Source organism: Microchirus variegatus (assembly GCF_963457635.1).
Source record: "Microchirus variegatus genome assembly, chromosome: 7".
Lineage (NCBI taxonomy): Eukaryota > Metazoa > Chordata > Actinopteri > Pleuronectiformes > Soleidae > Microchirus > Microchirus variegatus.
Genome location: NC_139808.1, coordinates 16249832 through 16530110, shown reverse-complemented (window position 1 = coordinate 16530110; position 280279 = coordinate 16249832). Strand labels below are relative to the sequence as shown.

Sequence of the window (280279 nt, the reverse complement as noted above, 5' to 3'; positions counted from 1 at the left end):
TGGGTGTGGTCTTCTGCCTCAACACGTCGCGATCAAAAATGATCCGTTGAGATACTATTGCCTTTACCATTTCAAAAGAACTGCTGCTCACTGAATATTTTCTCTATTTCTGGACTCTGCTCTGTAAACCCCTGCATTGATCAGCGGTTTCTGAAATTGGCAGTCATCTATATCTGGCAGCAACGGCCACACGTAGATTTGCGTTAATACACCATACCTAATAAAATTAAGGAGAACATCACATTGACTCTAAGCCTCTCTCAGGATTCAGTCACGAGAACCCAATAACACCCCTCAGTGCAGGAAAATGCACGATTTAACTCAAAATCCCTTAAATTAAGGATGTGAATATCTCTTCCATCCATGAAATAGGATTTGAAGAAGTAACCCCACCGGAGAGATACAGCGGCATATAGTACAGTCGTGTTCACACTCTGTGGCTCTGAAGAAAAGGACGGTGGTCCTGGATAACTGCATTCTCATATAAATGGTTTAGAGTCTGCTCGGCTGTGGCATGGAGAGATAACAGCAGAGCCCCAGCTATGTTTATCTTGCCTTATTTTGAGCCTATACGATTGAATGCAGAGCTGCGATCAGTCACAATAACTGATAAACGACCTATTCTTCAAAATTGCTCACCTGCTGCAGAGATCTATAGCTCTTATTTTCTCAACAGCTTGCTGTGCAGCCAGGCTGTTTTTTTTTTGTTTTTTTTCTGTGCGTCTCTTTAAGCCATAAACCGACCAAACCAGTCTTTAAAAGCCGTCACACCCTCTGTGAGCTAAAACCACCTTTTCTGTCTACCCTGTGAATGACAAGCCAGTGTTTATGGCACCGAACCCTCCCTCGAGGCATCCACGCAACACAAGTCTGCTGTAGACATGTTCTGAGCCCCACACCCTCCTATAGATAACACCAAGAACCCTTGGTCTCATTTCCCTCCCCTTCCTTCCACACATTTTCTGCCTCTGCTCATGTATCCTGGCCATTCGTCACCTCTTCAGAAGGGCCACAGTTGAGCAGCCTCTCTTTCGTGCAGTGCCTCTCTTGTGTTATGCTCCTTGAGAGAGCTCGAGGGAGGTCTCGGATACTCCCAGCTCCTTGTTTTTAGCAGAGGCAGTGAGAGAGGGGCTGGAGTGTTTTTGCATCCAGCTGTCGCCCTCTGTCTCTGTTTCCTCTGCTGCCTCACACCAGCTGCAGCCACACGTCAGGAAGAGGCTGTTCCAGCCGACACTCCACTACATAAACAATGAGCGCCTATGTGCGTTCCTCTGGTTTAACACACTTCTAATATGGAGGTGTTGGCTTTCAAACTGCATAGCTCTGGCACTGATCAATGCCTCGAAGTACTGATGAAACTGGCATTAAATTAATTGTCGCGGGTAGTTTTTCAGATAATTATTTTATCAGATTATTACATTTCACCAATCAATGTTTGTCTATATAATATGAAAGGGTGTCAGGAGTGTGACAAGGAGATTATCAGCTTGTTTTTGGATTATACAGCTGCAGCTTTAATGATGTGCAGCTGTTTTCTCTTTGCACTTAATTCCCTGGACGTTGTCGTTGATCAAGAAAGCCTACGTATAAATAATTGTTTTGGTTTGTCCCATGTCAGGGGTGAGTGTAGTTTAGTTTGTCCTCTAACTGGCAGGTTTGAGTCCAGGCTTCTGTAGCCTGCATGTCATTAAGCATCCTGTGTTTGTGCCAGCAGTGTGTGAATGGGTGAATGGCAGAACTGTGAAGTTGTGAAGAATGTTCTCGAGTCGCAGACACTGTCGTTGTTTGTCGTGCAACGTGAATTGTTGGTCACCAGCAATCCATTTCGATCGTAAACTGTTGGAAAACATCTTCTCTTGTTGCTTTCTAGATTGTTTCAACAGAGCACTTTCACTTCTTTCACTCTCTGTGTGGAACAGACACGGATTCACACATGAGTGGATGTAAACTGGCAGAGGAAAAGGCTGGCTCGAGGTGTGAGGTTCCACGGAGACAAGGGAGCAACATTTTGCCCGAGTGACAATTATCGAAAGTGTCGAGTGTCACAGTAAAAAGCGAGACTTAAGATTATCAAGTCTGCAGTATCCGACGAAACCCAACCTCTGAGCAGGTACAAAAGGTGTCACACGTAAACAACTGAACCCAGCTCAGCTGAGTGGGGATTAAAGTGACTGTAAATCATCTCAAGGATCAGCACATTGCACACCGATCCATGAACTGGGACCGTATCTTTGTTTCCCGGGTCCTATGTTCCCCGCTTTGTATGTGACCGGGGAACATAGGACTCTTTCTCTAACCCTAACCCTAACCCTACCCTTTTTCAAAAAAGGGTCCCATGTTCCCCTGTCACATACAAAGTGGGGAACATGGGACCTTTTTTGGGAAAACGGGGAACATAGGACCCGGGGAACATAGGTACGACCCCCATGAACTCATGGCTCTGACAAGTTATGAACGGTGAGGAGTTGGATTAGCTGAGCGCTCACATGCACTTGTTGATCGGCTAATATGGATGGCCTCCCAGAGAGGAGAGTTGTGGATGTATGGAAAGGTTGCAGCTCACATGACGCTAAAGCAGACTGCAAAGGTCATGGCGGGTCCTCATTAACGTGTCACGTGACCAGCTGCAGTGTGGGTCCAGGGAGACGGATCTGTTGAGTGACAGTCTGTCTGAGTTATGAGGCGAGCTAACCAGCTTAGCCAGTCAAAAGCTAAAGCCTTTGAGGCAGAGGAGGATGGGTGGGGATTGGAAAGGTCAACCTGAAGGCAGCAAACTCTCAAAATGTGGCCCGAAAATGAACAACAGATTTAAAGCTGCAGTGGCGTGACTTTTGGTAGTCTTTGTTGCTGTTGATGTTATTGATCTGCCTATAGTTGGTCTTTGTGAACAGAAACAATATAACATTGCTCTGTATTTCATTTGAAGATTTGTGTGAATACAGCAGCAGCACGAGGGAGGGCAGGCACAGGAAGTGTTTATCCCGTCAAACTGCTGAGCGGCCAGCAGTGGCGATTCTAGAGTCTGTAGGGGCCCTAAGCAAAAATTCCCAGGGGGCCCTTCTGACCAGTGTTCATCACCATTATGTTACAAATAATCTGACACCAATGAAAAATGTATGAGTTTAAAAAAAAAAAAAATTCAAAATGAATGATATAACGTGGGAAAAACCTTGTAATTAAAAAGTATGTGAAAATATAAATGTAAAGAACAAAAAAATACTGTAAATAGCTTTTAAAAAAACTATATAAACTTAGTAAAAAATACATTACACTGTAAAGGACCCACATTATAACAACAATAAAAATAGTGTAAATAACTGAAAAACATATATAAACTGAGAAAAAAAGATATGCATTACACATATGTAATGCAAATAATATGATAGATATGCAAATAATCCTCTTCATTTTCCAACTTGCAGAACTTCACAGAGGTTAAAGTGAGGTGGGGCCCCTTTAGGGAAGTTTCTTGAGATGTCATTGCAAATCGCCCTTTGTTGTTTAAGGTGGACGGGGGAGGCGGCTGGTCACTGCACATTTCAGCAAAAACAGCCCTCAGGCTCCAAGTGTCGGGGGGCCCCATATTGGCTTGGGGCCCCAAGCAGTTGCCTGCCTTGCAAGTACACAAGCTGCGCCTCTGGCGGCCAGTGTTCTTTTCATGGGCTTTTTGTGTTTTTATTCTTACTGGTTGCAGCAGTGTTGCTTTACTAGCACAATGTTGCTGTGTCCTCTCTCTTTTTTAACATAAAACAAATCACATCCTGTGTGCAGCTTCAGAAATGTCAGTGTGCGGCATGAGACGTACACATCACTATACAGAGAAACCGAGAGAGTCGTGTGGAACTTATTAGCCTACTCTGCATTTTGTGAACTCATCTGACAACGGTTTGGATGGAACAGACGTTTGTTTATACTTACAATCTGACACACTACCGTTTTAAGAGTTGTATGATGCAAACATTTTCTGCGTCCCACGCCTTTGTTTTGTGGAAACTAAACAGCACGGGACGTGTCGCAAGTCAAAAGCGTGCACAGGGAGACGAGTGTTGTTATTTAGCAGCTGGGGCTCAAACAGTACACAGGTTTGTTTTTGTGTCACAACTTGTGTTGCCTCACTGAAGGCTACCTTAAGACAGAGAGCAAGTGTTGCTGATTCATGCATTAACACCACGGAAGGATACGTGTAGTCTCTGCAGCACCTGGAGGGAGGAAGCACGGAGGACGCACACCTGTTGAGCGTGTGGCCGGCAGCACACGTCTGTGTGTGTGTGTGTGTGTGTAGTTTCCTTACAGCAGCTGCAGTAGCAAGAACAAGGGCCTCCTCTGTGTCTTTGGAGACATGACTTTACTTGAGTTCGTAGTCACCGGTGCTTGTGTTCACTCACCAAGTTGAACAATATGGATGAAGATGAGGAACCGTAGTAGTGGACATAAATCACTACTGTAGCACAAGGGTGGTAAAGCCTTGCAAGCTCGACTCAAAGCTAAACTGGAGAGCCACCGGAATACGGTTACACTTGTGTGTGCAGAGGTCACGAGTGTGATAGTTTGGTAAAGTGTCACGCATTCCTGAAAGAGGAAATACACTCTGTCAAATGCTTAAGACAGGATTTTAGTCATTCTGAAAGCAAAGGGGAAAGTTCAATTTTTTTATGTGGGTGCCGTGTCATGGTCAGCTTGAACCAGTGTGAAACACGGACGTTTGCCTATAAACATGGCTGCCATTAGAGAAATCTATGCCTGCTTTAGTCTATGAGATATTAAGAGTACGTTACCCATTTTTCTTCTCACCATTTTAACAGAAAAAAGGTTTGTAAATCACTCACTCTCTGACACCAAAGTCAATTGAGAAAATCAGCATGTTTAGCTTGAGGGAACACAAAAACAAAAAAAACAAAAACTCATAACTTACTGGTGGAGGCAGCAGTGGATCAACAACTATGTTGTGCCATGATGTAAAATCATTGATTTCTCTCTGGACTTTGGTGTTTCTGGTGCGCAATTTTCAAAGTAACACAGAATCTTCTTTTGAGATGAAGCTGTAAACATATTAAGATGTTGTCAACTATAGTAGGCATAGATTAGATAGATACATCTATATAAAATAGACATAGTCTTCCAGTTTGAAAAGTGAAGCCCATAAAGTAAGACAGAAATAGCAGTTAGTCACTCCTGCTGGTTTAAAGGTTTAAAAGGAAGTCCCAGGGGGAAAAGGCACCTATGTCACTTGATTAACATTTTCCCAAAAGGTGATGATGATCAACTATAGTTTCAGGACTTATTTAATTGAATATGATGCCAGTTTTGTAAATGATGTTCCCATTTAGAGGAAAAAAGACAACAAAGCACTGCACATAATAGAAGACTGACAGCTGGCATCGTCCAATAAGGGCCTGGTGGCAGGTGACATCTGTGAACTCACATGACACCAGTCTAATCACACATTTCAAAGCTTCAAAGTGTTTGTTTTGCAACCAGAAGGCTCCGTTAATTTTTATATACAGTGTATATATATGTTTTCAGTGTTGATAAGGGCACGCACGTCTGTGTCAGGTGTTAGAGGCGCAGCAAAGTCAGCGCTATGTGTCGGTACTTTACACAACTACTACATTTTTAAAAAAACGAAAAAAAAAAACTGGACTAACCCTTAAATATGAACTCCAGCACTTGATTTGAACACTCTTTTTAATGCCCATCTCTCTTATCTTCACATGTCCACATCACCATACATGCTTCCCCTTTAAACCAAATAACAGAGCACTATGTTCCAGATGGATTCTCACTATCTGCAGCCAATTCCAAATGAAATCCAATATGAAACAGCCCAAGTAGCTGACGCAGCGAGTAACTGGGATTTGGAGGTGAATGACTGCAGATGAATCCACTTTGTCACTGTGCAGCGCTCTCAGCTCTCCACACTATAATCTACTGCAGCCCATTGATTAGCGCGGGGTAAAGTGGAGAGGAAAGCAAAGTTAGCCAATCCATCACCCAGAGGGCATTGTCAAGATTAAACAGTCAAGAGGTGCAGGAGGAATACTGATGTCCACGGGTTAAGACCTCGCGCTCCTTTGAAGTCTTCATTTTAATCATCTGAGCACTGATCTGACTCTGCGTTTGTCTCAGTTTTCTTCATTTATGAGGTTGGTCAGTTTCTATTCAAACGTGTGATCAGGAGTAAACTGTTGTATTTCACATGAGATGATCCTCCCGCATTCACAGTGTCTTGGCAGTGACGTGTGTCGAAAAGAAAATTCCTTACACAAGCATTGCTCTCACAATTTTTTTACGCTGCAAGTGAACTCTCGAGGCTGCCGGTTGTTTCTGAGGTTGATTGAACGCAGATTCTTGCACCAAGGAAGGAGTCTGCAGCTGTGTTCAACACTGACATGATGCATAGCAGAAACATGAGGCAGCAGCGAGACACGTTTGAGAAAAAGCGCCCTGACAAGTTCTGGGTGGAGTGACCGATAACCCAGAGGGAAAGATAACAGTCTTTTGAAAACGCACACAAGTAAACACACCGTGTATGAAAGAAAGTTTAAATAGGTTTAGAACAGGGAAAAATTAGAAGTTAGTTCAATCTAAGAAAAATTCAAGATCTTTGGCCAAAAAATAGGACATGTGTATGTGTATGTCCAATCACTCCTTCAGTTTTCCCTCCAGAAAACTCTGGATCTTATGGAGGTTCTCTTCTTGCTGACCCAGAGCCTCCAGCAAAATGCCCATAGGTGACCTCTTCAGTCCGGCGCCCTCTATCTTGTTCTCCAGTTTATTCTTCATGTTGCGGAGGCGAAACGAAGCGTGTGCGCATATCACTGAAAGGCAGATGAGAGAGCGACTGGTAACGTTTGAAACGTTTGGCAAAAACAAACCCATAAACTATGATATCATCAGACGCAGTATATGAAAGAACATTTTTTACTGGCTTTAAAAAAGAACTAAGATCCTTTTATGATCCAAATGACTAGATCACTATACTCAAGAAATGTATTTATGTACAGCACTGTGCCAAAGTCGTCGGCCACCATATTCATTTTTCAGTCTCCTTAAAAAGTAAAATAAAAAATAATGTTATTGTAAGACAATGTTCTTAATCTTTTGGTTCATTATACAAGGTTTCCCAAAGTTCTTTTATTTCTGTCTCTATCTATATGTATCTAACGGTGGCCTCAAAGATTTTTGCCATAAAATGAAATTAAATCTTAAATCTTAAATCTTAATCATCATGTACTGTACACTATATGGACACATGTATTTGGACACCTGACCGGTCACACCCAATAGGGCCTGTGATGACGTATTCAAATACATATACAGTTGGTCCCCCCCTTTTGCAGCTTTGCAGACTTTCCTCAAGATTTCAAGTGTTTCTTTGGGGAATGTGTGTCCATTCACTCTGTGTAGAGCATTTATGAGGTCAGGCACTGGTGTTGGACGAGAAGGCCTGGCTCACAACCTCCAATTCATCTCAAAGGTGCTCGATGGGGTTGAGGTCAGGGCTCTGTGTGGGCCAAACAAACTCGTCAAACCATGTCTTTATAGTCTTTGCTTTGTGCACTGGGACACAGTCATGTTGGAAAAGAAAAGGCTCTTCCTCAAACTGTTGCCACAAAGTTGGAAGCATAGCATAGTCCAGAATGTCTTGGTATGCTGAAGAGTTAAGATTGTCCTTTATTGAAGATAAGGGGCCTAGCCCAAAGCCTGATTGAAACGCCTGAATTCAATACTTAACATGTGTGACCAAATACTTTTGTCTTTATAGTGAATATAAACTTTGAAACCAAAACGTCGAACACACAAAGCCAACATTATCATCTTCAACTTACAAGCCAGAGGTAAAGTGATGGCCGTCATGAATACCATGACACTCCCGAGCAATGAAATTAACACGTAGCTGGCGACCATGACGGCGATCACGAACGCAGTGGGGTTCTGTCTCTTAAAGTTGTTGATCACAGCTCTGTTCTCTCCAGCCCACACTGAGCCCAGGAAGACTCCCGACACCACGGCCACGGCCGTGAACATTCCCACTGGGTTCAGGAACCTGCAGGTGACAGAACACACCACAGAGAACAGATGGGTCAGTTCACAAAAAGTCCAACACACGTCATATGTGTGGTCACTGGCTCCACCAAGTGTTTAGATGCTGTCGGTGCAACAACAAGGCTTCAGCGGCGAGAAGTGAAGCGAGTGAGTGTGATCGAAATGATCTCTTTTCACCATTCACCTTGGTACTCTGATGAGTATTCTTACTCTGAATATCTTTAACGTATATGATTTCACTAACAGTGGCGATCCTGGATAACAGAATGCATCACAAAGCTAAAGATAACAATGATGAAGTTCTATATTTATGATGATCCCCCTAAACTGTCCAAATTACCTGAAAACAGCAACAACAGTTATAAAATTTTTTTTACAGGAATTAAATCTGCACAAGAATAAAATCCGAAGAGAAAACATGAAAACATTAAAAACACGGAAATAACTATATTCAGACATAGACCATAAAAGTATAACGATTAGAAAAGGACTTGCCAACGCCCTCTGGTGGACAATCTACATAGAGGCAACACAATGTTTGTCATTTCTGTCCTGTGACATCATATTATAGTATTATTTACTGGTATAAATAAGATAAAAAGACAACATATCTGTCCAGTCAATTTTTTTAAATATTAATTTGAAATTGTGTCTATACTAGTGAGACTTAAATCCAAGAGATTATCATTGAATGCTGTGAAATCTGTGATCTTCTGCTTTTAGAGCCACGTTCATGTAGAGACACGTGTGTGGCAGTTCGAGGGGCAAAGTTTGTTGGGAATTAAATATTTGGCAGCGCAAATGAGGTTTCCTTGTGAGCGGTTTCCAAACTGGATTTAAAAAAACTCAATGATTTTTAAGAAACACGTGTCTGAAAGAATCATAGGTCTGCTAAGTTGTTTTGGGGTCAGGATGAGGAAATAACCAACACTTGTTTTTTTTTGTTCTCCTAATCAAAGCAAACAGGGTCCAACTGATTAAGCTGATGTTCTCATAACTCTGTTATCTGCAATCCAACAGCTGAGTGGACAAAGCATTGCAACAATATGTCATCACACAGATCAGTAAGCAGACCATGACAGAGGGCATCACTAATTTTAGCAACAGAGGAACAAACTGCTATTTCAGATAGTAGAGACTCTACAAGTTATCACATAATAAACTGGTTCTTCCAGCAGCTGGCAAAGGTCATTATTATAAGGTTATTTAATTAGATGTGTAAGAACCATTTTTTTTCAAGTAAAGACATGCCATTATGTCCCGCTACTGTGATTACTGCTTTGTAGAAAGGAAGTTGTGGTTTGGCCTGTGCTGCTCTGTAGTGTAACATGTGTGTGAGCACTGTGGATCTCCTTACTCTGTAGCATCATTATTTTGAAGGCTCTCTCTCTCTCTCTCTCTCTGTGTGTGTGTGTTAGCAAGTTTTTAAACATAACATAAAATAGTTTGTGTTATGTCCTTGTGTTTGGCGGCTTCTGTCTGTCTGTGAGCAGCGTGAAGGATTTTGATGAACTTCTCTGGGGATGAATGTGATAAAGGGAGGTCTGAAGGACAAGCAGTGATTTGTTTACTGCTCCCCCATGTTGATGGGAGTGATGAGAGTGTATTGGCAGTGATTAAAACTGCATTGGCTGAGGTTTGCACTTTTCTAAAGAGTGCTTTCTCTACATTTTGTAAGACATGAGAGGTCAGACAAACTATGGCCTATGACCATAATAAACCACCGCTGAGCAGGCCCATCTGTGATCTGCAGACTCCTCCATCAATCACACCATGCAGAGCAAGCTGGAGCAAACGTGCTTTATTCATTGTGACATAATGAGTCGTAATTATATCATTATATCATAATTTTCTGGTCGTTATCTCCTCCATTTTTTCCACCATTGGATATGAATGGACATACTTTCTTCACGTTTGCCTCATCTACAGCGCCATCCTAGTCTTCACCCGTATAATTAGAAATCCCTCCAAAGTAGACTTCGCCCTCGTTACACTAACAGGGATAAGTGACACGTCACGGCTGCTGTGTAAATAAAATGAAGACGCAACTTTTCCACATGTAACTTACCCGACAATGAGGAAGACGGCGATGGCTAAAGCCAGATAGTTTGTCTGGTAATACAACAGGTTGCTGACGAGTCTGTTGTTCCATCTCGCAAAATCTTTCACGTCTGGTTTCGCGAATCTCTCTGCGCCGGGGAAGAAGTCGTCCCACGGTCTGAGTGGCGTCAGCTCCACTTTAGCCATTTGCCCCGTTTGTTGATCTGACAGCAGCAGCAGCAGCAGCAGCAGCAGCAACAACAATAATACACTCACAGTAACCCAGCACGGGAACTCTCACAAGAGGCGCCACGCGAGGTTCTCGCGAGAAGACACAGTCTCCATGCGCCTTTAAAGCCCTCCCCGGGACTCTGACGTGGCCTTACGCTATTGGTCAGCAGTCGTGTGTTGACAAAGTTCTTCCTGTAAGCGCAGCATGATGACAGACGTGATATTCTGAAGCAATAAACTGCTTTATATGTTTATGAACTCTCCTGTAAAAGTTGTATTAACGTCCCTCGCACATACTTGGTACGTATACCTACGCGTAGCGCACGTGCCGGTAATGTGTAAACGTTGGAGCGGGTGCACGTGGACATACAGCCTTAGTTAGCTCAAAGCTAACGAAGGTTTATGATCAAATTAGTGTTGTTTGTTTAGATGTGGAGCAGAATATTGAGTCGACGTGTGATTAGAGGGACAAATTTGTGTTGGAGGAGTCTCTACACGATGCAGCTGGAGACCAGTGAGTTCCAGTGTCTCTTCACTGACGGACTGAATGGACTCGTAGGTGAGACTACAGCTGCAGACACGAATCCTCCACCTGTTTTTTTAAGTAAAGGTCACAGTTTCCCCCGAGTTTGAGTGGAATGAGCAGAAATGGTCATGATGTAATAAGCAAAGAATTTCCCACAATGCATGGTGATGGCGTTAGTAAGTAGTAAGTAAGTAAGTAAGTAGAACCGTATAAGGTTCTTCGGCTTGTCCTCATAGGAGAACCCTTTTTGGCTTCAGGTAGAACCTTTATAGTTCCACCTAGAACCCTTTTTGAGGGTTCCACCAAGAGCCCTTTTAAAACCCTTAATTTGAGAAAGGGGTTTTAAAGGGTTGTTTGGATCAAAATGGTTCTTACTGGAACCGTTAGTGTTACCAAGAACCCTTGAAAAATCCTTTCTTGGGAAAGGGTTTTTCAGAAGCAATGGTTCCAGTTAGAATCTCAGCCCTTGTAGAAGGACCCTTTTGAAACCCTTATTTCTAAGAGTGAACCCACAAAGTGACGGCACCGCCACTAGATCGCAGTGTATCATTGTATATTGTATATTGTATATATATATGTATTTAGTTACATTTATTCCCTATGACACTTACATCTGGCCCTTTGAGGGTAACCATTATGCTGATAAGGCCCTTGGTGAAAATTAGTTTGACACCCCTGTTCTCAACCCTCTTCCTCATCCCCTGTTTTGGCTTGTTCAGTTGTGCACATACACAATCCCTTCATTTCTGATACAACATCGGGACACTGTACGAATCTTGGTGCTGACTGACTTTTGAAACGGCACATTGTGTGAGTTATGTGCTAGAGTTCCATGAACTTCAAAAATTGTACCTTCTTGTTTGGAGGGACTAATGAAATATACTGTAATGCAGAGGTCTTGTGGCCCTTCACTCAGTTTCATGTGGCCTGCCACTTGATATCAAGTTATGAGTCTCTATGCATTTTTGAATATTAGAATCAGTTTGCATCATAAATAGATGGCATATCATGACATCATTTTAGGCTCATATCGCCCACCCCTGCCTGCCTACAGTTGCCTTTTCAAAAAGAGAAGAAAGGACCCCCCCCCCACACACACACACACACACACAGTTTTTACTCAGTGACCCCCAGGTCATTTGAGTTTGAGACCCTGCTGTAATGGATCATTAATTCCAGAGGGTGGCAGTAAAGCAACATTACTGTACACCATCAAATATAACAAGAGGAAGAAGTGTTTGGCATGACAGCAGTATAAAGATATTACAGACTTAAGAAGGCAATCATTTTATTAGGTCAGCCTTTTGTAAAGTGGCTATAATCTGTTTTTCCTTGTGTATCCTTGTGCTTCCATCCACAGTCAGACAGTGTCTGTATGTGCCAGTACTTCAAACAAGTCCTTAAAACTAAAAACTGACATTTTTGTTCATTGTATTATCTACTATACTAAAATGTTCTTCTTTTTATCACACTGCCTGTGAAACATTAATAAACTTAACTCCTGTCTTTGTAGAGATGTTTGGGAAGCACAAGCATGAGCTGAGAATTGCTGGAGGCGCTGTGCGGGACCTGCTCTCTGGCAAGCGTCCAGAAGATGTGGACTTTGCCACAACAGCCACTCCGGAGGAGATGAAGCAAATGTTCAAAGCTGCTGGCATAAGGATGATCAACAATAAAGGAGAAAAGCATGGGACCATCACAGCAAGGGTCAGACATTTATACCAAATACAATTTTTCTGTTTGATCAATTAAGTAGACCCTGGTGCACCATTCTGAAGGATTGCGCCAGAGTATTGTGTAGCTATAGAGCATGGAAACAGTTTGTGTTTTTCCCTAGACCTTCCCTAGAAAGTAAGGTGAATGTAATGTCACAGGGGTTTCTGTTTGGAAGACGGTATTTATCATGCATGCACTACCCTCCCTCTTTAACAGTTACACGATGAGAACTTTGAGGTGACCACATTGCGAGTGGATGTTCAGACAGATGGACGTCATGCAGAGGTGGAATTCACTACTGATTGGCTGAAAGATGCAGAGCGGAGGGACCTCACCATCAACTCCATGTTTTTAGGTAAGAGTGTGTCCTGGGAGTTTACTGAATCAACATTGTACAAGAGTGGTCATGTGATATGTGTATTAATGTTGATGTAGCCTCAGTAGACTAGTTACAGTTTAATACGCCCATGTCAACGACTGATCTGCTCTCACAGGTCTCGATGGTACATTATACGACTATTTCAAAGGATATGAAGACCTACAAAACCGTAAAGTTCGGTTTGTTGGCAGCCCAGAGCAACGAATCCAAGAGGACTACCTCAGAATACTGCGATATTTCAGGTGAACCATTTCATTTTGTTTCAAACCAGAGGAAGCACTCAGAGAACGGAAATCTCCACAACGTGCCCTGAACATGGCCCTGCATAATAGGCTTATTGTTATTATTGTTATTATAATTGTAGTCGACTGGTGACATCATAACCGGGGAAAATGTGTGACGTCATCAGACTGCCGTACACTGGTGACGAACTGTAGATCAGTTAAAAAGACTTAACAATCCTGAAAATGTGGGTTAATCTTCAATATTTAGCAAAGGAAATGTGGCAGCAGCACTGCTGAAACTGAAAGAGTGGCAAACTGAATGCAAACCTTTTTTCTGCACAAGCTCGGGTCCGGTGGTTGTTTGATTCTCATCACAACCGCCTGGGTTTTCATCACCATCCATTTTGTATTTATTTCTCCTTAGCACACACTTTCTCCTAAGATCTGTGCTGCACTCACTCAGCGCAGTGGCCTGTAAACTCTCAACTGCAGACAGGCTTCTGCCTCCACTGAATAGTGTGATGTAAATGCACTTCATATGTTGAGATACAAGGCAGCGTTTAGGGTGAGAAACTCCAAGAGGAAAATTTAGAAAAAATTGTTTATTTGCTATGCAGCTCATGAAATAAAATGCCTTGTCATTCAGAAATTAGATCACGTTTAGTTGTGAATCAAGATCACAATAATGATTTTTGTGCCGCCCTAATGCAGACCAAAACATACATTTTAAAAGATAAAAACTGAAATCATCCTCCTTTGTAACAATAATTAATCTCAGGCCTGTAATTTCATATCAGGTTCTATGGCAGGGTGGCTTTGGATCCAGATGACCATGAGCCAGAGACACTTACTGCCATCAGGGAAAATCGCTGTGGACTGGCAGGGATATCGGGAGAAAGGATTTGGATGGAACTCAAAAAGATGCTGGTTGGTAATCATGCCGCTCATCTGCTGGAGCTGACGTACCAGCTGGAACTGGCAGAGTACATGGGTGAGATAAGCAACATTGTGACTCAACACAACACACCCATCTGCAACAATCACAGTGTGTGTAAAGCAGTGTGGGTTATGGTACAATGACAATTTTGTTTCAACCAGTAACTTAAAAATAGTGTAAAATACATTTTATGCATCTATGGAGAATTATTTGATTTAGCAGAGGCCAAGATATCCTGACTCTTATTTGAGTGAAAAAATGCTTTATCCAAGTCGATTCATTTGCCAGTATAGTGAAAAACCTCATGTTAGAACATCTTTTCTTCTTTTATCAAGGATCCACCCCTCTTGAAAATTGATTGTAGCAAATAATGACTACTATTAAGTCATTATGTGCATGCAGGGGAATGATTCAATTGCCTCTCTTGAGATGAAGTGGACTTTGAAGCCTCTTGACTCCTGTGGCTCTGTGATCTCTTGTATTTGTTGGCACTAGACCGATGATCCAGTGACTCTTAAATGTTAATTTTATAGGAGTGTTTGAACAACATAGCAAGACATTAGACATGCTATTGACCATTATTACAGGTAAATCAATCTTTTCTTGGTCCTGTTATTTTGCAATCCTTTGCCCTCCTTGTCCCTGCACCTTCACAGGTTTGCCTCCAGATGGCAATGTTGAGGAGATGAAGCGTGTGTGGCAAAAAGCCAAAGGTCTCTCTCCCAAACCTATGACCATCCTGGCTGCTCTCTTCAACCGCCCAGAGGAGGTGGATAAGATGGACATCCGGCTGAAGGTGTCCAAGGAGGAGAAGAGTCTGGCTCTGTTCTTGGTCAAATACAGACGTGAGCTCTGCAAGAGTAAAGATGAGCCTGACAGCCTCAAACCCTTCACTGATTTCATCATTGATGTAAGTGTCCGCCTCCTCCCTCACAGTCATAAACAATCAGATTTCAGTGTGTTCTTGGTGGTTTTTACTGAAAAGTGCCCTCAGGGATTCCTTGTGTGACGCATATGATTCACTTTAGCTTGCAGTATTCAGTGTATTTGCTATGAAAATGTCATGTTCTGGGCAGATATTGATTATGATTATTTCGTGTTACAAGCCAGTGGGTGGATGTCAGATGAGATCACCTATGATTAAGTGATTAGCTGATTTTAAAGCTGAGTGCAGTGGCTGGTCGATAAGGTTCAAGCATATGATTTGTTATTTTTAGCAAAATGATGAAGGAAAACAAGGCAACACTGGTTCCAGCTTCTTCATTCGGATAAACATCTGCACATCCGGGTTTTTAACTTTTGAACTTGTTTGCTTCACCTTTTGTTCCTGGAAAAGTGCAGTCATAATTTCTCTGGAGATCAATTAACTGAAAAATCAAGAAAATAATTAACAGAATAGTAGGCCTTGAAAATGCCTGCAGGTAAACAACACAACTTTATCTTGGCCCCTTGCTTCTGTTGAGCTGTCTGCTCCACCTGCATTCATTGTCCACATTTGAATGCAATTACATTATCACCCAAACTAATGCGGGTTGGTAATAAGCAGTCTGGGAAATGTTTAGAATCCCAAAACAGGGATTGTGTTATGAAAGTTACACGTTAAACTTAACCGTGAAGTAGAGGTTAAAATGTGTTTCACTTGTTTACTCAGTTGTTTTTTGTAGGGAAAATGAAATAAAACGGGAAGCTTTGAAAAGGTTATGTTCATGAAATATTATATTTGAATCTAATTAATGGGATAGTTCAGGTGTATTAAAGTGTGGTTGTACGAGGTATTGATGTATAGTAATGATTTAAGACACAAATGCAAGCTCACTTCAATGTCCACTTGAGTCAATGATGTCTGAAGCATGTATTTGACCTTTTAATGTCATCAATAGACAACCTTTTCTCAATGGAAAGTGACGATTGTAAACACTCTACTGCTTGAAGGACAATGGAAAATCAATGCTTTTTAGCTTGCATGGATGTGCTGAGCTGTTCTTATCTCATTTGGTAAGTTTGTGTCAAGCCCGCATGATGGATTTCAGCATCACAAAAAACACATTTAAAGTTGCTGAGTGATCAACAACTCCTCTATGCTGTGATGGAAAATGCCTACAATCTAGTTTCCCTCGTGTCCGTGCAGGTGGCCATGTTTTCAGTGAATGCATGCATTGCTTTAAATTTAAATGCACAGTGTGTCATTTCGGTCGCTGGGGCTCATTCTCTCTCAATCAAAACAACAAAAGATGGTGTCAGGGAGCAGCGTGGGATCATTCAATATCTGATTAGGTGACATTTTCGTCTTAGTGTTTTTCTCCAAATTGCTTTGTATTCCAGCTTTTTTAACGTTGCATGCACCGACCGTGATACCTCTCTGACAAATGAAACCTTTAATAGAAATACAGATGTGGGGAGTGGTGGAATCATTTTGGGTATTGTAAGCACACTTCTCCAAAAAAAATTACATTAGTCATTTTTGATATTTTAATCCATAAATGCAACATATTATGTTTTTGAACAATTCCTTTAAATGTAATTATCATACTGATCACCAAGTTGAGCAAAATAAAAAACACAGAAACTACCAAAAGAAAGAGTAGACTCTTCTTCTTTTTGTTTCCCTTCCCATCTTGTTGGAAAAACGTAATTGATGTCTATACACGTCATGGGCAACCAGTGAGTTTAATAATAACAACTGCTCAGTGTGGCTGCCCACTGCTATTAATTTTAGGAAGTTTCCTCGTAAAGGATGGGTCAAATGCAGAGAAAGAATTTCCCTAATAAGGGATTAATAAAGGATAAGAAAAATGGTGCCTTTCTCACTGGTCTAAAATGGACAGGATTGTCAGAAATTTCTGTGGACCAATCAGAAATCAGGAGCCTTTGATTCAGAACCTGATGATGGCTATGGGTATGCGTTTCTGTTGGGAGACGGTCATTAGTTACATCTGGTCAATCCACGCCTACAAAGTCCAGATTGTCCAGAATGTTTGATTATTTTCTTTTCGACCCTTGGGTTTTTTTGTCGATGATTACATGATGCATATTTATTATAAAATACAGTTCAAGTCTAAAACAAAGTTTTCAAGGGTTTTAATACATATGCTTCATCTTTTCAGAAGAGCCGGGAGCTGGATACGCAAAGTAAACTGTGCGAGCTGCTAAAGTATCAAGGCGAGGAGGAGCTGCTGGCAAAGCTCCGCACATGGTCACTCCCTCGATTCCCGGTCAACGGCCATGACCTGAGGAGGCTGGGCATCACCTCTGGCCAAGAGATAGGAGCCACTTTGCAGAATCTCCGTGACATCTGGAAGAAAAGTTTGTACCAGATGGACAAAGATGAACTCCTCAGTTATGTAAAGCCTTAATAACCACGCAGGCAGAGTTGGGTTATTGTCACTGATCATGGATATTGATCAAGCCCACTAGTGCATATTGTCAGACGTGAATGCAGTTGTATTGTAAATTATCCAAAGGCTGCTTGTGTTCCTTTTACATCACCATGTAAATTTGATGAGCTCACACACACACAAAGCAGTCACCATCACAGCTGCCATGTTTTTACAAAAACAGCAGTGCATTCCATCATGTGTTATTACAGACTGTGTGTGTATGTCCCTCAGATAAACAGCCTCAGCCACTTCCAACTGTAGCAGCATCAGTTATTCGCAGGTTGGACTGGTGTGATTAATGAGGATGACAACGTGATCTCTGGTATTTATTTTGATGTTATAATAATGTTTGGTTGTGATAGCTTTTTTAAGTTCATTTGCTGTTACCACATTTATGGATAAAATGTATTCTTTATGCCTAATTTTAAACAAAAAAGAAAAAGAAAAAAGTGTTGTGTCTTTTATGTGAAACGCATTGCTCTACTAGGTTGTGTGTGTGTGTGAGCGCGTGAGAAATGTTTAGGGTAGTGCTGGAGGAGGTTTGCTCCTCCCTCCAGGAGAGATGAGGCATAAAACCTTCTACTCTGTCATATTACAACACCACCTTCTGCCAGGAGACTCTCAACTTGGTTGAAGTGATTCATCCCAGGATTTCCCCTTTCTCGGTTCCAGACAACTTATTATTTTTTTCTTTTTAAAAATCTAAGAAAAAAATAATGATGATATAAAGCCTGTCGTTGCTTTGTGAAAATATGGCTTGGTTACTCGGCAACATCAGCGCGGACGGTGCACTGTCCGAGGATGAGCCTCGGGATGAGCACTTGGCTCAAGTGGAAATAGTTCTCCTGTCCATCATCTTCATCACTGCAGGGATCCTGAACTTCGGACTCTTGTTGGTGCTGTGGAAGCGGAGAAAGCAGCTCTCCAGGATGCGCGTCTTCGTTTTCCACCTGTGCGTCGCAGACCTGGTGGTCACATTCTTCCAAGTTTGCCCGCAGCTCGTATGGGACATCACGGACAGATTCATCGGTCCAGATGTGTTATGTCGCGCAGTGAAGTACCTGCAGGTGGTCGGGATGTTTGCGTCCACTTACATGATAGTGGTGATGACTGTAGACCGTTACCAAGCCATCTGCAAACCCATGGTGACTTTCCAAAAGCGCAGGGCGCGCTGGAACGGTCCGGTGTGCGCCGCCTGGTGCGTCTCTCTCATCGGCAGCCTCCCGCAGATTTTCATCTTCTCTCGGGTCGAGGTGGCTCCGGGTGTGTACGACTGCTGGGCGCAGTTCATTAAGCCGTGGGGACCGAGAGCCTACGTGACCTGGACGACACTGGTGATATTCGTGCTGCCCATTCTCACGGTGATCGCGTGCCAGGTGCGCATCTGCCGCACTGTGCACCTGAACTTCCACACGAAGACGCACAACGGCGGAGAGGCGCTCAGCAAGCCGCTATCCACGCGGGCCAGCAGCGTGGCAGGAGTGTCCAAGGCCAGGGCGAAAACGGTGAAGATGACCGTGGTCATTGTCCTCGCGTACATCATCTGCTGGACGCCTTTCTTCACTGTGCAGCTGTGGTCAGTCTGGGACCTCGAGGCGCCCACTCAGAGTAAGATCATGGAAACATTCCTTAATACTTATAAAATAATAATGTAATTATCTGATCAGCAATAAAAATGTAACAGTAGTTGTAATTTTATGTATAGCTCCATATCTACCAATTAAAACAGTATCTAGTTATTCAGTATTTTGATTTCTAACGACCAAATATTGAAGTGCATACACTGCAAGGTAACAGAAACGAGAATAAAGGTTGGCTGGGGAAGTTTTTGTTCACAAAATCATTGATAAATGCACAAAAAACATCTATCTATCTATCTATCTATCTATCTAGATGACCTGTTTTGTATGTTTCATATTCGGGTTTGAATATTGGAGAGCCTATGCAGACTTCAGTTAGACTCCAAAATGAAAAGATGATTCATTGTGGGCTACTGTAAAAACATGGTGGTTGGCAGTGGCAGCCCCTGTGGAGCTGATCCATCTCCTGAAATAAATATAAAAGGCTCACAATGGGGTAATGGGAAATCATGCAATCAGGAAATGATCAACAATTACTGTCTTCAATATCCGATCCAATATCTAAATATTGCATGATAGTCCCTTAAGTAAATTGTGTGTCGTAATCATCACACTTGCATTTTATCAGATAGAAGGAAAGAACACCAGCCAAACATTAGTGAAAAGAGAATCACTTTCTTGTATATTAGTCATTGGCTGCCCTGATTTATAAAGACCACATAAAAAAACCCATAAACATCAAGCCAGCCCTATGAATTTAAACATGTGCCACATCCTTTCAGAGATGGAAAATAAAAACTTTCTCAATTTCCCTGCTCTGTGTTTCCAGCTGCGACCTTCACCATCCTGATGCTGTTGGCCAGCCTGAACAGCTGTGCCAACCCCTGTATTTACCTGCTGTTCAGTGGGAAGCTGCCCAAGAGACTGGTGGCCCTGATGTGCATGAGTGAGCCTGAGCTGAAGGACTCCATTCAGGAGGAGACCACCATGGTCAGCTCCCTGTACATCAGCCTCAAAAGCCTCTCGGTCAGCAGATAAGAAAAGCACCAATGCCTTCACATGCATGTAGGTGAGACAAAGTCACTCAGACACACATCTGAGTGGTCCTATAGTCTCTGTGGTCACAGTGTATTTTAGAGAGAACATTCTTTCGAAGACGAGAACAGTCAATGTAGAATGCCAGCTACACTATAGAAATCATTATTGAAGTAACTGTGGGCGGGTTTCCATCAGCCCAGCGGCCATGTGCTTTGTATTTAAAAAAAAAAAAAAATGATTAAATGGAAAATTGCAATTTTAACAGGCTCCAGTAACATCGCTCCAGGTTCAGTGGGAACAGTAGGAAACGGCACACAAGTGGAGGAACGCGTGGACTCATGAGGAAACAGTGTTCCTCGACTTGGTACAAGAAGCAAATATTACTACAATAAACGATGGGAAGCTGCAACAAAACCTGAACCAGTATCAGCAACTACAGCTGTGCAGATGCTTTTTTTTGACCAGGACTATGTGACTTTTCCTCTATCACCACTATCAGTTTGACATTTGTGGTATTGACTGGTATTAATTTAAATATATAGAACCACCTGCTATTTCATTTTGCTCTGACATACAGTATCTACTGAGATGATTATATGTGTTTGTTTATTTGGTTGTTGTGTGTGTTATTGATTAATTAATCCATTAATCCATAATAACATCTCAGCATAATGGAAATCAAGGGATCTGAGTGAGAGAAGAACACTTCTGCACCTCCTCTGGACTCTGTTTACAGCCTCACAACAAAACGCGCAGCCTTACACACAGGAGGCTTTGACCAATCAGGTTGCAAGGCAGGTCAGGGAGCAACAGGAAACTGACCAATCAGAGAGAGAGAGTGAGAAAGCGCAGGTGCTGTTCCTGACTCTCGTTCACGACACCTGCATCTACCTCCCCTCTGGTTCTGGACAAGTAACCAACAACTTTTTACACTGCAAAGAACCCTTAAAGTAAACAATAAAATGACTGTGGACATCATCAAAGAGTTTGATTGATGAAAAATTATCTTGGATCATCTGTCGCGTATGAGGCTAGTGCATCTGTCTGGTGGAAGGCGCTCAGGACAAAGAGCCACCATCCCAAAAGAGTATGAAACTCAACAACCCATTCCAGTGACCCTGCCTACTGCAGTTTTAACTGTTTATTGCTCATTATGAAATGTTAGCACTAAGATGGTGAAAATGACACCTTAAAATCTGTATTTTACTACTGTACATTTTGACTGTAAGCACAAAGCATTATATGTATATGGCACAAACATGAGTTTTGTTCAGTTCTCAGTTCTGCATATTGTTAAGAACAATCATACCAGGGACACATCATTAGCTTTAAAAATGCTACTGCATGTCACACAGATTTGCACGAGTGATCTTGAGGTGTCAAATGTAAATGTCGTCATCCTCTTATATATATGTATTAGTGTATACTGTACGTGGGTCTATGCGTGTGTGCAATTATTTATGTGTCAGATGTTCTTAGAATGTGATTCTTTGATATGCCATGCTTCTTATCTGTATGCATTTCGGTGACAGATATTGTGGATTGGAACTTTCCATTAGGAGACAACAGGTGGGTGTCTCTGTCTATTCAGTATCTCCGCATATGTTGCAATCATTTTTACATACAATTTTCGAATATCCATTTCTCAGTCTCTGAAATGTGTTTGCCATATAAACGGTTGTGACTTTCATTCTGACAGTTTTTTTGTCTTCCCAAAAATTGTGTGGAGAGAAGTGGACCACGCACTCAAAGGGGCAAAGAAGCACAGCATGATGTTTGAAATTGGAATTTCTTTCACCTAAAGATGACCCCCCCAAAATGAAAAACATTACAAATGAATCAATATCTTCAATATCTTCATCAACTTCAGAAGAAATCTAGTCCCATATCGGGGTCAACTCTGCAACAAACCACAATATTACCTCAAACTAAACTTTCTCAGGTACATTTCTGCCCGGCTGTATGATTTTACTCTGCTCTCTACAAACATCAAACTAAATTTTATAGTAATAATGGATAATAATTTTATATTTAAGCGTAGCCTTCCTTCTCCTTCTTCCTCTTCTTGGTGTTTTATGGTGGTTGGCAAACAACAATGAGAGTAAACAAACAGAGGGATTAATATGGGTGTCCAAACCATTTTTGAAATTAAGGCTTTTTCTACAAGCAGTTGGGTATTTTTGAGGTTCTACTCCTCTGGTTTTAAAAATAATTCTGTCAACATACACAACGTTGTCAAAAACATCATTGTCCACAAGAAAAAACACAAAAAACTACTGTCGACTTCTGTTTAAAGCATGCCAAGTCAACAGGGGGCGATATAACCACAACTGTAAAGCCTTGTTAACCAACCAGAATACAGGTAGACAAACAACAAACAACAAAAAATATATCGTTTTTATTTTAACACACAAATGTGTGTAAGCATGTTAAAAGTCCAGTTAGCAATGCTAACACTACTAGCACATCAAAATGACGATGTTACCAGCCAAAAACTTTGTTTTCACTGAGTTATTTTTCCATGCTAGTTAAGTCCACCCATGCTAATGGAGCGTTTGGTTTGGTCCACTGGCTCCAAACCAGGAAGAAGAATTGGACCACAGCAAGCACGGTAACTCAAAGTTTGAGACAATTAATTGACAAAACTATGAACTCTAAGCTTCATTGAGTATACAGTCTGATGTCAAATTCAACAGAAAACAAAACTCAAAACAACAAAACCTGTGGTAATGATTATATGTGTGAAAAGTCCTTGATTATACTGTATATTTAAATTGTTTTAACAAAGAGAAGTTATTTAAGTTTAAGTAGTTTCTTTGTACTCTTGGAACAGGCCACATAGTCCAGCTACTGTTCTGTTTCAGGTGGCTGTTGTTCAAAAAACAACAACAACCTTGTGTTATTGTGCTTTTTATTGAATTTATGTTATCTTTTTTTTTTTCCTGGTGCCATGGTTTTGGAGCCTCAGGTCACCATTTCCCTGTATTCAAGACAAATCAAACTCAATTTGAAATGATGATGCAGTGAAGTTGAATTTTATCCATCTGAGCAGAGCTTTATAGTCCAGAAATGGAGATTAAAGTGGGTTATTCAAGGAGCCATTGCACAATTTGTTCAAAGTAATTCTTGCCATATTTATTTATTCTGGTATTGCGCCAGTGGTTCTGTTTATTATCTAGGCTGGAGCACTTTTTCCCCTGAGCCTTTTTAGATGTTTTTTTTTTTTTTAATGTTTGGCATGTCTTGTCCTGTGTGTTAGATATGTTTGTCCAAGGATGTATCCGTCTTAAAACTGCAAAGCAGTTTTCTCTGACTACTTAAATTGACAAAACTTAGTTTTAATGCACAACTCTGTTTTGAGTTTCCTCCGGTAGAGAGTCGAATGTGAATAAGCTATGTGACATCACAAACAGGCAGACAGAGCATCTTTCAAGGATAATTGCAGTGTCTCAGCGCAGCAATTTACAGATGTCTCATTAGCTGCAGCATATAATTAGATGAGTATTCGAGGTGAGATATATGAGAAACATGGCACGTGCCATGCATATTGTGTTTCTGTGAAATCTCCTGGAAATGCGTCACTCGAAGAGGCTAAACCGGTGTGCAGCTCGAGGGTTTCACTCAGATGCGCTCACAAATCCACCAGAAGTCTTGGAACAATCACTGGTTGTGACTTGACCCTCATCAGTGACAGACGAGCAGCTTTCAGGGACTCAACTCTGACCTTTAACGCTAATAGAATGACCAGCAGCATGTCCAGCTGTCAGTCAGTCAGAGAGGAGGAGGAGGAGGAGGTGGGGTGAGGTGAAGTGCACCTGATGGGTCACGGCATCATTTTTAATCTGAACAATGCAACAAGTGAGTCTGTATTCTTAACATGAATATTTAAATGTGAACAAGAAAAAGTGAGACGTGCGTCAGGTCTGCAATTGACAGTGGAAATAAGATTGAATGAAATGCGCACAAGGGAACAAGTATACCTTGACTCAAAACATTTGATAAAAACAAGAAGACTTATTCTATTATATATATGGAAAGGGGGAACGCTGTGAGAGATTCAGACATTTTCTGAGCTTCCGTCAAGTGCGTCACATCATAAATATGTTGTGATGTGGGTGTTGGTTGTTAGTATTAAGCATGATGTATTGCACTCAGACTTGCTGCCAGTTTGCCAAAGTGATCATCTGCTACTGTGTGAAATGTAATTTTTCAAGACCTTTTCAAATTCTGTATACGTTTACATTCAGGGTTTGCTATGCGCAAATCAGAAAAGCAGGCTAACAGAAATGCACCTATTGCCTTGAGGAGAAATCTGTAACACTGATGACGTAGATTACCTCAAACTATAGTTTAATAATATAATTTGTTTATGCCAGATGTGGGTAGTGGGCTGTATCATCTGTATTTGTTCCTGCGTAAAATGCAATAGCACGCTTTTTCAGGCTTCTACTTTTTCTCCCAGCCTCTGAGAAAACACAAGCAGCATGTCACCCATCTGTCTGATTTAGTGACATGTACATTCATGCTCCGCCATGAACCAGAGGAAATGTTCAATGACGTTGTTGTTAATGGAGATTCAGTCAGAAGTAGGAGGCGCTGAGCGTCACTGCCATGAGGCATGATGAACTCAAACCAGGCAATCAAGTCATCAAGAGCGATGATCAACAACAGGCAACAATCAACACTTAATGCAACTTATCAAGTTTTTCCCACGTACTCAGCTAGAGGCGTTACTACTGAAAATTTATGGGTCTGCTCCCACCATTTTTAGGAGTCGCGACCCAGCTGAATGGCAGTAGAATAATGCAGCATTTTCTGTCTTGTTTGGTCGTCATGGGGAGCCAGTGTGGAGAATCTAACACTGGAGGGATACATTATCTCCTGTCAGAACTCAGAATTTTAGAATTAACTGAAGGGTTTTGACAGACATGTTGGAACATCCTGATAGTAATGAGGTGCAGCAATCCAATCTAGATGTAACAAATGCTCGAACTAACAAGGGCAAAAAGTGTCAGGTGGATGAAATAAGTCAAATGTCACATCATGGTGAAAAATAACTGGAAGCCATGGTAACTCTGGAAGCCATGGTGACGTGGTCAGAATTTTTTTTTCTCTTAGGCAAACTCATACTTTTTTATGCCAAGTACCACCTGAGAAAATATCGAGCTCTCAAAGTAACATCACCATTATAATATCAAAGACTTTTCACAGGAGGCAGATTTATTCTCAATAGGATAATTTGCTCTCTCGTCATCCTCCTCTTCCTCGCATACACTTCACACATAGGCATAGTGAAAATTAGATTCATACACTGGTATATACAGTAGAATAGTTTTTGTGATTTTCCTCCAAGTACCAGCAGAGGAATCTTGCATTCGAGAACTCAAATGACCTGGGGGCCAATGCAAATCTATTGTGGTCAAGAGGGGGCTGGTCTAGAGAACAAAAGGTGGACTGTTCACAGTATTGCATCATGATATCACACATATACTTAATAATACTATTTATGATGCAAACTTAATGTATTAATTTCAAAACAGACATTTATTTAAAATTACATAAATAATAGTGTGGACAACTGTAATTAAAATTTGTGCCAGGAGCCATTTCCGCCACTCCCAGTCGTTGCTCGAGCAAGTGTATTTATATATGTAATTGAATGTTGTATATAATACATTTAATAATGGGATAATTATGACCAAGTGTCTTATTATTACTGTTATAAAAACATTGCTAGCAAACATATATTATATTCTATCACCTGGCTGGCAGCTGTGCCTCAGCTACACACTGTGTTTAAAAGACGGTGAGGTCGTGGGCCATGTTTTCATTGTAACGTGATATTAAGTGGGGGGCCGCATGTGGCCCCCGGGCCGCCAGTTTGAGACCTCTGCTTTACAGTATATATCATGATTATTTTTACTTAATCGATGAATTTGGAGATTTTTGGCAGATCCACACTGAGAACCTTTAAATTAATCGGTGTGACGCAATACCATATTGATATGAAGGATAATATAATTCTGTGGCACTGATCTTTACTGATAGAGCACCGACCAAAACAATGTACAACGTGGTTAAAACTCCTGACAGAGTATCTAAACAGAATAATAACAAATACAAAGATGGCATTATATAAAACACACAAACACTGAAATAAAATAGAATAAAATAAAATCAAAAGGGTTAAATTGACAGCTAGAAACAGGAATGTGTTAATTTATGATAAAGTCACTTTAAATCTTAATAAGATAAAGCAAGATGAATTAATTAAGAATATTTTACTTTGTAATTTGTAACACTTTTCTTAACAAATTACCAGGCAAGACAGTCAAAGGGGGGGAAAAGAAGCCCAGTTTACACCAGTGTTTTCTAACCCTGCTCCTCAGGGAACACTATTGCCCTGTTCCAACACACCTCATTCAACTCAATGAACAGCTCGTTATCAGGCTTCTGCAGAGCTTGATGACGAGCTGACCTTCTGAATCAGGTGTGTTGGAGCAGGGCAACATCTAAAGCATGCAGGGCAGTGTTCCCTGAGGAGCAGGGTTGGAAAACACTGGTTTACACAGTGAGCAAGCACAAGGCAACAGTGGAGAGAAAAAAAAAACCTCCCCTTTAACAGGAAGAAATCTGATGGAACGAGACTCAAAGATGTGCATTAAAAGAAATGTCCATGTCTTTGACCCGGATGTGGAGAGAGATGTTGTATAAACTGCAGTTCTGCTGCTGTGTTTGTCAGTTGTTAGTTTGAAGGAAAAGCTAAACGTTATTTGAGGTTGCTGTTACTCTCAAATGAAACCACAGTCCCGTTTAACCTCTAACTCAACAGAAGACAATGAGATTCATTGTCCTGAATAATATCTGAAATTGCTCCTTACATGATAAGCCACTTGTAGATATTGCATTCAATGCTTTTTCGAGTCTTAACATCAAACAACCCTTTTTTCATTCCGTGTGCACATCAGAGGAAAACCACCAGTGTAAATGTGGATGTCATAAAGTCTGATTTCTAAAGGAACCTGTTTATTCTGAGCACACTGTAAGTCTATTTATTCTGCCCAAATCCTGCCAATGAATGAATGAATATCTTTATTGTCATTATAAACAAGGTACATTAACATTCGGTGAGGCTCTGTGTAGCTCTAAAGATAGAAAATAACAGAATAACATAAAATCAAGTACCACAAAATAATGTTAAGCACTTTAATGTAAAATATAACCAAAAAACATTGCACAGGGCATTAGCAGCTTTAACATATGAAGTGACGTTAGTGCCATATTTCTGGTTGTTGCATTTAGTGTCCTGTACAAATTAGACAATTCCAAGTGTGTGTGATGTGGTAAGAGCTGTGATGGTGGAGGCTACTGCTCTTGTCTGATCATCAACAAATTGCTTAACCTGCTTGATATTTAATTTCCTCCTGATTGCGATGACTACTAGTGTGTAGTTCTTCACATTTAAGAGAGTATTGTTCTGTTTTCAAAGCACAATACTAGGGTGCATCTGATGGCGTTCATAAACAAACAACTTTTGATTTATTTGATCACATATGCGTTTGTGCCGTGTCCTCTCTGAGGTTCATGACCTTGCCTGTTTGCCATTCACTCTGATCCCTTTGTCTCTCGTCTCTCTTTTGATCTGCTCTTAGACTCGTGGAATGAGTCGATAAACAGACAAACATAAAGAGCATGTGTTAATCAATGTGTGTGTATGAGCAATTTGTCACGCTTAGAAAGCATCTATCTGCATACCATAAATAATCAGATACATTTACTGTGATGCTTTGAAACTTGGCAGGTTTCGATCACAATTCCCTGCGATAATGTATATTTCACATCTGGCATGATTGGACTGGAGTATTTGAAACATCTAAAAAAAAAATATATAAAGAGAGATAAAAGCAAATCTGCTGTGGCCCAGATGTTTCACAGCGGGGTTTTGATACGGAGCATGCATGAGTTTCTTATGAAACTTTTAGCGCTAGTCCAAAGATGAATAAAGGCCTGTTTAATTCATGAGTCTGACTTTGGCTTAATTAAAATGAAGCAGGGCTGTGAGTTCATCATGTCCCAGGAATAGGTCTGAGTCCTTATTATCTCTCAGGCCTAATGCCTCTGTCCATTCATCAGACCAGCTATTGGACTCCAATGAGCATTGTCGTGACATTTTTACTAACAAGTCTGATGGAGGTTAAGGTTACACAGTTACAGTGTTTGCTTATATGCAGGGCTGTTGAAGCATGACAGGCAACTTCAGTTTAATGTAGTTTTGGCTGGAATTTGAGGATGCTATGTAATTTTTTTTTCTTTCCTTCAGAAACGGCTTCTACAGATTAGGTTTGACCTACCCTGGCTCTTACACCTGGAGTGAAACCCAAATGAGTAAGTGTTCCATGTCAACAAATATCTGCTGTGAAAAAAGGTCTATTACACCAGATTTATTCAAGACATGTTGCAGGAGTTAAACTCATTGACAAAGACCATCTTTCAGTCCCATCTTTCCAATAAAGCTCCAGAGAGGAGGACATGTGTAAACCACATAAATGCTGCTGCTGAGAAAGATATGTAACACCACGTTGCTAGGCAACACAGTAGTTATGATGCTCTCTTCAATACAGTGATTTGTTGCAAACCATTCTCTAAGCACCACAAAGTGCTCTACAATCTGCTCTCAATCCATATTCAATTTCTAATTTCACTGGGACTCTGTTTCACTGTGCTCATCCACACTCGGCTGACTAAGTTCAGCAACAAGAGCTGAAGCGTGCACCGTGACGACCTCCTCTGCCAAGGAGGTTATGTTTTCATCGCCATATAGGGTTGTCTGTCCTTTTTAACAACTTTCTGTCTACAGTTTTTGACTGATCACTCTGATTTATTTTTGTGACGGGTAGGTGATCCACCAAGTATGTCACCTTTTTAAGTTTTGGTCAAAATCTACCCAAGGATGACATTTCAAGACATCTCTCATGTCTTATAGTGGGCAAAACTGTAAAACTCTATCAAACGCATCAGATTTGAACAATTTGAGTTCTCAATCCAGATTGAGTTTCATCTGGATCTGATCCAGATTGTGGATTTGGTGGCAATCCTAATCTTAACCTGCTTGTAGAATGCACAATATTATAGACATGATATTGGTATTGGCAGTTATTATCTTTAAAATGTGTAATTGGATATCGGCAAACACACCAAAATCTGCCGATATGAGTCACGACAGTAGACTAACTAGGCTGCTACCTCCTTGACTTCTATGCTGGCGCCCTCTGCAACTATTATTTTTTTAATTTGTTTTGCTCAATGAAGGGAATGTATATCTGTAATTCATATTTGTAATATTATTAATTTAATTATTGCCAAATATTATAGATTGATCAAAATATTTAATTTGATGATACATCGTCGTCCTTCCTGGTGCAATGTGATAATCGATACACCAAATATCGATACTTTTTTTTCCAGAGATGTTTTGTTTTCTTCAGTTAGATTCCGTGCTGTATTGCTATATGATGATTTGATTATCACTGAATTGTTGTGTTACGAAATATGATGTTAATTTCACTTCAGACTAAAATAACCTCTGCAGAAAAATAAGTAAATATTGGTATTTGTTACTGGCCAAAGCGCTCCCAGTTTATCAGCAAAAAGTCCAATATTGTACACCTTTAAATAACCATGGCAAAATTCATCCTGATCTGTTAAATCAGACTCTCTGGATCCAGTGGATCAAAACGTAAACATTTCAGTTGCCGTATGTAAAATGCAAACAAGGTGTTTGCGCCTTGATAGAGGTCTGAACTCTGAGTGCTGTTATTATTTCAGCATTAGCATTTTGCCAGAGCCCAGAATGCATCGGTTTGTCACGCAAAAAAGCAGGTGTTTTGTCAGCCCCGATGGCTCCAGTATAGGTTGTTAACCCCCACGTCTTGTACATGCCATTGAGGTGCATTAACTCATTGATGGGTTGGAACAAATCAATCATTTGTCTTCTCACATCATAACTTGACAATTCAGCCTCGGCTTTTTCTTTTGTATTGAAAGGTCCGTCTCTGCACGATCTCTAATTCAAACAGCAAATTCTGTTATTTTGTGAGAAACATATGAGGAAGGCTGTTAAGAGCAGCTGTGAATGAGAGTGTGTGCAGGAAACTGTTGCTTCACCATTGACAGCTTTATGACAAAAATGAAACCCATTGAAGAAAATACACACAACAGCTTCCCTGTAGGAGACTGAAATGAGGTGCGAGGAGGTCATTTGCACTGATGATGGCACACTTTCTCATTGTGGTGCATTTCAGTGTAATATACTGTGTTGCTGGAAGGTTTTTGAAGACTAAGATGAATGGGGGGAAAAAAATGCAAGGAGAAAACCTTGATGTGATGGCCTGAAAACATGAATGTACATGCCATTTCCAGGTGATATCAATTCACTCAAACATTCATGACAGTGAAATTGCTTTTCATGTACATGACCCTGACTCAGTGTTGACATACCTATTACTTATTAATTGGTGTGCCACAAGGATCAATGCTGGGTCACCTGCTGTTCACAAAGCAATATTTGCATGAAGGCCACCGAGAATTCTTGAATCTGAATAGCTGTCAGCAAAATGATAGTAAATAGACAATATAACCACACTCCTGTGATAGTGGCTGTCACACCCTGGATGAGATGATGAAGATAATAGCGATGATGATAATTGTTATTAATGTTATTGATTTGTGAAATGCTCCTGGTCTCCATCTTCTTCTCTTTGTAAAAAAAAGAAAAACAACTACTGCGTGTATGTCTATCTTGGCAGAGGGATCCCTTTTATGTGGCTCTTCATGAGGTTTCTCCCATTTTCCACTTGTACAAGGGTACAAGTTGTGTTTTTTTTTTTTTTTTTTTTTATCACTTGATGTGAGGGTCTGAGGACAGAGGGTGTCACATGCTGCATGGACTGTAAAGCCCTTGAAGGCAAATTGTAATTGTGATGTTGGGCTATATATAGGGCATTGACTTGACTGTAATACAGTGAATAAGTGCTTTAAAGTACTTATTCTGAATACATTTTCGGGAAAATGACTTTAAAGGAGCTGTAGACATGTATTGTATTACGCCATAAAATGACTACCATGTCACCAGTGATCAAGGGAATGTTAAACTGAAGTGCTGGCTTCACTGACAACAATGGTACAGCCATTTATTCATTGACTGCCTGCAAAGTATTATATTATCATATATCACTATCTTGTGGAAAAGAGTATAGATGTAGCTCTATATAAATCCGTCTTTCAGTTTGTGTGGTAACTGATCCTCAAACCTGTAAACCCAGAGTCCCTGGGAAAGAGAACAAACACGCTCAACAATATTTTTAATTTAGACGACAGTTGATTACATATTTTACACTCCAAATGCATATCTTCCATAGAGTCCCTTGAAGACTCAGTCGTTTAAAAAGACGTTAGAGACATTGTGTTTGAGTGCCGAGAGTAAAATGTGGAAATCCTGCAATCCAACACGTCTAAGACATTGTGATGCTAAGTGCAGGTGCACAAATGATGTAAAATCATTATCTCGATACTTCTTTCAAGTTCTGAATGAGCCAGAGCCATCACGACACAAAGATAAGCTGCTGCTATACCTATTGGAATCACTTATTCAGGATGGAGCTCAGCGCGAAGAGCAAATGTTACGTAAGCTTTGGCAGCTGTGTATGGGAACTCAGTAGGAGATGGGAACCAGAGTAGATTTACCTGGAGATTGTTTGCAGCATCGAAAGCTGACAAGCTGAGAGAGACAGGAGTCACTGGTGAAAAACATCTCATCAACTTCAATGCCCTCTACTTTAAAAACTGACTCCAATTCAGGGCTTACATTGAAGAACTGTGGCTGGGAGCACGGTGTACTTTCAGCTGCATTCTACCTTTTTTTTCAACCTTGTCAGATGTGCTCCATACACGGATGTGTGGATGGATTAGATGGACTACATGATATAATCAATCCCACATTATATAATCACAGCACACGGAGGAGAAAAAAAATGATTCCCGGGATATACATCTTGATTTGAATTTCACATCCTTCAATCTACACTAATTAAAAAAAAAATCTAGATTAAATAAAATTCACAGACAGTGTATAATATGCAGTATATCACAGATCATTCAAAAATGATGAAAGGATCACCCAGAAAAGTTATTTTCTGTATAAGAGGTTAGGATGTTTGTTATGACCCACAGCAAACACAAGCTTAATTTGTCATATTACTTGGACGACTTCTCAAAAAGACTTGATTATCCACGATGTAATGTTGGAGAGAGCAAATGTTGGCAGAACGCAAGAGAAAATAGATGATCAATACCAGGATCACATGGGGATGTCGAACCACACTTTGAGTGCCGTAGTCTTCGTGAGAAAGAGCTATGGTATGGCATATCAATGAGGCAGACGACGTGACGCATTTCAAATGAGATTCATATTCATGGGTCAGTTTTATTTATCATCACTATCTATACCTCCATTTCTGTGAATCTTCCTGAAGATAAAATGAAAACCTTAATTCATTTATCCAGGAAAAATTACACTTCTCACACTGTGTAGGATACATTTACCAGTGGAGAAGTGTGACAGTGTACTGTACTCAACCACGCTGAAATGTGCTATGAAGCTAACACTTGATTGTTGGATTTTTATCAGAAATAATACAACAAAAAGACTTGAATCAGTCTTCCATTTTGATTAAAAAGTCAACGGGTGACATTTTAAAATGCTTAATGTGAAAAAGATTAGCGTGGCTTAATGTCCAAAAACAGCGATCAATAATCACCAGATTTCGAATGGATAACTGTAGTTACGTCCACTCTCACCTCTCCAGAAAACAAAGCTGAAACCCAAATATTATGGATGCTGTCTGCGTTAAGTATTTGTGGAACTTTGTGTCTTACAGACACACTCGGACATATCTCTAGAATGAATGCATTTTGAGAGGAAAAAGCATAACACAAACATCCATACTATTGGGGTTTCCACTTAGTTTAGTTGTTGGTGGTGAAAATGGACATAATTTGTAGTGTCCATGGGAAATTCGGTGATGACTGACCGCTGTTTTTGGACTATGTTAATCTTTTTCACGTCACATCAAGCATTTTAGAATGTCCCAAGAAATGTGATTTAAGTGACTTTGAATGTGGTATGGTTGTTGGTGCAAGACGGTCTGGTCTGAGTATTTCAGATGAAGCTGATCTTTACAGAGAATGGTGTAATGTGAAAGAGGTCTTGATCTCAATGGCTCTTTTATCTGGTTAAATAACGAGAGAGAAAAAGAGAAAATACAGTGAGTAGCAGTTGTCTTGGTGAATGCTTGTGTCAAAGATCACAGGAAAATTGACAGACTGGTTGGAGATGATAGAAAACAGTCACTTAAATAAACTCTTGTTACAACCAACGTAGGAGGAAGACCGTCTTTGAACACACACAAAGTGTAAAACCTTAGTGCAGATGGGCTAGAGCAGCAGCAGGTCCTGTGTACCTAATAAAGTGGCCAGTGATTGAATGCAAGGCAGGCAAAGCTCCTCAGAACCACTGGGGTAGACACAGCAGTAAAGTGAGGCGGAGGAAAGCATGTTAATATCTACTTTCTCCTCATAAGAAAGCTATAATCAGGTGTGAGTCATGCAACAGCCAATCTGAGACTGAAATGTTCTCTACAGGTAGCCTTATTATTTCCCTTGTAAATCGCTTTGGATAAAAGCGTCTGCTAAATGGCATGTAATCTAATGTATATTCAGTGGTCATCAGAGAAGGTTTGCAGCCATGAAGCCCCTTTGATTAGGTTTTCTTACATGGAAAGTACATGGCACCACATGAAAGTTAATAACCTCCCCGGTAGTGTGTGTGGAAGTATAAAAACAACGCAAAAATAATGTAAGGAGAATTGGAGTTTAAAAAAAACAAAACAAAAAAAACATTGCACTTAGCTTTCCAGATAATTAAATTGCCTCCCATGTCCATTGTGGAATATTATCCATAATTGTTCTGGAGCTTTTATTTTGACATGCAGGAAGATGGAGGACAAACAGGAAGTAGGAGCAACAGTTACTATACAATTCCAATTACTAAATGTGTCTGTTTTATTCATGTGTGATAATTGATGTCTGTGAAGGTTATCCAGGTTATAGTTATCTTTAGTAGTTAGCTGTAGGTAACTGGACAAGCTTAAGTTAAGTTGAAGATGTTTCATCGCGCATCTTCAGTTCCGACTAATTGGTGGAAAAATCCAAGTATTTAGCCTTCTGAAGGCTGGACACCTGTCTACATAGCTATTTCATCTAAGTCAAGGTGTAAAAGAGGGTTGTTAATGTCACCTGAGAGACACAGTCTGCTATTATGTGAGTGTTGGAGTTGTGTTGTTCTGCGCGTGTGTTGATCCTTTTTGGACGAGAACTCAGGACAACATCGTAAGAGACTGATAGTTGGTGTCTTAGGCCTCCACCTCTGTTGTGAGATTTCTTTTTCCAAGTGGACATTGATTGGCTTCTTTTCACTCCTGTTTGAAACTGTTGCTCTTCCCTGTCCAGAATGTGAACATTCTCACCCTCAAAAGAGTGTCCCTTGTCCTTCAGATGTAGGTAGACGGCTGAGTACTGTTCAGAGGAGCTGGCTTTCTTTTTCTGTGCGATGCAGTGCTAGTCCCCGCTGTTGCCCCCACCCCAGATATATTCAATTTGACACAATATAATGAATGAAATGCACGTTATTTGTGAGCAATTTGTGTTGTCATTGGGGGACCAATTTGCCACGCATATGATGACCTGAGCAGATGTGCACTGAGCACAGATAAATATCATGTTTTTCCTCCTGTTTTTGCCTGGTGGTTTTGTCGTTGAGGTGAACATGTTTCTGCTGTAAAGAGTTGGAGGGTTTGAAGTACACAGGGAATGTGGTGTTTGCTAATAGTCCTCCTAATTTTCTTTGACTTTTCTGTTTCTGTTTTCCCTTTGTCATGTGGAGGTTTGATAAAGGCCCAGTTTGAGTAGTATAATTCTACCTTGTTGGATTGTGGGGAAGTATTATCTTCTTTATCGGTGTGGCATATGCATCCCATGCTAAAGGAAATAAGAAAGAAGTGAGAATTCAATTAGCCTTTAACGTGGCTTTGACTACTTGGATGAATGGCAAGGGTCCCATATATTTTATAGATATATTATTAGAGATTAACCTAACCTTTCACTTTAAAAATTAAAGGGATAGTTCGGAATTTTGGACATAAGACCTATTTTCCAACTCAGCCGGTGTGATGAAGACGTCTGGAGATGTTTTCAAGAAATTTCATTCAGTTCTTCTAGTTGCCGAGTTCGCTGATGCTATGGCTAGCGCAAGTCAATGATACAAGTTAGCATGTCATTAAAAACACTCATACCAACTCCACAGTGCACCCGAGGCAAATCAATTGTAACAGCAGACTATCGATGTACATATCTGTGTGGATAGAATGTTTGAAATAAAACCAACCTTGCAATTTGAAGGATTTATGTCTCAGCAGAATGTCTCAGAAAGTAGTCCCTCAAAAATGGATGATTCATGAGATGCGAGGTTAGTTTTGTTTCTAGTTTCTCATACCGACTCCACAGTGCACCCGAGGCAAATCAATTAAAACACTAGACTATTGATGTACATATCTGTGTTGATAGAATAATATTTGAAACATATGTACATCGATAGTCTGCCGTTACACTTGATTTGCCTCGGGTGCACTGCGGAGTCGGTATGAGTGTTTCTAATGCCATGCTAACTTGTACCATTGACTTGCGCTAGCCATAGCACCAGCGAACTCGGCAACTAGAAGAACTGAATGAAATTTCTTGAAAACGTCTCCAGACGTCTCCATCACACCGGCTGAGTTGGAAAATAGGTCTTATGTCCAAAATTCCGAACTATCCCTTTAATCTATGTGGAAAACTGATAATCACAGCAGCTCAAGTGTCTTTGAATAGTGTGTGAAATTTAGCTTTTTGCCATCTCCTATGAAAGTGACGGGAGTTATGTATATGTATTACACATAAAAAAATGCCTACATGTAAATTGGAGAATCACTAACTGAAAAGATATGTGACAGCAGAAATTCTGTATATGCAAATATTCAAACACATTTCAAATGGAGGGTTATGAGATTTTTCTTACATTAACTAAATCAGAGGAAATTGATTATCATAATTCTGACATTGGTTAGTAATTGGTTACGCTAAACATTACAAAACGTCTTTGCAGTCTCTTGTACGTACCATAAACTGGTCCATTTGGAGTTTTCTGACGTGTCTCAGCTTTGCTTTAGACAAGTGTATGACGCAGCGAAAACACAATAAGGAGTCTGTGCGTGTCACATTCTTAAAAAGGTGTCTCCTTTTGAAATTCCAACCTTAAATTTTAATGAGTTACAACAGCGTCGCTTTGTAGACAAAAGGTGTTTATGCCTCCTGATATGTATACGTTATAGAATTTTTGTTTTTATTGCATATTAGAAAGTGACCCAGTGAGCTTTGAACATGTACTATACATTTACAATATGAAATATTCTCTTTCTTAAATGAAAAATCTTTGATATTGTTGAGTTTCTTGCCTTCTTGAATTCTTCAAGGTCTCTATGGTGACACTATGTTCTTTCCACTAAGCTGCTTATTTCTCATCCACAAGCAGCACAAAACCTGAAGATTGATCTTAGTTCTCAATGACATTTTTTGTAATCCCTTTAACATATCTCAAAGGACACAGGGAAAGAGCAGACATCCAGTAAAGAAGGACATAGGTGTATCCTACGGTTCTGTTACTGACGACACAATCCCATCAGTGTAAATCAGTTTATTGATTAGTGACTGCTGCTGATCTGACGGATCAAATAACAAGCAAGCAACACCACGTGCAGTTAAAATAATAAAATAATGTGTGCACAGCCTGAGAAGGCGTGTTTTCAACAAAAGGATTCTTTTTCCTGTTCAGATCATAATGTTGCGTTTTGTGGGAATCAAAAGAAAGGCCCGTTACATATTATGTAATCTCGCTTGAGTTGTATGTTCCATCTAAAATTCTCCTAATAGCTTCCCAAGCTTTGAAAGGATCAGTATTGTACCCGGCAGCCTTTCACAGAGAAATTACAGATACTTAGTGCCTTATTCATGCACGTGGTCTTCTTTCACTAGTGAAACAGATTTTGGACTTAAAGGTGTCAGCCACACCAGCGAAAGCAGGCTGCATTTAGATAGCGATGTTTGTGTTGAGAGTGATACCTCCACAAAGAGTCACACACGCAACATATTTACCTGTCTAGCAGAAAAAGTCCAACTTCAGCTTCGCTTTTCAATCCTTTCATGTCCTTCAGCTGGCATTGTTGCTGAAGAGCAGCACAAATGTGCGTTATCTCTTTTTTGGGCATAGCTGCGTTGACAAATGTACTTCTCTTAAGCCCTATTCGGACAAGATTAGTTTGTACATGGTGAGATTTACCACAGGACATCTGTAATATTAATGGCCAATTCTCAGCAAAACTACCACAACTGGGAGGGGTAAATCGCCCAGGAGCCCAAATCTGTCCCAGGAGCCATTTACTGAGCCTTGTTGCAAAGCCGCCACTTCGACGAGTTCATGTGCTCCCATGGCGGGTGTCCGCTCCCAGACAAAGCACATGTTCTGTCACCCTACCCAGTAACCCAGGTTGCCGACAATGGCCCTGACATAGGAGGGCAAGAGGTGTAGCAAACCTGTTGATTGACCACTTTCTGGACAATGTGGCACTCAATTTATGGACCGCCGTCACCCCCTGTCGCCATGTGCATACCTCCGTGTTTTAAAATCGGTGGAAAACTACTGGTAAACAGGAGATGATGGAATATTTACACACATATTTACTTCTGGTCTATTCGCGTGGAATTAGTCTTACCTGGGTTAATTTTTCCAGACCTTTTTACCCCAGGTAAAAGTTGCAGTTATCTTGACTGACATTGTCTGGTAATTATTACTGACATGGCACATTCAGAAGGGACTAAAGTCACTGAGAAGCTCCGGTAATAATTGCTTTACTCCACCGTTCCATGTCCAAACATGACTTTAGTAAGTTTTGCTCCAGAGATTGAAGGGATTGTGATTTCTGGCTGTAGAATCTCTGCCATCTCTGCCGACACTCACCATATACTGTTGCTGCTTCCTGTGTCTGGTGTATTATCTGTGCTGTGCACCTGTGGACAGGTGGGCCTGGTGAAGACTGATAGATAAGCAAGGCAATCGTGCTGATCTCAGAAGATCCAACCAGTCAAATTGGTAGTTGTCGTTTTTATTGCACACGCTTTTTTTACGTATTCATTTTCCACAGATTCCTATCAGAATATAAACTGGGTTTAAATGAGTATGGTATAATGTGTGAAAACATGTCATCTCAAATCAACAGGCCTCTTTTTCTTCTTGACATGCCTTATGTTTGTGATAAAATAAAACCAAAATCTATGAAACCCTGCTAATTTTACGATGATCTTCCAAATGGGCCTTTACAAAGTTATCAACACAATAATAAATGGATTGTGGTGGCGTTTCAAGCAGACTGCTGTCTTCAAGGAGTTCCACATACGTTGTTAATGTCACAATCATTTATTCTACCTGTGTGGTGAAACCGCTACAAATGGTCCAGAACGCGGCAGCGCGGCTACTCTTCAATCAGCCAAAAGGGCACATGTGCCAACACCTCACGCAAGACAATCCAGACAATTTTCAAGTGTCGTTCCACGCTTGTGGAAAGACCTACTGAGTGCGACCAGAACAGAGGCGTCCCTGTCCAAGAAGGTCTTGAAGACCCAGCTCTTCTGCATTTGGATCCACTTCTGCACTCTCACCCTCTCTTCACTGTTCCTATCTAGTGGATGTCTTTCCAAGACTTCTTCTATGTAGCTTATTCCTCTTTTGTAAGTCGCTTTGGATAAAAGCATCTGCTGTTTAAATGTACATTTATTCAACGGACCTTGGTGTCATGGTGTAAACTACAGTGAACAAGTGAAAATGCAGCGTCTTCAAAATTAGCATAATCCTTTTGCAAAAGGAAAAGGAAGAAAAAAACTAAGTGCAGTCACAAACTGACCTCCAATCAGTTGCATCGCATGAAAGTGAGTGAAAATTGGAAGACTCTGCTCTTGAAAGATAAACAAAACAACCCAGACTAGAGATTGCTAATGTTGACAAGTCACTTTTTTTCCTATTCTCTTTGGACAAATGAGATGGAATTGGAGGTTTTTAATTTTTTGTGTGCAATTTTCTTCACTTTTCCACTTCACAAAGAAGCTCCTCATTTCTCAGCACATGATAATGTATAGTTTTATTTTGACATTTTTTTTTTTTTTAATTTGTCACAATTTGTGTCTCTCTCTAGGTCATGCTCTTGACATGTGACACGAGACACTAATTGAATGGAAACATATTGTTTAACCTTTGATTTGCTAATGCATGACCACTAACAATATCCATTATTGACAAGAACCCGTGGGGGAGAGCGCCTGTCTCTTTCAATGGGGACAATCTCATTAAGTGTCACGTTTGGAGACTAACACATCAGTTTATCAGGCTCGGGGGCTTCGATGTTTGACAAAACACAATTGGACTCTTGAAATAATAGTTATTGCTTTGTGTTTAAAAACAATGCGCAACCCTTAATATGCAGCATTAGTACGAGTAAGCTGTTTACATCATTTGCTATTCCCAATTTTTCACCTCTGCCGGGCATAAACAGCCATGTATAATTATTTCAGCTGGAAGATATGCAAAAGCACAGATTAATTTGAAAAGAGGCAGCGTAACTAATGAAGCTGTCATCAAGTCCTGCGTCTGCCTTCACTGAATACACTGTGGCTGCAGCATGGAAGCATACCAAACTCAGCTGAGGAAATCAATAGGCAGTTTTTTCCTGCCAGCAGTTTGCTTGAAAGACTGCAATTGTGTTCTGGTGAGAACGTCTCATTCTGTCAATAAAAGACACAACTAAGCCACATAGTAGGAGCGGCGGAGAGAAAAACACCTCTATCCCGTTTTTTTTGGATGATGGGTTCGGAGTGTCCGAGGTTACACTAAACAAGACGGAGTGAACGTTTCTGTGTAAGTTACAGTTTTAGAGTTTACACTTAATGTATCATCTGCAGACACTGAATCCAAAGTAATGCTATTTTCAAATGATCATGTTCCCTTGGAGAATATGCCCTCAATTAGAACTATCCATGACAAAGCTCTTGAGCTGGTCACCAGTTACAAGTACCTGGGATTAATTATTGATGGGGAGAAATTTGGTCTCTAAATCAAGGGTGAAACTCCGTTTTTTTTACATAAATAAGTCATGTTTCTCGTCCTGGAGCACGGAAGCTTCAGATATTGGCTACTTTTTTTTACCTTTACTTGATTATGGGCGATGTGTTGTGTATGTGTGCTTCAAACAGCTGCCTGAATGTAAGACCCTACACACACTGGATGGCTCTGGTTTATAAGGATCTTCTTGGCTTGGTATTTATACAGTTTTTCTTCAGAGAACGCCTTACGTTCCAATGACATTTTACTCCCTGGGTTCAGACCGAAGTGGGGAAAAAAAGCTTTCAGTTTCTCTGCCCCCTCTGCTTAGAATACCAAACTGAACAAAAAATGATCAACATTTATTTCACTGGGAGCTTTCCTCTCTATCTTAAAAGACTGGGGAAAAAAAGGGAATCAATTGAACATTGCCTGTGTTCTCAAATTGTTACCACAACCACTCTCCTGCCCTTTGTCTATTTACTTGCACATTTATATTTCAATGTTTGCTTTGTAACTGTTATCTGTTTCTGTTAACTATGACATGTGCTGCTGCCTTTCTTGGCCAGGTCACCCTTGTGAAAGAGGTCTTGACCTTAATGGGTCTTTTATTTGGGTAAATGAAAACTGAAAATAGCCTCTGGTTATTTCTCTGATAGCTAAGTCCTGGCTCACACTAGAGGATTTTAAAATCTGACTTGATTTTAAAAAAACGTGGGAGACCACGGAAACAATGGAATTTGTAACCGATTTTCAGTGTTTTAATCCCTGAGAAAGCACAGTATAGTCCTGGGGTGTCAAACTCATTTTCACAGGGCCACATCAGCATAATGGTTACCCTCAAAGGGCCAGATGTAACTGTCATACAGAATAAATGTAATCAAATGTAATGTAAAATTAAGGTAACTACTCCGTAACATATTGCTAAGTTTTAAACAGTTTTAAAAGTCTGTATCTGGTCGGGGCAGATCTGCTCACACACCTTCAGCACACATTCTACTGCGATCACAGTCTCAATCTCAATTTCACTCGTCGCGTGATGCATATACAGTGATACACTAACACACACACTATCTAGTGGCGGGAAATGTAGTTTATGGTCAACGCTCGCCTTAAAGCAGCATAGACCTATTTTAACACAGATTTTCAAGACCAATTAATCACCTGCTGGCCACATAAAATGACATGGCGGGCCACATCTGGCCCCTGGGCCTTGAGTTTGACACGTGTTCTAGACGATTCCAGTCAAGGTGCTAGACCACGCACTTCACGTTTAATCAAACGATTTCAGGGAGGAGATTCCAGGGATTTAGGGTCTCACAGAAACTTGTTTGATTTAATGTGACTACAGAATATCAACAGACATGGAGGTGGACTGTCGGCAATCGCGCATCAGTCGTAAATTTCAAATATGTTTTATACTTTTGATTTGAAATCAGGAAGACTGATGTGTGCGATAACGTCAAAACCCCTCACACTACAGGATCATTTACTCGATAGTTCAGATCAGCCTAAAATCAGAAGGTACTCACCATTGTCAGAAGGGCCTGATTGGGATAGAAATCTGGCCAATTATCCTTATATATGTGTGGTGGGCTTAAAGGTGAACTTTACGCAACATTATATGTATTAGTATAAAAAAGATCTTCTGCTCCAAATGGGATGTGCACCTCAACAACCTTTAAAAAGGGACTGTTTTGCTTCCCATACACTCTTTCTGTTTGTCTTCAAACAGCTCTTGTCAAATGAGGCACCAAATCCGCACCAGGATTTAAATGTTGGATGGGCCATAGTGGACGGGACTTTTTGATGATCGTATACTGCTGACAGTTAACAAGTGGTGCTTTCCTTAAAAAAAAAAGAAGTGACTGACATGCTGTGGAAGGCAGCTCATACATCTGCTTGATTAGAGCACTTCAGTGCAGACAGAGCTCATTACCCGTGACGTCAGTGTGATGTTCAAGTAGCGCTGGGCAATAATTCAATAACAATTCAATGTAATTGTTTTCAGTAGCAGTAAAATAAAGCGTCTATCTGATAATATGTATGCACCATGCAAAGACTCTTTGAGACACAACACATCATTTCCAGTGGAAAATTTTGCTTCTTTGATGTATTCCTCTGTTTTACAACAATTTGTTTGCTGTCCTTCGGGCAGCAGTTCTCAAAAATATTGAGCTCTTGAAGTAACACCATTATCACCAACATTAAAATACAGTGGTGTAAAGACACTGATGTAAGTCAGCTTACAGACTTTTCACAGGAGGGAGATTTATTCCCAATAAGATAATTTGCTCTCTCAACATTCTCCTCTTCCTCAAAAATACTTCACACACTGGTAAAACGAAAAACATTTCTTCTTATTTATTGATCATAATTCAATATAATTAAGTATGTTTTCCTGAATGGTTGATTTTTATAGCTTTAGAATAAATACCACTAACAAAGCAGCCAGAGCGTGTTATTTGTTTTTGAAAGCTGAAGTGAACTACTCTATTGCAGAACGACATCCACCCAGGCATGGGTGAGTGGAGGAGTCCGCCATTTGTTCCAATCTGCCGTCTATGAGATATGACTCATGACTCCCTCCAGGCATTTGTGACGTCACTGCATAAGTTGTTGTGGACACCACTAGTGAACACACCCATGCCAGACACAGCAATGGGGGATTGAGATTCCTACTCAGATGTAGCCCACCCCTTGACCCTTCTGCGGATATAAACCATCCGCTTTCAAGCCCAATTCCTTTCCTTTCTTGCCCATCGCCAAAGCTCAATGTCAACTATTCTCCAATAATTCTCCAGTCAAATCCATTTTCTCCATCAAATTATGCTCTAAGTCTCCTGACAGCTCTTCTTTTGAACAGCACTTGCACCTATTATGACCCCTCTACAATTATTTTGCAGCTTTGTAATAATCTTTACCTGCATTCTTGTGATTTGCCTTCAGAACCCATCCAAAGGGTTTTTTCGCCTCTGGGTCAGATCCTGTGCTCTTTTGAAGTCAAACACATTTCCCTCAACTTGGAAGCAGTGAGGCTTTCAAATGCCTCTTTTAAGCTCACATGACACAACAGCTGACACGTTGGGCTGAGAGACGTTTGACGTACCAGCTTCAGCTAAAAGTAAACTGCAAATATGTAATTGTTTGATATTTGGAGAGTACAGTAAATCATCCATTCCATATGTGTTGATTTGTATCCAACACTTATTAAGCCAATTGTTAGGATAATAATCTTTCCTTCAGGCGGTGGGTTAACTACACTGGCACAAGAAAATGATTGTCTATCTCTAGATTTTCATCGTTTTTCTTATTGTCTGTCAGGACCATCGATGTGTCACCGTCTAATGGTGATTGGTGTGGGGGAGGTTCCTTTTGACTGTTTAATTACAATTCTTTCAATCAAGAGGCAACATCCTGCAGTATACAGCTCTAAATAATGACTAACTACCCGATGATGATAACAACAATTATCACAATAACAGCAATACACGTGATATCAAATATTGTGTATCCAATGCTATTGGGCAGAAATAAGTAAAAGTAACAGAGGTGTATTAAAATACACCAAAGGAACTAAGATTAATCTTCCAATGTCCAATAAAGAATAATGATTAAATAAAGGTCATCGAGTTTGAATCATCTCAATATTTAAAGATATGTTTTGGGTTGTATTCAAACCTCTCACGAATGATCTTCATTAAAAAGTTGCAGCAAATGTATGAAATCTTATACAATGGAGTGATGTATTCTCTGAACTTTGACATTTGTAGCAATGTCCTTTCCATGTTTCCAATAGAAACGATTGAGGATTTTCTTTCTGTCTCACTAAATAACTTTTCCCCATGCCTTTCATAATGCTATTAGTGTATATTAGTGTGAAAGTGTATCATCCGCTATATTAGTTTGGAGTAATGTTCGGACACCTCATGACCATGTCCAAATAAGATTAGATAAAATCCATGCTGACCTGCGCTTGGATCTTTGCCCGTCATTATGCTGGACACGTCTTTTGGGAAATGCAGCTACATTTTTTTCTAATTAGGTCAATTGGCTCTTGATGTGTGAACGCATCAGTCTTCTCACCACACGCGGAAGACATGTGGAGGTAAATGCCTACCTCACTGTGGGCAACTTGTTTGTGCCATGAAGTGATAAACGGTCCAAAGTAGCCTCGCTGTGACATGCACCTGCATCTGACGTGTGATACCTTATATGTACAATAATGTTGGAAGTGAACAGAGAAGAGGTGAAGGGGGATTTAAGCACCCTGTAAGTCTCTCTGCAGGGCACCGAGGTGAACACTGCAGATAAAAACAATTTCTATTTCCGGCTGCTGCTGCTGCTGCTGCCGCCGGGGACAGCACACTGTGTTCTTTGTTCTGGTTGACAATTTCTTGAATGGGAAGGATATTCAGAAACCCCACTGCTGTGTAAAATTGTGATTCAAAACAATTAAATATAAAAAAAATAAATAAAAAAAACTTGAACAAATTACACTAACAACCAGTGGCAGCTGGTGAGATGTTTTCCTTTTAGCATGTAAAAGTCGGTTTTCGGATGCGATGTAATCATGTCTCACTACAAAACAGCCAACTGGTGCGTCACATCAGTGTATTTACTGCTAAATACTGCTTGGAACAATGTTTGCCTGATAATCCCTTTCCTTCCACATTTAAATGAAAACTCCAAAATCTGTTTACGCCCAACTTGTCAAACGATCAGTAAATAAAAACCTTCAGACTTTCTGCATAAGACACAGAAATGGACCCTAACCCAGGCTGTAACACATAATTATTATTTTTAAATCTGTAAAGTAGACCTTTTAAAGACATCATTTAATTTTAAGCGTCATTATATGCATGTGTCTTTTAATGGAAGGTTAGACAAAAAGCTGTGACTCATGTGTGGGTGCCAGTCTCCGGAAATGTCAAATTTATGACAATCAAAATGGCAAAAATGCACATTTAAGAAGCCAGAAATGGCAAGATAAAGATTCATATTGACCGACCGGAAAGGCTTTTGGACGCGTGTTGTCCAGCCCTAAAATACAATGACTGATTGGACTATAAGGGTCTTATCTCAAATATGCAGTAAACCTCACATTTCACTGTTGTTTAAATATTATTGCATTTGCTCCTTCTATAAATGCTGATTTAATTTATTTTTTAATTTTTAAAAATAAATCACTGTTTTGTATCAACATTAATTTTTCTTAGCCATAAAGTTGACATATTTACATTACTTAGTAACTCATTAAGCATAGGGATCAATTAAAGCGGACCTAGACCGGAAGTTTAAATTAACGCTGTTTTTTTAGTGTGTATCTGCGTCATTACCTTGTTTAAGAAGCCCTGAAGGTTCTAAACAAACAGTTCAGCCATTGCTGAGAACGCTGTGTTTTATTGTAATCTCGGGCTCAGCGAGATCTCTGAAAAAACCCGGTCCGGGCAGATCGTCCTGCTCCGGGCACTAGTCCGGGCACATCCGGTTGCGTACATTGAACCGCAGAAGAAGAATAACGTCCGTTGTGGAGGTGTTTCACGAGCGACAGTGTCTTCTGACTCTGGGTCTGACTCCGGGTCAAAGTCATAAAAGGGACTGCGGCGGGGAGTCGTGACAAAGCTATTTTTAAACATTGTTAAAACAATGTTTTGATAATGAGGAGCAGTGCATCCACTGTTCCAGAGGGGGGTGATGTGCTTCTGAGAGCGGATGTGCTGAATACTATTGGCCAATCACAAGACTCTGTCTTCTGGGGGTGAGAGTTCACTCTGAAATCTTGCAGCTCAGGAACAGCCTCAGAAAAGAGGATTTCTATCGGCTCGTTTACAGCAACTAGGAGGTTTTTGACCATAAAAACAAGTTAATGTATGCAAGTAGACCTCCATTATGTGCAACAGGACCACTCTAGGTCCGCTTTAAATAATCAGGATCTGTTTTGACAGTGGAAATGCACTTTATACTTAATGTTTGGTGAGTTGTAATGAAGAAGTAAAGTGAATGTTTCTTGTATGTTTTAAAGTGTTGCAGGCAGGGATTAAAACTAACTTTTTTCACCACCGTCCCGGGAAACGTCCCGAAAATCTTATTTTACATTTTGAGTTGTTACTTACTGATAATATAATAAAAACACAATACATTATGTTGATAATAATAATATATTTATTTCCAGACTAGATTTGTTGTGTTGTAGATGACAACCAACACACTCAGTCACAGAACTGTGGCCTACCGGACCTTCTGCCACTACTCCACCATTTAGTGACTACATTTAGTGGGTTGTAGTCGTCATGAGAAGGGCCATGCATTGAGATTTGCATGAGGCTGTTTAGGGCTGTCAAAATTACTCAAAAATGACTTTTGAAAAAACACGAATATTCCAATATCTGTATTTGCGCATGATATCAATGACGCGCGCATCTGGTGTGCGTTTCATCTGCTGCATCTGGAGGCTTTAAATCAGCCAGACTGTCAGGTGATGACAGCATGACGTCAATAACAGGACGAACTAATACAACCAGACATAACTACTTGTAGGTGTAGTTTATTTAAGTTTAAACATATTTCACAACATATTACCAACACAAAAATAAGTAAATTAACTAATGACCAAGAGCGCAGATCTCTCTCTCTCTCTCTCTCTCTCTCTCTCTGCACATACTGGTTTAGAGACTTTCCAGCGTTTAACAGGTGATGTTCCACAGTGAACTCGCTCTGTTTCGACCGCTGAATTATCGGTGCATCCCTAAATATAACATCATTATTGACAAGAGCGATCGTAACTGTAATAATGACGCACTTGATAGTGTGACTTGGGTTTCAATTGGCACCTGGACATAGGTGCGCTGCGCTGATTACATGGGGGCGCATGCGCTCTTGTTCCCTGGTATAGAAAAAGCCGTGGTGTTTAAAAAAATCTATTTTAAATAAATAAACAAGCAACGCTAAGCCTGGCGGGGCTTCATTCAGTGATTGAAACAAACATGTCAACATTTATGAAATGTTTACATGCAGTGCGGGCGCGCAAAGCAGACAGACGCGCTGCGGCTCGAGCGGCGCACAGTGAGAGAGGAGCAGTCTCTGCGTCTCACTGAACACAAACATGAGCGCGCAGACATTTACCTTTTCACATAAGTATTTCCCACCGACCGCGAACCCGTTCTGGTTCACAGAAAGTGTTGAAAACTTAAAGAGAAAAATGTAGTCAGTCAAAATTCTCTTTCGTCCTGTGGTCATCCCGAGAGAGAATATTGATCGTCCCGATGACAATTAATGACGTCCCCGGGACGACGGGACGGTGTTAATTTTAATCCCTGGTTGCAGGAATCACTTCAAATTACAAAGTCATCTTGTCATTCAGACCTGAGCAAACAAACTGTAGGTTTGCTGCTGGCGAAGAATGAAATAGAGAACTTCTGTCAGCCGACAAGGTTTAATTTTCTTTGTCTAGTCGCTGTATAATAGTTTTGATTCATTTTCGTAGTGTTTCAAAAAGTCATGTAAAATAACATGGTCGCGGGCCGCGGTTGCATAGCCACTGTTAGCAGCGAGACGCCATGTTTCTACCGGAGCCTGTAAGGACAAACGCGAGAGAACAAATCAAGCGTCGCTTTACTTGTAGCGGAAGTCCCGCCTCCTCTCTCTCCGTTTCATCTGCTACGGCCGCGGTAGCTCGCCCTCTCCCTCACCTCACGAACCTCACCTGCTGACACGGAGAAAGACAACGAGGACGACATTTGACCAGCTGCGGATACCGTAGCGCTCAGGGAAGGGAGGGGGTGAGCAGAGGAGCAGTTCTTTGTTGTAAATTTTAGCCTCTCCTCTAGATGGCACTATAAACTACTTACTTCACCTTTAAGTAATATAAGCGTTAATATAATGTAATTTAAGCATTAATGAAATTTAAGCATTACTATAATAACACTTTATAATTATATAAAACAGAATTGTGCTCGTTTAACCGGTCCCAGCACTAACTGATAAGTTCACATAGTTTACCAGTGCCACGGAGTTCACACTTTCATACGTGTTAGCTGTTTATGGCTCGTAGCAGCGGACAGCAGTCATTTGAAGCTACATTCGTTAGCTTCGTTTGCGAACATTGTTGATGTTTGTATCGCTTAGGGTTTAACTGCAGGTTAAACTTCACGCAAGTATTGTGAGACGCATTTAGCAACACATCTAAAAATCCAATTCTGCACTTTCCTTTACACTTCATGAATAATTTGACTGCACTATCTTGTCATATGTTTGTTGTATGTATCTGGTAAAGGTTGTGAAAGCTCTTGATCCTTGGTCAGTTAATAAATACTTGACTTAATCAAGTTGCCATCTAGTGGACACAAGGAGGATTGTTAATCACCTAACAACAAATTGATATTGTCTTGCTTTATGCACCTATTGAATGGGTCACCTTAATCATTATCATTATTACCCCCCTGAAATTTTCTTCAGGAGCCGCCACTGTCCCATAGACAAGGAGTCTGCCTTTCCAGGCGGTGTTTTCACACCTCTTTGTCTACTGTAGGTTTCGGGGAGCCGACTCCCTGCGGATGTTGTAGGAAGGTGCAAGTTCAGGCTAGACATCCTACTAGACAAACACACCAATGCCAACATCATATGAAATGTGCTTCCGTCAAATCTAGCCTTTGAAAACAATATAACTGACATATATAACCAAGATAAATGAGTTCATAAGTTAATACCGTGTCCTATTTCACTTGACTGGTCATCAATGGATTTAGCATAATGAGGTTTTATCTCGTGAAATTGCAAATATCACTGATGCAATTGATGCAGTAAACTTTGCCAACAAGTGTTCAGTAGAGCAACAAAACACAAACAGTCGGTGCTGATAACACATTGTCGACAACAATAACAACAACATCCCACATTCATCTCGCTGATATTCAGTGCAGCAGAGCAAAACTCAGCGTCAGGCACAAATGCTTCCCTTTTTTCAGAAAACCATAAGGCACAAAAATATCTTCTGATAAAGTCTATGTCAGCTCGTGTCTACGATATTTAAAAAAATAGGTTGTTTTTTCATCTCACTGTTTTACGACTTGAATAGTTTTAAGTCGTAAAACATTTTCACCTGCTTAAAGTGCTAAAATGCTCCCATCTTTGAACTCAACTCAAACTTGACCTTGACGACTACAACAATGCTGGTATTCAACAAAACGTCCACATTGTTCTGAGACAAAAAAACCAAACAAAAAATGTGACGCTTGAAAGCAAACGCAGCATAAATGAATGAAATCCAGGGACGGCCTTTATGACATTGGAATCTGTAACAATGCAGCATGTACTGAAGTCAGCATTACAGTAACCGTTGCCAAACACACAAATATATTGTTTCTTCATCACCACCATCCTGCTGTAGTTCGGCTGCAACAGATTGACTTACACTGTGTAAAACAAGAGCTATAGCCCCCTCTAGAGGAGATCACTCATCACTACAGATGTTTTTGAAAATGCTTTTAAAAAAGGAGATAAGCCACAATAAGAAATGATTCATAAACCCATTGTCTTCATCCCTTGATGGGCCAAATCATATTTAGCTTGAAATAAATATAAACATATACCAACATTAAAACAATTTAATGTAATAATTGACTATATTTAACTAAAACAGCATTATCAATAACCCCATCTATAATGAAAATGTTTCTGACGTTGTCATTCACTCTTGCAGGAATGCTCTTTGTCCAGGAGAGGTCAGCGTTATCACATGGAACAGGGAGATGATGAACTTCATGGTGAAGAGCGATGATGACCAGTTATACAGAAACTGTAAGTTTGACATTCCCTGCTCCTGAGAATGATGTTCAAAAGAAACAATAGACCCAGAGAAATGGAATATTGAATATTTATCAGTGACTGTTCCCCACACGTTTATATGGGGACAACCTTTTTAAAAATGACAAACCAATTGTGACCAAATTCACCATTCACCATCGTGACAACACCAAATTCGTTCATCGTATAACATTTCTAATTTACTTTTTTGCCGGGTAAAGCGGACAGTCCAAGAAAATCACTTCATTTTTTTTAATGCATTTGTGATTGAAAACATGAGGCCAAATAAATGCACTCAGCCTCACAGGTGTTGGACGAACTCTGCAAACTCTTTTTTTTAACCTTTTTTTAATGAGTCAAATGCTCATTTCTTGTGGCTGGCTGTTGAATCAGGAATTACTAAGGGAGAAACTGTGACTGTGGTGGAAAATGACTGTGGCTCAGAGGAGTACTAAAAAAAAAATCTGCATTTACTTTATTTGTTTTAATCTCACGTGACTCTTCTGGACGCAGTCTGTGGTTAATGTGTGCACAAGATAATGTGATAAGATAAGGTTCCATCCAAGTTTTTCCTCACATGTCCATGACACATCTTATCTTAACCCTTAGAAGAGCATTTCAGCTGCTTTTTTCCCCATTACTATGTTTAAAAATACAGTATATACAGAGGGTATAAGAATGTGCTATATAGTTTCTTATATAATTTTTAAAAAAAAATTATTCTTACCAACGATATAAACACACCTGAGCAAAAAGTACTCAAAATGTTTAGAAAAATAAAATAAAAACTGTCTAATTGTGTGACTCCTGCACAGTAATTGCTACTTTATATCACTACTAAACATGCAATGACTCATAAGAAGACGAAAAAACTCACATTTTTAAAGCCTGAATATGTGACCTATGAACACACACACACACACACACACACACCTAGGATGTCCTTAAAAGGAGTTGTGTATTATTCCCACAACAATTTACCATGGGTGCACCTGCGGCACAGATCCTTGATAGGATTAAAGACACAAGAGACATATTTAGCAATTCAAATTGAGCATGTATGATTTAGCTTCATGTATTGGTAAAGTTGCATGTTGCAGCATTATTTAACCTCAAAGTAGAGAAGACTCCAATGTAAATAGAAAGCATGCTCATTCTATGAAAAAATAAACATCTGTATAATGTAATGTATATTTAATTCATGCTAAATTGAAATAAATTCACCGAGATCACAAGCACTGGACCTTTGAAAATGCTTTGAAATAGAGTGGCACAAAACTGGCACATACTGTAACTGCACCCAATGTTTATTGAAGTTAATAAGACATTTAGAAAATATTTTTGAAAAGATTTTATATTTAAGTTATATTTAAATTTGTGAGGCTGTTGTGAACTGTTTCCCAGGGGGCAGCAGAGAGAAGAGTCCACAGCCAGGATGTGACAAAGCTTATATAATTTTCTATCGCATCGCATCGCATTTTACATAATGTGATAGCTTTTGTCTGCCGCAACACCACACATCTATTTTTTACTGTGTAGTCTAGTGTGGCCACCGCGTGCCAAGACTCAAGTCTAATTAAAAACAAACGGCGACATAATGCAATGTAACGAGACAAGATTATGTGATCTCAGACTTGTACCGAGATAGTTTAGTGGGTCTGGGCCTCAGCGGGGATCAGAAAGAGGGCTGAGGGAGTCCTGATACGATCAGTCACTGTCTTTGCTGTTGTGCTTGGCATCTCTGTGCCATCAGTCAGGCCGTGGTAGACACTGCGCAAGGTCAGAGCTCAGTTTGTCAATATCAGACATGATTCAGCAATTAGTCAAGGGGACGGCACCACCAGTGTGTCCCACTAATGTGCATATTTATTGTCATTTATAGGTCTGTTCAGTTAAAACTAAGTGATAGAAACATCACTACAGGATTATGTTATGCAGTGCGTGTGGACAGCGTCCCAGAACTATCAGCTTTTTGGGTGGATTCAGAGGAGGATCTGCTACAGCTGGCAGGCACTGGCTGCTACTTAGTGTGCATTATTAATCCAGATTATTCCCATGGTTTCTCTCAGCCAGCCTCAGATGTGATTTAAGAAACTTGCAGCTGATCCTTTGATGACCGTGACAAATTCACAACGCAGGGGGGAAAAAAGCAGTGAAGAAAAGCTGCTTATGTCGTTCATTAATTCATTCTATTTAACATGTGACGTGCTGGTGATTTCTTTGTGCAAAAGGCAACATTTAAAGCTGTGGTGTGTAACTTTTGAATGTAAATGACCAGCGACAATGCTGATTAAGTCTGTCAGCTCTCAACTCTCTGTGTGTGTTTGTAAATATAGTAGTTTTAGGGTGATGTGATTCACGCCACGACTGAAGAAGGGAAGGCAGAAGCATGACACTTACTCCCGTTAAGTGAGAAGGTGGCAAACTTGAGGTTGAGGAATTATCTCCAGTTCTCCGGAACATAAGGGAGATGAAAGAGAACTTAAGGCAGCCTTCTCCGAACTTAAACCTTAAATCACATCTGATCAACACACAAGACTAGGATCATTCATTTCCACATATTTTGTTGTTTTCATGCAAACATGGGATAGATTAATAATCAGCCCACTTCACTTTATTTCTGAACTTGCATATCAACACGTGCATGTGGTTATTACAGCTGGACTGCTGGACCCAATGAGTCTGGACTAATTTGGACTCAACAAATTATCTTTGACTGTAAATATTGAAATGTTAGGTCTGTATGCCGACCGGTTGACACTCGATAGCCACACACACAATGTCATAATATTAAACCCAATAAGAACATGAAGTAGCCTTTAACAGGCAGCAAATATCAGTTGAATCACTTGCGTATCCTTCAAAACATGAATTTTAATGCACAGAATAAATCACAGCTTGGGTTCAGTGTAATATTTGAGTTGTTTAGCAGGCCTCTGCATACCAGACATGTCGCAAATAAATTGTGGCCCACACTTTGGGAATTGCTTGATCAAGGGATTAACCCTGGTCCTCTGAAGCATGAGTGAGGTAACTCAAATTAAAATGTTGAAAGAGAGTTGGTTGGAATATGGACCTGGAGTCATCCTTGCAGAAAGCTTTGCAGGCTCACCTGAGGCATGGGGAAATTCTGGGGGTGTTCTTGCAGCTTTAAAAACATTATTATTTAAAATATTAATGTGAGGAATTTTACATTTATGTTGTGGTTTCATGCAGACGTTTCATACTGATATAGTGGGCTCCTGCAGAAATAGTGCAGTCTTTGTTAAGTGGGCGTTTTACAGCTGTTTCCCAAACCTCTGGCATCCTCCCAGTTATTCTGCAGCACGGAGCCTAATGAGGCCGCTTGTTCAGTCGCTGCAGTCGAGTCGAGTTGTAGAATCGAGATGTGATGCTGTGCTAGTGCGGTTGCCTACATGCTGGTCTTTATGTTTTCCATCCATTGTCTGTGTGCTGCAACACCTGCACTGCAGCAGATTGAGAGGGTTGACCTTTGGAGAATGTCATGGGAAATGCATCAACATCCTCACAAAGGTGCATCTCCTCCTCCTGTTGTCATCTTTCGTGGGTTGACAGCGGTCGCTGACTGTAGTCAACTGATTTATAAAGAATTTACTTAACGCTGAGATGGGTGAGTACCTTTTTAAACGGGTATAAATGTCCGCTATATTCATACCATTCACACCATTTTGAATATAACGATGGAAAGAACTGTTAGAATCCGTTCTTTAAAAGGTTTTGTTTAATCACTCAGTACTTCCTGTTTGACTGGAGCGCAGACTCACTGAACTGAAATATGGCTGAACAGCTTGTGATTTGGCTCACAACGGCTTTCAGCAGCGATGTTGCTAAATACCGTCTGCGACCGCTTTATCCGCCACGTCCCCAGGGGGCGCTGGTCCCAATCATAGCTGACATAGGGCGAAATGCGTGGTACACCCTGGACAGTTTGCCAGTCCATCACAGCCACAGGGCCACATAAAGACAAACAACCATTCACTCTCACACCTATGGTCTTTTTAGAGTGTTGCCCCATATTACATGTTTTTGGACTGTTGGAGGGAACCCGGAGAAAACCCACGCAGTCACGGGGAGAACATGCAAACTCCATGCAGAAAGGCCCTTGTTCTGACCGTGTCACGAAATACTGATATTTTAGAAATTTCCTTGCTAAATGTTGGAGATTATCTCACATTTGTTACTTTGAAACACACTACTCTTAGATAGAGGAGAAGCCAGCTCACTAGATATTTTAAAAAGAAGAAACTTTTTACTCTAGCCTTCAACTAGCTCCTTTTTATTCCACCCTGTGTTGTGTTTTATTTGCATTTTTAGTTTATTTTAAAGGGGAAATAAGTAGTTTATAGTGCCATCTAGAGGAGAGGCTGAAATTTACAACAAAGAACTGCTCCTCTGCTCACCCCTCCCTTCCCTGAGCGCTACGGTATCCGCAGCTGGTCAAATGTCGTCCTCGTTGTCTTTCTCCGTTTCAGCAGATGAGGTTCGTGAGGTGAGGGAGAGGGCGAGCTACCGCGGCCGTAGCAGACGAAGCGGAGAGAGAGGAGGCGGGACTTCCGCTACAAGTAAAGAGACGCTTGTTTTGTTCTCTCGCGTTTGTCCTTACAGGCTCCGGTAGAAACATGGCGTCTCACTGCTAACAGTGGCTATGCAACCGCGGTCATGTTATTTAACATGACTTTTTGAAACACTACGAAAATGAAACAAAAACTATTATACAGCGACTAGACAATGCAGGAGCACATAATATGTATAAAAAAGTGGATTTTGGGTTATATAAACCCATAAATACTACATATTGTACCTTTTAAAGTAACCTTTTTTTATTTTTTGACTTAAGTTTAACTTTTCCTTATATTTCCACATTGTTCTTGGATTTGCTGAGGCCGATTTGGTCAGAACACAGTACATAGCTATAACTACAGCTACATGAAATTGTATTGCATATTGGGCAAATAAGAGGTGGAGCTGAAGCTCCTGTGTTTAAGCTACTGCAGGTGAAAGTTGGACGAGAATAATATGGTTTATTGGTTTATAAACTTAAGATAAAGGAACAGCACTATTAACAATTCTGTTCTGAGTAGCACAAGGACACTATCAGGTGTCATCACTGATCTGTATTTTTTTTTGGATGAAACTATGAAGTGATTAAGAACAGTAATCCAGTATTAGGGTGAACCAGAACCGGCTGTTGTGGATTGAGTTGTGAACAGGAGAGAAAAGCAAGTGGTGGAGCAAATAAAAAAATGACAGCTTCATGCCTCTGTCACCCAGGCAGATGGAGAACAGATGAGCTGCTTTTTTTTTTTGTTTTCGCCAGCATCCTCCGTCGCCATCCGTCAGCTCCTTTTAAATTGATTTGCCAGAGAGAACATGTCTCTGTCATCAATTACAGGAGGTTTTGCCGGAACAAAGCTGATCAGATAAAAATATAGCAGAACTTTGCACTCCTCCAGTGAACATGTCGGCCGGCGCTCCCTGCTGTGAAGCTGCATGAATAAACTGAACGTCAGGATTTTCAGAGCGGCTGCAGAGCTCGGATTAGACTTGTTTATTTATACGCTGGGTTTTTCACCCTCCTGTATGCTCGCACAGACACAATCATTTGTGCCAACATAACATCAACTCCAGCAGTGCATGCTAGCATTCTCAATTATTGATGAACCATTATTACAGCCAATTACCAGAAGAGATGATCATATGATTAGATCTCTGACTGCGTCAATTCAATTCAATTCAAATCAATTTTATTTGTATAGCGCCAAATCACAGCATACATCATCTCAAGGCACACTTGCAACCTGCAAGATGAGGATGAGGATTGTAGAACGTCTTATTCTATCATATTAAAATGTTCATTTAAATTCTGCATGGTTAATGTGTGACGTGACATTCACAGACCAATCGGCAGAGGTAAGCATTTGGAATTATTTTTATAAGAGGGAAGAATGTCGTACAGAGTTCAAAGAGGAGTTACGACAGGCACTGAGAGGCAGTGAAGAGTTTCTAGATGATTGGGAAAGTGCAGCTAAAGTGGTGAGGGAAGGTGTTTATGTATATTTATGTATATCCTCTGGACAGAGGAAAGAAGACGTGGAAACTTGTTGGTGGAACGAGGAAGTGGAAGAATGTATCCAGTGGGAGAGGACGGCGAGGAAAAAGTGGGACAGCCATGAAGAAAGTTTGAAGGAATAGTGGGAGTCTAAGAGAGAGAGGGGGAGGCGTGGCAAAGGAAAAGGCAGAGAGAAGGACTCGTATCTATTGGTTAGAAACTCTGCTGATATTGATGTGATTTCATTGCATTTTTTATTATCCACAGCTTTTTGTTGTTCTTGTTTTTGTTTGTTTGCTATTCAATCAGTGCAGCCAGTCGATAGAGTTGTCAAATAGTGACCTCTCCCTCAATGGAACATGGGGTTGTGTTCAATTAATAATAAAAAAAAACAACTGAATATCTCTCTTTTCCCTGAACTGTGATTGGTCAAAGTGTCCTCTCACTGGCTAGATTACCCCAAGGCTGTAAATGGAGTCGAGAGAGGGTGCAGGAGTCGAGTTCGCTCTCAGATGACTGGCAGTACATATTATGTCATGCACTTAGGAATCCCATATATTGTTAAAGCTAGGGCCTGTACGTCTGCAGCTATGAGACTATGTGGAAACCCAAAAATACATCCTACCTCCTCCAGTCAGCCCTCTCATCAAAGCTCCACCTCAGAACTCACTGTTGCTGTCTGTTGTGGAACTGTGAAATGTGGCTGCTGCAGTTTCTCTGCCATTTTTTTTTGACTTGCCTAACTTCTGTCTGTCGTCTCGGCTTCAGTAGTCCGTCCCTCTCTGGCTCGTTGTGAAAACTTGCACTCAGGGAGGTAGCTCTGTAGGCCATGCCATTCCATTGAAAAGATTGATAGACAAGATATCAGGACATGGAGAGGATTTCAACAAATAAGATAAAAAAAAGTATCTGAATGAGACTATCAATTTCCTGAATACAATAACACATTGTATTTTTTTAGAGAATACATTTGGAAATACAAACTTTCCTACCCACACAGAGCTTGAAGCAGATTGACTCATTTGCATAATCCTATCTCCACTGTACTTTCAGATTTCCCATGCTCACACCAAAAGTCATTATATACTTAGTGTCCTTGAGATCTCAGCATGCTAATGCATGTATTCAAATATATTTTTCACTTGCAATGGCTTTATTTATGAAACAGCCATCACGAGAGAAAGGATGACGAGCCTTAATCCAAGGATATTACAGCACTATTATGACTGTATTGTCAATCGTGCATCCGAGTGCAATTCTCATTACACTTGACAGTGTAAGTAACACCAAGACATCCTTTTAGAAACCAGGTAGCTGCTTAATGTAAGCAGCAGCACTGGTAGGCTTGCAGTTTCCTTGCAGCACTCATACGCTGAAAGATGAATAAAACTGGATGGAGATCGGATCTGACAAATTGAGTGGCTGAGGTAGAAAGAACAGCCTTCTGTCGAGTTCTGGAGATTAGATTTGTAGCCATTGAGGATGGATATTAAATGACTTGACTGTGTTTCCAGTAGGTCTGTTGATTGCAGTGGGAAAACAGACCGTGAATAGTTGCATATGTACTTCCCATTAGAAACAGTACCAGAAAGGTTTTTATAAAAAAGTGCATCTTTTCCGCTTTTCGCACCTTAATTGCTTCTTACTTTTCTTGTGAGCATTTGGCATCAGTTTACATCCATACTAGGGATTAGCCAATACAATGCTCGGTATCAGTATCGATCCAATACTGGTCAAATTCACTGACCAGTATCAGATTGGACAGATAAAAATATGAAATCCGATACGAAATCCAAAAGTCCTATAAATTGCATGTTTTACTATGCACAGACTGTAAAATGTGACTATCATGTTTTTGGGCTTTTCACTTCTTCTTTATGGGAGAAGAATATTTGTGGCACAGCTAAATAATGTTTTTAAAATAGTTCAGTTCACTTCTATATCTATTGCACTTACCATTTTGCCCAAGGCAGCCTGTACCTCTGGTCTGATTGGAGAGGAACAAATTCCTCCAATAGAGGAATGTAATGGCTACAGCACAAATGTGTTGCTATCAACCTTATCGTTTAAATGGGTCTAAAATGACTGTATCGGTCTGATATTGATATTGGTAGAAACTCAAGTTTGTGATATCGGTATCAAACACTCAAAAGTGGTGTCATAAAATAATACAATAAAAGTGATCTGTGTCCAAGCATCACTAATGAGAAACAATATACGAGAAAAGAAGAGGTGAATGTAACAGTAGTATGTGGTGGCCTCCTCCTGGTTACATGTATCAAGGTGAAGTCACTGTGGCAAACGAGATCAGCTTGACGGGGATGAATGGAGACATGAGGTGCAACGACTGAAGCGAAGTGTGTCGAGGACAGAACACACTGAGACACAAACAGGCAGCAGGTGCCCCCCCCCCCCCCCCCATCACCGGGAGCACGCTGTGGCTCATAATGACACGTGTGTGGTGGGGTCGGTGGCTTAAGCTGATCAGGCTCGTCTGGTTTGCACTGAATTCAAACAACAGGATCAGGTTATCGCTGCAAAAACGGGATCAATGAGGCTACGCTGAAGCCTGGTGAGGCGTGACAGTGAAAACTCACTCTTAGTTACATTTACGAGACCAATTAACAAGGAAAGAGAAAATCTGCACCCTGTAAAATATGTTTTTGTTTAAAGCTTGGTTACGTAAGGCAGCTAAATGTTAAAATGTGTTGATCTTTTTATCTCTTCTCTTGCAAGGGAAAACAATGCACTGGCTTCCACTGCATCAGGTTCCACCTACACTGTGTTGTGTGGATAGTATGTTATTGATTGAGACGTTTAATGCTGTATTTTTCCTTTCAAAAACAAAGAAGTGCTGCCATAATATCATATTCCTCATTTTTTCACTACAAAGAATAGTGCCACTGTCTCTCACTTGAACATAAACATGTGTCCTTTCACAGCTTTTCTCATTAAAATCAACAACCGAATTTAAAATTCTTATTTCAAACTTCTCGTAGTTGAGTTCATGTAGACTGATACGAGACAGGGATGCAGTGGTCACATCTGCAGATGAATGGTGGGTAGGGAGGTACATCGACATATACAGTAGGTAAAGGATATGTATAATGAAAATATGTATGAAATCGATCTTTTTAAGAAGGGAAAAACAATTATCTACAGGTTATAATGGAAAGCAGAACTCCAGTAATTTAGAGTTTACGATAATTAGGTTTCCTGGCACAATTTCCTGCATGAATACTTTAAATGTTCAGTTTTGCTTCAACTTCTCGCCTCCAGCAGCACCGCCTCGAGCTTTGCATGAATATTGATAAGTGCAGCAGGTTTCTTTACTTTTGTCTGGCTCTAACCTGCCTTGGGTTGGGAGGCAGGTGGTACAGCTTCCTGTTGAAGTCACAGTGGAGGTTCCCTTTTAGATGAGTAAAGTACAACCTTTCAGTGTTTTGGTGTGAGCCATCGGGGATACAAGCTAAATTACATGCGGGCCAGAGATCACAGTGAATTATTGATGTGCTTCCTTTCCTGTGCCCAGCTCATCTCAGTATTGCATTGCTGCTACAGCGGAGTCAGGCCAGGACATGCCTTTGAACTCTTATTAGAACCTAGTTCTCCTCTAGCAGCCATCACAGACATTTTTTGCTGGACTTTAAAATATAAATATGTATATATTTTTTTAAGAACAGGCAATGGAGTAATTGTTTCACCACTGCTTAGATTGGCCATTTACAGGGGGAAATTAAATTATTTCCTCCAGGCAACAGTTTCCTCTTGTCGTGACATTGATACAGATACATTGTGGAAGTGATTGGACTGTTGGATGTGGATAAATTGGTTTTGCAGCTAGTGTCGCCTCAGAGCAGAGCTGGAAGACAGACACTGAGGGAAGGAGATAACGCACAATTGCACCTGATGAAGACGATGGCTAAAGGGGGAAGTCTTAGGATGGAGCACAACTTGTTATGTTTGTCTCCTCCAAAGCGCAGCTAATCCGATTACTGTCTCTGTGCTCTGTGGGATGTCATATGAGTTGGATGCAATAACAGAGCTCAGCTGTATGTGACTCGGGGCAGTGGTTTAATGCCTGTATGATGGTTTGCTTCCAAGGGATTGGGCTAACACTTTATATTTGCCTTAAGGTATGAAGGCAATGATGTAATTGCCAAGTTAAACATTTGATGACTGCAGACAGTGTTCCTAACTTTTTCTTTCTTTAAGAAAATAAAAGGAAGGCACTGTGTCCAAACAAAATCTTCTTACACCACAGGCTTTTTTTTTTTTTGGTTGAAGACGAGCGTGTACATAAAACATGGACATAGTCCAAAAGTAGCACTATATGAAAAGACCATGTCTGGTCGCAAAAAAAGAAAAAATTATCCTACTTCTCACTTGTTTTAGGGCGACATATAGAGACAAACAACCATCCTCTCTCACATTCACACTTATGGTTTTAGAGTGTCCAATTTACAAAACTCATATCATATGCCTGTTTTTGGACTGTTGGAGGAAACCGGAGAACTTGGAGACCCCCCCCCCCCCCCCCCCGCTTTAAAGCTAGTCTATAGAGAGAGAAACGTAGGAAACATGTTGACTACATTTAATTTCCAGGGTGAGAATAATAACATCAACACATATTCACCGTGTTCAGTATAATAATCTGTATTTAAAGATAAAATCTTCCTTGTTCAGAAGTGGATTCTTTCCCACATTCATCTTAATGTGTGTCATACAAACATGTGTCTTACCTGTGACGATTCACAGCCATAAACACTTGTGTGTGTGTGTGTGTGTGTGTGTGTGTGCGTATTCGCATAGCAGCTACAACTTTTCTCTGCCTCTGCAAACCCAACAAACCTTGAGTGAAGTGACAAATCAGACGCACAATAAAGCAACATCGCCGTGATTTCATTTTCACGAGGCTGACGGTTTTATTTGTGCGCTTCACATACTTCCTTTGACTGGCTGTCAAGAAAGCCTTTATTTCACAATAGCTCACTGTCCAGAGAGATATCAGAGGTGAAGTGAAGTTTGCTAAATATTTATTAGCACTATGAGAGTGGATCTGAAAGCTGAATGCATTGTTCACTATCAAAGGCTTTGAGAAGGAGCTTTTAAATGGTTTCAGCTCACGTTGGCGAGTCACAGACAGTAAGAACACGATGTGTAACTTCTAATTATAGAGAGGTTAGTGTTTAATTTTCACTCCACATCAGTGAAGAGAAAATCACAGGTTCGAAATAACGCAGAATTATAATGAAGCTTTTTTTTTTATTCCAGCTGCTGATGACGGCAAATCCACATTAGCTCATTTAATCTACAGAGCATATTACTGAAAACCACCTACAGTATCATCCAAGGGAATATAATACAGCGTGTGCGTAAACACACACTGACCTGTGGCTGCAGTCGAACCCAGCTCTTTTCATGACGCCTCAGGTGACAGCTTATCCAATTACAGGTGCGGAAACACGTTGCAAGGGAGTCGACGGGCAAAAGCGACAGTGTGATGTCTGACTGGGCTCCCAGCAGAGAGATTATCTCTCCCCGGATGCTGCTGTTGCAGAATCCTGGGCTGTTTGCCAGATCATGGCGGGGGGGGGGTGAATATTGCAGGTGGTTTGCTCTTACAGCAGGAATCTGAGATTAAAACCCACCTTAAAAGCAGCTTTGTTAATGTGACAATGTTCATGTAAGCAATAGTAAAGTGATGCTGTCGGTTGCATTGAATTCTTCTTACCTTTATCTATCTTTTGCAAATTTTTTTTTCCTTCTTCGATTTGGAGTGAAACCTTTTCTGGACACACAGTATTTGTGGAAACATTTTGGTGCCCTAGGCAAGACTGGGATTAATTGAACCACCCCACACGTTCCCACAGTCACCCAACACAGACTAACACATTAATAAACAAGTCATAAACACTATATAGTTTGGTAGTCAACAGTTAAGTTTGGCAGTGGCAGTATGGACACTTTCTTTTTTTTCCTTTGTGGTTGTCTGGCACCCCTCCAGTAGATGGCGCCCTAGGCGACCACCTATGTGGCGTATGTGTGGAGCTCTTGCTGTGACTGTGCTTAATGGTGTGTTCAGGCTGAGATTGAAACAGATAGCTATAAGCCAAGTAAAAGTGATGTATCAGCCATGTGTATAGGAGTGTGACAGTCTTTATGTTCAGCTTAGCCTCTGACCAAACTCACACATCACCAGTCATATCTCTTCAGGCTCTTTTCCCTTTATTTATGGAGCATTTTCATGAAGCCATGAAGTGCAAATAAACCATTAAGTTCACGTTAAAGCATTTCATTCAGCTCCTATACTAAAGTGTGTTTGCATCATTTTGAACTCCGCTCTAATTGCGCCTTCTTCAATATTTGCACTGACGCTGTCCCTGGGATTCATGCTTTGTCTGATCATGGCATAAAAATTCAACCCTTTCTGTGTGTCCAACTTGAAAGTGGAACCTAACATTAGCACTCTTCTCTCCAGCACTCTTATACGTACAACTGTATATAAAGTTGCACCAACAAATTACTGCCGATCATTATCAGAATGAAAAATGTCTAATTCCTAACAATAATAATATAGGTGGTGCTGTGACTGCAGATACCAATGACCATTTTCCCACTTGAAAATTACCGTTTTGACTGGATAACCACAAATATATCTCAGTAAAACTCTTCCTCTTCTTTCAGTTTCTGCCTTCAGGGGTCGCCATGGCAAATCACCTGCCTCCATCTTTCTCTATCCCTTCTGTCACATCAACTGTCCTCATGTCCTCCCTCACAACATCCATGAACCTTATTTTCTTTTTAAAAGGCTACATTTTTATTTCAGCTTGACTTGCAGCCTCTTGCAGCAGTGATGTTTGATATGGTCAGCTATTTAATACAACTGCAAAGGTCAAATCTAAACAATCCTGTCGCAATATGCTAATTTACAATCTATAATGTTTATTTGGTACAATCTATAATGTCTGATAAAGCTAAGATCTGTTATTTGTTTCTGAAATTCTCCTGTCCTGATAGCCATCAGTATCTTAAGCCTGCATTTTTGATAAAAAACACCTGAAATTCATCACTGTGATAATGATGTTGGAAGAAAGTTAAAGCTCACTTAGAGTGGTCCTGTTGCACATAATGTTAGTTATGGAGGTCTACTTACATACATTAACTTGTTTTTATGGTCAAAAACCTCCTAGTTGCTGTAAAAGAGCCGATAGAAATCCTCTTTTCTGACGCTGTTCCCCAGCTGCGATATTTCAGACTCAACTCTCACCCCCAGAAGACAGACTGTGTTGTGATTGGCCAATACCCGGAAGTGACATATTCAGCACACCTGCTCTCAGAAGCACAGCTCCCCCCTCTGGAATGGTGGATGCACTGCTACTCATTATCAAAACATTGTTTTAACAATGTTTAAAAATAGCTTTGTCACGACTCCCCGCCACAGTCCCTTTTATGACTTTGACCCAGAGTCAGACCCAGAGTCAGAAGACACTGTCGCTCGTGAAACACCTCCACAACGGACGTTATTCTTCTTCTGCGCTTCAATGTACGCAACCGGATGTGCCCGGACTAGTGCCCGGAGCAGGAGGATCTGCTGTTCAGGACAACCGCTGTTTAAGTAACCGGACCAGGTTTTTTCAGAGATCTCGCTGAGCCCGAGATTACAATAAAACACAGTGTTCTCAGCAGTGGCTGAACTGTTTGTTTAGAACCTTCAGGGCTTCTTAAACAAGGTAATGATGCAGTTACTCACTAAAAAACAGCGTTAATTGGAACTTCCGGTCTAGGTCCGCTTTAAATATGTAATATGTAACATTATTGCTTACATTAGCGTAAATGTTTCCAAAACTCTTTGAATCCATAGAAATCCATATTTCTATTCACCATTACCCTTTAATTTGTGGTCGCCTTGTAACAACATCATCTGATGTATCTGTCTCTGCTATAACGTCTGTGATAAATAAAGAGTTAGTCAGTGCGTTGTCTTTTGGTTTTTCATTCTATCGTGTGCATTTGTCACTGAAGTGTCACAGCTACTTATTCTGCCACCAAAGCTCTCCTCATAAAGTGCAAACACACAGGGAAACCAAACGAGGCAACAATTCCCATAATCCCACGCTCCTTCTCAACATCTTTTGTGTTATTTGATTGAGAGACCCCGTAGCTGCAAACATTGCACACTGTCCATTTAAGAAAAAAAAGAGAAGTTTGACTCTAATGAAATGGCAATTTTGAAAACTGACACATAAAAATCCGGCAGCACATCTTCTTAAAGCTTTTCTCAAATGCCTGTGTAGCCGTTCCAGCAGACTTAGACGCCTGTCTACTTTGGTGATTAATAGAGAATGTGCTTTTTTTGCGAAGTTGATGTGCAGCAGGCGCGACCTACTTGAAAGTTTTTTTTGTTATTTTTTTGTCTTTGTCAAAGTTGCTGTTGCCGTGCAGAATATTCATTAGTTTCCCTCAAACCTGACGCCCCTCCATGATGTGCCTGAAGCTTACACTGATTCGCCGTGAAGTTGCTTCTCTCATTAGAAATTCTTTAAATTCTCAGCCCCAAATCAGCATCAGGCGAGCGTGGCAGGATCCCTTGGTGATGCAGCCTCACACAGTTACAATACGAGTTCACCTACTGTGTGCAGGGGAAAAGCTATTTATCATCGCACACCCGGAGGAAACAAAGGAGGGAGGATGCTCAGGAAGCTGTTTTGCTCTCGTCGCTGTCTGTTTACCCTGGCAAGGTCGGAAGATTCAGACATGCATATTGACGATGGAGATGATAGTTGTCGGATCTGCCCGCGAGCGAGTGCTAATCAATGCGTGGAGGAAAACAAATTAGCTTGACAAAAACATGAACGCACAAACAAATGTTCACACTCAAACCTGCTGCAGTCATCTCCGCACACACGAGGGTCATTCAAAGAAAAACACGTGCAACATCCGCAGCTTTGTCTTGTTGTTCTCAGGCAAACATGGAAAACAAAGTTCCTATAAATGTTCCAGCTTGCAAAGTCAATAATACATTGAGCTGGGTGAATAATGGATCACACACTTCTGTGTTAAATAATTGAGATGGGAATTGTTGTCTTGTGGGGAACCCTGTGGTGCACACCACCCTGCAGAGATGTCTTACATTTCCAAGTGCAAGTTGCAACACTGAGCCCATGTGTTGGGATTATGGGGAGGAACCTCCCTTCTGAGCGGAGTTGCATCACTGCAGCAGCAGCAGCAGCAGCACAGATATGACATGAGGACCAAACCCAGTCAAATTAAGGTAACATGACACGAGGGGACATGAGGATACCCTAAATGCCATTTACAACATCTACGACGAGGGACGCTAATGATTAACTGTAACAAGTGTAATTTTCCGTTCAGTATTTAAAGGTCCGGTGTGTACGCATGTCGAGTTGACAATGTCCGTTGTTGATTTTCTATGTAAGTTTATGCCTCAGGCTCTTCTTTGTTTGAATTAACTGGGACAGTTGTCGCGACAACAGCCATCCAGCTGACATTTGGCTCGGTGAAGCCAAGTTAACCACAAGAGAGACGGCCTTAAGTGAAACTTTGTTGTTGTTGCAGCAGTTTCTTCCCTTTTCCTCTCCAGTTTGTGCCAAACACTGCTGGTGTTTGTGTGTGTGAGGTCTCTTTGCTGATGGACAGCAGCATGGGTGGGACATGACAAAGCCGAGTGACCACGGGGTTCGTATTTGAGGAGGTTTACAGCACAGCTGCTTGGCACACTTGTTTGTTTTTAGGATTTTTTTTTTTTTGCATAAACACTCTTGGATGAATGAATAAAATATGACGCTGCTGCCTTTTGTGTTGCAATGTTTGAGGTTTTCTCAGTGGGAAGGGGCCTTGTTTGTTGCAGCTCTGTGTTTCTTGAGGACACACACAGCTCATTTTAACTTTTTCTTCATTAAAATTTCAGACCTGTAAAAAATATCTCACGTGGTTGGAGCCACAGCAAATCTGCCTGTCCCATTTATCAGTTTCTAAAACAGCTGGGCCACTGCAGTAAAATGCTTTATAGGGTCATCCTTGTCTGTAATGTGATGCATTTAGCCGCCTGGCTCATCTCCAAATGTGTGGAGCTAAAAGCTTTTTATTCTGAGTCACTTTCCTTTTCAAAAAGAAGTGTGTGTGTGTGTGTGTGTGCGTGCACTTGTGTTCACTCTTTAGAGTGTTTTCTGGTGTAAACACTGGCCTTGTCAGGACCAGTAGGCCTCATGGAGACCAAAAACCTAGTTATAATAATAATAACCTAATTTCCAAGGAACTGGTCAATTTTAGGACTAATAATTGAATTAAGTTAAGGTTAAGGTTAAAGTGAGTTATTAACTGCTTATGGTTAAGGATAAGGATTTGCTCAGGCTGTCCTAATAAACTGAAGTCAATGTGAGTCTTTAAAAGGATAACTGCGTGAACTTTGACTGTGTCCCCAATTAGAAAGACGCAGATTTTTAGGATTACGGGTTAAAATAATGGTTAAATGTTTTGCTGCACTGATTTTCCCAAGCGTGAAACCATCGCAGAGATCCAGGCTGAGATATTCACTCTCACTTTCACATGGCAGGGCAGGATGGTGGCCTCCATAAAGCAGGGTCCTTGGCTACAGTGCGTACAGTATAAAAGGCTTTTTCTGAGGCTATGAAAACCTTGAAATAATTATACACTGCCAATAACCTGCCTATATATTACACACTGGAACTTTGGGTCTATGACATCTTTTTCTTACTCTTAGAAAGCCTCTTCAGAGGCAATCAAGAGTTTTTGATCAACGGCTGCCTCTTGCAGTTGGTTTAAATTTGTGTTATTGTGTGACTTCCTTGTTTGAAATCCTTCATCTCCATCTACTGACAGAAGCGCCCCAAATGAGGCAGTAGTCACAGACCAGCAGCTCCTGTGTCCCCGAGGGTTTAAAATGCTGATTTTCTTTAAGGACTTTGATGTAGGAGGGGAGAGTGAGTGGTTTTTAAACTTCCAGCTTCCTATGGCAAGATAAATTACTCTTAAAATACGGTTGACTTAGGCAGGATTTAATTGTATTAGGTGAGCCTTTTGTTTAACGGAAAAAATAATAAAATAGAGAGCTCATTTGTAGATGGAAAGCACCAGCATCTAAACAATATACATAGTTTCTGTAGAAAGGAGAGGAGACGTAAGCTGAAAGAAAAGAAATAAAAAGCCTACTTGCCACTCCTTTTCTCAATGGCAAGTTTATATAAAGCGTTTTGTGTGAGATTCATGAGTAGTGATTCATGTTGCAATGAGATATAAGTATAAGGAAACAAGTGTAAGCGAGTGTAAGTAAGTCCCCAATAGTGCCTTAAAACAGTGTGTGTGAGTGTGATTCATTTTACTGTCCTGATGAGTCAGCAGAGTGACGCTGCATGTATAATTTGCTGGCTCTCCAATCACATATTAACACCTTAAGATTCATAAATGAATAACTCCTTAATCACAGTGTTCTGTGGTTTATGACTCAATAAAATACTTAACGGGGCGGAATCTATTTTCATGGCCGACCTCATGACCTACTCCTCTACTGTGAGCCAAGTCTGCCTGCCGGAGATCCAGTAAATTTGAATTTATTTTACATATACAAAAAAAATGTCCTTGGATCCTAAAGATCTGAAGTAATAAAGCGTATTAAATGGATGGCAACATTTTCTTGTTTCATTTCCAAATTTCTTTTTTTTTTACAGCTCCAGCAGACGTATGTACGTGTCGGCTTTAAATCACATGTCCCGTTCTCCTCTAAGCAACATTTCATGTCTCTCCTTGTAGAGACGGTAACACCCAACTTTACACCGCACGACTTTTAAAGTCATAGAATCGCTTTGTGTTTCACGCTTGCACCACATGCTGTCTTATCACGGGTGTAGCTGTCGTTGCGAGTTCACACTATTGACGAAGGGGTGAAATTATGCCAGTGTGGTCCAATACTATGAACCATTAATAGATTCAGTAGCGATATGCAGCTGCCTGTGTGTCAAAACACGCATTATGGTTCTACTTTTAGCAAGAAAACATCATCTCAAACAACAACAACATTTACAATCACTAAATTTGCAAAGACGTTCTTAGACCTAATCTCCTACAATCATTAACTCTCGAGTGAAATGTAGACAAAACACCTCTCTTATAACTATAATCATATCACCATCATTTTTCTTTTTAAAAAGCATCCTCTGTGCTGATCATAATTACCCTGGTGTATACTGGGATCGTACACCAAGTACCCGTACACAGAGAAATTAAAATATTCAATACCTTTCATATGCAGTGTATTTGCACCTAATTAATTTCATACATCAATGATTTTACACTACAGCTCTTACGTTGGAAAAAAAAACTGGCATAATTCATAATTTTTATGAAATGTCATTGCCTAATATCGTCAATACCTCACGTCTTAGTGTTACCAAATTCATTTCAAACATCAATAATCTACTCGTTGTGGTTTGCATAAGTGGTTTGTGTAAAAGTATTAAAGGAATGAGACGTTTAGTTATTTTTATGTTTTTTAGAGTGAGGTTTGATGGGGCACTAACACAAAGTCATTGCTGTGTGCCATGTGCTTCTTGTGTCGAGAGCTTGAGACTGAAACCATGGCTTTCAGCAGGGATACAAGCAAAAACTGATTTTAACAAAAGGTCAGCTTATAAAACCTGTGCACACTTATGCCTACTATTTCTCCAGAATATGTCTGCTGCTTTATCTTCTATCTATCTAACTGTTAGGCGGCCTTTTCCAACTGGAAAGTGAAGTTTTTCTTTGTAAGTTGCTCACTCCATGCATCAAATTCCATAGAGAAAAGAGGATTTTTTTATATAAACTTCGGTTTCTGGTTGGAAAAGGTTGACGGTGAAAACGACAAACATATTCCTGTGATATTGTAGGCTTAAGTAGGCATAGATTTTATGAGGCGAGCCTTTTGTTAAGTGACTTAAATCTACAAACTGTATCACTAAACCAGTCATTTCTGAAATGTGCATTGTGTGTGGAAACCTGTCAGTGAATACATTTGGCTTTTGGCATTTGCAAAGTGTTTCAGCACTGAAATGCTTGATGGAATCTGTAAGCACAGAGGATTTTTAAAGTGCCTTCTCACAGATTTTATCGTCTCCTTTCTCACAGCCTGAGTGACAGAAAAACGTGTTGTTGATTGCTCAGTGGGTCTATATTCTGCACTCGTCACATGAACTGTGTTTGGATCTGATTGGTAGTCATGCAGGATCCATGAAGCGGAATCTTTCTTCTTCTTTCTGATGTTAATGGCCTCTAAAATTGCCTGGGAAGGGAAACATAAGCTTGAGGTCTGTTTGACAAACTGTATACAGCAGACACCATGAGGGAGCTTTTAAGACACATGCTGCCTCCATCCCTCTGCGCTTATCAACGTCCTCCGTTCACAGCAACGAGCAGCTGTCATCTGGCTGCAAAGCTCAACCAGAGCCCGAGAGCCAGCATTTTTCTTTATTAGAAGAAAACACTCGCAGTTTTACATTCCATGTCCCATACACAGTTGATTTCTCCCTGAGCAGATAATCATACTTTTGATGCTAAATAGCTGTTGATTGACCCTACCTGTTGTGGATATGTAACATTATCTTCCACATAAAGGGCCCATATGAAAGAAATATATGATATAGAGACATAAAACGATGTGTCATCAGAGATTAGGGAGATGTTGAATTGAGCTACTGGCTTCACCACTTTATTCACCCACTGCCACCTCATAGCACTTACAACACATGGGATGCCAGCAGAGTAACTAGGTGCTCTGTGTCCGAACATTACCAAACCATAAAAGTCAAACTGTAGACGACTGACTTGCAGGTGTAAATCACTTTCTCCTGGACAGCAGCAAACGAGAAGATGTCAGCCAACTTTTTCTTTTGGAGAGTTGATGTAAAATGCTTTTTAAAGCCTCCTCTTGACACTATGTATGAGTATGAAAACTGTGTGAAGCCGGATATGAGCGCATCTCTGTATTTCCATATTTCAGAAAATATGGCAACCAATACAGCAATATTTTGACTTGGGATTGTATTTACTGTTTTAAAGGTTGCTCTTGTACCTATTTTACATAATTAGATCATCTTTAAAGTTGCAGTTGTCAATATCCATAGAAATTGTTGATAGTTGATTTGTGCACACAGGTGTTAAAATAGAGGAGCGTGGACAGACACACTAGTTTCATACTGTATTTAATGGGTAAATGAAAACGATCTCTCTTTAATACTCCCCCTTTTTTTGAGGTTTCTTTGCAACATAGACAGGGACTGCTGGTTATTAGCAGCCACTGTCGGCTAATAATCAGACAGTGGCTTTACCAGGTACTATAGGCAATGGAAAAGCAAAATAACTGTGCCGTGCGACTTGACTCGCACGGCACAGCTAGTGGAAACATGCCATAAAACACTGCCCCAGTTTTTCCAAATTTAAATGGAGCCAGCAGTGTTTTCAAAGATCTATTTCTGGGGCTCAAAAATGCTGGGGTAGTGTGGATGGCAGGGGAGTCAGAAACACAGCCCAGTGTCACTTGATTCACATTATTCTAAGTAAGGTAAAATGGGGACACAGTGAGGCTAAATTTAAACAAATGATACTGCTCTGCTGGCAAAATATAGGCATGTTTGTGAAAGAAGTGTCAGGTAAGATGAGACTGCAGCACATCCCCATGAGCATACAAGCAAAGACAAAAAGGTATTAACGAGGTATATCTCACCTAGACATGAGCGTTGAGCGTCTTCAGCGACTAGTATTAGCCTCAGAAGTTGAGGCAGCACTTCCAGACCTACAGGAAGAGAAGACTGAGAATGTATATAGAAACAAGCAACTCAATGGAATCAGCACATGTGTCAAATGCTCAAATCACTTCATAAAAAGGAGCTTAGCTTATGGCTAAAACATATCGTCATGGTATCCAACAACTTTATGAGTACAGTCCTGAAATGATTAAATATAACTGTTGTGTGCTAATTATGTGCATTTCTTTGGCAACAGACAGTGGTGCAGGACAGAAACTGGAATCAAACAGCATATGACTTTGAAAACCTTCCATATACACATCATGGGTGTTACTTTAAAATTAAACCAAGTCCTTTAGGATTTTATGGGCGCTACATGAGGTGGGTGTTCAGCTCTTGAAGATTAGTTTGTTCTAAAAATGTGCGTAAGATGATCGGAGTTCACACCCACACTGTGAGCCACATGGTTGAAATGAATCATCCCGTGAGAACTAAAACCCCACAATACTTCTTACTTAATGTGGAACCACAAACTAAATTGATTATGAAAGTTCATTCTACCTCAGACAAATATCCCATTTTAAACTTGAAGACTCTCCTACACAGAGAAAAACAAGGCAACATTGAGGACGGGGAGAACGGCCAGAGAGTACAAGGAAAAACATTTTTAATTTAATATTAGACCTGCAGGCAGATGAAAACTTATCTTTGACCTTTATTAAAAAAAAGTAAACTCAAGGGAAGACAAGGGGCGAGAGAATAGCTTTTATAAGCCCACTGTTCAAGTAGGCTCTCCGAAATTTGTGCTTTAAAGGTCCCATATTATATCCTATTTCTCCAAGTTAACCTAGTTCCCTGGTGTCATAATGAACATGTCTGTGACATGCTTTGGTCAAGGATAAAGCACCACAGCAGTTCAATCACCCTGCCAAAACAGCCCTGTTCAGAACGCTCGGTTTAGTAGTATCTCTTAAAAAAAAACGAAACGAAACTTAAGAGAGAGGAAATGACATCAGCCACAGAGGCTACTGTGAGCTAACAGAAGTTAGCATTTGCAAAAGTGATCATTTGCAGGCTCTGGCAGGCACATCGCTGTCATATATAACACGTATCCACTGGACAGATAAATCCTCTGAGGCTGGAAGTTTGTGCAGGACTGTGGAGCCAAGAATAGAACTTTTCACGGACTTCCGGTTTTCGGATACCGCTGCCCTCGCCAGCTCTCTCGCGTGTTTTACGGACAAAGCGGAGCTCAGTGAGACAACAATTACAGAATTTCGCGCATTGTGGCATTTGTTCCTGTCCAACACACACCGAGCAAGAGAGCTGTTTATGTCTGTCTTTTACCATAGCATTACTTGTCCAGATTGCAACTTCGAGCTGTGAGGGGCAGACACAGGTAAAATGGCTAATTGAGGTTTGCCCCTGATCATAAAGACTTATTGTCATGTGGGCAGGCTAATGCTGTGTTCACACCAACCGCGATTTGATGGGTCATCCGCACCAATCGTGCCATGCCAATCGCGCCGCAGGATGATTTTGTACATCTTGAAACAGAACTGATCATCTGGAACAGGATCGGAGAATTACACTGACACATGCAGGAGTCAGTCACGTTGGGATCCTGTACTGTTCACATAGATCAGTCTTCCGGTTTACTCTGTGACGTTAATCAGGCTATAACGTATACTGAAAAGACACTGGGTGGTGAGTTGCAAAAAGAAGTTTGTTTGGAAGTCTATTGGAAAAGGAGTTGATGGTCTATCACCAGTCTCAGCTCATGTTCAATGGAAAATGATGTCAATTTGTAAATTCTGTTTTGGGGAAAAAAAGACTATCTCTGAGTGTGCTGCTCAAATGGTTTAAGCCTCAGACTGGAATTGCTACAAAAATGTCAGCTATTTTGGGTTTGTGCTAAAAATGCCATTGATCTCAGATCTGCATGTGTTTACAGTAATGCCACGTTGCCTGCTGAACATCAACATGTCACCATGTTACTGTGAACATTATTGCCAAACCCCAAAATAGTGATTTAATAATAAAAAATGAATTTAATAATTCACCAAGCTTGGAAGAAAGGGTGAAATGTCTCCACGATAACCTGCTGAGCTCGTGCACATAAATCTTTTTTAATGAGGGGATACACAGCGCTGAGAGGTTTGTCGCCGTTCTTGCATCATCCTCTGACTTCACACATGCACCTGCAGGTGACGGTCCTGAAGAAGAAGAAGAAGAGTTGTTCGGTGCTACGAGTAATTGTCAAGATTGCTGCATTAGCTTTAGTGTAAAGTGCTCTCACAAAGATAAACACATTCTTAATTAGTGACAGCTCATGACAGTGGATGTTGATTTTTGAGTTTTTAAAGAACAGTTTTGGCTTTATGTTTTTATAATAAACAGTTATTTATTTGACCATATAACACCAACATTTAAAGACAAGTGCCTTGACTAAATAGATTCTGCATGCGTCCGCTGCCTTGTCTCGTCCTTGTCTTTGTCTATGTACAGTTTCATAGACACTTTGACTCAGTTATTCATACATTCTGCGAATAAGTTGGACAATAAGTTGAGGTGCAGTAAGGTAACGGCTTAATATATACTGTTTCAGCGAGTGATGTCAGTTACAAAGACACTGCGAAAAAAAAAAAAGATGCGATGAAATGTTAGTTGTTTCATGTCATTTTGTCACTTTTGCTGTGCAGTGCTCTTCACAGCTTTACAAAAACAAAAAAAAAACAGGCAGGTGGCAGGCACACGGTGCAGTGTATTAAAGATGACAGCCCCACTACAAAAATAGCCAAGTTTCTTATATATTTCGAGAACCTTGGACCTACTTAAGTCTTGTAGCATTTTAATGATCTATTTCTGTCTTTTGAGTTTGTACCAGCGACTATTTTTGGGGACAGAACTGAGTTTGCCTCTCTGTTCTCCACCAACTCACGTCAGTCGCGTCTCTGTCGCTCTGTTTTTCGTGAGAGCGTTCAAAGGCGTCAGTGGAGCGCTAAGTAGAAAGCCATCATTTGAATTTCAAAGGCCTGGCAGATCACATTTTCTCCATCAGCACAGTAAAGGTCTTTCTGACAAGAAAGTGCCTTCAGAATTAATCATCCACACTGAGAGTCCTTCTGGATGCTGCTTCCTCTGCTGGCAAAGTGAACAGCCAATTTGGTGGTGAGAGAGAGAGAGAGAGTGAGTGAGAGAACAGGATGTTGTCATAATCAGACTTGACATAAGAGCTGAAAACCTCCCACCCTTATTGCTGCCATTCTGAAAAAAAAAAAACACCAAACGTGCTTTTATGGGACAGTTAACACGAGGTCATCTTGTTCTCATTTGTGCTCCTCACTGACATCAGTGTTTTTAGTGTTTTGCAAAAACTGATCTTAAACTGTGTCATTTTTAGTGCACCCTGGGGAGATGTAAAATGACCCATGAAAACACAAAGATGGAGCTCCTCCGAAGAGAGATACGGCAGCAGCCAGTGGCAGACAGCTCCCAGCCCCTCACTGCTTTGAGCTAATTAGCCATCACTAATGTGAATCAGCTTCCATTTTTACTCACTTTGATTTACAGGGCCCGTCCCCGTTACATCTCCATGGAGACAATTCAGTCTTGATGGACTTCTGTGGGCTACGTGCACTAAATGATCCCATAAAATAGGTTTTATAGCCACAGAATCACCATTTTGTCCTGGAGGAGAGCCAGAATCAGATGACCCCATCATAGTCTGAAATGTTGGGCTTTTGTTTCTGATGATGAATACGTGAGGAAAAAGTTTCCATGCCACTGTCGCTCATTGCAGGATATTTTTGAACCTGCCTGAATAAAACATTGAAGTAGTGACACAAAATATGACAAATACGTTGTTGATGCAAAGGTAAATAATTTATTGGCAGGCATATATACTCCTGACTGCAAAAACATTTCATCTCATCTGACCACAATCTTGGAGCCAACTGGCTAATCTCTGAAGATGAATTGGTCTCTGTGGACAACTGCCAATAATTTGGGTACTGAGCCAAGGTTTCTCTATCTTCTGATCAATGCACGCTATTTATAGACAGTTTTCTGCCTGAACGTCAGCTCAGCTCCCTTATCTTTATCTATTCCTGTCTTTTCTAAATTTTGGTGCTTTTCCACTACACAGTTCCGGCACGACTTGACTCTGCACTTGTTTTTTTGCATTTCCATGAGTAATAGTACCTGGTACCTGGTACTGTTTTTAGTACCTGCGCTGGTGAGGTTCCAAGTGAGCCGAGCAGATACTATATGTGACGTGGTGGCACTGCAGGAGTCATGAGTTAAACCAAACAATTCCGAACTGGAGGACTTAATAATCCTGAAAATGTGTGCTAATCTCCAAAATATAGAATGGATATGTGTAAAATCTTAACATTTAACAGAGGAGTCTGGTGTATTTAGCAACAGCACTGGAAGTCCTGAACGATTCTGTGAACAAATCTATTCAATTTACTGATTCTAATGATTCAGTATCACTGAAAACAGCTGCTTCACAAGTCACTCGTCACTAGTTTGTGCGTGTCGCATATAAAACGTCATCACTGCAGTTTCATGCAGCCGTGCTATGATGACTCCGCCCATATTGAGGAGGTACTACTTGTATAGTTATGGAAAACCATACCAAACCACATGGAAAATTGTCTTTTGCGAGTTGTCATCATTACGCTTCAGTTTTGTTGCAGGGTCATTTGCATGTACAGTACACTGATCTGGTGTGTGTTTCATTATCTAGAGGAGCGGCCCATGTTTTGGATGAGAGTTAGGCAGTGGCTCCCTCGTTACTGATAGATGTACATTATGAACATTTGAGATAATAGCTGCAACTGTTTTGATAATACAATGTTTTAACCTACACCACTTCCATATTTCAGTTAATAAATCATTTGTAATAAACTGGCATTGCTCTAACTTACTTGCTTGCTTACACACCTATCGGAGAGTAATGTTATACTACAGAGCAGATACATGAATTAAATATCAATAAACCTTTGTTTTATCTTCTCAATACTGTAACTGTATCAAATATGCTCAGTATCCTCTACTAATCTGGGAATCATTTTTTGAGCACTATTATTTAATCCATTTAAACATTTTTACCCTGATGACTCAGACTTGTGAACATGACAAGCGTCCCCTTAGCCACATGCACTCCCTAGTCGCTTTATTAGGTATACGGGATAAGGTTCTGGCTTCTCTATCTCCTCCTTTTTGACCCCAAAAAAGTGGCTCCATCAATCAAATACCACTTCAATCTCCCTTGTATTTCCCATTCTGGTGCTTGCTTTGTTGTTTGTGTTAAATAAAGTGTCTGGTGAGTCTGTAAACCTGACTTTTCCTCACCAACCTTGTTTATTATTTTGTTACTGGAGCAGCTAAAAATGATGCATTTCCTACAGGACTTTCTTGACATGACTGCAAAAACACAAAAACAAGTTAAAGTAGACCACGTTCTCAGGAGAGCTTGTATTCTGACTGCTGGGAGATACCAACATGGCAATTGTGTGCTACTTAATTCCAGTACTTTGCAGGATTTATCTATCATTACTGTGTCCACTCAGGCTTCTGCCTGACCTTGCAGCCCAGCAACCAGACCAACCTAGAATTTTCTAGTGCCTTCTTATTAGCTCCTTTTTTTGTACCAACACTTGGATTTAGTTCCAGAAATTGCCAGGGAATTGGTAGGGAAAAAAACCCCAAAACCCTGTGAACAAGAACAGCAGCTTTGAGCCTAATGAGCAGCACAGGAGAGATCCATGAGTCACAGCATTTCTCTGCTGTGTAAGTTTCTGAGCAGATTGTAACAGCTGTAAAATGTTAGTTACGTCATGCGTCACGTTGCACTCGCTCGCATCGTCAACCGTAATTAACTTTCAAGAGTTATTTCTCTCTGCATGTGTTGGTGTTGTCTTAATGTCAAATGCAGATCTGCACAGTGTCTTTATGTCTTGAAGTGAAAGCATCTAGACGTCTGGAGCCACTGTCTATTCTTTAGGGATTAATATTTTTACTCCAGCTTTGTTTTCGCTATCGGAATAATTACAATGTTTTCTGAGAGCCGAGAAGTTGTGGATATTTAACTTGTGCTGTTTCAGGAAGCCAGAGAATCTGCATTTTTGTCGAGCAGACAGGAGAGAGTGGGAATAACACCTGAGAAACACTGAGAGACTCAAAAAACGTCATACTATACTATGTCGTCCAAAATTTGCACCAAACTTTGACAAAAACGTCATACTATACTATGTCTTCCAAAATTGTACAATTTACAATTTACAACACGTCATATTATAAATGTAAATATGTTTCGTACTGTTCCAATTTCAAATTTACCACGCAAAATCTGTTTTACAACATTTACAACTGCAGGGTTCAAATATAACATGCAGTAAATTGTAAATAACTGCCAGATATTGGAAGTTATTCTGGAAAAAATGGACAAAAGCACTTAGTCATAGGACATTCTCTGGTCCTTTTAAATTAAGCAAAAGTAAAGCCCACATAGACATTTTAAGGGTTAGGTGTTAAAGGGTTAAACCCATTTCTTTCTTTCACCCTACCACTTTAATTTTTGCATTCACGTGTGGCAGAAGAGATGTCCCCATTCTCTTTGGGATGGAGGGGTAGTACAAAGTGTGGGGCTACGTGGCACTTTACTTTGAAAAGACAGTTTTCAGAATACTCTCTTTGAAAAACTTGTTAATAAAATGCTATACCTTTGCCTTATAATATAAGGCAAAGGTATTGCTCATTATGTATATCCATCTAATATATATATAATATATATTATATATATTATATTATATATATAATATATTCCTCTACCTGAATGTTGTGTTTTGAAGCATTAATGAACACATAGAAAAGTAGCTGAATTTACACGTTTTCTTTTTGTAATATGATAAAAATGTTACGTGATGTAATGCACCCCAGTGGCATACTAACACGCGCCGTTGTGCCTTAAACAGCATTTGTGAGAATATGTAAACAAAATTCCAGAAAAGTTCATTAGTAAAAAAAAAAAGAGTTATTAAACTCTTGTAGGGTCATTCCGTTTTGTAGTGTAACATTTCAGTGACTAACCATAACATGGATTCAAGGGTCATAGGGAAAATGGGAATGAACCAGTCTCTCCAAGGCTCAATCCATCTGATGACATGATGTTTTTGTTTTGTTCTTGGTTTTTTTGGCTTGTTCAATCTATGTTGACACATTCTTGAGTGGTGTCTAATTTTGTCGATGTAGACTTTGACCATGACCCAGATGACCACACCCACATAACTCAGTACGAAGGTGTGAGTACATGAGGGTAAAACTGAGTCTGAACAGACTTTTGTTCTTTCCGAAGAAAACAAAGTTGCTGGACACACTTTTTTTGTCCATCTCTGTAGTCATTCTTCTTTTTCTTGTGGCGGTGTCGTGTCTGAGGAATCAATCTACCTACGGGGCCGAGGGAAGGGCAGGGATGACACAGCACCCATCGCTCACCCATGCAGCCTCATTCCTTTTCTGATGGTATGCCCTGTGATGATGGGAGGAGTGGGTGACAAGATGGTGAAGAGGACTGATGGAGTCTCTCCATCACAGCCAAGGTCCTGTCAGCACATATCAACCATCTCTTTTTTTTTCCAACTTGAAGACTGTAAAATCACGTCCTCCCCAAATAACCGCGTGTACGATTTAACGCCGTCCACGTGTTCCACCTTTGTCCCTCTTTTCCCCTCTTTTTTTCCGTCTAACTCTTAATGACAAAGCCGTTATTGGGGTAATCACTCACCGCTGATAAAACCACCTGGTGAGACGTCTGTGGGGGGGTAAGGTGGAATGAGCAGCTGCTGATAATTCAGAGCACCGGCGGGTATTAAACAGAGAGTTTCTCCTTCTCCCTGCAGCCCTCATCATTTCATGTTAAATCTAATTTACTGCTTATATCAATAAACCTTTTTTTTTTTTATCCTCCAAAGACTGTATCTCATCAAATATGCACAGTATCCTGCTCTAATCTGGGATAGATAATCAGATCATTTTGGGAGCACTGTCATTTCATCCTTCAACATTTTTACCCTGATGACTCAGATGTGACAGACGTGACTGGCCTCCCCTTGGCCACATGCACCACGTGGTCACTTTATTATAGCTATACAGGACAGTTGTTTGGTCATAAAAGTGTTTTTTTTTTCCTGTCTGGCTATTCTACTCTGACCTCTGGCATAAACCAGAGGTGTTTTTGACCCAAAAAAGTAGTGGATCAGTCAATGGAATCCCAACAGATCAGCAATTTCTCAAATACTCAGAGCAGTCCCAACAAACATGTAACATTCAAAGTCACTTCAATCACCTGTGTTGTTTGCAAAGTGTCTAGTGAGTCTGTAAACCCTGATATTTGCTGTTTAAGGTGACTTTTGCTCACCAAACTGTCAGTAAAGGAAGATGCCTACAAGGGCAGCTTAATTTTCTTATATTGTACGAGTAAATTACGGGATTAAAACAGGACGAATATTGTATTTTATGTGGAACAATGTGCTGTTGAGCAGTCCGTGCTTGTGAGTCTTCCTCTGTGTATGGGCAGCAGCCCAGGAGTCCCAGCTGAATACTAAAAGCTTTACCAGAGGCCATGGCAGGCCAGAGGCCAGAAACACAGCACAAGCAGCAGCTGTGTTGTTCTCACTCAGGCCACAAAGATCCTCAGAGCCCCTGATTCAAGTCCCAAGAAAAGCCACGATAGTTATGCATATCTTGTACTTGTTCTGCTATTTCTCTTCATTGTAGCCACACACTGGAAGTCAAGTTTTCTAATTGTTTATCAGTCACCATTCATGTTTTGAGCATGATTATAGCCCAAATCAGACATCTATAAATATCGTTTTATACTGTGTTGTATGGGGCTCTGTGATTATGACAGTAACCATCATCACTGTACCAGGGACTAAGTAGGAGTGGCAAGCAAATGTTTTATGCCCTAAAAGTTATCCGATCGGGGGGTAGTGCTCTCTGAAAGTTCAGGAACCTTTGGGGGTAGAGCTTTCACCTCTGCGCTGCAGTGTTTTCAGTCTCCACAACAACAGGTCATTCCGTCAATGTGTTTGACTGTTTACCTGCAAGCAACCAAAGAAGCACGGCTGATCAAATCGACACTAAGACCAGAAATCTTTTGGCCCCACAATACTGTCCACAGATTCTACATATCCCCGTGCAAATGAAGCAGGAACTGAGACTAAAAGCACACAAAGTATTGTACTGTCAACCGTTTTCCAAATATATATTTATTTATTTATTTATTTATTCATTCATTGTTTTTGTTTTATACAACCATGAATAACAATGATAATTATATTTTAGCATTAAAAATGTCATTTTGGTCAAAGAGCTTCTACGTACTGGTGTATTTAGCACTACAGAATAATTAAAAAAATATATTTTTGATATTTCTTAATTGTATATAATTATATATTTATACACACATGATGAAATATAAACTCAATGAACATTTCCTCATCTGTATTCTGTAAATACGGTCACATCACAGTTTGTGATTACTATGGGGCAAAGTGGGCTTCCTGCATTTTGTCTATGATATTAAATTAAAATGTAACATTGTTGTAGTCTTACATGTAGTATTCAGATGTATTAATTTATTCTATTTGGGCGGTGGATACATAGTTCTCCTCTTCAAAGGTGAATAATGCTGCTTCAGCATTTCATTGGTTGCTATAGGAGGAGAGTATGTGAATCGTGGGGGGGCATAAATGTGAGCATTATTTAAATCTCCACAAATGTGCAAGGCTTCAGGTCATATACTAAGATGATGAAACTAGACTTTGATGATGGTAGTCTTGGTTTGAGTGTGTGAACTATAAGAAAAATGTACAAAATGCTATTTGAAGCATTTCTGTGTCCTGAAACAAGCAGAATGGAGAATTTAAAAGCAGCAGGTGTTTTCAGTCGAATAGAGTTTTTCTAAAGAAAATCGCACGCTCTCTCATTGAGAATATGAACGCCATGTAAAAAAATGATCTTCGCCACTTGGAATAAAATGAAGTCCTGCTTAAGTTGATGATATCTCAAGAATATGTTTGCAAATGTATCTCTATGGTAGACGTTGTTTTACAATTGGAAAGTTTGCGCTCAAACCAAAGTCCATAGAGAAAATGACAAATTTTCCATCATGACATACAGGAGTTGTTGATCCACTTCTGCCTCCACCATTAGGTTCAGATGTGTTAGTTTTTGATTTGGATGTTTTGAAGTTGTTTGTTTGGATTTACCTTTGTGACACAGACTTGCCAAACGAGGCATGAGTAGATCATCACGAGGTAAAAAGTTGCTTGGCTTTTCTCTGTGTACTTGTGTGTGGGAGAGTAGTGAGATGGAGAGAATTTTTACAAACTTCAGTTTCTAGCACAGTAATGAGCACAGTCACAGTCGTGGGAAGATAATCATTAGCCTCAGAGACCTGAGCAGATGTCCTTCATATTTTCTCTTTCAAAATAGCCATATGAGGAGGCTTTTCTGTGAGTGCGTCCACCCACTAGATCTACACCTCTCGAAATAAACACAGACTGTTCATGCAACATGGTGTCCTTAAGGATAGATGGAGATGAAAATCAGGCAAATATAAGCTGCTTTATGGGAAACACTGTATGCTGTAGAGGGGGTTTGGAAGTGCTGCTCCCAACGTCTATGATAGAAGGCAAAAACAACAACAATAAATATAACTCATTAAGGTTGAGGTTTAAAGGGGGGTCTGGAAACCTAGTGAAATAGATTGATGGAAATCATGAATCAAACGGTCCAATCTTCTCTTCAGATTGCTGTTCATTTTGCAATTTCAAACTCTTCCTAGAGAGATAACATCACTCTGGACTCATAAGGTGGGACAGTCAATACATGAGCAGCAGCCACACGGTGTCCTTCCCGCAGGTGAGGAGGAAGTGACAGCGATAGTATTGATTATCACTGAGCTTCTCGAGCTTCTGTGTGTGATGGAACGATGTCCTCGGTCTAATGCTGCTCTCCCGTCTGTGTCCTTGGACACTGCTGTCATAATATATGCTGTGTGTGTGTGTGTGTGTGTGTGTGTGTGTGTGTGTGTGTGTGTGTGTGTGTGTGTGTGTGTGTGTGTGTGTGTGTGTGTGTGTGTGTGTGTGTGTGTGTGTGTGTGTGTGTGTGTGTGTGTGTGTGTGTGTGTGTGTGTGTGTGTGTGTGACATCGTGACCCAAAAACAATTACTGCTCACATAACTTAAATGGATGATAGGTCAGTCACCATTTTGCATTTATCAATAGTGGGACCTATCACATTTTTCAGATTACTGTCTCTAAGATTTTCTTCTGCTCTTGATTACAATGAAGTTGAATGATTTGTGTTCAAATTTCTTTTATAAGGCGACTGGGAGCAGCTGACAGTGTTTATCTTTTATGACTTAATTTAATGACCATCCTTTATTTAGTTTGATCAATTTTTTTATTGTTGTTTCCTTCACGTCTTAAAATAATCTGTGTTGTCCATTTTTTAAAAATCCATCCATTATCTACCACTTTATCGTCCACCAGAGGGTCACGGGGGGTGCTGTGCCTATCTCAGCTGACATTGGGCGATAGGTACACCCTGGACAGTTTGCCAGTCCATCGCAGGGCCACATATAGAGACAAACAACCATTCACTCAAATGTGTCACGGTCAATTTAGAATGACCAATTCACCTAATTCCCATATCGCATGTTTTGTGGGAGGAAACTGGAGAACCCAGAGAAAACCCACGCACACACGGGGAGAACATGCAAACTCCTTGCAGAAAGGCCCTTGTTCCGAAGTTGTCCCAAACAGGGCTCGAACCCAGGAACCCGGGTCTTCTTGCTACAAAGGCAAGAGCGCTAACCACTACACCAACTATGGGCCCCTTTTTGAAATCCAGTCACTAATAATTTTTTGTTTTTATCCATTTTATCACAACATGATATCGATTTTGTGTCTCATGTAAGTCTCAGTTTTGTTAGTGCTGTAAGACAGACAGGGGTGAAAAACTCCTAATTCATAATAACCTATACACAACAAGAACTCAAAATGTTTCCCATTATTTTACAATTAATGAAGTATATTTTTATAAAACATATTATGTACAGCCTGAAATTTCTTGAGAAAAACAAGTGCAATTTCAACAATATTATGCCTAAGTTAACCATTTACAGGTATCTGTAACTAGATTCTAGATTCTAATCATGATGTGAAATTTTCAAAAATCAAGCATTGGAGCAGGATTGGACCTACTGGTGGAGTGTTAGACTGCCACTTTTTAGTGTATTTGGTGTGGAGACAATGACATGTATGAGGCTAATCTGCATAACCTTGTATAGCACGCAGACACAGCCACTCTGTAAATCTGATCTCCATATATTCGGATAAATGGATGGATAGAATGTGCTGCCATCTCATTTTACAACCTCCTCAGAGGTGAAGTGTTTCTTTGTCTGAGTTTGATCACTAAAGAGATGTCATATGACCCCCAGTCTAAAAATGAAAATGTGGCACCAGATACTGCAGCTTTGTTGTCCTCTCAAGAATTACTGCAGCAATTATTTCATTTTATCAGTGTTTTGACTTGATTTTTGACAGGCAGCACCTTTGAATGATTCAATTACAGCCGATAAGTGAAAAATATCAAGATAACCCAATTGATTGTCTCTTTTAATTTCTCAATTATGCAGAGACACCTGAGACTGTGGTGAGCGATGAGCTGCACGCGTCCTGTGGGGTGTGGTGACGGTAAAGAGGAGGATGACGATGATGATGAGACCAAGGCCTTCTTGACTGCGCAGACAGACAAGTACACACATGCACACACACACACACACACACACACACACACACACACACACATCCAAACAATGAATGCAGAATGAGAATTCTATTTGTCAACGAACTGTGTGGGAGCTTTAATTCATGAGGCTTGTATTACTTGTAAAACGATTATATATGGTTATCGTTGATGATCCAGGGATTGAAATGGTGTTTGTCATTAACTATGTCCATGGTGGAAAAATGCACAATATAATCTTTTGCGTTCAGCTTGTCTTTGCCATACTTTTGCTACCACCACCATCATTGGGAACCAGGCTTAAACATGTGGGGCTGTCAGCAGGTGCACAATGTAAATCAGATTTTAGCCACTCATCAAAAAGCTCATCTAATAAAATGTATCCCATGGCTTAAGTCTGCAGTATCCTCAGAAGGTGTTTGCTGTTTAATCTCAGTGTCTGACAGCCTATATTCATGGAAAGGGAAGTTTGAAAATCCCTCTCAAATTTATCTCTTTCTCATCAAAGTCCATTCAGAAAATCTGTGTTTTTAGCTCATTGGACACAGTTTGCTGCTATTCACCTGCTGCCTAGTTTTATACGTTTATATCCCAAAGGTAAATCATTTACCTTAGGGATCAATGTCGCATATCAATGTCGCATATCAAAACAGTTGAACTTGCTGATGGAGGCAGCGGTGTATCATGAAACTCCTGTGTGCTGTGATGTAAAATCCCAGATTTTCTCAGTGGAGTTTGGTGGGGCAGGGATTGAACGGCTTATGAAGTGACAAAAATGTGAGTTTGCAGTCCAAGCTGTCTTAAGAAAAAAATATTTTTTGTTACGTCGATGAAATCTGTTTTTCCTTATGTCCTCTGGCAGCCGTGTTTTCAGTGAGAGTGAGCGTCTGCTCTCACGCAGCAGCAGCAGCACGGTGAATGCCCACACACCGAGGTCACCATTAGAAATGTGTTTTCCATTTTCCAAGTTAATAATCTCTCAACGCACGCACGCACGCACACGCACGCACACGCACGCACACGCACGCACGCACACACACACACACACACACACACACACACACACACACACACACACACACACACACACACACACACACACACACACACACACACACACACACACACACACACACACACACACACACACACACACACACACTGGTAGAGTGGTAGTGGCTCTGCCTGCTATTTCCTGGTTCCCTCCCCCTCATGCAGTTGCAGGAAATGGGAGGAGGAGGAGCCACGAGTTGGAGAAGAGAAACTCAGACAGCGGTGAAATGGCAGGAGTTCAGCTGCACAGAGAAAGCTTCTCTTGTTCCATCTGTTTGGAACTTCTGAAGGATCCGGTGACTCTTACCTGTGGACATAGCTTCTGTATGAACTGTATTAAAGACCACTGGGACTCAGAGGACATGAAGAGGATCTACAGCTGCCCTCAGTGTAGAGAGGCCTTCAGACAGAGGCCTAAACTGAAGAAAAACGTCATGTTAGCAGAGTTAGTGGAGGAGCTGAAGAAGACTGGACTCCACGCTGTTCCGGCTCATCACTGCTATGCTGGAGCTGAAGATGTGGCCTGTGATGTCTGCACTGGCAGGAAACTGAAAGCTCTCAAGTCCTGTTTGGTTTGTTTGGCCTCTTACTGTGAGGAACATCTCCAGCCTCATTATCAATCACCTCCATTAAAGAAACACAAGCTGGTGGAGCCCTCCAAGAGCCTCCAGGAGAACCTCTGCCCTCGTCACGGTAAGATGATGAAGATGTTCTGCCGCACTGATCAGCAGTGTATCTGTTATCTCTGCTCTGTGGACGGACATAAAAACCACAATATAGTCTCAGCTGCAGCAGAGAGGACGAAGAAGCAGAGACATGTGGATCTGAGTCAAGAAGAAGTCCAGCAGAGAGTCCAGGACATAGACAGAGACGTGAAGGTGCTTCAACAGGAGAGGAAGACTCTCAATGTCTCTGCTGATAAAGCTGTGAAGGACACTGGCAAGATATTCACTGAGCTGAAGAATCTCCTGCAGACGAGGAGCTCTGACGTGAAGCAGCAGATCAGATCCAAGCAGGAAACTGAAGTGAGTCGAGTCAGAGACGCTGAGAAGAAGCTTCAGCAGGAGAAGACTGAGCTGAAGAAGAGAGAAGATGAACTGAAGCAGCTCTCACTCACACACGACCACAGCCAGTTTCTCCTCAACTACCGCTCACTGTCAGCACTCGGTCCATCTACACACTTGTCCACCATCAACGTCCGTCCTCTGAGACACTTTGAGGACGTGACAGCAGCTGTGGCAAAGCTCGGAGGTCAACTGCAGGACGTCCTCACCAAGACGTGGACAAACGTCTCACTGGCTGTGGCTGAAGTAGATGTTTTACTGAAACCAGAACCAGAACCAGAACCAAAAACCAGAGCTGAGTTCTTCAGATATTCACAGGAAATCAAACTAGATCCAAACACAGTACACACAAGTCTGTTTCTATCTGAGGGAAACAGAAGAGTGACAGTGATGGATGAAGATCAGTTTTATCCTGATCACACAGACAGATTCACTGTGTGGCGTCAGGTCCTGAGTAAAGAGAGTCTGACTAGACGTTGTTACTGGGAGGTGGAGTGGACAGGAAGAGGAGTTTATGTAGTAGTGGCGTACAAGAACATCAGAAGATCAGGGAAATCATATGAATGTGGATTTGGATTCAATGACAAATCTTGGGCTTTAGATTGTAACCAAAACAGTTGTAGTTTTCTTCACAACAGAATCAAGACTGAAGTCTCAGATGTAAAAGTCTCCAGAGTGGGAGTTTACCTGGACCACAGAGCAGGTCGTCTGTCCTTCTACAGAGTCTCTGACACCATGACTCTGATCTACAGAGTCCACGCCACGTTCACTCAGCCTCTTTATGCTGGACTTCATCTTTATTCTTATTCACCTGGAGACGCAGCTGAGTTGTGTAAACTCAATTAGACTTTTTCAGGAGCAGTGAGTTAAACTCTGTGTTTAAATCTTGAACTTCTCTGCTCTTGTTGCAACAATGAAAATATCAAAAAAAAAACTGCTCTTTCCTCTGTTTTATGTTTAAATTCCTCACATCTCTTGTTCTTGAAGTCTTAAATTTTGTTGTTTAAAGACTTAAAAACAGAACAAAGTGCTGAAACATGAGTGAACTTTAGCTTCTTTAATCATTGATTTTGTCACACTCTGGACTTTGCTTCACAAACATGCACACACACAAATATGCATAAACACACACATTCAGCATCATGCCCCAACTTGTGTTTGCCGTCTCTTTGTTCTCACTCACCTCAGCAGTGTGACTTTAAAAGAAGACACCCTTGACAGAAAACTTCTCCCCAACACTGACAGAGAGGAAAACTTGCATGATGATGGCACCGTGCCCTCCTTTTTCACAGCCATCTCTCACACACGCACACACACGCACGCACACGCACACACACACACACACACACACACACACACACACACACACACACACACACACACACACACACACACACACACACAAACACGCACTCTCCTCCACACATAGTTTGAGCACAGTCACTCCCTCCTTCCACATGGGAATTTCTTGCATATACAGAGAATAATGTGTTGTCGGGTTTTTGCCGAGGGAATACTGACAAAGACAGCATTGTCCCAAAAACGTGATAATAAAACGTTAAATAAAGTTAAGTGTATGAATCAGAAGGGGAGTTACAGCCTATACGAGTCTCTCTGAGGTAAACTACAGCTCTTCATTAATCACTACTATTCTTCTGGAGAAGTACATGAAATTCCTGTGCAATAATCCACAAGGACATGAGACTCATTGTGTTAAATCCACTTTAGCCGTGAGACACAGCGCTGCATTAATCTGAACTTATCAGTCCTGCTCCAAGTTACTTGCAATTTTCTATATGCGGCACAAAGTTCTTAATTCTTAATATGTAGACATGAGTTTATTGTAAAATATTAACTTATTACTGACTGCTTAATGTAACTGATGTGCAGCATACTGACAAAAAAATTATTAAAGCTTGCTTTCAATAGAGTCGAATAAAAGCCTTCATATGAGACATGGTTGACATATTTGACACAGAACTGGTGCGGACTGGTAATATTTTATATTCTGTCTCAAAAATAACTCAAACTGGTGACCTTTTTGCTGTGAGTCAGCAATGCTAACCACTACTCCACCGTATGACCCTGAAATATTTTTTTACACAACCAAGCACATTTTTTTCAACAGCTCTTTGGTGACAAAAATGGAACCAACTTTCTCAATTTGACATCAGTGACCAATGTACATCACTCAGTTAGGAAAACTCAGTTAATGGTCATGAGACAATGTCTCATTCAGGAAGAACGAGTGAGTGTGTTTTAGCCATTTGCAGTGACATTACATTATTACTCTTGTTGCATGCCTACCTCTCCCCCGTTCAAGTAAATACCAAATGTGATCTATTTAAAGCATAAAATATTCAAAAAATACTCAAAGGAAAAAAAAACTACATGCACAAATATAGTCAAGGATTCATGAATAGAATTCTGTGTTGCTACAGCACAATTTCCTGTAGCATTGGATAAATGCAAATGTTCAATCATATATCAGTTGCCATGTTTCAGTAGCTGGCCTTCATTCCTCTGCTGTATCATTGTGAAATGGCATGTCATTGTTCCTTCATCGTTTTTATGCAAAGGTCATCATCATTGGCATTCTGAGACCGAGATGCCTTTGAAGACTGGAAATTAAATTCCCATCACTGTGTGAGAAATATGCTTCCAGTGACGGCTCCAGAACAGCGCTGTGAAAAGTTCATTTATATTATGGATCGTATTGTCCCTGAGACAGATTAAAGGTTAATTGAATAATTAAGAGGACGTTTGTGTCTTTGCCTTTGTCAGCATGCCAGTGTTGTTAGTACAGTGCAGTTATTGCTCTGTGCAATTTCAAGGAAATTTAAGTAAATTAAGATGTACAGATGTGACAAGAACAAAAATAACACATTCAAATACTGTATATGAACGTGTCAGTGAGTAAATGTGTCAGATCTCACAGTCAAAATCACATAAGGAGAAAAACTGCAATCAGTTATTAAGGTGCAAAACATAAATGTGGAGGAGGAGAGAATATAGTGAATAGTGAGGCAAGGCAGCTGTATTTGTATTGCACATTTCATACAAAAGTGCAACCCAATGTGCTTTGCATAAAAATAAAATACATACATTCTAATGTTAATGACTAAATAGTAATTTACTTTGAAGTACTTAGTGGTGCAATGGTTCCAAATAAAATACCTGCATTTGAGCTGTTCTATGAAACCAAAAAGGTAAACACAAATCTAGTAAGCTTATTTCTTAAAAAGGAAAAAGATAAGAGAGACAGATAAAGATGAGGTCAAAACCATACAGTGGTCAGTTTTTAAGTTGACACCCATCATATTGCATCACTACTACTACACAACTTAGCTAAAAGACAGTGTTGTGTGTTTAACAAACAAATACATCAGTGTAAGTGTAAAGGCTACAAGTGTACCTAATAAAGTGACCCATGCTAGATAAGTACCTGGCAATCTTAAACCGCTTACATTTTGAGAAAATGTGAAAACATGTCTCCTCAGTGAATTAAGTGCATGGGTTGGTTTCCAATCCTGAGACGGGAGAGTGTTTTTTTTGCCAGCAACATAGAAACTCATTCACTTTCTATCCAAATGCTCACAAGCTGCTCAAACACCTCACATCACTTCACATTTTCGCTATTTTGTTGTTATTTTTTGTACCCACCATCACTCTCTGAACGATGTGCTCTTTACCAAGGCATCTGCCACAGATGCATCAGCGTCTTTCAGACATTTTCCCGTATCTCCTCCCCCTCCATCCATCATTTACGAACATGAATTGCGTGTGGCCAGGCAGGTGTTAGAGAGCGGAGCAGCGTTCCTCCACACACTCACAGCCTGGAGTGGTGGAGTCACGAGGCTCAGCCTCGTTTCTCAGCCACCACATAAAAGCCACACAGCTCAGGCTTGTCCCATTCGCTCCCATTGAGTCCCAAGGTCACAGTCCCATAGCAGGGGTCAAGGTGAAAGGCTGGCAGCCGCCTGCCTCATGCATATGGATGACCGACACTCCATCTGCTCTGTTGCAGAATGCAAATACACAAGCTTCTTTCCCCTGCTCTCCTTTTCCGCCTCAAAGGGCAACACTGTCAAACCTTACACGGCATCAGTTCCACTTGTTGGTCGCAGACTGGCGATTTATGCAGAACGGGGATAGAAATGCAAGTCATCGCTGCAGAAATTCCCCCAACCCATCCCCCATGTCCCATCAGAGTTTCCTGCCTGGAGAAACAAAAAAGAAGGATATGCTGTTACCTGCTGCATCTACTCTGAAAAAGACTGTGTTGCTGCAATCCTGTTTTTAGGTTAAGACATTATCTCACTCTGAATCTGAAAAAACATATCCATCTATACTTTGAAATATTCCAGAGAAGGTAAGATTAAGGGCCCGTCCACACGGGTGAACAGGTTTAGGTGAACATCCATACTTTTATTGTCGGAGAGGCATTCTGTCCACATGAAGACAACGTTTTAGAGAAAACGCCTCCCAGAGAGATCTCAAAACGGCAGCCTCATGTTTCCGTGTAGACAGCGAATATACGGCGATATCATTATTCCCAGCTCTGTCTTGTGCTGTCATTCATTGTCTTGTGTTTGGAGATTATTTGACATTTTTCCAAACTACTATCAATGAAAAGTAAAACTAAAGTCAGCCCGAAAAGACACTAGATATCACTAGAACACACCCTGTCTTTAGAGATTTCACACATGGGGGTAAAAAAAAAATGTGAATCGCAAAAGACCAGTGGAGAAAACAAAACCTATTTTTACTTGAATAAACAAAACAGATCAGTGATTATTCCACACACAGTCTGCTGCACTGAACATCCACAGCTCATTCTTGTCTGTGACTGTGCTTATGTGTGCTGTTTGTGCACTGTGTGTGTGTGTGTGTGTGTGCGTGTGTGTGTGTGTGAGTCCAACACGTTCGGGGTCTGTAAAGTTGCTAAATATGCACACGGAAATGGCAGAAACGGAACAGAAATGTACACAAACCCTTTCTTTCCCCTGGCTCAGTTCATTCTCTCTCCTCTTCTTTCTTAGTTTTTTGTGTTTTTTTAATGTAACGTTAGAGCACAACTTGGGGTGGGACCACATCTTTGTACTTGGCCAAATGTGTCCAGTTATTCCCGAAATTACACTTACAGTAGATGGTACAATTACATTTGCCTGTGTTGGTCCAACAAAAAACAATTTTTTTGAAATACATGTAAACATGTATGTATGTTATAGACCATTAAGCTATCGGTTGCAGACCATCATGGGTCCTTGGACCCTACTTTGAGAAACACTGTTTCAGACACAAACAACTTTTCTTTTTTGTCTTTGGCCAGTGAAATTGTAAATCCATGAAACCCCCTTACTAAGCACGACTTACTAAATAGCAAATTTTGCCATGCCAGCACACTAAATTAAGATGGTGGCCATAGTAAACAACAACACTCTAAACATTATTTAAATTTTTTGCAGGACAGCACATTTTGAATTTAACATTCTGCACATGGATCCTTATAATAAACATGTGGCACTGACCAAAAAAAAAAGAACAACAAAGAGATTTGATGTCTTTTTGAAAACAGTTTGACTTTGCCATTAAGCGACACTAATGGCCCTTTGGTTTACAAAACCAAGCACTGTGACCCAGTTGAGTGCTCCCGTGCTGTTAGTTTGGCTGGTGTTTGGATGTTTGATCCCCATGAGGTTGGCACTGAAGCTCCTTCTGTCTGCAGTGCCACTCATTAGAAGTGTGGGAGGGGGAGTCAATCATCGACACACAATCCTCTTTTGCAAATTTCCCCCTGATTTGTTTAAAATGGCTGCGTTGTTCTCTGCTCACTGAGGGCCAGCAGGTGTAATAACCACTTTTGTGTCTTTGTATTTACAGCCAGCTTTAATGGCAGCATTAGTTTGCTTTTCAGCGAACACAATAAGAAACCTGAGGCCTCTTTCAACAGCTCCGTGGTGAATGAGCTAATGAAGGCTGAACACGTGGTTCAGTGGACACATTTCTTTGTTTTCATTCTGTTTCAGGTTTTTGTTTATGGTTTGTGATGCTGAAATGAAGGAGTACACACAGTCATCAGTATAGATTATTTGGCCTTGATAAATACAAAAAAAAAAAGGTTAGTTAGCAGAAATGTTGTAATGACGATGTCTGAGAAAGTATAAGAAAGTTTTGTGGAGGAAAATACAATAATACTATCTAGACAAATACACCTGGTTTGAGATGCATCGTTTACATCATGAAGAATTATCAACCCAAATGACCTGTATATTTAATGTATTTATGCAGCACTTTTTTTAATCTTGATGGCCAATCAAAGCTGCCCCTTCACTCACAATTTGATTTGGATGTGAACCCACAACCTTTCATTTGAATGACATCACCACTGAGCTACCATTGCCTGTAGAATCTAGATAGTCACATTTTATCTCATTGGTTTTAAAAGGCAAAAACAAAAATAATAAACTAAAAATTAAATTAATCAGTATTGATCACATTGATCAGTAAATTAGTTGTGAACTATTTTGATAATCAATTATCCTTATCAATCTGTTTGAGCGATTTTTAAAAGAATTAATTAAATTAAATTACATTAAATTAAAGAATTAATATTTCAGCTTTTTTCTGGTTTCTTTGCTCACAAACAATCATTGACACTGCATTTGTGTTTTGTGGACAAAACAAGAGATTTGAGAACATCATAAATATTTTGAGGCTTGGGAAACACTAATCAACATTTTCTAACATTGTATGGCCCAAACAAGACAAATCGTACTTGATTAATTTAGAAAATAATGGACAGATTAAAGGTATAGTTGGAGATACTGAAAAAACAATTTTTTAATTTAGCAGTTTGGTTGGTGGATGCATCACGATCCAATGAATTTGTGGGGGGCAGTTCATAATGATTGGATGTTGTTTTTACAGGACTGACATTTTTCATTTTTGTGACAATGCATTGATTAATTTGTTACAACCACGATGTGAAGAGGATTTTAAGCAATAATAAAAGATGCTTGAAAATCATCTCCCACGGTTGCAACCCTACCACCCCCAACCCTACCACCTTCTTCTGTTATTCACAGTCAAAGCCAGAGGCTGTGAAGCATGTACAGAGCACCTATAGGTCAGTTGCAGTCCAACATGCAGGAGCAATTCAACTCCCAATCACATTATCTGGGTGTCTTTGGCCGATTCAGTACAATTTCATATATTTTAAAAGTCTGGTTTTAGTTGAACTAACACAACAGCAGCATGTCTCTAACACAAAGTAAACACTTTTGTCTTGAAAGCAGTAGCTGTCTCCTTGAGAGGAAATGCTTAATCTGTTCACGTATGAGCTTCACTTCCATCTCCACCCTGCAGGTGCTCTGTTATCACAAGGATGCATCCACACTGCTGTGTGTCACAGGGGATGAGGGCTAACGCAGAGACAGAAAGAGCAGATTATCAGACTCCTTTTGATCTGTCTTTGGGTTTCCATGTGGGAATATACTGTATATGAATTTCATTGGCTGTGGGGTTTTTTCCGCCCCAACCTTCTTCCCCTGTAAATCCACGCATGTGAGTGAACGACTGACCTCGCTCTCAGGCTTGACGTGTCTTCACTGCTCTGAGGCTGATAGCATGGGGAGCTTCCCATGGAGATTGTGTTTTGTTACCAGGCAGATGTTATTAATATTTAAGGATGGTGTGCATGTTGTGGGCGTAAATTCACTTCTTCAGTGGTGTAAAAGGCTGCGTGGCTCTCATGGGACGAGCTGGGAGAGACGTCCTCAGCATGCAGGATTGTTCCTTTGCCATCGTCACACACAGCTGACAGACTACAGAGAAATCCTCTTATTGGGTGTTTGCTTATTCATATTCTGAAGCCCACAACCCTTCAGCAGCTGCAGTTTGGCACTTATCAGATTTTTTTCTTTTATTTTGAATGCCTGCTGAAAGTCTGGATTTGCATTTACATGTCGGCTTGTGCCATAAGGTAGTGAAGGAAGTGACTGAGTAATGAAACACCTCTCAAACCTGTGAGATAGGGAGAAAGTTGATACATGGAGGTGAAGAAAAAAATGCAAAAAAAAAAAAAAGGAAAGTGAGAAAGTGATGACGCCTAGTCTGCCCAGCAACCACTGTCAGTTCAGCAGCTACATGACAAACTGTTGGGTAAAATTATAGTCTGTGTTGTTGAAAGCTTAAATGCTGTGGACACAATGTGTTTCACATGCAAGTATGAGGAAAGAGGATTTTCAGAACATGCCCATATATTCATGTTGGGTGTTGATTATTGACTGGAAAGAGATGCAACATAAGCAGAAGAACAAGCCACTGAATGACCTTCACATTTTCAAAAAGAGGCATAGAAACTTGACGCGCTTGATTAGTTTATTTGCAAGCTTTTAAGTAAGTTATGGTGCTTTTCCATTACACAGTCCAGGCACGGTGCGACTCGGCATGTTTATTTTTGCTTTTCCTCCAGCAATACTACTTGGTACCTGGTACTTTTTTAGACTGCAAACATTTCCACTTACTTATATTACAATATTCTTATGTTTTTATGTGTTTTTAGGCCAGATGCTCAATTTAGGGCAGGAGCAATATTCATCTTTTTTATTCTGGTTTTTTTTTATATATATATATTCTGTAACTCATATGTCCTTCATTGGCTGCAGCACTTTTTGCCCGAGAAACATTTCCCTGTGGGATTTTTAAATTAAAATTTGAATGTCGACATGAAACAAAGAATTGCACTGTGTCAAATCAACTTATATTGAATCAAATTGTTCCATAAAAAAATTTTCTTCTTTGTTTCCATCCGTTGTTTTCAGCTCACTTTCCGTTTAAGCTGGCTTCAGAATGTAGAACACGGCATCTTTAAATATATCTACAATCTTATATCTACTACATTCTCAATTATTATTATTATTATTCATTACATTTCTAGAGTGCTTTTCTAGACACCCAAGGTGCTTTACAAATTGGCTATTATTAATTAACACATTCTCACTGGTGGTGGTAAGCTACGTGTAGCCACAGCTGCTCTGGAGCAGACTGACGGAAGTGTGGCTGCCAATGTGCGCCAAACGGCCCCTCCGACCACCACCATCATTCATACATACATTCATTGCATTTTTTTTTTCGAACTTTCGAACAATTGTGGCTCAATGTTGTCCACTATCTGCACTACGTCTATCACAGCTTGAGATGGATTATTAACATAAATTAATGGCAAAAACTGACAATATTGCATGTCTGTGAATTGCAACCTCAGGTGTTGTTGTTTACTATGGCGTAGATTAAAGTACAAACTGATCCCCGGATCCTCGGGTGACTCTGCCTTCTCAATGACTCATCTGTCCTCAAATCTGTCCGTGAGATGCAGTTTTAACTTTTGCATTGGTGCATTATGAAGGCAAAAGCCATGCTAAGCAGAAAACCTGACACATGAAGAAGCCCTGGGAGGATCGTTCGCCTTTGCCAGAGGAAATGGCAAAATGAGCTCCGAGACTCGCAGGAGATAAACAGAACAGAGAGAAGGAAGCCGAGCTGGGCAGCAGATGAAGTGATCGTGATCTTGGGGCGAATGTTTTATTGACAAATGTAGCCTCGGGAACATGATGTGAGCGCTCGCAGCCTAAAGAGGAAAGATGCAAACAGTGAAATGTGGCCTATTAGCACAGAGTAATTAACACCAACTTTACTTTCTCAATTTGTTTGGCATGCCCCTGTTCTTTTCTAGTCCTGAATCGCAATGAATCACTCGAAGTGGGAGTTGGGAATGTGTCAAGCCAAGGCTCCAGCCAACCAGACAGTATCTCCGTCTGCTCCTCCTCCTCCTCAGCAGCAGCTTTGCTTGGCTCACGCTCAGCTGACTGTCAGTTTTACTGACAGCTTGACCTCCCAGAGACTCACCAGCCAAATGCCACATCACATTGGGCCCAGCTTTAGCCAAGTCTGGCCCTCAATCATTTTTCACACCCACATCCGCTTCCAACACCTCCGTCCCTCCCTCCCTCTCTCCACTTCCTCCCTCTCCCCACTTGACACCACCTGAAAATGAGAACCATTTGTTTGTTTCTCCCTATTTATAGCTCTCTGTTTCTGCACTGTAGGCTGGGAAGACTTACATTGTGCTGGGGTGAATTGAAACACTGATATTAAACAGTTTAGTGCCTCCACAGGTGGAACATGCATTTTTGTTGCCACGAGTACTATCATGGCTACATATCCTTATCACACACTATAATTTAATTGATATTTCTCATTTTTGTGCTGCTTAGTAGCTGTAAAACAAATCGTTTTTTTGATGAAGAAGTTTGAATTCAGTCCAGCTGCAGAGAGATTATATAGTTTTCCGTAAGACGGGGATACACACGGCACAGAGTGGTGTCTGTTACTGGCACTCTTCAGAAAACTGTTGTTATCCTAATCTTACTTAGCGGTACACAGTGTGTCATCCTGTGAGGAGGTGATACGGCCTGATAAACCGTGGTGTTTACTGCACAAGTTAACCACGGAGATCAATAGAAGCACTTGATACCTTGAATGCAGAATGAGTGCTGTGATGGAAATGACAAGGTAAAAAGAGCCTTTGAAAAAAGGGGGATGGGGGGGGGGGGTAACCTTGTGTGGTGGGCTAAGCTAATAGATCAGACAAGCTGCCACCTGCAGAGCACAAAGAGATGAAGTAGACGGGGCGAGGATGGACACAAGGACAGAGACATTGTTAGTCCACCCTTGGCCTTCACTCCAGCAACACAAGGCAAAAGAATAAACAAGTCGGGCCAAAAACAACAGAAAACAATACAGTCATTTCATGCAAATATTGACATTTATCAACATGGACATGAGCAGAGCCAAGGATCGAATCTCCAATCAAGTCTGAACTTTTGTCAGCACGTTTTTTAGTCAGCACAGGATTGTAGTGCTGCACAGTTAATCCTGCTGTAAAACTATATACACTCACCTTCCACTTTAGTACATACACAGACTGTGAAATGTACCTTTATGACAATTAGTAAAACATTTTTGCTGCCAACACGTTGACTATAGAGTTAGTTGAGTGGTTCTGCTGTTTATTTCTGCCTCTCAGCTCAACTGTGACACCTTAAGTTTCCCTGTGTTTTCAATTTAATAAATGTTTGATACAGTAGCAGCTGTACGACCAGGCTTTGTAAGGTTGATGTGCAGCTTACGTCAATAAATGATGAGGTCCTCTTGTGCTGAATGTAGCCCGTCCTCAGAGATGGTCTCCTGCAAACATTGGTTGTCATTTCTAAATCACTTTCTATCATTTTGCACAATAGTCTGCCCCATTCTCCTCTGACCTCTGACATCAACAAAGCATTTTTGCTCAGAGAACTGCCGTTCCCTGGATGTTTCTCCTTTTCTTTTTTTTCCTGGACAATTCTCTGTGGGCATGTGCATGAAAATTCCATTAGATCAGCAGTTTTCTGAAATATTCAGACTAGCCCGTGTAGCCCCAACAACAATGTCACATTCAAAGTGCACTGTAATCGCCTTTCTACTCCATTCTTATGCTCAGTTTGAACTTCAGCACATCTGTCTTCTACATGTCATGTCTTGCATTGAGTTGTTGTAATTTTATTGGCTGGTTCCAATTGAATAGGTGTAGCTAAAAAGTAAGTGGCTTTGGAGCTCCAGAGTAAATTGAAACAAGGTTAAAATAGAGTGTAATGTAGGGGACCATGGTTCAGTTTTATGTTGGAGTGAGTGGTATCTTATATAAGTGCCTGTTCATTGAATAATGTAGATTCTCCATAATCCTGAGGCGTTAAACAGACTGATGTCTTCCCAGACATAGCTCCAATCCAATCCAATCCAACTTTATTTATAAAGCTCAGCTAAAACATAGTGCTGTACATCAGCGATAAATAAAATAAAGCATAAGACCTAAGAACAAACAGTAAAACATACAATAAAACAATAACATTGTAGAAAGTATAAAAACAGGGTCTAAAGCCAAAGTTGGTTTTAAGGTGCGTTTTAAAAGTAGACAGTGAAGGTGTCATGTCTGAGTCATGTTCCCTTTTTTGGACTGACTTGTGATGTTGCTGCTTGATTGACATTGTCACTGGGGTTATTTAGCACATAAATTAGAGGTTCTTAAAAGTGATGCCAACAGCATCTTAAGGAAGTGGCTTCACATTTAAGTCTAACGAGTGTTACTTTCAGCCTTCTGTCAGCATTGGAGCAGGGAGCTGCACCAAGGATGCTGTAAGCAAAAGCAAAAAACAGCTAAACAACTGCACTGCATCACATTTATAGACTGCTGTATTTGTGTATTGTGGGGATTGCTTGTTTTAAACCCTTTTTACTTGCAACACATTTTTTTAATTTGATTAAATCCTCTGCATATTTTACAAATTTTGCCGACCAAGAGACAGCAACAAATAATTTCCTGATACTTCAGCTTTTCTTTTCTTTGAAGGAAGCGACTTTGACGTCGACTTTTGTCAATTATTATCTTCTTTTTTTTCAATCCCAACTTCCTCTGTTGTTGTGGGCATGAGACGCATATCTTAGATTCACTGTCTGATGATCAAATAACACATTTATCATTTATTTAAATTAGTAAAAAAATATATATTTTTTGGGCGAAGTGGCCCTTTAATACAGACGTAGAGATGTGGCCTTCGTACCGGTTCTTGATACCCATTTATTTATTTGTTTATTTAACAGGGACAATGCAAGGCTCTCAGCCTTACCAGAATTAGCTACTAGCTAAATTTCATCTGTAGTCCCTGGGCAGGGAAAAAAACAAACAAACAAAATATAAATCTAACAAAGACTAGCATATACAAACAACAACGATTCCAAACCCATAGTCATGTCTTGGAAATGTGACAGTGACAGCACCAGCAGTTCTTGTTTATCGTTACTGTCTGCCTCAGTAACAGGACACAGGATCAGACACAGGTCTGTGCTGCGCTGAGATCTTACACCAATGCAGTTGTATCTACTGGAGTGTGTGGGTCCAGCTGCACACTGACTGTGGAGCAGCCCATCTGTCTTCATCTCTCTGTGGATAAGAACCAGGCGAGGTGTAAGATAAGAGCTCACCGAGGGTGGCTTTGAAGGTTGATGCTTGCGTTCATCCTGCAAGATATACCTGCCAGCACAAAGCTTTAACCGTCTGAAAATCAAACCAATAAAGTGCAAGTGCGGCTTCCTACAATACGCTGTACGTATGCCGTATAGGGAGGGGGTGGTTGTGTAATGTTGTATCATGATTTACTGTATGTGACATTATCACAGTTGTCAAGAAGCACATGATGTGAAGAAGATGTAGCTCTCTCGTATGAAGGAGTGCATTAAGATGGAAGTGCCTGAAAGTGAAGGGCACTCACGGAGCAGGGTTGTTCTAAAGGACAGTGCACGCGGCATTCTGAAAAGGTTGAGATGAGGAAGAGCAGGCACTCTTCAGAAAAGATGTTTCAGACCATAGAAAAACTACAACGTAGTTAAAATATAACATTTCTTTATTAAAATAGAGACAAATGTTATATATTTTGTTGAATAGTTTACTTACAAACCCCAGCCCACCAGAACTACTGGCATGCTTTCTCAAATTACAATACACATTTAAATATGTAATGGGTTTTATCACTTATACATTTATTAAACATTTATACAGTACATTTATTCGATGAAAGTACAAAGAAAAGTATTTTCTGTGTTTAAAGCAATAAATCAAATTTTTTCAAAGACGTGAAAGAAATTAAGCATAATGTTCAACACTCGGTGATACTCGTAAATATTGGATGAGTATTTCTGTTTTGGAAGATTTACAAAACAATTAACAGGTGAAGGTATGAACGCTGAATATAAAGAGAGCATCCAACAAAGATTTAGTCTTAGCCAGCAAGGATGGATCATGGCTTCACATTTTTGTGCCAAACTTCATGAGAGATTTTACAGTTTGTAATTTCTACTACGAGTACAAACAATTTAAGTCGTTTACCAAAATTTTTCCCCGTTATCCAGTTAATTAAAAACATTAATGGCGTAGATTTCTGATGGAAATTTGAAAAACATGGAAATTGCTGCCGAATATGTGTTAACATCAAGCCCTCAGGAGTTATTGTATGAAAAACTGTGATGCACATAGCCACATAGGCTTAGGTCGAAAACAAGACAACAAAACAACAATTCCCATGATCCCAGACTTTTCCCTAAAGACCCTACAGCAGCAGAAAGTACATACTACATGTTTGAGATGAAAAAGGAAACATTTTTCATGATTTTTTTCCCCCAAAAGTGCAGTTATTCATTCAGAGCCTCTATTTCCGCCTCTTAACATTCAGTTTTTGCTTTGCTGCAGTTGCCATGCACTTTGTGGACATGGCAACAGACCTGAGGAGAAGCAGTAGCGGCGGCACTTTCACCCTCTGCATGTTCAGCGATAGTGGCTTCATCATGTCCTTTGAGCAAATGGATTCTTTAAATCGCAGTAATGTTACACTGATGTTCTTGTACATATTAATGGTAATGGAGCATAAGCGCTGCTTTGAATGTTATTCAGGATTCATCTGAATTTACTGTGTACACTGGTGTTACAGTACTTACACTGGTCACCGCCTGGGTTTGTTTTTGCTCATTTGCTGCTGCATCTTATTATCCATGGGTAAAATTAGCGGCTTGAATTAGTTTTTCCACTATATAGTACCGCCTCGCCACTACATGGTTTGGTTGGTTTTCCATTACAAGATAGTATCTCCTCAACCTGGGCGGCGTCATCATTGCACGGCTGCATGAAACTGCTGTGACTTTGTTTTATACGTGACACACACAAACTAGTGACTTGTAAAGCAGTTGTTTTTCGATGTACTGTATCATTATTCTGTGCAGACTTTACATTCATCAACTCTGACTTGTTAGAGTTTTGGGGTGGAAGTAATTTTGTAATATTTACTTTAAAAGACCTCACACAAGATTTTATTATTACATTTTCTGTTTCATATACGACTGGGGTGACAGGAGCTCAGTGGAAGAGCGAGTCTTCCTTACAACTCAAAGGTTCCTGGTTTGATTCCCGGCTCCGGTAAAAGATAAAAAAGAAGAAGCAACAAAATAAAATTGAAAAACATGTCTGACTGCTCTTAATACAGTAGTTAGCCACTGAGTAGATACATGTATTTAATGTATTCTAATATCAGAGCCAAAGGAGTTTTATGCAATAGATACAGCATATTAACATTATCTTGCTCCGTATTTGTTCAGTGAAAGATTTTATGACTTTAACCCCACATATACAACCATTCAGGACCATTCAGCTGAGTTATCTCTCCAATATATTTCAAAACATGAAACAAATGCACAACACTTATTTAATGATCTGTATTTTACTGAGATTCTGAGCTTTTCTATTCACAAGTTGATGGCACCACACTGGCATGTAGACTATATGGAGCAGGGAATGGAGCCTACAATGTTCTGGTTGAAGTGAAAAGACAACCACCACGAAGCCATGAATGCTCCACTATGTGCAATAACGATGTGCAAGCTGTGTTTTTCTTCCCTGCGGCAAATGATTAATTAATGCACTGCATATTCAGATGTAGTCGCTCAGCGAACACGTCGTGTTTGCAAAACCCTTGATCTCAATAAACATACACTCTACTGTATATTAAAGCATAAACAAAAACAGATTATGCTTCTACCCCCTGTTGACAAATCAACCATTAGGTAATATTAGTAACCACGTATTATAGTTTTTTAATTTAAGTTGATTGCGTTTGAAATGCTTTATTATTTAACATCCCAAGCGCTGTGGTATTTAATGTCTCCCAAACTCTTGCCCATGTGCAACAAATGTAAATGAAAGTGCACAGATCATGGTTTTATCATCTGTTAGTAAAGAGTTTCAGATTAAGAATGCTTTCATACCTAGTTTGTTGTTACAAAATTGGGGCTGTTTCTCCCCTAGATTGGTTCTAAAGGGCTTATGTGAACACAGCAATCACATGGCGTTCATTTTTAGTGTGTACACAAGCAGTACGAGCAGTATCCATCTGCATCCAACAGTACTGTTTACAACTTTGGTATATGTTTTCTCTGCGTAGCCACTCAAATTGGAACTGTTCATGTACTGAACACTGGTATGTCACCATCCAGAGAACAGCAAACTTCCCACAAACTTGTGAAAATCACAAGGCGTGTAGAGGCTCGACTGCAGTGTGAAAACGCAATCGAACTAAGGTTAAGTGTGCAAAATTGAAACACATTACGCCCTGGATTAGAACAAAGTACAAGTATGAAAGCATCTTACGTGTGCGGTGCTCTGCTGCTCTCGTCGTCCATGTCGGATTCATACTTAAAACTAACTAATATCATTCACTGTCAAATTGTTTCACACACTGCTGATTAAGTTTATCAGCTCCACAGTGTTTAGATATTGTGTCGCCCCGGCAACATGTAGATGGAAGCAACAGCAAAGCACATACAGTAGATATGATAAATGCTTCCTAGTTCCCATCTGCCTCTGCGCTGCAGTGGTTCACAAAAAATCAATCAATGATAGTATTGCTTGACAGCGCCTGTTTTCATGTGAAGGACACAGCATCTAAAAACAATGTTAAATTGTTTCTGTTCACAGAGACCAAACACAGACAGAAACCATTGTTTCTACGGGTTTTGTATCCATGTTTTCATCACTTTGACTGACATTATGTTTCATCACCGCTTCCACCCTATCAGACCTAACTTTAGGCTGCACTGGTGTACTTTACAACTGTCCAGTCATATTTTTTTTTATTTCTCTGTGCATCACATTTAATGCACTGATTGCACGAGCCCTCTGGTCAGTCAGTGTATACTGCTCGCTTAGGGAGCCTTTCTGATTTTACAGATAGACTTCACTTTTATTTGAGAGGAAGCACATAGAGAAGTCAGAACTTTCTCCACAATGCTGTGTCAGCACTGGATAATGGTCTGAACGGAGGACATTTATCATTTTGCTGCAGGCAAAGTAAAGTCCCTGCGTGTTTGTATTTATTTACCTGCTCACAACCATGTAGGACAGTGCAGGACACAGTGATGCTGCGCCTGCAAAACTGAAGAGTGAGTTGGTTTCACGTGGAACCACCTGCAGAGGTGATCACTGTCAATAAAAGTGAAAGACACACTATGTGATTGCAGTGCTCAGTGCTCATCTTTGTTATAAACTGAAATTTTCAGCATGTGCACGATAGCTCAGGGATTTATGATTTTTTTTTAAATGGAGTCAGAAGTGGGACAGAAAATGTTCGGTCAGGTCACACCTGATGAGTCAGACATTGGTTAGGGGTTAGACTAAAATGTTAGTCAGGTTTCTAACAGAAATGAATAATGTTGGGTTAATAAACATGGAATAAACATTCCAGTTATTCCAGGACCTCATTGAGAAACGTTTTTTGGTAACTGAATTAATGTTTTTTTTTGTTTTTGTTATGTCAGTGATGTTTTAGTAACAGTACAACATTTCCTAACACTTTTAAGTCATGTCAGTAATCAAATTTTGTAACAAAAACATAAACCAATAAACGACTAGAACTTCAAATTGTTTCCCTTAACATTAAATGTCTATAAACGTAACATTTCTTGAGAGAACTAAGTGGAATTTCCACAATATCGTGTCCGAAGTTTATGTGTGCGTTACACCGTACAGATCACAGTGGATCTGGAACTGGAAAAATGATAGTATTTCACATTTTAACAAATTCACCCTTTGGGTCGGATTGGACCCCTTTGGTGTTGTTAAAGCGATGCACTGCTTTAAAGTGTGTTGGATATTGCCTCAGTGTTGTTGTAATGAAGAGAAGGAGGATCAGAGAGGAGACTGCATGTGCCATCAACACACAGCCACCCAACCTACTCCACCCCCACGGCCCCGCACACTTCCCCTCCACCCTTCACCCTGTGCCCCCGTCGCCCTGTCTCCTTTCTTTGTTCTCATCACCAGCCCAGAGGAGCAGATGGTGCTCTCTCTCTCTCTCTCTCTCCCCCTCTCCCCCCCCCCCCCCCCCCCCCCTCTCTCTCTCTCTCTCTCTCTCTGCTGTGCTGTGCTTGGTCGACAGTGACAGACAGACTGACTCTCTCAGCCAATCGCCTGCTGGAGAATCAGCTGACTCCTCTGCACAGCGCCAGGTGTTTTCATCATTTTCCGTCTCCATCCAGAACAGGAGCAGCAGCAGCAGGACCGGGCGTCAGCAGCAAGCCTGGGAATTTCTGTAGAGAGCGTTAAAGAAAAAAAAACAAAAACAAATATATATCTATAAATCGGTTGCTAAATAGCGCTAGCGGCGGTTTCGGTCCGCAGCAGGTTTTTGGAGGTCTCTGATTCTCTGCATAGCGAGCGCACCATGCGTTTCTCCCCAAGAGCGCCCTGGGACTGAGTGGATACAAGCCGCCCGGATACAGGAATATGTGCCATCATCATCATCATCATACGCCGCTTGATGAACCCGCTCTTGTGGCACAGTAACATTTATTTTTGTTCAGTTATTGTGTATCGAGGCGTACCTGGATAAAAAAAAAATAATAATAAAAAAAAAAGGAGCAGTGCGCACGGAGACATCGGGACTGGAATGCCAACAAGGTGAGAGCCTCGCAGCTTTATCTGCACTAGTTTATTACGAAGCTGCACGTTTTGTGTAAAAAAAATCATGTTTCCATATCGTTTATCAACAACTGTTAAGCCTCAGTGCAGATATAACGTGTGAAATCAGGGACTTTGGAAATATAAGACATTTCCAGACTGTGCAAGGACGATGCAACGAGTTGTATTGAATCAGGATGCAGACGCGCTCAAGGACACAATCTTTCCCTTTTTTATATAAATATATATAAATAAATATATGCATGCAGTCTGGCGCAAGCTGCTCTCCAATGTTCACATTTGAAGTGTTGACCTTATAGAACACACACTCATATATATATGTCCGCTTCTGTAAACGTGTTATCAAATAAACGTATTGGCTGTGACCGATGCGTCAAAATGATGTTCCACAGAAAACAAACTTTGATCTCGTTGCGGTAAAGACTTGGGCTCTTCCAACAGGACAGGAGGAGGATGCGTGCTTTTGTGCGCAGCAGTTTTGCGTAAATGTGATTTGCATATTAAAATGTCCAAGTGCGTCGGCAGATGTCTCGATCCTTCATCTGCTCTGAGCCAAAAAAAACAAAACAAAACAAAAAAGTCTCGGAGTCTTCCTCGGGGATAAAGACAAGGATCTGTGTTAGTCAGAGATTTGCTGCTGCTGCTGAGAATGAGGCTGCATTGGCAGGGGGTCCATTGTGATTCACAAACGCTGCTTCTGTCGCTGCAGCTGTTGCGCTTTTGTGGTGGAGACTGCCGACTGGCATCACTTAACTTCAGGGGGAAATGGGGCATTTAGTGTTGATGGCAAAGGCATTTGTTTCTGAGCGTCATTCGTTTATTGATTCAATCATTCCTGGATCACTGCTCACTTCTTTTCTCTGCGGGATCTTCTGGGTTAAAAGTGAGTTTTGGTTCAAAACAAATGCAACATAGTTTTAAAATCAATCCAATGTCATGGATGGGGCAGATATTATTGCACATCGCAAAAAAAATAAATTCGTAATAAGTGGATCAGGGTGAATTTGAATTGACAAATTGTATTTACGATTCTTGTTTTTCCACTTTAAAATGTTAACAAAAAATATTTATCTCAGATTTTTGTTGGTATCTGTTAGCTTTCAGGTATCTATCTATCTATCTATCTATCTTTCTATCTATCTATCTATCTATCTATCTATCTATCTATCTATCTATCTGTTTTTGTAGTTTTGTTGGACATTAATATTTAATGCAAAGCTGTGTAATTCGTTCACACTTTGTCTTGATTGCTGCTGTGATGCTGTTGCTCACTTTGGCAAATTTCCAAGCAAGCAGAAGGCTATTTCTTTTCATTCTGTTGTCCCAAGGGGGCATTCTGTAATCTCCCATGGACACACATACACAAACACCCACCCACCCACACACACACACACACACACACACACACACACACACACACACACACACACACACACACACACACAGTGTTTGCTTATCTTTACTTTTCATGAACCTGATTATAAGAATCATTAGACTTACAGCGAGAGATGATCTTACAAAAGAGCATGTGTGCTGCAGGTGTCTGCGTGTGTTGGGTGGGGTTGTGGAGACAGCAGAGCCTGTAGGGGAGTGTGTGTGTGCGTGTGTGTGTGTGTGTGTGGGGGGGGGGGGGGGGGGGGTAACTGGTTCCACCCCACACCCCAACCCCCGTGCAACATTTAGGTCCCTGGGGCATAAAGTAGGCTGACGCATTGGGTTATTGAGCTCAAGCCTTTATTCCCCATAAGAAGGACTAAGACATCATTAACCCTTTGTCTGTGGGCAACAGACACGGTAACAGTTCAGCTCACCGTGACCTCAAAATTTGTCTGAGACAATTGTCTTTATGAGACTCACATAAATATTTAGTATGTGGCTCAGATTGGCACACCTGTTTGGTGGTGTGAGTGTGTGTGTGTGTGTGTGTGTGTGTGTGTGCTCAGTCTGGTACTCGATAAGAAAGAGTGATCAGCCAGAGCTGACATTTGCCTCACATATAGGTTTGTGTAAAATGAAAGCATCACATTTACTTATAAAACTGTTGCAGTTGGTTTGAACACAGAGTCAGCTAATGAAGTTAGGATTAGAATTATAGCCTCTTTTCCTGGTTTCCTGGTTAAAACTCCACAAACACCTGCTCACGTCTGGTGCTTTTCTGCAATAGGAAGAGGTGAAATTGTTCTGTGATCAGCCATAATGTTATCATCACACTCAGATAAACGCAGTCATTTCACTATCGAATACTTTATTTTGACAGTCTGCACTTATCTTTTCCTGTGTGACACTGTGGTGTGCAAAATGATTTTGTTTTAAAGATGGACTGAATTGAAAGACACACGTTTCCGCACCCCTTTAATTGTGCTTTTCATTTTATTGTGTGCTGCACATAAATCCGATTTTACTGTGCATTGGTGACATCAAACTCAACTCTCGGGAGAAAATAACAGGAAGACAAACGACTAAAAACTGCATGTAGCTGCTTATTTTGGTGTAAAATATAGGTTTAAAAAAATGTTGTTGTTTCATCCTGAAGCCAGCAAGTTGATTTGACCATGAAGCTTTACCAGTGGACCAAGATGAGCCATATTCAGAATATTTGCTTAGCGTCGCATACACTTCCTGACTGTCTGTGCTTTCTATAGTAAAGCAAAACACAGTATCCTACATTTCCCACAATGCAACTCGATAGCTTACACATGATATATAGACTCAATCCCTTACAGAGCCACAGAGGACATGATACTGCAAGATAAATGTGTAAACATAGTGCTCCGTTAATCTCCTTTAAACCCCACAATGTGGAAATGTATGTAATGTATCAACATAAGTTAAAGGTATTTGCATATAAAGGAGATTTAAAGGATGTCAACAAGATGAGTCGGATGTCAACAAACATTCAGCAGCGCTGACAATAACAACTAGGAGTAGAGTCATTTTCATTATGTAATAATCTCAAGAAATGTTTTTAAAAATAGATTTTTACATCTTTTTAAGGGGTTTTGTCCACTCAAGAGTCCGTTACCAAAAGATATTAATTTCACGATAGTATAAAACAGGAAAAATAAATGAGTGTAATTTAATAATTCTCCTTATAAATGAAATTGATTTGTCATTTGTGTTCATCACTCAGAGAGTTAAGCCTCGCTCCAAATCCTTTTGCCACATCGTTGTGCTTTCTTTATTGAGTTATGCTGCTCACTGTCAAACACACAAATGCAGCTAAGAGCTAAACCTTGGCAGAGGTGATAGGTTGATGTTTCTTTATTTTACCTTTTAGACTGTAGCTCACTACTCTTACTATAATGAAGAGTTTTGAGCAGCTGCTTCATTAACAATTAAGTGCATCTACTCCCACAGACATGCTCAGTCAGCTGAGGTTTTCCAAACGAGTGTCCACGGAGATTTTCTCCGTCCTGTTTGAGTGTCAACCACTTGGAGAGCAATCAAGCTGCTGTTTAATCAATAGACTGACATGAGAGCTGCTGATGACAAAGTAGCCCCGTGACCTCCATCCAAGTACAAGACCCAACGTGTCGTATTTTGTGAAATCAGCAAGCACATACAGGCTGTGTCTGCTAAATCCGTACTTGCTTGCATAATAATATTATTATATTATGACAGTGTGTGCAGGTGCCTCAAAGTAGCCTATATGCAGATGCTGAAATAAAGCCTTATTTCCATTTCCACATGGGTTCCATAGCAAAAAATAAACAAAAATGTTTTCCTGCGTTCACATATTTTGCAGTATGTATGGCTGGTTCAAAATAATGTAAAGCATTTCAAATTTTTTTTAAATTATTTTGTAATGGTTTTGTCGTCTTTTAAAAAGTTGTCCGTTTGTTAAAAGTTTGGGAAACACTGGTTGAACCAGTTCTTTTCTGACGTAAAGTGTGTTAGGCTACCATGATTTACAAGTTATCGGACAAACAAAACTACCAAAAGGAAGAAGATGAATTGTGTTTAAAGAAGATTGGTATATGTATAGCATATTTTCTTATTCATCTGGACACACAGGACACAGATGTGTCTCCTCTGTGTTACAGATGGATGAGCACACTTCTAAAGGAATAATTAAATAATAATAATACAAATAATATGAATCAAACCCTTTTGATTTCTGCCTATTTTAGGCCTGTAACTGGTATGTTGGGCACAGTGAATGTAGAGGTCCTGTTTTTCTCTCTTTGATTAATTTTTTTGGAAGTTGTCGACCAAAGTCTGTTTGGATGGTGTTGTTTTCTCTGGAGGCTGTAATGCATTTTTGTTCTATATTTATTTTGGTGTTCAGACGGACGTAAAGCAGGAGGGAATTGGGGATGAAATAACGTTTGGCTTTTTGACTTCATATAGTTGATGTAAGCTTTATATTTCATTTCATTTCCTTGTCACAGCGGCCCGGTCTTTTTCTGAATAATAAAACTCCTGTTTGTTTCCTTGTCGCTCAAGTTCTGTCGTCTAGTTCAGGAGTCTTTTTGTCACGTTGCTTTTGCTCCCATTGTGACATGATGTGTTCACATGAGTTCCCTGGGGTTGTTTATCTCACCTGCTGCACCTGTAATTTGTTTTTCCTCCCCTCTTTCTCTCTCTCTTTCTCTCTCTCAGAGAGACTGACTCAGACACAAAAATAAAATCTGAGCCCACAGAGCTAACAACAGTTTAGACAAAACGATATCTAGCTTTCTTGTGATATATGAGCACTTTTCATTGTTCCACCACATTCACAGGCATCAGCCATGGTGATCCAGTGAGCTTGGAATAAGGATGGTAAATATTGATGCTCGTCACACATGCATTAACAATTTATGTTCTGGTTCGCTCTGGTTAAAGTTAACGGGTCACCTGAATGCAGCCCATTTGAAGAGATATTGGGTCCTTAAGTGAAAGGAACCGGGGGAACTCTATTCACCAAATCGGTGCAAGCCAAATGCACTGGGTTCACTAAGGGTAGAGATGGGACTATACCAATATTCTATTAGCTAAGTCTTATTAACATTGGTTGTTACTGAAATGTCCCTTGCTTTATAAGTAAGTATGTTTACATGCATATTAATAGTCCGATTTAAGTCGGCCTAAGGCAATAATTGAGATTTCTTAATGTCATGTGAACACGTTAGTCCGACTAAAATCGAGCCAGTCTTAATCGGACTGGATAATGTGATTAATAGTCCGATTACTCCTGCATGTACTGTATATGCTTAGTTGGACTGGAGTGGGACTTGGTGTTCTGCACATGCTCCAAAATGTCCTCCCCGGTCTTTGACCCGGAAGTAGTAGGAGACGACGTATAAACTGCAGTACCGTCTTTCTTCTGACAACACAGCAAGTTATGCTCCATCTGATTTGTATCACAATTAACATGAACAGTAGGCACGAAACATACAGAACCACAGCAGGATCCATCTCACCATTCACTGTTTGTCTTTCTGTGATGTACAGGTCAACAGGAAACTGATTCAATACGGACAAGCTAGCTTATAGAGAGATACAGCGTCACCTACGGAGGGGGAGTCAGACTTACACGGCCAATAAATCAATTTTCTTCTCCGCATGTATGCTCAAACTCGGTCTCAAGTTGGCCGATTGCCTGACTTAGTCAGACTACGGCTGTAGTTCGATTAAACTGGTATATGCTGAGTTTAAGATATTTTGAGCAAGTTAGTGGCCATCACCTGTTTCCTTTTCTGCTGCATCTCAGCAGAGCTTCACACTTCACACGGAAAGATACTTCTCTGTGTCGTTTTATTTGTCACCATCTTCCCATCATCTCATTTGATGTAGCCTGTTAAAACTTTGTGAATTCACATTGCTCTGGTTGCGTTGATCGCCCAAAGCAACTTCAGAACAGTTGTTGAATATCCCTGGTCTTGGACTTTGTAAATATTATGCTAACATTATTGTTATTCACTTTAAAATGTTTGTTTCTTACTAAAAATGTATGGTAGTGATTTTGGTTTTAAGCTATATTTTAGTGTTGATATTATGTATAATAATTATCGTCCCACCACAATATTGTTTTGAATGTGGACTAACATCATTAGCTGTTTTCAGGGGCCTTTCTCAGCTTAGGGGCCCCAGGCAGTTTTCTTGTTCCAGTGCTCCTGCTTGGATGAGTGAAGTGAGCATCAACAGTCTCACAATAGGTCAAAAGGAGCTTGACTAATATGAATTAATGAGAAAACTATTAATACTCTACAGTACCACCTGCAGAGGTGTTCCATTCTATCACACCTCAGAGCGGCGCAGTGAAGCACCAGGCTGCCAATTTACAAGTTGTATTTCAGTGTCGCACTATAACTGACGTTTCTCCAATGGCTGTGACAGGAGTGTAATTTCATGGCATGAGATGAAACTGAGTGTTGTCGTGGCTGTCAAATGTGGTCAGAGTTGAAACGGTGGCTTTGCATTTTCGGCTCCTGTTACTTGGAGACACACCATCGTGCTTGTGAAGGAGTTGTCAGCCTGGAAGGAAGCCCAGAGATTTTGGATCCTTATCAGTGATAATGACCAGTTCCTCTTCAGAATAACACACAAACATAAAGGTGTCAAGCAAGTTTGGTGTCATTAATAGCCTGAAGCTACTCTGCACTGATTTAGAGTTTATTCTAGTCATATAACATTGTTTATTGTCATCAGGTTTTGTGTACTGAGAATATTTATATTAGGGAACATGTTTAACTTAAACTTGAACTTAAAGAATATGCTTAAAAAGAGTCCATCCATAAAATGGCTTTGCAAAGAGGCTGTGATGCAACAGGTGCAGTTGTCCACCCCCACAGAGTTGAATTCATGTGGAGGTCTCAAACATGTGGCCCAGTTATAATGAGTTATTTATTTGTGTGTTATTTAATGCAAAGATTAATATATCTTAAATACCTTGTTATTGTGAATCATTACAATATCAGATTATGGTGATATAATTTCACAAAAAGTTGGAATTTTTTCATTTTTCACGGCACTCTCCTCACCAGACTCAATGCTCAGTGGCCCCCAGGTCATTAGAGTTTGAGACTCCTGCCTTTATGTCATCTTAATGACATCACCTCATTATGTAACTAAAAGAAAAAGAAATCAACAGAGCACCACATAGATAAATAATCTTTGGTACATCACAGCCCTTTAATGACAAGCGAGTATTCTGAGTGTCATGATGGTTTTTCATCTGCCCTTCTCTCTAAGTAAAGTACTCCGAGTGTGTTTGTGCAGTGCATAAACATGATATTGATAGATTGAAGCTTTGTTTTATTGCTCTTGAATTATATTGTGTCATATATGATTATTTAATTATTTCCCCAGCCCTACATTCAATTAACAAAATAAACTGATTGTGTTTAATGGTAGTGAAGGCAGAGGATAGGGTGTGTGTGGGGGCTTTCGAAGTAGCTAAATAGTTCAGGGTGAATAATGGAGACATCAATTTGCTTTTCCACATTAGTGCACCCATATTAGTTTGAGGATAAACACTGGTCCCACTAATGTGTGCTGTGTTTGATTAGACTCCTTCTTTAAAAAGAAAAGTAAAGCACACAACTGCAGGTTTTGATAAAAAAAAAAAAAAAAAAGTTGTTTGTATCCTGTTGACAGGTTGAGGTTCGGCTGTGTTTAAAGCCTTTCCTGCCTTTGGCGCTGTCAAATGTTCTTCCACCTGCTGTGTGTTTTAAGCTTTTCTGTGGTTTTATGGATCATAATAGACCTGCATTGAGTGGATACTGACACAGATTTAGTTTCAGTCTTTTAAGTGCTCAAATAGTTACATCAGAACATTTAAAACCCACATTTTCCACTTTTTTTTTTTTTAAACTCTGACAACTGTGTCAGATTTTTTTGTGTTCCAGTATTAAAGTTTGTTTTGTTTTTTTGAAATACTTAATCTTAGGAGGGAGCACTGATCTGAACAAACATTATTATCATCTTTGGTAAATGGCTGAGAAACTACAGTTAAATCTACCTTGAAATTTTGATGAGACTGAGTTTTTTTAAAGCCATTTTGCAGTTGGCCTCATATTTATTCTCCTCCAGTGAGTGTTACACATGTAAGGACCAGAGTCACTGTATTCATCATTGTAATGGAAACATAAATGTTCACTTGAATATTAATTCTGTCAATTATTTACATCCTGAAGCTCCTATCGTTTGACTTTGGTGCACAAAAAAATCACGTTTCAGTTTACTAGTACTTGTACTAGTATAAACTATTGACTGTTCCATTGTATTGCAGTATAAAAGTAACATGTAGTATATAATATCATAAAGTATAGTGATATTGTCATTTGTAGTAACATCTAGCAACTCCTAAAGCAGTTGTTTTTTTCTTTTTGGTCTATATTGCATTTAATTAAAATGCCAAACATCTTGTCTCCTCCTGGGTTTGAATCTAGTACATTACCCCCGAGCTAATCTGCTCTTCAGTATCTCCATCCACTAATCCTGACTGGTGCAGCTCTGGTGGAGCAGTATAAAGTGCTGAAGCTTGAAGACGAGATGCTGTACTATCCCTGTTTCACCCATGCTCCGCCCTGTCCCACAGGGAATCTCCAGAATAGGAGGAGCAGAGACGTGTTGATGTCTCTCTGGTGCTGTTGCCGGGCAGTTTTCATTCAGATGAATTAGTCAGCGCTCTTGTTTGAAAGCCTCTTAAGTGCTGTCTTCTTAAGCTGGTGCCGACCACAAAGCCGCGTGCCGGAGGAGGCTGTGGTGCTGTGGTCCTGTGGCATGGCACGCTTGGATGCCGCCTTTGGTAAAAGGACCCGATTGAGTCGTGGAATCTCAGGTGTTGCTGTAATATTCTGCAACTGCACAGGTTTGATAAGGAAGTGTGGGTAATCTAATCCTGTGACTAAGAAATGCTGCATTGATACATACAGTAGGTCGGGTTTATGTGCAGTATTACTGGTGAACAGATTTATTAAGTGGGTCACAGGTCTGTCCAGAGGATGAAATATGAAAGAATGGTCACTTAAAAAGGCCCAGCTCAAGGTGTGAAAGGTCAAAGTTTTGTTATATTTCCCCTTTAGTTCATTTGTTATGTCAAACAGCAAAAAAGTATTCCCAAACCGAAGTGCATCGCATGAGAATCTGGAATTTAGTGTGTAATTTAAGGAGTGTCATTTACTGAGATTCTATAATACACCAGCTGCTACAGTGTGTGTGCTCTGCTGCATCCCAGACAGTAAAGTACACTTGGCCAAATTTAGATCAGACCCTGGGGCAATTCACATCTTTTGTGCACACTGCGCAGAAATTAATTATTTTAACTGGGTGGTCAAAAAAGAGCATCGAGAGCACTGTGTTTTTCTGGGTGCGTCCAATGCCGTCCAATGTTAAAGTTTCAACATTTTTTTGGGATGCAGCGAGTGTTCTGTGTTTTTGTTACTTGGGCTAACATTTCACACAAGTCACAAATAACCATGGAACTCATCATCATCCAGCCAAAGCTCCTGAAATGAAATGTGAGGGATAGGATGAGCTCAGACACAGCAGGTTTCCCTGCATCAAGCAGCAAAGCTACTAGCTCAGATCAGTGTGTAAATCTGTAAAGCTGTAGTGCGTAACTTTTAGACACAAACAAATGTCTCTGTGAAAGCTGTAAAGTGAGACCGCTTCATACGGCTGCACTATCTCTGTTTGACACCAAGATGAAGTGTCCCAATCCTAACTTAATCACAATAACTATTTCGCTTCCCACAAATGTGATCGTTTGTTATTAAAATTGCTTCCTGAACAGATGTTTGAATACATACCTGGATGTGCCAGTCACGCCTGCTGTTTCCTGGATGCAGATCAACAACACATAATTTACTCAACTGCCATATAAACGGCATCATAAGACACTACTCCTTTTTTTCCTTGTCTTTCTTACTCACAGAAAGAGAGAGAAAGCAGATGTGGAAAAGAAAATTAGGTCATGCAGGGTCTTAGAGACCGCAGACTGTTTTGGTAATTGCTTAAAAATCAACAGGGGGGGCGATAGAGGTTCCTTACTGGAGCTTTGATTCAATGCCACAACTTCACTGTCATCTCAACAACAGATGTGACAAGAGTTTTGGTTCAAAATCTCTGCCTTCTTCGATGTTCTTTTCATTTCTTTTTAAAATGCTACATATGCACAGCCCATACATGTGATAGTTGGGTCGGACAAACTAACAGCCGGAGTAATATCTGTAATATCTGAAGGGTGTGATTGTTTCGGTCTGCATCAGAGTGGAATTACTTTGTTCCCTCAAGCCCAAAGTAAAAATTGCACAGAGGGGGCAAATTTAACTAGACTTAATAGTGCAGGTGTGAAAGTTTCCTAATGGTCTAGAGCCGTACAAACAGCTTTCAATGCTGCAGACACAGCATATTGTAGTTTTTTTTTTTTTTTTTTTTACCAGATTTACCATTTTCACCATCTTTGTTTAGGATAATGTAACAAAATGCTGGAACATGTTCTAGCTCAAGATAATTTTTTAGATTTTGCTGGAAGTCATAACATTATTAGTGCTCAGTCATGAGGGGAGCATCAATATCTGTGCCGGGTCTGATGATCGTTCAAAGATTTCACTTAAAATCACAAAATGTAATTTTTAATGTCAGCCTTTTTGTGGTGAGTTAATTCAGCATTTGGACATACAATGACTCCAGGCAATAAACGATGTGAAACTAACATAGTTTAAGTCAGACCACAATGTTTAGACATCTGTAATATGCTCAGGCAAAGGAGGGGATTTAATACACTGACAATAAGTAAAAGTAAAAAGTGACTGGAGCAGTTTTACTGCCATAAAGCTTGCAGATACCCATAACACTTTACAGTCCTCTTAAAGAGCACTTGTGGGAGGTTTTGACAGGAAATAAGATATGTCTGTATATATCTTTAAAAAACAAAATACAAGCCTTTTTTTTAAAGTTTGCCCTAAATACAGAATGTTTTAGACGATGCATTAAAAATTAAAATGTGCTTCTTTTCTTTTTTGGCTTTGAGGCATGGCATATGTTAGTATCTCCTAGTGTTTAATGATGTTCGGAGAAACTAATGATCAAGTCCTTCTGGACCAGTTGGGGAGATGAAAGCCCTCGGTGGGATTTGATCAGTTTCGTTAAGAGCAGGGTTTTGTGAATGCATTGTAATGAGCTGAAAAAGCATTTTCTCAAAACCGTCGATGCCGTACATAAACTCGCAGTCCCGCAAAGATAAAGGGGATGCAGTAGTTGTTGTTGTTGTTGTTGTTGTTCACAGTCAATCTGTTGTCTTGAGTATTTTCTGCATTTACAAGAAACATGAAAGATTATGTGACGAGTTTGTACCCATGCAAGGTCCTGTGTGAGGCTGTAATCATTCACAGTGGTGCTTTGAATTACAATTGTAATGTTTACCCACCTGCCTACTACGTCATAGCTCGTCTATCCACCTGTCACTTTGATGTCCCTCCCTGTCCTACTTTCTATGGCAGTAGTTCTGCCTTCATGGTCACGATGGGTCTTGGACCGTTTAATGACAATTCAAACAAAATTGAAAGAATAAATGATAGAGAACCTCCACTGAGTCTGTTTCATCCAGCAGAAACTTTGTCAAAGAGATCTGGCAAATGGAACAAGTATGGTCACAGAAATCTAAATAACAAAACTTTATTACGACTGGGTTTTTATCTATTTGTAACTTTGTTTTGAGAATTTATAGAAGAAACAATTGTTATTACTGTTAAATTAATGATTATTACCATGATTGTATTTCATTTGGTAATTAGCACTAACATAATACAACTAACATTGATGGGGGATGGGAGCATTCATTGTGAAGGTATTTAGTCACAAGTCATAAGTAGACTTATGACTAAATGAGTATTTTACTCAATACCACAAACTTATACTGGTGTTGCGGAAATTAGGACCAGACCAAATTTGATTTGATGTACTATGAACTCAACTACTATGAAATAGTGAATAGTGACAATAATTGATATACAAAGACTTACATGTTTTTTTGTTTTGTTTTGTTTTTCCAGATCATACCACAGCTTCATGATCTTGATGTAAAACTCTACCACTGGATTCATCTCCTGACCATTTCATTGGACTGAAAGACCTAACCACAGCTGAGTCTGGTTGATGACTGTACAGCCCCCTCTCACAAAGACACCTGCTCCTCCCCAGCATGGCTAGACGGAGTTTAGACTGTTTCCTACTAGGCCATGTTCTCTTTGGCCTGATCTTGGCATCTATAGGGCTATCCTTTGTCCAAAGCAACGAGTGTCCCCAGCTGTGCGTGTGCGAGATCCGACCCTGGTTTACGCCTCAGTCCACCTACAGAGAAGCCATCACTGTGGACTGCAATGACCTCCGTTTAACTCGCATCCCAGGGAACCTCTCCAGTGACACTCAGGTTCTCCTCCTACAGAGCAACTACATTGCCAAGACCAATGAGGAGCTGGATCAGCTCTTCAACTTGACTGAGCTCGACTTGTCCCAGAACAACTTTAGTAGCATCCGTGATGTTGGTCTTAACAATATGTCACAGCTCACCACTCTCCATCTGGAGGAAAACCAGGTGGCAGAAATGCCTGATTACTGTCTGCAGGATCTCAGTAACCTGCAGGAACTCTACATCAACCACAATCAGATCAACGCCATCTCTGCCAATGCCTTTTCTGGGCTCCACAACCTGCTCAGGCTGCACCTCAACTCCAACAAGCTTAAAGCCATCAACAGCCAGTGGTTTGAATCTACACCCAATCTAGAGATCTTGATGATTGGTGAGAACCCTGTCGCTGGAATAATAGACTTTAATTTCAAACCCTTGGGCAACCTGAGAAGCCTGGTTTTGGCAGGGATGGATTTGACAGATGTCCCAGGCCTTGCCTTTGTGGGACTTGATAATCTTGAAAGCCTCTCTTTCTATGACAATAAATTGGTCCACATTCCTCAGAGAGCTCTGCAAAAGCTACCCAACCTCAAGTTCTTAGATTTGAATAAAAATCCAGTGCACAAGATAGAGGAAGGCGATTTCAAGAACATGTTGAGGCTGAAGGAGCTCGGTATAAACAACATGGGAGAGCTGGTTTCCATTGAGCATTGTGCTTTGGACAACCTCCCTGAGCTCACTAAGTTAGAGGCTACAAACAACCCCAAGTTCTCTTACATCAACCGTCAAGCCTTTCGTGATGTTCCCGCCTTGGAGAGTCTAATGCTTAACAACAATGCATTAAACGCCCTCTATCAGTCTACAGTGGATTCCCTCCCCAACATACGGGAGATCAGCATTCATAGCAACCCTCTTCGCTGTGACTGCGTCATCCAGTGGATGGGCTCCAACAAGACGACCGTTCGCTTTATGGAACCTCTGTCTATGTTGTGTGCCATGCCAACAGAGGTCAGAGGTATGCATGTGAGGGAGATGCTACAGACGAACTTAGCAAACCAGTGCTTGCCAATGATTTCTCATGACACCTTCCCCAGCCACCTCAATTTGGACATTGGCATGACCGTAGACTTGGACTGCAGAGCCATGTCCCAGCCTGAGCCTGAAATTTACTGGGTGACACCCATGGGAAACAAGGTGATGACGGACACCCTGTCTGACAAGTACAGCCTCAACAACGAAGGGACATTGAGAATTTCTTACGTCCAAGTAGAAGACTCTGGCAGATACACGTGTGTCGCTCAAAACTCAGAGGGGGCAGACACGAGAGTCATAGCTATACGGGTAAATGGCACACTTTTAGACAGCACCCAGCTCATGAAGATCTATGTCAAACAGACAGAGTCCCACTCAATCCTGGTGTCCTGGAAGATAAACTCGAACGTAATGACCTCCAACCTCAAGTGGTCATCCGCCACCATGAAAATTGACAACCCACATATTACTTACACTGCCAGAGTACCTGTGGATGTCCATGAGTACAACCTCACCCATTTACAACCAGCAACTGAGTACGAAGTGTGCCTCACTGTCTCCAACGTCCATCAACAAATGCAGAAGTCATGCGTGAACGTGACGACAAAGGAAGCAGCCTTTGCTGTGGAAGTGTCTGACCAAGGGACCAACACCGCTCTCGCAGCAGTCATGGGATCAATGTTTGCACTCGTCAGTCTGGCCTCTTTGGGTGTGTACATTGCTAAGAGGTGGAAAAGAAAAAACTATCACCATTCCTTGAAAAAATACATGCAGAAAACCTCATCGATACCACTGAATGAGCTGTACCCACCTCTGATCAACTTATGGGAGGCAGACAGTGAGAAGGAAAAGGAGGGCTCCTCTGAGACCAAACCCAGCCAAGTGGACACCACACGCAGCTATTACATGTGGTGAAACCTACTAACTCTGCAGTCAGAGAAACAGACACACGTTTCTTTCAGGAGCACAAATATACATATTTGCTTCTTTGTGTAAAAGTGAACTGAGTCAGTTTTTCTCTTTGTTCTTTTTTTATTTTTTTTTGGTGGTTCTCGCAGACTTTGAAGCGATCAGTGAACCGACACGTTCAGATTTTTGGTTTATCCACAGTCTTTTTACCTTTTTGCTCATTTACACACACATAATATGGCAGCTTTATTTAGCCTCCTGGACTCAGCAGTCACTGTGCTTTATTTTTAGTACCTGTTTTAATGAACACAGCATGAGCATTGTCACAGATTCAGTGTGTGTGAGAAGACAAGGAGCTGAAATCTGACCTGTTTTTGACCCGTTTTTTCTCTGGCAGAACTTTTAGAGACTGCAATTTTTCTTTCTCTTGTAAAACAGTTTCACTGTTGACTGTTGTGCACTGAAATATATACAGTATATATATATATATATAGATATATATATACGAATTTGTCTATCGACTGAAATATAAGCTGACAAAGTATGTTTAGACTTGATATACCGTCTATTGAATAATGTTAGCAATTCTTCTGTAATGTTGTATCAGCTAAGACTTTTTTTGTACATTGAATAAAAGTATGTTTGATTTAGACTTTTATGTTTGCAGAGCAACTACTGTAAACCAGCAATAGAAATATGAATGTTATAAACTACGTAGATGTAAGGCTTTTTACATTTCTTAAAGTTTTTTTCTTATTTTGCTAGAATATGTCTACAGTCACTCATTTTGTTGTGGTTTCCGCACACAAACATGTTGTTATTGAGAAGTTCAATAAAATCTTTTTTCCTCATATTTTTTAACCATGATTTCAACACCAAGTTCATTTTTACGCTGTGTACATTTTGCTCATTGTGTTGCATTGTGTTTTTAATTAAAGTGCTTGGGAGGAGCAGACGTTTACGGATTGGCAGTAAAGGTTATAAGTGTAACCTGTTATTGCAGCTCATACATTTTGGTGAGTTTATTCACGGGAGGGTGGCTGGAGGTGCAGACTTCAGCATGTTTGCCTTTGCAAAGCAATTATCAGTGAATAATTTAAATTCTTGTGCTGGTAGAATATAATTGCAGCACAATATGCCCAGGAGTGAATACAGTAAGAAAAAAAACAAATGTAGTACTTAAAATATAGTGCCTGTATTTTTATTGTGTCTGTTTTTTATATATATGTTACTAAGCAACAATCTGCATCTTCACAGCTTTAAAAAGGAGGCAACATAGGGACTGTAATGCAACTGCGATGAGATCAGAGAAGATGGTGATTATAGATAATGGAGTATTACAGCGGCTAAAGACTACAGCAGTATTTTTCTTTTAGCTCCGACCTTCCCTGCTATAGTCTTTCAATTGTTTCATATTCTCAGCGTTTTTCTTCTAAAGGGAGATTTTATGCGAAATTATTCATCATGGTGTCATTTTCATTTGATATAACATTAGAGGTAGCTTTCCTTTGTCTCTGGTCAGTCAAGAGAAAAAAAACAAAGAGTGAGACGTAAATATGTTTTGTTGCCATCAATGTCTCAGCAAGGTCCATCACTCCACCACAATGTAATTTCCAGTCTCAGTGGCTCAATGTCCACAAAATCGGATTTCCAGTGGGAGCCCAGGCGCTCTGTATGTTTCTGAAGTTGACTGTCAGCACTGAGCTTTGTGGTGCAATCATACAATCTCCATTTAGTCCCCCTGACAATATTCTCATCCTCTGGTACAGTCTTTCTGCTCCTCACTTATTGCTGGAACGGTGACAGATAATCATTGCAAAGGAAACAGTGCACAGTTCATTAGCAGCTGTTTAAATGTGATCAGTGAGTTCATGCAATAGCTTTTTTTGTGGACTTTTCTGAGCAGAAAAGAGATGCAGCATTGATTGTAATATATTTGAGCTCAAATTTAGTTAGTAAACATTTTAAATATACATTAATTTCCATTTTAAGCAGATATAGAAGGTATACGCTGTTATGAATGATTTGGGGCCAATTCCAATTCCTATCTTAACCCTCAATCTTAACCCTCAAGCTCAACCCTTAATCTTAACTGGCCCTCAAAACCAAGTGTTGAGGGTTATTTTGTCACTTAGAAATGGGACACCACTTAAATGCAGATACATCTACAGACTGCGGGGGGCAGAATAACGCGAAAGTTGCGTCCAGTCTGTCAACTCCAAAAAAGAAGAAGAAGAACACATTTACGTCACGATTATTTATTTATTATTTTATTTCAGTCAAGTTATTAGGTTGTCAGTTAGTTATAAGATGATACTCATACAAATTCCACAACCACGGACATATTCAGCTGACAGTTACCACACACCACAGCTTATTGAAGGTTAAACGATAGCAAACGATCGCGTGTGCGTACCGGCCGGCTATTGACAAAAGATCGTAAAATAAAAATAAAGGTTACGCAACAATGACATCAGTAATCCATAATATGGGCCTAAACTAAGATAATACAATGGTTTTCATAATTTTTTATATCTCTATTAACAAAGAAAATACTTAATTTGTATCGCACTCGCTTCGCTGCTTTCGACGCCATCTTTCTTATGTGAAAACACGCAATGCATTCTGGGTAGCCCTTGCTCCCAAGGGTGGTCTCGGAAAATCTCAATATTGAGGGCGATACAGCCCTTAAACTTGCCCCTCAACTTAATTTTTCTGAGAATCGGGACAGCACTTGCACTAGCGGGAGTGCACATTTTTGAGATTGAGGGTTAAGATTGAGGGTTAAGCAAGGAATTGGAATTCACCCTTAGTAGTGTGATAAGCACATTTACCAAAATCAAGTATACTATATAAAATGCCATTTTTATAATTAGTTAATTCATGCTCTTTCGTATAAAAGCCCTAAAAATAAAACTACTTAAACCTGTCCAACTGTTATATTATATATAAAAGACTTAACATCGATGTTGTGTTATGTTATGTTAAAATGTAAAATAACATAATATGTAGCTATGTTCTAGTAGTATATGCTTTCAATCACTCATTCACAGCTTTGGAAGGAAAAGCAGTGAAAGCAGTTGAAAAATGCACTCGTAAAAATCTGCGTAAATCAACTTCCGAGTCAACAATCTGCTCGTTAATGTTGAAAACCCAGGGTAAATGTCTTGTGTGTTTATCGTAGGTAAAGTCCCTTGATCCCATATGTGACTCCAACGTCAGTCGCTGATAGAGAAGCTGATGATAAAACTGATGAAACTCTCTCCTCTCTGGCTGCTGCATTTCTTCATGTCATTTACTGGCATTTTTCCTACAGCATCTACTGAGATGCTGTAGGAAAAATGTCAGTAACTGGACTCTTTAGGGAGTCCAGTGTCCTGTGCTGGCAATGATGGACAGAAAAGGGCAAACAGGCTGTAGTTTCTGCATCCCTTTATCTTTACAGAGCAATAAAAGGATTTCGAAAAAAAAAACTCCATAAAGACTCAGTGTGCAGCCTGATGACACACCGGAAGTCATCTCATTGGGACAGCTATCAATGAACGCTTTTCAAAGCGAGTGCTGCAACATGCAACATGTCCCATCCCAGTGGCTTGTTTCCATGACAACCTCTCCCTCTATCCACTTGAGGGTGCTGGTGACCAAGTGAAAGACGTCCCCAGAGCCTGAAATACCACTGACAAGGTCAACACCCCGCAGGTGGGAAACCACAGGAGCATCTTGTATGCTTTCAAAGGTGTGGAGCGAAGAAAGCTCAGTTATTTTGCACTATGGTGTGTGAATGTGGACACGTATTATTGCTCATTTTCCTCTAAATTAGAACATGATTTACAAAACTGACATCATGTTCGATTGAAGAAGACCTGAAACATGCCATTGAGAGCATTAACTACTCGAGAGAGTGTTAATTGCCATTATAAATCAAGCTAGAATTGGAAAGCTAATTTTCTCAGAGATGGAGTTCTTTTTACATCCAGCGGAGTCACCTCCTGGTTGCTGCTACTCCCATCCAATTTCCTATGCTTCGTTTTTCAAACCAAAAGACTTCATCCATTTATGATACAGGGTCAATGCTTATGATGCAAATGTAGAATAACAACTCTGTGCACAAATGAGGAAGGAAGAGACGGCAGACAAGGAGGAAGAGTGGAGAGACAGTATATACTGTACATGTACTGTAGTTGTGGTACGTGAGCTTCCTGTGGTGGTACTGGTGGAGGAATTCTGAGTATTGGGACAGAAAAAAATAAAGAAGAAAAAATAAAACAGCATGAATTTAAGATTTAAGTCAGAATGAAAAAAGTCTAAAAAAAAAGTTTTACATGTGGCCCTAAAACTCTTCTGTAAAAATGAAACTATTATGTGAACGTATTATGTGAGGAAGAGGAGGATGATGACAGAATAAATTATCTTCTTGGGAATAAATCTGCCTCCTGTGAAAAAAAGTCTGCAGCTGACTTTTGTGTGACTTCCAGAGCTCAATATTTCCTCAGGTGGTACTTGGTGAGAACAGTATGATAACCACTGATCTAAAACATATTAGAATTAAAGGGGTGAGTGGAGTAGTCCTCTATTAGTAGTAATGCACAGTCTCACCATTAGATGTAACTAATTTTTACCCACAGGACATTAATTTTTTAACATTATAGTCTTGAATTATCTCAAATTAACCCCGAAATTAACTTTAGTCTTGCCTGATTTGTTCCCCTCCCAACATACTGTATCTAGCACAGACAGAAATTAATTATGGCACCACATCACCAAAGTGTCTGATGTTAAACTTAGAAATGGAGTCCGCTTCCAGCAAGACAGTGACTCCAACATGTACTGTGAATTATCCACATAAATATCTGTCGCAATCTGTTTTATTCTGATTGTCATAATAATTGTCATGAAGTCAATGCCTCATCTCCAAACGTTGATAAGTAGGGCAATCCACAAAATAGTTGTAAAGTTGATTTAGGCCTTAATCTGATTCTCATCATGTAAACAAGCATGTGTTGTAAAACGGCACATTAATCTGTAGCATGAGGGTAAACTCAAGAGAATGTTGACAGCTGTTGAGGTGCAACACAATGACACGCTGAGTGCAACAACACACAGGGATACATAAATACCCCAGTTACAGAAAGGAAAAACATGTGATGACAACTCTGTCTAAACTGCATTTAACCCTTTATGGCCTAAGCCTATTTTGTAGGTCTCTGCTTGCACACTCATAATGAAATGAGTATATATCTCTGCAACACAAGGTATATTTGAATATTTTGGGTTTCATAGTAAATGGAACAATTGTAGGATTTGCTAAGCTGTTTAAATATCAGTACATGTGTTACTGGTGAAGAGTAAATGAAGATGGCACACAATTTTTTTTAAAGAATTCAGGCTCTGCTCAGGATGAGTATCTCCTTGGAATGATGCAGATGAATCTCTAAACTTAAATCGAATCAAAGTACAATATATGTGAACATCACTGCAAAGTTTGACTTTAATCAAGTGAAGCAGAACAAAATTAGAGAGGTTTTAGTACAAAAAGTACAGGCAAGGTGTCATTTGTCACATTTAGGAACATCTCTGCCTGTTGTATTTTTTCATCTAGTAAACTACTTTTTTTCCACATTTATATCACTATTAGTGTTCAATTAAACAGTTTATGGCTTTGTTTCAAAGTTCCTGCATATTTATATATATGTTCCATTCCAAAAGAAACTGTAAGCTAAACAGAAATAGTGATTCGGTCTCCCACTCAACTGGAAAAGAAAATTAAACATGTCTCAGCTTTACAACATCCCCTTCAGATTACACTCATCACAGGTTGGTTGTTGTAGTGGTTATAGCACTGTTGCTTGACTAAAACCATAGGACGATCAGGCCTTTTCTGTAGCTGCTCCTAAACTTTGAAACCATTTATCCATGGAAATTAAATACACCATTGAACATTTTATCACTTTTAAAGACTTCAATATTGATTTTTACCATTTTACTATTTTATTATATTATTATTTTACTGTTTTTTTAATGTTACTCTCTCTAGCTCTTTCTGTCTTTCTGTCTCTCTCTCTCTCACACACACACACACACACACACTCACTCTCATGCATACAAAAACACAATTGTGCTAATACCAGTCAGGACAGATATTCACACCAGTGTCAAAGGCTCCTTGATATTTGCCAGGTTTGATAGATGCAAATTTTGAAGGCATGAGTGCCGACAGTCTCCTGGAAGGTAAACTCCAAACGTCATAACGCACCTTCATCACTTCATATTCGTTTTTCAATCACAATGCAAATGAACAATTCCAAGAACACTGGAAACGAATATGAAATTGATGGTAAAACAAATGCAAAAGCATTTGCAGCGTGGTACAGTCCATGAAGTAATGACTTCCACCAGTGTCATGAACATGACACTCTTCATTGTGTGGAACATCTGTCGACAATCTGTAAAACATGATGCAGAGCTGATGTCATTTGGACGGAAATAATGAAATTATAAAATAATGAATTTGTGCAACATAGAACCGCCAGCAGAGGATGATGTAACTCATCGTTTACTTACCTTTACCTGGTACTGGAGGTCATTGTTGTAATCACATTGCTTCTGTACCAACTGAATAAAGGAGGGACAATGAGCAAAGACATTGCCATAGAAGGATGATAAACAGTATGCATCTCTGTAAAGTTAATCATCTGTTAACCACATAATGAACAGTTGGACAGTGTTCTACTGTTTCCTCTCAGGACCTAATTAAAAAGCTTTGCTTTTTGCCTGCAGCACACTGTGAGTGTGAGTGTGTGTGTGTGTTCAGTCTCTGTGTCGATAAACGCAGAGACTGAGCTGAAGCTCATTCCCTTCTTTTTGTAGATGTACCGTACTGTAGCTCCAACAGTTGTGTCTTTAACAGTTATAACAGGAATATGAAATGGAAACAATCAGCTTGATCCAGACAGACGTGTAGAGTGCAAGTGAAGTGAGGGAGTGTTTTATAACAATCATACACTCCACTGTGATAACTGTGAAGGTGAAACAATAAGAGGACAATACAATGAAATGACTCTGTTGATTGGATGGTCGTCAAAACAGAACTCTTATACTGAATGTGATTTTTTGTGTGTGTGTGTGTGTGTGTCTGTGTGTGTGTGTGTGTGTGTGTGTGTGTGTGTGTGTGTGTGTGTGTGTGTGTGTGTGTGTGTGTGTGTGTGTGTGTGTGTGTGTGTGTGTGTGTGTGTGTGTGTGTGTGTGTGTGTGTGCTGCGTGCGTGCGTGCGTGCGCGTGAGAGAGAGAGAGAGAGAGCGTGAGGGAGAGAGACCTTATGTTGCTTTTGACTTTTCCTCAAGCACAGATTCGACATTAGTAGTAGTAGGTCAGAAAAGGCCAACCATCTGTTGATCCATGAAATTGCATGTGATATTTTCATTTTATATTCAACAATGAGTGTGGTTTCACTGCTTTTAAAAATTGTATTATACTCATGTTTTTGTCCTCCTCAGTCTAAGTACAGGAGATGAGATTTGTGCTCATTGGGACGTCACAATGCGCGAAAATTCCTGGAATTGTTGTCTCGCGGAGCTCCGCTTTGTCCGTAAAACACGCCAGAGTGCTGGCAAGAGCAACGGCATCCGAAAAGTCTGCGAAGACGGCGAAAAGTTCTATTCTTGGCTCCACAGTGCAGCACAGAGTCCTACACAAACTTCCAGCCTCAGAGGATTTATCTGTTCAGTGGATACATGTTATATATGACAACAATGTGCCTGCTAAAGCCCGCAAATTATCACTTTTCCAAATGCTAACTGCTGTTAGCTCCCAGTAGCCTCTGTGTCTGATCTGTGTCATTTCCTGTCCCTTAAGTTTTGTTTTACTTTTTTTAAGGTGGACCTAAACAGATACTTCTATGAGCGTGCTGAACAGGGCTGTTTTGGCAGGTGTGATTGAACTGCTGTGGTGCTTCATTCTTTTGGTATTTTGACCAAAGCATGTCACTGACATGTTCATTAGGACACCAGGGAGTGAGGTTAACTTGGAGAAATAGGCTATAATATGTTCAGTTTAAGAAGAAGAAGAAAGAAAGAAAGAAAGAAAGAAAGAATCATAATCATAATCATGTGCCACCAAGAGCGGTTGTGTGGCATATGTGTGTTGCTGCTGCTGCGTTCTGTTGTATTTTTAATTTCCATGTAAACAGATTACAATGTTCACACTGCATGCTGTTTAACATCCAGGCACTTTTCAGTTTAAAATTAATAGATTAATTAACGTGACAGTTTCACGATTTCCCATGAGCCCGGGTTGGACTGTCGTGTGTCTGCCCTGTTAAGATGAAATGATAAGTTTTCGGTAATTCCGTGATCTGTCATCATTAGGTTGAGTTATAGGCAGCGGCCAGGTTTGACCAGTTTCTCTCAGTGTGGACTTTACATGTTCTCCCTTTTGTGTGTGAGAAATCTTCATCCAGTCCAAAGATTAATGCACAGTAGTTACGCCACTACATTTTGTCTTTGGGACAAAAAGCTTCTTGCTTTTGTGAAAACACATTTTTTCATTTCCATGTTGATGAAGTGACATCAATGCAATCATTCTGCACGACGCGTGGCACAAATGACTCCTCGCTGATTCATTCCCATTTCCTATTTTGTGAGGATGCTGAAGGTTCGAATGTTGTAGACAACGTGGAGCCAGGATAGTTGTATGACCATGATGAGGTAATAAAAGTCAACATGCACACCTTTTCCTATTACGACCGCTGACAATTACAATAATTACAACACTGCACTGAGGAAATTGTAAATATGTAAAATGTGTACTGTGACCCAGGGTTCAGCTGCTCCTTTGTCTACTGCATCATCTTTTGTTCATAACCAAAGACTGACAGGCTGTTGTCCAGGACCTGAAGTAACCAGCGTGATTTGAATGTTTAATACTGACGACACAGCAGCAGCTGGAGTTTGAAAAGACACAGCGAACATGTCTAAATGCAAAATGATTGTCTGAGGTGAGGCTCTTTTGTCGCTTCACAGCACCATGGCCTTGCTGAGAAAGTGTCTACCGTTTATTATCCTCCATTTAAAATGTACACAGTGACCTGGTTTTGTTGGCTAAGTGGAAACAGACAAAGAGGCATCGATTGGATTGGAAGAATGGGAGCCTCTTGAGAGATTCAGCATCTTTACAGGGGGCACGCCTGGTTGGCTTGATGGCATGCGCTGTGGAGATTATGCACTGTTATTCCCTTTTGTTTAGTAAATCATTGTGAGACTTGATTTTTCTGCTTGTTTTCCTTGTAGGAGGGAAATATAAAAAATGTGATACAGCAATGAACACCTATTGATTTCGGCTGAAGACAAAATCACATGTTAGTGGATGCTAGTGGATGTGTGTCCATTGTGTGATAAGGACTTAAAGGAATTGTTCAGGTTTTATCAGGTGGGGTTGTATGCAGAACTGACAGATAGTTAGTGCTGGCTTGCTGGATATGTGCCTAGACCCAGCATAAAGGCTGGTTCATGCATGCACCAAAAATGATGACAACTCAACTGGTGCGTTGCGTGAGGGCTCCAAAAGTTGATGCAGTGCTTGGACCTGTGAATATTACAATTAACAACGGATGCATTAGAGCAGTGGTTCTCAAACGTTTCATACCAAGTACCACCTGAGAAAATACTGAACTCTCAAAGTAACAACATTATCATCAACGTTACAATACAGTGGTGTAAATAGGCCGAGCAAAGTCAGCTACAGACTTTTCCCAGGAGGCAGATTTATTCCCAATAAGATCATTTGCTCTCTCACCATCATCCTATTTCTTTACTTATACTTCACACACTGGTATAGTACAGCAGAAGCTCACATACCACTGGTGGTAACCATGGCATGAAAGACTGGTTGAACTGATTTGAAAGCAGTCAAAAACATCTTCAAATCTTCAAAATTAGAGAAATGATCACATCTTTCCAAGATTCTGGATTCTTAGAAATCCATAGCTGACTTAGGTCTGCCTATTTACATTTAAACGTTGGTAATAAGAGCTACAGTTTTCTTGGTACTTGGTATAAAGATTTTGAGAACCGCTGTGCTTAAAGTCAAACATCAGCAGTAACGCCATATCTCCTGCAGATGGCAGGCCAAAATAGCACGTAAAATGAAAATGAAATGTAAATGTGTTTAAAAGAAGGTTACAATTTTTGAAGAAAAGTGTTTCACTTCTGTATTCTAATGTTGGTTGTTTGATAATACTTTATTGTCAGGCAGTTAAGTCTGACATTTGACTCACATCAAAGCTGTTCCATTTGCCTTAACATAAATAAATGAATATTATGACATGCATGAGCTGCATTTGTAGACATTATCTCATTGACACCGTGAGTAAAGGCTGAATAATAAAGTCCGGTCTTGCTTGCTCTCACTAAAAATTTGAGCGGGTGGCAGAATCTGATTTTAGTCATGTAAACAAAAGCTCCACTTAATAACTTGTGTGCCTGCCTAAGTCTGCAACATCGTAAGAATATATGTATGTATTCTTTCTTTCTTGCTTCCTTCACCGTCTTTGACAAACTCAGTGGAGCAGTCACAAAAAAGCCCATTCGAAAATCTCTGGGGTCAACTCATCGTGATTCTGCCTACTCGAGCCGACAAATTAGTGGAAACCTTTGAAATGTCCTTTGTTCTCCAGAGTCAAAGCAGACAAGAGTGCATCGAGTGGGCCACAGCAGAGTCTCCTCACAAGCAGGGGGGAAGTGTTGCAGCCATTTTGAGGCCAAGTCAATCAGCACAGAAGTAGAAGGAGATCTTAACTGTGGAGGATCATCTCTCCAGGGAACGTGCTCTAAGCCTCAGTGAGTGTGTGTGTGTGGATAGTCAAGATTGAGCGGAAACTCTAATCATCATCATCATCATTATTATCATTATTATTATTATTATTATTATTATATTATTCTTCATCCATATATACTTCATAGAATTGTTTAAATAAGGTAATGTGTATGTTTACTTGGCTGGGTGTTTTTGATATATTTATGTGAAGCAAAATGACAAGTCTGCTGTTATTTATTGGTTTAAACAATTTTTTTTACAAGGTGTTTTAATACCTGAAATGTATTATTTCATCTCTATTTCGACTAACTGTGGAGACGAAGTCATCAGTGAGACTGTCATTCTGTGTTTTTTTTGTCAAATTCTTATACCAAATCACAACCAAGTATGTGACTGACAGCACTCATTTTCCCCAAAGACAGACAGGAAAAATCTCAAGTCACTTGTGTGCGATGTGGAAATGTCAGCTGACAAACTGACCTCCATCCATCTGCCCCAAACCCACCAGAGAATAAACAACAATTAAACATGACAAGCACTCAAACATCGATGAAGGCCACTCACATTCCCACAGAGTCAGTTCATCGTCACTGTGGATTAGGGCTGCAACTAAAGATTATTCTGTCGATTATCACTCACTGTGCCTTACTGAGACACAATTTGAAGGAACACATGATTTGTGTAACTGTTCCTCAATGAGAAATGGAAATCGTGACCTTGACTCCTGTTGCTCTCGTCACCTTTTTCCTCCCATTTACTGGACATGCAAACTAATACTTTCTTTATTTTGGCCTGCCATCTGCAGGACATATGGCGTTACTGCTGATGTTTGACTTTAATCACAACGGTTCTCAAAGTTTTTACACCAGGTACCAAGAAAAATTACGCTCTTATTACCAACGTTAGCAGACCTAAGTCAGCTATGGAGGCAGATTTATTCCCAATAACATTATTTGCTCTTCCTCACATATACTTCGCAGACACTGGTGAAATTAGATAAAAATGGAGTGAGCGCTATGGTGATTGTTTTTTATTTGTTCCATTTTCTACACACATACCCTGGTAAATACAGTAGACCAGTATTTCTGATTTTCCTCCAAGTACCACCAGAGGAAACTTGTATCACAGTTTGAGAATCATTGATGTGTGGGAAAGCCTTCAGTTTCCTCCTGTGGAACCAGCTCCCGGGAACAGTGTCAAAGCACTGTAATAACCTAAATGTGTCACTAGAGGGAGCTCGTCTCCGATTCCAGAACCGGAAGTAGCAGCTTTGTTTACATCCGTTATCGCCGCACAGATATGAACGCTGCCGTCGTCGGTGTTGAGCATAATGTTGTTGAAGACCTTAGTTCGGGTTTGGAAAATGTTCCTGTTTTACTTGAAAAGAGCTTAGGGGTGCCGTCTTCTCCTGAGTTTCAGGTAACGTGAACGCGGCATCGTGTTTTACAGCAGAGCCTGAGTTTGTCTCGTGTCATGACGGCTAACACCGTTGTAGTCATTTAAAGTCATTTAAATACAGGCGTCGAGTTACTTAAGGGTTCCAGTGGAATATGTCTGCCAAGAAAAATTGATTGATAAAGTGGATGCGTGTTTAGGTTTACCTTCATAACACAACAATTTGTTAAACAACAATCTGCAACGATTTCCCTCCAGTCGACCATTTTCATCTTTAATTGAATGCAGACATTTGAGTTGATATTATATATAATACATTATTATATCAGTGTTTTATATTTATATTCTGAAAATTGAGACGTTGTTTCTATTTCTCCTGAAAACTGGTCACAGTTCAAGGCACTGTTTTCACCAGCAGGTGGCAGTAAATCCTCACAGTACGCAGTCAAATCTCCTGACTCCAGTACTGTATAGGGAATTCAAAAATAACTGTCTCTGTAGATCCAGAGGAGTTGTCCTACTTTAGATTCCCTGCTCATTTTTCTCTACAACAGTGGTTCTTGTGTGATTTCTACAAATGTATGCATCAAGGGCCAGCACTGCTTTATGTAAACTTAAAAAAGAGAAGGAACCAACTGCATTAGAAATATATTTCATATTTATCTTTATATATTAATTGTAAAACTAAGTAACCATGCAGAAATATTAACTCTTTAGAGAACCATGGTAAACTCAAACTCCAATATCTGTAGGAGATCTTAGTATAATTAACCATTTTCTTTGCATATTTCCATGTATAATGTGTTTATTTTCCCCAGATAATTAAGGGACACATTTCTCTTTGCATTATAATTGTAATTAGCAATTGTACCTGGAAATTATGATGTTTCTCAATTCCCTGGTCCGCAAACCTAAATGATTCATGATTTAGTAATTGATTAATCCAGTGATTGTTTCAGCCCTAATTATAATTCAAATTTAATTTCACTCTTCTACACACACTAAAGCTGTTAATGAGAACTCTCAGCATTCTCCTCTCCCTGACACGTAGTAACTAATAATTGGGGTGACAGTAGCGCAGTGGCACAGCAGGTCGTCTTTCAAGTGAAAGGTCATCCGATCCCCAGCTCTAGTCTACGTGCTGATGTGTCCATAAGCAAAATGCATAGGTTGCTCCAAGTTGCTCCTGATGCCTGTGCCGGTAGCGTTTGCATAGGCCTTTCCAATGACTACAATATAATGTAATAATTATTTGTTTCAAGTGACAGTGTCTATCGCAGTCTTCCACTTATGTTATGTCTTCAGATGTTTTGTTGCCCAAAACCCAAAGAAAATCATTTTAATTTTACATTATTCATATACTACTTCTCAGTAGTAACATCATGCAGTTATATGAGTGTTCATTTTTGAAATCATTTATTGATTGCAGGTTGTTTTCCATTTGGTTATTTGATCACACATTTTAATATTGGCAAGTATTTTTTAGATTTTGTTTTAAAATACTCTGCCTCCATTTTGCAGTATTCCCCAGACAACGTTGAGGGACCAGGATGCATCGTTGACCCCAGTGAAGTCACCCTCCCTGGATGCTCCTGTCATTCTCATTCCTGCAGTCATGAGACCTGCTCCTGCCTCCAAACTCATGGGCAGGTATATGATGGTGATGGCAAACTACTAGATCTCAGGCAAACAGATTCGAGTTACTGCTCACCTGTGTTTGAGTGCAATGCCCTCTGCACCTGCAGTGACTCCTGCTCCAATCGTGTTGTCCAGCGGGGACTGAGACACAGACTGCAGGTTTACAGGAGTGACAACAGGGGTTGGGGAGTAAGGACACTGGAATCAATCCCATATGGCACATTTGTGTGTGAGTATGCAGGAGAGGTAATCAGTTTTGAGGAGGCCAGACGCAGGCAGCTTACCCAGAGACCTGAAGAAAATAATTATATCATAGCTGTGAGGGAGCATGCAGGTGCAGGCTCCGTTACAGAGACGTTTGTGGACCCAGCTGTTGTGGGAAATGTAGGCCGCTTTCTCAACCATTCCTGCCTGCCCAACCTATTCATGCTGCCTGTCCGTGTGCACTCTGTGGTTCCTAGACTGGCTTTGTTTGCTGGACGGGACATCGATGCTCAAGATGAGTTGACGTTTGACTACTCAGGAGGATTCAGTAACGAAATTCCTGAAGAGCTGCCGTCCAAACTGTCCCACAGGGCAAATGGACTTCAGAGGAAAGTGTGTCACTGTGGTGCCAACAACTGCACAGAGTTTCTTCCACTGGATTTATCTATTCTCAGCTAAAAACTTGTGTAATATTTCGGGAAAATAATTTTTATTTGGCAGAAATTGTAAATAAAATAATTATATTTAATTATTTATAGGTGTACAATCACCTGGTGGTATGAATCGTTATTACCCAAGAATGAGTCTTTCCTATATGGAAGCCGCCCCTGTGTATGACCATGTTTTTATAGTAGCCACGATGGACAAACTAAACATCTTTTAAGTTTTGGTGCTAACACTCTTGGAGGGTAAGGTGAGAGATCTTCTTCTGCAACCTACACCTTTTTACGCACCGTTTAAAAGATAATCTTTGTCTTAAGTCATGTCTTGCCTGCTTAATTTTCAGTTTCTCTGTACTCTTGGATAATTTAATCTAACCATGTTTTAACTCATTGCTATGTCCCTCTGCATTTTCAGTCTTAAAGCTGCCATCATGCTCTGGCAAATCGAAGTCTAATTTCTCACACAGAACATGAATCTTGAAGGAACAGGGGAATCGTGTGCACTGCTGAGGTATTTTTTTTTATATATATATAGCTATATAGGCTGCAGAATTGATCTTTGCACCTTTTTACAGATGCCAAAGCTCTGTGAGTAAAGACATAATGACTTTGTCATTCCATCAAATTTATATGTGAAGTATCAACTATGTCATGGATCTCCGTCAGTTTGACATTTCTGTGTTCATGCGATGCAGCCTCCACGTGTAGATATTCTCAGCCTCTCATCACACTTAAACCTCAGGAGGGGTGTGGACCAATTAAAAAGGGCCAGGGGGTGTTTTTATATAGAAACCTATCTATTCCCCTGTTACAGGAAGGGTGAAGGTGTCCCACTTTATTGGGACCATTCTCAAACCAGGACCGCCTCCTCTGAATCTGCCCCATTTCTAGTCTAGACCTGCTTTCAGCCTATTAATATCCACATCTGGGTTAATTAGGATTGAGACCATGTTTCATCCAGAATTGAGTTCCATGCTTGAGCCACACTGGGGCAGAGAGAGAAACGAAATGGTGGAAAGATGGCAGCCTTTACTGATCAGAGACAGATGTCAAATTGATTGGGTTTTGTGTCGCCCAGTGGGAGAAGCCCAGGCACAGAGTGTTGCTTTGACCTATTTTTTCCCTCTTTGAGGGTTTTCCAGGGATTATTTCCCTTCATATAGGCATAAGTAACTTAAAGAAATAGTTTGGCTTTTTCATCTTTCTACAATGAGTTCAGTGAGAGATTAATATCACACCTGGGTCTGTCCTACAATAGCATAACATGCTAACAGCATGAATGAAGCTTAATAGTGCAGACTTTTACTCTTTTAAAATTACATTTGAAATAACCAAACGTGTTATAACAACATAGAGTTTTATGAGATTTAACGCTCTCACCCCAATTCTTTTCAAAACATAAATAAAAGACATTGGATCATTGTTGCATACCTTCAACATGTACTGTTTATATATTGCTAACTTTTTTACATTGTGTTAATGTCTTCAAAATAATTTTTTTATGCTAAATGATCATAAATTATGGGTTTGTTTAAATAAGATGTAGACTGTGATTTTGACTTTTTGCAGTAGAATATAAATAGATTGCACATTGTTTTCTCTTAACTTCATGATGATATTCCTTCCTCATGGATTTGAATGAGTAATTATTAATCTATACACGCTTTAGATTGTGCCTATGTGGCCACATCTCACCAAATTTGCTTTGTTTGTCCCAAAGATGTAAATGAGCAAGAACATGAAAATGTCAAACAACTCATCAGATTGCAGCTGAATATGTTCCGACTCAAATAAACAACAACAACATTTAGTGACAAGATACAGTATTTAATCAGAAATAGTTCACAGGTTTATGTGGATGAATGAGGCTGTATATTAGCTGTGCATGTGACCCTGGGGAAAAGTAGGACACTTATAAGGTAAAAAAAAAAAAAAAAAAAGAAGCTATTTCTATCAATACATAAGATAGTTAATATGTTTCTTTTCAAATGATTTAAATCTATAACATGTTGTGGCTCAACTAAATCCTGTGCAACATTCTGTAGAGTCTTTTTTAGCCTCTAGTTAACACTGGATTTATTTATTTTCAAGAAAAAATAGCCATTGGCAATTTTAATACGGTGCTGTCTTGCGTGCATCACAGTCCTCTTAACAAATCTAATACGAATATATAGTAAGCTGTAGCATAAGAAATACTTGTGTCATCCCTGGGTCAGATATACTTGGGTGGAATGGTTGTGTGAACATGAGGTGAGTTGTACAGCAGTGGCTGATTCAGAGCTGCACGAAGGCTGTTATCAAATCCTGACTGTTGACGAGCTGAGCTGCGAAACGAATGGCTTCTTTCCAGGGTGGTCACCTAGCAACCACTAGTTAATCACATGAGGTGAACTTCCCCATTGAACGGAGCCTGTTATGTCATTCCATGATTTTCTTTGAGAAGGTGGCGATGCACTGTGTGTGTTTGGTGTGATATGGTAATGTGGTGTTGACGGAGTGGCGGCAGAAAGTTACTCATCCTGACAAATAATTCAAATAGAAGAGATGTAACGTGTGTGAGCACTGTCATGCAAATTAAAGGCCAAGTGCATACGAATGAGTGACATCTAATGGTGGTGACACTGCGAACGTAACAAATGGAGGAATCCTCCACTCACCCCACTCATTTATAACGCATATATACTCATAGTTTATAAACACAGTTATAAATGTTTGACTCATCGCATCAGCTGTTGAACAGTGTCCAAATAGCTGCTGTACTCAAGCAGCCAATCAGCATCCACCTCCAACAAAGGAGCTCTTTGATCGACTACGCAATTACAAGGGACTGCTCTCTCACCTCTCTCTGTGTGTACAGCAGTCGCTCAGTACATGTCAACACATGAGTGAAACGTTTATAAATGTGTTTATAAACTACATACTAATGAGTATTCATGCATATACATGTGTTAATGCTAATAGTGTGCACTTATTTTAAAGTGTAACCAAACAATCTACCATTTTTTCGAGTTATACACCGACAAAAATAATCATGGGTAGTATATTCAATTTCTGCCACTAAATCCTGTGAAACACTTGGCTTTTAAATTAGATAAATCCCCCAAAATAATAAGTAACAAGTGAATTCTGTGTTTATTACTTTCTTATGAGCCATGTATCACACAGATGAAGGAGCAACAAACTATTTGAGTTAGAAGTGATAAAATTACAACTGGCGGTCTGCTTTTTCAGAAGTGGAGCGCCTCTCTGATGAGGGAGCAGATGTCCTCACCTTAAACCCTGCAGCCAAATCTGACAGCCGTCTGCTGTTGGGCCTCAGCTGTTGGGCCTCAGCTGGCAAAGGCATTTCAGAGCCCAATTTGTTTGTGATATAAAATAAGCTATGGATTTTCAGGCAGACTGGAATTACAACAGTCTCATGTTTAAAGAAAACCCACAATAAAATAAATTGACTGGATTTTTTATGGATTCTTTTAACACTCTTGATTAAATCAATACACCCATTACATGCTGCTAAGGAAAGTATGTAATTCCCCCTCACTAAAAGACATGATAATATATGCTCTCATGTTCCTCCAGCATGCATAATGAAGTGGAGTAGAGGCTGCATTTTGCAGCTTCACTTAGGCGTTAAAGGAAGGGCATATGTGTGGGGTTTGTGACTCCTCCCATCACAGATGTGAAATTATGCTAAACACCTGCAACAGGCTGAGCAGGAAGTTCTGAAGCTCAGGAAGTAGCCACCTCCATCACACACGGCTGCTCTCAGCAGCGATACATGCGCATGTACATACAGTATAGATCCTAAAATACACCAACAATCTGTTTTTAGTGCACAGAATAAAGCACATTTTTAATTCACATTTGCATTCTTCAGTAGACTCGTGCTTGAGGATGGATGAGTAGAAATTTTAAGCAATATTTTAAAGGTGTAAATAAAAGGAAACCCCTAGTACAATAACAATACTACTACTAATAATAATAATATAAGTGTGTGTGGGTTTTCTCAGGGTTTCCTCCCACAGTCCAAGAACATGCAGATTTTGGGATTAGACAAATTGGACACTCTAAATGGACTGTAGGTGTGAGTGTGAGAGAGGGTGGTTGTTTGTCTCTGTGGACCTGTGATGGACTGGCAACCTGTCCAGGCTGTACCCTGCCTAGCTCCCTGTGACCCTCATGTGTATGATAAAGAGGTAGAAGATTAATTAATGAATGAGTAATAATAAATATGCAGTGTTATTTTCTGCTTTGTTTAATTATAAGATTGTGTGTTATTGCACATTTTCCCCCACTGCTTAGTGGAGGGTTGTTATGTAGTTGACATTGGGCGGTTACAGTTGTGATTATTCTCAGTCTGACATGATGATCATCATGCGTGACCTTTTGCACCCGCACTGGGATTTTTCAACTTTGTGCAATAGCTCACTGACAAGTGCAAGCTAAGCTGTGACAATCCTATTACCATTCCTTTCTCACCTATGTAACCAGCAGCAGCCACTGTGAATTTTCAGGAAGTAATGTGCTGTACTATTATAAAGTTAATGTTAACAAAACTACAATACATTAATTTAAGATTTGTTTATTGGCAAGATGCACAAACAGTCTACAAGTTGTGATAAAACTGCAATGTTTGACTACTAACCCAGAAAACATTTGTAATGTCCAAGAATATATTGAACTTCATGTGTGTTCATTTTTAAATAGTAAACCAGGTAGGTTATATCCTTATATCGTGGGGTGTTGCTGAGGTCCCTCCTTCAGAGCCTAATGGATTACCTGCAGTTAAAGCAGCTTACACGACAAGTTCTGTGGGTTAAATAGGGTTAAACTTCAGACCAGCACCTTCTTGGACACTGTTCTCCTTCAGTGTCTGTAAAACTGAATTCAGCTTGCACCTGCTTTGCAAATCAAACAGCAGATAATTTCCCCTGGTATTTGTGTATGGTCTGACATATTGATTATGCACCAAGGAGATGTGGTGAAGGGATCCTCCGCACTTTGTACTCTGCACAGTGAATGATGCTGGGCAGTTGTTTTATTCACTATTTGTTTTCATCACAGAAAATGAATATCTCAAACACATGAAGCCAAGTGTTGTTGTTATTACTATCACCACAAACAGAGAGACTGGCAGAATATGTCAGTCTGAATTAAATATGCAGCATAGAATCTAAAATGCATCATTGTTAAGGCCTAATTAGAATATCTTTGCAGCTGTCTAATCAGCCTATTTCCATTGGGGATGTGCAGGTCATTATACCAGTATAATTATCTTTTATTTTTAGTGAGGTAGGACTCCTCATACTCGAGTGCCATGTACCAATACCTGATGTCTAGTGACCTCTTTTTTTCCTCTCTTTAAAGGGGCTTTAACACAGGACATGAAATCCAAACTGAGGGGGAAACTTTTTTTTTCCACAAAATTGATGAACAACGGAATAGCTGAATGGCTAAATTACATTCATATGAGTACTTGAGTAAGTATATATTTGACTTTATGCCGAGATATGTTGGCAATGTTGCTGTAAACGTCAACTGTGTGGAATAATTTAAAAAAAATAAAAATAAATTGTATCATTTTGTGTTAAAAACAGAAGCAGCATTTTGACTGAGTCATGTTGTTGGGTTCTGCCTTTCTTTCTTTCTTTCTTTCTTTCTTTATTCGAGAAGATGTATTTTCACACAGTAAGAGCAAGTTTTGGAAATGGCATCAACACTACTGAGCAGTGATGGGTCACACACTACAATAACTTTCACCAGAAAGAGTCACCAACTGGTGTGTCTCATCACCAAAACACATGTGGTCTACAGGTTGACCTCTGAACTTTTTCTGACGCAATGTACTGGCCTCTGATTGGGTGGAATGGCTTCTGTCTTTACAGACTTGGATGAAACTTCCAGGAAGTTAGAAATTAGATCAGAGTCTGTGGCACTTCAGGGAGATGTCGGCAGTTCCCAGCAGACTGTGTCTTTGAATATTTCCAGCTTGTGACTGCCAACTGCCTATCAATTCCCTATTAGGGGCAATAAGCCTTGACTTGCATACAGCTAAAAATCATGTGGTATGAATTAAAAAAAGAGAGACTGGATTGGACTGATATCAGTCTCAGTAGATACTTTAGGTTGTGGTATCAGGCATGAAAAATTGTTAACATATTATTCCAACACTTAAACAGGACAGGTTTGCTGTTGGCTAAAGCTCCAGTGTGTAACTTCTGTCACCAAAACGCTGCTGTGAGGAAAACACATGCTACTTTATGACACATAAATACAGACACGTGGTCAGTTTGTTTACAGCTGTAGTCCGACTAAGATTATTTATTGGTAAAGTATATCTGACTCTGCAGTAGGTGTCACTGTATCTCTCTATAAGCTAATGTGTATCGAATGAGTTTCCTGTTGACCTTTACGTCACAAGGAACGTGCTGTGGTTCTTAAGCATAAAATCTTGTCTCTTCGTCAGTCCAAAAGTGGGTTTTCTCCGTAGCTTTCACTCTCGCCAACGCCATCGTTTTGTTTCTTATTCTCCGGCAACAGTACTGCAGTTTAAATAGGTCGTCTGCTTCTACTTTCGGGTCAAAGACCGGGCAGGAAAATCTGGTGCATGTGCAGTCCGACTAAGCATGTATGCAGGAGTAATCTGACTATGAATCACATTATCCAGGTACACTACTGTTCAAACGTTTGGGGTCACTTAAAAATTTCCTTATTTTTGAATGAAAAGCACTTTTTTTGTAATGAGTATAACATTAAATTAATCAGAAATACAGTCTGTACATTGATAATGTGTTAAACGGCTATTCTAGCTACAAACGTCTGGTTTTTAATAGAATATGTACATAGGTGTATAGAGGCCCATTTCCAGCAACCATCTCTCCAGTGTTCTAATGGTACATTGTGTTTGCCAATCGCGGTAGAAGGCTATTGGATGATTAGAAAACCCTTGTGCAATTATGTTAGAACAGCTGAAAACAGTTTTGCTGGCTCAGTGTCTTGAATATATTTTCTATTCATTTTGCAACTCTTTTGATGAATAAAAGTGTGACTTTTAATGGAAAACACCACAAAATTGTATAGGTCACCCAACACTGAACAGTAGCATACATTAGTCTGACTAAGACCAGCTCGATTTTAGTCGGACTAATGTGTTAACATGACATTAAGAACACCAAATTATTGTCAAATGCACTGAGAGGGGTTGTCTGCATGAGCCTTTTCGTTCTTTGTAGCGTTTTCAATTTATCTTTGGATCTGCAGGTCTTTCTGAAAGGACAGCTCTAGATCTAGAAGAGAAGCTGTTGTGCTTCTGCCTTCCCTCCATCAGTTGTGACCATCTATCCATCCAGCCAGCCATTTGCATGCCCAAGGCTTCATTGTGTTCTGTGAAAAGCAGATTAGGAATGCACAGAAGAGGGGCACTTTTAAGGTGAGTTAACACTTATGTGGTGTGTGGAGGATACACTCACCCATTATTCCTCAAACATCCTGTACCTAAGAAACCAAAAGAACAGCTAATTGGTGTGTTTGGTTTATAACCCACTTGGTCCACTTTAGGGATGAAAGTGTTCTCCTGCCTCTAGAGTCTCTGCTTCTCATTCATGTTGCAATTAAATCTGAATAATCAAGCTTTTACACAATTTGCAAATGTTACCATCTACTTTGTAGGCTTTAATGGACAGATTGTTGGTGAGTCTATTAACTGTTTTGGAAAAATGATCTGTGTCACGATAAAAAAAAATCTATTCTGTATTTTATTCATGAGTCTGAACCTGTTCCCACAACTGAATGTGTTACACTAATGTGTGGATCAACTACGAATAAATCAGGTCCCTAACCGTAGTAAAACTTAGGTTTTGAAAGTTTACATTACTAACTTGAAACCTGTCTATGTGAGTTTGGATTATAAAACAAAAAAGACAAAGCAGACTCAGAATCACATCCTCATTACAAACCTTGGAATCTGACTGCCAGCCAGTTGCCGACTTGGTGTTTCTGACAGGAGACTCCACACTCGTCTTTATTTCAAGTCCTTTCACACTTTGACACTCCCAGCATGACACTTCGATTGTGAAGCAGTTTGTGTGTGCTTCTGTTTTTGACAGTATATGCATTAGATATTGTAGACACACTGAGGGAGAAACCTCCCAAGTTACTTGTTCAATGCAGACCACAACACCTGGCATGCATTAAATGACTTGTTTTGATTGTGGATTAAACAACACACAATCATATTAAGCTTCAATTCTATAGATAGTCTATAGATATGTTGTATTATATTATCAATCAGTCAGCTACTGTGAATTGAAATTGAAATGCTCTCCATAGTGTGTTTTATTGAGTCTGATATATTGAGACTGATGGATTGATTGGTAATAATCATAATACACATCATCATAAGAAACAACAATAATACTAACAATATAGTCTTCATTACAGTGGTTTAGATTTAAGCACTGTGGCAGATCAAAGAAGTGGATTTAAAACTGCAATTGCATTAACAAAAAACCAAGAAGAAATCGGATCTGTCTATATTCTATCTCTTCATCATCCTGGTCACGTAATGTAGCCTTGCTTTCAGAATAACTGTTGTCTCAGCACTATAGGTTTTCATTGAAGTTTTTTAAATTTTTACACCAAACCTAAGCCAAGGGTGTGTGTGTCTTTGCAGTCCTTGTTGTGGAGAAGTGTTTCCTCTCTGTACCAGCACACATGTTATTATGAGATGCTACGTTATAATTAAGAGAAGGTAATTATGGTCTCGTAATGATGACTCGCTATCTTGTAATTATGAGATAATTTCTTATTATAATGGTTGCAACAATTGTTCATCAATTAATCAATGATTTTGATAATCAAAGCATTCTGAGTGTTGTTTTATTAGAATTAAAACAAGCTTTCTGATTTTTTTTTAGCTTAAATGTGAATATTTATGTATATTGTTTGCTTCCTACAACAAAGAAATCATTAAAAACTGCATAATTTTGGTTTGTGGACAAAAAAAAACAATCGAGAACATCATCATTAGCAGGTTTAGGAAACACACATGAACTTACGTACCAGACAAATAGTTGATTAATCGTGAAAATAATTGACAAATAAGTTGTGTTTTATTTTTAATGTATTAATTTTTTAACACACACACACACATATACACTCCTACATATACATACCAGACAAACGCACACAATCGCAAAAAAAAAAAAAGCTAAATCAAAATCTGCCTAGAAAGACTACATTACCCAGAAGGCTGTGCGTAAGTATAAATAGTAACGAAAGGGGCGTTCCCTCAGTGACATGTGGAGGAGGTAAAGAAGCGGATTGTGTCCGCGGACTCTTCTGTCTGTACTGAGCTGACAGAGAGACAGATAACGCCGCTCAGCTGCTCTCACCTGGACTTTCGCTGCCATGGACTTAAGCGAGGACAGCGCTGTGGAAATGATCCTGTGCTGACCCACTTCTTCTTCCTCCTCACACGGTTCCCTCTCATGCTTTTGACGCCTTCCTCCATCTCTGACAGGTAAAAGTCTCATCGCTGTGTGTGTGTGTGTCTGTAGTTATGGTTCATTCCGTCACTGTAAGCATCCCTGTAGAGGAAGTGGCCCACGCGCTTCTTTGTTAGTGTCGTTTCTGCAGCAGCTCGTGCGGATTTTAAAACAACAAACAACAAAAATAAAATAAGTAAATAGATAAAAAAAAAACCTGAGGTGACTTGACATTTAGTTCAACACGAGGCCAAAGCTTTGTGTCTATTTCAGCGTCTTGAAAACGAATATACATGGACACACCGGCCATGACATTTGCACATTAACACAAAATATAAACTTTATATTATACCCGTGTGGTTAGCTGATGTGAGGCACCTGATTCAAAATGTACATCTATAATTATAAGTCATCAGAAAACGTGTTTCTATTGGGACAACGTTAGACTCAAGCTCAAGACGTGGATGAGTTTATGTGTAATAGTGTGACAGAAAGAGTAGAATTCACCTGCTAACAGTGGTGTGTGTGTGTAAGAGATTTACCATTACATACACACATATTGACAGTTTCCTAGTAAATAAATAAAAAAGACCAACGTTTAGTCACATAATTTCAGTACAAATGCCAATCATCAATGAGTTTGATAGACACAAACACAGCAAGCCTTCTCTCTTTACCTCTCTGTATATATCTGTATGTATGTGTGTTTACATATACACATCTATCTATATATGACCTGATTTCACTGTGCACTGTCTTTACACTGCTCACTCCAGCACAAGGCACACACAGAAGCTTTAGTCATTTGCCTTTGTTTCACTCAAAAACATTCAAACATGCCCAACTTCTGTTCGCAGTAAGAATTTATGTTAATATCGCTGCATATAATGTGTATATATAGAATACTCTACTATTATACTCTACTAGGACATTAGCTATTTAATTACTAATTGATTCATTACTAAATTAATTGTCATCTATTTATTTCTTTATAGTTGAAACAACAGTGATTCCAGTGATGTGAGAATGTTCTGCTTTCTTTCCTCCTCTATGACAATAATCAGAACATCTTTAGTTTGTAGACAAAACAAGGCATTTTAAGATGTTGTTATTTTGTGGTTTGGGAAAAGCAGATCGACATTTGTCACCATTTGTTGCATTTTATTGACCAAACGGCTGACTTCAACACATTCAATATACTGCATATTCATATAATGTGTTGGTATTAGTAATTGTCTCCCCATATATATGTACATTTAAAACTACAGTGGGTTAGTTCACCAATCAAGTAATCCTCTCTGACATTTATTGTGATATTATCTACATCGACTGTTTAACCTTTTTTGGCCTTAGTGCCCCACCCGAGGTGAATTGTCAGTGGTTGCGTCAGATAATCCATACTTAACATCTGCGAATGTCATGAAGCTTAAATGATGTTGTTTTTTTCTTTTAATTCGTTTGCAGGTGTCATCAACCCTGAGCAACCATGTCGGACAAGATGTCCAGTTTCCTCCATATTGGGGACATTTGTTCCCTGTATGCAGAGGGCTCCACCAGTGGATTTATCAGCACCTTAGGGTAAGTCTGAGTCTCTTCTCACTGAGTCAACATCTGCTTCCACTGCCTGTTGCACACACCCAGATGATGAGGCTGCTACGTGGATGGAGCCTCACACAACATAATTGTCCTCGAGGACAGAATAATTAGAACACAGTACAAGATACCAAATAAATAAATACTGTTTTTTAGACGGGGTATAGTGATGGCTGCATTCATGGAGTGGATGGTTTTAAGTGGTATAACTGTTTGTTTGTCCACATTTTATGGCGAAGTGTACGTGGAACATTATGTTGTAAAAAAAAAAAAAAAGGAACCACAGTTCCCTTTCAGACTCTAGTTCCGTTTGTAACCCTGGTGCTCTCCGCAAACCAGCGGGTGTTCACAGCAGTAGTGTAGGCAGATATCCCAGCATGGGTGACCCCAGAGAAAAAATGGTGGGCCAACTTCTATCCAGCTATTCACTATGCTGGCAGCTGATGATCACATAGAACGACGACACTACTCCTGCCTGAGCTGCACGTTTGTTTTTCTGCCAAGAACCATCCTTGAGGTGGAGGTTAACTTTTATTGTCTCTATGTGTTTATGGCTCCCCAGTTTTTTGTATGACCAAATTAGGCTTACAACAACAATAATACATTTAAAATAAATCTATTTTTCAAGAGCCACTCTGAATATACAGGCATCATACAGGCAGGCCATGTGAACCAAACCTTTTAATCCGTTATTGGTCTTTAATAAATAAATAAACAAAATCATTTTACAACACCTCAATGTAGCATTTAAATGAGGCATAATTGCTTGAAACAGAGGCCACATTAGGAAAGACCCATTGTGGCTCTTGAGGCGTCCGTCGTTGCTAAGCAACGTAAATTTGGGAGCTGCAAAGATGACCAGGCTCACTGTATACATTATTACTGAAACATCATCATCACAACAAAGACAACAGATTATCAGCACTGCATTTCCCCTCACTGCTGCTCTATGTGAGTGTGAGTGGGAAAAAAATATCTCGGCAGCTAGGTTTGTGATGTATTCACAACATTAATATTTAAGCGTTTTCATGGATTTGATGTACCGCAGGAACTCTGCCTTAACCAACTGATTCAGGAGCTTTTATTTCAGAGTAAACACAGACCAGACTGACCTCTTTCTTTTGTTAAAACATTAAAGGTTTAAAGATTTTCATGTCTTTTGTGCGCACAAACATGTATTTGTAAATATTTTAAAAAGATGGTGAATCTAAATGACCTGTAAACCACTAACCACAGTTATTGGGCACCTGAGGTGCTGAAGTGATACCGGGGCAGATTAACGAAGAACACTGCCACTCATAATACCTGATATATCTGGTGGTAGACTAATGGAAGTGGTGGTGGAGCAAAAGGAAGCCTTCTGATTGCGTGGGCCTAACTGTCAAATGGGTGGGCCCAGGCCAATTAAGTGGAACCAAATTTCCACCACCTTACGTCAACAGTTGGTGTGGGTTAGTATACAACGCAAGTGGAAGTAAACACGGCGTTTGAAACATGGTGGATGGCGTTGAGTTTCTGTGAGCTGAGATTCAGGAGACGCCAAACATTGAGACTCTTCTGCATACCACGATATGTTTTCCATTTCCTTCGCCATTTTCACAACTATGAAGTCTTTCCTTCTTCCTCTCGTTTGCGGTTTACATTGACACGCCCACTCATGATGTAATCATAATGGAAACACCAAGTATTTTTTTTACTTTTCAGCTTATGAATGAATTTATTTTTTGGTGTGAACGGGTTGCCTGGTTCAAAATTTGGTTTGGGAACCAGAGCTGTGACGGTGTGAAAGGGCTACGGCTCATAGCTTTTAACTTTTGTTTGTGGTGACTAATGACCTGAAACTTCCATTTATTCAGTGACATCTGGGGGTGAAGTTGTGTATTGCAACCTAGTGGACTCAATCGAACGGGACCCGCTGCGTAAGGTTTGGATCATATACTTGGTCGACAGAGAGCCGGTCCTAGGTTAATCAAACACAACAATGCTTAATTTAGTGTTGGTTTTACAGTGATTTTTTCTGATGCAGGTTTGAAACTAATACAGAGCATATCAATTGCAGCCTTTGCGATTTTGATTTTAAAATTACAACTCGTTCGGCCATAAGTCCCTGTAGGTTCCTCTTGGGCTGGCTTTACACGACAACAATCTGAACACAAACTGCAAAAGTGGCGTTGCGTTCCCACTTTTTATTTCGCGTTTAGACGAGCGTCTTTGGGAAATCTGCATGCACACGGTGATGCAAAAGTGTGTGAAATGTTATGTAGTATGCATGCCAGGTGGCTAGGTGGCACTGTGAAGCACTGTCATACAACAACACACACCAGGAGTGTGCGCATGCGCTGAAATGTCCTTCTACTTGTCTTTAGTAGCGCTGAGTCGCCCACAGTCGAAAACCAAAACATTAACTTGGCGTAATTGCTGAAATGACTCCTGGATAGGTATCAGAGCAGCAAAGGCAACTTGAATGTCGGACTGATGGATTGAATCCGACATGTTTGTTGTTGTTTGGCTGTACATGGATCTGACATCAATGTGTACAGGAGGATAGCCAGCGTGAGCCGCTCAGAAAACACTTTTGCGTTTTCAACCCTTTAGATGGGAACGCGACAGCGGAGCGTTTTTAAGATTTCCACTCTGGAGGGTGGGTTAATTTTTTGCGGTTTTAAGCCCCAAAAATGCCGTCGCCGTCTAAACGTAAGGCACATCTGATAAAATATTTTGTCGGTTTCGCCCGGGAGCGTTGCCGTGTAAAGCCAGTCTTAGTCTCAGCTGGGCAAAGGTGAGGAACAGCGTTGTGTGCACGTCTTTGAACAACAATCTGTACATAACATCCTGAGAGGTCAATTTCCTACTTGTATCGTATTGGTAGTTTGTGTAAACTTTACTCTTGCCTCAAATTACCCACCGTCTCTTCCAGCTACAGGCTGCACAGCCGTTATTTCAGCACTTGACATCTCCCCTCCTCCCTAATAGTAGGCAATGAACTAAAAGTGCATCTCATTATGTGCAAATTAGGCAAATCTTGACATTCCATTGACAGTCAAAGAGATAACAAAAGGTCAGAAAAAGGAGAAGAACAGAGGCTGGTTGGAGATGTTCATCATGGCTGATATTAGATAACTGTATTCCAGTGTCTGTTTCCTCTCTATTTTCTATCCCACAGTATGTTTATCTTATTTCAAGGTGGAAATGAGCACAGCATGTGTTGGTCTCCCCTCCTCCTTTTCTTCTTTTTTTCAAGCACTGCAATTGTCCTCCCCGTGTCATGTCACCCTTCTGTTCAGTACTTCTCTGTTCAGGCTGTGCTGAGCCTCCTCCTCCTCCTCACCACCTCTGACAAACCTCACTTTCACTGTGCAGTGTTGTGTACGTCACCCACCATGGCAACAAAGGCTTTGGAGACTGCCAGCATGCATGACAGGGCTAATTTATCAAATTTACCAACTCAAATCTACCAGTGTATGCACACACACACATACACACACATGCACAGGAAAGAAGCTAAGAGTGCATGTCTATAAATAGCATTATTGTATTAGGTGTTAGTGTTGCCGTCAGCATACTAAACATGACTCCAGAGAGATGCCTGCAGCCACCTGGACCACTGAGATAGTGGCAGCCAACATCTGGGATAAATGCATGAAGCGTTCTACCAGAATTCAACAGGAGATGTGTTTTTTCCTAGACCTTGGTCACCAAGGACAAATCCTGCTCATACGCATGGCCCATCAGTGCATGAGTGTAATCAAGGCAACGGAGGAGAATCTCAGACCATGTGCTTCCTTCCTTCATGATGACACTGTTCCCTGTGTTGCAGTGTGAACTGCATTAGGCTATAAAAAGATGCAACTGACTGGACTGGTCAGTGTCCTATTGATGTGTTGTGTTTGATCCACCATCTCCATAGTGTTTATGTTTGTATTGCTGTGTGTGATATCTCAAATTTCAAATGAGAGATTATTGAAATCTGGTAGCATCACTGTCATAACCAGGATTTAAAATACTGTGTATATATAGGGAAAGATAGAGGCAGATGATACCCTAAAGGGATAAGCTGAAAAAAGATGATTAAAATACTGTATCATAATTGGCTTACAAAATGCAGCCATCAGGGGGCAGATTTATTTCTCCAAAATTATGAAACTTAAACTCACATTGCAGCTCCACTCTCTCTGATGTTTTCAGTGACAAATAATTATGTGATATCACACAACAGGATGTCACAAACCTGTCAAAATGCAGGCTTAACCTGCGCCATATTCACACACACACTGACGTCATCATGTCTTCTCACAATAAGTAAGCAAGGTTTTTAAATGAGTCGAATTGAACACGCTGTCACTGTGTTTGTGTGTGCCAGCGACTGTGTGTGTGTGTGTGTGTGTGTCTGTGCATGAGACCGAGAGAGAAAGAGAGAGGGGGAGGCACTCGTAGGGCTGCTCTAATATGAAATAAGATCTTAACCGCTAGAAAAATAGAAATGTGATGTTGAGTGTTCATTTTGTGTTCAATAACGTGATGCATGAGGAGTGTAAAAATACGGTGAAACCACAGCCGGTCAGAGGACGTCGGCTGTCTCTAATGTGTCCTGAGGACACCACTTCCACTTGGACTTTCAAAGTTTGTGAATTTGAGAAATTTCAAAAATCACCCTAAAGGTAGTCATGGGTCATTGAATTTGCTTGAATTTTGTGCAAGAAAGAAGTTAAGCTGATATTTAGGAGAATGTCTTCGGCTGTGCACTTGTTTGTTACAACACCACCTGTTTTACTCTCCCTGCATTGCTTTACTACGACTACGCAAGACAAACGACGAGTCGTAATTACCAGTGTTCATTCCATTATGCAAAGTGTGCTGCAAATCAATAAAAGTGGACACCATGGGAAAAGCGGCTCTTGCAAGTTGCCCTCTGATCTTAAGTTGTGTCGGCACATTTGGTCCTTGCGTTTGAGGGAATTGTTCCTGGAAAAGTCTGGAAATGCATGCCCTACCTCTTTCTCTTGCATGCTTGAGATGCTGGTGTGAACAATATTGGCACGAGATGAAACAAGAGATAAGGTGACACTTAAACGTCGCTACACGTACCAGTCCCAGTACTTTTACTTGTCCATTCCCTGGTGTGTTTCTGATGTTCTATCAAGTAAATCTACAGAGAGCTTGCGTACGACTGGTGGTGGTTTGGTGTTGTTCAGGCAAACTCTAAGACAAGTTTGAGTAACAGTGGCACAACAGAGAACAATGAAGGCGCACTAGCGCACTCGCATGCTTCAGTAATAGCTGGTTATACAGTAATCTCTTCACTCGTACCCCAGTGCAAATGTCCATGCTGTGATTCACTGTCCTTGGTTGATAACATTTGCTACAATATTTCCATTCATAATACTGATGCATTTACTTTTGGCAGGATGCCACAGCTTTTTTTGTTGGCACCATTCATTTTAATCTTCAGAAAGCTACTTTAGTGTTGCCTTTGTTGGGGGGGGGGGGGGGGTAGCTCTTCAGTGCTGCAGCCACACTACTACAATATTGTTTTAAAATGCATTGCACCTGCTACCGTTACGCCTGTCATCCACATTAAGAAACGTAAAAGGAGTATTTTAGACGAGAGGTCTAAAGAGAAGAAGAATAAAAGCACTACCACACTTCAATTTTGAAACCCGTTATACATGTCATTGTGCTATGGTTATGTTTGCTGTCCATATTGAGCATCTACCCATATAATCCAGTCCATTCAAATTCCAGTTTACGATCTACCTTATTTTAACTGCTTACTGTTTTGAAATCGGATGTTACATTTATACTTGTATTAAAGCTGCAGTAGGCAGGATCACTGGGAAAATAGTTGATATTTGAGCCTCATCAAAGCTGCTAATGCTGATTGTGTTTTGGTTTCTATGAGCTGTAGTTTACTCTCATTAGCATAACAATTATGATTATCTAATGTAATTTTATTTTTAAAGGAAAGAAATTAAAGCTTTAATAGTACCTACCATGGTTTAATTTGTTATCCAAGATGTTTGGGTATTGAATAATTGTTTCATGATACTGTTTGTGGAAATGCATGTTTATTATTTATTACAGGTATCCACGGGGTCTTAAAGGGACACTGTGTAGTATTTATGGGTTTATATTACCCAAAATCCACTTTTTATACATATTATGTGCTCCTGCATTGTCTTGTCGCTGTATAATAGTTTTAGTGTTTCAAAAAGTCATTTAAAGTAACATGGTCGAGGGCCACGGTAGCATTGCCACTGTTAGCAGTGAGACGCCATGTTTCTACAGGAGCCTGTAAGGACAAACGCGAGAGAACAAATCAAGCATCGCTTTACTTGTAGCGGAAGTCCCGCCTCCACTCACTCCGCTTCGTCTGCTACGGCCGCGGTTGCTCGCCCTCTTAAATCCAATAATTTGAATTTAAGGCTTTACATTTTTTTTAAATTCTCCTAAAATCTCATAAAAGTTCTTAAATACAACTTTGAAAGGTCTTAAAAATCTATAAACGTTACTTTTATTTAAAACATGCATTAACAGTCTCGCCATGAAATGTTTCTATTTTTGAGGATGCGATAACATAACTACAACACGGAACTAAAGTAGGCCACCTGTGCTGCCCGGTGAGAATTTATCGAGCACCCCACCACTAGCTTAGTGCGCTATGCGCGCGCCGCGGTGTGTTACAGCTTAGCATAGCAGCGTTGAAAACTTAATGAAAACCCACAGCTAAGCCGAATTGCAAGTTCAATTTGTGGCTCCAATTTTCCTTTATGTCTTTTGTCCTTTTTTTGCCAGTATGTATTTGAAATGGGTCTTAAATTGTATTCACTGTCTTAAAAAAGTCTTAAATCTGACTTGTTGACACCTGCAGAGAGACCCTGTATTATCTATATCTTTACTGTATTTGCTGCTGTGACGTTGCTAATTTTCCCACTGTGGGACTAATAAAGGACTTTCTTATGTTATCTTCCTCAGGCTTGTAGATGACCGTTGTGTGGTACAGCCAGACACCGGTGACCTCAACAACCCACCTAAGAAGTTCAGAGGTAAGGCCTCAAAATCTCTTACTCAGTTTTATCTTGATATCTTGTGGTACAGGTCAGGAGGATTGTGGTCATTGCTGCGCATCACGGCCAACGATATGTTTAATTTCAGTGCTGTTATTGTTATATAAAGATTACATTTAGAGTTAATTTGCAGAAATATGCAATAGAATGTACAACAGTTTCAGAAACCTAATCCGCATATTATCACTATTTCACAGATGATTGATAAAGTAGGAACTGGATTGTGTTAAGTTTTTGTGCTTTTTTTGTGCTGTCTTTTGGCTGAACATATTGTGATACTAGTTTTTGGCTGCTGATGATGTTGGGGACATCATTTATTTTCATAGAGGTTTAAAAGTAAATTAGTTTCCCTCATGTTGGTGTGTAATGCAGTTTGATCTTGAGCTTGAATTTTTCTTTCAAGGTTGTTCAATAGTGCTTGCAGATTTTAAACCACACATTCATGCTGTGACCCTAATCCTGTGCTGGATTTGGGTGAGTGGTGGTTGACCATTGTAACTGGCCAGTGAGCTAAGTAACACAACACAACACATGCTCATGTGAATCCTGAATGAAGCAGTAAAAACATATTGATGGTTTTTTTTTTTTTTTTTTTTAAACTTGAAAAGACACAACAGTGTCCTTTTTCAAATCTATAGAGGGAAATTGAGACAAAATGACCACCTGTGACTTCAGAGCTGCGATGTCCAGCTGAGACAGATCAAAGAAAGTGATGTACACCTGTGATGTGCTGCTGTCACCTGTTTATCTGTGAGTCGTCCATCTGTTTTTGACAGAAAAATCATTCAAAATGTAGTTCTCTCTCTCTCTCTGTCAGATAGCTAAGCATTTATTTTATATGTTCACCTTTTTAAGCAACAGAACCTCTGGGTTGTGTTACATCAAATGTTTTGGCAAAAAGAGCTACCTGTCTGGCACGCAACAGGATGTAATCATACATTTGTGCAGTTTTTATGTCATTTATCAAACTAGTGATAAAGATGCCACTGAGTGTATTTTTAAATTGACTGCCCCCTCCATTTCTAGATGTTTTGGCAGACTAAGTTCTAAGTAAGTAAATTAATTGACTGTAGAGTGAGATGATGCAAGTGCCAGTGTCATTTCCATCTTCTTGGGTTCTATGTTTGCCTTTTGAATTAATTAAATTCATAATGCATTGAAATTCATTGACCTTGAGAAAGGGAGTGTTGGCTAACCTTGGTAGAAACTCCCTGTGTTGTTTCCTTGTGTCCTCATCAGTAGAAACTCCTTTTTCTTCTCCTCTTATTGAGCTATCTTTTGAGAGGGACTGATGCTTTTTAGCTATGGTAACTTTCAGCATTTCTGACCTATAGCTGCAGCTGCTGTGTAGAGGCATCCTGTGTGATCTGAGCTTCTATGAGCTGTATTATTGGGTGGTGAAACAGACCACAACACCAAAACTGAAACCTAACCAGAGTTTGTGGAGCTGCACCATTGTTTTCAGCAAAGGCAGTATTTCAATTTCACATGTTTCCTCGATCTTTGATGACTTATGGTTAACTGATTTAATACTTTTTTTTTTAAGTTAGTAAGTGTTTAAGTTAGATATCTGTGGATATGTTCATTCATCCAGGTCATAGTTATCTAAGCCATGAAATCAGGAGCAACTTGGTTTGCTAAGATCTGGTTTAACACCTTTGGATTATGTAAAAGATGGTGTACAATTGCATGTTAACAGGACGGATGGACAAGAAATATTCATGGTGTTTTACTGACTGTTGGAGAGGAAAATGTGGTCTTAGTCCCCCAGAGGTGTTGGGACATTGTCATCATGGTGGAGATCTGTCCCATCATGATAGAAATGTGTCTTTTAAGTATAAAAGTGATCACTCTGGACAACTTTCTTTTATCAACACAGACACTTTTGCTTTGAAGTTCTATTTTCTATCTTCTATCTTTGAACTATCTATCATCACTAACATTTTCATTGAGATACCATGATGGAATATGCTATTTTTTTATTTTTTTTTATTAATGAATTTATTAATGTTTATTTGGATGGGACAGTGCATATTTATGAACATACGATAAATTGCATTATAAAATATGCCGGATTTGGCACAATGGTAATTTCCATCCAAGGTCCCAGACATAAACAGACGTTAAAACATAGAGACAAAAAAAAACTCATGTTTAAGCTGAAGTTGCCCACCCCGACCGACCAACAATATTTTTTACCAAATAGGTTGGACTTTTTTTCCCACTTTACTGGCACCCTAATGGTCAGACTAAATGCTCGGTTGCCCCAAGTTTACTTGAGGTTGAAACCCCTCCTCTGACCCAAACTTTTTGATTTTTGCTCTTCAGCCCAACCGTGATATAGCTTTGTTTATAAAACTGTCAACAGACCTGAGAATTTGGAAGGGTTTGCTCTTTTTCTAACCCACGACCACCACTGAGATCAAAGTTGAGCTGACCATTACGTTTTTAGGAAACACTGATTGCACTTAATGCACAGAATGTTCTGTCCACTGTAGTTATTTTTACTCCACCTCTGTCTCCTTCTCTCCGTGTGTGTGCGAAGGCATGTTCCCTCGAGACAGAGCAGAGTATGGAAAATGGTAATGAGAGAAAGGACTGCAAAATGCACCACAACCGGTGCCATCCTAAATGAATAGTAGGGGAAACACTGAGTTTGTTTACATTAATGACTGGCTGAAATTTAAATGGCAGAGTTCATAAGGGGAAACTGCACCATGCAGTGCGTCCGTGTGCATGCATCTGCTCTCATTATGTGTTTCCACTCATTTATCTGGGTTTTTCCTTGAACTAGTCACCCCGTAATTATTCCGTACAGGTCTTAACTGAACTAAGTAGGAAATATCTATATGATCATTGCAATGCTGTCATTTATTACATGTAAAAATGAACTTGACTTTGTGTTTTCATAGTTAAACTGCTTAAAGGATGGATTTTTTTTTAACTCTATGACCTAGGGTGAGCAGTTCAACCAGAGGGCAGGACACTTAAGATTGATTTACTCCTCTAGTCTAACAAAACTCAAATAATGAGTTGAGTCACATCCTTTTTATCTCTGTCATGTACGTCTTTGTTCTTGGATCTCAGAATGAAAGGTTTCTGTCAGGCTGAAAGCCAGGAAGAGTTAAGTAACCTGCCATTAAATCTTGACATCTAATTACGGGTCATGAGACAGAGTGAACATGATGATGTCATGGAGCTCCAGAGCTGAAAAGACAATACCTTATTGTTTTACAGAGTGAATATATATATATATATATATATTGACTTGTTTTGGCCTCCTACTTGAACTGTTGTGCAGGCTTTATGCAGTTCTAAAACGAGAGATACTTCTTTAGTTTTCAACTTGTATCCTCTTGATGGTGAGTGGAGGGAGCTGTAGATGCTCTAGATAATTTCCAGGGGCCTCATTTATAAACGTTGCGTACGCACAAAAGAAGGCGTACGCCACTCTCTACGCAAACCATGGGATTTATAAAAAGAGAACTTGACGGGAAAATGTGCGGTCCTCCACGCCAACTCTGACCCATGCGTACGCACATACCTGGGGTAAGGCGAAACTGCGCCACTGATGGCAGAAGAAAGAAACGGGAGAAATGTGTGAAACTGATCGTGTAAAATAAATTATAAGTTATATTACCTCTCATATATGAACAGTTTATTTGCAAGAAATGGATAAAAACAACTACATTTCTACAACGAACAAACAAGCTAACTCCCTGGAGTGCACACGGGAAACATAAAGATTTAGGACAATAGTAAGACAACAGTAGGGCAAATTATGTATTCACTGATATCAGGGTAATTCTAACACGTGTAGCAGATACCTAATCGACGGGCATATAAAGGCAGGTACTCACAATGCGTCATGGCGCACAATGATTTGGCACTGTTAGAGGATGTGTCAAACGGAAGGCTACGGAGGGAGCGGAACTTCCGAGACGAGCTAGATCCACTGGCCAACAGTGATGAGTGGCTGATGAGCCGTTTCCGACTCCCACGAGCTGTCCTCTTGGATCTGTGTGCGGCATTGGGCCCATCCTTAGAGAGGAGCACCCGCAGAAACCACGCCGTGCCAGTCCCGCTCCAAGTGCTCACAACACTCGGGTTTCTGGCGACAGGTGTTGTGCCAATGTAGGTATCCCCGACAGAAAGTGTTCACCCTGGCCACGGAGGCGGAGGCAGAGAAACATTGGTGCGCTTGCTTTCACCCAAGTAAATTAAAACTAAAAATTGCATTGTTTAATGATTTATTTTGTACTTCACATACTAGTCTATAACCTCTGGTATTATTAACAGCTTTCTTCTATTCTAGCCAAAAATATGGGGGGATACAAATTATGGCAGACAGGTAAACAGTCTGAATTAATGTGTTTCCCCCCATATCTTTGCCAGACGTTATAGAGTAGTATGTGAAGTATACATAAAATACATCATTAAACAATGCAATTGTTTTAATTTACTTGGGTGAAAGCAAGCGCACCACTGTTTCTCCGCCTCCGCGGCAACACTTTCTGTCGGGGATACCTACATTGGCGCGACACCTGCATGGGTGTCCCCCTAAACCTCCGTCACCTCTCCACTCAGGAGGGATTCCCCGATGATCCCCACCAGTTTTTCATCCAGCGGGGTGAGCTCCGGTTGGCCTGTTCCTCGCCCGTGGCACAGACGCTCTGCCTGTGTGACTCCAGGCGCTTTTTTGCGTCTACTTTAATGTCTGATCACTTTTTTTTCACCTCGGCCACACTCCGACCTTCTGATGAAACAGCATTGACATTATCCGCCACATGCTGCCACTCTAGAACACCAAACAATAAAGCCTTCCTCTTCTCCACCTCCCCGACAAGTATTTCCACCTCGTGAAATTACGTTATTTGGCCTTTCTCTCCGATTTCGGCATGATTTCAGTCATGAATCAATATTTATGAGGGGCGTTTCTCTGAATATTTATCGGCAAATATGGGCGTGGTATGACCCGCAAACAGGTGCGCCACATTTAGAGTAGATTGTGATTTATAAAGGGAAATCAGCGTAGGACGTGCGTGCGCACTGTTTTATAAATCAGGATATTTTTGTGCGTAAGCACTTTCTGTGCTTCGTGCGTACGCGGATTTTGACGTCGGTCCTACGCACAGTTTTATAAATGAGGCCCCAGGTGATTATAGGGCAAAAGGTAGAGTACATCTTGGACAGTTTACCAGTCCATCACAGGATCAACATACAGAGATGAAATTCCGTTTACATTCACATCCATGTCCAATCAACCTAATGTATGTTCGGACTGTGAGAGTAAGAACAGAACCCACACACAGACTAATCAGGATTTGAACCGCAACCTCCTTGCTATGAGGCAACGATGCTGTTTGTCTCTCCACCGCATTAACAATTTTAGAGATATGGAAAGTCTCAAAGAGGTTTTGTCCAAACTGATAAAATGGGGAAAAAAGCAACAACATGAGGGAAATTGGGAACACTACATATTTTCTACTTCTTCTGTCCGATTCACTCTTCCATTTTGTGACACCAGCCACTGTACACAGGCACAGAGGTCACATAGTAAAGTGTCAGGCGTGGTACCTGGTGTCGTCTTCTGCTGCTGTAGTTCATCTGCTTCAAGGTTGTCTTTTCAGAGATGGTCTTCTTCATACCTTTGTTGTAACAAGATGCTATTGGCGTTATTGTTGCCTTTCAAGATTGGCCATTCACCTCTGACCTCGGGCATCAACAAGGCATTGTCACTCCAACAAAAAACAGTGAGCTGCTGCTCACTGGATATTTTCTCTTTTTCAGACCATTCTCTGTGAAGCCCATATGTTTTGTGTGAAAAGTTTCTGAAATATTCAAACCAGACAGTTTGGCACCAACAATCATACTGTCGCCTTTATTTCACATTCCGATTCTGAATTTTGAACTCCAGCAGGTCGGGTCGTGTGGACAATTCGGGATGTAATTTATATATTTCACACAGTCGGAGCTTTTGTAATAATTGTTTTAATTAAAAAAAATAAAATAAATGCAAATGAAAAAAATGCATAGCACATAATGAAAGCAAGTTATGTTTTTACAGTAGAACATATTTTCATCGAACCTCATGTGATGAAGCTCCAACAAGTATGTTAATACATACTTGTATTATATGTATTAAACCAAAATTAATTTTTACCATAATTGTTCGGCCTCATTCCTCAGGCTGGATCGTTATTGACCTGCAACCTTAGATTATAGCAGTTAATATAATTATTAGTGTCATTTTGTAATATTCCATCAAGTTTTATATCTATTACAGTGTGAATATTGAACTGAAGCTTTGCTAAAAAAAATTAAATAAATCAATATCTGTTTTTTTTTATTTCCCCCCCCAAGTTGTTTAGCATTAGCTGCTGCTGTGTTTGGCTGAAATTTCTTTTCTTTTCTTTCTGTATTTATACTGTATTTCTACGTTGAACTGTAATTAAGTGGGTTAGGTGAGGTGAGTAATATCTATGTCTTTTGGGGGTATGCTCACAGTATCTTTTAAAATTGCTACTTGCAATTTTTTAGATTGACACTGTATTTTTTTATTATTAACATTTGCATTTTTAGGGTGCCTTTTAAGCTCTGGCTAGGGACAACGGATGGAAACTAGCACTTGTAGCTATCACTGGCTTGTTTACAGCAAGTCATTTGTCTGTTGGTCAATTAGCATTGTCCCTATCAAATAAATAAACTTAAGTTTAAATTTGCAATAAGCCCTGTGATAGACTGGCGACCTGTGTGTGTCCCCCGCCTTTCGCCCTATGTCAGCTGAGATTGGCACCAACGCTACCTGCCACCCACATGTGGAGGATAAAGCAGTAAAAGCTGAGCGAGTGTGAGTGAAACTTGCAATACCAAGCAGTTAAACAGGTGTACATACAGTGTGTTACTCATTGATGGGTCCTGACTGCCGGGTTTGGATCCACACAGACGTTGCATATGTAACCTACACACGTATCCTGTGCCTTAGACTAATAGGGGAAGGGCAGGACTGTCATAGTGAGAGCTGTTTTCTTGATTAAGCTGTATCCAACATTGTTTGTCGTACCATCAATGTGGGTGTGTCCTGTTGATTTGTGATGTTGCAGTTTGAGTCATTGTGCATTATTTGTTTCTCAGAAGGTGCACAGTATGACTGATTATCAGAAACAGGATAGTTGCACTTGCACATGGATTTTTCCCAGAACTGACACAACACAGACATGTCAGACAACATGCTGTGCCTTGCTGGAGGACGAACACAGGATGACCAATAAAGACTTTTTAATGTTTAATATTTGTCAAGGCACATAATCTAAGGGAAGGTGTAGTCGCCAGTTTCCAGCAAAGATGGGTCTGTTTCTCAAGGGTGTCATTTTCCCATCAACTTAGGGCTGTTCAAGCCTCTGCAATTATAGTGTTGACATTGAGTGTTCAATATGCTCACAAAGTAAACATGACAGCATGAGGTGAACCGTGTGTTGGGAAAGAGCCATGTAAGCTGAAAAAAATGAAAGGATGATGGCAACTCCGAGATCTCACATTAAAATCTTTACCGACAACAAAATAAAGTTAACATAAAGTAACATTCAGTAAATAATTTCACCAACCTGTTGAGGGCTAGATTCAAAATCACAAGGTAGATTCCACTGTTCAAATCATAGCCATCTATACCAGGCAGCATAATACTGTATATCAGGAAATGTGTTAGGCCACCTGTCTCTTTGCCGGCTGTATTCATAAGAACTGATCAATTCCAGATGATTTATGACTGGTTTTGCGCTTGTGAAAATGTTTATCTTTTTCTTTTTTTTATGGACAGAAAACATTTCACATACTGAGGTAAAACATATCAAACAATATTTAAAGTGTTAAATCTCAAAAAGGCTGTTTGGGCATGCATAAACATTACACCTATGCAGTAGCTATATGTTACATGTTACTAAAACATTACTTTTTTGCAATGGTATATATTGTTGTTGAAATAGTGCCCTCTCCCCACTTAAGAATAAAACCAATTTCCAAAGGATGTGCACATGAATTTATCCACATTTTAGTATGTTTTTTTTTGTTTATAGCAGATAAGACGATGCTTATTTTTCCCAAAATGAAAATACATATTTCAGAACTGATCAGGAACAGTAAAGGAATTAGAGAATGTAAAAACAAAAAAAGAGACCCTACAGATATATGAGAGTATTGTGCTTTATACATAAGTGTGTCAATGTCTGTGTCACCTTGGGTGAACCAGATTGTTAAGTGTACACAGTGATAAGTTTGAGACAATAAATGGAATTTAAAATGCAAAGACCTGTGATACATTGTTTGTGGACATTGTAGTGCAGAGAAGGCAGCATGCATGTGAATGATTTCTTCATTGTCTATAACATTGAAGAGCAGTGTTTTCAGGACTGGTAAAAGAAGTCGGCCATTGTGATAATATTTTCATAGTTTATCCAGTTTAACAAGGCCTTGTCTTTGCAGTTGTGGAGGCAAAGAGTTGAAATGACTTCCTTCACCAGTTTCTAACTGCGCTATTCAAATGATATTCAAAGCTACGTGTGACACAACAGAGCAGCAATGACAGCAGAGATGCTAACTGAACTAAACCTGCTCTAGTATCAACCAGGGCGATTTAAAAATTTTTTTTTTTTTAATGATATCATTAATCAAATCAAAGTTGCATAATGTGTCAAGAAGAAATACAATTTGGATATTTTGCAGAAAATTGTTCAGCCCTACACTACTGTTTTAGTTTTAGATCACTTAGAAATGTCCTTATTTTTTAAGGAAAAATACTTTTTTTTTCAATGAATACAACATTAAATGAATCAGAAATACACTCAATATATTGTTCATGTGGTAAACGACTATTCTAGCAACAAACGTCTGGTTTTTAATGGAATATGTACATAGGTGTATAGAGGCCGATTTCCAGCAACCGTCTCTCCAGTGTTCAAATGGTACATTGTGTTTGCTAATCGCGTTAGAAGGCTATTGGATGATTAGAAAACCCTTGAAAACCCTTGTGCAATGATGTTAGCACAGCTGAAAACAGTTTTGCTCGTTCTTTCACGAAAGAAACGTTTGAAGGACAAAATTATTATTTGTCATAAAAATCATTGTTTCTATATTATACTATATTTTCTATTCATTTTGCACTTCAGAGTTTCAAAGGGAAACTTTAAGCTTTAATCCATTCAGAAAAAATATAATATTATTATTATAAAATATAGAGCAAACTGAGGGCTGCATATGAATGTGGCTGTTTTTTTTTGACATGCAGTGTGTGAACTATAGATTTCCTCTAATTTCTTGTCTCAGTTCTGATTCACATTTGATTTGACTTCTGTTTTGGTTCTGTTTAACCAGTCCAGTTTTGACTTAGTGAGTGACATTGTAGATAAAATACTACTTGTGCTCATATATGAATAAGATGGTTTAAGAAAGTTTAGCTGAAAGTATTAACAAAATCCAGAACACTATATAGTATATGAAATTTAGAAATTTGGACATTGAACTAAAATGGATGGTAAACAATGTTTAGATTGCGTAATGTTTTTGGCTTTCACAATGGGTTACCATGTCAGATTATCAATCACAGTGTCACGGATTCTTGGTATGACCCCGACCAATGATCATTCACGACACTACACCAGTTCCTCGGTCAACGGGGAGACGGGGCAATGAGTTGTCAATCATTAGTGACTGGATTGATGATGTACCTCTGCCAATATTTCAGTTTTATAACTTTATCACCATTTTTTAAATTTGTCGTGGCATGCCAACTGTTGCCAAAGATTAACGGAACGTTTATTAGTGAATGTCCAGGAGCGTGTGGTCATAGGAGATGTCAGACTAGGCAGGAAAATGGAAAAAAAATTCTAACATATCAGACTTCTCTCACTCTCTTCTTTAATTATGTCACACTACACATCCGTTCATCGTTCCCTATGTTCATAATCGGGTCTGATACTGAAAATGTGTCACCCGATACGTAGCTCGAAGATTGCCTGAATTTGTGTCATCTGATCTTGGCACAAAGTCACTTTTAGCTGTTAAATGTGTCAAAGAAGACTTTTCGAACAGTCAAAACAGCATGGAAACACTCATTAACGAGCACAAAAGAGAAGCTTTTTCTATTGTCACATAGCAGTAAGAAAATAAAATTATAGTGCTTCCCATTGACAGTTTCCTGTAAATGGCTTTATTTTAATCTGTATTTATTTCCAAGTGGGCATTAAAAAAGAGAGTTTCTCTCTTAAATGTGTTTCCTTATATATTCTCTTTAACCCCATTTGATCATCCTCATGTTTTCCCAGTGCCCCATTTTCCACATTGGTCCTTGGCCTACTCTCATGCTGTCCTCATTTTTCTCACTTGACACTCCACGAGCTCTAATCCCTCGACCCTCGTGTGTTGGCTGCGTGTTTGACAGAGGATGATGGTTATAGCTCCTCAGATCCCCTGTTCCAGTTCACTCATAGCCAGACTGCACATGTATGAAGCCATTAAATAATAGGTCACATCTGTCAGTCACAGGAGATTCAGTGCAAATGTCTTTGTTTGTTTTTGTATTCTCTGTGAGAGTGGCTTCAGGCTGTACAAAAAGTAAAGTAAATCAATTAGTCGCTAGCACTGTTGCCTTACAGCAAAAAGACCTGTGTTTGTGACCCGGTGGACTTCCTCAAACATGCAGGTTAACAGGACATTCTAAATTGACCGCAGGAGTGAATGTGAGCGTAAGTGGTTACAAGTCTTTATGTGATGACCCTGCGATGGACTGGCAACCTGTCCACGGTGTCTCTTTTCTTATCATAGGCCAGAGAAAAATACTATTTTCTGGAGAACTTCCAGTAGGAAGCACAAATGTGCCAAATGGAAATGTTTGCCCACCAGTGAGCCGACAGAAGAAGGAGGAGGTTATGAAAAAGGATGAAGTGTATTATCTTCAGTACATGAATATCGGTAGCAAACCTTAACCTTGTCGGTACAATAACTGCATTACCAGCATTGTCATCTTCTGTACATCCAGTCGGGTGTGACTAACTGAGGCTTTTTCACTGTTCTTATCAGGAAGAAACATTTTGCATCTCAAACTTCAGTGCAAAATTTAACCACACTCTTTCACACACACTTTATGAATGACATTATCATTATCAATGTAGCAAATAATCAAAACAGCATGAACACACTTTTTAGATATTATTTTATTATACTATGTATATATATATATATATATATATATATATATATATATATATATATATACATACACACAGATACATATTATTTTCTATTGTTTGATTTCAGATGTGTAAAGGTGAATGACAAATCAAAATACCTTCACTCAAATTGAGCAGAAATCTTAGATTATCTAACATTTATGACGGCACTTAATATTAGCGGATCATGTATCAAGATTATATTTTTTGCCATATCAGGCCTAATTTCAATGTAGTTTCTCTTTTTAAAAAACTTTACACAACTTAAACCTAGTATCAACAACATGTCATCAGGTGTAAAGTTGAGGAAAACGTCAATGTATTTTTTCCCAGTGGAACAAACTTGGCTGTGGTCTTTTAAGCTGAAGGCCAATATTAAATGTTAAAGAGCTGGCTTTTCACTTTCCTCTTGTTCTCTCCTTTCCTTTCCCCAGACTGCCTTTTCAAACTGTGTCCTATGAACAGATACTCAGCACAGAAACAGTTCTGGAAGGCGGCAAAACCTGGAGGCAACAGCACGACTGACACGGTCCTCCTCAACAAACTCCACGTAAGACCAACGCCCCTCTTTCCCAAAATATTACTGACTAGAATGCTGTGTGGAAAATCTGTTAAGAAAAAAACGATTCTGTGCAAAGACCAGAGTTCATTGTGTTAGTGATGACTGAGCATCTCTGTGCTCTGTTCTGTGTTAGCATGCTGCCGACCTGGAGAAGAAGCAGAATGAGTCTGAAAACCGCAAGCTGCTGGGAACAGTCATCCAGTATGGAAATGTCATCCAGGTGCGTTCAGGAACACACGAGATAAGCATGTGCTTTGGTTAACAGAGCTGTTATGCTATTTAACACCATGTATGGCATTGTGTGCCTGAAATTATGAAGTGCACTTCACGCTTTAATCAGCCAGTTTTAAATAATTGCTACAGCACAAAGGAGTGTTTTGAGTTCGTATCTCATCGTTTCACTCGTAACTCAGGAATGGTTTGCACACAGGTGCAAGGTCACCTGAAAGTGAGAATGTCCATGCATTCCTGTGTTGTGACACACAGATACAAAGATCCAAATACAACAATGTTGTAGTGTCAATGGACTTTAATTCCAGACCAAAAAAAACCACACATTTTAAACATGCGTTGCAAAAGTCCTTGCAAATGTTACAAACTGTATTAGAATTTATTAAAACTGTATAAGATTTATCCATTTTACTTGGCATTAGAGGAAGAATGATTATGAGGCAGATTTTTATCAGATTTGCTTGAGTAACTTTGCATCGTTTGTGTCTTTTAATTACTGGACTCATGTAGTTAATATTTAGCTATTTTAATTAAGAATATATAAGTGTACTGCAGGTCCACATGGTGGGGTAGTGGCGAGCACTGTTGCCGAATCCCAGTATGACCGTGGGCCGTGTGTGCATTCCCTTGGCCCTTGTTCCGACTGGGTCGTGAACCCTAATCTTCTTGCTGAGAGTGCTGAGGATAAAGTGGTAGAAATTAAGTTAATCAAAGTGCACTACAGTGCAGCAATTTTTGTGCATCATTTGTTATTATGAATCCATTAAATTGTTATATAATTGTTATTCATTTGTTTTTTAAAAACCAAACATATTGGCAAAAAAAAGAAAATAAATGATCATTTATTGGCCAATGTCCGTACTGATTTTTAATGATTGACCGATTTATCAGGATTAATGGCACGTTGGTCACAGGTTATTTTGAGTGAAGATACCTTGCCGTTGCAGCAAGAAGACCCAGTGGGAACAAGGGCCTTTCTACATGGAGTTTGCATGTTCTCCTCGTGCGTACACAGGATTCTCTGGTTACCTCCCACAATCCAAAAACATGCAATATGACGATTAGGTAAATTGGACACTCTAAATTGACCATAGGTGTGATTTTGAGAGTGAATGGTTGTTTGTCTCTATATGTGTCTCTGTGATGGACTGGCCAACTGTCCAGGGTGTGACCTCACCTATCACCCTGTCAGCTGAGATTGGCACTCCCTCGCCCCCCGTGACCCTCGTGGACGATAAAGCGGTAGAAGACGGACGGATTGATGAGTGAAGATACAGTAGACAGTAGACACATTTTTAGGCTGAAAATTTCATGTACTTCAATATTTTATTGGAGATAAAAGAGTTCCAGTCAATTTTCCGTGAAGTGTTCCCTCTGGTACTGTTGTGCCTCTTTGTGCCATTTTTCCATCCTTTATCATCAGTTTGAATCTCTGTAATTCTTTCCACTGGCCATATTATATCACTTTGTCACTTGTAATCGCGTAAGTGGGTGCCTTGTTTTGCCAACAGTTGCTGCACTTGAAAAGCAATAAATACCTGACGGTGAACAAGCGCCTACCTGCTCTGCTGGAGAAGAATGCCATGAGAGTGACTCTGGACTCGGCCGGAAACGAGGGATCCTGGTTCTACATCCAGCCTTTCTACAAGTTGCGGTCCCTGGGAGACAGTGTGGGTAGAGCTGGGTGTGGGATTCCAGTTAATTGTACTCAGCGGGAGAAATTAAGACTATATTTTTAGACTTTTTACATGGTTTGGGAACAGACATCACATGGACTGGCAAGTTGTTATAAGACGGGGTGAAATTGAAATAAAGAAAAGACAAGCTGCCCAGTTGTTAGATTGGAAGGGAACCAAAAAGTCAATTTTCAGATGCTTTGGTTTGGAGGGCGTTTTGTTTTATCTGCTCAATGAAAGAAAAATACACATTTCATCTTAGAATCAGTTCCCTGACAGGTTGTTGGGTCTGTCACACTAAAGGGACAGTTCAGTTCCAGTTTAGGGATGCCTCTTTTATGTGCCCGGTACAATATTTTTTTTATTTTTATTTTTTACAAACTTTTACAAATTTGTTTAGTTTTTTATTCCTTTATCTTAAAATAAGTACCAAACCGCTGTAATGATCGCTGCAGCTTGAGAGATACATCTAACTCACATTCTGGCAACATTATGTTGGCGCTGCTTGTCTCTCTTTACAGCCTGTGCTTGGTGAGGCATTTATGTGATGTTTATGGTGTTTGGATCATATCCCATTGTGTGTCTTTTAATATCTGACTAAATTGACCTATGGTAAGTGATAGTGCTCAAGTGCTCAGCCAGTTCTTCCACTTTATGTATGGTCCACCACTCCCCCTAGTGTTTATCTGGAGTAATGCAAAATCATATGCACTATGGGTTATTTTCTCCTTGAGAGGAAATAGAACAGCAATATTGAATGGTGGTTGATATTGTGGCGAATAACCTACTTAAAATGAAGCAGTCACATAAGCGGTGTTTCCTTACAGCACCAGCATTTTATTGTGCTTGAAGATTGTCTGTCAATTAAAAAGTTGATCAAAATTGCCCTTAGTTTATGTTCTGTTTGTATTTGGTGCTCATGCAGGTGGTGATTGGAGATAAAGTGGTTCTTAACCCAGTGAATGCTGGACAGCCTCTTCACGCCAGCAGCCACCAGCTAGTTGACAACCCAGGATGCAATGAGGTACATGAACGCTGTCTGTCATGATTGTACAGATAATAAGAATATGATACGAATGTTTAAGAGCCTTCATTATTTAGAGGCTCTGAACATCCAAGATGATCTAACTCATGAGTTTCACACTGTCTCTCCTTTGTCCTTCAGGTTAATTCTGTAAATTGTAACACGAGTTGGAAAGTTGTTCTGTTCATGAAATGGAGCGACAACAAGGAGACAATACTTAAAGGGGTAGGTGGCCATATTATTCTGTAACATAAATGTTTAACACATGTCTTTGTGTATAACACAGTATAGCATGTTACACTTGGTTACACAGCACATGTAATTGCAGGGGGATGTGGTGAGATTATTCCATGCGGAGCAGGAGAAGTTCCTCACATGTGACGATCACAGGAAGAAGCAGTATGTTTTTCTCCGAACCACTGGCCGGCAGTCTGCCACCTCTGCCACAAGCAGCAAAGCATTGTGGGAAGTAGAGGTTTGCACAAAATCCTATATTCACATAAACCCTAATTCCTTTTGGGACCCAACCATGGTAAACAAAGGGCATGATGTATTTTACATTGCATTGGTGATGTTGAGGGGATTAAACTCATAAATATTGGTTGATATTGGCTTGACTTTAAATTTGTTTATGCTTCGTCTTCTGCCATTACCAGGTTGTCCACCATGACCCATGTAGGGGCGGTGCAGGCTACTGGAACAGCCTGTTCAGGTTCAAACATTTGGCCACAGGATGTTATTTGGCTGCTGAGATGGGTGAGGTGCGTCGGGTGCCACACTGAATGATGGCAACACATGAAAATGTTTAATCCCCAATCTTTCATTCTGGTTTACTTTAACTTTTAATATGCACAACATTTGTACATGTAATGTAAAAGAATTTAAAATCTGAGATGAAAACAGACCGTAGGGAAAAAGCTCCATCTGTGTGATTCAGATAAGCAGTGGGTGGAGAAATTGTTTAACTCTCAGAGATGGTGCATTTCCTGTGACTACTTCAAAGTAAAAGCAGGGCTTTGTTTTTCGAGTTTAATGCTTTTGCAGCAACAACCTAATATAGAGCTCTTAAGTTCATGCTGAGTGCAAATGGCAGCATGTGTGTGTCTGTGCCAACATAGGTTCACAATGCAGCCACTTATCAATTTCAGATGGTTGTTTACCTTGGAGGTTTGGATAAACTTTGGGGCCACGTGTGCAGAATTAATGATGCAAAGTACAGTATTTAACCTATGGATGTGTTTGTGTTCCAGGTGAACCCAGACTTTGAGGAGGAGACTGCTGAGCAGCGGTCCTCGGTAAGTCGATCTCCCTTCATGTGATTGCCTAGCAACGCTGCGCCGGTTGCCCCGTTGCTATTGACCTAATCTGTTAAATGTGGTGGATCTTTGCTTTCTGGTCTAGGTGGTGGACTTTGCACCTTTTAATTTCCAGGTACTGTCATTTGATCTTTGTATGGCCTCAGCATTCATTACATCACTGTCATGTCTGCATAATCTATAATCATCCTGCCCTTCCTGCTTTGGTGTCTAGTTTTTCTTTGACACCTTATCATTAAAGCAGCCGTCAGTGAAATACTTATTCAGATACATGTTAAAAAGCTTTATTCACTGATCTATAGTGTCTGCTTACACAAAATCTAGCAGAAACTTTCTCAGTATCTCAGAACATTAAATGGATAAAATTGTTATCCATTCAGGAGCCAGGACTCCATAAAGAGGTGGACCTCTCTTGTTGGGAGTTAAGTCAGGTATTCATTTTGGGATGTCCCAGGGATTTCCCAGATGAAAGATGAGAGATTACTATGATCCCGGCTCTTTAGAGGTGGCCCCGTCATACTGTGAGAGAGGTCCAAAGATGGCAGTAGTCACCATTTTATAAAGCTTGTGCAAAAATTTTAGACAGTGTCAGAAATGTAGGATTACCATCTCACTGCGTGTGTGCTGTTACATCTACTGATTAGCCAATGAAAATGCAGCATGAAATTATGTATTAATTAGAGCAACGATGCAATGGAGACGAAACATAAACAGAATGCTGGTATGTGGAATACATTGTGTATGTGGAATCTGCGGTCTGTTCTTTGTGTTTTTCTCCTCACACAAACAGAACAAAATGCTAAAGTACTATTCATCTTCTTCTGCTGTTTTGCACTGGTACATGCTTATGAGCTTATTCATCTGCTCTATTTATGTTTATAGTGATCTTTACTTTTTAGAACTTGAGACAGGGCTCAGTATCATTCACTTTTTATTAATCAATTAAAAACAGACCAAAATAAAATACAATACTGTAGTAACCACTGTAACACCTGGTTTAAAAATAACTGATATACACACACATTTTACACGTAACAGAGCGTAGTTTTAATAGTAGCCAAGCACAGGATGTTAGACAAAAGACGACATCATTGACTAAAGGCTTTAACACCTCAACTAACTTTAGCTTTCATTTAACCTTCTGTGCCATCATATCAGGCGATGCACGTCTTTCTGTAAATAACCATTGGGTGGCAGTGTTGTACAAATCAACACTGACCTCGTCAGAGATTCTGTTATTATATCAAGGCCCAAGTGGTGTAGTGATGTTGACTGAAGCTGATCACAGCCTGTGTCAGGAGTAAGAACTGATGAATGAAAACAACTTCACTAGTCCACACTTCCCTGTCTCGTCATAGCTCAGGATCAATAATAATCATATTCACTTAGTGGTGTTGATTTATTCATAAACTTCACTGTGTAAAGTAGTATTGCCACATGTCTTCTCACTCTAGCTGGATTCCGATAATGAAGCACTGCGTGGTCGTCTGCGAGCTCCACAGGAGAAAATCATGTACACCCTGGTGCCAGTTCCCGATGGCATGGATATCTCCTCCATCTTTGAGCTGGATCCTACCACGCTGAGAGGAGGGGACTCCATGGTGCCCAGGTGAAATAGTGCAAGCATGCATGATAACACACACACATTCACACTCACACGCATACTCGTACCAAAATCAATTATTCCAGAGTTGCCTACTTTATTATGACTGACATAATTTGCATACAGTACATGCCTTAATTAAATGTCAGAGGAAATAAAAGTGGCAAACACTCCTCAAGGAAAAACCTGTTTTGATGTTTGAAAAAAAAAGAAAAAAAAGGCGGTTAAATAGCAATAATAAAAACCCTGGCGTATAATAAGAATGACCATGTGATGTCAGACACAAATCTAACTGTGTCAGCAATAAACTCTTAACTCTTAACACGTGTAAAGCAGAGAGGGGATTTTTGTTCAACAACACAGGGTTTGTCTGAAGTGATGAGAACTTTTGTTTTTGCAATTATGGTGAAAGCCAGGGCTTCCCAATCTTTTTGTCATTCATGTACACTGTACAAATCATGTGAAACTCAGTATTTATCTCGATACAAACACTAAGCCTCTTTTTCAGAGACAATTTATGGCATTATTTAATGTTTATTTAAAAGGGACACGGCATAATAATGAACATCAGTATGCCATATACATGCAAAATTATGCCAAGGTTAGTAGAAGGATTTTGAAGGTGGTGTTTGTGGGTCTTTTGCAGGTGGTAAATTGTTCCACATTTTAATACCTTTAACTGAAAGCCAAGACTGTCCAAACATGGTGTGCCTGTAGGACACTTCACTGTCACCTCTGGTAGTGGCTCTGATGGTTTTGTCAGTGTGGTCATAGGGTAGTTTTATAGTATGTGTGAAAATAGCACAGTTGATATTTAACATCCGGTCTGCTGCCCAGCCTTCTTTTGGTTTTGTACTATTATAATTTAATTTCCTTGGGATACAGTATTTAATAAAAGATTCCTGGAATTTTTTTTACAAAACACAATGCACTAGTCATACTTCTGAAGGGGTTTCCCGTCCTGGTCGGCACATCACATGATCTGGTACTTTTCCCTGCTAGAGGGTTGGGAACCGCTGCTCAAAATATTATGTTGCAGGAAAAATTATTGGTTCAGTTTTTAATTGTTTTTTTATGCCCAGTGTTCGCTTATTATGGGCAATTCAGTGATGGTATTTTTCTCTATGATGTGGAAAGGTGAAGGTGATGGGAAGTGAGTCTGCTAAAATAATCAACACCTGATTCTGTGTCACGTTTTGATAGCACAGGCACTATACGAGGAAAATCTCTGCATGGCTAGAGCTAGATGTTGAATTATGGGGACAACCAAATATTGTGTGGTTATTGCACAATTTTGTTTGGATTAACATGACACATGCTGCTAAGTGCAACAACGCTTTCATCCAAAAGTTTATTTGTTTATCTGTTTTTAATATATTTGATATTTAATTAATATGTTATCAGATGGAAGAAAAACAGAAAAACTCATGAGTTGGGTTCTACTAAAAATAAATGGCAAAAAAAAGAAAAAATTATTGATGCGAGTCAGTGCTAAAACCACAAATCATATGTTTTGTTAACATTACATGTGTCTTCGCTCATCATCTGGCAGTTGAATGCTTTCTTAGGAAATCTGCTGTTTAAACCAAGGCCAGCTGAAAATGAGGCAATGCTGACGTACAGATTTTATTTAGCAACACAGCAGTTTTCCCCAACTGTAGTTTGGTGTGAAAGTAATGTGATAATTCAAGCAGTTGCAGGATAAAGCTGCTTCTTTCCCATGACGTCTTGGCTGAGCAGAAACTGTTGTGTATTTCCATGTTTTGACCGTCTATAATAAGCCTCCAGTGTGTGTTGTTGGATTGTTCTAAAATTATCGTAGCACGTTTGTCCCCGTCACAACTCATCAGATAAGGACAGAAACTATCCACGTTGATTCAAAGCCCCTATTGTGTCACACCGTCATGTGCATGCCTGTGTGCTGCTAGCCCCGCCCATCCCCACCTGAAATAACCCTGTTTGTCACACTTCAGCCAGGGGGCTAATTAAGGCCTGGGAGAACCAGTACACAAAGGTAAGCCTGTTAGCTTTAGTGGGAGTGGTTACGCAATGGCTGCCAAGATTATCCACCGATGTCTCTGCTTGAGGCCTGATGAGCCACACACACACACACACACACATTTGGAGCAGGCTTGATGCTTTTAGAATGAAGGACATAGTACAGACGTTACTATGTGTAAAGGTTTTGTGTTAAAGAGATGGCACTGTACAGGTCACAACTGACTATCCAGTAATCATGAAACACACAAACGCACACAGTCTCTGCTCAGACAGTTTGTTTACATACCTTGTACATTTTTTCTGCGTAACGGGTGAATTGAATTCACTTCCATATGAGATTAAATCTACTTGAGGTTTAAAAAAACAAGCTGTGAGAAATTATTATTAGACCAGAACAATAGACCAGAATTGTTCCCTTGTGTTGTATTTTATCTATTATTAGTTTTACTTGTTTTTTCTGGATAACATCTTGAATGTTCGATTTGACGATTTCTTCACAACTTAGTTGGGCTTGAACATCATGTGTCACCATTTTGTCTTCCTCTGGAGGATCACAATGGAAATTACCTTTATGTCGTCATCCTTGACATCTTAAAGTATAAATGGTGCACTGCAATACTGTGTTTATATATTTGTGTTATGTAAAATAAATCAAATCGAACAAGGATATACACGTTATAGGAGGAATACCTTTTATATCCGAATACTATTTTAATTAGGCTCAATGCAATATTGACACAGTCAAATCTATAGAATGATCACTACTTCAATAATATATTTAATAAAAGACTAGAATTACATTTTCAGAAGTACCCATGGGAACTGAATTATCTTTTACATCGTAAATATAAAGTGAAGTCTCTCTGACCTACTCAAAAAACAAATAGAAGCCTTCGCCCTTCTTAGCCCAACATTGCAATGTACATATTATTGTAAAGCCTCTTGAACACTGAGAACACAACTAATATTACAATTTCTCAAATGTCAGGAATGAGCAAAAGGAGATGGTTAAACGTGAGTCGAGATGTTAATGAGGGTGGTTAAGGTTACCCGAGAGCCTGCTATTGCAACTCCTGTGTTGCAAGAGTGCTGCGGCTCTTTGAAGGGCCATGTTTTGTGTGAGAGTGTGTATGTGGGTAACACTGGGAGTTGTCGAGTGAGAGTGAGGGAGCAGTGCAGTTGATCAGTTCCAGCTGACATAGGGCGAAAAGCAGGGTTCACCCTGGACAGTTCCAGGCCTTCGCATGGCCAACAGAGATGAACAACCTTTTGCTCTCACCTACGGGCAATTTAGATTGTTCAATTAACCTGTTGAACATGCAAACTCCACACAAAAAGGCCCAGACCGGCAACCGTCTTGCTGTGAGGCAACATTGCCAGCCATGTACCACCGTGTGGCCCACAAAAGACTCAGAAGATAAATATACATATTGCAAACGTATCATTTAGTAAGTAATAAGTAGTGGTAAGCTCTATGGAGGCCACTATTTTAGACCATCATGTTTTTTCAATAGCCCACATGGGACAAACTATCTCTTGAGGTTTGATGGTAGCTGAAGGCTTCATAGATTCAATAACACATTTGGAAGAGTGAGGTGAGGGATATGTGGCTGCTGCGCACAAGTTCACCAATAAGGCTTATATTGTGGCAATGTAGCTAAATTTAACTTGCTGTGAATTTTACACACTGCACCTTTAAATCCCCCATGCAGAGATGTAAAGATTTATGTGACCTTTATTAAGCCAGATAGATATGTTTTTGTTTTAAATAGAAGAACATGTTTTAAAGGAGGCACAATATATTAAATAAAACCATGTTGTTGGAATGGAAATATTGGATTTCATTTGTTTCCAGTGTCTGTATATTTTACTCACTGCCTGGGTCTGTGTTATCTTTGTTACAGTTAATCAGATTCAGATAAAACTGGCTTATAGCGGGTTCTTCTGCAGCACATACAGACAAATGCACACAATGTGCTAGTTTTCCCAATGTCGCGCAGCCCTAACACACATGTAGCTGAATGGGACATTCATTGTGTTATTGTTGCAGTTCTTTTGTTGAAAATGTGGCCAAATCAAATGAAGGTTGTGATGCTGGTTACTGGCATGTCTGCCAAAACCACAGGAAGAGAATCTGAGTCATCATGTTTCAGCCAACTGTTTCTGTGGTACATAGCACATAGCTGCTGGAAGTGGACACACACACACACACACACAATAATGATGGTTTCAGCCTCATCAAAACACCTACTACAACTACTACTACTTTATTTTATTACTTCAATGTCAAGGTTTTATGCACATTATTAAAGTTTTAATAGGACATCAGCAAACAAAGGACATGGGCTCATTAATACTAACTACTTTTGTTCTCTTGGGAACGTGAATCTATTTATTCCAGTTTCCTGGCAACTGGCCCAAAAAGATTATGAGATTGCAGTATTTTGTGTGCTGAAGCTAGTGTATCAGCCTGAGGATGTTTGAAAAGTAAAGGTCATGGAGTTTTCACAAGTAAAAGAGCTTAATCTGCCTCTTTTGTTTTGGTTTGTTTTGGTCTCTAATTTAGTTCCTCACACAGACAGTCTCAATGTACTAAACAATAATATGATAAGACATGGAAAATATTAAAACAAAGAATAAATCTTTATCTAACTGGGCCATGTCAAGTATAGTCTTCTTCTTTCGGCTTTTCCCTTTATGGGTTGCCAGCGGATCATCTGCCTCTGTAGTGCCTTTTACAGCGATCTGCATATTTTATTTGGCAAAGGTTCTGCGCAAGATGCCCATCCTGACACAACCCTCCGCATTTATCCAGACTTGGGACTAGGTGACGATTCATGTCAAGTGTCCAAAAATTGAGGCACTTAAACCTGAGGTTAAGTTATACTATAATACTATTTATTTAATATAAAATATAATATAAGAAAATGTAACCCTAACCCTTCTCAAAAAGATGTTTGCACATTGCATAATCTATCAACATTTAATTTTTGGGTTCAGTAACATTAAAAAAAAAAACCCTGAATGTTTTGGGTTTAGTAACATTAACCTTCAGCATTTCCAACCCATGACTGTGAAGTTTGCTGTGTTTGATCAGTGAAGCCAGTATTTCAATTGAAATGTGTTTCTTAGTCTCTGCTGACACATTTCATGACTTAATGCAAAAGTTTTCTCACATAATGGACCTTTTATGTGGCATTCTGCTCCACAGTTGTGGTCTGGTACTCAAGTCACTCTGTAAAAAGTAAAATGCCCTTGTTTTTTTTGTATTATTGCCCACCTCACTAAAGGGCACGGGTTGGATTAATTGGGACTATGCAACGCTTAGTTCCTCTCTTGTAAATCTAAATTTCTTTCACATTGAAAAAATAAAATGCACTTTAAATAGAAGGAAATTCAGATTTTCTCCTTCCTGCAGCTGCATTCATTGTCTCACTTCTCTCTCTCTTGTAGGAGCTCGTATGTGAGGCTAAGACATTTGTGTACGAACACCTGGGTTCACAGCACCAACAACCCCATCGACAAAGAGGAGGAGAAGCCAGTGATGTTACGAGTGAGTACTGGATGTGATCAGAATATGAGGCAAGTTTTTCTCAGTGTGATAAAACAATTGTTGTTGTTTTTAGATTGGAACATCAGCAGTCAAAGAAGACAAGGAAGCGTTTGCCATTGTACCTGTGCCACCAGCTGAAGTACGTGATTTAGACTTTGCTAATGATGCGAGTAAAGTGTTGGCATCCATTGCTGGCAAGCTGGAAAAAGGAACCATAACACAAAATGAGAGGAGGTATGTCGGGAGTGAAAATAGCAGACTAATTGTATTTATCTGTACATTTCAAAGAGAAATGTAAACCTAAATGTCACTGAAAATATTTTGACTTCCACGTTTTTACTCTTCAGGTTTGTGACCAAGCTTCTTGAAGATTTAGTTTTCTTTGTGGTGGACATCCCCAACAGTGGGCAAGATGTGTTGGAGATCATGGTTAACAAACCCAACAGAGAGAGACAAAAACTCATGAGAGAGCAGAATATCCTGAAACAGGTTGGTCTTCAACCTCAGAGACCGTTACGACGCTGTTTTGATTTAAGATTTAAAATGCTACTTTTCCATTGCAGATTTTCAAACTTCTCCAAGCCCCTTTCACAGATAGTGGTGATGGTCCCATGCTTCGTTTGGAAGAACTTGGTGACCAGCGCCACGCTCCTTTTAGACACATTTGCCGGCTTTGCTACAGAGTGTTACGCCATTCCCAGCAGGACTATCGGAAGAACCAGGTGGGTGGACACAACGGCGCCTTTCTGGCTGACTGTGGTACTATAATTTTGTTTTTCTTCATAGTAAACATTTACTCTCTCTGGGTCGTTGCAGGAATATATTGCCAAACAATTCCGCTTCATGCAAAAGCAGATAGGATATGACGTGTTGGCAGAAGACACAATAACAGCTCTGCTCCACAACAACAGGAAGCTGCTGGAGAAACATATCACAGCTGCTGAGATAGACACATTTGTCACACTGGTGAGGAAGAACCGGGAGCCGAGGTGAGGCTTACAGGAAGAAACTGCGATCGTTCTGTAAAACTGACACAGAAAGACCTGCTGTGGCCATTTTGGGTCAAATGTGTTTGTTTAACGTCCCGAAGGAATTAAATCCATGTAAATGTATTCAAGTGCTGAGGGATTTTAGTGTAACTGCTTGTGCAGGATCTTGGCCCGAAGGCTTATTTGCTGACAGTTTTTGTGTGTGTGTGATTCTGCTGTGTCACTGTGTTAGTCAGGCTGATGCAGAAGGTTGAATAAAGAAGGTTCTTTACTACAGTTCTGCTCATGTGTTTACACACCTTGGCAGAATTTGTGAGATGTGTACCATGCTTCAAGGAAAACAGGAGTGATCAGGCAAAACGCAAAAATCATTAAATAAGATATCAACATAAAGCAAATACTGAGATGCTCTAAGTAGTATTTTTCATACCCTCAGCCTTCAGTCTTTTGGGATGTTTTGTATGAACTTTACATTTGAAGTAGCTCAATGATATTGAGGTCAGTGGTTGGTTATAACTACTTCAGATCTTTCTCTTTTCTTCTGTTACCACCAAAGAGTTGACTTTCCATCAAGTTTGACTCAAGTCCCTGTACCTATACACACCGAACACCACCATGCTTCATTTTATGCATCGTGTACTTTTAATCAAAGGTCGGTAACGCTTTCTTTTACAGTCCCCTAATTACCAGGTATTTACCTGGTAAATTCATGGTAACACCAAAGTGTTACTAGGTAATTACCAATGGTAATAAGAAAGTAAATACAGTGAAACTGTTGCCAAAATACTGGGCATTTACCTGGTAACTATATAGTTAATTATAGCGTGTTATTACTGCTGTTAATAAGAAGGTATGTACAGCTAAACTATGGCAAAACTATGGTAAATGTAAGTGTATTATTGGGTTATAAACTGGTAATAAGCAGGTACCTACAGTCCCCTAATTACTAGCCATTTACCCAAGGGGTAATCTAACAAACCTAACCCTAAAAATGTGTGTAATTACATGGAAACAAGCTTGGCTTTCTTTTACAGTACAGTTTTACTTTACTTACCGAGTACATTACCGTGCATTACCCAGTATTTTGGCAACGGTTTCACTGTATTTACTTATCTTATTACCCTTGGTAATTACCTAGCAACACTTTAGTGTTACCATGAATTTACCAGCTAAATACCAGGTAATTAGGGGACTGTAAAAGAAAGCGTTACCCAAAGGGGTAATTGACTTCTCTCTAAACCTAGTGTTTATCTAAGACCATTAAGTTAAGGAGTTTGTTTTGGTGCTGCTTGGCTTTTTTAATATTATCTTCAGAGTGGCCTGTATAAGTGTTTTCAAGTATTTTCCAGTAGATGTTCATTACATACCAAACAATTTAACTGATGGTATAGTAATAGTAATAGTAATAAGACATCTGTCTTGATACCAGTAGACCCCTTCTTTTCCACTACTATATTTTAAATACTTCTAGTTTGGATGTTATTTATATATCCTCTTTTATGTGTCAACTAACTTTTCTCATTGGTCCTTTGATAGTTAATTTGCTTTCCAGTGTGTATCAGTGTGTATGTTTCGCAAGCAATATAGTGACTATTCACACAGAAAAGAACAACTCACAGGTAGTGAAGCTTAGTCTGAAAAGCCATTTAAACTTGTGTGTCAACTTGTGTCAGACTAGACATTGAAGGCTGTGTAAACTTTCAATCACCATTTTGTTGATTACAGTTATATAAGTAGAGAAAGAGAGAACTTGAACTGCACAATTAGTAATACTTTCCAAATTGCTCTTGTATATGTCTTATCCCTATCATAGTGAATATGGAAAAATATTACATGCGTTGTCATCTATACCTAGGTTTCTGGACTACCTGTCAGATCTCTGTGTGTCCATGAACAAGTCCATCCCTGTGACCCAGGAGCTTATCTGTAATGCAGTGCTGGACCCTTCCAATGCTGACATCCTCATTGAGACCAAGTGAGTTCCTCATACTTCTCTTGTATCTCACAGCTGTGAAGAGCATCCTGGACTTAAATGTTGTGCTTGTCCCTAGATTGGTCCTATCAAAGTTTGAGATTGAGCTGTTGACAAATGGAGAGAGTCCGTTGGAGGCAGAGGATGAAGAGGAAGTGTGGCTGTTTTGGAAGGACAATTGTAAGGAAATCAGAAGTAAGAGCATCAGGGAATTGGCCCAGGATGCAAAAGAAGGCCAGAAGGAGGATCAGGAGGTGGTTAGTTACTACAGGTGAGTTTGAATATACATATATTTACTGTCGATACATGATGTTGTGAAAATCATAGTGCACTGATTATAACATTAAAATCACTGTCAGTGAAATCTTGAGTTAAATTCCAGAAATTATCACATATGAGTGTTATATCAGTGACATGAATCTCTCAGGTCCTGTTCAGACCTGGTATTAACATCCATCCTCTTATGGTGCAGTTCACTCCAAGTAAAAGTCTGAATGCTTCCAATTTGTCCTGTGAATGTGTGTTCAGATCTAATCACAAAAAATACGTATTCAGAGGTTTTTTTTTAGGGCACGTGGCCATATTCCTTAGCATGCATAACGCAATCTGTCCTCTGGAGGGCTAAGAGACTGTCACCTAGGCTGACGTCCTCTGACCCACTGCAATATCACGGCCACAGTTAGAATCGTATTTCCTGGTATAGCAGCGTGAGTAGTGCTTTGATTTGCTAAGCTCCTCCCTACTCTATTTTTCTTTCTCCACAAAGAGGCGGACCTCTGCATGAGGTGACGCTGTTTGTTGGTGAATAAATGCCCCTCCCTCAAAAATGATGTAGGGAGGGAGGAAAGGAATGCTGATTGGCATCAATGGACCAGAAGATACCCAAAGGTTATCCATCTGCTTCACTGACAGCAGCTTTAATCTGAAGCAGTACTGTGAACTGCATTAGCATCCAGAACAAACATCAAAATTGTGTGTGATTATCAAAAAAAAAACACACCTCACAAGCATGACATATTGAGTCTAATCAACATGACAATAAATAATTCTTATTTACATTCCTCTCAGGTGTCAGCTGAACCTCTTTGCCCGCATGTGCCTGGACCGTCAGTACCTGGCCATCAACAAGATCTCAGGTCAGCTAGATGTGGACTTGATTCTGCGCTGCATGTCGGACGAGGACTTGCCCTTTGACCTGCGGGCCTCGTTCTGCCGCCTGATGCTGCACATGCACGTAGACCGCGACCCTCAGGAGCAGGTCACACCCGTCAAATATGCTCGTCTCTGGTCTGAGATTCCCTCTAAAATTGCAATCGATGAGTGAGTTTGCCACAGGAAAACATTTATGTGACTTGAGTTTACATTTTGAGGACATGTGTGTAGGTGATGTGATGTGCGCCTTCTCTCATTATCCAGCTATGACAATGATGGAACCACCAGAGATGAGATCAAGGAGCGGTTCTGCCTCACAATGGATTTTGTGGAGAATTACCTGAGAGAGGTGGTGTCGCAGAACATTCCCTTCTCAGACAGGGAGAAAAACAAACTCACCTTTGAGGTAAAGCCGCTCTATGTAGCCAATTAACAGATTAGTCACTGGTTTTAATTATGTTCCTAATTATGGTTGTGAATTCTCTCATTTGTAGGTAGTGAACCTGGCAAGGAACCTTATTTATTTCGGCTTTTACAACTTCAGTGACCTGCTTCGACTGACAAAGATCCTGTTGAACATTTTGGACTGTGTTCATGTTAGTACCATATACCCCATCAACAAGATGGAGAAGGAAGAGGAAAACAAAGGTAAATGTCCATCTCCATGAGCCTTACTCCACTGATTACAACACTGGTTAACTTCACAGTTGTGTAGGTATAAACAGTTAAAGCATAAATAGACAAACATGTTAAACTTTTCCTTTAATGGAAGTATCTGTCACCTCACTGGCATCTTGTGCTGCTGTGATCAAACAATAATACAACTGGAAAAACTAGTCATGAAAGTTCAAAGAATCTGTGCCGTACTGAGAATCTATGGCTCAAATGTTGTTAGGGTGATTATCTGATTAATTCTTTATGTGCATGTAGTACACAAAAGTTGCTTATCCCTCATAGGTTTCCAGATAACATAAATATCATAGTTGCATGTCAGATTTAAGTTGATTACCAAAGGTTACAGATTACAGATTATTTTACATCTTGGTTTTAAAACTTGAGTGTGATATTTTGTTGTTGTTCTCTGACTGTTTGTCTCTTTGTGAACATAATGATTTAGCATTATTTCTATGTTGCGTCTTTCATCTGAAAACATGCGATGTCAAGCTATGTTATCAGTGCTGACTGAGGGAGCTTTTGTGTGTATACAGCAGCAGTGCATGTGTACAGAACTGTTGGAGGACTGGGCTTATTAAGCAGTAGAATTCATGTTGAAAGTTTTTTGCGGGTGTTTCTTTGTGTCTTCAGTCACATTCCCACCTGTTTACAGCGGTCTTGGCCTCTGTTTTGACATGAAACAAATCACTTCCTGTGTGCACCACAGGAATGTCACACTATAATTATTTAGAAACAAAAAGAGAGTCGTTTGGAGCTGATAGGCTTACCTTCTCATAACCGTAGTTCCCTGAAAGGAAATGAAGTAGAGGAAATTGTTTGTTATGTTTGTTTGTGTATGAATAGTTCTATACAAATAAACTTGCCTTGCCTTTAAAGCACTCCACACAAACATCCATGTCTATGAATTTGAATGCGAGTTCTCTGTTTATGTGTTGTAGCTGGCAGCAATGTGATGAAGTCCATTCACGGAGTTGGGGAGCTGATGACCCAGGTAGTGTTACGAGGAGGCGGCCTATTGCCCAGCACACCTACTCATCAGCCCGAGGGAGACGTGGTCAAAACTCAAACTGAACCCGAAAGAGAAGACATCATGGTCATGGACACCAAGCTGAAGATCATTGAAATTCTGCAGGTGCAAGATCAGAACACTAGTTCTTCTTTTTAATCTAATCAATGCTTTACATCTGTAACACTCTTCATTTATGCCTTTTAGTTTATTTTGAATGTAAGGCTGGACTACAGGATCTCCTGCCTGCTGTGCATTTTCAAACGTGAGTTTGATGAGAACAACCCGCAAGGAGAAAACACTGCCATTCTGAATGGAACCAGCAATGTCCCAGGCCAGATGCCAGGTATAAAGCAACAATATGTAATGAATGTGGTCTTAATTCATTTTTACTCACCAAAAACAATCATATTACTGATTTGTTTTTTTGTTTTTTTTACTTCAGGAAATCTTGACTTTGAGAACATTGAAGAACAGGCAGAGGGGATCTTTGGAGGAAGGTAATCCAAATCTTCCTTGTCTTTATGTTTCTGAAAATGTTATAAAATGAAGATTTCTGCTAATTTATTTGTGTTGCACTGTCTTTACAGTGAGGAGAACACTCCACTAGACCTGGATGAACACGGTGGTCGTACTTTCCTAAGGGTCCTGCTGCACCTGACCATGCACGACTATCCACCTCTTGTGTCTGGAGCGCTTCAGCTGCTCTTCAGACACTTCAGCCAGAGGCAAGAGGTCCTCATGGCCTTCAAACAAGTAAAACCTTCAGTTTATCACTATTTTCATTTTAATATGTGGCCATGTGCACAGTAATATTTCACTACAGCACTAGTAACCTGCATGATATTTAAATTTGCACATATGTTTCTCCCCTCAATTCAGGTCCAACTGCTGGTGACAAGTCAGGACGTGGACAACTATAAGCAAATTAAATCAGACCTGGACCAGCTGCGGTCCATCGTTGAGAAATCTGAATTGTGGGTGTACAAGAGGCAAGGAGAAGATGTGATGGACGGAGATGGACCTTCTGAATCTGACAACAAGAAGAAGGTTTAGTGTACCATCACATGAGATAATCATTGGAGACACTCATTGCTAGAGTAGAAGCCTATCTTTAATGTTGTGTTTATCATGATGCTAGATGCCTGGACACTTGTGTTGAATAACCCTTTAATTATTTGATCCATTCACATTAGATATGCAGAATACAAACCTATGCATTTTGACCTTGATACATAAATAGTAACACTAAAACCAGTCACACGGAACCAATGTTTCATCATTTTTGTAATACTAGTCAATGAGCACGTGTTGCCTTCAAAATGTAATTACTATAAGACCTATTTTCCTTATTGTTTTCAGGGAGATTCACTTGATTCTGACAAAAGGACAGAAAGCACCAGCAGTTACAACTACAGGGTTGTAAAAGAGGTAAGATTATTATTATCCCAAATGCTATTTTTTCATGTTTGTGATCTGGCATCTGTTCTAAAACCCACCCTGCTGTTTGCCTTCAGATCCTGCTGCGCCTCAGTAAGCTGTGTGTCCAGGAGGGAAGCTCTGGGAAGAAGAGTAAGAAGCAGCAACAGAGGCTGCTGAGGAACATGGGAGCTCACAGTGTGGTGCTAGAGCTGCTGCAGATCCCCTATGAGAAGGTGCATTGCATGTGGATTATTTAGGGAGGCTCTAAAAACACTGTGACGTGTAAACATTTGCCGTTTGTCTTTATTCAATTCTTTTTTTGTGTGGCTGACACATAATCCGTTTTGATTGTGTTGTACATGCCCTGGGTGCATCCTCCATGCTGTGAAGCAGCTTGAGTCATGGAAGCTCACTCTCACTGAAAACATGGCTGCCAGCAGGGACACAAGGAAATAGATTTTGGCCACCTAACAAAAGCCTGAGCTCATAAAATCTACACCTGCATGAGTCAGCAATATTCTAGGATATGTTCACAACTTCATCTTGACATTAGACAGACTTTTCTTTTTTAGATGAAGATTGGAGTTGTAGGCTCACTCCTACACCGACAACCATAGAGATAATCATCAATTTTTTCATCATGTCACATAGGAGTTGTTGATCCACTGCTGCTTCCATCAGTAAGTTTACATGTGTTATATTGTGACTTATATCGTATTTAAAATACCTACACACACTCCAGGCAGCAGCAGACCAGCAGCTCCTGTGTTACAGCAAACTAATAAACAGATATTTCTCTCTGGAATTTGGTGCAGGAGTCTAAGCGATTTATAGTGTGCCAGTATTTAAAGGCCGCCTAGTTAGTTAGCGTTTTGATATGTGATTGAAGTGTCTTTTTCGTTGTGTTCCTGCTGGCAGCCACATTTTTATTAGTAAACACCAACCGTGTCTCAAACTGGTTTCCATTGTGAAAACAGAACCATCACTGTGTTATGTACCTTAGGGCGAGGATGTCCGGATGCAGGAGATCATGAAAACGGCTCATGAGTTTTTGCAGAATTTCTGTGCAGGGAATCAGCAGAACCAAGCTCTGCTCCACAAGCATATCAACTTGTTTCTTAATCCAGGGGTGAGTAGCATGGGGATTACACAGAGGGAATTTTTTGTTAATTTGAGTTTTTAAATGATATCTTTCAGGGAGAAGAAACATCTGAAACGCACATATTACTGTCCTGTCCTGTCCTGACTTCTGCCACCTCCCTCAGATCTTGGAGGCCGTCACCATGCAGCACATCTTCATGAATAACTTCCAGCTGTGCAGTGAAATCAATGAGCGCGTGGTGCAACACTTTGTCCACTGCACTGAGTCTCATGGTCGTCACGTCCAGTACCTGAAGTTCCTGCAGACCATTGTGAAGGCTGAGAATAAGTTCATAAAGAAATGTCAGGACATTGTTATGGCTGAGGTCTGTGCTATGAATCTTATAAAATACTGTATGTTATACACGGGTCAATGTGATTCACTGCATTGCTGACTAGATTGTTTTTGGACTATGATTTCCTCACTCAGCTGGTGAACTCAGGCGAGGATGTTCTGGTGTTCTACAACGATCGTGCCTCCTTTCAAACCCTCATCCAGATGATGCGCTCGGAGCGAGACCGCATGGACGAGAACAGCCCTCTAATGTACCACATCCACCTGGTGGAGCTGCTGGCTGTTTGCACTGAGGGCAAGAACGTGTACACTGAGATCAAGTGTAACTCTCTGCTGCCCCTGGATGACATTGTGCGTGTCGTCACCCATGAAGACTGCATCCCTGAAGTATGATGAACCTTTTCTTTTATTCATTTTAAAGTGAAATATGTGGCAAACTATCTAGTCTCTATGTGTTTAGTCACTGGCCTGGATGTAGTTTTAGGTGTAGGTTTTATTTTCTTCTTCTTCGATCTGCACACGAGTGGTTGAGATGAAGAAAGACCCAGAGCATAGTGAGACCTAAACATTTATACCTGTGAAACATCCCTTTCAGATCTCTATGTCTGGGAAGGGGTCTGCCCCTCCAGGCCGTGCTTTCTGTCTATGGCCGGTATCGGGGTTGACTCCCACAGAGGTATCCTGAAGATGTTGTCAGAGACAAAGAAATTTAATTTACAGTCCAAAAACATGCGATATGGGGATTAGGTGAATTGATCACTCTAAATTGACCGTAGGTGTGAGAGTGTGAGTGAATGGTTGTTTGTCTATATGTGGCCCTGTGATGGACTGGCGAACTGTCCAGGGTGTACCCCGCCTACCGCCCAATGTCTGCTGAGATAGGCACAGCACCCCCCGTGACCCTCTGGTGGAGGATAAAGCGGTAGATAATGGATGGATGGATGGATGGATTACAGTTTGAACTCACATGAGGCTGAAATCAGAGATTTAAGGTCAAAGTGCATGATGGGGCAGTGTTAGGTTTGCCTTGTGAACGTGGTGAGCAACCCCATTTGAACCCAGCATATTTACAAACAAGGTGTGCTCGATTGGATATCAAAACAGAGGCTACGATAACAACACACAGACATATTTGTTTATTGTGATAACTTGTGCAGAACGTTGCATCGTGTATCTTTGCTCCGTTATGATATTGATTTTATGTGCATGAAAACTGTTCTTACGAAAGTGGACTTTAAGAAAACAAACATCACATTTAGACCAGGACCAAGTAAATATACAAAAACAAAGTTAGACATTGTATGTATATGCAGTGGTTAAGTGTGTCTGCTTTAGAGCAGCAGCAGAGAATTATAATATGATTAGAGGAGATGACAAGGTGACTATAATGGACCATAAGAACGCTATAGACGTTAAATATCCATAGACAAAGTGTACGAGAGAGGAAGAGAGAGAGACTGGGCATTAGCTAAACTTGTCTGATGTTCCTAGTGTTGCTTCTCTGTCCAGAACAAAAGTATCCAAAACAACATGTCTGTCTCTTTTTTCAGTAATATGTACATACAGTATAATACATTTCTTATATATATCACCTTTAAAATGAAGTAGACGTGTGCTGAATAGCAGTGAATGAAAATTTTGTGCAGTTTGTATGTTCTTGTAGGGTCTGACCTCATAGTTAAAACACTTTATTTTTTTTGCCTCCTGTGTTTACACACAGTAAATGTGACTTCTTCGGTTTGTTTGTTTTGCATCCAAACAGGTAAAGGTTGCCTACATCAACTTCCTTAACCACTGTTATGTGGACACGGAGGTGGAGATGAAGGAGATTTACACATCTAACCATATGTGGAAACTGTTTGAGAACTTCCTGGTGGACATATGCAGGGTGAGCCATTAAACACAGTATCTTTGCCTGTGTGATCAGGGCTTTGCTCTGCCATGGGTTTGGGTGATTATGTCAACACAGCATGCAGTGGACATATGTTACCTGTCACCCACATGCAGGAAGTGTGATTCAGTGGCCGTGTGTTATGCTGATATTGTTTCTGTCATGACGTAGGTGTGCAACAACACCAGTGACAGGAAGCATGCAGATACCATGCTCGAGCGTTATGTAACCGAGACGGTCATGAGCATCGTCACATGTTTCTTCAGCTCTCCTTTCTCTGACCAGAGCACAAGCCTGCAGGTAATCTGAACTGTGCTGTTCAGCATTTGAAGTACACATATCACACAGACAGTCACACAAATTTGCATTAGCTACACAATAATGACGTTCTTCCCTTTGCATAGATGACTTGCCACATGTATGTAAGTAGAGGTGACTCTCCCACGTGTTTCCCAACACCCCTTATTTATAATAAAATTAATTATAATTATAATGTTGAGAAGTGTGAGTTTACACATTTTTGTAGATGATAGTTTGTTGCCATATGTGTTGCACAGGATTTAGCTCAGATGTGGTGCTGATGGTGGACAGTTGAGTTGTGGCCCAGCTGTTCCTTTGACCTTGGCGTAGCAGTGTTCTGTTGCCCACAGGAGTTATTGATAAATAATTACCTGTATCCTTCATAGATGACCGAATCCCTTTGTGGTGTCGTGTTTCCGACTAAACATACCTTTTTATATGATGGGATGTGGAGTTGTTACATGTCAAAGTGCAAGGTGTTGATGTTACTTTAATTATGTAACCATTTGTACTATCTGTGATGTTTTACATGATGACATCACGACCCTCTTTCTCTCGCAAAAGGCTGCCATTCTTGGAAAGATAACTGAGGTATTTATTGTCCCCTCAGACTGGGGCCAGCTGATAGATTGTTCTGTGTTCATGGTGTTAGATATCAGATGTATAGTCTGTCACATAATGGTGTGGATTGTTTTGTTGGGAGAGCACTTTATTATAAACAACTTTCCCACTGGACCTGAAGCTGTAGATCCTTCCACTAGAGGTGGTAAAGCATCCTTACAGTTGTACACTGCACAGCATTTTTGTGGTTTGGTGTTCAAACTACAGAGGGAATAAACACAAAGTCCCTTGTTGGTCATTACATTATTTGCTGTTTGTCCTCCTGCTAAATGTCTTCCTTCCTTCATTGTCTGTTTTTTTTTTTATTTTGTTGTTTTTTCCCCCCCTTTCTTACAGACACGTCAGCCAGTATTTGTACAACTTCTTCAGGGAGTGTTCAGGGTTTACCACTGTAACTGGCTGAACCCTGTTCAGAAGGCCTCGGTGGAAGCCTGCATTAAGGTGCTCTCAGACGTGGGTAAGATGCTCGGCCACCTCTGCTATTACATTAGAAAGGAGCCATTGTAATGCAAGCAAAAGCATGAAATATCTCTATTCTCGCCTTTATCCAGCCAAAAGCAGAGCCATTGCAATCCCAGTTGACCTGGACAGTCAGGTGAACAACTTGTTTGTCAAGTCCAATAATGTTGTACAGAAGAGCATTCTCAACTGGAGACTATCAGCGAAGAACATGTCCAGAAGAGACTCCGGCCTGACCACCTCCAAAGACTACAGGAATATAATCGAGAGGCTGCAGGTGGGTAGCATGAGGTCACTGTATTTTTAGTTTAACTTAAATGTGATCAACACAGACGGGATGCATCATTTTTATTAGAAAATACTCACCCATTCATTAATTCCCATTTCCATGGAAAATAGTTTGCTAATGCAAATATCTTTTCTCTGGGACGAGTGGAAAAAAACGAATGAAATAATTTGACAGAAATAAAGTCTTTCATCATTTGAATGGACTAGACTGTGATTTACATATTTTATATAGTATAAATAGGATTGGGAATAGAGTCACTTTGGATTTACAAGGTTCCATCACAAGGTGTATATTACTGTGTTTACTGTGTATACTGTGTGTATACAGTGTATACTACTCTCCTTTTACTCTATTTTATTGCATTTATTTATTTATTTATTTTTTAATAATGTCAACCTGTATTTTTATTTTATTAAAAAGCCATACTAGGGACAAGTGTTGTGAATTAGCTTTAGCTAAAAACACTATGATGCATGCATCAGATGACTGTTCAAAATTGTCTATGTTTTTGTATCTGTCCCTATCTAAATAAACCTTAATAATAATAATAATTTTCCATACCAATTTTGATTGGTTATGAAAGAGATTTTCACAGGGCAAATGCTGCAGATTGTACAAAAATGATCTCTCCAACCTGGTGCATCATTAAAACTGCAGTCGTGACCATAATAGTCTCGCAAGATTTGTGCAGAGAATATAATGTTATATTGAAAGATAACTATTTTTTTAATTGATCAGATCTTTCAAATGAAGATAAAACTCAACTGACTGAGGAATTAAATAACAATAGGCTGATGCTAATAATAATTTAAAAAAAAGGCAATAATCCGCTTAATTAATGTTGTACACATTATCCGACATTTGAAAACCCTAAATGTTAGATAAACTAAAGTTCATCTTAATGGGATCAGAATATTCGTGACACAGTTGGAACGATATATATTTTAAATGGATATGATGTGGCTAGGGAGTAATACACAGCACAAATGTGTTGTCGAAAACTTTGTATTTTAAAAGATACTAGATATCAATATATCAATATTTAGATCTGTATTGGTAGATACTTAAGCATGTGCTGTTGACACAAAATAGTGGTATTGCACTATCCCAAGTCAGGAACCACTAACACACACAACACCCCCACCAATGCTGTTCAGTGACGTAATGCTTTTGGTAACTGTAGCCCAAACAGGTTTCTGTAGTAGTTCCAAATTTGATTCTGGGAAAAAACTCCAAACTGTTGCCCCCCCCCTTTCCTTGTAATGATGACTCAACTTTAAGTGGAAGTCTGAAGAATCTCTGAATGATTCAGTTTGTTTCACAGGAACCCTGAAAAACCCCTAAAAAAATACTGCCTCTGATTATCTCATTTCCAGAGAAAAAAATATGTCGTTCCTAAAATGCTTTCCTTCACTTTTTCTTTATTTAGAAAGAAAGAAAAAAAACTCAGTCTCTTTTTTCCCTATGTGTTAGTTTTGTTCCCCTTTATTGCCCACTCACAAAAAAAGCCCAAACCATACTGTAATCATTACCAGACCAGCAGGCGTTGTGATGCAACTTCTCTTATTTTCTCAGGAATCATCATGAGATGTGACGTGTGTGTAGAGAAGGGGAACTTTTTTTTTTTGTTTTTTTAGCATATGCACATCCCCGTTTTTCTCACATAAATTCATGGAGAGGTCGCCCGGGAATGCTTGGCTGTCATTGTGTGATTTTCCTCTTAAATTCTTAAAAAACACACACACACACACACGCACCCCCCCCCCCCCCCCCCCACACACACACACACACTCACACACACACTCTGTCTATGAAGCCTCATTGTTGTAACTTGAGCAGAATGAGGCCTGGCATGTCCCAGCTAAAATAGACATGAAGCTCCTGGTAAAATATATCCTCTTACTTCCTCTTGGATACATTTTTTCGAAAACACGTTATCACATTCCATTTTTATGCCGATGACAGTTAAATTTATATGCCACTAAAACAGGAAAATCCTGTCAATCAGGTCATGCTGTTTTAGTCGAGTGACACCTCCAAGGTTCATGTTTTTGAAATGGTCCTGTCCATCCTGGCCACTCCCAATGAAAATCTTTTACTTTTGCTGCTATCCTTCCGTCAGCCCCAACACTCGCCTCCACTCACTCCAACCTGCCTGCACTCTCTTCTTCACCTCTCTTTTTCAATGTCCATTGCTTTGGATGGTTGACCCCATCTCTACCTCTCCTCACATCACCTCAGATCACCTGTTCCATGAGCACTGATACTTGGTTCTTCCAAAAAGAAGAAGAGACTTAGACTTGTCTGACCACGTAACACGCTCCCGCTGTCGTCCAATCCATCTCTGACAAGTTCAGTCCCAGAGAACTCAGAGATGGTTTTTGTCATATAGTTTTAGGTTGCTGATGTAGTGGCAGATTATATGAAGTGACAGTGACTGCTCTGACTCCTAAATGGCTATGTCCGTCATAGTAGCATGACAGTTTCTTAATATATAATACCACCTGAGGGTTTGAAGTGTTCATGCATGCCGTCTCTGCCCTTGGAGATTTCCACTAATCCCCTGAATCTTTTCACAATAATATGTACTGTACTTTACATGAAAACACCAAAATACTTTTCAGTCTCACGCTGAGAAACATTGTTTTTGGACTAATTGTTAATTATTTAATGAAGTTCGACACAACCCGCGCTTGCTTTCGGATGTAAACCTCTGATGGACACTCCTGTAATTGCCCAATGACCTTCCGGAACAGCAATAGTGTAACCCTTTCAGTCTTGTAAACAGTTCCAAAGTACAATTGGGTTCGTCAGTGGAAAACACTGAAAATCCTTTTATTTTTACTGTTATCTGTTAAATAAAGGTTCCACTGATTCAACAAATTACAGATTTTCGGTAATGGGTTTTGTATAATTTTCTTCAACAACCCTTCAATATTTTTTTAAGTGTTCTGTATGTCAAATTTAAACTTCAACAGTAAATTGCTGTGTTTACATCTGAATAAGAAGAACTTCAGTGAACCAGGATCAGAGCTTAGTCACCGGAGATGACATTATCCTCTTTGAAGGTCATTGACAGGGAGTCAGAGAAATCTTTTGATCAGCATACATATGATGATAGTCTGCTGTAATAACACTACATCTCACATCTGGCTCCTTATTACTTTATGGTCTGCAGGACATTGTGTCAGCACTGGAGGACCGTCTGAGGCCGCTGGTCCAAGCTGAGCTCTCAGTGCTGGTTGACGTCCTGCATCGCCCCGAGCTCCTCTTCCCGGAGAACACAGAAGCTCGAAAGAAGTGTGAAAGTGGAGGATTCATATCAAAGTGAGTAGAAAATGTCAGAGATGGTCAATATAATGCAGAGTTAAGGCTAGCAATTGGCTCAATGGTGGCACTGGGACTCATTAGAATTTGGTGGTTTTCAAACGTAGTAGTAGCTGCAGCTGCTTTAATTAACTGATAAATCTGATAAAGCTGAATCTTCATCAGTGCTATTTGTTGTTATTGTTTTCTGATGCTACATGTGTTGTCATTATTAGGCTCATGTCAAGGAAAGATCTCAGTTTATCTCAATGTGACGATGAATTGTGAATTTATTTTCTTCCTCACATCTACGGTAAATGATTGAATGATACATTTCCTGAGACAATAACTCGCCTCATATTTTCAAAGTCAATGCACATTGTATGTCAGTATTACATTGATCTGAAATTAATGGGATGGTAGTGCAAAGAATATAAATCAGAACAGTTTTTTTTTTAAAGTGAAGTGCTACATTTAGCTGCCCCTACAAATCATAAAATAAATACTATCAGGTCAAGTAGAAAATGATTGTGAAACTGTTGGTCAGAACCCAGTACATCTACTCATTTATATGCAAAACACTTAAAAAATAATGCTTCCAGGCCCTCATCGTCCAAACCTGTTGTTTGACGCTAAAAGGTACTTTTATGATGGAAATTAAATGGTCGATTTATGGGACATTATGATGTTCTCTGGTAGAGATTATATGGACTCTTTGGACTCATGTCTCTTTTTCTCCCTTTGACCAGACTGATCAAACACACCAAGCAGTTGCTGGAGGAGAATGAGGAGCGACTGTGCATCAAAGTGCTCCAGACACTGAGGGAAATGATGACAAAAGACCGCGGCTATGGGGAGAAGGTACGCACCCACTGTGTATGGCGTTTCCCATCCTGTCTGCTTGTAGTCATGCCCAGTCGTCGCCCACACGCGACATAAAACGCTCAGGATACAGAGTTCCTGTGTTCCCACTTCACCAAAGACACAAGATCAAAAAGCAAAACAATAAAGGCAGAGGCTGAGTTCTCTTTGGTATTCTCTGGAGCCTGCAAAGTACAATAAAAAGTACTGTATTTAGAGTTTCATCACTTCAGCCATGGCACTTTTTGAATTCTCACCTTTTATGTTTGACAAACTCTGGCACTGACTTCATGAAAACAGATTCCCTCATTGCTTTCTCCTACTAATACTTAGTAAGTCCAAATCAAACAAGAAAGCAGTGAATATTAACATGGACACTATTAACAACATGTGTGCTCCAGCTGCTTTACTGTCCATGGCATCTTGTGACTAATAACGCCTTCTCTTGATAATCTCTAATCAGTCGTTTTAAATCAGTTGGCCAATAAAAGGATAAACCATCTAACACAAAGGGTTTACAGGCTAACTTCATCCCCAACCAAATCTAAACCTGTTTCAGAGCAACAACAAAAGGTACTCGATAAAAAAATTAATTTATAAGAAGAGATTATATTTTATTTACACTTTAAGCAAACCGCCTGCATTCAAGAGCATCTTCTTCAGTTATTCAAATCTCTTTATACAGTATATTGTAATACTTATTCAATTCACCTGCTCCAAAATACAATTTATTTATGACAATAAATAAATCCAATTGTAGCTTTAGGCTGCATATAATCCCACACGTTTATGAAGCTTTTAAAAGAAGGACCACCTGTTGATTTACATATCAGGCATCAGTAAAATGTAAAAAAAAAAAAAAGTTAAATGTAACAGACGTTCAAAAAAGTTTTATGGTGTATGTGAAATCAACAGAATCTTTTTCAAAACTCTATTTAAATATTATGTATGATTTCACCATCTGTCATTTTGTTCCAACCATATGGTTTTGGTGGATAATTCGTTTTCCTCAATCAATTTTGCTTGTTGCTATGAAACTCTTAGGGAACATTTAGTTTTTTCTCATTTACTCATTTTACAACTTATAATGCCTGTCAACATTTTCTTCCTTAATGGGCTCTTTTCACCTTTTATCATGTAAGAACTGCAGTTGATTTAATTGGGATGTTGTTACATTAATCAACCGTAGTAAGTATACTTTTTCAAAAGTGAAGTGCAGTCATGATACATCATTTTAGGTTCAATACTTTCCAGTCCGGCTTACTGGGTAAGGAAATCACTGTAGAACACTACAGCACATGAAGTATGTTGAATTTACAGGTTGTAATTTCAAAATAAGGCTCTATGTCTGAGATCTGAGACCAATAGAATAACTTTTGTTGTTGCATTTTTAGGTGAAGAGAAAAGAACAACAACACCGTTAACACATCTCACAGCTCTTTTATGCAAGGAGGCATTTGTTTATCAGTAAACACTTTGAACATTGAACTATCTGATCTGCTGATCAGTGTCAGACAGGCTTAAAGTGATAGTTCAGGTTTTTTGTCTGTGAGACAAGGACACTCACCCTCACTGAAAACAAGGCTGCTGGCAGGAACACACAGGCCAAGAGATTTTAGGTGTACCTACTTTATTAAGATGTACACCTGCTTAAATCTACAATATCTTTAGAAAATAATCACCGCTTTATCATTAACTTACTGTTGGTCAAGTTTTTCTGACTGGTAACTGAAAACTGTAAATCACCTGCCCTCCTACATCAAAGTCCATCGAGAAAATCAGCATTTTTTTTTAGCTTGCAGGGACAGAGGAGTTGTTGATCTACTTCTGCCTTGTTTTGGTAAGTTTGTGTTGCTTAGGTTAAACGTGACAAAGGATCCCTGAAGTAGCAAAGTCAGTAAAATCTCTACTTTGTTATACTGTTTACATATTGCACACACATTGCAACCCCCATTTACTTGATATAATGCACTTTACATACTGTACATTGAGTAAGAGATTTCACTGTTTAACAATAGTTTTTTTTCTATATTTGTAACTTTCTATCAACCAAATATGAGTTTAAAAATCTATATAATTTTATTATATATTTTTTTTTACTTGAGCAGTACGATACACAGGATGCAGTGTTTTCTGTTGGAGAGTAATGAATGACAGACAGATGGAGAGGGCCTGGCAGCCGGAGGAGGAATTTATTTTCCCTCATACAAATCGCACAATCTTCATTAGTGGACTAATCTGTATTATTTTCTGTTTTGGTTTTGCACTGACTTGATCATCAGAAACAAGGAACAAAGTGTGTTCCGTATCTATTCAATACGGAGCACGTCTTTCATCTTTCCAAATATGGAACAAATCCCTATTTTACCGAACGACTGACACCTTTACTGATCAACTCTTGTCTGACATTTTTGTAAATTGCTGATTTTCTTTAAGGTCTCTGGTGCCGATAGTGAGCAGTTTACAGTTAAGTTTTCAGTTAGTAAAGGCTGTCTGATGGTGAGATTAAATGATATAAAATCAAATGCTATGCTATAATATCGTACACTTAAGCAGGTGTAGATTTTATTAGGTCAGCCTTTTGTTAAGTGACTAAACTGTATTTGTCCTTGTGTCCCTGCTGGCAGCCATGTTCTGAGTGAGAGTGTGTCAGTGCCTAATACAACCACACTTCAAAAACCTAAACTATCCAATTAATTCTGTTTGTGATTTCAATGCTGTGAAACAATGCAACATGAACGTGGGAGGGTGTTTACTACTGTTACTAATTTCCTCTGGTTTCATCATGCTGTCCTTTCATTTTTTCACTCTGTGTGTTTGTGTGTTTTTTTTTCCCCTTCGCATGCTTTAACACCTGCACTCTTTTCACCGAGCTTTTAACTCACTAATGGAGCTTTACTAACTCTGTGCCCCCTATACTTCTTCTCTTGCAGCTGATTGCCTTTGATGATGAGATGGATGTGGCTGAGGTCGATCATTTTACTTACTGTTGGTGTGACGTACATCCGATTTGTCTGCAACTAACGGCATAGATGTGCTTGTGCTGCGAGTAGCGTGTAGCATCACATTCTCAGTCCGTCCTTAGCTGTTGTCCGTGTCGCTCCTGAGCTAGTATGTTACGCAGTGTGTTTGTCTGTTGTGTTGATTTATGATCATACCCTCTTAGAGATCTTATTAGATTTTAGAAAAACACAGATCATCAGATTGATTGTATTCACCTATAAAAGCCCAGAAGACACTAGTTGTGCAATTTGCCTGTGATAGCATTTATGCAGCTAAGATCACAAACCCAGTGTGACTTCTGGGCCCAGGAATTTCCATTGAGGGAGGGTGTGTTTCTATTTCTTTAGTTTTTCTTCATAATAATCAATTTCACATGTTTTTTTTGTGCTGTAAAAACCATTCTAAATCTCTTTGAACTTCATTACCTCCCTGCCAAAAGGGATATTTTGTCCCTGTGTAGTCACACATATTCACATTTGACTATGTGATCTTGATTTCAGATGTGAAATTACACAGATGTGAGGAGAAAATGGTGATGAGAATGTGGGTGTAGTAACATACACTTTAGTGATGAGTGGAAGAGAAATTCTTGTTCATCATATTACAAACCATAAGCAAAATATTATTATTTTAGCTTCAGTAAATGAGGACAAATTATTTCAATATAATATACAACCAAGCCCAGAAAGGCTTATTGTCAGAGCTTTAACCACTTTTCGTTTTTGATATTTTAAATATTTTTACCATTCATTTACTGTTCATTTAGGTTCAATTGTATTTCAGTAAAATTAAGTCAATTCCAATTTATTTATACTGTCCAAAATCTGTATAAATAAAGCATAGATACATTATTATTAAATAAATAAATAAAGCTTTGAGCTGTAACCAAGAAGTAAAAATATGCAGTCAAGAACTGGCTTCGATGGTGATATCTGTTTGTCTTTTGAAGGTTAATCCAATTTATGATAAATGCATCATTTATATAATTATATTATGCAAAGATGTAAAGAAAAATGAAATTATTTTTCTATTCAGAGACAAATAATTAAATATCCATCTATTATCATGATTTACAGCTGCAAATTCTGGCACAGCATACTGCTTCACACATTTTCACATTGATTTAAATATTGTGCCCTGGTGTTTATTATTATTATTATTAGTAGTAGTATTAGTATTATTACTTATTCTGTAACTGTAAAAAGGGCTAAATTGACCACTTTAACTTCTGGCGGGGTGTTAATCAAGGTTCGCGGTGAGTGCAACAGAAGTGAACAACTCATGGGTTTGTTGGGGAAATGGTTGGAAAGGGTCCAAGAAGCAACATTCTCTCAGTTTCTCTCTCTCTGTCTCTTTTATTTCCTCTCTCTCTATCCCTCCCCCCCCCCCCCCCCCCATGTCACACGTGCTGTCTGGTACTTTAGCAATGGAAATCCCCAGCTTCCACAAAAACAGACTGTTCCTGTCAGAGACCAGTGCTTTGTTTCATCGACTCCTCCCATATATAGTATCTCAAGAATGTACTGTACTCCCTAACTCTCTTATCCCGCTGCACATGCTGCGTGTCACTCATTCACACACGCACACAAACACATTAACAACAGTATGCAATGACCTGCTACTATGTGGATTGGCCAAAACCGCAGCCTTCCTTGGCAGGAACAGCAAGATAAACTCCCCTGATTGCTGTTATGTAACCCCCTTCGGCTGCTCCCTGACCCACCACGACACCCACCCACAGGTCTCTAGGAATGAATGTGGCTGTCAGTTCCACCACTGTGTGACTGAGCCCATCATACTTCTACTTGTTGCATGAAACGTCCGTGGCCCTGATGCTGCTGGTGTGTGCACAGAGAGATAGAGAGAGAGAGAGCGGGAAAGAGCTCACCCATTAGCAGCGAGATTATCTCATGTTTCCAGAAATAGAAACGTGATAGAACACGGCATGTTGAGTCAGCCTCCCTCTTTGTCTGGCCTGATCGTATCATCCACTGCATGTGTTTGCGTTTCCTCAACGGCCACATGAGAGCCTCTGTTTTTCTCGAGAGGTTACAAAGGGTCAGATGGAGATGGAGTCTTTTTACTGGTGATGTAACACGGTTTGCTGAGGACGGGGCTGACTCCATAACCCATACATGGGCTGTTATATAAGGGACGTGTTTCTATGCTGGGAGAGCATGGTGGTCTGCATGACTGTGCATGTGAGGGTGTGTGAACGTGTCTTTCAAACTCTCCCAACCAGTTCCTGTTTGTTTGGCTTAGATTTCTAGTTTTAAAAAAATATATATTTTACTTCTATACTTCTGTTTTCTCTCCCCGTCACCTTTTACAAATTTCACTTTAATAGCCATGCATATTTTACCTTCTCCACTGTCAAATCCGGTGTGTAACTTAACCCCTAATCCAGATGCCACCCCACTATGAGCCTCAGATAGAGTCCAGTTGTCTTTGTTTGTCCTCCTGTCTGCTGTAGCCGGGCTGCTGTGTTTCTCTCTGTCAACAGGGGGTGCTGCTGATGTTCCTCAGCAGCAGGCAGGCAGCTCTGTCCCACTTCCCTCCACCAACAATGCTGCATGGTTCTTGGGCTCCCGCCAGCTCCTAGACAGCAGTTACATAACAACCAACGTTTTATTTTTTTCATATTTTTTTTTCCCTCTGTTTTCCTGGAATCTTAAACCCTCCACTGATGTGTGACCTTTAGTGGTAATTGGCAATAAAAGTGCAGCAGAGTTGTCCTCCAGGAGACAGTAGCCTTGGTGCACTTCGGCCCAGGCAACCCAGGACAGACAGAGGGGAGACATGGGAAAGTTGGGGTTGGAGTGGGTGTGAACTTCAGCCAACGCAGCACCTGTTAGTGGTTCGTGGTCTGAGTCTGTTAAAGGGCAAGGGGCCAATTTTAGTTTTTCAGCAGAGGTTTCTACAAAAACGTCTTTCTGGCCTTTTCCCCTAGAGTCTTGTTTTTTTTCATTATGAGCTGTTATTTTCCTTTACGACTTCCTGGTGAGATTAGGTGTCGTGGTGTTCATTGTGTCTGCCTTTTTTTTTTAATGGACGTGAATTGCGTCTCTTAGTTTGTATTTTAAACAAAGACAGAGTTTATCCTCTGGCAGCCTCTTATAGAAAGCAACAGCATCTGTGGAGGAGTGTACAGGTTTCACTGATCTGTGAACTGTTTCTTTTAACCACAAATCTTATTGGGGTTGTTTTTATGGCTTTGCCACAAACACGACAACGTAGGAGGCAGTGCATCCAGTGCGCCCAGCTGATGCAACTTACACACGAGCTGTTGACAGTAATTAGGTTGTGTTTCGCTCACTGGTGGGTTTTATGTTCCACCATCCACAACTGTTTGTTTTTGAACTGAATAAGACGACATTGGAGACAGATGGCGACCATAGATTCAACCTATGATGCATCACCATTTTTCAGTGGAAATCAGTGTGTTGACGTAAAAGGCTTGATAGAGGGAAATTCCAATTAGTCAGCATAAACCAGCATGACTGGACCACAGGGGGAAACATACTGTATGCCCATGTTACTCTCCATTGCATGTTTTCAATTTAATGTTTTACAGTTGCTACTCTGCAAAGTTATTTTGTGGGTGTGCGTGTGTGTGTATGTGTATGCTTGTATTTGTCATCTCTTTAGGACGTTTTCTGACATAAACACTGTCCTTGTCGGGACCAGAAGTCCTCATGGAGAGCACATCTAATTTCTGAAGACCTGGTTAAGTTTAGGACTTTAGGAGTTTAGAAGATTTGAATTGTGGTTAGGTTCAAGGTTAGGGTTGGGCATTAACTGGCTTTGGTTAAGGTTAAAAAAAGGCTTTGTTTGAATGGGAGTCGATGCAGGTCCTTTAAAAGATAGCTGCACAAACAACCTGTGTGTGTGTGTGTGTGTGTGTGTGTGTGTGTGTGTGTGTGTGTGTGTGTGTGTGTGTGTGTGTGTGTGTGTGTGTGTGTGTGTGTGTGTGTGTGTGTGTGTGTGTGTGTGTAAGTGCCGAGTGTATACGTATATCCACACAGTTTTGTTTCTCATACATACCTCAAAGGTCTCTGCTCTGCAATGGAGTTCTATTTTTTATTATTATTATTATTATTAGTAGTATTATTATTATGAAATATGATTTATCGATATCATAAGTTGATTGCCAGTTATTATCAAATTATTCATTCATTCATTTTGATTCACTTTATTACACTTAAATAAACAATGCTCATTAGCAACAGTAGGAAACAGAGTTACATTTTATTAATTATTTGTGATTTTATATATATGTGTGTGTGTGTGTGTGTGTGTGTGTGTGTGTGTGTGTGTGTGTGTGTGTGTGTGTGTGTGTGTGTGTGTGTGTGTGTGTATATATATTCACTGCCTGCCGAACTGTCGAACCTGTTTTGTTAGTTTCAGTAGTTTGAGAACATGGAAATTGCCTCCAAGTCTGTACTAGCAAACAATTACTGAATTCTGAAGAAAATATATTTACTAGTTATGGAAATTATTGTTTATTACATTTTTACCACTCTTGCATCATTTTAAACACTTTTCTGGCAGCAACATATTTGTGGATGCATGTGTTTTAGGATGAATATAAAAAAAAAATTCCCCTATCATAACTGCAGTGTTGTGGAGGAGATGGGCAGCAACCCTTTGCAGCAGCAGAGTGTTACAAAGGAACCTCAGAGTACTAAGTGCAGTGTTGTCACTGATCAGTAGTGCAGTGGTGAGCTTACGGCTTCTTTTTGTTGTCCTTGTTGTTGTGTGCAGAGCTTCTGCTTATTGTTTTTTTTTTTGTTGCTGCTGTTAGTTATTGCTGCACTATCATATACAGTATATGAGCACTGTATTAGACTAGCACTGTGTGAAGATACAACATGAGATACGGTGTGTTTTTGCCTTCTTTCTGCATCTGGCACGCATTTTTATGATTTGCAGCTGTGCATGTGACTGGCAAACTGCTGAGCTGCTAAAAAAGGCATATCCAGACATACACCACAGACTGGTGTAAATATAAAGCGCTGTCCAAAGGTCTGAGAACACTCATTGGAGCTAGATCTATATATAGCACATTGTTATACACACATATCCGTATACAGCTGCATTTATGATTCAATCTTTTGGGTCAGAGTGGTATTTCAGGGAAGGTGCTAATTGTTGGAGACTGAAGCAACACAGCTAACTCCACATCCTTTAACTGTGACTAACACCAGCTCTTTATTTCCACTCAGCTGGCACCTCCACCTGAGCCTGACGTCCCTGCTGAGGTGTGTTTAAGACCTGTATTTCACTGCTCATGTTCCCCATTACTTTTGTCCTCAGTGTTTAATGGATCAGGTCAAAACCCATTCGCTGTCTTTTTCCCTTTTTTTGAGGGCTCCCTTGTGCATACCTCTGTGAATATTATGCGACATTTGCCCTTGTGCGTTTGCCAACCTCCTCTATGACCCCTCCATCCTTCCCTCGCTCCTGACCCCTGTTCATCTCTTCCTTCCACTGCTTGGTTATGGAGCTCAGGTCCAATTTCCTGACTTCTTTCAGTGGGGCGGGGTGGGTGTTGATGTCATGGGTGAGGTGTTTTTCCATGTTGGATCGGTGCCTACAGTTTGTGTCCGTAGCTCACAGCTTTATTATGTAAGCTGGACAGATTTATTTCCTCATCCTCATGGCTTGTGTTACTCCACTGCCACCTGCCCCACCCCCTTCAACAGCATGTGATTCTATTATGTAAATAATTTAAACACTTTTGCTGCTGTGACTGCAAACTAATGAGGAAGTCACCACTTGTCAGACAGCACAGGGTCTGAAATTTCCTTCTCACAAGTTGACTGTCAAGAGAGAGCACTTGAGAGAATTTAGACTATTACTTAATAAATACTTGATTCTTGAAATTAACTATCAAACAAAACGTTTTTAGTTAAAGCTGTGGTCCGTAACTTTTGCTGATTTCTGCCATTGCTGTTATTTTTCTGCCTCTGTTTGGTCTTTGTGAACACAAACAATGTAACATTATTTGTCCTTAATCTCAAAACGTCTCTGCCAAGCAAAATTATCAGACCTCACTGAGGGAGTGTTTGTGTGTATACAGCAGCAGCAGCACGGAAGTGGGCGGGGACGAGAAGCATTTATCAAAAATTCAGTGGTGTAAATAGACCGAGTAAAGTCGGCTACAGACTTTTCACAGGAGGAAGATTTATTCCCAATTACGGAATGTATATGTACTTCAGACACTGAGATATTGAAATTAGATTAAGATGGAGTGAGAGATAAGATGAGAGAGCTCCACAGTTTGAGAACCATGACTTTAGACAATCGTCTAAATGTAACAGACATTTATTGAAAAATGAAAAGTTACGTACCACAGCTTTAACTGTATTGGATTATGATAAACTACAACAGTATCAGTCCTCCTCTGCACATACCCTTGCATGATTCAACCTCACAACCACTTCCCTTTTAACTGCATGATCTAATTTACACACAATTTCCGGCATGCTAGTAAAGTAACTAATTTGCACTGTATTAACTCCTTATTTTGTTTTCCAATTTCATTTTCAAATCTCCTTTTTTTTTCTTACCCCTTTTGTTTCCTTTTTTTTTTTTTATTTAATTTTATTGCTTTCCGCTAACCCACCTCGCCTATTTAAGGAGCTTGATCCCAACCAGCCACAGAAGCAACTGGAGGATCAAAGGAGGGTAGGTACTGAGTTTGGTCCCAGCCTCCATCTTACGGCTGGTCGACAAGTGACAGACTATGGTGAAGCCTTCACAGTGACACAGATTTCCCAGCAGATCATTCACACCCTCACTTACTCACCCGCCTATTGGTTATTTGATATGTAATTTGAGACTTCAGCTTTGGGTGTTCATCTCTTCTTTGACGAACTGTGACTTATGCTGGGAGCATGTACAGTAAAGTATGTCACTGTGTGCAACTGATTTACATCAAACTGAAACAGGGCAATGCTGAATGTCAGCATACTGTATGTTGTGGTGGGCGAGAGAGCATAGTTTCGATTTTGACTACGACCGGAGGGAAAAGGTTGAATAAGGTCTTCCACACTGAGCATCTGATATTTATAAAGGCTTTTAGAGATCTTTTTATTATTATTTATTCACATTAGGCAGGATTGCAAGAGAAAATGTTGATGCTCATCCCAATGTTCAATGTTCATTCCAATCACCACTTGCCATCTTGAGCTCTGCTTATTATTCTATCTCTGATATTATCTGCTAAAAGGCAGTTGTTGACAATCCTGGAATATCATCCTTCTCACCCAAAGGACATTTGCGCACATCTGCTTAGTAAATCACCCAGTAGGAGCATTGTGTCTCTCTCTTAACTTCTCTTTGATTGATCAAATCTCCCATCACGCGCCATATGATCACTCATTAAAATATTTATATCATGTATAAAAACTGTGATAATATTTAGGAGTAAGCACTGGAATGAATGAGACATGCATCTAGATGGTGCATAGAGGAGGCACAGGAGCAGGGCCGACCCAATCCTATACAGGGCCCCAAGCAGAATTTGATATGGGGACACGTCCAATTGCCTTGGCATTTTAACTATAGTCCCCCTGGATCGCTCACCCACTGTAAATCTAACACACCCATTAGCAAGTGAAATAGTTATAGCTATGTTCCTTACTTTAACTCACCTCTGTAGACCAGGGACTCTGCATTTAGCATGGCTAAATGCAGCGATTAGAACATGCTAACTCCATGCAGGAAGGCCTTCCTTCAGACCGGTTTGTAAACCCGGGTCTTTTTGCTGCAAGATAGGTACTTGAACCTGTACAGTATTCTCTTTATTTCCTACCCATTATAGGCGTTCTTTTTGGTGCCCCCTGTTGTCTGGGAGCCCAAAGCAGTGGGTTGGTTTGCTTTTGCTTATGTAAGTGTGTAGAAGTTGATATATCTCTCTCGGATCATTCGATTTTTACATTGTGCTGAAAGGATACTATGGAATTTGTGTTCAATAATGGCCAGGAATATGTTGCCTACCTCAGCTTTAATCACTAAATAAATGACTAAGAGTCCAGAAAAATGAAAGGAAAAGCTCTCGGGTGCAATGATGAGAAGAAATTATAGATGGTCAAGAAAACAAAAATTAGACCATTGTCCTTTTCAATCACAGCATAATATTGCATATATGAGAGACTTGCATTAGTGTGTCTAAGTGTAATGATGCACTAAATTATGCTGTCTGGGTTCCAGTGACATGGCATGGCAGTAACTTTTGACTTTATTCCCCTAACATTTTTATCTTCACACCCACTGATAGGGAGAAGCTCTGCGGCAGATCTTGGTTAATCGATACTATGGGAATGTCAAACCTGGCCAGAGGAGAGACAGTCTCCAAGCCTTCAGCAACGGTCCAGTCACTTCTGGAGCACAAGGGAAATCTCCCACAGGTGTGTGTGTGTGTGTGTGTGTAACAGAACAGGATCTGCATGTTTGTATAGGATGCTCATAAAGATAAGATTCTATGACTTCAATATGATTTACTGTGGGAAACTGGGTCAGCGCTCCATCAGGCTTGGCGTGTCATACAAAAATGGAATTAACCATTAAGATTTGTTACTTTTTTGGAAAAGTCTTACAATAAAATTGCTCATATTAAGTTATATAAGAGAATATTGATCATAAAGTAGATCCCACACAGCTCACAAATTATACTAATGTAAACTGGACACTCTCTGCGCTTATATTATATATTATATATTTTTTGAGTTATTTGTAATTTGCTTTAATACTACATTGATACACAGTGTAGATACTGACAATGTCGATGATGCAGTTGGAATTTATTATTCCATTGAAAATCACTCTTAGTGGAAATGTGCAGTTAAAAATTAAAAAGTTATCTAAAATCTCATAGAATGTTTTCTCAGAATATATCACCTAACTGTCGTGCCGGAAATGTGTGTGATGTTACACAGATCACAAATAGCTGCAACAGTTTCCGCTGTGCATCAATAAACACAACACAGCTTTCCACCTGGACCACACAAATGTTTGTGTACACCAGCATGCCATCTGTGCACAAGTCCCTTAAGTTCATGGCAACACGCTTACAGATAACAAAGACCAGCTCATTTAAAATGTCTCTCCAGCCATCCAAACGCAATCTTTACTCAACTGAGACTGACATTCACAAATTGAATACCCAGTCCACGAATGACATTTATTTATTCCAGTGACACGCTCTCGTCTTGTCTCTCATCAGAGAGATGACTCATCTTTCATCTCCGGCTTCAGTGGAGATAAAGAGAGAGAGAAAGATGGAAATAGAGAAAAGTAAGAGATCTTATTCACAGCCATGGCCTTGTACTCCCTTTAAGACTTTGGACCTTGGCTGTGGCTACTGAGCACACAGACTCTCTCCTCGGCAATAACGTAGGTCGTGCTGTTGCCAGGCGACCAGAGAGCCAAGCTCTGCCCAGAATGGGATTTGTTGTTGATTCAGTGACTCGCCCCATCAGAGCCATCTCTGATGGGTGCTGTTATTTCATCACGGCGTCCCTGGCTGGCTGTGGCAGCAGCATTTAAAGCATATTTATATTAGCATAAGCATTTTAATTACACATAATAAATCATATTATAATTTATTGCCATGGATAAATGTATGAAAATACACAGGTTGTTTGAAGTGTTGGGTGTAGGTACTGGTATGTAGTCAGCACCGTGGACCAGCTTGAGAAACAAACACTCGCCCTCGTTGTAAACATGGCTGGAGGAAACGGAGGAAAATAAGTTTTAGCTCACCCAATAAAATCTCCACCTGCTTCTTAAGTCTATGATGTCTTAAGAGCATGTTTTGCGACTTTATCTCACCATTTGACAGCCTTTGTTGCCTGAAAACAGGAGTTTGTAAAATACTCAGTCTCATACACCAAAGTCTATTGAGAAAATCAGTGTTTTAAATTTGCAGAGTCAATTTGCAAGTTTGTGTCACCTGGTACATTCAATTGGAGGATTCTTATGCAATGAAGTCATAAAATACACATTTGAACACATTTCAACTTTCTAAAGGAGGAAGCAGTAGCTCAACACCTCCAAGCTGCAGGGTTTGAAGAATCACACATCGTCTCTAGGGAGTTTGCTGTGGGGAGTGTGCTTTTTGTAAAAAGCTGTCTAACACCATCCAGGTCATTTTCATCTTCAGTAGTTAGATGTAGGCGACTGGATTTGGAAAAACGCAAGAGTGCAGGCGAGGGCACTAGTATCCGGAAGAGCGGAAGTCCGCAAAGTGTTCTATTCTTGGCTGCACAGTGCAGCACAGAGTTCTACACTAACTTCCAGCCTCAGAGGATTTATGTGTCCAGTGGATACATGTTATATATGACGGCAATGTGCCAGCGAGAGCCATCAAACGATCACTTTTCCAAATGCTAACTGCTGTTAGCTGCCTGAGCCTTAGTGACGCTGACGTTGTTTCCTGTGTCTCATTTACATTTAAAGAGACAGGCACTCAAAAGCAAGCGTTCTGAACAGGGCTGTTTTGGCAGAGTGATTGAACTGCTATGTTGCTTCATCCTTAAGTTATTTTGACCAAAGCATGTTACAGACATGTTCATTAGGACACCAGGGAACTAGGTTAACTTGTAGAAATACGGTATAATATGTCGACTTTAATGTCTATAACAGTTTAAAATGATTGTATTTGTGACCAATGTTTTGCGTCTGTTGCCATAGTTGTCAGCTCCGGTGTCGGAGGGCGAGGAGACCTGAGTTTGGCAGAGGTGCAGTGCCACCTGGACAAAGAGGGAGCATCTGACCTGGTCATTGATCTTATTATGAATGCCACCAGTGACCGGATCTTCCAGGAGAGCATCCTCTTAGCCATTGCATTGCTGGAGGGCGGAAACACAGTCATCCAGGTAAGTGGGGTGGGGTGGGGTCACAGTGTTCATGGTGCTAATGGGGCAGTGGTCTCTCCTGCAAATAAAAGGAACATTTAAAGAGATACGCTTCAAAGAGACATGAGCAGAATCAAAGAGTTGTTATCTCATGGATTCACAGCTGTGGTGTCAACAAGTTTAGTCATTCCCCCGGAGGTCCACTGCTATCAGAAAATCTATATCACATTCCCACATGTTAAAAGCCTGCTTTATCCCAGGCCTAAACAGGTTTTTGACCAGCGGGTCAGTGTGTTTATTTAGCATTCACTCCCATGTTAAAGGACACGTGGGTGCACATGGGTTTTTATCTACTCTATCAATCCGATCAATTGAAAGAATCGAAAGATTCTAGGAGGGAGCCAAGTAAGATGTACAGTAGTATCTCCATGTTGTTTTTTTCTTCCTCCTCTGACTCATTTCTGCTGTGTTTGTGATGTCACAGTTCACGCACGGGTGAAAAAAAAAAAAACCTCAGGACAAACCCGTGGCAATGGGAATGATGTTAACGAGTTCGTCTGCAAAAATGGGTATACCCACTAATTTCAGTCAGGAAGAGTCGAGACTAAAGTGCAACTTTACACTTTGGTGTAAAAGCCATCTCACATGTTTGAACCTAGTGACATTTTGAGTTGTAGGGTGAAAAAAAAGGGACACAGAGAAAGTGAGTTCAGGCCATACACAAAGGGGACAAAAGGAAGTGAGAGGAAGAGGAACAGTAGTCTAGCTGGGAGAGGTCCAAGCTGTGCAGACACGTCATTGCCTCTGCACAACCAGCCGGGCGTTGCTACAGCAACACTAACTCTTTGCGAACCTCAGAGCAAACACTTTGGGAGGGAAGAGTGTGCTGCTGAGTTTGCAACTGCATTATTTCAGCTCTGCAGGGCGGCTCTCCCTCTCCCTCTCTCTCTATTCGTGTGTGTTTTATCAAGAGTATGTGTAAGCTTGGTAAATCACCTATTGCATGAGTGTGTGCTTTTTGAAGGCAGTCTAGGAGTGTGCTCTGGTTTCGTGGTTTGTGTGCGTGCGCGAGTGCTCCTGTGTGTTGTCTTGTGTCGTTACCTGATGAGGCCCGACCTCCCGGTGTGTACACAAAGGCACTCACATGACTCCTGTTACATAAGCTGCCGCCTGAGCCCTGTGGCCTTCATGCATTCCAGCTGAACTCTTAAATGGGTCAAGCCTTGCTGCTGGACAGAGGGCAATAAAAGTGACAACCCCTCAGGCCTCAGGAGAGATCCATCTCCTTACTCCTCCTCACAGCCTCCCCAGGACAGATTAATAAGGCCACGACCAGATGTAACGGCACGAAACGGAAACTATCTTTTTAATAATTTTCAAAAAGTTCCTCGTAAAGACTGCATTGGCTCAAAACGCTGTAGTACATATGCCAGGACTGTAGTTGCGCAGTAACGTTACACCAAAAAATAGAGAAGAAGACGTTGTAAACATTAGATATAATAACAGAATGAACCGATCCAGGGCAAAGAAAGAGAAATAATGTCTTGTGGTTTGTGCCATTTCCGTGTGCATATTAAGCAACTTTACAGACCCTCTATGACTTTTTTCTTTTTAAAAAAAAGTGGCAAAAAGGCAAATCTAGCGATATTCTGTCACAAACCAAAAACTTAACCAGAATGCTCAATTCTGCTGCAGAATCCAGTGAGATCCATGAGGATGTTGTGCAATCGACTGTGTGTGGAATCACTGATCTGTTTTGTTTATTAAAGTAAAAACAGGTTTCGTTTCTCCTCTCCTTACTTAAAGATTCAACACTTTTTCCACCTGCGAGTGTGAAATCTCTAAAGACAGGACGTGTCCTAGTGATAGCTAGCGTCTTTTCAGACCGACTTTAGTTACTTTTCATTGACAGTAGTTGGTAACACTGTCAAACAATCGCCAAACACAAGACAATGAATTACAGCGCAGGAGAGAGCTGGGAATATGACGTCATCGATTTCGCTGTCTACACAGAAACGCGAGGCCGGCTTTTTGAGATTTTCCCACTCTGGGAGGTGTTTTTCAAAAAACCTAGTTTCTGGACGGCCCCTAATTCATCTGACTTTGTTGACTGTCATTCATGTGCCGGTTGACCTTTTGTGAGGTCACAGCATGATGTAGAAGCCCAGAGCCCCCTGCTTAACGTAGCCTGTGGTGTGGATGTTTTAATTCTTTTGTGAAGCTCTAGCTTTTTCTTTGATATTCTAATTCAAAAATATGACACAAACAAAACAAAGACTGCTCATAGGTCACAAATTAAAGCTTTTAGTCATAGTCACTTGAATGATTTACATGCAATCGGCAGCAACAGCACAACAAAACACAGTGATTTTCCTTTTCTTTTAGCAAAGAACCTCCAGTGAACTTCATAAGCACATCAGTTAATGTCATGAAAAATTATAAAGAAGCTTCTTCAGAATTCAAGTTAGGTGTTTTTCTGTTTCTTTGGCATGACACGGGGACAAGTGAGCTTTGTTGATGGCTTTTGTATGGTTCAGAGAGAATTTATAACATATCAGCAGATGCATCACATTTCCCTGTCTTGCATAACGACGGGCTGCCTGCCCCCTTTTTAGGACAGAAGAGTTGTTGTTGTCTAAATGAAAAGCAGGACAAAAACAAGCCCACAGATTTCTCCAAGCAGTCTATTTGTTTGTTTTTGCGGTAATCTGGGGTCGTAGCGCAGCCAACAAATGTTTGGAAAAAGAGAGAGAGAGAGAGAGACGGTGAATTGTTGGTTTCCTTGAGAATGAATTCATCCAGGGTGCACAGCTTGACTGTCTTTGGCAGCACTGTGGGACAGGCTGGGTCAGAACACAAAGAACTCCCTCCACTGCTCGGCCTCCTTAGAGAGCACCTGATAATCAAAATAGCTGGAAACTTCGAAATGATGAGACCCTAACCTTAAAAAATCAGGTCAAGCATATTAACAACCTGGAAATTCAGTTGAATGATTTGGGCCTCTCTTACTGATCCTCTGATTAAATTTGAATCTCAATAATTGCATTTGTGTGGTTGTCTGCTCAAAAACATGTTGTTCAAAGACTCATTTTGTTGCTGATTTCAGCTGTTGCAGGTTTCTCTCACACTTTTTCCTTGTCTCATATTTAGGGATGAGTCCCATACAGGTCAAAATCACTGGGGCAGATATTGCATTTTCACTTGTTGTGGAACAATAATGCTGTTGGCTGTTTATCACTTTATGGGAAAACAATATATGTCACAGTTTATTCACAGACAGGAATTATGTCTTTGAAAGATTTTAAAATGGCACAAATGTGTTGTTCACAGCATCATGGTTTAAAAGGTCTAAATGACCTTATCGGACCAATATCAGTGTCCTTAGATGCTTGACTGTGTGCTATCTGTATTGGACACAAAAAAGTAGTATTGCATATTGCACATGTGGTCATTTATCCATAATTGTTATTAGCATGAAGCAGCCATAGCAGTTGTAGTCACAGTATTACTTGGATTAAATTCCAGCTGAATGGAAACGTCACCAATCATCCTAAACACTGAGTCATGAGTGTTCAGCACTGCAGAGATACAATGATCTCTTCACTTCATCAGTCACTGCTTTGTGATTATGAAAGGTTGTTGACGCAGTTTCAGCACTTGCTTTCAACCTACAGGCATTTGGGACTTTTTTCTCTTGCCTTCTTCCCATGAACTAAAAATAACCCGTTTGCAGTTTCTCCTTAACGTGTCATAACTCAAATGCAAGCTTGTTTGAACGGGTGCAGCTAAGACCAGTGAAAACCAACCCGTTATGTTGGCTCATTATACTTACAGTTTATTCAAAGTAATGTTTTAATGATAATATAAAAGAAAAAGCCATGATGGGGCTCAACTGATCGAATCGCACAACTTGCAAAGTTTGAGTATACATGCAGAGGAGAATTTTAATTTATTGCTGTGTCTCTCTATAAGCAACTACTATTGAATCAGTTTCCTGTTGACCTTTTACATCACAGTCAATCAAACCGTGAACGATGAGATGGATCGTGCTGTGGTTCTGTAAGTCTCGTACCTGCTGTCCATATAAATCGTTAGTGGGTCTTCTTGGCAGCTGATGCCATGGTGTTGTTTGCTCTTTTCCAGCAACAGTACTGCAGTTTATATGTTAACTCCTTCAAATCATGCATCAAAGACTGGGGAGGACATTTTGGTGTGTGTGCAGAATGCAAAGTCCAACTCCAGTCCGTTTAAGTGTATACATGCTGGAGTAGCTGGACTTTGAATCTAATTCTTTAGGTATGTCCGACTGAAATCTGACTTTTAACATGCATGTAAATGCACTGGCTGTCACTGTCCACATACTTCTATGTGCCCTATATGTTGTAATGGCTGTTTGGCAAAATGTCCAACCTAGGGCAATGCGGAGACGTGTTTCTAGCAGCAACATGCGTATCTACAGTGGAGGAGGATTTGATAATGTATTTCTGATGAAAGAGGCAAATGTTGTTTGTCTTTGTTGTTTTTCATCGATTCACATCATGCATCCTCACAAAGTTCTGCCTTTGTTGAAATGTCTTCATGAGAAGGAAGTGTTGTTACAAACTAGGGCTGCAACTAATGATTATTTGCATAATTAATCGAAATGTGACCCAAACTGCCGGTAAACATGAAGGAGGTTAAATCTCTTGGCTTTCTTTGCTGCCTTTGGTACTGGAGGCACTGAAAGCTTTAACGAAATTGAAATCAGAGGAGGACCAAAGCATTTGCAAAGACCAAACATCCATGTCCAGCAGCACAAAAGAAATACTAAGGACAAGATGGCCAGTGATGACCTCTGACCTTAGACAGTGGAAATCTACTTGTACAAAGTGGACCCCAGCACCAGCACAGGCTAAGATGTTCTGCAGGTTTTGCATTATATACATTTGATTGATCGATATGTATTAACATATTTAGAACTGGTTCATTAGCATTGAGTTCTTCTGTTGAGATAGGTGCTTGTAATTTTGAGCAGGACTGCGTGTTTAGCTGTTGCTTGCTGAAAGAGCGTGCAACACATGTTCAACATTAATTTTTGACCTACATAACTTTCTATACATAACCCTAGTCCACAAAAGAACATCACGGACCACAAAACATGACGAGTGGCACGTATGCATGTATGCTCACATCCTCCAGGTTGTTGTTCAATGTAACTTAAGCAGACAGCAGAGACGACTATGAGTAAGCATGCGCATGCACACACACACACCGAGGATATAATTAGAGGCTGGAAAGATTATCCAAACAAACTGCGCATGTGTGTGCATGCACACATTTGTATGTGTGTTTTTATGTAAGAGAAGAAGTGTAGATGTCCCTGCTCCTGCCAGCCAACCATCCATCTACTCAGCGCTGCCTTCATGACCTCAGATCCCCAACTGTCACAGGAGCAAACAGGTGCCACCACTCTTCCTCAATAGGCTTGTTGTGGCACGCCACTACCCAAAGCCCCTTCCAAACATGATTTACACCCCTCCCTCTCCTCCTCCTCCTCTTCCTTGTCCCCCCCGTGTTCCTCCTCCTCCCCATCACCACTTGGTTCACGTTCACTTCACAGCTACCTCTTGGAAAGCTTTAAAAAGCTTCTCCAGAGTGAGGCATCAGCGTCATCACATATATATTTGTACTACTCTAACCACAGAGTGAGCGGGGGGGGGGGTTTCCTTTTAAAGGACCAGTGTGTGACATTTAGGAGGGTTTATTGGTAGAAATGTAATAAACTACGTTTCTTTAACTGCATAATCACTTTAAAATGAAAAAGAAAATATTTTGGCTTATGTGGCCTTGCAATTATTTCTTTTATTGTCATGTCTTTTATAATTTTCAAACCAGTATCCATTTAATAGGAGCTTTCACATCAGTGAGTGGATTTTAATGAGAAATACTGCAGCTTTAAACCAAGTCAAGTCAAGGTCAATTCCAGGTTTATTTATATAGCACATTTAAAAACAACCAAGGTTGACCAAAGTGCTGTACATAGTGACATCAAATACCATGTCTAATAAAAGCAATAAAAAATAGAAAGCCTAAAAAACATAAAAACAAAAAAACACATAAAACATAAAAACAATTAAAAACCAAGGTACATGTTGTTTTTTTTGGTTTTTTTACAGTTTCATGTCATTATGGTACACATTGAATCAGTCAGAGTTTAGTGTTATTGATGATAAATAAAAATGTTGTAATGATCAAATGGTCACATTTGACACAGTGGGCCCCTTCAAACTATCTGACACATCATCTAATTTAAGCTTCTGCACCAACCAAGCCTCTCCTCTCTCCTTCAGTGTTGGCTGTATTCCGTTTTTTTGTTGTTGTTTTTATTCAGTAACATTACTGAGCACCAGCTCTTTATTGCTCAATGTTGAATCCATGCATTTTTTTTCTTTTTGGTCCTTATACTTTATAGGCTTAATCGTTTTATGCTTGACCTGAAAAGGGAGGAATTCAATTTCAAATTGTTTGCCATTTATTTGTGTCCCTGATGATGTGTAAAGGCCATAAGCCTTTTAAAAGTATGTTAGACAAGGGTCTTGCTTTATGGCTGCCAACATGTGCTGCTGTACAGACAAAACAGGGTTTTGCATTTTAAAGTGGCCTCCACAAACAAAGCCCAACAATGTCCTCCCGGGCATAGTTTAGGAGAATAGGAGTCCTCCATTTGTTTAAATCTGCAGTCTCTTCTTTAGATAGGGCTATATGGTTTTTTTTACGATTATTTTCTCTATTCATTGAGTAATAATTTGGTCCACAAAATGTCAGAAAATGCTGATCATTGTTTCTCAAACCTGCCCACAAACCAAAATGATTAAATTTGAATGATTTCTTTGTAAGTCAGAACATATTCACATTCAAGAAGCTGAATATCACAAAACTTGGGAAAAAAAACACTTTGTAAAAACAAACCTTGTAATAACTTTTAGGAGCAGTTTCACATATTGTTTGGCTCGTTCATAACTCTTAATGCTTCTCTGTACTCAAAATAATGCAGAAAGAGTTGAGGGCTCGATCAACTAAAAAAAATACAAAGAAACCATCGAGAACGACAAACTATCAATCATTGAATCAGAAAGAGAATTGAATCTCAGCTCCCTGACATCAAACTAACTCTTAGAGAAAGACTTGTGGCTGAAATTGCATACTGTGCATTTCAATATCACGTTATACTCTATGAGAGTTTGCTTCTTTTTTCCTTGCAGTTTTTGAGTAAGATCATCTGCATCTTTGTTTTTTTTTTGTTATCATTGCATTGTTCCTTGAACAGAATCTTGAAGACCACACACTCTCTCCCTCTCTCACACACACACGCACACACACACGCTCACAGACACATGCTCACAGACACACTTCTCTCATTTCAACCTCCTATCTGTCAACCTCGCTGTGGCTTCAAAGAGCAGATTTCCTTGGTTACCAGCCGCACCCAACGCGACTGAAACTCTCCAATAAGCGCAGAGATGTTATGTGTCACTCACCAAAGTGTCAGGCTGGAAAGGTGGGATATAGATAAAAAAGAAATTGAGCTGTCGGTATAAACAGGCCTTACATAACTGGCCCGTGTTGATGCCAGGAGCCAGGATGGCAGCTGACGGGGAAGGAAGAGAAAAGGAGAAGTGCACAATAATCACAAACAAGGCACCATTTTGAATCAGAATTAGGAGTTGATTTAAAACCTGTTGTGCCGAATGTGAAGTGACAGCCTCAGAAGAAACGTTTGGAATGACAAATTTAATTCAAAAATATTAAGAAGAAGAAAATATGACCTGAATCTGTTTCCTTATGTAAATTGGTGCATATTTGAATGACAAGGTGTTGGAGCGTGGGTACAGTGTCATATAATAAATGGTCAAATATGTACTATTGTTTTTTACGTTTAAAGTGCACTAAAACGTGGTAGACTATGTGACGAGTTCGCTCTCTGTGAGACGGCACACAATAGTTTTTTAGAGCGAGACGGGGATTGGATAAATGTGGCAAAAATGTGACTTCCAGGGAAAGTGAGCATTTCTGGGAGTCAGTGGAGCAGTGGGTGGGCGCTGACGCTGGGCCAATGCATGTTGATAGGAGGAACTGTCTGACAGGCGGTACCACTTTTTTATAGCATTGTAGAAATATACGAGATACTGGAGTCTTTTCTGACTGAGTCTAGATACACGTAGAAGCCTGTTTCGGTTTGTACATATTACACAAATATGTAAACAAAAACATTATCACATTTCCTTGTTTCAGTTTTACATATAAATAACCTGAAAATGAGCTTCCCCTGTTTCAAACACAACCAACTGCCTCTGAGCGTGAAGCATGTGGCCAGACCAGGACTATTACTCGCTATAAATATACTTGATTCAGGCCTGGGATCCAGTGTTTAGTATATAACCTATAAATCGAGCTACAAACAAGTTTCTTACCCTCATATTTCTTATCAACAGCTGACTGTTGCTTACATTATTCTGTATGAGTGTTGGCCTGTTAGTTTCTCTAGCTTTGTGTCAAAATTAATTTTCATGATTAAATGAAAGGCATTTTTAAAGAAGACATCCATAGCTGCCGAGTTGGTTTCATTTGATAATGAAAGCACAATGCTCAAGATGTTTATCTGACACAACTTCAGTCTCAGCTGTGAACAAAAGTTGATAAAACTTAAAATCTTTTAGTTTGTCCAATTAAAGGAGTAGTTTAATATTGTTGTTTCTCTTGAGTATTACTTTCTGAAACTCAGCAAGCCTGAACAGTGACAATGTTATATTTGTTAAGTCATAATCTGGATGGAATCGTATTATTTTTAATTATATTCATATACTGAGGGCCGCTGTGCAAAAACGTCAAACACGTCGTAGGAGATGTCAGACTAGACAGGAAAATTCCTGTCGGGGTATCGTGGAGCAAATGCCAAATCTCTGTTACAATACACATCCATTCATCGTTCCCAACATTTATTGGGTCCAACATTGGAATTGTGACACAATTATGACCACATCGCTTGAATATCGGTCTGGATATTTGATCCCAGCATAACACCGGGATAAGAATGGTGAATATATGTTGAAAAATTTAAGTGTCTCATGTGTTAATTCTACTTGTATTGTTAAGCCAGCAAAGTTTTTGCTCACTAAGATTAGTTTGCTCATGAGACTGTATAGTACCTAATACCCAACTGCAAAATGAAATATTGTCCTAAAATGAAATTCAAACTCTGAGCATCGACATGTGTTTATGCAATGAGTCTCTGTGCCTCAGTGAGTTTCTAAGGCCACATTATTGTTTTCTTTCTTTTTTACATGGTTACCCAGTAGCTGCTATTCTGAGGCTGTTGTCTCCGTCTGGAGTAGTCAGCTGGCTGTTGCCCAAGTTTGACTCTTAATCAGATCACAAGCATCAAATGACCCGTATCCTGTCAACAACATGGTGGCTTGAAAAACAAGCGGGACCAAATTACTGGCTTAAAGACTGGAGGGAAACAACCTGGACTTGTTACCACATTAACTGCATGACTCAGGACTTGAATCAAATGACTCTGCAGAGATTTTCACTGAGAGGACCTCACTTCATTAAAAAAAACAACCCAGTTTAATTTAATTTCATTTATTTATGTGCTCAGGATCACATGGTATAGAACACAAACAAGTATGACATAATAAGATAAAAGCACATGCAGCATGGCGGAAAACGTTGCTGAAGTAACGGCCTTTACAAAAACATTTGACTTGTCTGTTTGAAATAATGAAATTCATTCAAACACAGATGGGTGGCTAATACAATTCTCCATAATTCATGATGCTTTCTTCACAGGAAGTGCTCCTGAGCTAAACCTAGCTTGAGTCTTATGTAACACGTCTTTGCCCCAGGATCTACACGCTTACTTGTACGTGGTACGTCCTACATGCAACTCAACCCACCCACCCCGTCCTCTTTTGGATCCTATTCTCTGCTGCATCTCACGCCACAGGTTCACTCCGTGCCGCTCTGGCACTGTAAAGTAGGGCTGGGTTTTCCCCTCCCTCCCTTTACCTCTTTTCCCCTGCTCACCCTCCGCAGGCTGATGTAACAGTGTTATAGCCAAGGCGGCGTTTGCCCTCACTGTAACCACACGGCTGATTATAGGTCTTACATAAGGATGGATTGTCGGCAGGAAAATGGGACAGAACTTATGAGCCCGTTGCAGAAAAACAACAGCTCCGTACACACAGGGCTCTCAGACAAGAGTGGCCTTTGTGTGTGACTCCAACAGGCAGAATATTTGTGTCCTTACCTCAGCGTCACAAACCTGTTACTCATACTGCAGCAAACTTTCACTGCTGCATAGCTGAAGCACTCACAGTAGCAGAAACGTGTGGTCTGTTGCAACTGCATGAATGTCGTTTTTATCGCAGCATACTCTATGAGAGGCCAGTCGTGTGTGTGTGTGGGTGTGTGTGTCTTTACCTGTGTAAATGTGCTGTTTTGACATGCCTTTGCATTAACGCACATGCGTCTCTGTGTCTGCATGTTATTTGAATTTGGCTGCATGCAAATTAAGATTCCGGGCCTCTGTTTTGATGTTGCTTGTCCTGATCCTAAGTGCAAACACCTCGCGTCCTCAGGGAGCCAGAAACATGTTGTGCCCGGGGACAAAGAGCAGACGGGGTAAAATCAGGTGAGCACAGTTAGGCCTCACAGCATGTGTGAGAGGAGGAGGAGGAGGAGGAGGCTTATGTAATGGCGTCTAACCAAACATCTGACTCTAAGACATACAATGAGTCAGAACAAAGGCGACACCACCGCGGAGATGTTCTTATCAAGGTGAATTTTGAAAAGAGACTTTGAACCGGCATAATAGCAAAAAAATTAAAAAAAAGAGAAAACGTCTGCCAAGGAAACGGAAACGTCTGTTTCATTTCCCACGCGCTAATTAGGGCCAAATTTCTTGATGAGTCAGTCGCTAAATTAATTGTCAACTATTTTGATAATGGATTGATCAGTTCTAGTGTTTTTCTAAAGTGTTAAAAACAAGTTTGTCAGATTTTTCAGCTTCTTGAATTTAAATATTTTCTGCTTTCTTTGCATCACATGACAAATAAATCATTCAAACTGAATCATTGGAGGGTTAGTATTAGACATTTGAGAACATCATCATTTGAGGAACACTGATCAGCATTTTATGACATTTTAGGGACCAAATGATGACAAAATCTGATTAATCTGATAATGAAAATAATTATTAGTTGCAGCCCTAATGCTAACATAGACTTATTTTACGGCCTCGAGTCATTGATCATAGCTAGAATTAAGGCCCATTCAGAGTGATCCAATCAGTTCAGGTCTGAACACTCCCAGTCCATACCGAAGGCTCGGATCCAACCGCAGAAACCACATTAGGAGGTGGTTCGAGGACACGTGTCCTCATCACCTCCTCACCTGATGTCTGACAGTTGTTTTTTCTTATCAGTACTCGTTAAAAAACATATTTAATTTTACAGCAGCGTGAGTGGAAAATGATTCACTCAGGTTCCTCACATCTCTTTTTTTCCCCCACTCTCTCCCTGTCACTCATGCACACACACAAATACGCCGTCAGACTTGTTGAAAACATAATTTTCTTCTTCAGATTTAACATCAGTGTGTATTTGACTAAAGGTTGCCAGATCCAATCGTATGCAATCTTAATAATTTTTTCCCATGGGCCCCTCATCTCCAGCAAATGCCGTCCAATTCCATCTTGCACTTTTTCAGTTATGTCACTCACAGACCGACACATCTTAACCACCTTGGTAATCACAGAGCACACAGCTCCATCTGGAGCAGCTGTTGCATAATCATCTTTGAAATAAATTGTGCTCTCTCCTTCTCTTTTATTCTCCTCGCCCAGCGCTCGTTCTACTACCGTCTGACCAGGGACAACAAATCGGAGAAATTCTTTAAGGTGTTTAACGAGCGCATGAAGTTGGCTCAGCAGGAGATCAAAGCCACTGTAACAGTCAATACGAGTGACCTGGGCAGCAAGAAGAAGGATGAGGAGCCACAGGACAAAGACACACCAGCACGCAAGCGAGGTCAGGAGCTTAGGTCACGAGTAACTGTTTGATCATAATAAAGGGAATTACACAACCATTGAGCTAGAAAAATTAACCTCTGTTGACTGTGCCCTACATTGAGTTACATGGTTATTTTGAATTAACAAGAACACTTTTCTGAAATAATAAATAATTTTGACTTAAAACTGAAACTAGATTTTAGCTCCCTTGTCTCCCTATGGTACATTTTTGACAAATCTATGAATATCTTTCCAAGTTACCTCGTGAGTCGCCTCCATTGTCTCAAATCCAAAACAGTAAAACTGGATTAAACAAAACAAGCAGCACATGTTTGCTTTCATTAAAACCAAGCTCTCAAAAAGAGAATGAAATATTCTGTTGCAGTACCTTATTCATTCAGAAAATTTGCAAGAATTATAATTTTGGAAAAACTGAGCCGAGGTTTTTATTATTTTTATTTTTTGTTCGTCAGTTATTTGGGGGTGTTTCTAGTTTTTTTCAGTTGACTGCGATAAAGCTTGTGTAGATTTACTTTAATCATAAAAACTTAAATTGAATGATGACATATTGATGAAGCATCATTTCCCTGAAGTATCCCTGCATGAAACATGATTTTCCCAAATATATTTTCATGATGATGTTTGACTCTCTGTCCTACACCTGTGCTCAGTCAAAGACTTGCCGGTGGTAGCCGTGGTGACTGATGAAGTGAAGGAGCAGCTGGTGGAGGCCTCCGCCGTCACCAAGAAAGCCTTTACAACTTACCGCCGCGAGGCTGAAGCCGAAGAGCACCAGACAGCCGCAGATGGCGCCCCCGTCCCGCCTGTCGATAAGGGCCAGGAGGAGGGCGAGATGAGTGTCATCATCACCATCATGCAGCCAATCCTGCGCCTCATGCAGCTGCTCTGCGAGAACCACAACAGAGACCTGCAGGTCAGCCGTTAAAGCAGTTTTTTGTCACCAGGAAAAAAAATGCCCCGTGACATTTCCTAACCACACTCATTTATACAGAAATGAAACTGTGTTGAAAATAGTCATCTTTTGCATAACTTCCTGATGTGGCTGTTTCCATATCTGGGCCATTTTGGTCTAGTTTCACATTGAGGAGTGTGTTGTGTTTGGTAATGGTTTGCTTGAGCCAGACAGAACACTTCCTTCTCACCCTGATCCTGTTTACACACCTAAGTGATGGCAGGCAAATGATAGCTGCTGAATAAATCTATCTTGCCTTGCCTCGCTGTGGTGTGGTTGTGAGATATTGATCTACTGGTTGCAACACAGCACAGATGATCAATTCACTGAGAAGTTGGTGATCCGACAAAAGACACCAGTGCAGTAACTGTCTGGCTGCTGTATAGGATGCTGTATACGTGTCTAAAAATAAGACAAAAGCAGAACAAGGCACCGTTGATGAATTGATTCTCACTGAGGGATAAAAGAGGAAAGTGTTTAAAAAGATGTGGTTAAGATTCTCTGAGCAGAAGCCTGTTTTAACAACAACAAAACCCAGAAGCAGTGAAACTTTGTGCAGGAGAGATTCAGAACAGCCTTCAGGGCTTATGAGGAGGAATCGCTCCTCACTGTCAAATCCTTGCAAACATAAAAGTTCAGTAAACTGGACACACGAGCGAGCAGCAATGTCATCTTTCAAAAGACAGGCGACAAAAACAAGAAACACAGCAGTTCAAATAATGTAAATGTAATGTAATGAGTGTGTCTGCATGTATATGTGGACATGTGAGTGTGTAGACATGTTGAATATTACAGACATTTACATACACAAAAAAGAAGAGGAGCAAGTCAGTCAGTAGACAAGTCCTGAGTCTGTCCTTAAAATTCTTTAAAAGATGTACTTACAATTGTATAATTTGGATCTAATTGTTCCTTTGCTGAGCCCGTTTATACCTAATGGAAAAATGAGAGGGAGGTGTCTCGTATTATAATTATGGATGGAAAAATGCATGATATCGCACAGGTTGATACAGAGTTTTGATAAAAGCACATGTTTGAAATGCATATATGTTGTAGACTGAGAGAATTTGGAGTTGATTAAAAAGCGTAAAGTATTATTTAACTATAGTAATGCGATAATAGTCCCTGGAGGCGTGTGTTTCTGGTACAAACTCTACAGCCACCAAAAACAACAGTCACATGTTACATTATGCATCAACAAACTGCCTTTGGCTTGTGAATTATGTCACACACTTCATATACATAACACCATACAGGTCGTGAATATGACAAGGGAGTGTTTAAAAGTTCTCGTCTTGTGAACATGGTAAACAACCCCATTTAGACGCAGCATATTTATGGATGGGTGTGTCATTCGCTGTGTGGTAGTCAAACACAACTGCTACTAAAACAGAGGCAGATAACAAACAACACACGTAGAAGTCCGATGTCGTTCTTTGCTCCAGATCAGTACTTTATATTTACATTGTTAATATTTGTTTACCGGCATGTCACGAGGCAGAATGTTGCGTATTGCTCCTTTAACAGAAATATGCCCATGTTGACAAGGATAAACTCACACTTTGTCTTTAGGAAGACGTTCCCCACAAAGTGACTCTATATTTGATCTTTGTCCATCCACAGAACTTTCTACGCAACCAGAATAACAAGAACAACTATAACCTGGTGTGTGAGACTCTCCAGTTCCTGGACTGTATTTGTGGCAGTACAACGGGAGGACTGGGCCTGTTGGGACTGTACATCAATGAAAAGAACGTTGGACTCATCAACCAGACTGTGGAGAGCCTGACTGAGTACTGCCAAGGTCCCTGTCATGAGAACCAGGTGATTCATACGTGTATTCACAGAACACCCCTGTGGAGGCTCACACTCATACAATAACCCTTAAGGCCACAGTATACTTCTCCGGCTGCGTAATGCGTTATCTGACTGCTTAACCACGGACACCCCTCAAGCCTTCATAGCTCTCCGTCGTGGTGCCAGATACGCACTGCAATTTCCTGCTCGATCATTAGGGGTCAGTACGCAAGGTTGTTGTGCTTTTAGCTACAGTGAGCAATGGCGTCCGAGAGAGAAAAACTGTTGTTGTTGTTGTTGCAGCTGAATAACATTGAAACAGTGGCCGTTTCTAACCTGAAATGAATATTTTTCTGTCTCGGCACGCAGTTTTAAGATAATTTGAGGTGAGAAATTAGACATTTAGAGTCTAAACATGTGGTGTGTGTCTTAAGATATGAGGTATTTGTAATGTGGCAGGGATGTTGTCAGCGGTGATCAGCTCCGCCTCTGTGGACGCACAGTGCAGCGTTATCTCGGCCTGTCCTGAGGACCAATCGCTGCCCTTGCCATCTATGTTGTCCCTTGACGGAGTGATGGACACTTAAAGAATATTTTGTGTAGTCGTAGACAGCGGAGAGGCTCTCCGAGAGGCGACGTAGAGGGGTCTCCCTAACCTACGTAGAGCACTTTACGCAGGAGAATATTGTGGCCTTTAGTGTTCACGCGGCACTGATCTGTGCCCCAGGTGCACCCATGGTAAATTGCTGTGACATCCTGGGGGTGTGTGTTTATAGGTAGCATATTCAGCAGTGATATAAAGTAGAAATAGTTTTGCAGAAGGCACAAATTAAACTGTTTTTCTTTTGTTTTGTGTTCATAAAAACGAGCCAAGTGAACTTTGAACTGTGACGTATTTCCACTTTCACAAATTCAATCCCGTTTTAAGCATTTTGAGTACTTACTTCCATCAGATTGCCTAGGTTGTGCTGAAAAAAAAATATATAAGACACTCGATTGTTTTACCTCTGTATATACTGTACGTCAAAACAGTAATGAAAAAAGCAGCCAAAATGCTCTGTGTTCTATGGATGAAAGTTCCAGTTTGGCAAGACATTAGTTGCCACTCCATTCAAAGTGTTTCAGTCCATTCAAAGTGTTTGTCCTTTGGCACAGATTAGCATCGCTTGCTTTTCTCACATGATGGTGAGGTCTTCTGCTCCCACTGCTCTTCGGTGTCATTAAATGGAAAGTGTGAAACTGGCATGACTAAATAAGCAACTGGAGCTGCAGTTTGAAGTGATAATTCCTTAAAACGTGTCTAAAATGGTGACTGTCAGGCTAAACAAAGCCCACTGTGTGTTTCTACTCAGAGAGGCAGCAACTGGGATTATTTTGGTTCTATTTATGGTATTTATCTAGCAGCATTTTTAAATTGGAGCTACACACTTGTTCCAAACCATTTAGCTGCCGGAGGCCATGGATTAGTTTTGGGGTGTGGCATATGTTTGGGAAAATGAACTGTAGTTTTAGCTGGAACTGGAAGTTTGTAACAACTACACATTAGAATGTGTATTCTACATCATATATTCTGCCGCTGACCAGTGACAGAGCGGGTTGGTTTCCAACCAGAAGGTCTGCAAGTGCACTGGGCCTATCTGAAGTTTTTTGTTGTTTCGTTATAAGATAAGAGATAAGATAGTCCTTTTATATGTGGGGAAATTTACCATGCATGGGAAGTTTGATTGCCATGGAAGAAAAAAAACCAGTTATGATAACAAAAGGGACCAGAAGCTTCACTGCCCAAAAATGAAATGTAAATTGTAATGTAATAGCTTAGTAATCTGTGCCATACCTTCACATAAAAAGTTTTTTGAATCGGAATTGATAATTACCATATTATATAATATTGGACTTCCACATGTATATCCACATTTTTTTTTATATTCCATTTGCCTTTGACATGAAATGACATAGTGACATTTATTATTACCTCCACTAATGAGTTTATGTTTTTGCCAGCGTTTGTCTGTGAGCAGCATAACTCAAGATGTGATGAACACATTTGGATTTGGTTGAAATTTCCTGGGGATGTAGGTTATGTTATAGACTAATTTCTCAGTCCTAGTAATTGAATAAATGGGGAGAATTGAAGAATACTTGAATCTTTTGTGCTGCTCTGTTTACTGACAACATCAGCAAACCCGGAGTTGTATCTCTCCTTTGTTGTCACTATATATTATGTTTATTTACTTTCTCACAGAACTGCATTGCCACTCATGAATGCAACGGCATTGACATCATCATCGCCCTCATCCTCAATGACATCAACCCCCTGGGAAAGAAGAGGATGGATCTAGTGCTGGAGCTCAAAGTGAGCTGTCATTAACGATGTTTCCAGTTATACAACACAGTCCTCTGTCCGTCACATTGCATATAGCAGCTAGTTCGACACACTTTCCTCTAGTGATTATGATTACAGGTGTTTTAAAACACCACATATGATGAAGTGTAAAAATTCTGACTTCAGAGTGTTGGTTGTTGTTTGTGACTTTATTTATTCTTGTGCAGAATAATGCCTCCAAACTTCTTCTTGCAATCATGGAGAGTCGCCATGACAGCGAGAATGCTGAGAGGATACTGTACAACATGAGGCCCAAAGAGCTGGTGCGTAGGACATCATTCAAAGCCACACTGCACAATACGTAGAATGTTATGTGACAGTCTTCTCTCCATGCAGGTGGAAGTGATAAAAAAGGCCTACATGCAGGGTGAGATCGAGGTGGAGGAGCCTCAGGAGGGTGAGGATGGAGAGGAGGAGCACTCTGCGTCCCCACGCAACGTCGGCCATAATATCTACATCCTGGCACATCAAGTAAGCCAAAGTTTAAACACTGCAGCATGCACATCTAGGTACATCACAAATTACATGATCGGAGGAAATTCAATGGCTTTTCTGAATGTCTGCTTCATTTCCTGTGGCTGCGAAAGACATGTGACACACGTCTTCTTGTTTCACCCCCGAGGCTGTGCACAGCTTAAAGCCAAGCTCAAACTATTATTTATATTAACAACAACAGTTGTATGCGTCAGCCACTCCTGCTGTCCCGAAAGGAGGGAACGTCCTGCATTCAAAGAAAAAATAATGGCACGCATTGTTTTCAGCTGTTCAGCACCAGCAATGAGTGTTGCACATGCTAAGTTCATACATTAACTGGAAAGTAAAAAAGCTCTTTGATATTTAAGAAAAAAAACATAATCTCTGTGATGTCTGTGTGTTATTGATGTGTTTGTAATTGGTTTGGTGGCACTCGCTGTTCTTTCAGTTAGCGCGGCACAACAAGGAGCTGCAGGCTATGTTGAAGCCGGGGGGCACGTACGGAGAAGGCGACGAGGCTCTCGAGTTTTACGCCAAACACACAGCTCAGATCGAGGTCAGTTGCCAGGTTTAATGTTGGGCCGCGAGGACCTGGGTGTGCTGCTGTCAAGTTAGATTTTTGAAGTTTCATGGTGAAGTGTTGTCGCAGTCACTGTTTTATGCCCACTACCTGACACTAAGTCATTTAGAGAAATTGTAGAAAGTGTGAAAAGGCAGACACGTCCATCCTGGGCAGGATCGACAAAATGACACATTTCATTTACATTGATACATTTCATTACAATTTATGGTCTGAAATGCATCCTGTTTTTGTTGATTTAATAATGACCAAAATATGTTTTATACACGGCACACAGGTTCAGTACAGAGCACTGTGCTAAAGCCTATAAGTCTTATAGATGTGTTGTTTTAGCAATGCTTTAATGACCATACAGTATAATTATTTCTCTATTATTTTATGGGCACACAGCCGGATAATGCAGGAACATGGAAAAAGAAATTGCTTCTACCTTTAAAGTGTGACCTATCATTACGCTTAAATAATATCATGACCCTGACTCTTGTAAATCTGGAGCAGAACCATAATTTAAGTTACTGGTAAAATCTGTGTTTGTTCAACTACTCCATGTCGACCAATATCTGCTGTGACTTTCAGTCACATCACCTCAATCTAAAAATGCCAGTGCTCACAGAGACGTTAAAACAACAACAACGTGAACAAAGGTGGTGCCCGCAGACATTTCCCACAGTACCGTATGCCTTTATAATATTTTCGTTGTACAAACTCAACTTGAATATGAGTAAAAATCTTTCTGTTTAACAAATCTATTCTACCCACAAAACAGTTTAAAACCACCACTTTTAACAGCTTTCTTTTTGGTTTATTCAACTTTTACTCAGTAGATATCAGCCTGTGATTATCAGAGGTCTATTGTGATAATTATCAATATTGACTGTTTAGTGTAATTACCAGTGTTGACATCCTGCGTTGCCACCACCTGACTTCTATTTTAAGACGTCTGTGTTGCGCCATGTTTTGGCAACGAAAGCGACTCAAGTCACGTGACGGTGTCTCTTGCCCTGTTTTTTTTCAGTGTCACTGTGTACCTTGGCATGGTGACAAGTACATTGGCAGGCTTGCACGTTTTTCTGTGAACATAAAATAACTGAAAGGAATGTTGATTTATGGCTTGTGTTCTGAACACGAGTTGTTGGTTCAGTTTTTTTTTAGTCACCTTAAGTCACCTGTGTGAAGCACAATTTGGAACAATATTCAGTTTGAATTTATGAGGCAGCATCAGCACTCGTATGTTGATTTATTTACAGCCACCTCTACAATATTTACGCTAATTGTCATGTCATTCATTTTTCTAAAACTTAAAAATCTTATTTCATGTTACAGCAGGGTGAGTAGAGAATTGTTTCACCTCAGCTTCACTCATCTCTTTATTCATTTCTCTGTCACATCAGAGCATGGTCTGAATAAAAAAAACAACAACTTAGTTTTCCCATTTTAGAAGTACACAAAAACTCAGTTGCAAAAAAAATCAATTTGAATGGTAGTCCAAAAATGTGTCTGCTTCTCATGTGTCAACACTTCCTTGAGGAGTTAATGGTCTCAATTGCTAGTTTCAGGTCTTCTTCAATAGCACATGATGTAAACGTTATAAATTGTGTTATGTATTTGGTGGAAAACAGATGATAATGCATGGTACATATGAGGGGACAGCAGTTTAATTGACACCTAATAGGAGCCTGGACCCTTAATTTTGCAACCTGGAAGACGATGTAAAATTTTGTATACAATAAAATGCATGCAATGACACATCTGCACAGTCAAACGTCATCTTGTTCCTCGAACTTACATGTTGTCAGTATGTATTTGAATAAAGGGTGGGTGCTCATAGTAGAAGTTTGTTAATGCCAGGTCAGAATGGGGCCATAATCTCAAAGCACTGTTCCTTGTACAATACAATGCAGGGTCAAAGTGTTGGGGTTTATTTGCTTCCAGTGGTGACAGGAACTGTGTGTGTGATTCGTGGCTGTTGCTGTGGTTTTCCAGATTGTGCGACTGGATCGCACCATGGAGCAGATTGTGTTTCCTGTGCCCAACATCTGCGAGTTCCTCACCCAAGAGTCCAAGCTGCGTGTGTATTACACCACGGAGCGCGACGAGCAGGGCAGCAAGATCAATGACTTCTTCCTGCGCTCTGAGGATCTCTTCAATGAGATGATTTGGCAGAAGAAGTTGCGAGGTACTCAAGAGGCTACTGGTAACACGAACACAGTTCCCTGTGAGTCTTCCTCCTCAACTCTTTTTTTATTTTATTTTTTAGTTCCTGGTTTACACGCTTTCCCAGTACATCCCTCCAGGTCGATTGAATAGAATAGAACAGATTAGATTAGAATAGTGATGGCATTATTTGTGAGCAGGAAGCTGAGACAAAATGTCCTTGCAAGTCAATCTGGCAATTCCCTAAATTAAGCTTCAATGAAATTTCCCTACCTTTTCCATCCATCCACATTGCAAGTGTGATCAAAAGTCATAACAAACAGTATAATTAAGGAAACACTGATTAATTGTATAATTGAAATGTACAAAGCATTGAACTTCTCCCATGACTGAATGTGTCCTGTCATGTGTTGTGTTTGCAATGCTGAAAGTGTCATTGCTGAGACATGAGTAACCACAGCAACACAGAGAGAGACGACGCAAACACCAACCACCTATACACAGATGTCAGACACATCGAAACTGTCACTCTGACTCATGCCACACACAAAGCTTTCAGGTGCTAGATGAATAATCAGTAACAGTAATGCAGAAGAGGACTTTAACATTCTATTTTGTTTTAACTATTTCAGTGTCGGGCACACTCTTTACACTTTTTTTTTTTTTAAATCTCTCTCGTCTTTATTTATTGAACCCTTATTTCACCAGGAAGTGATATTAAGATTAAAATCTGTTTTACAAGTGAGACCTACAGCTAAGACAGGGTTAGTTAGCAGCGCCATAAGAATGACTTGACAACCACGTTAACAACAAATAACAGCAGAAAACAACGAGCACAGAAAGTACAGAGCAGGGATTAAACTTTTTTAGTCCAAGTACCACCGAAGAAAATATTGAGCACTTGAAGTAACACAGTAATTATCACCAAAGTTAAAATACACTGGTGTAAATAGACAAAAAGCAAAGTCAGCTCCAGACATTTCTCAGGAGGCAGATTTATTCCCATTAAGATATTTAGATGTAGCGAGTGATAATGTGACTCTAGTTATTATATTATACGAAACATACACATGTGTAGTATATTTCATTTTTAATCAACCTTGTGTCTGACTTTCATTTATAACTTGACTTGATCACTAAGTATAATTATTTAATAGTGATGACAACAACTTAAGCAACAGTCCTAGGTTTTACGCATTTAGCACTTAAATAGCCTTTTACCAATGCAACTATGAAAACTATCAGTTATAAATTCCACAAATGGAAACGTAACGGGACATTATCATTTTGACCAAAGAATTTAGAACTCTGTTCCTGATTCTTCTGAACCCTGGAAGGATGGATGTGGAGAAAGCATGTAAAGCTGTTTATTTGACTAACATAAGAGCATAATATAAGTTATAAAAAGAATGGGATGGACTAACAATATGTGCTTCATAAGGCTGCAAATGTCTATAATGGGTAAAGTGTGATGTAGTCAATGACAAAGAAAGTTGTGGTTGTTGTTAACACTTACTTTCACTTTCAGTTTCACTGCTAACTTACAAAGTAAAGCAATAACTGGATAATTATGTAGTAACGATGCAGTAATAAGGAGGTAATACTATGTTAATACCATCTTATTTTAATGTAATTCCAGTTTTGTAACAGTGTAGTAACATTACACTCATACAGTTGTTTTCAAATTAATAGCCAGGCAATAGCTTTTGTTAATGGCATTTACTATAGGCTGCCATCAGTTAACATGAATTAATTTAAAATCAATATTTGCCATATTATAATATGAAGTTAAAACTATCCTCCTTTATGTCCCACACACATTTTCTTTCATTATCACACCGTAATGTGGCTATTACATAATAATAATAACGAATTACAATAATATTTTGGTATTACAGAATGATTACCATATTGTTATGGGAAAGTGTTACTGTTACACCACGTCATCTGTCTCCTAGTGTTACTTTATTACACCTAACCCTTTATTACTCATTAGAAGAACGGTCTGAAACTAAGCAAACAACTGCAGAGGAGAGAACTTTAGACCACATGAAAACATTCTAGTAGAATAGAGTAGAGTAGAAGCTGACCTCAGGTTTTCTGGAAGACTGTTCCAAGCACAAAATCATTGTTACCACTTTCACATGTGGTGTTCTGTCAGTGTAACCTGAAGTGTTAAATTGTGTTTTGGTAGCACAGTCCATGTGCATAGGACGTGTCTCACTCTTCTCTCTCTCCCTTCCTCCTGCTTACTCTCCCTCTCTGCATCACTAAGTAATGTGTGTCAATTTGCTTCACATGCACAGCCCAGCCCATCTTATACTGGTGCTCCAGGAACATGTCGTTCTGGAGCAGCATCTCATTCAACCTGGCAGTGCTCATGAACTTGCTGGTGGCCTTCTTCTACCCACTGGAGGGCATCCGTGGAGGTCAGTCCCCATCAGTCCCCACTTTATAAACTTTATCTTCCCTCCTTTAACTCCTTTACACTTAGAAACACGCTGTTGAGTTTGTTGTGTTGGGTGTGTGCGTACGTGCGCGCATGAGTATGTGTGTCTTTAAACTATGTGGATAACAATAGTGGTTTGACAATTACCACGTAGGAAGTTGGAACAAGTGGCACAAACATTAGCTGTGCAGGAAGCGCCCAGGGTGGAGCTGAAGAAATATAGTACATTCTGTATCGATCACACATAATCAGAAAACCTGTATGGCAGCGATTCATTTCCAAAACAAAAACACAAAAAAAATCAACTAGGTCATCATACATTATGAAGGTCATTATTGCAGGTTGTGGAAGGACACTCCTACACCCCTGCTCAGCAACACCTTCCAGATCCAGGTGCAGCAGGAACACATAACCAAAACACGGTGTCAAAGGTGTCCTGCACAGATTAACCTGAGACATTATCATATTTTAAGTTTCTAAATGGAAGGGCTGGCGCTCCATTGATCAAGACACTCTAAGACCACCCCTTCTTTTTCTCCCGGTCTTGTTTCTCTGTCCTAGTAAAAATAATAATAATAATGATTAATCCCCAAAATGTATTTATAATTTATATTGTAAATGCGATGTTGTGGCAGCCACATCAATTTTCCACAGTAAACTGACAGAGTGGCCATAGCGCTTCAATGCCGTTTGGCACAGTCCCATGCATAAGTCTTCAACCACGTGTATGGCCCTCACGAGGAATTCTGAGTAATCACCAAAGCACTATTGGCACTTCTACATGACACGTGTCCAGTTGCAATAAGCATTTATTCAGTCAACTCAGTTTTCCCTTGTGTCCCTGCTGGTAGCCATCTTTTCACCCGGGTTCCCAAGGGTCCTTGAAATCCTACACTGAGAGTCCATGCAGAACAATGAGTGAGTAACGCTAAGCGAGAGAGCAAATTATGTGATGCCTGGGAAATGCTAATTCCAAGATCTCTGGCTCACCAAAGAAAATTACAAAGACTGACTTTGACCAAGATCCCAAGGACAATCACTTGTCCGGATGCAGAGTGTACTGCAAATCAATAAGAGTGGATGCCATGGGAGAAGCAGCTCTTACAAGTTGCCCTCCCATCTTGAGTTGTGTCAGCACATTCAGCCCTTGAGTTTGAGGGAATTGGTTTTGAAAAGTCCTTGAATTTGATGAACCAAGGCGTGGGAACCCTGTGTTACTGAGGGCAAGAAGCCAGATTTGAGCATTGTAACTCATACAACCACACTTCAAAAAACTTCACATCTGCAGCATGTCACCTTTTTTAACCCTCAAGGTAACCATGAGCAACAGCAGCACTTTTTAATTGACAACTGACTCATCTCAATTGTTTTCCTACAAGACATATTGTCCCCAATCGTCGCTTGACGTGACTGGAGTATTTACATTCCAGCACCTGCAATCATACTCTTGTGTATTTATTGTAGCTGGCATGTGATCAGATCACACACACGGTAAGTATGTGTGTGATCATTAGTGTTGCGTGTACACTCGCCTCGAAAGAACATTTTGTGCTCCTGCCTTTGTGGTTTGGGTGTAGCCTCACACCTCCCTTGCCAGAAGTGGAGGTGACATGAGTATGTAATCCTATCTGGATCTTAAACTACAGCAATGTCACAGAGAGCAAAAATGGATTTGCTCATAATTAGTTCTTGACGTGATTGTACAGCTTCGACCTCTGCCCAGCAGCAACCCCCACCGGGCACGTTACAGCAGCGGCGCGGTGCCTTGGGAGCCAGCGGTATTCACGGAAGATCACGCGATAATCTCGAATGGACACGAGTTTGCGAGATCCCACGATAGATTGTGTGTATAAAGGAAACAACAACAACACAGCTTCTTTCATTCTCCGACGTGGAAGAACTGTTGATCTGGTGTCATAAATGATTTTATGTTTCTCCACTTGAACAATCAGTCTCTCGTCGTACATTATGACTCTCCGAGACGCTCTGATTAATTGACTGTTGACCTGGTAGCACCGGTCACGGCGTATGACCTGCGTATTGTGTTTTATTTTGAAAGGGGGGGCGGAAATGTTTTACTTTGAAAAAGTGTCGCACTTCCTGTCTGGTGCGATCTGCTCTGTTGAAATTTACGCGGTTCAGCAGCAGCAACGGCAAAAATAGAACTGCTACCTATAGAAAGCGGCAAGCCGCTTCTGGGGCACTGCTGAGACGTTCCACAGCGCGGCCAGTGGAAATGCTCTCATTGATTAGAATGGAAGCGATTTGCAACAGCTGTAACGTGTCCAGTGGAAATCCATCCTCTTTTGTAAAGTTGAAAACATTGCATGCATTTATTTCATTGTTTCATCCGATTTTGTGTGTTTGTGTCAGTGTCACTAAATAAGCATTTACTGCAGAAGTGGCCATAGAGATTGTCTAATAGTCAACTCCACTTTTAACCAAGTGTTACTGTGCTTTTCTGCTCACCATGGCTCAATTTGGAACAGTGGACTAGATCTTTCTTGCATTCATTTGCACCACAGAGTGTGTCGGCCAGACACCGTTGGCTGTGCCAAGCTTCAGTATACCACCACAACACATGTAGTTCTTTAATAAATTAAATGACGAGGAAGAGCATGAAAAGAACAGTCAACAAAGGGAAACAACGGAGGCCCCAGCTGTTCTGTGTTCTTTCTTCATGGCAACACAAACAGCCTTGAGTCCTCGTTCCCTTGTTCCAGCTTATGCAGTGGACTTCCCTTGAACCAATCACAGCCAGACTGTCAGCAGCCAGACTCGTGCTCGTTTTTCAATGAACCTTTAAAGTGTTTTTTTAACATGTTGCTGGTTGTTTGTTAGGGGTTGTCACTCATTCATGTTGCAATCGGGTTTTCCCCCAAGCCTGGTCCTAACCGGTCGATTGACAACTTTTGTCAGTCAACATGTGCGTAATTGTCAACGTATCACAGCCTTATTCAGTAAGAAGGAAATATTATTTACAATTTTATAGACTGCTCCGTTGATTTTAACACTGAAACTACAGGTCCTGTCAGATATTATATTACCTTTTTCCTCTAATCCATCTTTCTCTCATGTTGCTTACTCAGTGAACTGACGGGAAATAAGCATTATTAGTAATTAGTAGTAATTAAGTTTCTGAGTGTGACACGAGGAATACAGCTACAGCAATTGCATGTCAGCTGGCACAGTGTTTTGGCTATTGTGACCGCATTCATTGTGGATTAGACATTGGTGCATTGCAATTCCAAATTTATGAGAAGTCCTTTGAATTCTGTTGTCAGCGTGTAATGATGCTCCATGCCACTACCTCGCTGCCAAAAGCTCGATCATTTCAAGGTCCTTTTTTGTTTTGGGCCCCCAAAGTGCCCTTGAAACTCTTATAAGATAATAAGTAATAATAATAAAACTGAAATGTAGATTCAGATTAAATGTAGTCTGTAATTTAATTGGATCACATGTGATTCCTTCTAAAATAACATGTCTTCATACATTCAGAACAGTTTTTGTATTGCCGTATATGTAGTTTATATATATAAACCACTTTATATAAACTATAGTTAAGTAAAAAGCTAATAAAAGCAAATTTTGTTGTCAGTAAAAATTAAAATGTTGATGTTTTTACCTGGAAAAAAACAGGTGGCTGAATTGACTTGTGGGGTCAACATGTTTGACCTTGCTGCCCACAGCCTATTAACCTTTGGTCATTCAGGTTCTGTCATGTGACTTAGATTTAAGTTGGGACACTTGGTCACATGGTCACGTCACAGATTTCCTCAGGGATAAGAAACTGATTCACAGGGACAGGTCGAGGTTTCTGGTTGAATTTCCTGCATGATGGTGGGAGAAATTGAGCATGTTTACATAGATGGTGTCATTTTTCAGTTAGTTCTTTATGTCCCCTATTTGTTTCATTTTTTTCCGCACTTCTCCTTGAGGGCAGTATTTGTGAGGATGTGAAAAGCAGTCTCCATTAAGGCCTCCATTGTTCCAGTGCAGAGAAGCAGAGAGAAGACACACATTGTGATTCGCATAAACTTTCAATTGTTCTGCCTGGGGTCAAATGGCGAGGTCTCTTTTGTTTGAACTTCCTCACAGTGGTGTAGAGGAGACAAAAAGAAAAAAAGAAAAAGAAAGAGGTCGTTAGCTTAGCTCTTGAAACTCCATGTGGTTTCTGGTGTCAAAGGTCTTGTTAGAGCTTAGCATTTCATGCCAGGTCAGGCCAATCAGTGCAGGATGGGAGAAGTGATGTTGAAACCAGTCATCAAGTGAAAAACAAAACAACTTATCCACAGTTTAGTTTGCGCAACAGTGAATAATTAATGTCACAATGTGAACTGGGTTCATACGAGCTCAAACATCTCCTGTTAATATTCAGGCCAACTGTTTGTAGAAACGACTCCAGGGGACTGTTATTTATTGCATGCCAACTTTGACAATGACACTTTTGTAGCGCAAATGCTTAGTTTGCAGAATTAACAGGACTTAAACACAAGGGGGGGTGATTTTAATCACATTTATTCACCAGCTTATTGTGTATATTTATAATTAACAAACGTGAGAGGACAGAGAAGAGTCAAATGAGGTAGCAAGAGGGAAGGAAGTGAAACATGGAAGATCATTCATAGAACAAAAAATATACGGCACCAATACTACCCAACCACTGGATTGGAAAAAGAATAATGTAGGTGGTGAATGCGTCATTACAAATGTGTTATTAGCAGCTATGTTTTTTTGTTTGTTTTTTTTAAAGGCAAAAAACTGTGGAAATTCATGCTTGTGATATCAGTGTCATATCGGACACAAAACTTTTGTATTAAGCCTTCCCTATTTAAAGTCCTACTTGTGGCATTAGGTCACTAATTCCAAAATCTATCTTACTAAATTGTGCAAGTTTGTTTTTTAGAATAGTTTATTTAATTGTAATAGCAATACTTTCACATTTGTGTTATGATAGCAGCAGGTTTAACAGCAGCACCTATAATAATTATGTTTCACTAATACGACTTTTACGACTACTACTTCCACCATTACTGCTACTGCCATGGCCACTTGTACTACAACAACAGCTAATTCTAGTAATAATAATCACAATAATAATAACCCCTAATCGGTGAACAGAACTTGAGTGCGTGGAAGTAAATATCCATTGTAACCTCTGGGAGGTTTATTTGAGGAGAGACTGTGGTTGGGAACACCTTAAATAACTACAGGCTGCACACTTCCCCTATGTTGAAGATGCAGATTAAGTCAAACAATAGAATATTAAAGGTCAATTCCTCTGTCTTCTCCTACCTGCAGAGTAAACGGAGATGAATGATCTTTTAGGCTGTAGGTGTGTGTCCTCTGTGCTGCTGTATCTGGGATCACTGCCAAGTACCCAGCAGCTGTTTACGATGCAGTGACCGTCCCTGATGAATTCAAATGGTGAATAAGTTGATTTTTAAATAGCTGGGCTTCATAAAAATGAGTGACTGTCATGTGACCTGAACGTGGAGAGGCGAGAGGAACGAGTTCTCAGAGCAGGAGACATTCCAAGTTGGTTCTCTTGGTGCCTCAGAGAAAATACATCCTGACACTATACAGCACATGCACTTGTGTGTTGACTCAAATAAATATTAGCACTAAGTGTATAGGTGAGTCTCACCCCTGAGTGACTGACTTAGACATGATAAAAACAGAGGAACTGATGATCCTGTCTAACATGAGCTCCTTAATCCTCAGGTACACTGGAACCACATCTGTCTGCCCTGCTGTGGATGGCCATGCTGGTGTCTCTGGCTATAGTCATCATTTTACCTCAGCCTCATGGCATCCGGGCACTCATTGCCTCCACCATCCTGCGCTTGATCTTCTCTGTGGGCCTGGAGCCCACTTTACTGCTGTTGGGGGGTTTTAATGTGAGTGTGCATCAGTGTTACATCCATATACTCCACAATGCCCATGAAAGAGACACACATTTAATGGACATTGAACTTAATGGTACATGAATGAATGTCAGAGTGCAGAACACAGCGTCTCCTGGTAGTTTAGTGTCAAATTAAGCATTCACCTTTATAAAGACCCATGACATTGTCTGTGATTCTGATTTTTTTTTCACACTAATATTTTAATATTATTGGCATAGGTGTGTCAGATAGAGATATCTCTTTATATTGTGCTGAATTCAAAGCACAATGACCGGTTGGGAGTTCTGAAATGATTCATGTACTAACTATGAAACTGCAGTAAAAACTTTTATGAAATATCTGTTTGATCGTAAATCGTTCCGTAATAAAATGTACCTTCTCTGAATCATATCATAGCTCGTATATCTAGATATTGAATCACCCTCCAAAGAAGAGCGCTATCCCACTGGTGTTTAATTATATTTCCTGACCTGACATTGGAATATCCTTGTTCTCTAGCCAGCTAAGTAAATGGTCCTTTTTATTTTAGCCCTACAACCATTTTAAAATCCTGCACACACTGGTTTATAGCAGCTGAGGTACCATTTCAGCTGCTAATACATAATATCACATTTAGATCTCAAGCGTTGACGTATAAGCCTGGGAGATTCCAGACCACACTGGTGGTCAACCACATGAGTTTATTTTTAGATGAATGACTAAATGGCGTTCTCTAATCTTAACCAAAGACACAAATAGGACTATTATTATTACTAGTGATTTTCTCACTCACCAACATACTTTTCCATCGTCCGTTTTTCTGCAGTTATGTAATAAGATCATCTTCCTGATGAGCTTCGTTGGAAACCGAGGAACCTTCACACGTGGCTACATAGCCATGATCCTGGATGTGGAGTTCCTGTACCACCTGCTCTACCTAATTATCTGCTCCCTGGGGGTCTTTGTCCATGTGTTCTTTTACAGCTTGCTGGTATGTAGACACTAACACAAACCATAATATCTTAGTTTTTTATACACTTTTACATACAAATGACATACATACATGGATGATTCATGTCCAGAGGAAGTGTTTTTCTGTATCTCAGACCACTCAGTTTGTATTATATTTAAAGTAGGGCTGTCAAAATTAACATGTTCATTTTTTTTACACATTAACGCACTTTCTCACTTTCATCGCGCTACGGGTAGAAGCGCAGTTTATGATCAGGCAAGGCAGGCAACTGCATGGGGCCCCGAGCCGATAGGGGGGCACCCAACACTAGGAGCCTGAATTCCCCAGTGACTAGCTGCATCCCTGTCCCCCTTAAACAACAATGGTTGATTTGCAGTGACATCTCAGTAGGAAACCCCCCTAAAGGGGCCCCACGTCACCTCACGTTAACCTGTGTGAAGTTATCGTTCTGCAAGTTGTAAACGAAGCTGAAGGAAAATGAAGAGGAGTTATCAATCAGGTTGTTAGAAGAGGAAGAAAAAAGAAAGATAGACACAGTTGTAAGTCGCGCTGCTGGCGCAGATAATGATATAATCATAACTTTAACAGTCATTGTCTAAATAACGGGCACACAGACAGCAGCTAACATTAGCGTCAGAATGCTACCTGACGCTAACGCTAACTGGGACCGTATCTATGTTCCCCGGGTCCTATGTTCCCCGCTTTGTATGTGTCCGGGGAACATAGGACCCTTTCTCTAACCCTAATCCTAACCCTATCCTTTTTCAAAAAAAGGGTCCTATGTTCCCCTGTCACATACAAAGTGGACCTTTTGTGGTAAAAACGGGGAACATAGGACCCGGGGAACATAGGTACGACCCCCGCTAACTAGTAGAAGCAGGTGCTGATGAGGAATTTCCTGCTGTGGGTTTAGTACCCCAAGAAAACTATTTAACTTCTAGACTTTATATTTTGTTTATAATGTGAGTTATTTACAGTGCAATGTGTAGTTTTTTTAAAAGCTTTTACAAGTTATTTACAGTGTTTTATTGTTCTTTACATTTTCTTTATTTTCACATACTTTATTTATCTCTCCGTTCCTACAACAATATAAGGAGAAAATTAAAATTTTTCTAGCTTATTTACGAATGGTTATTAATTGTGATTAATCGTGATTAATCCACAGCTACCCTGTGATTAATCCGATTAAAAATGTTAATCTTTTGACAGCCCCTAATTTAAAATTATTGGTAAAAAAAACAAAAAAACACAAAGAAACCGTACCGAAGGTACAGTGTGCATTTTATTGTCGGTTTGCCCTGTAACCCATGAGAAAGACGATATTAAAATTGGAATTAAATTCCTTTTGAAACAATTTACAAAAAAAAACAAAAAACACCATGCTGACATTTGCACTCACACTACTCTCTTGACACATGCTGTACACGTCTTTTCAGCTCTTTGATCTGGTTTACCGAGAAGAGACTCTGCTGAACGTGATTAAAAGTGTGACCCGCAACGGCCGCTCCATTGTCCTGACAGCAGTGCTGGCTCTCATCCTCGTCTACCTCTTCTCCATCGTGGGATACATCTTCTTCAAAGACGATTTCATTTTGGCTGTCGACAGAATACCCAACAAAACACTAGGTACTGTGACAATCAGCTTTCCCCTCGATCCCTTACCAGATGAACATAAAGATCTTGACCCGTCTTGATCTAGACAGTCAAGAGGAACGTGATGTTTTTCTGCTGCACACACACACCCCACAAATAAAATTGAATCATTTGGTCACCTGCTTAGATGGCTTCCACCGAACCCAGTGTAGAGGTGCTGGGACTATGAGTTTTGACGACAAAACAACCTCTGTTTTGTCGTCATTCAGTTTCAGAAAATGTTTATGCATCCGTTCTTTTACTTTGGTTAGCCAGGACATGACACATCAGTGGTACCAGGCTTTAATATGGACAGATGATTGGGTGTCTTCCACATATCAATTAAAATGCTGTTATGCTTGTGCATGATTTATGTAAATGGAGAGTAAGAGGGGACCTGAATTAGAACCCAGGGGGACTCCACTGGAAGCATCTCACCACTAGAGCGGAAAGCCTAGTTAGGAGATAAATCCAGTGCCTCTAAAGAATATGAAAAGTGTGTTTACCTTGCTTCTAATATCCTACGCATGTGACCTGTCTATGTGTGATGTCTCCATAAATCTTAGCATAAAGCATCAAACGTGCATACTGGTTATTCACTTTTTGTTTTGTCTTTCCAATCAAACAGAGCATGGAGCCAGTATGGTGGGAGAGTTCTTCTCTGGTGGAGGGTGTCAGAGGGAAAACAGAGAAAACTGTTCAGACACTGTGGTGGAGGGTAAGCATGTATGTGTGAGTGTGTGTGTGGAGGTTGGCTGACTGGGGTCATTGAGTTCTTTTAAGTTTGAATCCGCATGTTGATACATGTCTCGAGAAATTCCCATGTGTTTTTGTGTGTGACTGTGTCTGGCTCTGTTTTGTGCATGTTTAAGGGTGTGAGTTTTTAAGGGTCTTTGTGTCCTCGCAGACGTCTGACACAGACGGACAAGAGTCGTCCTGCAGAGTCGGTCGGTCACGGGATTAGACATGGCTGGTCCAACTCACAGCTTTTAGGGAGCTGAGTGAAACAGCAGGGGTTTAGGCTCCATGTGTGTCTCAGGTGAATGAGCTGATGTAGGTGCCTGGGATCAGAAGGTCAAGGATTAATAGCCATCAGATTAATGTAGGTCAAGGAGTGCAACCAGTAAATGTCACAGAGGGCTTTGCACTGCAAATGGTGAGTTCTTGCAAACTGAGTGACCTTGATGGGAAAAGTCTCCAAAGAAAGATTGCCAACTAAAAACTGATCAGCCGTCCATTCCCGACCTTACCTGGGCTTCCCTATCCATCACCACCAGGTTGGTTATTTATATTGGTCCCAATTTCCCAAGAAAACTTTGCAAAAAATTAATTTCCATCTGTTTTCAGACCCAAACCCAGACCCATGTAATAAACTCCTGGGGTGTAGCCGCTGTAAAGGGACGTGGTATTTGAATGCTGTATGTTTGCAGCCACCTCATTTATCAACGTTGGGTCATTGCTATGTTGAGATTGTTGAGAAACTGTATGTGAACCTTGTCGCATGATGATTTTGGTGCCCAGATCTGCACTAGTTCCTACACCAGTTTGATAAATGAGGGCCCTTCTGTTCTCTATTGGACCTGATTTACTTAGCCTGATGGTTCTCAAACTGTGGTACTCGGAGGAAAATCAGAAATAATGTTCTACTGTATATGCCAGGGTATGTGATTGGAGTCGAGCTAATTAAATACAATAATTAGTCACCTTGTCTTTTGCTCCATCTTAATATATTTTCCTGATAACAGTGTCTGTGAGGAAGAGGAGGATGATGAGAGAGCAAATGATCTTATGGTGAATAAATCTGCCTCTTGTGTAAAGTCTGTAGCTGACTTTGCTCGGCCTATTTGTACCACTGTATTTTATAATACAGTGGTACTGATAATGTCGTTACTCCGAGCGCTCAATCTTTTCTCACGCGGTACTTTATCAATACACCTTCGCCGATCAGATAAGGTTTTGCATTTCGCCCATACAGGAAGTGACTGTCTCACAGTTTCTGTTTGTCTCTACAGGTTCCGTTGTGGTCCAGCCATCAGCAGTGGTCATCGAGGACAAGGAGCGAGCTTGTGACTCCTTACTCATGTGTATTGTGACAGTATTGAGTCACGGCCTCAGGAGTGGAGGAGGTGTTGGGGACGTCCTGCGTAAGCCATCTAAGGAGGTAAGAACACAATGACTTTGGAAAAAAAAAATCACACCCACAGTTTAAATTCCATGTAACAAGGAAGTCTGTGTCACTCCCAGTCCAGGTGTGGTCATGAATTAGTTGGATTATTAAACTGTTTTTATTCATTTTACCAATCTCTCCTCCTGATAACAAAATTATATTCACGCCATTCTCCCTACCACATAGATAAAGATTAAGTTAAGTTAAGGAAAAAAATTGTCAAAAGAATCTCAGAAGACTGAGCTGCTTTGTATGGAGTGCAGTGAAGGCATCAATTTGTCTAAAGTGGCTCTCAGCTCCAGGAAGATATGATCCGTGCTGCTCGGTCAAAGGGTTTACACAGAGGACTTTCTTAACTCCAAACAGAAAACAAGCATGAATGGCACTGATCCAGGATGAGGGTGAGCTTAGATTCAACCACAGAATGTGGAGGTTTGCAGTTTGACCCACAGAACCAGGGCATGACTCATGAGATTTATGTAAACCTCAGCCAGATTAGCATTCATGTGAATTCTCTACACTGTTTGCTGTTGTGTTCTTGACACACAATGGTGACTTCTGTAGAATGGGATAGTTCCCTGTCAGTGCATTGTGAGCCATTCCACTGTGTTATTTCAATAACAGCACAATAATCACATGCTTCCTGTTTACATCAACAGAACAGAAATTTTAATTTAATATTAGGTTTTTAAGTAAAACTTAATATTTTAACAAGGAATTGTATTTTTGATGGATTTAGAAGAATTTTAATGATTTGTTTGGGAGGTTTGTTTATATTAACTAAGTAATAATGTACAGTGAATGGGTTATACTTGTGAGAAAAAAAAAACAATACACACAGAAACTTACAAAAAAACTAAATTTATTATGAAATATTGATTTGAGTCTGTCAGGTTCTACAGTGCTGGAACTGCAATGTAGACAAGCTTTTTTCTCCAGGGGAAATGTTGGTCATCGACCACAAATTTGAAGTTTCATTCTTTCCAAATATATTAAAAGTAAAGTTAGAAAATATATCTTTGTTTTTATGTTCAATATAAACAGAATTTCACCAATGAGTTGACAGAAGGGCTTCAACCAATGATTGTTTTCCCTCTCTGTTAATTTGATTATTTTTCTCAACTGATCACTTATTGTTAATCGATGATCCCAGTGCTTTTTTTTTGGTTCCTTGGCATATAAAAGCAATGAAACCATAACATGTTCACTTGTAAGGAGAAAATCAGAGAACATTTTCACAACCAAGCTGTGAAATGATGAATACTAGTTGCCTTTATGATTTTATTACGCAAATGAGTAAGCGTTTGAACACCAGTCAATTTCTGTACAGATTTTAATGAGGTGTGACATCAGCTTGTGGGATTAGTTTTCATAGTTGTTCCCCACTTTTCTTTAACAGGAGCCCCTGTTTGCAGCCAGAGTGATCTATGACCTGCTCTTCTTCTTCATGGTCATCATCATTGTCCTGAACCTCATCTTTGGTGTCATCATCGACACCTTCGCTGACCTGAGGAGCGAGAAGCAGAAGAAAGAGGAGATCCTGAAGACCACTTGCTTTATTTGCGGTGAGAACTTTGACACTGTTACACTTGTTCTGGATGGTGATATTTCAAAGTGAGCTTACTTTTACTTTTTATTCATAATAATAAAAGGATATCCTAATAAAATTGTCAAATGAGTAACGTAACCCGACAGGAAATCAGGTTAGAAACATTCATTCATTCATCAAAATTAATTACTTCACATTTCCAGACTCTCCGGCCAGAATGCAGACATAACATGACAGTATATAGTATAATTATATAATATTATCTGTCTTGAAATTGTCTTAATCTATCAAATGTTGTTTTACTTGTGTCCAGTCTTGTTCAAAGTAGCGAAACAGCAAAAGGACTTTTTTGCTGGTCTAATTTATGTATTCATTTTGATCATAAAAGTGAAAAATACATGTGGTTCACCAAGTCAGTGCTGATTTTATTGTGGATCATTATGGGGAATGTGACTCGTGACCTTGGACACACGTCCTCCCCTCATCTCTGTATCGTAGTCGTGCTCCCTTCTCAAATGCCTTGCAGTTCCATTTGTCACAGTATAATCGGCAGGTATGAATTGCAACTAATTACTTATTTGTCTATTGATTATTACTTGTTTGGTTTTTAAAAAGTCAAGGAAATGTTGGAAATTTTTATCAGTGTTTCCCAAACCTGGAAATGGCGATGTTCTCAAATTGTCTTTTTTTTGTCCACAAACCAAAATGAATCAGTTTTAACCATTTCTTTGTTATATGGAGAAAAGAAAGCTTTTTAAATTTTTAAATTTAAGAAGCTAAATAAAAATCAGAAAGCTTGTTTTAATTATTAAAAAACACACTGAAACCGATTAATAATTGATTAATTGAATAATCGTTGCAGCCCTCACGCTGAGGCAGACAATAGCAAAATCAAAAGAAATCTGAAAGAGTGACAGTCGTCTGCTTCTGCTGTGGTACGTGCTCATATATGAGCATGCTGCTGCTGCTGCTGCTGCTGCTGCTGCTGCTGCTGCTGCTGCTGCTGCTGCTGCTGCTGCTGCTGCTGCTGCTGCTGCTGCTGCTGCTGCTGCTGTGATGCAGCTTCGCATCACAACTCTGTTTTTCTGGGTAGCGTAAACAACGAAACGCCTCCTCTTCCCAGAATGAATGGTTAGTCATGGTAGGTGCTGATGTGGAGGAGTAGTGTTTCTTCCTGTTGCCATATGGCTCTTGACCATTTTAGACTGTACACTACGCAGTCACTCAGTTGTCATTTCGTGTGAAGCACACACACAGTCATTGGGTGGGTATCGTCGTCATTACTATTTTGTGTTGCTCAACCATGAGAAAGTTTGTTCCTCTTTGACAACAGCGAACAAAACACGAGGCGAACTAAACAAATAAAGTTAACTCACATTTTTAGCAAATCTCACCTTTGACATTCTATTCTGTCTGCCATTTCTCTTGTGACTCTGTTTCCTCTTGTTATTTCAGTCAGGCGTCATGTAGGTCACAAGAACCAGCAGACCTGTGTCATGTTGTAACACAACGTTTCTTCACTCTTCCAAAGAAATGAGAGCACTGAGTTTATATTGTGTGTGTGTGTGTCTCATTTCTTTCCCAGGTTTGGAGAGAGATAAGTTTGACAATAAAACAGTAACCTTTGAAGAACACATCAAAGTTGAGCACAACATGTGGCACTACCTGTTCTTCATCGTTCTGGTGAAGGTCAAGGATTCGACGGAGTACACTGGGCCGGAGAGCTACGTGGCTGAAATGATTAGGGTAAGAATGTTGTCATGCACATGTGTTATATTGTTTTAGGCAGACGTTCATACAACACATGCATACTTTTTTTTTCTTTTTTTTTTAAACCAACTTCAGCTCAGATTGGTGTCTAATAAATGACACAATAAATAAAAGGCATAGACGCTCACACGAGGCAATAAGATTCATCAAATACAAATTGAATGAAGAAAAATAAATACGTGGATAAATGTAGCAGCAAACCAATAAACCAGAATAAAAACAGATCAAACTAGAAAAGCACTCAGAGAACACAGACCTCTGCTCAGATGTATGCCCAAGTTATATTGCACTTCCTGTTTCGTGGCGAGTTGTCAAAATTCGCCAAACTTCCAATGGTTGCTGTGGCCACGGCCTTTTGATCAAAATACAAATGTTTTATTTTGGTCCAATAAACGCACTCGAGTTCATTAAATCACGAAGTGGGCAAATTGCCAAATTCAAAACGGCCAACTTCCTGTTGAGTTGAGGCCACGGTCCCAATTAAGTTTTTTGCTCGTCTTGGGCTATTACAAGTTCCCACCAAGTTTCGTGAAATTCGGTGCAACTTAATCTCCACTTGCTCCATCCACGTTTCACCTTAGGGGTCGCTATAGAGCCCTTGTACTAAAGCACGGGTCCGAGCCCTATGCCAATATCAAATTTTTTTGCCAGACCTGACCTCCATGCAAGTTTCAAGAGATTTTATGCACGTTAACCCCCTCAAAAATGAAAGAAAACAATAGGTTCCTCGCACAAACTTACTCAGTTTGTTACTCATATGTGCTGCACTTTGTCAAAGATTTTCTTCCAAATGGAAGCATATTTTTTTTTTTTTTTTTTTTAATTGATGTTGACATGAACATTTTTTTCAGGAAAATGTTTACTGACGTTATAAATCATGTGGAAAATGGCAAAAAAACAAAAAAAGTGTGAAAAGTTTTAGTGTTTTACTTCCTGCTAAAACTGACCCTGCTAACTGAAAGACGACGTCCCGGGTGAACACAGGGATTTCTTGATTTTTGGCAGCGATACCAGTTCCTGTGGCATAGCCGCTGGCCATTAATGGTTCAAACTTTATCTTTTATTTCATTATTTAGATCAATTCAAAGAGGGACCAAAGTAAAAGGATACAAGCAGTGCATCATTGTCACTGAGATCTACCGTGTTGTCGACTTTTTTAGCCACATCACCCACGTTGAACCCACTAACTCTGGTGTGAAAGAGGCTTTGACAGAGGGAAAAACAGAAATACTCTCAACAAATCCACTATCCAGAAAATCCCACCCTCCCACTGCCACAAGCAAAACAGTGAATCTTTGACTCATGTTAAAACGGGTTTGAATAGAATTGATTACTGCATGCTTTCGTTTCTCTGCGCTGCCAATAAGCAATCATTCTGGGGGTTTTTTTTCTTCCTCCTTCTTTACTTTTTTAAACTCATTTGCCCTGCCTTATGTAATCCGCCACCTCTGTGACCCTGAATCCTTCCAAAGTATTATCACATCAGTCAGCTTAAAGCATATGAGAAATTAGCATTCTCATAGTCCTCCATTGGCATAAAATAGGTTAATCCTCCGAAACAGCCAAGAGAAGCATGGCTGTTAATCACACGCACACACACAATCACACATTCTTCTTCATTGGGACAGCTTAATCAAAGCCCTAACCTTAACTATAACCGGGACTTCTGGTCCTGCTAAGGTCAGTGTTTATTCAAAGCATTGCTTTGGGACATTGCCAAGAAAACTGGGAATGTCCCAAAGCAAAAAAAAATTCTTTACATAATACAAAGCACATCAAAAACAAACACAACCTTTTCAGGTTTTAATTGTATGCCACGACGGCTCGAGCCGAATGTTCTCTTTGGAAACTCGTCAGTTAAAGTATGAAGACAGAAGGAGAGCTGATTGTTTTGATTGCTGCATCATATTCATAACCTGTAAGCAATTAACTACCAAAGGAAAGCCCCTGCTTATGAAGTGGTTGCTTCCCTGACGCACTTCCCTGTGTCACTGTCAGTTTATGACACAGTTTCTCATTGATGCCGTTTAGCCCACTCCACTGTGTTTTTGCGACGTGATCTGTTGCACCACTCTCTCAGTCTTGTGAGCAGTCGCCTGATTTGGGATTAACCCCCATCCTCTCTCCCATTAACCTTGCACCCCTGCTGAGCCAAAATGAGTTTGTCAAGGGTGTGCGTTTTGAGCGGTGGCTTTAAGGTGAACGGCGAGAGACAACGAGGCTCACATGGTGCAAAAGACCCCGATGACCCCGTCAGTTGACCCAGTCATCCTTAACATTAACTCTCAGCTTTTCGTGCTAGTGTCTGGTGCCAAGCCTGCATGTGGTCGTGTTGTCTAAAAAGATTGTAGTCCGGGGGCAATGAATAGTTTCCAGATTCATCCATTTAAATGATCATGATATACGAAGGCCTATTTTTTAGGGCTGCCAAATGAAAAAATGAAAAATCTTCTTTTTTTCTAAATTATTGCATGATTTGGTGTGATTAATCACAGTTAATCTTGTCATTTTAATAGTGACGCTTGTAATAATTCATGTTTAAAAGAAGCACTTTTTTTTAATTAGCCTTCAGCATCTAAATTCCTGTGAACTACAGAGAGAACTTCTCTGCACTTACACACTGTATAGAGACACAGAGACCATTAAAATGACTGTAGCTTTACTCACAGTTGATACTAAAGACTGTATTTTCCAATCTCAAGCTTCTTTATCTCCTTTATACTGTATAATCTGTGCATTTGTGCCACAATAGTAAAAAATAAAAAGGTGAGAATACCATGTGTCTCCTAATGCTGTTAATAATTTGGTGGCAGTATTAGTATTAGTTATCTTCGTGCCTACATGTTTTATTATTGTGAATGGTAGATTTCAGTCAGACAGATAACTTTTTCAAGTCGAGTCAAGTGACGAGGAATTTACCTTTTTGCCGCTGTTTTGTTTTCTCCGAGAATTACGTTTGTGTGATGATAGGAGAGAGGCAACAGGCGATAGATGATAACAGTTCAATAAATGTGTCCCCCATTGTATGTGAGACTCAGCTGTTTTTGGTTTATGTATAAAGCGAGCCGTACAGGAATACCAGTACCAGTAAGTGTGAGTTTGTTTGTTTACTGGAAATATGTAATATAACTGCATTTCTATCGAGACAAACTAATTTTCTAATTTACTGTGGCAATGACACGTGACACCACTGCTCATGACCTATGTAGCCCTTCTGGTTGTGCCGCATTTGACTTGCTAGTGGACTGATATTCACTTGTGTAGAATACCAGACTAGTTTTGCATGATTTCAGCTGCAAAACCATGACTTTGGAAGTCTAGTACCTTCAGTCCCCCCCCCCCCCACACCCCACTGTGTTTCACTTTATTTGATGCTGCAATAATGTGGAAGAAGCTACAGCTCAGAAGGGGGTGTACAAGTCAAACAAGTCTGACAATGACTGGGACTGACGTCAATGGTGGAGGGCTCTAGGTGAAATGTCATGTCTAAAATGTCTAATGATGATGTTTGATTCACACATTCCACCAATATATATATATATATCTAAAAAAGTCAGTTCCACGAATTGCAAACATTCAAATCAGTAAGTGCTGAATTATATCTGCTTGTGTCTGTTTGCTTGTGTGATCATTTTTAGCTTTTATTTGCATATTTGTAGACCGAGTGGTCTCTCAGCTCGTCAGGTGGCTTGTGGCACGGCGCTGACGTTCTCTGTTGCTGTTTTAACCACAGAGCATCCTGTTTCTCTGTCATTGCCCGTGCGGTTTTAATAATGAAAAATGAACTTCCGTCATTTCCATTGAACCGGGTGATGTTGAGTCTTGAGTGGTAGCTGCACTTTTTACTGGAAGTGATTTTGTTTGTAAACACGAGGGCAAAAGGGCAACGCTGCCAGAAACATGGCCCCATCAGACAAGCAGTGTGTGTGCGTACTACAGCTCCAGGACCTTTTCGTGCATAAAGACGGACTTTTTCAGGACTTGTAGTTCTTCTGGAGACCAAAACCTGGTCCTAATGAAGCAGAATTTCTGAGGAACTGGTTAAGTTTGGGGCTAAAATTTGAATTGTGGTTAGGGTAAGGTTAGAGATAACGTGTATTAGTTATTAGGTTATTAGGTTAGGTTATTTAGTTGTTTTTTTTATTATTATAGAGTTAACTAGAGTTATATTTTTCAATGATGTTGGTCGCATATGAGTTTTTGTTATTTAGTATGTTTTGAATTGGCCATAGTGTTGGTCATCACATAAGTTAACTTAGTTAACATAACTTATGGACCAGAATGCACTTGGGTGCATATGCCACTAAAAAAATGGACATTACATTTATTTTGCCTGGATAAGAAGCAGCACATGGTGCAGTAAAAGGTATTTTGATTAAGTAAAGACTGACTTTGATTTGGATTTAAACTACAGAATTTACCGTATACAGATGATGATTCCATCACGTCCACGATGGTATCAAGACTTTTGCTACTGTGATATCATGAAGTTGACAAATTGATGAATCCTTAGTAAGAATTGATCCTTATCCCTCACCGTCAAAAGTAGTATGTGGAGGCTGCCTAATGGTTGACTACAGTGAGGTTGCTGCTGCTTCAATTTCCCAGATGGCAAAGTGCCAGTCAAATGTCTGTCCTCTGGTGTTCCGACATGATGTAAAATTTACATCAAGCCTCTACGATACTGTTTCATTTAATGAAACAGTATCATAGAGGCTTTAACCAGCTCAAAGAACAACCCAGGCTCAGAATATGAATTTTGCCTAAATTGATTGCTGTGGTGGATTAGTTAAATTGGACACTCTAAATCAGGGGTTCTCAAAGTTTTGATACCTGAGGGCCAATTTAGGAACCCAACGTTGGACTGAGGGCCGCCAAAAGAAAAAAAAAGGGAAGAAAAACAGAAAGAAATCCCATTTGTAATTATTTTAATGACCAGATTGCAGTTCTACAGTTTACACACAACATTTAACAAGATTAGTACCTCCTGGATTAAAACTATCAACTGTAATTCATTGCGGGCGGCCAGAAATGTTTCTGTGGGCCGCACTTTGAGAACCAATGCTCTAAATGGACTGTAGGTGTGAGAATGGATGGTTGAATGGTTGTTTGTCTCTATATTTGTCCCTGTGATGGACTAGTGAACTGTCCAGGGTGTGATCCTGCGACCCTCATGTGGAGGATAAAGTGGTACAAAATGCATGGATGGATGATTGCTGTGGTTGTAATTTTGTTATTTTTATTTTATTTTATTCACACCTTGCACTGAGATGCCCCTGCTGGAGCTGTGTTTTGGTATCGTCATTGTATCGGCGTGTGTTGGGCGCGAGGAGGCAGGTGGAATAGGTAAACACAGTCTATGACGTTTTTTTTTTGCATTCAGGAAGTGGAACTTGTTCATAACAGTCCTTCTCTTCTCTCAGTATGACTTTATGCCTCGCATTATCTTAGTGTTGTGTGATTCCCCTTTTGGGCTGCCTTCTAACCCAGGATTGGTTTGTGGTTCGGACAGCCTACCCACTCGCCCATATGTCTCCAAATCAACCGCTGAAACCCAGGGACTTTTCCAGCGCAGTTCTTCAGCACTACACTGTTTCTAGACGGTGACCTCAGCAGCTGCGTATCAGCCTCCCTCCTCATTCATGCTGCATTAGTACTGATGGCCGTGTTGATTGAGTTCACATGACAGTAACATGCCCTTGTGGGATGTGTGCCGATGTTGTTAAGACTCAAACATAGACGCGTTCACATGACTTGGACTCAGTTCGGAGTTCGGCTCAGACGGCTCCCTCAATAACAATGGCATGTGTTGATGAAGTGCCGGAGGAGACAGAAGCATGAAAGAATGCACCCGAGTGACCCCACGCAACCAGCAGAGTGTGGCCGCTGTAACTTTCAGCTATGTTGACAGGTTAATTAAAGACAAAATAATATATCTCCATATTACACAAACCTTAATAATCTCTTTATTTGCTATCATTCCTGTCTTTTGTCCCCACAGCCATCAGCATTTTAAGTGAGCTTTCATTTCAGCACCATATTTCATTACGTGTTGTATTAATAATTTCATTCTACCAACATTATTCTCATCTTTTTATAAATGTTTGAATTGATTTAACTTGTATGCGTTCAATTGCTGTCTTTGTGTGAACTTCATACTTAAAGTTATACCCCCTTAGGTTAGATTAGATTTGGTTGCGACATGTGATCACTGGTGAGAAAAACAAGTGTGGTTTACTGAAGCAGGTCATGGAGTTTGACACCGTTGAGCGGCTACTTTGTCCAGCACACACTAGGGAGAGCAGCTACTGTGTCGTTTATAGTGCGACCAGGAAAACCACGTGTTTTAACCTCATTTTATTTTTTTTCCACGCGCCGTAGTGCTGTAAAGTCGCTGTGGTCACCTGCTGCCACTTTCATGACTGTGCAAACGATTTGGCTCACAGATTTTCTACAGAAAAACGACATGTGCTGACATGTGTGACAAATCAAAAGCACACTGCATTTCCTGTGACGCCATCACACTACTCACTCTCGTGTCTGACGAGCTGAATGCTTTTCATTTACCATCAGAGGTAATTCGTCACAGCCTCTCTGTGGTGGTGATGGAATGAATGGCCAATTCCAATTGCTTACTGGTATATTAATCATTAATAATAGGAAATTAAAATTATTTTGCCTTTAAATACAGTATCAAAACATGTGTCATTTTCTATAAACTTAAAGAACAGTACATTAAAGTCTGGTATTTTTTTTTTTAACTTACTTTGGTTATATGAGGCTTCTGACATTGGCTCATCTAATAACATCTTGCTTTTATTTGCTTATTTACACATCTCTTTTATAAAAAAGACATGGACAAAGATTAGCATTCATTATTTCAGCTCATGATCTTTTAGCCTGTGAACAAAAGCCTGCTTATGTATACAGTTCCTCAAGAACATGTTCTCCTCGTCTTTCTAACTGAAAACTGAAGAAGTTTGTTCTAAACTGAAGAAGTTTGTTCTAAACTGAAGAAGTTTGCACCAACGTCCATCAAGAAAACCAGCGATTTTAGCTCACAAGGACACAGGAGCTGCTGGTCCACTTCTGCCTCTTTTGGTCAGTTTTTTGTCACTTCGGTGAATCGAAGAAAAACGCAGAAGTCACAAGATGAAGCATTTAAACTTTGTGACGGAGGCAGGAGTGGACTAACAACTTCAGTAAGACCTGGTCTAAAATGTTTTCTATGGACCATGGTGTGGGGGGGAGAGCAGTTTACAAACTTTGATTTCCATCTTAAATACTGTTGTCTGAGCAGTTGAAGATGATATCAGGCATGTCTTCGACCATAGCAAGTGTCAGGATCCCAGGCTGATTCACAGAAACAACACCATGCTCCATGAAGTTAAATGAATGAATTAAAAAAAAAAGTAAAACCATAGCGTTAACTGGTTTGTTTCAACCTTTTTATTTTATTAAATGGACATCGGTTTGGAATGTCAACCAAATTTAAATGATTTTGTCAAACATCTACAGCTGAATCAATGGTCTCCTTTCATTTGGGAGTTCACAGCTCTTTGTTTCTGTTTGTTCATCCCTTCAGGAATATAAAAGAGCTGATAAAAATCAATGATTTCCACGGTATTGTTTCTTAAGTGCTGCTGACAGCCGTGTGATAGAAAGCACAGTGGCCAGGACAGAGTGTACAGTAAAGTCTGCTCGCTGACACAGCCGATATTTCAGATGTGTACTCCAAAGTCTAACCTTTGGCCTCAGTGCTCCCATGAGTCATGGGAGCATTCAAGTGCTATGTGCTTGTCTGAGTGCTGTTTGTTCAACAGTGTGCGTGCGTGAGTTTACGTGCGTGTGTGTGCAATCAAATGAGGACATTTGTTTTTCCACCTAAGGTCACATGCAGTAAGAGGAGACGTGACATAAACATATCACCAATGAGTGAAAAGCCTGAAAGCAGCAACTTCTTTAATGTCCCCATGAGTCATGATACAAAAAAAAGACCAGTGATAAAACACGTTCATAATCGATTAATATGTTGTTTATTTTCTCAATTGAATGGTTTTTCATCCATAAAATCTTGGTAAATGGTCAAATGTTTTCCTAAATCTCAAAATGTCCTCAGCCAAAGACATTTCTTTTTTACAGGTGAGCAAAAAAGTTTTATTGATTTATTAAAATTCAAATCAATGAATGGATCGTCAAATTACTTGACAATTAATTTAGTAGTTGATTATTTGCTTAATTGTTTCAGCCCAGCTAAAATCAAAGTGAAACTAGTTTAGTTTAACAAAATAGTCGATGAGAGTCAATGACAACTTGTAATTTTATGAATATGAAATAATAAATAAGTTACATTTAGGGCAGGGTTTGGTTGAAAAATGTTCTATACCATATTGATATTTATTTATTTGGAATTTTAAAATGACTTTTTTTTTGTTACATATTTTGGTGAAACCTATTCATTCAGTTAATAAGCATCAGCCTCTCGAAACACAAAACACACACATACGCTCTCCTTTGGCGAATGAGCTCCGTCTCTGGTCGTGACTTCCTGCTCGACGTCCATGAGCACTGTTAGATCTCAGTCCAACAACATACTGCATGCTTATTGGCTCACTGGTGCTAAAGAGATTAACTCTCAAGTTGGATACCCAGTCGGTCGCACAAGAGTATTGAAGTTTGATACCTGGGCCACGCGGTGGGGTAGTGGCTAGCATTGTGGCCTTACAGCAAAAAGACCTGGGTCTCACAACCTGGTCCGACTGATGTCCTCTCTGTAAGGAGTTTGTATTATTCCTGTGTTTTCTCCCAAAACATGCAGAGGTTATTTGATATTAAATTCACCAGGGTGTTCTAGCTCCATGGTTCTCAAACTGTGGTTCGTGTACCATCTGTATATACCAGGGTATGTGAGTAGAAAATGAAACAAATAACAAAAAAATATATATAATTAGTGGAGGATGATGAGAGAGCAAATGATCTTATTGGGATAAATCTGCCTCCTGTGAAAAGTCTGACTTTACTCAGCCTATTTATACCACTGTATTTTAATGATGGTGTTACTTTGAGAGCTCAATAGAACCACTGTTCCAGCCCTAACCATCCAATTTTTATAATTTTTTTGTCCACCAGGACCACAACTTGGACTGGTTCCCACGGATGCGGGCCATGTCTTTGGTCAGCAGCGACGCAGACGGGGAGCAGAACGAGATCAGAAACCTGCAGGAGAAGCTGGACTCCACCATGAAGTTGGTGTCCAACCTCTCGGGCCAGCTGACAGAGCTCAAAGAGCAGGTTGGTTGAAGGCGAGACACGTGGCCACAGTCTGACATCATCACGGGGGGGGGGGAGAACCATGAGGTTTTCTTTTCAGATGTGGTCAAGCAGACGTTGTTCGAGGTTTGTTTGTTTGTTTGCAGCTCGTTGCCCTTTTCAGATGCAGCGCTCTCTAAATGCAAAACGCAATGAGTCATCATTCATAAGGCAGCTCATGAGGCTGCCGGCCTGATTTAATTTTTTCCACAGACCAACAACATATCTTTAGTGTCTGTGGAAATCTCTATTGATCTTTGGTAGTTTTTGTGTTTGTTCTTCTGTTTATCGATTTGCTTATGTGCCGGATAAATCCCCTCTCGACATTCAGACGAGCGCAGGCTGGAGACGTTTTCCTTCAGGATAATTACTTTTTCATTAAACTCGGTTTGGGGCTGCACTGCTCAGTTGTGCAATAGCAGTCTTGTGCACCAAAATTGCCCAATTGTTGCAATCCACTGCTTCTTGTAAACAGAGTTGTAAAAAAATGTCTTTACCCTTGAAATGAGAACTATCTGTGAGGAAGTGAGTGTTGTGGAGACATTTTGACCCAGACAGGCGGAAATGATTATCATTTGTGAGAACTGCGAAGGGCAGGCAGCATCACATTATGTCTAGATTCACGGTTTTAACTTCCTGCTTAGTTTCTTGACTTTCATTCTTTACTTGTTTTAGCAGGGACTTAATTTCTTCCTAAGCAGCACAAGTGGCACAATTCTTCTCTGCATTCTGTGGTTCAAAATTAAATTGGCTAAATTGGAAAATTGCAGTGAGAAGAATGTCGGCGTTCTGCTCCTCGCGGAGTTTCAACCACGTATTTTTCACCAACACATCCTTTTTTTTTTTTTACGCAGATTTATTTCTGCTGCAACACTCACTTTAAGAACACTCGGGCTTCTCACTTTTAATGTTGTTGCGTTTCAGTGTCGAGGTGCAAATCGCCGCCCGTGTGTTCAATGAAGTTCATTCTTAGCAGAAAACATGTTCTCTTTCCTGTCGGTATAAAGGTTACCGCCTGTGTAATGACTTGTGTACTTTGCTTGATCTCTGAAATTTCTTGCGTTTGAGTTTCACTATTAGTGTTGAGTATTGTGCTGCTTTCGTCAGGAAACGCTGGACGGTGCGTCTTTGTTATAAAAAAAAAAAGTGTTATATTGTGTGTTTGTACGATTCTGTGAAGGCAGGAGTGGACGAGGAGCGCAGACGAGAGAGGAGAGCACAGCAGCAGGTGAATTTTTATTTTAATCTATTTTTCTTCTCTTTGGTTTCCAGATGACAGAACAGAGGAAGCAGAAGCAGCGCATTGGCCTGTTGGGACACCCGCAGCACATGAACGTCAACCCGCAGCAGCCTGCGTGAGGATATGAGCGTGTGCGCGTCTGAACAGAGTTGACACTCGCAGACAGGCTGCACGTCACTGATATTGTACTGAGTGTGAGTTTAACTTATAACGGTAGAGGAGCTCTGTAACATAGGTAGGTAGTAATAAGACGCTGTGTAGCTCAGTCCCTCCTCGCCCTCTTCAGTCCGGCTCTGAATGTGTGCCAAATATAGACATAAATCTTCATCACCATTAACACAAGGCCTTTACTGAACGTGACAAACGATGGGGACAACTGGATGGAGAAAAAAAAATAGATCCATTTGTTTGTTTTTTTGTTTTTGTTTTTCTTTAAGGTTTATTTATGATTTGAATGTTTTCTATTTATGTTTTGGGCAGCACATGCAGTATTAAACTTCTTATTTTTGTACGTCCGTGTAATATACTAACTTAAATATGCAACCTCACCGGTGTGTGGATTTAAGTTCCATCAGTCAGTTCTTAAATTGTGGGCCAACATTTTTGTCTGCACTCTGGCACTGGATAATTAGGGAGTTGTTGATTTGTCTTTGCTCAAGCAAATATAGAGAAAATATTTAATATGCTGGCCTTATTTTCCTCTTTTTTTCCCCCCCGTTCTCCAGTGTTATTTGCATTCTATAGTTTATTTTATGAGAGCAATATATTCATATAGTTTTCTTTCACCTGCGTGTCACATCTGTGCAAACGTACTTAACAATAAATGTACTTTCTCTTTCGATTTAGTTACAAGGACATTTAAGAGGTTTTTGCAGAATTGCGTTTGCCATTCCAGCTTTTACAGTTTGTTCAGGAGTCAAAAGACTTTTCAAATATGTTCCATTTGTGCCTATTATTTTCCATTTAAAGTCTCACACATACAGTATATGATGCTGTTATGCTCATTTTCTCTGAATGGTATGACTTGATTTTTTGTTTTTTTCTCCACTACTGTGTGTAGATAGTTTGTTGCTTACTTTTGCTTTTGTATAGAAAAGTGCGACGGAGAAAAGAACTGTTACTGAAAATGAATGATTCTGTTAATGAAAATCTAAGCATTGTCAATTTGTATACAAAAGTAGGATTATTTATTAAAATTGATGTAATTATCCATTGCTGCCCGTGTTGTGCATTTGTTCATTGTTTTGACAATAGCACAGGATTATCAAAAACTCTCAGCATTAAGTTAAACCAGGAATGTGTTTTCTTAAAAAAAAATAAAAAAAAATATTAAAAAAAAAATGTATTTGCTTCAAATTATATTCGTACTCCCTCCTACACAGTCGCACACCGTGGAGAGCGGCGGATCTAAAATGACTCACTCCTGTCCTGACAGTAAAGGTAACCGTCATGACGTAAACGGCATGTAAGCTATTATAATTCCTATAGATATTATTATTTTTATGTACCAACTTCTCTTTATTTCTGAATCTCTCAACACATGCATGTGGTTTTTACAGCTGGTTTTCATGTCATATACATAATTAGCCATCAAAAAAATTGAAATGAACAAATTAACATGGATGTGACCTTATTACTATATTACCTGCTATACTAGGTCAGATTAAAAAAATAAATAAAAAATAACAACACATAATTTTGTTTAATTGCTTATAAGTATTTCTTAAAACATATTTGGATAAATACATATTTTACAGTGAATTAAAACTTCACTACAATCATTACAAAACTGAAAATTAAAAACATTATTATTTATATATATATTTAATGACCTTTCACGGCCCATGAGGCGGCCGCGGCCCACACTTTGGGAATAGTTTGAATACATTTTTATCCTGTTTCTTTGTTCGCACTGGAGTACATTTTTATTTATTTATTTATTTATTTATCCATCACCGGTGCTTTTTGTGTCACTGACATAAGATTGAGTTCACTTTTAAACACTAAAGTCATACACTGATGGCAATAGCACATAAACACAAGGTATTTACAAATATATTATGTACATTCATTTGTTAGTTTGTTTGTTTGTTTATCTCTTTGACCACTGAGTATATTGGATATTTTTTTCAGATGCAGAGCTGTAGCCAACCACATTCAACACAGTCACGTTAACCAAATGTATTTTTAAAAAAATTAATGATTTAAAAAAAAAAAAAAAAAACTGTGGAAACTAATTATGTGATTTATTAATTTTTTTTAATCATGTTTTTTTGTCACAGAATATCAGAGACATAAGGTGTCACAGCTCCCTCCTCTCCTCCCTGTGTTGTTTTGTCTCTCCGGTGTCTCTCGTTACTTCGGGATGTCGCCGGATGGAACCGAGCGACCAGTCGGGCACACTCGGCTCTCTGCGCGCGTGACGTCACCAGCAGGGATTGGCTCCTCCTCCTCCTCCCCCTCCTCCTCGGCTCTCCTGCTGCCATGAGGAGCTCAACGTGACGTCCCGGTTTAACGTTGTCTGTAACAAAAAGAAAGAAAAAAAGGAAAAGACGGAACCAAACTGCAGCGACGGTGAGCGCACGTGCTGGACACAATACAGGTACACAATGTGAAAAAATACAATATGTACGTGTTCATAATGTGAGCGCGTGGCACGTGTATAAAAGTAGAAAAGTCACATTTCATCAAGATGAAAAGCTGTTTGTCGCAATATGCGACATGTAGTATGTTTATACAGTAAGTACATAATAAATATATTGTTTTAAAAATTTACAAATACATGATGAATTAACATAGATAGATAGATAGATAGATAGATAGATAGATAGAAGATAGATAGAAAGATAGATAGATATTATTATTATTATTATTCTTATTAATAAGAATAAGAATAATAAATAAAACAATTCTATGTATCTTTATGTATGTGTGTTAGATATAACAAACACACATGTACACGTATGTGTGTGTGTGTGTGAGTGCATAATTAGTAAATAATACATAGCTAGACTATATTTAGAATACTGTATGTGTAAGTCTTTTATATGCACATGTTTAGTAGATAGATTAGATAACGATATAAATGTGTATATAATTCCGTGCGTGATGTATATATATATATATATATATATATATATATATGTATATATATAATTAGTATCAATGTAATAGATAGGTAGTAGTTAGAATATAGTTAGAATATCTGTATATGTACGTGTGTTATATATCACAAACACACGCATACAGTTAGTGTGTATGCATAATCAGTATCTTTATATCAGATAGGTAGTAGTTATAAAGTCATAATATACATGCACGTGTGTTGTATCCCAAACGAACACACAAACACCGCCGTCGTTTGTAAACACGCTCTGTGTCCTGAGAGCCGGAGCATGGTGGTACACGGGACTGAGTGTGTGTGTGTGTGAGCGTGTGAGTGTGAGGGGGAGGGAACACTGAGCAGCAGCAGTTGAAAGCACCGTCCAACACGTGAGGCTCATGTGACGGAGTGGAGTCAGTATCTCTTGTGGGAGACGTGCGTGTAGTCACAGGGTTTATTTAACACGTAGTCAAAAACCCACCCAGCTCCCTCACACTCACTCACTCTGACTGTGCCGCGCGTGGAGCCTCGTCAAACACACTGAGCTGCGGGTGACAACACAGCTGCTCTCAGCGGGAACACACACACAGACACACTCACTGGATAACAGGAGACACTTTTTTATCCACTTGTGCGAGTTTGTGATATTTTTTCCTTCACTTTTTTTTTCTCCTTCTTCTTGTTTTTGACGTGGAGACGCATTTGCATCGGTTTTTTTTGTTAGAATTGACTCGTGGTTTGCAGCTGAACGACATGGACAGGATTACCAGCGCGCAACCACCTCCCTGTGTTCCCAAACACCCGTCACTGGACATAAGTGACATGTCAGGGTAAATGGAAATTTCTTTTTTATTCTGCTTTTTTCTTCTTCTTCTTCTTTTGCTGTTTCTCTCTGCTTTGCCTGTTCAACTCTACACCTTTTTATTATTATAATAACCGAATGAATACTTAAACAAATGTTGCGTCTTTTTTTCCCCCTCTAAAGAATGGATTTTCCTATCTATGTGTACAAACCCAGGAGAGGCATGAAGCGCGATGAGAACAAGGTGAGTGAAGGCTGCACGTGCACATCCACGCTCACTGCTGCTCCTGCGTTTGAACGATTTTGGAGAGACTCACTGACAACCCTGTGTGCACACCCCCCCTCTCCCTCCATCACAGGACACGTACAAGTTGCCTCATCGACTCATCGAGAAAAAGCGACGTGACAGGATCAATGAATGCATCGCCCAGCTGAAGGATCTGCTGCCGGAACATCTGAAGCTTACAGTGAGTGTTGAATTCTACATATGGCATGTCCGTCTGTCTGTCTGTGATATCTTAGACACCACACGGTTTTCACTGTTTGTTCCAGACACTCAGTGTAAAGAGTCTCAAAATAAAAAAAAAAGAAGAAGATGAAAATGTGAACAATTTTTTTGAAATCCTGGAGAGAATTTTCGTGTGTACGTGGATTGCACGACTGCCCGCAGAAGGCTTCTCCTCTGCTCGGCAGCAGAATGTGTTACATAAGTTAGATCAACATGCTTATCCAAGGTCTTCCTGTTATAGACGCTGGGTCATTTGGAGAAAGCCGTGGTGCTGGAACTCACTCTCAAGCACGTGAAAGCTCTGGGTTCTCTCCTGGAGCAGCAGCAGCAGAAAATCATGGCACTACAGAAGGACCTGCAAATAAGTAAGTCCCAAAGAAACTCAAAGTGCTGTTTTTGCTTTGCCACGGGCCAAGTTGTACAATTGCACTCACCAGCGGTGTTAAGATGTTAACTCTTTTGTTTGTGAACTACCAGGTGATCATGGAGGTGATGGTGTGGACAGCAGCGAGGAGATGTTCCGCTCTGGCTTTCACTTGTGTGCAAAAGAGGTCCTCCACTATCTGGCCAGCCAAGAAAGCAGCCGCGACCTGACCCCTTCCCATGTCATCAGCCACATCCAAAAAGTAGCCACCGAAGTTCTGCAGCATCAAAGCAGCATGGATCCAGATAACCCTGCCCCTCAAGCCGCAGAGAAACTGAAGAAACCCGCCGGACAGCAGCCCCAGCGGGAGTCCGAGGTCCCTGCCAAGAACTGCGTTCCTGTTATTCAGAGGACTTATCCCCATGCGACGGGGGAGCTGAGCGGCAGCGACACAGACACAGACAGCGGGTATGGGGGGGAAAACGAGAAGCGTGACCCCAAATCCCAGTGGTCAGAAAGCTACGCCAGAGAAGTGGAGCTCAAACGTGCCACGTCTGAGCGCGCGAGCTGTGTCACCGCCGCCGCCATCAAGCAGGAGGGCGACGAGCCCCAGGTCAAGAGGGCGAGGTGTGAATCGCCAGAGGACGAGATTGTCGCCAGTCACGCGGCAGGAAGCCCCGGCAGCTACATGAGCTTCTCACCCAACCAGCCCCCGTTTTGCCTCCCCTTCTACCTCATACCCCCCGCGGCGGCTGCAGCTGCGGCATATCTGCCCATGCTGGAGAAATGTTGGTACCAGGGAGGCATGCCAGTCATGTTCCCAGGAATGGGTGGCTCCACAGTAGGTGTAACCCCAGAGACTCTCCCCTCCTCCGTGGTGATGTCCCCAAGACCAGGGTCACCGGTTCCCCTCCATCCAGCCATGGACTCCTCTGCTCTGCACAAAGCTTTAAAACAGATTCCTCATTTAAACTTGGAAACCAAAGAATGAACAGTTGTGTTTCTTTTGGAAACTTTCCCTCCTGAATGTTGAACGAGGTCTAACAGTTGGCCCCAACGGAGAGGACGTGTACTGCCGCCAACGTTTGGCCCATCAGAACTCTCACCCCAGTAAAGAATCCCAAGTGGGCACCACCACTTAAATCATCAGCCTCTATGTTTAAATGGGATTATTTTTAGGGGGTGGGGTGCAGTGCCCATGCTCAGGCTCATATATCACCTGTCGCGTGGCTCTGAATCACTGTGAAGATGACAGATTTAAAAATCGCACGCAAGAGCATTTTTCCTTCTTTTCATAGCAATGTTCGCCTTCTTCGCGCTCGCTGTTGAATGTCAGGGGTCAGAATTAGGGCTGCAACTAACGATTATTTTCACAATCGATTCATCTGTCAATTATTTTCTCGATTAATCGAGTTCTTGTTTGGTCCGTAAAAGTGTCAGAAAGCATTGATCAGCGTTTCCCAAATCTGGGAATTATGTTTCTCAAATTTCAAACCCAAAAAAAAAAAAACAGTTTTATTTATTTATTTGTTGAATGCAGCAAAGAAACCAGAAAATATTCACATTTAAAAAGCCGAAAACTAGTTTTTATTGTTATAAAGAAATCCACTCAAGCCGATTAATCGACTATCAAAATAGTTGACAATTAATTTAGTAATCGATGAATAATTGTTGCAGCCCTAGTCAGAATGTAGGACACAGATAGAACGCCCTCAGTGCTCGAGAAAAAACTAAACTATTAGTTTGGACCTTTTTTTTTTTTTGCACACACACACACACACACCAGTCTGAAATGAATGTAAAATTTGAACAAAAGCCCCTTGTCGATGCTGCTTGAATTATTGACTGCTGTAGATCTGTGAATGGAGGATCTACCTTCAGTGTTTTTCCACTCCTTTAAGTGCAACAAAATATTGTTTGGACTAGAATGTAACCAAAAGGAAAAAGACAAAAAAACTAACAAAAAAAAAGAAAAGGTTGACCCTTTACGTCACAAAATCTCCTTCACTCTCACAATACCTGGGAGCTCAGTGAACACAAGTGTTCATGATGTTCAAAGAATGTTCAGGGCGTTGTCGGTGTACGAGGTGTGTCACTCATGTCTGTTGAAAGAGTGATGTGGCCGAGCGCGCTATTATGATTTAGTCTGTGAGTCACGACTATTTGTGCGTTTGGATGGCGGTCCCGTGAAGTCACGTCCTGTAATATTATTATTATTTTGTTTGTTTGTTTGTTTGTACTACTTCATACATCTCTATTTTTGATACATCACCCACTGAGTGTATCTGCGCCGCGTTGCAGAAGAAGGTTCAGGAAGTCTTTCGTTTTTTTGTTTTTTTTACTGTATGCTCGCAGAACGGTTGTACAGTACATTGCATATTTTCTTCATGCCCACAGATTCTCGGGTCAAGTTCAGGCTTGATCGGAGCTCGTGCTGTTGCCTTTACTCGTATTTTAACGCAGACACAACAACGGCAGGTGTTTATTTTGTAATGTATTTGCTTTAAATTTTGTGTCTATGGCAAAAGAGATTTAAAGTAAAGCTCAGACAAAAATAATAGTTTTGTATAGAAAGAGGTACTTGGGATTTTTATTTTGACATTGTAACACAAGGTTGTTTGTTGTACATATTTTGTATATAAGTATTATTGATATATATTAAAATATTAATAAAGCTTTTTTTTTCTCTTCACCCATGGAATTTTTTTTATCAGTATTTGATGCCTTAAACGTGTCGTAACCGGCCAACCAGACTGCCCCTAACAGCAACATGTACTTACATAACACTTACATAACCCCTAAAGCAGCAGGGCCTCTGTAAATCAATAGCACATCTTAGATTACAGGCTGTAAACATATCAAATTCAAAAGTGTTTCTCTGCAACGGTGTGTGTATTGAACCCGTGAGCAAACGCCCACATTTGTACATTTATTTCACAATCTCTAATCAGTGCCTCTTTTACCTCATGACGTCAGCGCCATAATAATGGACACGACTGTTCACTGAATACCATCATGTCCACAAGACTCACTAGAAAACCCACCGTGTGACCTGCTGCTACAACTGAAGCGTTATCTGTCTGTGAGTGTGAAGACATAACAGTTTGTGTTTTTGTTTAGTCATTGTTTAAGTGGTTTGTGTATGGTTAGATAACAGTATTACTGTAATAGTGTTCAGTAGAAGTAAAAAAAAATAATCAAAACAAAATCTGGTCTGGGAACTAGAGAATTGGAAGTGTTATTTGAAGCTTAAATAACTTTCGCATTTCATATAATGGGGCAATTAATCTCTACCAACCTGCTGCTGCTTGTAAATTTGCGGTTTCCTGTGTGCTGCTAACACTAATGTAGATGTCGTGACAGAGGCCATAAAAATACAAAAACATAAAGACAATGTTGTCGTTTGGTCTGCAGATCAGTGAAGTAAAACTCAAACTTAGTTTCAAATATTCAAACAGGTATTAAAGAGTTTATGTTCCCAGGCCCACTGATGTGTACTGATGTGCAGAAAATACAGCTCTGGCTCCATCTTGTGGAATTTTACCGCACTGCAGCTACGTCTTTATCACTTCACCCCACGGAGCGGGAGTGAAGTATTGATTTTAGTAGTTCTATGTGACTGTTTGTCTGTTGTTTGTTTATGCTTATGCTGTATTCGTATGCCTCATAATATGACCAGCAGCAACCCTGTTTTCAGAAGATGGAGGAGGTTAATTCGTTTTTTCCCCCAAAAGTATTGTTATTTTCCCCAAGCGTTTTTTTTTTCCCAATAACAATTTTTTTTTAAAAGTCACACTATAGTATGTCGTCCAAAATCTGACCAAAATGTCATACTATAGAATGTCGTTCGAATTTGACAAAAGAGTCATACTATAGTATGTCATCCAAAATTTGACAAAACAGTCATACTATAGTATGTCTTCCAAAATGGGACCAAAAAGTCATAGTATTGTATGTCGTACGTCATACCATACTATGTGTCCAAAATGTGACCATTTTTGGAAAAAAAACCTTTGGTCCAAAATTTGACAAAAACGACATACTATACTATGTCGTCCAAAATGTGAATTTTTTTTTTGAAAAACGTTTTTTTGGTCCAAAACTTGACAAAAACGTCATACTATACTATGTAGTACATCATACTATACTATGTCTCCAAAATGTGACCATTTTTGGAAAAAAAACCTTTGGTCCAAAATTTGACAAAAACGACATACTATACTATGTCGTCCAAAATCTGAATTCTTTTTTGAAAAACGTTTTTTTGGTCCAAAACTTGACAAAAACATCATACTATACTATGTAGTACGTCATACTATACTATGTCTCCAAAATGTGACCGTTTTTTTCAAAAAAAATGTTGGTCCAAAATTTGACAAAAACGTCATACTATATACTATGTCGTCAAAAATCAGACTTTTTTTTTTTTTTTTGCCAAAATGTGACCACAACGTCATACTATACTATGTCATAGACTTCAATATCATACTTCACTATTTCGTCCAAAATTTGACTGTTTTTTTGAAAAAAAATAATGTTGGTCCAAAATTTGACAAAAACGTCATACTGTACTATGTCGTAAAAAATCAAATTTTTTTGAAAATAATGTTTTAGTCCAAAATTTGACAAAAACGTCATACTATACTATGTCGTCCAAAATCAAATTTTTTGGAAAATATTTTTTTAGTCCAAAATGTGACCAAAACATCATACTATACTATGTCGTCCACCTCAATGTCATACTACACTATTTCATCCAAAATCTGACCGTTTTTTTGAAAAAAAATGTTGGTCCAAAATTTGACAAAAACGTCATACTATAGTATGTCGTCCAAAATCTGACTTTTTTTTTTTTTTTTGCCAAAATGTGACAAAAACGTCATACTATACTATGTCGTACAAAATCAAATTTTTTGGAAAATAATTTTTTAGTCCAAAATGTGACCAGAACATCATACTATACTATGTCGTTCACCTCAATATCATACTACAATATTTCGTCCAAAATCTGACCGTTTTTTTGAAAATAAAACGTTGGTCCAAAATTTGACAAAAACGTCATACTATATGCTATGTCGTCCAAAATCTGAATTTTTTTTTGAAAAACGTTTTTTTTGTCCAAAACTTGACAAAAACGTCATACTATACTATGTCGTCCAAAATCTGATTTTTTTTTTGAAAAACGTTTTTTTGGTCCAAAACTTGACAAAAACGTCATACTATACTATGTAGTACGTCATACTATACTATGTCTCCAAAATGTGACCATTTTTGGAAAAAAAACCTTTGGTCCAAAATTTGACAAAAACGACATACTATACTATGTCGTCCAAAATCTGAATTTTTTTTTGAAAAACGTTTTTTTGGTCCAAAACTTGACAAAAACGTCATTCTATACTATGTAGTACGTCATACTATACTATGTCTCCAAAATGTGACCATTTTTGGAAAAAGAACCTTTGGTCCAAAATTTGACAAAAACGACATACTATACTATGTCGTCCAAAATCGGAATTTTTTTTTGAAAAACGTTTTTTTGGTCCAAAACTTGACAAAAACGTCATACTATACTATGTAGTACGTCATACTATACTATGTCTCCAAAATGTGACCATTTTTGGAAAAAAAACCTTTGGTCCAAAATTTGACAAAAAAATCATACTATACTATGTAATACGTCAAACTATACTATGTCTCCAAAATGTGACCATTTTTGGAAAAAAAACCTTTGGTCCAAAATTTGACAAAAACGACATACTATACTATGTCGTCCAAAATCTGACCATTTTTTTGAAAAACATTTTTTTTGGTCCAAAACCTGACAAAAACGTCAGTCTATTCTATGTAGTACGTCATACTATACTATGTCTCCAAAATGTGACCATTTTTGTAAAAAAAACCTTTGGTCCAAAATTTGACAAAAACGGCATACTATACTATGTAATACGTCAGACTATACTATGTCTTCAAATTTGACCATTTTTGGAAAAAAAAACCTTTTGTCCAGAATTTGACAAAAACGACATACTATATTATGTCTCCAAAATTTGACAAAAACGTCATACTATGCTATGTCGTCCAAAATTTGACAAAAACGTCATACTATACTATGTCGTCCAAAATTTGACAAAAACGTCATACTATACTATGTCGTCCAAAATTTGACAAAAACGTCATACTATGCTATGTCGTCCAAAATTTGACAAAAACGACATACTATACTATGTAGTACGTCATACTATACTATGTCTCCAAAATGTGACCATTTTTGGAAAAAAACCTTTGGTCCAAAATTTGACAAAAACGACATACTATACTATGTCGTCCAAAATCTGAATTTTTTTTTGAATAACGTTTTTTTGGTCCAAAACTTGACAAAAACGTCATACTATACTATGTAGTACGTCATACTATACTATGTCTCCAAAATGTGACCATTTTTGGAAAAAAAACCTTTGGTCCAAAATTTGACAAAAACGACATACCTATGTCGTCCAAAATCTGAACTTTTTTTTAAAAAAACGTTTTTTTGGTCCAAAACTTGACAAAAACGTCATACTATACTATGTAGTACGTCATACTATACTATGTCTCCAAAATGTGACCATTTTTGGAAAAAAAACCATTGGTCCAAAATTGGACAAAAACGACATACTATACTATTGTTGTCCAAAATCTGATCTTTTTTTTTGAAAAACGTTTTTTTGGTCCAAAACTTGACAAAAACGTCATACTATACTATGTAGTACGTCATACTATACTATGTCTCCAAAATGTGACAATTTTTGGAAAAAAAACCTTTGGTCCAAAATTTGACAAAAACGACATACTATACTATGTCGTCCAAAATCTGAATTTATTTTTGAAAAACGTTTTTTTGGTCCAAAACTTGACAAAAACGTCATACTATACTATGTAGTACGTCATACTATACTATGTCTCCAAAATGTGACCATTTTTGGAAAAAAAACCTTTGGTCCAAAATTTGACAAAAACGACATACTATACTATTTCGTCCAAAATCTGAATTTTTTTTTGAATAACGTTTTTTTGGTCCAAAACTTGACAAAAACGTCATACTATACTATGTAGTACGTCATACTATACTATGTCTCCAAAATGTGACCATTTTTGGAAAAAAAACCTTTGGTCCAAAATTTGACAAAAACGACATACCTATGTCGTCCAAAATCTGAACTTTTTTTTTAAAAAACGTTTTTTTGGTCCAACACTTGACAAAAACGTCATACTATACTATGTAGTACGTCATACTATACTATGTCTCCAAAATGTGACCATTTTTGGAAAAAAAACCATTGGTCCAAAATTGGACAAAAACGACATACTATACTATTGTCGTCCAAAATCTGATTTTTTTTTTGAAAAACGTTTTTTTGGTCCAAAACTTGGCAAAAACGTCATACTATACTAAGTAGTACGTCATACTATACTATGTCTCCAAAATGTGACCATTTTTGGAAAAAAAACCTTTGGTCCAAAATTTGACAAAAATGACATACTATACTATGTTGTCCAAAATCTGAATTCTTTTTTGAAAAACGTTTTTTTGGTCCAAAACTTGACAAAAACGTCATACTATCCTATGTAGTACGTCATACTATACTATGTCTCCAAAATGTGACCATTTTTGGAAAAAAAACCTTTGGTCCAAAATTTGACAAAATCGACATACTATACTATGTCTTCCAAAATCTGACCATTTTTTTGAAAAACATTTTTTTTGGTACAAAACGTGACAAAAACGTCAGTCTATACTATGTAGTACGTCATACTATACTATGTCTCCAAAATGTGACCATTTTTGGAAAAAAACCTTTGGTCCAAAATTTGACAAAAACGACATACTATATTATGCAGTACGTCATACTATACTATGTCTCCAAAATGTGACCATTTTTGGAAAAAAAATCCTTTGGTCCAAAATTTGACAAAAACGACATACGATACTACGTATTCCAAAATGTGATTTTTTTTTTGAAAAACATTTTTTTTGCGTCCAAAACTTGACAAAAACGTCATACTATACTATGTAGTACGTCATACTATACTATGTCTCCAAAATGTGACCATTTTTGGAAAAAAAACCTTTGGTCCAAAATTGGACAAAAACGACATACTATACTATGTCGTCCAAAATCTGACCATTTTTTTGAAAAACATTTTTTTTGGTACAAAACGTGACAAAAACGTCAGTCTATACTATGTAGTACGTCATACTATACTATGTCTCCAAAATGTGACCATTTTTGGAAAAAAAACCTTTGGTCCAAAATTTGACAAAAACGACATACTATACTATGCTGCCAAAATCTGAATTTTTTTTTTAAAAAACTTTTTTTGGTCCAAAACTTAACAAAAACGTCATACTATACTATGTAGTACATCATACTATACTATATCTCCAAAATGTGACCATTTTTGGGATAAAAACCTTTGGTCCAAAATTTGACAAAAACGTCATACTATACTATGTAGTACGTCATACTATACTATGTCTCCAAAATGTGACCATTTTTGGAAAAAAAACCTTTGGTCCAAAATTTGACAAAAACGACATACTATACTATGCCGTCCAAAATCTGACCAAAAAGTCATAGTATTGTATGTCCTCCAAAATTTGACCAAAAGTCATAGTATTGTATGTTGTCCAAAATTGGACCAAAAACTCATACTATAGTATGTCATCCACAATTTAACAAAAAAAAGTAATACTATAGTATGCTGTCTAAAATTGGTCCAAAAAGTCATACTTTAGTATGTCCTCCAAATCAAGCCCAAAAAGTCATACTATAGAATGTCGTCCAAAATTTGACAAAACAGTAATACGATAGTATGAAGTCTATAATTGGTTCAAAAAGTAATAGTATAGTATGTCATCCAAAATTTTACCAAAAAGTCATTGTATAGTATGTCCTCTAAAATTGGACCAGAAAGTCATAAGAAATTATGTTGCCCAAAGTTTGACCAAAAAGTCATGTCCTCCAAAATTAGACCAAAAAGTCATATGATAGTGTGTCATATATAATTGGTCCAAAAAGTCATAGTATAGTATATCATCCAAAATTTGACAAAATAATCATTGTATTGTATGTCCTCCAAAATTGGACCAAAAAGTCATACGAAAGTATGTCGTCCAAAGTTTTACCAAAAAGTCATACATTAGTATGTCGTCCAAAATCTGACCAAAAGTCATACATTAGTATGTAGTCCAAAATTGGACCAAAAAGTCATACATTAGTATGTTGTCCAAAATTTGACAAAAAAGTCATACTATAGTATGTCCTCCAAAATTTTACCAAAAAGTCATACGATAGTATGTCGTCTATAATTGGTCCAAAAAGTCATAGTATAGTATGTCATCCAAAATTTTACCAAAAAGTCATACTATAGTATGTCCTCCAAAATTGGACCAAGAAGTCTTACAAAAGTATGTCGTCCAAAGCTTGATCAAAAACTCATACATAAGTTTGTTGTTCAAAATTGGACCAAAAGTCATAGTATTGTATGTCGTCCAAAATTTAACCAATAAGTCATACATTAGTTGTTGTCCAAAATTTGACAAAAAAGGAGAAGTATGTTGTCCAACATTTTACCAAGAAGTCATAGTATAGGTAGTATGTCGTCCAAGAAGTCATAATATAGTGTCGTCCAAAATTGGACCAAAAAGTAATATAACAGTATGTTGTAAAAAAATGGAACAAAAAGTCATACTATAGCAGTGTTTTTCAACCTGGCACCAGTGTGCCGTTGAAAAACTCATACTATAGTATGTCGTCCAAAATTTGACCACAAAGTCATAGTAAATTATGTCATCCAAATTCAACCTAAAAGTCATAATATAGTATGTTGTCCAAAATTGGAGCAAAAAGTCATACTAGAGTATGTCGTTCAAAATTTCACAAAAAAGTCATCGTATACTATGTCGTCCAAATTTTGAGAAGAGTTTTTTTTCCAAAAAAGTATTATATTTCCCAAAGTTTATTTTTTATCAGAAAAGTATATTTAAAAAATGGAGTAAAAAAATATTCTTTGGGAAAAAAAAAATTATAAACATGGATTTTCTGTGAATATACAAATTTAGAAGAATATTAAAAAATTAAGATAATCTGTTTCCTGAGAATCAGAAACAGGTGAGTGATAGTGGGGGATACAACAGGCTAAAACAGTCATCAGTTCCTAAATGATCATTTCACTTTCAATTAGACATTAATTAGAAACAACCTGTCGCCTCCTCTCACTCATTTCACTCCTCCTCTCCTCACATGAAGGAGACAAACTCGTTGATCACGTTGTTCCATCATCATCATTTTGGAATAACAACAGGAGCAACAATGTCTGTTTATCGCATGGCAGTTTTGGTTCTCCCCACTCTCTTGCTGTTTTACGGTATGTTCTGACACACAACTGCATTTGTTTGTTGATTATACTTAAAAATCTTACAGCGAAATAATTTGATCTTAACCCTTTTTTTTACTTTTGTGAACAAGGGAGGTTCCAAATGATTCACTGTGGCTCAATGCCTGGCAATCGTCATGCTCCTCCTTCTCGTCCTGGTAGAATGTAAGTTTTGATAAATGACAGCATGTGTTTGCAGCTCATATGTGCACATTCTAACAGTTTATTCTTAACAATCTCAAAGCAAATGAATGTGACCTCAAATATAGCTCATGTGTTTGCTTTTACGAAGGTACAGTTGCCATAAATGTTAGGCGTTCACTGCAGATGACCATCACTGAGGTGTCAGGTTAGTTGAGATGCAGAGTATATATGAATATTCTCTGCATTTATTTGCTTGTGGAATATGATGATTTAATTATGATGATTTCAAAATATAAAATTAACGTGCTGCTTTGTGCTGATTTTGTTTCAGGTCAAATGGCTGATGTGAAATAAAAAAATATTCCCTGAGCATCTTTGCTTCTTTGTACTTTTTTCATGTAACTGTGGATTATTTGTAAGGATAGAATTTTGTTTTATTTAAATGTGATATTAGTTGTTAAATGAATCAGTAAAACTGAGGGGCACACACTAACAGAAACTTCATTTATGTAACAGAATGATTGTGTTAATTTGTGAATTTGTGACTTGTTCCCACGGTCAATACTTATTGTCATTCAATTCCAGCAGTGAAAAGCTGGAATAGAAAAAGTGAAGGAGCTCATGTTTGTCCTGAAATGGCTCAGGAAAAACTGAAAGTGGTTGTTTTTATTGGAAAAATCTTCACTCCGGAACTTTGGAAGAAAGATCTTCAAGCACTCTTAGACACTGAAGACAAGAAAATAATGATAAGAAAAGACAAAAGGTATGATAAGAAAAGCAACAGATGAAACCACAAAACTCATTATTCATTTTGTTAAAAGACAAATTATAAATTAGACATAAATTTGAATGAATGAAAAACAACCTGTTCCCTCTTCTCTCATATTTAACTCCTCCGCTGTGTAACCCCTTCTCTTCCTTCTTATGCTTGAATGTAAGTTTTGATAAATGACAGCGTGTGTCTGCAGCTCATATCTGCACATTGTAAGGTTTTATTCTTAATAATCGCACAGCTGCTTTTCTAGTTATTATTTAAATTTGGATGATTTCAAAAAGAAATTTAACTTGTATGGTTTTTGCTGATTTTGTTTCAGGTCAAATGACTATGAATGAAGTAAGATTCCCTTTATTCCTGCTTTATTTTTATTTTTTCACTTCCCTTTGGATTATTTATCAGAATATAGATTAGACTTAAATATATATATAATGACATGCAGATTATTTGACATAAAAGACAGTACACAGACTTAATTAATCCTGTTGATAATTAATAACTAATGCGGTTACCCTGCAGTCAGGGTGAGGTGTTGATAATGGCTGAAGAATTATTCTGCCAACATCTTCCACCTATCATGGCATAAGACATTCAAGCAGGTCACTTGCATGTGGAATAGAGTTAATTATCCTTCCAATTCATAAGTGAAGTAGCAGTTCACTAAAAGTATTTTTATTTACACAGCATTATATACAAGTCACTTTGAATAGTAGGCTTGAGGAAAAGGGTCAGCGCAAACATACAATACATTTAAAAAAAAACATGACTGTGACTCAGATCTCACTGATGAAAAAAACAAAAACAACTTAAGACGGCCTTAGCGACAAGAAAGACGGTGTTTGTGAAACACATAAAGAGCTTACAAAATCAGAAACAGTCCCTGAGGTGTTACATTTATCACAAACCTTTCAAAGTGTGTCCCAGACTAAAACAACCGATGAAAAAAAACATATGCAGAAAAGGACTCAACGGGGGACAGTCACAGACCAAAAGGGTGCACTGCGTTACATGCTCATGACTGATTCTGACCTTAAGCCAAACGCAAACATTTACACAAGTCCTCAACTTGGAACTGGCTGAGCAACAACAGTCTCATCCACTCATTAACAGCACAAACAGAAGTTTGTTGGGGGTGGAGCAGGCTACTGATACATGCAGCAGTACTGATTAGTTCTATATTTCCTCTGCATACTCAGTATACAAATATCATTCTCTCTCGCTCTCTGAAATAGGAATCCATCATTTCCAACATTTAACATCAACCAGGAATTCTTGACGAGGGCTGTCACGGTTATTGCGACAGTCTCGTTACACCTATTTTGTCTCACCTACAACAGTCAAACTCCCCAGACCACAAAGACAAAAAAAAGACATACCGTGAAGGGAAAGGACAGTCCACGAGAAAAGTCGATTGACCAGTCGTTCCTTTGCATTTTTTTCCTGCTTTTAATAGATAATTGTAACAATCTATTGCCGTTCTTGTCCCTATCATTCTGTTTTTGGAATCTCAAATGTGCAGAGTCATATCACGAGCTGAGGTTGAGATGTCAGACGTGTCTCTGCACTAGTCTGCATGATTCCCAACTTCATAGCTTAATTCTGCTTTCTGCATCTTTTCTCAGTTCCAAAGGACTATTCTTAAGGAACATGATACCGTAGTTATATGGTGTACAGCTGATCACAGGAGGAGAATCTGCTTATATTGAAATTGGACTGAGTCCTGTCATGTTAGCAATACCGCAAAAGCCCTTCTTGACAATTTTTCCCAGGAGCTTTTCTTCGGGTTTTGTAATGGAGACTTTGGACAGTGCACATCAACACACAGGACAAAGCCCTGCAGATTAAATGCTGGTCATACCATGTTCACATGGTCAGGAAATAAAAACAAAGATTGTAGATGAGAGAAGAACTAAACAAATCAAATAAAAATCTTAAATCTTAATCTTAAAATGAGCGTAACTTACTCAAACTATAGTAGAGAGATCACAGATGATAGTGTCCACTTGTTAATACAGAGACAGTTTGTAGCTTTAAAAAAAAATTGGGGCAGAGTGTTGATTGTGCACAACAGTGCTCTCAGCTGTCAATCATCTCCGACAGTTCCTGCAGTAGGTCGTCCTCTCCGATGCCAGGGTCCACATCTTCCTCCAGATGGTCATCGGTGAACTCGTTCATCAGCTGCTCAAAGTCGTCCATGGCTGAGGAGGACGAGAGCGCAGAAGTGGAGAGGGTGCGGGACACACTTGTGCTCTGCCTCCGTACCTTTGCCTGAGACGCCGTTTTCTGCACCAGGCTGAGACACACACACAAAGATTTGTTATTGATTTAGTGACCAACATTGCTTCATCTCCATACCCACAATCAATTATAAGATGTTCTGACTTTTACCAGATAAGACTATGCCATTCCAAGCACAAATCATCTTAAAAAAGTTTCATCCTCCTTCAACGGCTCCTGATTAGAGGTTGCCACAGCCACGGATTTCATTTCTCTCGATCATTCACATACTGTATGTCCATGTACCATTTGCATGCCCTCTATCTCGGGATATCCAAGTAGGACAGATTTCCTTCGCTTAGTAGGATGAAGCAACCTCACAAACCCACTTACGTCAAAAGTAAAAGCACCTGTTAATCGCACCTTTCCACATTAGGTACACATTGTATAGTTGCATTTTTCTGCATGAAACTACATGGAAATGTAGCTTCATGCAAAAAAAATGCAGAAAAACTACATTTCCATGTATTTTCTGTGTGAAAAAAAACAGATACTTTCTCCAAAGTATGAGGTCAGCCGAATACCTTAAATATACTGAATTTCAAACATATTCCAAGATGAAAATGACCAGGTTCAAGAGAAGAGAGTCATCATTTTCACACACTGATCGAGGCACAACAGAACCCTGACCGTAAGCTTGAATCTTTGGGATTTGTTGGAGAAGACTAAACTTGAAAAGTTGATGCTGGCAATGGGTCAGTGATTGTGTATAAAATGTATGGAGATCTTTACCTTTGGGGGACTGCGCAAGCCTCCCTTGAAGAAGATGCACTGACAGTAGACTTGGTTTCTTGGCTTGGACTCTGACTGAAGACTGGAACGGTCTGGAGCTCCTCTCTCAGTGGGCTGGAGCTGGAGGTCGAGTCCAGCAGAGTACTGGGACTGTGTGGGACAGCAGAGCTCAGCTGAGCCTCTGCACTGGAGGACGGGAACACCTGACAACACAAGACAGTGGTCAGCCACAGTACTGGAATGTTTTTGATTCTTTACCACCACAACAACAACAAAAAAACAGATACACAAGACTGATCAGAATTCCTACACATTTTCCATTTTAAAATTCCATACTTTTCAGTCAATATTAAACATCTGAACATCTACCATCTACCAATTGTTAGATGCTCATTATGTAAATAAATGGTTTTAAAATCCTACTTTTAACAAGTAATTATAAGTCATTCTACATATTGTACCTCATATAAGTGAATGAAATCCAAACTGAGACATATTCAATGCAAATATTTTATTCAAGCTAAATGCTAACAGAGTGCAGTTTACAACTGTGTACCTACAAAAAACATCGAGAGGCTCACGCTAGATGCTTTGACGAGGCGAAAGTGCTTTTGCCCCTGCATATGGCTTAAAATTGCCACCTCCACTATGTTGGATGATCGAAAGATTTCAAGCACAGTTAACATCAAGTTTTATTTTCCCATTTTATATCCTTTATCAACCATCTTTTATATTTTTCTGCATGGAGCCAGCCCTCGGAAAAACTTGCATCGACCCATGACACTGCCGATGCCGACAATAGGTGGCTGGCTCGACAACACGTATGGAAAAAAATAAGTAAATGAGAACCTCTTCTTCTTTGCTCCATATGGCAAAAGAAACCAGAAAATTGGCTCTCTTTTGGACATAATTGTTTTGAGGTTTAAGAAAGACTGGTTGTCAATTTACATTCTACAGAAAATTAGTCCATCAAACTGTTCTCAACCTACCTGTACTTCACTGGACGAGGTCTCCTGCAGTGGCTCTTCTATCTCTGTGCAGCTGCTGTTCAAAGGTTTCACAGCAGCTACAGCAGATCTCTCCGTCCCTCTCCCCTTCTGGCCTGGTTTCACCTGCACGGCAGGCTTTACAACAGAAGGCCTCACATTCAGTTTGGGCCTCACTGAAAAGAAAATAAAAGGAGAAAAAGAGTTGGCATTTCATCTTTATGCGTTTAAAGGCAAAATAATCAGCACAACATTGACCCCAACAAAGTTACTCAACTGCAATTAAATGCACAGATTAAGACAGTGTGTGACAAGTGTGGCTATGTCAAACATGCCTTCTCAGCTAAGGTTTCTGTAACACTCACACAGATTGTGACAGAAAGTGTGGCTATGTCAAACATGCCTTCTCAGCTAAGGTTTCTGTAACACTCAAATAGAAGTGTAGGTTAACAGTAGAGGTGGGGTACCTTTGGTGTCTATAGTGTGTTCTGGGGATTTCCTCAGATTATCAGCAGTAGCAGCCTGTTTGGAAGGTGACAGTCCCGTAGAGTTTCTTGTGTTTTTGTTTGGAACCTCCCTGGAGCTTCTGGAGCTTATGGGGCTTTGTGAGTGGAACTCCTGCTCCTGTGGAGAAGAGCTCTGCTTAACAGGGACTGAGGTCACAACTGCAATAGCAGCAGCTGTTGCACCAGGAGAAGTAGTGCTGTTCAGAGTTGAGGCATCCTTGGCTTTGAGGGGGATCCGTTTACGGACAGGCAACTTTTGGTTGGAAGGGGTTGTGTCGAGAGTTGGGGTGGTGGAGGAAAGGGATAAAGAGCCTGGTGATGTCAGACAGTCAACCTTTCTTTTCAGGCCCCCATCGGCTGTCTGTTTCAGTGATGTTTCAGTCGATGCTTTTTCCTGCTCCTCCATTTCCTGTTTGCGAAGACGCTTTTCACGCATGATCTCCTCAAATGTCTTGACCTTGACGTTGTGGCTGGCAGGGCTGGTCTAGAAAGACATGAAAAAATTACCATCACCTACAGTCAGTAAAAGAACCAGCGATAACAAAATTTGCTGCTGCAGTGGTTTCAACACTGTACCTGAGGAGCAGCACTTTCTTCTGGAACCTCAGCTCTCTTCTCTGTTGTGTCACTGCCTGTTAAGGGCAACAGACATTGTATGTGAGATGAGAATTTGAAAATTCAAAATGTGATTTGAGTTGATAGATATTTACAACAATTGTACAAATACACAGGGAACTATTTTACCGTTGGAAGCTGGTTTGTTGATGTGCAGTAGACGAGGTTTCTTAACTCCATTCTCCTCACTATCAGGGCGTGTCTTGTTTTCAGTCTCCATGGCCTCCTGGGCCTGAACCCTCACTGCCTTCTCCCGGCGGATCTCCTCCAGTGTCTTGACTCGAACTTCACCTGTGTTTGTGGACTCGGGACCAGGTCCAGCTGTGTCTGACTTGACCTGGCTCTTGCCTGGATCACTGTCTACTGTGTGCTTCGCCTTCTTTGGGCTGGATCTATTCTCCTGCTGCTCTTGCTCTCTCTTTTTCTTGGCTTGCAAGATCTCTGAGAATGTTTTGACTCGGCTAACTGAATCATCTTTTACTGTGATAGCTCGCTTAACGCCTTTAGTAGTGACTATTTTTGTGCTTTCAGGACTAACAACTGAGGGGCCATCGGTCTGGTTCTGAGACTTGGCTGCCTTCTCCTGTTTGATCTCCTCCAGTGTTTTGATGCGGATCTTTTCGGACGCTCTCTTTGTCTCTGTTTTGATCTCAGCTGAAAATTGGAGCAAAACAATATACAGTATAATGTTTAAATAAATATGCATTGTTGATTTTCAATTCAAAGATAAAGGGCAGGGTCAAGTTAACATATGCTTCAACTTGTTTTTTTTTTTACCTGTATCAGGTTCATCAAGAGCAGCAGACAATCCAAGTCTGTCCTTCAGAGCTTAAAAGGCAGAAGGGGAAAAACGGTTAGAACAGATATCCATACTAGACTTTGCAATGTACATACTACATCAAAAGACGACCTGTTCTATACACAATTGTTTCACAGTCACAATTTATTCCCACCTTGAGTAACTAAATCACTGGCAGGACTTGTATAAAAAAACTATAGTTTCAGATGATGTTCGGAGAGTAGCTCTGAAATAATATTAAATTTCACAATATTCACCTTTCTTCTGAGGCATTTCTTCCTCATCTACAACTCTCCCCAAACGATCAGCCAGACTCCTCTTCAGCGAGACAACATCTCCACCTTTTACAACTTGACAAAGGAGAAGTCATGCAGGTCTGTTACCACTACAATAATTAGCCACTGTGTCCCAGTTCTCCTGATGAGCTTAAACATAATGATGAGGACAACAACAATTTTATCAATGATGCGCAACTTACTTCCGAGCCTTTCGGACACACTGCCTCTTGATTTCCTGGTTTCTTCAAGTGCTACATGGAGCAAAGAAATCAGAAAATATTCACATTTATATCATCTGAAATATATCCTCTCTAGAAAAATTATTGATTAATTGTTGCATGTATTAATAAGATCATAAAGATGCATCTGTTCCTTGACATTTTCATTTAACTCATTAACTGCCATTGGCATCTATAGACATCTCTCAATATCAAAGCTGTAAACCAAGTTTAATGACGAATTGAACATGTAGATGGCAGTACTGCTCTATTTGGATGGGTGATCGGCATAGATCATAAGAAGACCAGAGATGGGGACTGAGAAAATGGCGAAAGAGAAGAGGCAGCTCACGCTTGAACAGAGCATGTGTCGTGGAAGTTGGGTGAAAGTGAGTAGTGACGAGGGAGATCAAAGCGATCATGAAAGGAGGGAGTTACGGATCCGTGTGCGATCATCGCGAGGGAGTTTACCGAGCCGTGTGGACTCAAAAAAGGACCCGAGGTGACGCGGCGAGAGTCACATTTCTCCGTTGCGTGTAGTCTCAACTGACGAGTCTGACGAAAAAAGTATTTTTTTGTCAGTTGTATCACTTGTTGATATAAAGTACATTTGTAAATAAATGATTGTTTTGCCATCAAAAACCTTTTATAAGTGTTGTATTTGTTGTTTTATAGAAGGAAAAACACTGCTCAGATGTTTGTCACTAAAGCAAAAAATATTAGCCCCAAAATCACTGATCTGCTTGAAATGCTTCTTTTCATAAACAAAGTTTTCTCCGTTTTTGGTCAAAAACTGTGTTTTCGGTGAAATCAGCCTATTTTCTAATGCCGATTACTAAAGAACGGAAACAGGGAGAAACATACTTTTTTTTCCTGGTGAAAGAAGAAAGTCTATTCTTTTGGTAGTTTATATATTCATAGAACACAATATTCTGTGGATCTCGAAAGATGGGTCAAAATGCTTCGAAAACTGCTGGCAGTATGGGACTCTGCTCTAAAAATGGCTGGCAGTGAATGAGTTAATTGGTTATCAGTAAGCCATGGCAAACTGGTGTACGCCGACTTTTGCCCTACATCAGCTGAGATTGGCACAGCACTCCACGAGACCATCATATGGCAGATAAAGTGATAGAAGATGGATGGATGGCTATCAGTGAATTATTGATGAATCATTACGGTTGTCACATGTAATTTTAATTTAGTACATAAACAGAATTTGTGAGGAATTTAGCTTTTCACAAAGTCTGTGCGATTTACCTTCTCTGGACTCATAAAGGGCTGGTCGAAAAAATGACTGGAGATTTTCTTTCTCCCCATTGGCCCTCATATCAGAACTCTGGATAGGGTAACCAGCTCTCTTCATGCTGGCCTTCAGGGCTTTCCTAAGTCGGATCTCCTCCAGAGTGCTCACTCCAAAATTCAGTGAGTCACCTGACAACACAAAACACAAAATTATTAAATCAAAAAACACAGTCACACATAATTTGGTGGCATTACTGCATGGGCTACAAATACTTCTTTCATAATATCTGACCCCAGTCTCACCTGATTTGGGTTGCTTTCTGGGAGAAGGTCCACCCTTGCCATCATCTCCTTCCTCTGAGAACTGGTCTGGAAAACAGAGACAATAATGGTCAAGACTAGAAGACACTGTCTCAGTTTAGGGCAAGGACATTAAACAATATAAGAAAAGACAAAATGTTAGAAGAGACAATATAAATAATTATATTATCAAATCCAGCTCACCATCTTCATCCTCATCATCATCTGCAGGATTAATCACCACTGGTGGGTGGGTCGGGCTGGGTACTGGCTCTTGATTTTCTGTCTTAATGACCCCTCTGAGCTGGGGATTAGCTGCAGTGGTGAGAGTGGCAGTTGGTGGAGGAGCTGGTTCCTCAGTTGGCTGCTCCTCACTCTTGATCAGACCTGTAAGAATTACAGATATTACCACTGCAGCCTTTATAGGTGGAAGGTGTCATGATTTTAAATGGAGGACGACCACTCACTTTTATCAGCTGGGACAAACATGCCATCAATGTAGCGGGCCCTTTCATGGAAGAAGGCACAGTGTGATTTCTGGCAGCCTGCTGGCTGGTTCTCCCAATAACAGGGTATCTCCTTTCTGTTTTTCTGTTTTGATGCAAGGGACAAACAATATGTGATAGAATGCATGGTGGAGACGGGTTAATGTTCAATAAACTGCACTAAAACATGCAAGCGACAGTCAAACAATTATACAAATAAAGGGAAACATATTTTAATTCATATGCAAGCAACAACAGTTAATTTTAGTTACATTAACAAAAGTCTTGCATCAGCTGAAATAATAATGTAGAGTGCCAAGACATTAGCTGTGCGACTGCCTTCACAGTGCTCAACAGCTAGAGAAACAGGAGGGGAGGTTTAGGCATCATCCACACTACACTTTTTACATTTAAAAATGCATAAATTATGTTGCAAACAAAAGGGCAAGACTAGAAATATTTTTTAATTTCCCTAACATAAAAACTCAGGTTTAAATTTTGCTTACAGTGATTTCCATGTGGCGAAATTTGCAGATGCTCCGAAAGCAGCGTCCTTCCTGCCAAAGGCTGCAGACCGTCTCATTGCCCATCGCTGCCTCACAGTGTCGAAAAGGGCAACTGTCACCCTGCAACAAAAAATAAAAGGTATCAAAACCATAATGCTCTGGTCACCAGTCACATTACGGGTGTATAGATTTGTTCTCAGAGTTTTCTTACTTTAGAGCATGTAGAATAGTAAAAGAAGTAGCAGTCATCTCCATTGTTTGTCATGGTGATACTGGTAGGCCTCTGGAGTCGTGGAGGTGATGAGACTTCCAACTTTAAACTGAGTGGATCAGCAGATGGTTCTCTTCAGGACCAATGGGACTCTCCCTGATAACCCAGAGAACAGCAGCACATCAGAGACAGAACTCCTACTGTCTGCAGATGCGCAGCAATTACAAAGAAGCCTTTGGTTTGTTTTTTTTCTTTCAAACAGTCGGCTGATATGTAAACATGACTTACTCAAACTTATATACACAAGAGATTATTACTCAGAAAGTTCCTGAAATTTCAGTAAGACTTCTATTTTAATATACTGTGCATTTCATCTGTACAAAGTTTTGTTGAGCACTGCTTTAGCATAATGTTACCATTACCTGAGGTGGCTGAGACGCTTGTGTCCCTCTTGAGTACACTGCTGGTAGGGTGTCCCGGTAGTGGTGTGGAGTCCTGAAGGAACACTTGATCCATGAGATAAGAGGAAAAGGGGGATGGGTCGCCCAGAGATACTGGTCTTCCTACGATATATCCTTTCTCTCAGACATCTTTATCTCCGCCAGACTGCTAAATATTACTGATGGTGGGTGCAATAGTCCGTTGGGGTGTTTTTTTTTTGTTTTGTTTTAATCAATGGATGCATATAGCTATAATAAATAAGCAGGGGGAAGTAAACAGCCACAAAGGAAAAATGGATCCAAAAAAGGCTTTAACTGATGTGGCAAAAATTGGCAGAATGTGGTTGTGTCGAAAAAAATCCTCAGTTTCTTCTTGGACTTGGTGGCATTTTGAAAACTTGACGATATTTGCTGATGGCAGTAGAAAGCTGGGTAAAATATTCACGCTTCTAGACATTATCAGCTGTGGAATATTAATGCTGAAGAAAAAAAATCTTCTGCCAATGAATTCTCTATCCAAATCCAGGGATTCCCCCACAATGGGCCAACAGGATGAATTTAAACCTATAAACCAATCAAAAACACTCCCCATGGACCTGGAAAATTGGGTTATTCAGAAACAGGCAATTGTGCACAACAACAAATGAGACAATTTGTACAGCATCATGACACAAATACCGGTATGCTTCCTGTTCAGACTCCAGGACAAACTACAGTGTAGGTATTATTTGCGTTCAACCTATATTTATATAATCAAGTATCTGGTATAGAACAAACTGGATATTTTGTGATTTCCCAAGTTCCACAACAGCTGTGTTTTTTAACTCTAAACATGAAGGCCCCCGATCTACCATGAAGATCAGTGTGAAAAACAAGCTTGTCGTCCATTTTAAGTAAGAAATAAAGCACTCAACAGAGTTGCAGCCCAACACACGCACGCACGCACACATACAACTATACTGTGAGTAAACAACAACTTAAGTTACTCCACCAAAACGACAATGCTGTATAGAAAAGAGTGCGTTTATGGTGAATTATCTGAAGAAGCTGACTAGGGCCGACGTTTCTTAGCAAATAACGCAAGACATAAAGCGCCTTCTGGGCGGTTTGAAGATACTTGTATCTTAGTTAAAACCAGTAGAATAACAAAAGAAACAATCACATACTTACTGTGAAACAATAACAAGTAACGCCAAGCTAACTGGGTCAATCTACGTAAGATCTTCCGCAGTGAGGTTTAAGTGCTATTCTGTAAAATGTTAACAAAAAAACGTTACTTGGATAACGTCTTTGACATTATGTAGTTTCAGTCCGAATTAGAACACTAGAACTGTGTGTACATGCTCGTACACATATTTACACTGAACAGAACAGAGGCCTACCTGATGACCAGTCTCTCGCGACCTTATCGTTAGCATTAGCTAAATGTTTAGACTGGTATAAGCTTTGTATGCTTTAACACTATCGTTTGCCAAAATGTATGTTGTGTAAACAAAGCATGTGGTGTTAATTACCAGTTTCAGATATTAAAAGATTATTAAAGTTGTAAAATGTAGGGGGAAAAACCCGTCTCTCCTCCTTGAATGCAGCAGCCGGACTAAATCAAAATGGCGGCGGTAGGTCAGAATCAACGAGGGCGGGCCGTAGGCGGGCCATGCAACGTGCTGCGTTTGTGTCGAGTAAAAAAAAATGTAAATTTGACTATTTCAGTGGGCCAATTTTACAGTGTAAGATTTAAATTTTTATTTTATTTTTTTAAGATAAAGTAATATAATACTTTCACTCTCAAGTGATTTTTGAATACGTACCGCGATGTATTGAAATAAGTAGGGGAATGGTCTATAAAACAGCTACCTTAAATGCAAATAATAATCTTACAATATCAATATGATATTCTGATGATTCTTTTGTCCATCAATGTTTCTCTTTCTATTTATTACTTATGGTTATTACGTATAACATATAGTACTATTTCTGGTTTTGTTCTAAAATATATAAACATAATTAGGAGTCGGTCTAAATATTTATTTGGCACGTTCTTGTGCAATACGATAATAGAGGGCAATTATCAATATTTTAATGAATAAATGAACTCTAACGTAAACAGTCATTGCCAGTTTCACTCGACAGGTTAGTTACCTGGCCAAAGAAGAGGGCGTTTACAGTGGGATAATCATATGTCTATGGGGATGATGATGTAGAAAGCTACGCTAAAAGACGCCCCATTCACATTCAATACATATACTTTGTTTTGTTCATGT

General features: G+C 39.9%; 9 protein-coding genes and 1 long non-coding RNA gene across 14 annotated transcripts; 7 read left to right on the top strand and 3 right to left on the bottom strand.

Annotated features, from left to right (window-relative positions):
- Positions 1-5702: 5702 nt before the first annotated feature.
- arl6ip5a (ADP-ribosylation factor-like 6 interacting protein 5a) lies at positions 5703-10298 on the bottom strand. Its single transcript, XM_083892716.1, has 3 exons — positions 10115-10298; positions 7830-8047; positions 5703-6818 (listed from the first exon to the last, which is right to left on the bottom strand). The coding sequence occupies exons 1-3, from the start codon at positions 10291-10293 to the stop codon at positions 6643-6645; spliced, it is 573 nt and encodes a 190-aa protein (XP_083748842.1). The 5' UTR covers positions 10294-10298; the 3' UTR covers positions 5703-6642.
- A 239-nt stretch (positions 10299-10537) lies between these two features.
- On the top strand, positions 10538-17794 carry trnt1 (tRNA nucleotidyl transferase, CCA-adding, 1). 3 transcript variants are annotated; one of them, XM_083892361.1, is made up of 8 exons: positions 10538-10617; positions 10747-10876; positions 12357-12550; positions 12776-12914; positions 13054-13180; positions 13960-14153; positions 14756-15009; positions 17204-17794. In XM_083892361.1, exons 2-8 carry the CDS (start codon positions 10747-10749, stop codon positions 17450-17452), a joined length of 1287 nt encoding a protein of 428 aa, XP_083748487.1. In that variant the 5' UTR covers positions 10538-10617; the 3' UTR covers positions 17453-17794. The 3 variants fall into 3 exon arrangements, with proteins under 3 accessions (XP_083748487.1, XP_083748488.1, XP_083748486.1); XM_083892362.1 differs by having other exon boundaries at positions 10542-10876; positions 17207-17794; XM_083892360.1 differs by having other exon boundaries at positions 10542-10876.
- Positions 17795-18228: 434 nt separating this feature from the next.
- On the top strand, positions 18229-20094 carry avpr2b.1 (arginine vasopressin receptor 2b, tandem duplicate, 1; the record flags this gene model as incomplete). Its single annotated transcript, XM_083891934.1, has 2 exons — positions 18229-19084; positions 19886-20094. The coding sequence occupies 2 exons, from the start codon at positions 18229-18231 to the stop codon at positions 20092-20094; spliced, it is 1065 nt and encodes a 354-aa protein (XP_083748060.1).
- Positions 20095-85131: 65037 nt separating this feature from the next.
- On the top strand, positions 85132-86814 carry LOC310929211 (tripartite motif-containing protein 16-like; the record flags this gene model as incomplete). Its single annotated transcript, XM_083891933.1, has 1 exon — positions 85132-86814. One exon carries the CDS (start codon positions 85132-85134, stop codon positions 86812-86814), a length of 1683 nt encoding a protein of 560 aa, XP_083748059.1.
- A 29900-nt stretch (positions 86815-116714) lies between these two features.
- Positions 116715-118868, top strand: lrrn1 (leucine rich repeat neuronal 1; the record flags this gene model as incomplete). The annotated part of the gene is made up of 1 exon (XM_083892974.1): positions 116715-118868. The coding sequence occupies one exon, from the start codon at positions 116715-116717 to the stop codon at positions 118866-118868; it is 2154 nt and encodes a 717-aa protein (XP_083749100.1).
- Positions 118869-130967: 12099 nt separating this feature from the next.
- On the top strand, positions 130968-133367 carry setmar (SET domain and mariner transposase fusion gene; the record flags this gene model as incomplete). The annotated part of the gene is made up of 2 exons (XM_083892736.1): positions 130968-131090; positions 132588-133367. The coding sequence occupies exons 1-2, from the start codon at positions 130971-130973 to the stop codon at positions 133365-133367; spliced, it is 900 nt and encodes a 299-aa protein (XP_083748862.1). The 5' UTR covers positions 130968-130970.
- Positions 133368-144322: 10955 nt separating this feature from the next.
- itpr1b (inositol 1,4,5-trisphosphate receptor, type 1b) lies at positions 144323-252430 on the top strand (the record flags this gene model as incomplete). The annotated part of the gene is made up of 59 exons (XM_083893028.1): positions 144323-144414; positions 151402-151472; positions 163147-163262; positions 163408-163494; positions 165017-165175; positions 166107-166205; positions 166347-166430; positions 166534-166680; positions 166862-166966; positions 167456-167500; positions 168976-169130; positions 174579-174678; positions 174752-174912; positions 175026-175167; positions 175242-175400; positions 175495-175667; positions 177523-177642; positions 177719-177910; positions 178708-178959; positions 179056-179197; positions 179286-179445; positions 180405-180598; positions 180680-180818; positions 180918-180972; positions 181063-181228; positions 181355-181522; positions 181835-181903; positions 181990-182127; positions 182898-183023; positions 183160-183360; positions 183465-183716; positions 185092-185217; positions 185392-185520; positions 186478-186598; positions 186693-186877; positions 190068-190216; positions 190945-191056; positions 193990-194025; positions 199285-199320; positions 200702-200749; positions 202344-202479; positions 204758-204942; positions 216809-216992; positions 217645-217907; positions 219570-219770; positions 221986-222096; positions 222294-222389; positions 222463-222597; positions 223049-223156; positions 225164-225356; positions 227641-227763; positions 233508-233683; positions 234498-234662; positions 236081-236275; positions 238252-238437; positions 239843-240008; positions 241578-241738; positions 250892-251053; positions 252344-252430. 59 exons carry the CDS (start codon positions 144323-144325, stop codon positions 252428-252430), a joined length of 8244 nt encoding a protein of 2747 aa, XP_083749154.1.
- Positions 252431-254597: 2167 nt separating this feature from the next.
- Positions 254598-257291, bottom strand: LOC310929995. Its single transcript, XR_014592885.1, has 3 exons — positions 257159-257291; positions 257007-257079; positions 254598-254832 (listed from the first exon to the last, which is right to left on the bottom strand). It is a non-coding gene; the product is annotated as an uncharacterized lncRNA (long non-coding RNA).
- On the top strand, positions 255615-259780 carry bhlhe40 (basic helix-loop-helix family, member e40). The gene is made up of 5 exons (XM_083892878.1): positions 255615-256244; positions 256400-256460; positions 256576-256683; positions 256966-257089; positions 257202-259780. Exons 1-5 carry the CDS (start codon positions 256168-256170, stop codon positions 258077-258079), a joined length of 1248 nt encoding a protein of 415 aa, XP_083749004.1. The 5' UTR covers positions 255615-256167; the 3' UTR covers positions 258080-259780.
- A 9299-nt stretch (positions 259781-269079) lies between these two features.
- Positions 269080-279587, bottom strand: zc3h11a (zinc finger CCCH-type containing 11A). 3 transcript variants are annotated; one of them, XM_083892212.1, is made up of 17 exons: positions 279533-279587; positions 278001-278073; positions 277579-277734; positions 277368-277487; positions 276844-276967; positions 276581-276763; positions 276380-276445; positions 276092-276265; positions 274817-274867; positions 274596-274688; positions 274317-274367; positions 273669-274193; positions 273501-273556; positions 272886-273408; positions 272422-272594; positions 271433-271635; positions 269080-270716 (listed from the first exon to the last, which is right to left on the bottom strand). In XM_083892212.1, the coding sequence occupies exons 3-17, from the start codon at positions 277630-277632 to the stop codon at positions 270500-270502; spliced, it is 2613 nt and encodes an 870-aa protein (XP_083748338.1). In that variant the 5' UTR covers positions 277633-277734; positions 278001-278073; positions 279533-279587; the 3' UTR covers positions 269080-270499. The 3 variants fall into 3 exon arrangements, with proteins under 3 accessions (XP_083748338.1, XP_083748337.1, XP_083748336.1); XM_083892211.1 differs by having other exon boundaries at positions 277995-279582; XM_083892210.1 differs by having other exon boundaries at positions 278001-279582.
- Positions 279588-280279: the final 692 nt, after the last annotated feature.

Excerpts from the sequence above, each read along its gene's own strand:
- arl6ip5a (XM_083892716.1), bottom strand. The coding sequence starts at position 10,293 with ATGGCTAAAGTGGAGCTGACGCCACTCAGACCGTGGGACGACTTCTTC. Across the intron at positions 8,048-10,114 it reads GCCGTCTTCCTCATTGTCGG|GTTCCTGAACCCAGTGGGAA; the intron begins GTAAGTTACATG and ends TGTCACCTGCAG. Across the intron at positions 6,819-7,829 it reads CATCACTTTACCTCTGGCTT|TGATATGCGCACACGCTTCG; the intron begins GTAAGTTGAAGA and ends TCTGCCTTTCAG.
- bhlhe40 (XM_083892878.1), top strand. The coding sequence starts at position 256,168 with ATGGACAGGATTACCAGCGCGCAACCACCTCCCTGTGTTCCCAAACAC. Across the intron at positions 256,245-256,399 it reads GACATAAGTGACATGTCAGG|AATGGATTTTCCTATCTATG; the intron begins GTAAATGGAAAT and ends CCCCCTCTAAAG. Across the intron at positions 256,461-256,575 it reads TGAAGCGCGATGAGAACAAG|GACACGTACAAGTTGCCTCA; the intron begins GTGAGTGAAGGC and ends CCTCCATCACAG.
- trnt1 (XM_083892361.1), top strand. The coding sequence starts at position 10,747 with ATGTGGAGCAGAATATTGAGTCGACGTGTGATTAGAGGGACAAATTTG. Across the intron at positions 12,551-12,775 it reads ATGGGACCATCACAGCAAGG|TTACACGATGAGAACTTTGA; the intron begins GTCAGACATTTA and ends CCTCTTTAACAG. Across the intron at positions 14,154-14,755 it reads GGAACTGGCAGAGTACATGG|GTTTGCCTCCAGATGGCAAT; the intron begins GTGAGATAAGCA and ends GCACCTTCACAG.
- zc3h11a (XM_083892212.1), bottom strand. The coding sequence starts at position 277,632 with ATGACAAACAATGGAGATGACTGCTACTTCTTTTACTATTCTACATGC. Across the intron at positions 274,194-274,316 it reads TCTTGATGAACCTGATACAG|CTGAGATCAAAACAGAGACA; the intron begins GTAAAAAAAAAA and ends TCCAATTTTCAG. Across the intron at positions 273,409-273,500 it reads AAGAAAGTGCTGCTCCTCAG|ACCAGCCCTGCCAGCCACAA; the intron begins GTACAGTGTTGA and ends ATGTCTTTCTAG.